Source organism: Silurus aristotelis, assembly GCF_946808225.1.
Source record: "Silurus aristotelis genome assembly, chromosome: 2".
Taxonomy (NCBI): Eukaryota; Metazoa; Chordata; class Actinopteri; order Siluriformes; family Siluridae; genus Silurus; species Silurus aristotelis.
The window spans coordinates 2758851-2973850 of NC_139575.1; the positions used below are offsets into that span (position 1 = coordinate 2758851).

At 42.5% G+C, this 215000-nt stretch overlaps 8 protein-coding genes and 2 long non-coding RNA genes across 16 annotated transcripts in view; 5 read left to right on the forward strand and 5 right to left on the reverse strand.

Moving 5' to 3' along the window:
- Window positions 1-4758: 4758 nt before the first annotated feature.
- Window positions 4759-69515, reverse strand: herc2 (HECT and RLD domain containing E3 ubiquitin protein ligase 2). Of its 5 annotated transcripts, none has more exons than XM_083562281.1 (94): window positions 69368-69515; window positions 67442-67553; window positions 66106-66199; window positions 65886-66020; window positions 64100-64322; window positions 63911-64011; window positions 61629-61770; window positions 61414-61524; window positions 61108-61279; window positions 60861-61034; window positions 60092-60109; window positions 59617-59805; window positions 59350-59501; window positions 59108-59265; window positions 58525-58638; window positions 58132-58383; window positions 57853-58046; window positions 57541-57741; window positions 57207-57435; window positions 55608-55732; window positions 55194-55372; window positions 54895-55079; window positions 50062-50226; window positions 49789-49974; window positions 49470-49640; window positions 49005-49108; window positions 48773-48923; window positions 48467-48681; window positions 47711-47843; window positions 47491-47618; window positions 43934-44129; window positions 43706-43839; window positions 43448-43621; window positions 42727-42863; window positions 42092-42243; window positions 41796-41987; window positions 41413-41600; window positions 40364-40556; window positions 39553-39735; window positions 39288-39472; window positions 39038-39185; window positions 38659-38855; window positions 38336-38566; window positions 37745-37883; window positions 36906-37049; window positions 36547-36689; window positions 36185-36452; window positions 35648-35790; window positions 35462-35560; window positions 34682-34850; window positions 33072-33197; window positions 32748-32856; window positions 32524-32663; window positions 32251-32441; window positions 31162-31267; window positions 30975-31066; window positions 30693-30868; window positions 30509-30620; window positions 30344-30425; window positions 30042-30185; window positions 29100-29190; window positions 28810-28987; window positions 28432-28513; window positions 28186-28357; window positions 27592-27736; window positions 26612-26837; window positions 26343-26514; window positions 26064-26250; window positions 25840-25983; window positions 25562-25753; window positions 25325-25478; window positions 24727-24834; window positions 24475-24606; window positions 23346-23504; window positions 23087-23205; window positions 22512-22637; window positions 22110-22265; window positions 21907-22022; window positions 19045-19243; window positions 17446-17660; window positions 16809-16986; window positions 16482-16643; window positions 16017-16108; window positions 15385-15524; window positions 15004-15191; window positions 14726-14923; window positions 13796-13879; window positions 12698-12839; window positions 12157-12351; window positions 11924-12036; window positions 8369-8559; window positions 8132-8237; window positions 7390-7602; window positions 4759-5720 (listed from the first exon to the last, which is right to left on the reverse strand). In XM_083562281.1, the coding sequence occupies exons 2-94, from the start codon at window positions 67511-67513 to the stop codon at window positions 5448-5450; spliced, it is 14514 nt and encodes a 4837-aa protein (XP_083418407.1). In that variant the 5' UTR covers window positions 67514-67553; window positions 69368-69515; the 3' UTR covers window positions 4759-5447. The 5 variants fall into 5 exon arrangements, with proteins under 5 accessions (XP_083418407.1, XP_083418406.1, XP_083418405.1 ...); XM_083562280.1 differs by having other exon boundaries at window positions 36906-37052; XM_083562279.1 differs by having other exon boundaries at window positions 40298-40556.
- Window positions 69516-72082: 2567 nt separating this feature from the next.
- On the forward strand, window positions 72083-79708 carry nipa1 (NIPA magnesium transporter 1). Its single transcript, XM_083564083.1, has 5 exons — window positions 72083-72306; window positions 72405-72448; window positions 77892-77982; window positions 78453-78613; window positions 78930-79708. Exons 1-5 carry the CDS (start codon window positions 72182-72184, stop codon window positions 79433-79435), a joined length of 927 nt encoding a protein of 308 aa, XP_083420209.1. The 5' UTR covers window positions 72083-72181; the 3' UTR covers window positions 79436-79708.
- A 9956-nt stretch (window positions 79709-89664) lies between these two features.
- On the forward strand, window positions 89665-98363 carry nipa2 (NIPA magnesium transporter 2). Of its 2 annotated transcripts, none has more exons than XM_083563592.1 (6): window positions 89665-89851; window positions 93706-93933; window positions 94495-94551; window positions 94988-95078; window positions 96635-96795; window positions 97361-98363. In XM_083563592.1, the coding sequence occupies exons 2-6, from the start codon at window positions 93795-93797 to the stop codon at window positions 98026-98028; spliced, it is 1116 nt and encodes a 371-aa protein (XP_083419718.1). In that variant the 5' UTR covers window positions 89665-89851; window positions 93706-93794; the 3' UTR covers window positions 98029-98363. The 2 variants fall into 2 exon arrangements, with proteins under 2 accessions (XP_083419718.1, XP_083419717.1); XM_083563591.1 differs by lacking the exon at window positions 89665-89851 and adding an exon at window positions 90252-90376.
- A 38-nt stretch (window positions 98364-98401) lies between these two features.
- cyfip1 (cytoplasmic FMR1 interacting protein 1) lies at window positions 98402-117994 on the reverse strand. Its single transcript, XM_083562613.1, is given in 31 exon segments — window positions 98402-98973; window positions 99141-99288; window positions 99364-99602; window positions 99845-99939; window positions 100075-100147; window positions 100792-100922; window positions 101055-101145; window positions 101249-101392; window positions 101946-102033; window positions 102212-102411; window positions 103035-103154; window positions 103446-103554; window positions 104510-104586; window positions 104683-104779; window positions 105039-105195; window positions 105352-105558; window positions 105561-105736; window positions 106329-106495; window positions 106588-106713; window positions 107467-107589; window positions 107809-107926; window positions 108048-108139; window positions 108541-108645; window positions 108736-108864; window positions 109013-109109; window positions 109659-109840; window positions 110292-110393; window positions 111135-111212; window positions 112214-112303; window positions 113769-113889; window positions 117727-117994. Coding segments are annotated over 30 exon segments (3843 nt in total). The 5' UTR covers window positions 113886-113889; window positions 117727-117994; the 3' UTR covers window positions 98402-98808.
- Window positions 117995-120114: 2120 nt separating this feature from the next.
- Window positions 120115-143108, reverse strand: tubgcp5 (tubulin gamma complex component 5). Of its 2 annotated transcripts, XM_083562814.1 has the most exons (24): window positions 142305-143108; window positions 142151-142204; window positions 140912-141020; window positions 140648-140744; window positions 140497-140576; window positions 140142-140277; window positions 139943-140060; window positions 138704-138793; window positions 136701-136794; window positions 135085-135343; window positions 134485-134687; window positions 133762-133877; window positions 133070-133338; window positions 132765-132963; window positions 131018-131206; window positions 130717-130899; window positions 130565-130649; window positions 130368-130488; window positions 127281-127432; window positions 127070-127195; window positions 121919-122007; window positions 120939-121039; window positions 120460-120541; window positions 120115-120410 (listed from the first exon to the last, which is right to left on the reverse strand). In XM_083562814.1, exons 1-23 carry the CDS (start codon window positions 142436-142438, stop codon window positions 120495-120497), a joined length of 3051 nt encoding a protein of 1016 aa, XP_083418940.1. In that variant the 5' UTR covers window positions 142439-143108; the 3' UTR covers window positions 120115-120410; window positions 120460-120494. The 2 variants fall into 2 exon arrangements, with proteins under 2 accessions (XP_083418940.1, XP_083418939.1); XM_083562813.1 differs by having other exon boundaries at window positions 120115-120541.
- Window positions 143109-144481: 1373 nt separating this feature from the next.
- chst7 (carbohydrate (N-acetylglucosamine 6-O) sulfotransferase 7) lies at window positions 144482-153674 on the forward strand. The gene is made up of 2 exons (XM_083563610.1): window positions 144482-145982; window positions 152426-153674. Exons 1-2 carry the CDS (start codon window positions 144728-144730, stop codon window positions 152431-152433), a joined length of 1263 nt encoding a protein of 420 aa, XP_083419736.1. The 5' UTR covers window positions 144482-144727; the 3' UTR covers window positions 152434-153674.
- On the reverse strand, window positions 153593-155016 carry LOC310739304. Its single transcript, XR_014537343.1, has 2 exons — window positions 154900-155016; window positions 153593-154807 (listed from the first exon to the last, which is right to left on the reverse strand). It is a non-coding gene; the product is annotated as an uncharacterized lncRNA (long non-coding RNA).
- Window positions 154424-157989, forward strand: LOC310739168. The gene is made up of 2 exons (XR_014537274.1): window positions 154424-156398; window positions 156769-157989. It is a non-coding gene; the product is annotated as an uncharacterized lncRNA (long non-coding RNA).
- Window positions 157866-209267, reverse strand: slc9a7 (solute carrier family 9 member 7). The gene is made up of 16 exons (XM_083563095.1): window positions 208671-209267; window positions 205104-205306; window positions 202854-202931; window positions 200391-200467; window positions 200104-200216; window positions 198610-198715; window positions 196959-197100; window positions 196774-196879; window positions 196588-196676; window positions 195771-195884; window positions 194570-194681; window positions 192894-193047; window positions 168933-168996; window positions 167369-167451; window positions 164260-164365; window positions 157866-158947 (listed from the first exon to the last, which is right to left on the reverse strand). The coding sequence occupies exons 1-16, from the start codon at window positions 208978-208980 to the stop codon at window positions 158699-158701; spliced, it is 2106 nt and encodes a 701-aa protein (XP_083419221.1). The 5' UTR covers window positions 208981-209267; the 3' UTR covers window positions 157866-158698.
- A 4277-nt stretch (window positions 209268-213544) lies between these two features.
- The window catches only part of rp2 (RP2 activator of ARL3 GTPase), an 8661-nt gene continuing 7205 nt past the window's right edge, over window positions 213545-215000 (forward strand). The window contains exon 1 of the mRNA XM_083563820.1: window positions 213545-213916. Coding sequence (XP_083419946.1) covers window positions 213770-213916 — 147 coding nt within the window. The 5' untranslated portion in view covers window positions 213545-213769. The remainder of the gene's footprint in view (window positions 213917-215000) is intronic.

A 215000-nucleotide genomic window follows, 5' to 3' on the forward strand; every position in this document is an offset into this window, starting at 1 on the left:
AGCGTGTGTGTGAGTGTGAGTGAGTGAGTGAGTTTGAGCGTGTGTGTGAGTGAGTGAGTGTGAGTGTGAGTGTGAGTGTGTGTGTGTGTGAGTGTGAGCGTGTGTGTGAGTGAGTGTGAGCGTGTGTGTGAGTGAGTGTGAGTGTAAACGTGTGTGTGAGTGAGTGAGTGAGTGTGAGTGTGTGAGTGTGAGCGTTTGTGAGTGAGTGTGAGTGTGTGTGAGTGAGTGTGAGTGTGAGTGTGTGTGAGTGAGTGTAAGTGTGTGTGAGTGAGTGTGAGTGAGTGAATAAATATTGCACTGTATATCTGTATATAATTGATCTTTTGATGTAAACATTTCAATTTTTTCAAATTGATGTTTATTTAATTAAAAACATGAACGTTCATTCATTCATTCATTTTCTCCCGCTTATCCGTAATTCGGGTCGCGGGGGCGGCAGTCTAAGCAGACCCCCGCCTTCGACTGCTGCCCAATCCTCACAGCACCGTCCCTTACGGTCCCTCCTGCAGGTGGTGAGCCCACGGGAAGGCGGCCCCACGTCACTCCGACGTCACGGACCTTGATATTTCCCTCGTAAGGAACCCCTGGAGCATAGAGGGTTAAGGGCCTTGCTCAAGGGACCAAGAGTGCATGAACGTGAAAACATGAACGTGATTTAAATAAATAAATATATATTTATATTTTCTAAATTTAAATCTGTTTGTTGCAGGATTCAGTTAAAATAAGTTTAGGATCAGATCTGTGCTGTCGCTGTCTCAGTTCATCATGTTTAAATATTCAACATTAAACTCAGACATGAGTCCTGCTCCAGACTTTTATGTAAGCAGGGGGATGAGGGATTTTATAGCTGAGGAATGTGGAAGGAGGGAATAATCACGCCATTCTCACTCTCGAGTCGAGCACCTGATCATTTTTTTTCTTTTTACAGTCATACTGTATTCACTCTGAGCCACAAAACAACACTGTGTGAATCCAACTTCAAAAAAATGATCAGGGAAAAAGTTTATACTTCAATACGCCAAAGAATTCTGATTTATAATCTCCTTCCAAATAATCCTTCTGGCTCCAGAGAGTCGAGAGGAGAGGAGAGGAGAGGAGAGGAAAGGAGAGGAGAAGAGGATGAAGAGAAATGAGAAAAATGGAGAGGGCAGAATATGAGAAAAGAGAAGAGACAGATGAGAGAAGAGAAGACAAGAGTAACAGGAAGGAGAGAAAAGATAGATATGAGAAGAAAAAATAAAAGAAATGTTAGATAAGAGATGGGTGTGAGAAAAGAAAAGAAGAGAGAGATATGAGAAGAGAAGACAAAACAGGATGAAAGGAGAGAAATGAGAGAAGAAAAGAGATAAATTGGAGATGAAAGAGAACAAAGAGTGATAGATGAGAGAAGAGAAATAAGAGGCAAGAAATGAGCAGGGGAGAGAAGAGAGATAAAGGATGAGATGAAAGATGAGAAATAAGAAAAGAAGCAATCGATGAAAAAGGGTGAGAAAAAAGAAAAGGAGAAAAAAAGAATGTGTTGATTAATGAGTGATGTGTAGCTCCGCCCATAATTTGAGTTTATACAGAAGTACATGAGAAGGAGGAGTTTTTATTTGACTGTAGTTACTAATCTGTTCATGTATTTGATCTCTAAATCTCTCCATCCCTCTCTCCCTCTAACAGCCATGATATTTATCCACATCAAATCTCTCACATGAAGACACTGTGTGGAGCTACACAAGCTACCGAGATAACACTGCTCCTGTCCGTTTCTGCTCTTCAGACCTGCCTGATCCATCCTGATGCCCTTCCTCTGGATGGAGTTCTTTTCACCTGGAGACCACTTACTGCAGCTGTGAATGTTCTCCACATGAACAGCCTGAAGATCCATGAAGTTCCTGTGGAGGTTAAACTCAAGATCCATGAAGATGTACAGTATTGTTCAAAACAATAGCAGTACAATGTGACTAACCAGATTAATCCAGGTTTTTAGTACATTTTTCATTGCTACGTGACAAACAAGTTACCAGTAGGTACAGTAGATTCTCAGAAAACAAACAAGACCCATCATTAATGATATGCACGCTCTTAAGGCTGTGCAATTGGGCAATTAGTTGAAAGGGGTGTGTTAAAAAAAATAGCAGTGTATGCCGTTGACTGTACAAACTCAAAACTATTTTGTACAAACATTTTTGTTATAATGATTTAGCAATCCTGTGAATCACTAAACTAATATTTAGTTGTATGACCACAGTTTTTTAAAACTGCTTCACATCTGTGTGGCATGGAGTCAACCAACTTGTGGCACCTCTCAGCTGTTATTCCACTCCATGATTCTTTAACAACATTCCACAATTCATTTACAATTCTTGGTTTTGCTTCAGAAATAGCATTTTTTATATCACCCCACAAGTTCTCGATTGGATTAAGGTCCGGGGATTGGGCTGGCCAATCCATAACAATAATTTTGTTGGTTTGGAACCAAGACTTTGCTTGTTTACTAGTGTGTTTGGGGTCATTGTCTTGTTGAAACAACCATTTCAAGGGCATGTCCTCTTCAGCATAAGGCAACATGACCTCTTCAAGTATTTTGACATATGCAAACTGATCCATGATCCCTGGTATGCGATAAATAGTCCCAACACCATAGTGGGAGAAACATGCCCATATCATGATGCTTACACCACCATGCTTTACTGTCTTTACTGTGTACTGTGGCTTGAATTCAGAGTTTGGGGGTCGTCCCACAAACTGTCTGTGGCCCTTGGACCCAAAAAGAACAATTTTACTCTCATCAGTCCACAAAATGTTCCTCCATTTCTCTTTAGGCCAGTTGATGTGTTCTTTGGCAAATTGTAACCTCTTCTGCACATGCCTTTTTTTTAACAGAGGGACTTTGCGGGGGATTCTTGAAAATAGATTTGCTTCACACAGACGTCTTCTAACTGTCACAGTACATACAGGTAACTCCAGACTGTCTTTGATCATCCTGGAGCTGATCATTGGCTGAGCCTTTGCCATTCTGGTTATTCTTCGATCCATTTTGATGGTTGTCTTCCGTTTTCTTCCACGTCGCTCTGGTTTTGCTCTCCATTTTAAGGCATTGGAGATCATTTTAGCTGAACAGCCTATAATTTTTTGCACCTCTTTATAGGTTTTCCCCTCTCCAATCAGCTTTTTAATCAAAGTACGCTGTTCTTCTGAACGACCCATTTTCCTCAGGCTTTCAAATGCATGTTCAACAAGTGCTGGCTTCATCCTTAAATAGGGGCCACCTGATTCACACCTGTTTTTTCACAAAATTGATGACCTCAGTGATTGAATGCCACACTGCTATTTTTTTTAACACACCCCTTTCAACTAATTGCCCAATTGCACAGCCTTACGAGCGTGCATATCATGAATGCTGGGTCTTGTTTGTTTTCTGAGAATCTACTGCACCTACTGGTAACTTGTTTGCCACGTAGCAATAAAACAATATACTAAAAACCTGGATTCTTCTGGTTAGTCACATTGTACTGCTATTATTTTGAACAATACTGTATTTGGAATGTAATTTATTATAAACAGTGACTCAGGACTGCATTTACCATGAACAGTTCTGCATCTGAGCTTCCATCAGTGCACATTTGAGGTCCTTAACAATGAAAGAACTGTAACTAATGGACATTCAGTATCGAGATAAAGCTGGGTTCGCTTTGGGGTCTGGTTCCTCTCAAGGTTTCTTCCTCATACCATCTCAGGGAGCCACTGGCTCACTCTTCAAGAATAAACTTAAACAATTCTGTATTTCTTTAAAGCTGCTTTGAGACGGAGTGCATTATTAAAAGCGCTACACAAAATATTTCAGCATGCAGGAAATGAAATCTGTTCTTCATTGGACCTTCACCAGAGATGATCAGGAGGAATTTCATTATCTTCCATGTCAGAAAGAAAATGTGCAGAACGTGAGAGAGGGAGAAAACGATCAAATATTTCAATGCGCTCAGAAACCATCGCATCATTGGTAGGGTGATTTATTCACAGGTTTCGAGACTGCTGGTGCTACATCTGGCGTTATTCTGACCACGTGCGTTACCACGTGAGCTAACGTCCACGACAGGAAGTTAGAGCAAAGTGCAAACGTGAAATTCTGCCCTCTTCATGGAAATTAAGATGCAGCTCAAATCACAGAGGTCCTTGACTTGAAGACACGTTCCAGAAGAACACTAGGAGCTGCATTACTGTCCAAAGGAACTCTTTTGAAAGGGATCGTGTGAAAACGTCGATAAATAAAGTATTTTTCTCAAACAGAGCGAGTCTACAAACTTTAAAACCACCTGCTATAGAAATTAATCCACAGTTCTCTGGGAACAAGATGTACCAAAAGTATGTGGACACCTGACCATTCCCCATTCAACATTTCGTCTGTATCTGCTGTTATAATAATTCAGGAACACCTGATTTTTCCAGGCATATGTGGTTCTTCTCCAAACTGTTCCCACAACGTCTGAGGCACGAGATTTTCTCTTCACTTGAAACCTGTTCCATCATGACGAAAAGTGGACAAAGCCAGCTCCATGAAGATCTGCTTTAACATGGGTTGGAAGATCTGTGAACGCTGACTGCAGCCGACGCCTCCTCACCTTCATCAGAATCAAAATCTAGTGAAACATCTTCCCAGAAGAGGGGAGGTGAACAGCGAATGAAGACTAAATGTGAAATGGGTTTTAACAAATAGATGAATCTTATGGTCGAGTGTCCACAAACTTTTGGACGTTAAAAAAAAGAAATCGATTTGAGTTTAATGTTTATTTTATTAACATTATTACATTGGAATGAGACGCCTGGCACGATAACATTATTTACACGTCTGTCAGGAAGCCGAACACACACACTGACACAAAGTAGGCGATTCTCTGAGGGATGGAGGAAACGTCATACGGAGACCAACGCCTTGAAAACAACCCCCTGAATGAGCTCCAGTTAATAGAACACCGACGCCGAGCAATCGGAGCAAAGACGACTCGGGTTATTCACGAGGAAAATAAAACAAAACAAAAATAAACACTGCGACGGAGAAGCGGCTGTAACGGAGCAGAGTGTCCATCGGGGGGCGTCTGCACAGTGCTAGGCTACACGGTCCAGAAAAATAATACAAACACATTGTCTACAATCGATCGAACAATCAAATGATGTCCAATTCGTCTCGTCTCGTCTCGAGCGCTGCTTCATTTTTTTATTTAAATAAACTAAAAAAAATTATCTTCATCAGCTTATAGTGCTTTTAAAGCTAATTGCACAAACATTTTAGTCGTGGTAGTACAGATACGTGTGTGTGTGTGTGTGTGTGTGTGTGTTAAATTTAAACAGACATCTTGCGTTTTTGTTTCCTTCTCTCCTTTTGTTTTTTTTTCTTGGCAGCATGTTTGACGACTCTCTGGTGTGTGTGTGTGTGTGTGTGTGTGTGTGTGTGTGTGTGTGTGTCAGTGTGCAGTCAGGTAGTCCTGCGTGGAGTCGGAGGCGAAGGAATCAGCGTCGTCGTTGTCCGAGTCGTCTGTGGAGTCGTCTGCGGCCGGCTCTCCGGTCAGAGCGATGCGAGCGTAGTCGTCCGTGTCGATGGACTTGCAGAAGTGAATGGCGTACTTCAGTTTCTCCTCCAGCACCAGTTTACACGAGTAACGAGGAAGCTTGAGCAGGAAGAAGCACGTGTACGACTCCGGGAGGAAGTGGTCTGGAGGGTTGTACTTATCCAACACCTGGGAGTTGAGAAACGAGGGAGGAAATAAGGGTTTACTTTATTGATTTTGAGACACGTACAAAAACAAAACAAAAACCTGAATTAATGAAAGAAAGTTCTGTCCTTTTTGTCTCTAACAGAAGAACTTGTGTAAGATGAAGAACAGGAGAGAAGATGTGATCAGTCTCCCTCACTCACACATGGAGGTGGAAGCTTAATGGTTTGGGGTTGTTTTGGAACAGAAAAGGTTCCAGAAAAGTGAAAAACAACAACATGGCAACCATTCCAGACTTCAACACCATGCAGTTCTGTCTGGAGTAGAAGTGACTGATACGTCTGAGTTCTGTACGTGTTATTTCGGGAGTAAACAGACGTCTGGAGTGATATCTATCATGGAACCACCTGCCCAGTCACTGCACCTAAATCCTACTGAACTGCTCTGAGATGAACAAGAAACATCTAGAAGTAATTCAGCTGAACGTTTGGAGAAACAAGTGTCCGGATGCTGAGAGTGTGTAAAGCTGTTCTTCACAAGGGAGGATTTTTCACTGAAAATAAAGTGGAACATCTGGACATTTATAGATTTGGCTGTTACATTACAGAGTTCGGTGCGTAGAAACAAAAGGAACATGCATGTGTCTCCCATGAAACACTGTATTTCACACTTTTCACAGGAACTGTAAATAACAGTCTTTTCTATCAGTAGGAACCAAGAACTACTTCACAAATAAGGCAGACGTGTGTTCAGGAGAGCAAGTGAAAAGGGAGTAAGGCCAGGAATATTGGAGGTGGAAGTGGTGGAGAGTGAACCTAGGCATGAAGATGAAGGTGCACACAGGTGGACTATGTTCTATGAAGGGTCAACAGTGCAAAGTAATGGAGGGTGAGAGAAGAAAAAAAAAAAGATTTTAGGAGGAAAAGAGGAAGAGCAAGAAGGAGGTTTATGGATGTGGTGAAGGAAGACATGCAGGTAGTTGGTTTGAAAGAGGCAGATGAATAGGACAGGGGGTATGGAGACGGATGATCCACTGTGGAGACTCCTAATGGGAGCAGCCGAAAGAAGAATTGTTAAAAAAAAAATCAATAAATAAAAATAAAAAATATGAGTAAGCAGCAATCACAAGGGTCCAAGCACTTCTGTTGTTTATGATGTTGTTAAACACATTTATCACAATTATTAGAATACCGACATTATATTATAATAATGATTGAATAAAACAACCTAGTGTTTAAAAAAAAAATAAAAAATCAATGCAGCAATTTACCACAATTACATAAAAAAACTGTATTTGTCAATTTAGAGTTACATTTAATTTATTGTTTTTATTTCTATTAAACAATAATCAAATGAATGAATTTAGCCATCAGGGGCGATCATTGGGGTCCAAGCACCAATTTATATGTAAGCACAAATGTTCATTGTTTCTGCCAGAGGTTGAGATATTTACAAACAATTACACAGATTAATTAAATTAATAATTTTTTAAAATATTTATTTTATGGAAAATAATATTTTCTTCCCTTCACAAAGAAAATGAAAAAAAATTAAAAATACTCAATAAATAGGGAGAAACACTGCCCCTAGAGGCCGAATCCTGCACTGACTAGCAATAATTGATTAAAAGGCATTAACGTGTTATTGAAGTTGAAATAAATAAAAAAATAAATAAATAAATAAAAATACTCGCCTGCACCACGAAGTCCCGTCCCCGGAAGTCGGCGATGGTCCTGGGGAGGCGTGTTCGTCCCCACACAAACCTGAGGAAGAGTGAGCGTTCCGTGTTGGAGAAGGACTCCATCACTTCCCAGAACCACTGGATTAGTGGCGCGGTTGGCTCCACCCCTTTATAAGTAGCTACTGATTTCAGCAGGTGAAGCGGGATGTCAGGACTGCCACATACCTGTAATACAGCACTGGTACGGTCACGCTGTGGTCTGATCTAACCGTGATCATTCTAATGGCTTTTATAATATACTTCTAGCAATCAACCATCGGTGAAGATTAATTGGAAAAACTGATTAAATCGGTCGACCTCTAGTTATTATAACAGCTAATATAGAGAATAGATGTGGAACCAAATGTTTAAAACGAAGCACATAGTAATCTTATCCTCTGGTGTCCACAAACTTTTCGACCTATAATAAAAATTCAAGTCGACCAATTAAAATACAGCTCATAAGTCACATGATTTGAGATAACCCTCTCTACAGAATTAAAAAGCAATGAGGTGGAGCTGGATAACCCCATAACACCACCACATTAAAACACACTGTGTTGAACTCCACACTGGTAGGAGGAGCCAATCCTCAGATGTTCAGATGTTCTTCAGAGAGCCGAGAGTTAAAATCCCTACTGAAAGGTGAGGTATGAGAACTGTAGTGTGTTTAATAGGGGATATCTAAAGTGTGGTTGTGTGTGTGAGCTCTCACCATGGTCTCCAGCTCATACCCGGTGAAGAGAGAGAGAAGAGGAACAGGCACCACCCGAGCCATACCTTCTCTCACAGCAGCCACCTGCTCATCAAACTCATGCAACCTAAAACACACATACACACAATAAAAACCCCTGTGCTAAAGATATCTAAACACCTGAAGTTCTAGCTGAAAGGGATAAAATACAGCATTGAGTAAGGAATCAGGGTGACAGGAGTGTGGGCTAAACCCTACCTGTAGTTGATGGCGAGACGGACGTACTCGGCTCGGTTGTCCAGGCTGATGTGAGCGTGTTTGGAGCTGAGCTGGACCTCCTGACCACAAGCATTGGGCACAGTGAAGGGCAGAGGGATCGCCTCAAACTCCTCCGCCGATGCCTCGTTATCTCTGATGTACATCAGACCAGGGATAAAGTCTTTATCCACCTGGATAACACACACAACAACTTGAATACAGCAGCTATAAAAGCATTACTGTAGACCAAACACTGACCCAAAAAACAGACAGACAGGCAGATAGAACAAAGAAGTAGATAGACAAACAGGTAGACAGAAATAGAATAAATATATAAATGTAGACATTCAAGGAGATTGACAGACAACGCATACAAGTTGGCAGACAGCAGACAGATATTTAGATAGACAGACAGTCGAGTGAATCGATATGTAAGAAGATAGACAACCAAAAAAAAGTAGACATACAAGTGGCAGACAGACAGATAAGACGGGCAGATGGACAAGGAGGCAGACAGAAATGCAGAAAAAGAGACCGGCAAACAAACAGGTAGACAGACAGACAGGTAGGCAAGCAGACAGGCAGACAGACACAGGTAGTAAGAACAGTATATAAATCTGTGTATTGTTGATTTAGGGACTCCTGCTATAAGGAGATGTTCCTCTAACATTCCTGGAAGGAGTCTCCAGTATAAGTGTGTGTAACAGTCAGTTATAAAGCGGTATCTGAGTTTTCCTACCTCTTCAGGGAGAAGCTTACACTATTGTATTACATTTTTAAGTTGTATTGTGTTCAAGCCTGGTGAGGGACCGAGAGTTTATAGCTTCCATAACGCAAGTGAGAACAGGAACTAACTCGGTTTTAAGTTAAATATAACTATAAATGGATAAAAAGCTTTGGTAATAATAATAAGGCAGTTATCGGCAGCTGATGATGGTGTAGGAGAAATAAGCCGCTCAGGTATGTGCGTTATCGCCGAGTAGTTCTCTGTATTCTCACATCGGTACTGTGGTGCATTTTATTCCTGATAAAAAATAAAAAAAAAACCTGTGTGCTCATTTTTAAATCAGGGTTCAGATTCTTTCTGCTCAGACCTGTGTGTGTGTGTGTGTGTGTGTGTGTGTGTGTGTGTGTGTGTGTGTGTGTGTGTGTCTTCTGACAGCCCGAGGCATAAAGCCATGAACAAGAGCAGCTTTGTGAGTAAAAGGCCATGTTGCGCTCAGGAAATGCTTTGTCGACACGTTTTAGCATCTCATGATTACAGCGTGAACTCAGGAGAGCTCACGCGCACACGCACGCACGCACACACACACACCGTGTTTCTCACATGAACATTCAATACACGTCACACAAAAGTAGAAAAATTTTATTCTATTTTCAGATCTCTGTTATAGCTAGTGACATGAAATTAGCTGTGTATGCGTTATAACCTAGATTATATGTGCATTATAAGATGTCGTAGCTAACAAATTCTGTTTGGAAATGTAAAGCAACTTAACTTAGACCAGACGTGAAACTAACAAATAGGACAGAAAAATGCATATGCACTTAAAGCAACAAAAAGCATCTGTAATGCTTTATAACATCTAGCCTGAATCTGTATTAACACTCCTAGGTCCTAGTAGCATTCGCAGCACTTTATAAAGCATTTGCATGTATGCTGTATGTTCATAGGAACATTATAAGCACTTAATGCATTATAATACCAGGTAATAATAGTTATAACTAGTTATAAAAAGTTACATGGATAGCACATGGGCAGGAGTTTACTGTATGTCTTCATAATGTCAGGGAATATGGTTTTATATGCATTACAAAGCATTATCATATCTGTTCATAAGAACATTATAGGGATCATTTAAATTCAGGTGTAATTTGTATAATATATCTAATTTAATATGCATTATAGCACCAGGAACAAGTCTGCATCAATGCTCCTAAGTAGCTATAAGGCAAGAGTATTACATAGCTCATGTTATAATGCATTATAATACTAGGTCTGATACTAGTAAATGTAAGTAGTTATATGCATTGCAATTTATGACAGACAATGTATTCTTTGCTTTATAATGTCAGGTTACGTAATTTACCTATTAAACTATGTGCTATAACACCAGGCACAAGTCTGTATTAACGCTCATAAGTAGTCCTAATGATATCTATAACACTTTATAAAACATGTCTATATGATATGACTTCATAGCAATGGAATACATAACCAGATTAAAATCTGATCATAAGAACACCGGAGACACTTGTGAAGCATTATAATGCTATGTTTGGCATTATAAATGATTTAAAATGCAACAATTAACCGTCTGATTTCCTAATGCCAGGTTACGTAAAATATGTATTTATTCAGCATACTCTTTACACAAGTATGAATCTATATTTATAAGAAGTATTAAGTAGTTATTAAGTTTTAACATGAGACAGTCATCTTCATCAATGCTGTTTATAGGCTCTTATAAAGAAGACCATCAAAGACTTCTTAAAGTTAGTGCATCTAGGCTGGCTATATAATGTCAGAATGCATAACATTTCATCTGGTCATAAGCACAATGTATACATTCGTGTTGTGATGCATTATAACACTGACAATAAAATTGCATTTGTGTACACTATTACGCGTAGTAGTAAAGTTTAAAGTGTATGTGTATAGTATGATTTATACTGTCAAAATAAACAGATGTACTGCATTGTGTAAGAACATGTTTCTTATAATGCAATATAATAGTGGGTCAGTCATTATAACTTGCCGTGCGTATACTAGTCCCTATTGTACATACATCGCACTATATAAAGCGTACGTATATGGTATACTGGAATACTTGTTAATATGGACAGTGGATAAACTTTATAATGCATTATAGCACTGCATGTGTCATCATATCTTGAAATGTGTGTACTAGTACAGTATTCATAGCACTTTAACGTATATGGTATGACTTCTTAATGTCAGAATACATAATGCAGTACATCTATTAAAGGACAGGTTATAATGCATTATAACACTAAGTTGGTCACTATAACCCAGTTTGTTTACCCAAATATACTGTATATACATATATATGCTTTGTATAGTGCTATGATATGACATCATAACGTCAGATACATTATAATGCATTATAGCACTGTCTGTACATGCAGAACATTTTACATAGCTTTAAGTATTATATAGGAATTCATGACATCAGAATACATAACACAGTGCAATATCTGTTTATATGAACAATGCATTATAGCACTATGTTGTTATAACTCTGAGTTCGCATGGTTAAAGTACATACAGAACACTTTATAAAAACGTATAAGTACACTGCAAGACTTTACAACGTCCGAATATATAATGCAGTACATCTGAACAGGTCATAATGCATTATAACACTAGATCAGTCATTGTAAATTGCACTCTGTACACTAGCACTTACTTTATAAAGTGGATGTACATTAATGAGAGTGTTATAAACGAATTCAAGGTTAGATCATTCGTTTGCTATATGTTTTAACACCTGACACAAGTCTGTTCATAAGCAGATCATGAAGGAGTCGTACCTCACTGAGATCTGCAATGGTGAGGTTCATGCCGGCGAGCTGCTTCCAGACGGGTTCAGCCAGGTACAGGCTGAGAGGACTTCCTGTTCGGATCGCGATACCCAGGAGTACTCCTATACACACACACACGCGCACACACGCGCACACACACACACACACACACACACACACCTTTATAAGCTACAGAAAGCTAATGTGTGTATAAACGTGTGTGTGTATAAGCGTGTGTTTACCCAAGAAGCGGAACATGCTCATGTGGAGTGGACTTTTAGCTGCAGGGTTGAGCAGGAAGCAGTCTCTGTTGGCGCCCGACTCATCTCGGCCGTTCGGAGTGACGATGAGAAGAGGAGTGAGACCGTTTTGTAGCTCCTCGCACATCTCCGCTATGGACTCACTGTAGCCTCCTCCACAGTCATCTACAGACTCACCTACACACACACACACATTATTTTACGGGAATGAAACAAACATGAACGCTGCAGTTACAACTGACACCCACTGTGTCGCTAAACTGTGCTAGGTTTTAAACTTTTTTTTTTTGGTTTTTGCTTTTGCAGCTTTATGCTAGTTACACTCTCAAATCTAGGGGAACGTCTTCCCAGAAGAGTGGAGGGTATTCCGACAGTAAATACTAAATAAAAGTAAAAAGAAGAAAATACCAGTCTTAGGCATATAGTGGAGGATACAGGCTCTTTATTGTTACCTAGAAACTATAAGGTGCCATTTCTTTTTCTCCGGAGAAAAGCAGCGGTACTTGTTTCAGCGTGTATTTACCTACGAACTTGACCTTCCAGACACGATGAGGCAGCAGCAGGCTGTCAGGGCTGAAGGAGATCATCTTGGCGCACATCTGTCCGAACACGGATTTGGTACCGTCGGGTCCGGCGAGACCTCCTTTACTGCGTGAACGCTTCACCTGAGAGACGACGGGAGAGAGAGAGAGAGAGAGAGAGAGAGAGAGAGAGAGAGAGAGAGAGAGAGAAAGAGTGAGAGACGCTAACGTCTTCTTGTTTCCATAGCAACACATCAGTCACAGAGATTAGCACAGCAGACACTGAATGTAAGATGATCTGATCTCTCTCTCTCTCCATCTACGCTGCTCGTTCTCGCTCTCATTCAACTACGCTGCTCGCTCTCTCCATCCATCTACGCTGCTCTCTTTCTCTCCATCCATCTACGCTGCTCTCTCTCTCTCCACATCCATCTACGCTGCTCTCTCTCTCTCTCCATCCATCTACGCTGCTCCCTCTCTCTCTCTCTCCATCCATCTACGCTGCTCCCTCTCTCCATCCATCTACTCTGCTCTCTCTCTCTCTCCATACATCTACTCTCTTTCTCTCTCTCCATCCATCTTCTCTCTCTCTCTCTCCCTCTCTCTCCATCCATCTACTCACTCTCTCTTTCTCTCTCTCTCCCTCCCTCCCTCCCTCATCCAGCTACACCAATCTCTCTCTCTCTCCATCCATCTATGCTGATCTCTCTATCCATCTACACTGATTTCTCTATTTCTCTACATCCATCTAGTTTCTCAACAACTATTCATTTGTGTGCGTTTCACTTTTTTGTCTGGTTGCTTTTTCCCCCCTCTTTTTCCCCTTTTCTTTTGTTGTTTTATGTTGGTCTTTCTTTCCTTGACATTCTTTTACCATATCATGTCCACTTTATATGTTCTCATTCTTGCTTGCTTTTTCTTTCTCTCTTCTGTGTCTTGCTTTCTCCTTTTCTTTTTTCCTGCCTTCCTCTGTCTCCTAATTTTGGTCTGTCTTTGTTCTTGGCATTCCTCCTCCATAAACTTTTTGGTTTTATTTCTTGCCTGAATAGACAAAGTGTGTGTGTGTGTGTGTGTGTGTGTGTGTGTGTGTGTATATATACCTGAATTCTGTTGAGCTCTACGACTGGTCCATGTTGTCGGTCTCTCACCATCGTAGCCTGCACAACCTTCCGAAACGCAGCCTCCTGCAAACAGAGCGATTAAAAAAAAAAAACACGTTTGCAAATAATTAAACATCAGGAAACAAAATAACCTGCGAAAATCACTAAATAACACCATTTATTATAACCATTATATCTGATGTTTGTCCTGAATATATCTGATATATGTCAGAACATCCAATCCATAGACGTAGCTGCAAGGAGCGATTGACAAACCCAATCACCAAAGGTGCAGCGTTGGATCACACTTGACCATAACTGATTAATCAACTGATTAATTATTTTGTTTTATTTTTTCTTTTAAAAACAATGTAGACTAGCACTGAACTTTATAAAAAAAAAAAAAAAAAAAGAAACAGTACTGAATCATGAAAATATGCTAAATAAAATAAATATATTAATTATATTAAAAAAATATTTAGGAAATTAAAAAGACATGCATTTAATCAAACAAAAAAGTAACACTACAAAAAAAAAGTTACATACAAAAATTTATTGGAAAAAAAAAAATCAATAAATAGCAAACGGCATCACACTGTATAACGCAACCCGGAAAAACTATTAACGAAAATCCACATAACTTTGTATGTTACTGTACAAGTTTATTTGGAGCTGAAGTGAAATTCAATTGTTAGTATTTAAAATGAATTAGGATTATAATCATGATTATAATAATATTTATAATAATAGCTCATTTTGATTGGTGCTTGGACCCAGATTATATTTGAACTATTTATTATGCTCTTAAAACAACATGGGGAATTTTGTGTGTTTATATCCCTTTTTTCCAGGAGAGTCTGCTTAAAAGTAATGGCTGTAATTAATTGCTTTATATTGTGTGGATGAGGGGAAGAAGATAGGGTTACTGACCTTTCCCTGTGAGATGAGGATGCCCCGGAGTGTGTCGAAACCCACAGAAGGGCCGTGTCCGGTCTGACCGAGACGCCCCTCCAGATCGAACATTGGAATGCAGGGGCAGAAGAGCTCAGAGATGTGGTGCAGGAGGAGCAATCTGTTCCTCAGGGCCATGATGGGGATCTCCTGCAGGTGGTTATACTCCATGGGGACCTGGCATCACACACACAGATTTAGATGTGTTGTATTGTATACACACAAGTCATTTTCAGAAGGACTGTAACACTAAGTACCTGAGCAGGAAGTTTGCCGGCGTTGGTGGGTTTGCTGGTGGACCATGAGAGTGTGTGTGCGGAACCACAGGCCACCCTGTTGATCTTCTTGCCCTGCAAAGCTCCTACAAGCCTGGGTCTCTGGATGGCGTTGGTGGTCCCATCTCCCAGCTGACCCTCATCGTTATCACCCCATGTATACACTTCTCCTAACAAACACAGACACACACACACACCTATCTGTATAAACACACCAAAATCAATGTGTTTTAGGTTTAGGGGCGGAGCTAAATGGCATTGTTAAAATCTGGTTGGTTATTCAGCCCGCTAATCAAATAACCAAACGTTGTTGATTAGCATCATAGAAAATCTTTTACGTTCATGCATAAATAAATATCCTACCGTCTTCGGTGCAGCAGACGCAATGAAGAGAGCCGGTTGCTATAGCGATCACCTTTTTGCCCTGCAAGCCCTGGACCTGCCGGGGTCTGCGGACATGATCGTCTGAGCCGTGACCGAGCCTGTGGTAGTCGCCTTTTCCCCTAAGAACACACACACACATAGACACAATAATCCACAGGTATAAGGTGTAATTTTAAGTCAAATACGTTTGTACTTTTATTCAAGTAAAAGTTTAAAGGGACACTTTTTCTGGAGTAAAATCACTACTAGAATCGATTAAGACCTGGTTAATTAAATGTGGTGTGGAAGAAGTTGACCGGCCTACGCAGAGCCCTGAGCAAAAAGCAGACTGGAATGGAGATTGTGAGCCAGGCCTTCTCCTCCAACACCAGCTCCTGACCTCACAAATGCTCTACTGCATATATGGGCAAACATTTCCATGGAAACAATGCAAAATGTTATGGAAAGTGTTCCCAGAAGAGTTGAAAATGTTACAGGTGCAAAGGGGGAACCAACTCCAGGTTAATGTCTATGTATTTAGAATGTGATGTCATTACAGTTCCTGCTGATAAATTAGTCAGGTGTCCCAATACTTTTGCCCATAAAGTTTGTGTGTGTGTGTGTGTGTTTACCATGTGTACACAGCTCCAGATTTGGTGAGAGCGACTGAGAACTGTGAACCGCACTCCACTTTCACTACACCCAGTCCTGTCAGAGAGTCAATCTACAGAGAGAGAGAGGGGGAGAGAGAGATGCACAGGAAATAAATAAATAAATAATAAACAGAAAGAGAGAATTGGGGGACCAATAGTAAGAGAGAAAGAAAGAAAGACAGGAGCAGAGAGAGAGGGAGAGGGAGAGACAGAAAGGGAGAAAGATGCACAGAAAGGAAGAGACAGAAGCACAGAGTATAAAAGACAAAAAGATAAAAAAAAAATAAAAAAAACAGGATGAGAGATGCACACAGAGAGAGAGCGAGAGAGGGGGGGGAGGACAGGTAGGAGGATGAGTGTACACAGTACAGAATAAAGACACACAGTGAAAGGGGGAGGGAGACATATGTAGGAGTATGAGTGATAGAATAATTCTGTCCATACCTTCATGGGCACTTTACAGCCGTCGCTGCCTCCTCGTCCCAGCTTGCCGTAATCTCCGTCTCCCCACGACCACACCATGTCATCATCCGTCAAACACAGTGTCTGAGCGTCACCGCTGCCACACGCTACGTCTATCACCCTGTGTCCCTGCAGAGCATCCACCTACACACACACACACACACACACACACACACACACACACACACACACACACACACACACACACACACACACTGATGATGCTTCCTAAACAACTCTACGTATAATCACAACTCTCTCTCTCTCTCTCTCTCACACACACACACACACACACACACACACACACACCAGTTTGGGTTTGAGCTGGTCCTCACTGTCTCCGTGTCCCAGGCGGCCGTAGCGGCCCTTGCCCCAGGTGTAGAGCTCTCCGCTGGCTGTGATACAGGCGCTGTGAGCTCCTCCTGCAGCGATATCCACAACCTCGACCCCTCTCAGAGACTCGATCACTCGCGGACGATCACACGGGCTGAGGGGCAAACAAACACACAAACAAACTATAAACATCATACAGCTTCAAAAATCAATACTATATCAGTCATCAATAATAAATAAATGCACCCTGTAACTAGACAGATAGAACTTCTGTCTCTCAATACAAACTCAATCTACCTACCTAGATAGAGAGAGAGAGATATAAAATATATAAATTATATATAATAAAAAAATACCTGTCCAATATCAATGCAATAAATATTAATAAAATAAATATTATGCATAACAAAATTGATTTAAGATTTAATACAATAAAATGTACCCATATTAATTGATTAATAAACCTGCCCAAACTACAGTAAAATGTACCCCATCTCCTTACTACAAGCTGTACATACAGTGACACCTGTTGGCTAAGTTGTGAACTGCGAGACAGAACAAGTCTATGACTTGCTAACAATCATGTGAATAAATTTTCCTTTCCCCTCCACACCTCCTATTTCCATGGCCGAGTTTTCCGTCCTCTGCCTCTCCCCAGGAGTAGACCTCTCCCTCGGAGGACAGGGCCAGACAGTGTTTTCCCCCGGAGTTCACCGCCACCTTGCGGATGAACACGTGCTGGATGGACTCCAGTAGAGTCGGCGTGGACACGGACTCTGTGCCACCGATCCCCAGACGCCCTCCGGCTCCGTAACCCGTAGCATAGAGCTGGAATGAGACGCAAGAATGATTATTTCTTCTCATATTGCACATAATTGCTGTAATTACGTTACACTTTTTAAATACACAAAAGAGACTGAAATAACAGTTTATTTATATTAAAAATACACCCTGTGTGGCCAAAGTGTTTAAACAGCAATATTTTCCAGTGGTTCTTCCTGAAATTGTTCACACACTTTTATAGGAGCTCTTAAGAGGAACTTTTCCCTTTACTTAAACTAGGAGACCCAAACCTGTGCACAAATCCAGCTCCATGAAGATGCCCTGCTATAAAGCTCCTACCCTAATGAACATCGCAGGTCTCCTCATCTCAACTACATCAGGACAAACTTCCACACAAGGTTGTCGAATTGGAATTGTCCGATTTAAAGGAGGAGAAAGGCGACGCCCAGAGCGGATCTTCCACGGTGCTGCTTCCCTGAACTGTGCCCACCAATATACGAGAATTTATTAGCAGCATTTGATGGTGGAAGATCTTTTTCTACGGTGAAGGTTTGTTTATGTCGGGCTTGGCGGCACTAGGGTCGGGCAACACCTTCTTATTCTCAGATTTATGAAGGGTGCTCACTGTTCCCTACCAGTCACCAGAAGAGTAGTTCCAGAATGAGAGCTCTCCATGGTGCTGGAGGCTTTGTGTCAACAGCCTTTTAAGCCCCTGGGAAATGTATCTCTTAAACTTTGTCCTTCAAGACAGTTCTGCTTTTGGCATGCACACACTGTTCATTCCTCATGCACCAAATTCTCTGCAGAGGAGCAGAGGTTTCTCTGCGAGTTTTCTTCGACAGGACTAGTCCTTTCAGGAAGTGCGACCAGTTCTTCATTTCTTAAGCCCTCTTGAGCCAGAGATTTAAATCCCATTTCTAAGCAACAACACTCTCTTAGGCATATGAATCTGAGGAAGTGCGGCCACCAGGGGGCCTCTGAGCACACGCCACTAAAGGCATGGCTGCTCCTCGGGCTCTGATTACAGGGGTTTTCCTGCAGGACATTTGTGCCTCTTCAGGCTGGGCCTCTCCACATACACTTGTCAGATACTACCGGCTTGATGTTTCATTTTTTATTTGTATTTGTATTGCGCTTTTAACAATGAACATGTCTCTAAAGCAGCTTTACACATAACGTGGTGATAAAAATGAATAAGATGTTCTTTATAAGTGTAAGATTGTCCCTGATGAGGGAGCTGATGGTGACTGCTCCACATCTCTCCACTTGATGTTTCAGAAAACCGAGATTACGTACAGTAACCTATTAAATAAATGTGGAATGGTAGGTCAGGTGTCCACAAACTTTTGGCTGTACGGTGTATCTAGTGTAATACTTTTTAAAACCGTTTTGCTACGTGTCCAGGACACGTCCTCTCTCTCTCTCTCACCTTGCCATCTGCCGTGACGGCGAACAGCGTTTGTTCTCCTCCGATCAGCTGAACGGGCCGCAGCGTGGCGAGGGCCTCCGTCGGCGTCGGGACTTTGACCTTTGCCCCTTCTATGCCGCCTAGTTGTCCTCGATGGTTGTGACCCCAGCCGTAGATGGTGCCGCTACCTCCCGCCGATAGAGTCCAGTCGTCCGGACGCCTGAAGTGGAGCGGTTTAGAGAATATAAAAATTGAAAATGGATGCGATAGAAGAGCGATCTCTCAATCCTCCAGAAATCACACACTCAAATATAATCTGTACAGGAGTCAGGAGAGAACATGTTCATCTCTCAGCTCATGTACAGAGCAGCTGGCAGATAGCTAGTGCTTTCTGTTAAGTTTCATAATAAACAGGTGCTTAGTGGACATGGTGTGGTAACAAAAGAGAAAAAATAAAAAGAATTTTTTTTTTTTTTAATACAAAAGTTTTTTTTAAAATACTGGGTGATTTGACTCTTTATGGTTATTTACAGTGGGTACAGAAAGTATTCAGACCCCCCTAAATCTTTCACTCTTTGTTATATTGCAGCCATTTGCTAAAATCATTTAAGTTCATTTCTTTTCCTCATGAATGTACACACAGCTCCCCATACTGACAGAAAAACACAGAATTGTTGATTTGCTGTATTGCAGATTTATTTAAAAAATAAATATCACATGGTCCTAAGTATTCAGACCCTTTGCTGTGACACTCATATTTAACTCAGGTGCTTTCCATTTCTTCTGATCATCCTTAAAATGGTTCTACACCTTCATTTGAGTCCAGAAATGTTTGATTACACTGATTGGACTTGATTAGGAAAGCCACACACCTGTCTATACAAGACTTTACAGATCACAATGCATATCAGAGCAAATGAGAATCATGAGGTCAAAGGAACTGCCTAAAGAGCTCAGAGACAGAATTGTGGCAAGGCACAGATCTGGCCAGGGTTACAAAATATTTCTGCTGCACTTAAGGTTTCTAAGAGCACAGTGGCCTCAATCCTCAAATGGAAGACGTTTGGGACGACCAGAACCCTTCCTAGAGCTGGCCGCCGGGCCAAACTGAGCTATCGGGGGAGAAGAGCCTTGGTGAGAGAGGTAAAGAAGAACCCAAAGATCACTGTGGCTGAGCTCCAGAGATGCAGTCAGGAGATGGGAGAAAGTTAACCATCACTGCAGCCCTCCACCAGTCGGGGCTTTATGGCAGAGTGGCCCTATGGAAGCCTCTCCTCAGTGCAAGACACATGAAAGCCCGCATGGAGTTCTCCAAGATGGTGAGAAATAAGATTCTCTGGTCTAATGAGACCAAGATAGAACTTTTTGGCCTTAATTCTAAGCGGTATGTGTGGAGAAAACCAGGCACTGCTCATCACCTGTCCAATACAGTCCCAACAGTGAAGCATGGTGGTGGCAGCATCATGCTGTGGGGGTGTTTTTCAGCTGCAGGGACAGGACGACTGGTTACAATTGAGGGAAAGATGAATGCGGCCACGTACAGGGATATCCTGGACGAAAACCTTCTCCAGAGTGCTCTGGACCTCAGACTGGGCCGAAGGTTTACCTTCCAACAAGACAATGACCCTAAGCACACAGCTAAAATAACGAAGGAGTGGCTTCACAACAACTCCGTGACTGTTCTTGAATGGCCCAGCCAGAGCAATGACTTAAACCCAATTGAGCATCTCTGGAGAGACCTAAAAATGGCTGCCCACCAACGTTTACCATCCAACCTGACAGAACTGGAGAGGACCTGCAAGGAGGAATGGCAGAGGATCCCCAAATCCAGGTGTGAAAAACTTGTTGCATCTTTCCCAAAAAGACTCCTGGCTGTATTAGATCAAAAGGGGGCTTCTACTAAATACTGAGCAAAGAATCTAAATACTTAGGACTATTCATGAGGAAGAAAAACTTAAATGATTTTAGCAAATGGCTGCAATATAACAGAGTGAAGCATTTAAGGGGGTCTGAATACTTTCTGTACCCACTGTATATAACAAGTCCTGTTTACTGTTAAACCAAATCAAGAACAAATCTCCATTTTATCACAATTAAAGGAAGGATGGATGGATTGATTAGGTTAACAATAGGGATGGATGGATGAATGGCTTGATGGTAGATAGATAGATAGATAGATAGATAGATAGATAGATAGATAGATAGATAGATAGATAGATAGATAGACAGACAGACAGACAGACAGACAGACAGACAGACAGACAGACAGACAGACAGACAGACAGACAGACAGACAGACAGACAGACAGACAGACAGACAGACAGACAGACGGGATGGATGGATGGATTGATGGATTGGTAATTGGAACGATGGACCAAATGGTCACATCAAACAAAGCATTTTTCATTATTATTATTTTTAATAATTATTTAGGGTTTTTTATTATTTAGTTTTGTATAATTTTTTCTTGAAATATTTCTTTTTTTTTTCTTTCTTATATTATTTTGCTTTTTTATTACTTAGTTGTTGTTGTTGTTTTTTTTTTTCATTTTATTTATTTCGTTTTTTATTTTATTTATTTAGTTGTTTTTTGGTTTTTTTTTCCCCTAGAATTTTCTCCCTTATATAAATAAATGGACAGACAAACTGATTGATGTAGAAAAACCTGAACAATTTCTGAGATTAAAATGGAATTAGAAATCATATTTAAATTAGGAATTGAAATCAGTGTCTCCTGGTTAACTTTATGATAAAAGCCTCTCTGATCTCAGGACAGAAAGAAACCCCCACTAAGAAAGTGTATCAGACTGTACAGCATGGTGCTGCTAGTTACCACTGGGGCTCTTAGCTGCTTCTCAGATGTGATTTTTGTTTAAGCGCACCTGTTCATCCACTGCACCAGCTGTTCATCGTGTTCTCTCTTGAACAGTTCGTGGCTCTCGTGAAGCACGTTCATGTTCTCGTGGTCCGCCATCAGCTCGCGGATTTTTTTTGCGACCTTCGTGAAAGAAACAGTAAAAAAAAATTAATAAACAACTCAACTGGACGAAAAATGTCACCTCAAAAAAGTGGGCGGGGCTCACACCTCATCCAGGAATAGGCGTGGCAGGGGCGTTCGCTTATCCAAAGCCACGGCCACTCGAGAGGCGGTGCAGTAGCGTCGAAACCACGCCCACTTATGGGTCTCGGCACAGCAGGGAAGAGTGTCCAACTCCAGATCACACGCGAGAGCTACCAATACCTGAAACACATTCATCAATTAATCACACACACACACACACACACACACACACACACACACACACACACACACACACACACACACACACACACACACACCGCTGCTCAATTTAATCTCTTACACACACACACACACACACACAGCACAATTTAATATCACACACACACACACACACACACACACACACACACACACACACACACACACACACCACGGCTCAATTTAATCTCTTACACACACACACACCTTGAAGAATGGGCTATGAAGGAGCTGTTTGCCTCCTCTGACAATAGGGTCCTCATACTCATACTGCCTCTGAAGAGCCTCTGGAAGCCCCTTAACCAAAGCAGCAAGAGCACTGCCTGTAAAACTCTACAACAAATACACAACAATGCACAAATACAAACACGTGAATTTATATATAGATATATACACACACACACAATTGTTTATTTTTTGGGTATAAAGTTACATATTTGTAGTCTTTGGGTACAGGGCTTTCGGTTTGGTACTGAATGAAATCCTGTTTACATGCGAAACAAAGATAAAATCTATGTATGACTGAGTGAGTGGCGCACGCTGCCGCACCAGGAAACACCATTTAATTTGTGCATGCATAAAAACGCATAATCATAAAATGCAAAGAATCCATAGTGCTAGCATTAGCTGCTAACCAGGAAGTGGCTAGCAGCTAACGCTATGGAGTCTGATTGGTCAGGAGGTGTTGATTAATTAATTCTAGAACAGCCTCCCTGACTGTGTGCGTTTATTGTGTAGAGGTTTAATTAGTGTATGTAATGACTAGTTTCTGGAGGACTGACCACAGATCGAGCCTCTCCTTCACCATCCCCGAGCAGCCGGTTAATGTTTATGGACTGGCCGTATTCAGTAGTCAGGAGTTTGCGTAACCTCTGCAGGGCCCACATACGATGTCCGGCCGCTGGAACACACACACACACACACACACACACACACACACACACACACACAAAATCAGAATAGTGAAAAAAATTATTGAAAGCAGCACTCAGAATAAGTTATTTTTCCACTTCCTGCATCGATAACGAAGTGCAGACATACCCAGAGCGCTGAGCTGCGCGCAGGCGGCCAGTGAAGCAGCAAGGCGCGGCACGATGCTACGGTTCGAGGCGAAGTTGAGACGGAAGTCCAGCAGGCAGGTCACTAAGTCCATAGAAGGGCAGGACAGGATGCAGCGATCGGACAGGAGGTCTTTAGGACCTGGGGCAGATTTAACAATAAAATAGCGACACTTTACTAAAGACAGGGTTCCTGCAGGTTTCACACAATCAAAACACTTGTTAGAGCTTCTTTAAGACCATTAAGAATTACATTTAAGACCTATTTAACCACAAACTCACAATACTTTGTTAGAAAGTGCCTTAAACAAACCCTAATAAAAATATTTTCAAGCAAAGTATTAAACTTCCCTTCCCCACAGCTGAAAAATTAAATGTTTTAAATGATAAAAAAGACCTAGACATTTTTTGTGCCCTTTGAATGGGCAGTGTTTAGTTATTTACAATGCGTATTGAAGTGAAGAATATTACTTCTGAATATAGTTTGATGTGTTTCCAAATATTAATATTGTTTATTTGTTACTTTGCCACTGTTTATTGTATTGTTATGCTATGGTGAATGTTAAGTACTGATATATTACTACTTGTTTCTAGAACCACACACAAACACAAAACTACTGGCAGACCTTAATGGAAATAAATACTCAGCGAAGCAAGAAACATCTTTGCTGCGTTTCGATCACACGTACAGGCAAGTGTCCCAATACTTTCGCTCGTATATTATCGTTAGCTCGCAAAACTATAATAATTAGATCTATTTTTATACAAATTTTCTGTAAAAAAAATTTCCACCGGAATCACAGTATGGTGCAACACGTGTCGTTTGCCCTCTTCCACATACCCAAGCGCACTAATGTATGCAATCGTCCAGAGACCAACAGGAGAGACAGCGTACGGCCCTGAAACGAGGCTGAAACGTGTCTGGCATGAATTCAAGGCCAGAATATGCGTAATTAAAAAGATCATGCTTGCCTTGACTGTCTGGTAACCATAGCAACCTGAAGCAAAGCTAGCTTTTATATAAAATCTGTGCCAGCTGGGTTATATTTTTAGAAACAAGAGATGAACCCACTGATGTGTGTGTGTGTGTGTGTGTGTGTGTGTGTGTGTACCCGCTGCAGGCATGATTGGATAGACAGTGAAGCGCCAGCCCCAGCCATTCACAGAGCCGTCACTGGTGAACTTCCACTTCAGCTCGTCTCCTGGAATCCTCAACTCGCTTGACCAGTCTGACCACTCGCGCCCTGAAACACACACACACACACACACACACACACTCCTCAACCACTAAAAGTGTTACCATTTAAATCAGTCATTTTCAGCTCTGAGACCCGAGAGCGGGGGTGTATGACCGGTTAAGTCACCTGATCGAACAGAGACGATTCTATTGGCTCCGTCCATGACAGTCAGCGGATCGTGTCTCCTCTCTGTAGAACACTGTCGGTCAAACTCAACTCGCAGACCCTCCGCACCTGAAGTGGTTTCAGAAAATGAAGAAAAAAATAAGGGTCCCAAAGAAGAAGAAGAATTTACAAAAATAACGTGCAGAAGGCACCAGATATCATCTTCTGTGTCTATAGAACTCAAGTCCATTTCCTGTTATTTAATACATTTAAAATTTCGTATATAAGTATAGATGCTTCTTCTCCAAATTTTTCACCCAGTTCTTAAAACACAATTGTGTTGGAGTGAAAGATCTCCTGCTATAGAGCTCCAAACCCTATTGAACACCTTTGAGTTGGGAGAATGTGAACGCTGACCTCGTCCAGGCCTCGTCACCTTCTCATCTCCATCACTACTTGTCTTTACTAACAACCTTGTGGTTGAATGACTTTCCACAAATCTCCATGAAAATCTAGTTGAACATCTTCCCAGAAGAGTGGAAGTTTATAATAAGAGAAAATGGGAAATGGGAAGAAGCACATTTCAATCTGATGGTCCACAAACACACAGGTGTGTTACCTGGGATTTTGACTGTTCCGCTGGTGGAGGTGTCGTCAGTGTAGGGGTGACTGCTCTCCACCACCACAGGCTGAGAGGACAGACGGCCGCTCTGAGAATCCGTGGCCACGTCCTCCAGCTCAGTCACACACAGCTCCAGTAACATGTCAGCCACCTGAGAACGTACACACACACACAATTACCTTCATATATCAGTGTGTGTAAAACCACATTGTTCAGATTATAATGCAGGTGAACCTGTGGGTAGGCGGTGCCCATTCCAGACAGCACTGCAGACAGAACTTCCTTCCCCTTCTCTCCTGAGCGCAGATTCACAGCCAGCTTCAGCAGATCAACCATCACACGCGTATCATCGGGAACAAGCAGACTGGAGAACTCGTCCAGGTACTGAGGCTCGGGGCCGGCGGCTTTATTCTGGCTCTCGGAGTCCTGGAACAAATGATGAACGGATTACAACACGTATATTTACGTTTAAAACGACACGTCCGAGCACTCAGCAGTGATGTAACGTGAACCTCTTTGGTCTTGGTCATGGTCTCGGCAATGATGCTGGCCGCACCGGGGTCGTCCGTGACGGGGATAAAGGGCCGAGAGGAAGCGGCCGCTGCCGAGGGGGTCACGGCAGATGACGGGGTAACGGCATCTTCAGAAGACGCCACCTACAGGACAAAAAAACAAAAACGTGAATTAAATAAACGATGCTAATTAAGGAAGCAGTAACAGAGGACACGTCTCGCACCTCCCCCTTCCTGCTGTCCTGCCACGGGTGCGGGCTGGTGCGCTCCTCAGGGTCGAAGTTCAAAGTAGGTCCTTCAGCTTCAGAGGGGCTGGAGACGGATGAGCAGTCAGAGGGCGGGACCGGAGAGGTGGACGGGCATTCCACTGGCATCATACAGGAGGGCATGAGAGCTGCTACCACCGCGTCCCTGCACGAACACACGCACGTGTTAAATGGATGTTAACATTTTAAAAGGTGTACATTTGGGACCAATCTGGCAACCCAGGAGCAATACAGCACCTAGCATAGATTATCTGCAGAGCAGAAAGGACATGAGACAGAGCGTGCTGCTTAGCCAGATTCCCGTCCAGAGACAGCAGAATTTTGGCCAGAGACGGCCTGCTGGACTTGGCGCTGTTCTGACCGCTTAGCTTATTACTCAGGGAGGACGGGTCACTGTCTGAAGGCACACCTAAACACACACACAAACACACACACACACACAATTCTGATTAAATTTTGTTAAACCAGCAAAAACAGCCATCAAAGCTACAGGAAACCCATCTGACCGAGGTATGAGGCCCCGAGCGAGTCTCTGGCCGTCTGGAAGAGAACCGGTTCGTGAACAGACGGCGTGGTGACGTCCACGGTGGTCCAGGCCACGCTGTGAGATGAGCCGCACGCCACCCGCGTGATCTTCTGACCCTCCAGTCCCTGCACCAGAGTGGGCTTCCGGTTCACCGTGGTCGTCCCGTTCCCCTGCTGCCCATGGTCGTTATCACCCCATGCGTACACCTGTACACAGCCAGAGAGGAACCAAACAATGCTCACAAACAGAACAAGAAGAAATGTGTACAGGGAGAAGATGGAAGAGGAGAAAGAGAACATGAAGGTGAAGAAAGCAGCAAACGAGGGCTGGATGAAGAGAATGAAGAAGGTAAAGGATGAAAGAGAAGAAGAATGAGAATATGAGGAGGATGAGAAAGATGGTAAGGAAGAAGACGGCGACCAAGTATTTAAGAGATGATGAATGAGAAGATGAAGGACAAGAAAAAAAGGAAGATGAAGGATGAGAGACAGTGATGAAAAAAAAGATGAAGAATTCGAACATTGGGAACAGGGGGTAAGAATATGAAGTTTTAGGTAGATAGGAAGATGACAAACGCACAAGGAAAAGAAAAATAAAAAGGAGAGGAAGAAGATGAAGAATGAAAGGAGAACAAAGAAGAACAAAAACCAAGAAACAAACCAAAAACAGAGTATGAGAAATAAGAAAAGGAATTATGAGCAAAAGAAGGTGGTGAAAAAGAAGTCGAAAATGTAGGAGAGAGAGAAGTAATAGATGAAGAAAAAGAAGGAGGAGAAGTAGAAGAATAAGTAGAAGGAAAAGCAGATGATGAAGAAGCAGAAGTAGAAGGAGTAGGAGAAGCAGAAAATGTAGAAAAAGTAGGAGAAGAAGTAGGAGAGGAGAAGAAGAAAGAGAAGGCTGATCCAGAGCCCACAGAGGTGATAGATGTTGTGTGAAGGTGTGTATAGGAACATAGTGTACCTGTCCTGTGTCTGTAACAGCCAGACAGTGCAGAGCTCCTACAGCCACATGAACAATCTTCTTCCCTCTCAGACCCTCCACCATCTGAGGCTTCCTCACGTGAACGTCTGTCCCGTGACCCAGCCGGAAGTAATCACCTTTACCCCTGCACACGTCACCAACAAGAGAACCACCAGAACATCAGCTGTGTGTGTGCACAAGCGTGCGCGTGTGCGCGTGTGTGCGTGTGTGTGTGTGTGTGAGCACGTGCGAGAGCACGCTGTAATGAACAAACAAAAAAAGAAACAGGATTAAAAGAAGATAAAGGTGAAGAAGTATGAGTAGAAGTTAAAGAAGAAAAAAAAAGGAAGAAACCATCAAGGGAGTGGAAGAAGTTGAGAAGGAAAAGTAGAGGGAGAAGGAAAGAAAAGAAGGAGGTGGATCAGGATCAGGAGGATAATGAGGATTGTGTAAGGGAAGGGAAGGGAAGGTTGAGATAAGGGTTGAGAAGATCAGCACACATCAGCAATAAGAGTCATGATAACATCAACAGTGTGTGTGTGAGTGTGTAGTGAAGAAGAGGAGAAAGGAGGTAGAGAAGAAGAGGAAGTGTACCAGGTCCACACCACTCCTGATTTGGTGAGAGCGAGAGAGAACTGAGCTCCACACTCTATCTGACACACGGCCTGTCCGTTCAGACGCTCGATGTTCTGAGGGATGTTGCAGCCCTCGCTGCCTCCACGACCCAGCTTCCCGAAGTCTCCGTCTCCCCAGGAGAACACCAGACCTACACACACACACATACACACTTAGACCACACATCTGAAGTACAACTTACATTCTACATGACTATACGCTTACCTTCGTCTGTCAGAGCCAGAGTTTGTGCGTCCCGACTCCCACAAGCCACCTGGATAACCCGATGTCCCAACAACACCTTCACCTGGAAACACAGAGGGTACAGAGGCCTTACGACTGGTAATTACGTGTTGATCAATCCTCTATAATTGGAGTTGGATTGGAAGATCTCCTGGTAAAAAGCTCTGAGCTCCACCCTTTTGAAGACCCCAGACCTCTTCACCTCCCCTCACCTACACCAGTACCTGACTTTACCAACACCCTAATGGCTGAACAGGAACTGGGATGTTCAAACAACATAAAATAAATACAGATACAGATCAATATTAAGTGTGTGAACACCTGATCATTTTTCAATATAGAAGGAGTTTTAGTGCTCACTAGTTTGGGTCGGAGCTGCGTGGTGTTGTCTCCGTGCCCCAGACGCCCGTACTCCCCCAGACCCCAGCTGTACAGCTCTCCGCTGGAGGTAATGGCGGCACTGTGCGAGCTCCCGCAGGCGATGTCCCGAATGCGCTTCGTCTTCAGAGCTTCAATCAGCCGAGGTTTATCGCAGTTCCTACACACACACACACACACACACACACACACACACACACACACGTCATCGTTTAACATCATTCCACCCAGACACACACCCTTTAAGACATGATATTTTGACAGGAACTTACATTCTACTGAAATGCCCGAGTTTACCATCATCTCCTTCACCCCACGAGAACACTTTTCCATCCACTGTCAAAGCCATGGCATGGCGACCACCTGTGGGAATGGGGGGTGGGAGGGGTGTATCAAGATGCATCAATATTCATTAAATATGCGAAACAGGACGCGGCTTCATGTGTTCTTTTGTCTGCGATTTATCAACTTAGCGTTTGTTAATGGGTCAGCGTTACCATGACAACCATCATTTTATCCCAAGTGTCAAAGTTTTAATTTGCAGCGTTCATAAGTTATAGCAGCTATAAACAGTCTGTATGACTTTCGACATTATAGCAGCTATAAACAGTCTGTATGACTTTCGACATTATAGCAGCTATAAACAGTGTGTATGACTTTCGACATTATAGCAGCTATAAACAGTGTGTATAAGGTTCAATATTACAGCAGCTATAAACAGTGTGTATAAGGTTCAATATTATAGCAGCTATAAACAGTCTGTATGACTTTCGACATTAAAGCAGCTATAAACAGTCTGTATAAGGTACAATATTACAGCAGCTATAAACAGTCTGTATAAGGTTCAATATTATAGCAGCTATAAACAGTCTATGACTTTCGACATTATAGCAGCTATAAACAGTGTGTATAAGGTTCAATATTACAGCAGCTATAAACAGTCTGTATAAGGTTCAATATTATAGCAGCTATAAACAGTCTGTATGACTTTCGACATTAAAGCAGCTATAAACAGTGTGTATAAGGTTCAATATTACAGCAGCTATAAACAGTGTGTATAAGGTACAATATTACAGCAGCTATAAACAGTCTACAGGAAGTACATTATAGTAGCTATAAACAGTCTGTATGATGTACAACATTATAGCAGCTTATACAATATATAAACCCTTATGAGTGAGATTATAGGATGAATAAAGCAGTACTGTTCACACCTGAATGAACAGCCACTTTCTTCACTACGTAGTTACTGAGAGCAGTGATCTGGCGAGGGATGGGAATGGTGCCGCTGCTCAGACCCAGACCCAGCCTTCCGTTAGTAGCTTCCCCACATGCGTACACCTTTCCCTCCGCAGTCACTGCAACACACACACACACACACACACACACAACTTCATTCAAAGTACTAATTAAATGATCCATACGCATCATCTGATTACATGCTAATTACTCCATAGTGTCCCCCACCATAAACTACACAACCATGTAAAACACACCTAATCAGCAGCATTCTCACCTGCAAAAAGACTCTTGGAGCCTCCAGACACCTGCACCACATTCAGAGCAGACAGAGTCTCGGAAAACGAGGGAACCTTAATCTGCGAGAAACAGGAAGCCAAAAGGTTTCAATCAAACCTACAAAAACGCTTGGGAAAGTTAATTGTTAACTGACACGACTGACCTTTGACCCTTTAAGCCCACCCAGCTGGTCCTTGTCATTAAGACCCCAAACAAACACTTTGGTTCTGATGGAGGCTGCAGACTCTATGCCTGAAGATCTTTTCCGTGCGAGACTGCGACAAGAAAACGTCATTAATAACATTACAATTTATAAGGCGTAAAGAACTGAAATAGGAAACACACACCTTCCCGTAGCCGCTTTATCGTCTTCCTCTTCCTCATTATCCGACGCTAAGAATGGCACGGTTGCCAGATCCTCGTCCTCAGCACGAATACGACCCACAATGCACAGCCCGTGGATCTTGCAGTCGATCCCTGAGCTGCGACACTGCTTAATAGCGATCTCTATGTATCTGTGAAACTAAACACACACACACACACACACACACACACACACACACACACGTATACATAAACTTAGTTTATAATACGACAAACACACACCCAGACAGTGTGAGATAACAAACCTCAGTGCAGTCGTTTAGTAAAGATACTGTAGTGTCTGTAGGGTTAATGTTGATGGTCTTCAGCTCGATCAGGTTGTTTAGTGAACTTCCACCTAAATAACATCATTATGAATACGTAAAAATAAAACTGGTTCAGAAGAAAAATCTGAAAATAGTATAAATTTATGATCTGCGTGACGCTGGATACCTGACACCACCACCAGCGAAGGCATGTAGCTGCTGTCTGCTGGATCTACCACCATCTTCAGCCTGTGCACCAGAACATCAGGGAAGAGCTCCAACCTGATCCAGTGCTGCAGTGAGCAGAAAAAAAAATTAAATGAAACAATTAACCACAATGAACAAATAAACTCTGGCTGCAGATATCGATTATTTTAGTAATAGAGTCTCCTACCGATTAGTCCATCGAAAAAATTTTTAAAGCAACATTAAATATACTAAAGAAAATAAGATGTTTCTTCAAATGGACAAGAAAATTCTTTCCTTTTTAGAAAAAAATTATTGTTATTGTCTGAAAATTGCAATCTTTAAAAAACTAAACCCCTTTAGTGCATTTAATTGTCATTTCATCAAAATACAAATATTAGTTTCTTTATGTTTTAGTTCAAAATAATTCCAAACTTTGGAAACTTTGTCTTGTTCTTTTGCCTAAATCTTCTCCTCACGTTTCCAGCTCAGTTTTCATCTGCCCACCCCACAACCCAATCGCCTTCCCATCTGCCCACCCCACAACCCAATCGCCTACCCATCTGCCCACCCCACAACCCAATCGCCTTCCCATCTGCCCATCCCACAACCCAATCGCCTTCCCATCTGCCCATCCCACAACCCAATCGCCTACCCATCTGCCCATCCCACAACCCAATCGCCTACCCATCTGCCCAACCCACAACCCAATCGCCTACCCATCTGCCCACCCCACAACCCAATCGCCTACCCATCTGCCCACCCCACAACAAAATCGCCTACCCATCTGCCCACCCCACAACCCGATCGCCTTCCCATCTGCCCACCCCACAACCCGATCGCCTTCCCATCTGCCCACCCCACAACCCGATCGCCTTCCCATCTGCCCACCCCACAAACCGATCGCCTACCCATCTGCCCACCCCACAACCCGATCGCCTTCCCATCTGCCCACCCCACAAACCGATCGCCTACCCATCTGCCCACCCCACAACCCGATCGCCTACCCATCACACAGATCACATAACACAGATTATGTTAAAAAGGCCTGTTCTTGAAGGCCACACATCCTCAGTAAATGTTGTCTGACCTTGCCCTGGGATCCAGATGACTGCCAGCACTGATCTCCAGAGTCGATGAGACGAGACGCCTGGTTAATAGATGACGACACGCTGAGGTTCCTTACAGCTCTGGACCAATCGTCTATCAGCATTCCCCGCTGGCTGCTGTGGTGTCTCTTCAGCTGCTTCCCCGAGCGCCCGCTAAACGCTGGAGACTGACCTGAAACGTCACACAGCACACAGGTCACGGTAAGTCATGGAATGAAATTTTCGGCATTATTTGCAAACCGATCGAGACTGACCCGGTTCATTAATGCGTCCGAACGAATGTCTGGGGTTGTGTTTGCGCGTTTTGAAGCAGCTTTCACAGAAATCAAAGTCGTCGCAGCTCCGGCACTTGAACCTGGGTCCATTAATGGGGAACATCTGACAGCCATCACACCTGTGGATGCAAAAGGTTTTTACAATGCATCCCAACAAGCCGGCGGCTCAGGAAATCAGGCCAATTTGGGACACGAAGAAGTACCTGACTCCGGGGTGAACGCTCGGCACCAGCTCCATCTCAGACAGCAGTCCTGTCCAGTGGGACTGCTGAGGGAAATCCACTATTACATCCTTTCCATTGGCACTAAAGGCTACACACACACACACACACACAGGTTAGACCTTTCTGCATGATAGAACAGTAAACATTTCTAACCATCCAATAAAAAATTACTAGGAATATCTCACCTTTACCCTCATTATACATGTAAAAAATGCAAAGATCTATGAATATGCATGAGGATGCAGAGGAGTAGGCTTCTAGAGCAGGTTTTAGATCAGAGCCATGTATGAACCCGAGCCTTACCCTTGACTGCACCCACACTCCTGTGAGTCACGGAGCCCCACTTGTACTTCGGTGTAGTGACTGACTGCTTCACACGCACCTTATCCCCTATCTTAATGTGAGATGGAGAGCTCTGAGGAGGAAACCCTAGAACATAAAGGAAAAAAAAAAAGAAATTTGAAAAGAAATGCATGATAGAAGGACTAAAATAAATTAATAAAATACTATATGGGTGGAAGGTCAGTTGGGTATATGGGTGGTTAGTGGGGTAAATGCGTGGATAGTTAGTTGGGTATATGAGTGGGTGGTTGGTTGGGTATATGGGTGGATGGTTGGTTGGGTATATGGGTGGATGGTTGGTTGGGTATATGGGTGGATGGTTGGTTGGTATAGGAGTGGGTGATTAGTGGGGTAAATGCGTAGATGGTTGGTTGGGTATATGGGTGGATGGTTGGTTGGGTATATGGGTGGATGGTTGGTTGGGTATATGGGTGGATGGTTGGTTGGTTGGTATATGAGTGGTTAATTGGTTGGGGATATAGGTGGTTAGTTGGTATATGGGTGGTTAGTTGGTTGGGTATATGGGTTGTTAGTGGGGTAAATGGGTGGGTAGTTTGTTGTTATATTCGTGGTTAGTTGGTTAAATGGGTGGATGGTCGGCTAAAAACAACTAAATTAGTGGTTAGTTGTGTTTATGGGTGGCTAGTTGGTTGGCTATATAGTTGTTTGATTGGTTGGGTATATAGGTTATTGGTGACTAGATAGTAGGGTATTTAGTGGTTGGTTGGGTGGGTATATGGGTGGCTAGTTGGTTTGGTATATGGTTGTTTGATTCAGTATATAGGTTGCTGGGGATATGGGTGGCTAGTTGGTTGAGTACATGGGTGGCTAGTTGGTTAGGTACATGTTTTGCTGGTTGGTTGGGTATATTAGAGGTTGGTTGGGTATATGGGAGGTTAGTTGGTTGGGTATATGGGTGGTTGGTTGGGTGGGTATATGGGTGGATGTTTGGTTGGGTATATGGGTGGGTGGTTGGTTGGTTGGTATTTCGGTGGTAAATTGGTTGGGGATTATAGGTGGTTAGTTAGTTGGTATATGTTGGAAGGTTGGTTGGGTATATGGGTTGTTAGTGGGGTAAATGGGTGGGTAGTTTGTTGTTATATTCGTGGTTAGTTGGTTGGTTAAATGGGTGGATGGTCGGCTAAAAACATCTAAATTGGTGGTTAGTTGTATATATGGGTGGCTAGTTGCGTACATGGGTGGCTGGTTGGTTGGGTATATGGGAGGTTGGTTGGTTGGGTATATGGGAGGTTAATTGGTTGGGGATTAGAGGTGGTTAGGTAGTGGGTATATGGTGGATGGTTGGTTGGGTATATGGGTTGTTAGTGGGGTAAATGGGTGGGTTAGTTATATTCGTGGTTAGTTGGTTGGTTAAATGGGTGGATGGTCGGCTAAAAACATCTAAATTGGTGGTTAGTTGTGTATATGGGTGGCTAGTTGGTTGGGTACATGGGTGGCTGGTTGGGTACATGGGTGGCTGGTTGGGTACATGGGTGGCTGGTTGGGTACATGGGTGGCTGGTTGGTTGGGTAAAATGTAGAGGTTTTGATAAGTAATGCATAAATCGGTACCCAGTAGTTCAGAATGAATGTAGCGGACCCAGTAGGTTCCTCCTTTCTGCTGCCAGTCACACTGAACGTTCAGGTCGTGTAACCCGTCTCGGTCCAGCTTTATCACTTTACCCACATCTCCCTCATATACCTCTTCATACGTCCTGCAACACTTCACCATCATTCCCACCTAAACACACAAACACACTTATATTTTGGCCTCTAAACCTACATATAAAATAATTACCACCAGATTTATAAACCTTTTACAGATATTCTTCATAACAATAATCAATGAAATACCAAAAAAATAAATTCAGCCGTTTCATGAATATAATGGATTTTTATTTTTTTTTTTTATAATAAAATAAGGTATTGTATGCGATATGTACATTCTACAGAAAAGCTGTTAACACAGTATCTGTTAGGTGGCACTGTTTTGTTATTTTATCTAATATTTCGCAATAACTCAAATTCAATTAAATCTTGTGCTCTAATCTTTTGTTGATGCTTTTTTGATTTGTACATCTACATTAATAAAAGAGTCGTTTCTAATCATTAGTAACAATTATATTAAATACAAGTACAGTTATATAATATTTTCCATTATGAGTTTATTAACTTTTTTTTTTTTTTCCCCTGATGCAATAACTAGGTTTTGTTTTTGTTTCTATAGAAACCATAACTACTTCTAGAGCATAGATATAAACCTGTAATTTTTGGAAATTCTAAATTCTACCATGGCCAATCAGAATGGAGATCTAGATTACACGATGCTGTGGTGAAACGTACACCACTCACCTGGATGTTCTCCCGGATGTACACAGCATAGTCATCATTACTCTGGAAATCCGATCTCTTCTTAAATGTTTGACTCTCTGTAACCACAACACCAGGAGGCTGGAAACAGAGAACAATGGATTAAGCAAAGACTCCGAGCATGAGCAAGATGTTTTTACACACACACACACACACACACACACACACCACAGAGAAAGCTGCTTCAGGCTCCTCCAGTTCCTCCAGCACCTCTTCGTCAGAATATTCATCAGACACCGTGTCCGCATCAGACAACTCCGTAACAGGAACTTCAGGGTGATCCAACAACCAACCCACCAACGCCTCTACACCTGAACACACACACACACAATTATTTAATGTGCTGCAGAATTTTTCCAGAAATGAAAAGGCATGGGGGAGGGCATGTCATGGTGCTCAAAATAGAAAAAAAGGTAGAGAAGGAAGGAAGACAGAAAGAAAGAGGGTGTCAGGTGTACCAAAAAAGGGAAGGAAAGTAAGAGATAGGGACACAAACAAGGAGAAAATAAATTAAATGTATTAAAGTTGAGTGAGAAATATAACGTGTGGAAGGAGTGTGAGGTGTGTGTGATGTGTGAGGTGTGTGTGATGTGTGAGGTGTGTGAGAGGAGTGTAAGGTGCGAGAGAGATGCGAGGAGTATGAAAAGTGTGAGAGGAGTGTGAGGTGTGAGGTGTGTGAGGAGTGTAAGGTCTATGAGGCGATACCTGGGACACCAGTGGTGCCTCCTGTGGATCCTGACAGCGATTTGAGAGCGAACTCGATGTTTTTCCTCTGGAAGCCCATCTCCATGAGCTGCAGGACGATGGGAGCAGGAGGAACCGGGGAGCTCTTGTGCTTCTTCTGTTTTGGAGGACGGACGTGCTGCACGGTGAGGGGCGTAGTGGCCTCGCTCGAGCTGCTGTCCTCGAACAGTGGAGACGACGGGTGAGTGGATTCCACAGCCAGGAACTGACACACGGCCAGAGCAGCCGCCTACACACACACACACACACACACACAGAGAGAGTATGTACAGTGTATATATTAAATAAAAAGCAGGAGACACTGAGGCTGAATCTGTACTGACCTCCAGCTCCTGACGGTCGAAAATAGCTTTAATGGGTGAGGGCTGAGTGGCAGAGGAGAGGAGCTGCTGGAGCAGAATGAGAGGAGGGAGAGGACCTTCAGGAGATAAATCACCCACATCTGGAGAAGACACACCCTGCTCCTCTACACACACATACACAATAATGAACATTAAAATTAGAAAGAGAGAAAGACAGACAGACAGACGAGTGAACAAAAGAAATAGCAAAAGAAAAACAATGGCAGGAAGAAAGAAAAGAAGATGGATGTTGGGAAAATAAATAAGTTTAGTTGACATAATGACAGACAGACAAATAGATATAAAGAGAGATAAATAAGATCACAAGGGGGTGCGTGTACCAGCAGGGGTGGGGATGGAGTCCAACACGGCGGGCTGAGACAGGATCTGTCGGAGTTTATCCTGGTGTAGAAGAAGAGCTCGAGCTGCCTTCAAGATGTAAAGCCTCAGCTGCTGACAGCGCAACAAGTGTACATCCACCTGATCTGCTGCAGGACCACATCATCCACATCATCAGCATCATGTATAATCATGCCTCTCCATTCCACTTACTAACACATTAGTGCACTATTATTTGTGCGTGTTCACAGCGTATATGTGTTGTAAAAGTGTAGTGTTGGCGCATGGTTAGTGCATAAGTGTGTATGTCTGCATGTGTAGTATACATGTGCTTGTGTGTATTGCATATGTGATTTGTAGAGTTCGACCAATTCATCAGCATCGATAGTTGATTGCTAGAACTAGCGGCAAAAGTCTGATACTGATAGTTTTTCCGGGTTGCGTTATACAATATAAGAGTGACCTCTAGAGGCAAATCACTGACAAATGTCTTATTTTCTATTCATTTTGAATGTAATTGTTTTTATTTGTCTGGAGCGTTGTCTTATTTACCGCAATATTTATTAATATAATGAATATATTACATTTAGCACATTTCCATGATTCAGTACTGTTTTAATTTTTTTTGTAATAAAGCTCAGTACTATTTTACATGGAGTGAAAAATTGATGAATCGGTTAAACGCCACAATCAGTTGACCTCTAATTGTTTGTATATTTGTGTGAAGGTATCATATGTGCATGTATATAGTGTATTTACACGCATGTGCACTTAGTGAGTGAGTGTGTGTGTGTGTGTGTGTGTGTGTGTGTGTGTGTGTATGTGTGTGTGGGGTCAGTACCTGCGAGTCCTCTGCTGAGGGATTTCTTCATGCGCTGTTTCTCCAGTTTGCTTCCTGCCAGGTTGACGAGTTGAGCCCACACGGCAAGCATGGGCTCGGTGAAGGGCAGGTTCTGAACACTGAACGAAACCACGGGCAACTGATGCCGACAACAAACAAAATAAGAACAAACGTTACCTGAATGTTCGCCACACAACCAGATTGCAATGTGATAAAGCCACGTCTCAGTGTTTGCTTGAATAAACTTCTTAACCTTCACCCCTTATCTTTATTATCGGGTTTTAATGTGGAGGTCAATAGATTCATAAATGGCGTATAATATAATAATATAAATAATACAACTATCATAAATAAATATTTAGGTATGTGAACTATTTGACACCAAAATTATTGATATTTTTTATATTATTAGATTACAAGATTTAATGCTTGAACAAGAACTAATCAGAAGTGACCTAAAAGCACAGGCCTTTAAACTCCTGACCAATTAGAGAAGGTTTCCACGTTCCAGCTAGATATTTATGTTAACGTTTACAGATGAATTCAGGGTAATATTATAATATTGAGTGTAACCTGATGTGAGGGCCATACCGGTTTAAGCTGGCTGAGCAGACACACTCGGCACGTCCTCATTTCATAAAACTGCACCGTGATGCGTCCTTTGGGAGTTATACGTGTGACCGTGCCTTCTCCGTACTCCTCGTGGACTACCTGACCTCCCAGACGCAGACGTCCGTCGATCCCGCCGATCACTGCCAGCACGGCCATCAGACTGCCCACCACTGGGGCGTCTGCGTTGGGTAAATACTCCTCCAGCTGCGTCTGTCCAAAAAAAAAAAAAAAACAGCAGCAGCTCAGTCAAACGTTATTCCTTATATTTAAAGAGTTTAGGATTGAAACGCAGGTCATCGTACCACTTCTGAGACTCGTCCAGCCATCATGTCTCCTATCCCCCTGAGCTGGGAGTTAATGTATTCGTTAATGAGGCCATTCCATTGGTGGAGAGAGTGCAGTGTACGCAGGACCGCCACAATCTCCTCAGCCAGTGTGCTGCTGTGAGTGGCAGTCAGAGACGCCTGGGGGCGGGACTTCCTCCTGCGCAGGGAACCTTCTGCGGGTGAAAGACGCGTAACGTCACAATTAACGCATTAAAATTTGGGGAAAGTGGGCAGGGCTTACAACAGATCTTTTTTATAGAAAATCAAAGAGCTGTTAAATCAGTCCATATTTGTATTTTGATGGACAATCTGCCCTTTTCGACGCCGTATTACTACCAAGCGTAACATATTCTACCTCTGAGGAGCGGAAGGTCTGAGGAACAGGTGCTCAGGAGGCTTCCGAGGAAACCGAACAGCTTTTCCACGAGAAACTTCATATCCTGAGAGCGCTCCGTTTTTTCCCAGGATGGCAGCACGGCCTGGAGCAGGCGCAGAGCCAGGATCTGAAAAGAACAAAAGAAAAAAATCATATTGGATTGGACTTCATTAAGGTCACCATGGTGACCATACAGTTCTTGTGAAGGAATGCTGTATGATGTATAAACCTGTCTCTGTAGCATGACGGCGGTGAACGACTGATGCCCCTCGACTATACGTATGAGCAGGTTGATCCAAGCCGAGGAGCTCAGCGTGCTGCACATCTGCGGCATCATCGCTATGCTGCGGATAAATCCCAAGGTACACCAGTTCCGGTGCTGCTCCCGGCACACCAGCCGATGAGACGGGCATCCTGATATAGACACGTGAAAAACAATGTAAATTAAATTGAAGAGCGGATTATTCTGGTCTGAAACGGAGGAGTTGGATTACCGGTCTGGCCGTCAGTTCCGCTCTCGACCAGCACGCGCAGGAGACCACACAGCGTCCTGGCGGCTTCGGCTTGCATCACCTCGGCGTGGATCCCCGATGACAACGCCAGGGTTTTCAGCAGGTTCACCGTGCTGCTCAGCATGATGGCCGTCGGGTGTGTGTTCTTCTCACTCACTTCACCGTCTGATAAACAGTTCATGGAGAGTTTATATATTTCTCAAATAATCTACATTTGTGCCTGTTTTATATACACTATATGGACAAAAGTTTGTGGACACCTGCACATAAGATTGTGTATATGTGCTTCTTTTTGAACATCCCATTCCTCTTATAATGAGCTCCACACTTCTAGGAAGATGTTCCACTAGGTTTTAGAGATTCATTTATCTACAAGGGTGTTAATAGTGTCAGGTAGTGATGTAGGTATGGAGGCCTGGGGTGCAATAATCCCTGGCTTTGTGCACAGGAGCATTGACACCCTGGAACAGCACCCATACAATTGTTTGCCTCCAACTTTGTGTGAAGATTTTGAACCAGACATGGTACTTTGGACCAAACGTTTATTCCAGAGAAGCATCTAATGTTAGCAAAGTATACGTTTTTGTTTAACATTTAGTCTTTTAAGCTAGAAACTCAAACTGGGACAGGAGATTGTAAAGGGGGCGGAGCTTCCAGGGGTCAGTTGTCGATCACTCAAGCATTCTTTTTTTTTCTTTTTTTTTGCTAACGAAGTGTAAGAACGTACTCAGGTTTGAGATGACATGCTGAGTCCTAGTAACGTACGGTCCAGGGGGGGGAATGAAGTGCTCACCGATGTCGTCCTCCGTGTCCGAGTCCTCGGTGGGAGGCTGTGTGACAGGAGGAGGCTCAGCCAGCTTCAGATCATATTTGCCCTCTTTGCCCATCCTGTAGGAGTTTGTGCTGCTGGTGTCCCACTGCACACGGATCCATCCGTCCTCCCCGAGTTCCCCGATCACACGACCCAGACCTGGGGCCGGGCCGTCCTACAGCACAGCCAAAACACACACACACACACACACACACACACACACACACACTGTAGTATCACAGGTGTAACAGTAGACAATATTCACAGTCCGGGACGTACCTCGGTTTCTAGGTGACGGTTTATTTAAAATTCAGTTCAGAAATGCAAAGCAATAAATTGTTTTTTTTTTATTACACAGTTTATTATTATTTACATTTTTTTTAAAACAATTTTAAATAAAATGCCTGCTTGGTTAAATATTTCATAATTTTTATAAAAAATCTAATCGAATAAATCAAATGAATGCAATACACTTGTATTATTTTATTGATTAAATTAAGTAATCGATTAAATTGGCACTAATTAGACTGAGATATACTTTATTGATTCTATGGGGGAAATTATTGAAAATTAAATCGATTAAATATAATTAAATAAAGGGGAATAAATTAATTAAATAGTTTACATTTGTTAGACCACATTTGGGAGGTGTGTATAAGTGTGTGTGCTAGCTAGCATAGCATAGCGATAGCAGAAAGTTGTAGCGAGTTTCACAACACACTATTTCCTGTATGGAGTGAGTCCCCCCAGTGACACTGCGCTAACTCTTTATTGTTTTATACCCCTCGCATAGTTTATGTTTTTAATTTAATAATTGTAATAAATAATAAAAACGTGACTGTGCTCAAAGTGTGAGGCAGAGACTAAACAAACTTATGGTCCGCCACTTAATACGTTCCTGAGGAAACTTGGATTTGAACTATGTTCCGCACGTAAAAAAAAGACTGCATTCGGAACCGGGTCGATATGAGCACGTGTCCCGTTAAAACCCTATGTAATGCACCGGTTTTAAATGCATGGCTTTGCTTTACCTGATCGCCCCATTTCCAGTCCTGCCCTCTCATCACTCTGGTGCCGATCTTCATCATGGCGGCGAGCTCAGGGCCGGAGGCGGGTAGAGGGGCCGGGGCGGTCTCTTTCCTCGTCTCCTCCAGCACTGTAGCCGAGCCTCCATGAACTCCTGAAGCCAGCTCCTCCTCATTACTGTCTGAACTCGGACCTGTGAAGGAACACGTGAGAAAAGGTTTAGGTTCTATCTGTATTTCCACTACAACTGAATGCTGTGTAATGATTGGGCAGAAGGTTAATTTTCCATTGTAACCACTTAGTCATGGTCTCCAAAACAAATGTACTTTAGATATTAGGAACATCTGGTTTCCCTATAAATAAAAAAAAAAAAAAGGTTTGGACTGACCGATGAGGCGGAGTACACTCTGTGTGAGAGCTAGCGCTCCCGAGTTGAGCAGCAGGCTGAGGCTGTTCGGTCCGTGCTTGAGGGTCAGCATGTGCAGCATGGCCAGGAGGAACCGTGCCTGAGGAACCGTGCCCAGACTGGGGCCAGCTGGGTTCTCGTTCGTGATGGTCAGCAGAGGAACCGGCTGAATTCCTAAACGTGAGGAAAAACGCATCACAGAGGATCGGTCCGTGCTGAAATTCCTGGCAGGAGCATTAGTATTGTGTAATATCTTTAATTATGTAAAGATGATGTACCCAGTTCTTTAAACCTGACGCTGGCCTCCAGAAGGATGTTGCGGATGTTCTGGATGGCCCACGTGTACAGCTTTCCGAAGGTGACCTCCAGGAGCATGCGGTTGAAAGGAGGAATCAGATCCACATCCTTCAGACAGTCGCTCAGAGGCTCGCTATAAAAGCAAGAAAAGAAAAGAAAAAAGGTCATTTATACATCTATAGTTATATTTAACCTAATGGCCAGCCTTGCTTTATTTTCTCTCCCGTTCTGAGAAACCGCAACTTTTTCTAATTACTCGTCATAACATATCCCCTACGCCAAAAGTATTTGGACACCTGACTTTTTCCTGCCATGTTTTTTTCTGGTTACCACAACGTTGAAGGCACACAATCGTATAGGACGTCTTTATAAGTGGTAGAATGAAAGTTTTCCTTCACTTGAACGACGAGGTCTGTTCCAGCATGACAATGCCCCTGTGCACAAATCCAGCTTCATGAAGATATGCTTTACATGAGTTGGTGACGACCCCTGGTCTGACACCCTTGTAGCTGAATCTCACGCAAATCTCCGCAAAATCTAGTGGAACATCTTCCAAGAAAGGAGGAGTTTATAATAGCAGCAATTGAGCACTGAATGTGAATTTGTAAACATTTACCCTATGTTAGGACCTTCAGGGACGACCCTTTGCCAGCCGCTGAGCATGGCGTACTGCACAGAGGGGAGCAGGAAGTTTTTGGATGCGAGCTTCAGCATTGTGTCGATACCCTCCAGCCTCACCTCCGCCCTCTCCAGCTGTAGACACACACATCCATCATGTACCATTTATACTCATTTATCTAAAAACACAACCTAGATTCTTTTTCTTTTATCCATTACTTAAACCAAAAAGGCAGAATCTAAAAATATACATGAATATGCAAATTTGGGAAACGCCCCCAATACTATATTTGCCTCTATTTACTATATATAAGGGTTCAAATCTTTTTGAATGATTTAACCATAAGAGTCATTTGGTTCACCAGTTCAGACAGCAATTAGACTACAGACGTTCTCTGGGTAAACATTTTTTAGGGTTTACCATTTAATCATTTGCATCTCATATGATTGATCAGCATCATTTTGTGAAATCACTAATTTATTAAATGAAACGTCACAGCTCATTATTTCCCTCATCCACCTGCGCATTTCTGTCATCTTTCCGAAAAAAACAAAACGCATAGACGGCCTTTATTTATTTACTTTTTGTGTTTTGTAGAGCGTCTGCCGTACAGGTTCCAGTGTATAAGTTACTATGAGGTGTGAGAATGACTCTATAATGACTGACACATCTGTGTGTGTGTGTGTGTGTGTGTGTGTGTGTGTGTGTGTGTATATACCTGCTTGAGGAGGCACTTCCGCATCTTCTCCACGTCGAGAGGCTCCTCTTTGAGAGCGAACTCCACGATGGTGCTCATGAGGCTGGACTGAGAGCATGGGCCGTGCACGCTGTGCTTCAGCCAGCGATACTTCTGAACGTTCACCACCGTGTTCAGCAGCGGCTGCCATTTATCCTTAAACGTGAAGGGGAGGGATTGTGAACATAGAAATGACCAATCACATCTCTGTATGAGGTACAACACGTTTCAAAGGATCACCTTGGCCGATTTGATGGTCTGCTTCTTGTCCACAGGTGTAGAACTGACAGGAACTGGAAGTGGCTCCTCCTCATTGGTCCCTTCTCTGTCCTGCTTACTCTCGTCTACATCCGCAGACTCGGATTTCTTAGGCACTAAGACGGAAGATTATAAGACGATTATAATGAATACGAACGCAGGAGGATTAACTGAAGTCTTCCGCACATCCGTGGTCGTGTTAGAGCTCACCTCGCTTCTTCCTGTGCTCTCTGATCAGTTTCCGCGTGATGGTCTTCCAGCGAGGCTGCGAGCTCAACAGCTTCAGCTTGCACACGATAGACAGGTCGTTACTGACGGCCGGCCTCAGCTCGTTAAAGAGGAAACGCAGCCGCTCGATCACGGGAGCGCACACCTCCTTATATGAGCGACCTTGCTCCTGATGGGTCTTTATGGGGGGGGAGTGAAGCACATACACAGATTCAGAACTGTTTATTACTGTTTATTCATTTACTACATTACACAGCTGTTTATGACTTCTTACAGCTGCTTTTCTTTAATACAGTGTACAGATGTTCAGTACAGTGTACAGATGTTTTACATTTTACTGCGGTTTAGTACAGTGTGCAGGTGTTCAGTACAGTGTACAGATGTTTTACATTTTACTGCGGTTTAGTACAGTGTGCAGGTGTTCAGTACAGTGTACAGAGGTTTTACATTTTACTGCGGTTTAGTACCGTGTACAGATGTTCAGTACAGTGTACAGATGTTTTACATTTTACTGCGGTTTAGTACCGTGTACAGGTGTTCAGTACAGTGTACAGAGGTTTTACATTTTACTGCGGTTTAGTACCGTGTACAGGTGTTCAGTACAGTGTACAGATGTTTTACATTTTACTGCGGTTTAGTACAGTGTACAGGTGTTCAGTACAGTGTACAGAGGTTTTACATTTTACTGCGGTTTAGTACCGTGTACAGGTGTTCAGTACAGTGTACAAATGTTGATAAAATTTTACTGCGGTTTAGTACCGTGTACAGGTGTTCAGTACAGTGTACAGAGGTTTTACATTTTACTGCGGTTTAGTACCGTGTACAGGTGTTCAGTACAGTGTACAAATGTTGATAAAATTTTACTGCGGTTTAGTACCGTGTACAGGTGTTCAGTACAGTGTACAGAGGTTTTACATTTTACTGCGGTTTAGTACCGTGTACAGGTGTTCAGTATAGTGTACAGAGGTTTTACATTTTACTGCGGTTTAGTACCGTGTACAGGTGTTCAGTACAGTGTACAAATGTTGATAAAATTTTACTGCGGTTTAGTACCGTGTACAGGTGTTCAGTACAGTGTACAGAGGTTTTACATTTTACTGCGGTTTAGTACCGTGTACAGGTGTTCAGTACAGTGTACAGATGTTTTACATTTTACTGTGGTTTAGTACCGTGTACAGATGTTCAGTACAGTGTACAGATGTTTATAAAATTTTACTGCAGTTTAGTACCGTGTACAGGTGTTCAGTACAGTGTACAGATGTTTATAACATTTTTACTGTGGTTTAGTACCGTGTACAGGTGTTCAGTACAGTGTACAGATGTTTATAAAATTTTACTGCAGTTTAGTACCGTGTACAGGTGTTCAGTACAGTGTACAGATGTTTTACATTTTACTGCGGTTTAGTACAGTGTACAGGTGTTCAGTACAGTGTACAGAGGTTTTACATTTTACTGCGGTTTAGTACCGTGTACAGGTGTTCAGTACAGTGTACAAATGTTGATAAAATTTTACTGCGGTTTAGTACCGTGTACAGGTGTTCAGTATAGTGTACAGAGGTTTTACATTTTACTGCGGTTTAGTACCGTGTACAGGTGTTCAGTACAGTGTACAAATGTTGATAAAATTTTACTGCGGTTTAGTACCGTGTACAGGTGTTCAGTACAGTGTACAGAGGTTTTACATTTTACTGCGGTTTAGTACCGTGTACAGGTGTTCAGTACAGTGTACAGATGTTTTACATTTTACTGTGGTTTAGTACCGTGTACAGATGTTCAGTACAGTGTACAGATGTTTATAAAATTTTACTGCAGTTTAGTACCGTGTACAGGTGTTCAGTACAGTGTACAGATGTTTATAACATTTTTACTGTGGTTTAGTACCGTGTACAGGTGTTCAGTACAGTGTACAGATGTTTATAAAATTTTACTGCAGTTTAGTACCGTGTACAGGTGTTCAGTACAGTGTACAGATGTTTTACATTTTACTGCGGTTTAGTACAGTGTACAGGTGTTCAGTACAGTGTACAGAGGTTTTACATTTTACTGCGGTTTAGTACCGTGTACAGGTGTTCAGTACAGTGTACAAATGTTGATAAAATTTTACTGCGGTTTAGTACCGTGTACAGGTGTTCAGTACAGTGTACAGAGGTTTTACATTTTACTGCGGTTTAGTACCGTGTACAGGTGTTCAGTACAGTGTACAAATGTTGATAAAATTTTACTGCGGTTTAGTACCGTGTACAGGTGTTCAGTACAGTGTACAGAGGTTTTACATTTTACTGCGGTTTAGTACCGTGTACAGGTGTTCAGTACAGTGTACAAATGTTGATAAAATTTTACTGCGGTTTAGTACCGTGTACAGGTGTTCAGTACAGTGTACAGATGTTTATAAAATTTTACTGCAGTTTAGTACCGTGTACAGGTGTTCAGTACAGTGTACAGAGGTTTTACATTTTACTGCGGTTTAGTACCGTGTACAGGTGTTCAGTATAGTGTACAGAGGTTTTACATTTTACTGCGGTTTAGTACCGTGTACAGGTGTTCAGTACAGTGTACAAATGTTGATAAAATTTTACTGCGGTTTAGTACCGTGTACAGGTGTTCAGTACAGTGTACAGAGGTTTTACATTTTACTGCGGTTTAGTACCGTGTACAGGTGTTCAGTACAGTGTACAGATGTTTTACATTTTACTGTGGTTTAGTACCGTGTACAGATGTTCAGTACAGTGTACAGATGTTTATAAAATTTTACTGCAGTTTAGTACCGTGTACAGGTGTTCAGTACAGTGTACAGATGTTTATAACATTTTTACTGTGGTTTAGTACTGTGTACAGGTGTTCAGTACAGTGGAGGGATGTTTATAAAATCTTTACCGTGGTTTAGTACAGTGTACAGGTGTTCAGTAGAGTGGAGGGATGTTTATAAAATTTTTACCGTGGTTTATTACAGTGTACAGGTGTTCAGTAGAGTGTAGGGATGTTTATAAAATTTTTACCGTGGTTTAGTACAGTGTACAGGTGTTCAGTAGAGTGTAGGGATGTTTATAAAAATTTTACTGTGGTTTAGTACAGTGTACAGGTGTTCAGTAGAGTGTACAGATGTTTATAAATTTTTACTGTGGTTTAGTACAGTGTACAGGTGTTCAGTACAATGTACAGCTGTTAATTGGTTTACTGTGGTCTAGTACAGTATATAGCGGTCTAATAGTGTACAGCTGTTAAGTACAGTTTACAGATGTTTATTAGGTTTGAACAGTGTTTATTACATTGTACAGTTGTATAGTTCTATATAGTTTACTGTGGTTTACTACAGTGTGCAGCTATGTGATAGTGTACAGCTGTTTGTTAAAATGCACAGCTGTTCAGTACATTGTACAGTTAATTGCAGTTGAGTAAGTGTTTATTACTGTTCACTGTTATCACAGTCGCTCTTTTTCTGCTTGTTGCTGATTATTACACTTCACTCCACACTTTGTGTTTCTTTGGAAGTGACGTTAAAAATATTTTCAGCGGAATAATAATAAGAGCAAGTGTCTTACTTTGATTAAAGAGCATTTGGCCTGATAGACCATTCGACAGACGTCAATCACAGATCTTGGGAGGGACCTCTGCTTCCCCTGGTCCACAGGCAAGGCACATTGATTGACGAGTGTGAGGGCCACATGACCTAAGACACGATACAGAACGTAATCAGACTTTACAAACATGGCAACCATGCAGCAATGTCTACTATGTGTGTGCGCCAGGTTGCTAGGTTACCGAGATCCTGGTGTTTGAGAAGGCAGCAGAGCAGGAGGCGGCCCACTTCCTCCACAGGGTGCTCCGGGGGAAAGGTGATGGGAGTGATGAGGTGATACTGCTTACAGCAGCGCTCAATTTGGCATAAAAAGTCCTGAAATGCACATGTGAGACATTTACTTATGTTTCATATAACCTAAGGGGCACTTTATAGCATGACCAATAGAGCACTCTAGAGAAAACTATTACATAGCAGACCTAGAGGGCACCCTTGCATCTACCATAAAAGCACCATAGTTGGCCACATTTCAAATAAGATGCAGCCTAGAAGGCAAATTATCATATTTTCTGTACTGTATTGGAACCCTTGATAGCACAATCACTTTTTTTCTCAACCCTAAGGGGTATGATCATGTCTTATCCAATATAAGCAGACACCAGAATGCGCTTCCACTTTTCATCTGCCATAAGGGCATTATAGAAGATACTAATATTCATCTACCCTATGGGGCAGCCAAGGTTATGGTGAATCGCATAGACCCTATAGGGCACATTATCAAAAATTCCTTACCTTACAGGCACCCTAGAGGACATTAAATGATTCATATATATTATGTGTATTCTAACGGGCAAATAATTTTTTGCCTTAGGGGCACCCTAGAATACATACTTGTGATAGATATGCTTTAAATGCACCCAATAACGCAGTTTATTAAAGGTGTGTTTCTAGTGTGTGTGTGTGTGTGTGTGTGTGTGTGTGTGTGTGTGTGTGTGTACCTTCACAGTGTGGTCCTGCGTAGTGTTGTCAGCAATGGCCTGCAGGAAAGGCTGTGCATGGTCACTCAGCGTCATTCTGCAAGAGTACAGCTTGGCTTTATCAGGCGTCGTGGTCCCTGGAGAACTGCAGTGGTCCTCATCCTTCTCTTCATTATAATTATAGTGGATCTGACTGGTCTGAAGACCTCCGCAGAAGATGGAGGACTGCAGCCATTCTGAAACACCAACAAAGAACCCTCATCAGTTCTGTTCATTCAGAACGATTAGTATCACAATTGTTTAAAAAAAAAAATAAATAACCCTCACTGGCACATTCTAGCTCCATGCGTGACAGAGGTGTACTCAGTGCCAGGTAAGAAGCATGCAGCCCCAGGAGTAAGCCGAGGTTCCTCTCAGTGTCTATCAGTGGCGAGGACAGGCTGCTCAGGTCCGGGGTGGTTATGGTCTCCTGATTGGGCTGGAGGAAGGAGGTAGGAGTTGAGTCAAATTTTAACATGCACACTGTCTATAAAGAAATACTTTTTTTATTATTATTTACCTCTATGTACTGCCCAACGCAGAAAGCCTGCATGGACTCTCGCGTGTCCTCAAACTGCAGCGCAGCTTCTAAAGCCACCACAGGGTCCTCACCAGCAAACTGAGCTACAGAGGAAAAATGTTTAATTCTGATCATGTGACAATGCCTTTAAGGCTACAAGCCTATAACTTTTTATTATTCTTGATATATCATCAGCCTGCAGTATGCTACTGAGGGCCACATCAATTAACCATGGTGACCTGAGATCCCAACCACCATCCCCTACTCCTACACTATCATTACTGCCCACCCTTTAACCACACCCTCCAAAGTAACTACTAATACACCCTAAACCTTAATACCCCCATGAGTACCCACCTCCCTAACTTCGCCTACCACCATCACCACATCCACTCTAATCTGCAACCATAACTACTCATATACCCCCCATAACACCCCAAATGTGCGTTTTGAAAGTTGTCGTACCGAGGATGGTGTTCCCAGTGAGAGACTGGGCCTGGAAGTCTTTAATGTCGTAGACTTTCCCGTCGATAACGGTCCAGAAGCCGCCGTCTTTGTTATGGTTCTCCAGGTCGGCTTTGCGTATAAGCGAGACCTCTTCGTTGTTCCTTGTGCCCGGTCCTGTGAAGAACGACCCTGAGTGATGCGGCGATGGAAACATAAGTTACGCATTAATAATAGGGAAGAATCCACGGAAAGTGAATGTAACAAGCTCACGGTGAAACAAATGCATCTTTCCGTGAAAAAAAAAACCCCAGACGCTATAGGATATGTTTCGAGGTACCCATGAGGCCGGGCCAGGCCAGGTCCTCGTTGTCGTCTCTGTCGTTGCCGGGAGCGAGGTGGTTAAAGCGATCCAGGGGTTCGAGCAGTGCAGCGAGTAGAGGGACGGAGCCAGTGTCCTGCATCAGACCTGAATCCAGAGTCAGCAGCAGAATGATGGACACCACCAACTCGGGGAGAAGGACACCTGCAGCAGGAATCCCACACACGTCATTCAAATCTAACAATTCTACACAGGAAAGATACCAAGGGTGTGTACAAGATGGTCCTTCACCTGTAAGATCTCCCTCGATGACGTGGGACACTTCAGCAAAGTGACGGTGACTGTTGAAGGCGATGCTGGTGGCCACAGGCAGGATGTCACCGATGTGTGTACACAACAACGCAATGTACTTCTTCAGCAGAGAGCCCACTCCAAGTATCTCAGACTGGGTCAGAGCTGTGAAGTTAAATTACATGTTATTGAGCTTCAAATAGAAAGTTCAGAGAAAACTCAGTGATGAACATGACTTCCACAGGGGTTAAACACTCTCCTAACCTGCCCACTATCATAACTACCCACACTCCTAACTGCATTTACCACTATAACAACTCACCTCATCACAATAACTACCCTCGCCCAACCACACCTACCAGTATAACTTCATCCACCCAAACACCCAAAAACCACATACCACTATAATTACCCAAACCCCCCAAATCCCACCTACCACTATAATTACCCAAACCCCCCAAATCCCACCTACCACTATAAATGACCCAAACCCCCCAAATCCCACCTACCACTATAAATGACCCAAACCCCCCAAATCCCACCTACCACTATAAATGACCCAAACCCCCCAAATCCCACCTACCACTATAAATGACCCAAACCCCCCAAATCCCACCTACCACTATAAATGACCCAAACCCCCCAAATCCCACCTACCACTATAATTACCCAAACCCCCCCAAATCCCACCTACCACTATAATTACCCAAACCCCCCCAAATCCCACCTACCACTATAATTACCCAAACCCCCCCAAATCCCACCTACCACTATAATTACCCAAACCCCCCAAATCCCACCTACCACTATAAATGACCCAAACCCCCCAAATCCCACCTACCACTATAAATGACCCAAACCCCCCAAATCCCACCTACCACTATAAATGACCCAAACCCCCCAAATCCCACCTACCACTATAAATGACCCAAACCCCCCAAATCCCACCTACCACTATAAATGACCCAAACCCCCCAAATCCCACCTACCACTATAATTACCCAAACCCCCCCAAATCCCACCTACCACTATAATTACCCAAACCCCCCCAAATCCCACCTACCACTATAATTACCCAAACCCCCCCAAATCCCACCTACCACTATAATTACCCAAACCCCCCAAATCCCACCTACCACTATAATTACCCAAACCCCCCCAAATCCCACCTACCACTATAAATGACCCAAACCCCCCCAAATCCCACCTACCACTATAAATGACCCAAACCCCCCCAAATCCCACCTACCACTATAAATGACCCAAACCCCCCCAAATCCCACCTACCACTATAAATGACCCAAACCCCCCCAAATCCCACCTACCACTATAATTACCCAAACCCCCCCAAATCCCACCTACCACTATAATTACCCAAACCCCCCCAAATGCCACCTACCACTATAATTACCCAAACCCCCCCAAATGCCACCTACCACTATAATTACCCAAACCCCCCAAATGCCACCTACCACTATAATTACCCAAACCCCCAAATGCCACCTACCACTATAATTACCCAAACCCCCCAAATCCCACCTACCACTATAATTACCCAAACCCCCCAAATCCCACCTACCACTATAATTACCCAAACCCCCCCAAATCCAACCTACCACTATAATTACCCAAACCCCCCCAAATCCCACCTACCACTATAATTACCCAAAGCCCCCCAAATCCCACCTACCACTATAATTACCCAAACCCCCCAAATCCCACCTACCACTATAATTACCCAAACCCCCCAAATCCCACCTACCACTATAATTACCCAAACCCCCCAAATCCCACCTACCACCATAATTACCCAAACCCCCCAAATCCCACCTACCACCATAATTACCCAAACCCCCCAAATCCCACCTACCACTATAATTACCCAAACCCCCCAAATCCCACCTACCACTATAATTACCCAAACCCCCCAAATCCCACCTACCACTATAATTACCCAAACCCCCCAAATCCCACCTACCACTATAATTACCCAAACCCCCCAAATCCCACCTACCACTATAATTACCCAAACCCCCCAAATCCCACCTACCACTATAATTACCCAAACCCCCCAAATCCCACCTACCACTATAATTACCCAAACCCCCCAAATCCCACCTACCACTATAATTACCCAAACCCCCCAAATCCCACCTACCACTATAATTACCCAAACCCCCCAAATCCCACCTACCACTATAATTACCCAAACCCCCCAAATCCCACCTACCACTATAATTACCCAAACCCCCCAAATCCCACCTACCACTATAATTACCCAAACCCCCCAAATCCCACCTACCACTATAATTACCCAAACCCCCCAAATCCCACCTACCACTATAATTACCCAAACCCCCCAAATCCCACCTACCACTATAATTACCCAAACCCCCCAAATCCCACCTACCACTATAATTACCCAAACCCCCCAAATCCCACCTACCACTATAATTACCCAAACCCCCCAAATCCCACCTACCACTATAATTACCCAAACCCCCCAAATCCCACCTACCACTATAATTACCCAAACCCCCCAAATCCCACCTACCACTATAATTACCCAAACCCCCCAAATCCCACCTACCACTATAATTACCCAAACCCCCCAAATCCCACCTACCACTATAATTACCCAAACCCCCCAAATCCCACCTACCACTATAATTACCCAAACCCCCCAAATCCCACCTACCACTATAATTACCCAAACCCCCCAAATCCCACCTACCACTATAATAACCCAAACCCCCCCAAATGCCACCTACCACTATAATAACCCAAACCCCCCCAAATGCCACCTACCACTATAATAACCCAAACCCCCCCAAATGCCACCTACCACTATAATTACCCAAACCCCCCAAATCCCACCTACCACTATAATTACCCAAACCCCCCAAATCCCACCTACCACTATAATTACCCAAACCCCCCAAATCCCACCTACCACTATAATTACCCAAACCCCCCAAATCCCACCTACCACTATAATTACCCAAACCCCCCAAATCCCACCTACCACTATAATTACCCAAACCCCCAAATCCCACCTACCACTATAATTACACAAACCCCCAAATCCCACCTACCACTATAATTACCCAAACCCCCAAATCCCACCTACCACTATAATTACCCAAACCCCCAAATCCCACCTACCACTATAATTACCCAAACCCCCAAATCCCACCTACCACTATAATTACCCAAACCCCCCAAATCCCACCTACCACTATAATTACCCAAACCCCCCAAATCCCACCTACCACTATAATTACCCAAACCCCCCAAATCCCACCTACCACTATAATTACCCAAACCCCCCAAATCCCACCTACCACTATAATTACCCAAACCCCCCAAATGCCACCTACCACTATAATTACCCAAACCCCCCAAATGCCACCTACCACTATAATTACCCAAACCCCCCCAAATGCCACCTACCACTATAATTACCCAAACCCCCCCAAATCCCACCTACCACTATAATCACCCAAACCCCCAAATCCCACCTACCACTATAATCACCCAAACCCCCAAATCCCACCTACCACTATAATTACCCAAACCCCCAAATCCCACCTACCACTATAATTACCCAAACCCCCCAAATCCCACCTACCACTATAATTACCCAAACCCCCCAAATCCCACCTACCACTATAATTACCCAAACCCCCCCAAATCCCACCTACCACTATAATCACCCAAACCCCCCAAATCCCACCTACCACTATAATTACCCAAACCCCCCAAATCCCACCTACCACTATAATTACCCAAACCCCCCAAATCCCACCTACCACTATAATTACCCAAACCCCCCCAAATCCCACCTACCACTATAATCACCCAAACCCCCAAATCCCACCTACCACTATAATTACCCAAACCCCCAAATCCCACCTACCACTATAATTACCCAAACCCCCAAATCCCACCTACCACTATCATTACCCAAACCCCCCAAATCCCACCTACCACTATAATTACCCAAACCCCCAAATCCCACCTACCACTATAATTACCCAAACCCCCCAAATCCCACCTACCACTATAATTACCCAAACCCCCAAATCCCACCTACCACTATCATTACCCAAACCCCCCAAATCCCACCTACCACTATAATTACCCAAACCCCCAAATCCCACCTACCACTATCATTACCCAAACCCCCCAAATCCCACCTACCACTATAATTACCCAAACCCCCAAATCCCACCTACCACTATAATCACCCAAACCCCCAAATCCCACCTACCACTATAATTACCCAAACCCCCAAATCCCACCTACCACTATAATTACCCAAACCCCCAAATCCCACCTACCACTATCATTACCCAAACCCCCCAAATCCCACCTACCACTATAATTACCCAAACCCCCAAATCCCACCTACCACTATAATTACCCAAACCCCCCAAATCCCACCTACCACTATAATTACCCAAACCCCCAAATCCCACCTACCACTATCATTACCCAAACCCCCCAAATCCCACCTACCACTATAATTACCCAAACCCCCAAATCCCACCTACCACTATCATTACCCAAACCCCCCAAATCCCACCTACCACTATAATTACCCAAACCCCCAAATCCCACCTACCACTATCATTACCCAAACCCCCACTATAACAAAAATAAATGAAAAAAGTGCACATGAAAGAAATAAAAGAAAAAAAAGAATCAAATAGTGGAAATAACTGAAAACCCATCAACCCATCAACAAAACACATTACCACGTGTGTGTGTGTGTGTGTGTGTGTGTGTGTGTGTGTGTGTGTGTGTGTGTGTGTGTTTTCGGTTACTCACTGTAATCTCCGACTCCGTTGGAGCCGCTCACGCCCACGTAGAGTTTACAGATCAGGAGTCTCTGGAAGCGGAGCAGCAGGTCGAGCGAAGCCGAGCGCTCTTTACTCACCTGCTCTGCATCCTGGCAGTGTGAGATACGTCGTGCCACATCTTTTAGACGAGCTATCGTCTGTGACGCCATGTTCCTGCAGCAAAGAGAAGAGGAAAGGAGAAGAGACGGTGAAAACCCTAGAGGACTAACAGGAAGGACTAAAGACAGGTGTGAATGGAGTAAAGTGTGTGTAGGTGTGTGTACAGACCTGAGCAGCTGCTGAACAAGCTGGACCAGAGGTAAACTCTGTTTGCTGGCCGACTCGTAGATGCCAGTGTTGATGAGGTCTTTATCAAGGGTGGTGCGACAGCGGTGCAGGGTGGAGGCGTTGGCCTCCTGCTCATCAATCTCCTTCTCTTTCTGTGCTTCCTTCTTAGCTTCGATGTCCTGAGTGTTCAGCAAAGGATAATTTTTTATTGACATTTAAATGCAAACACACACACACACACACACACACACACACACACACACACACACACACACACACACACACACACACTCAAAAACTATAAAATAGACTCAGCTACCACCATGTGACCATGTGTTTCTCACTCTCTTTCTCTCTCTCTCTCGCTCTCTCTTTCTCTCTCTCTCTCTCACACACACACACACACACACACACCTGAATCTCAGCTGTGATGGCAGCATTCAGAGCGGACTCCAGCCCACCGTCTGCCATTAAACTGCTGACCAGAAGGTCAATCATAAACCGCCGGCCTGGACTCACACTCATCTCATGGCTGGAAGCTGAAACACAGAAGCACAAACACACACACATTTATTTTACGATATTTAATCACATTAAAATGAGATGAGTAATATTGTGTGTTGGGAGGTGGAGTGTGTAGCGAGGCGGTGGAGGAGATGGTGGAGGCGGTGGAGGAGGTGGAGTGTGTAGCGAGGCGGTGGAGGAGGTGAAGTGTGTAGAGAGGTGGTGGTGGAGAAGATGGTGGAGAAAGTGGAGGAGGTGAAGTGTGTAGCGAGGCAATGGTGGAGAAGGTGGAGGAGGTGGAGTGTGTAGCAAGGCAGCAGTGGAGATGGTGGAAAAGGTGGAGGAGGTGGAATGTGTAGCAGGGCGGTAGTGGAGAAGATGGTGGAAAAAGTGGAGGAGGTAAAGTGTGTAGCGAGGCAGTAGTGGAGATAATGGAAAAGGTGGAGGAGGTGAAGTGTGTAGCAGGGCGATAGTGGAGATGGTGGAGGAGGTGGAGTGTGTAGCAGGGCGATAGTGGAGATGGTGGAGATGGTGGAGGAGGTGGAGGAGGTGGAATGTGTAGCAGGGCAGTAGTGGAGAATATGGTGGAAAAAGTGGAGGAGGTGAAGTGTGTAGCGAGGCAGTAGTGGAGATAATGGAAAAGGTGGAGGAGGTGAAGTGTGTAGCAGGGCGATAGTGGAGATGGTGGAGGAGGTGGAGTGTGTAGCAGGGCGATAGTGGAGATGGTGGAGATGGTGGAGATGGTGGAGGAGGTGGAGTGTGTAGCGAGGCGGCAGTGGAGATGGTGAATAAGGTGGAGTAGGTGGAATGTGTAGCAGGGCGGTAGTGGAGATGGTGAATAAGGTGGAGTAGGTGGAATGTGTAGCAGGGCGGTAGTGGAGATGGTGAATAAGGTGGAGTAGGTGGAATGTGTAGCAGGGCGGTAGTGGAGATGGTGAATAAGGTGGAGTAGGTGGAATGTGTAGCAGGGCGGTAGTGGAGATGGTGGAGAAGGTGGAGAAGGTATAGGAGGTGGAGTGTGTAGCAAGGCGGTAGTGGAGATGGTGGAGATGATGGAGAAGGTGGAGAAGGTATAGGAGGTGGAGTGTGTAGCAAGGCGGTAGTGGAGATGGTGGAGATGATGGAGAAGGTGTAATGTGTAGCGAGGCGGTAGTGGAGATGGTGGAAAAGGTGGAGGAGGTGGAGATGGTGGAGTGTGTAGCGAGGCAGTAGTGGAGAAGGTAAAGTGTGTAGAGCCGTGTTAGTGGAGATGGTGGAGTGTGTAGAAAGGTGGTGGTGGAGAAGGTGGAGATGGTGGAGAAGGTGGAGTGTGTAGAGAGGTGGTGGAGAAGGTGGAGGTGGTGAAGTGTGTAGAGACAAGGTAGAGGTGGTGGAAGTGGCGTGTGTAGCAAGACAGTAGTGGAGATGGTGGAGCAGGTGGAGTGTGTAGAGAGATGGTGGTGGAGAAGGTGGAGGAGGTGGAGTGTGTAGAGAGGTGGTAGAGCTGGTGGAGAAGGTGTAGAGCCTCACCCGTGTTGGGTAGCAGAGAGGACAAGGCTCTGGCTCGTTCCTCAGCAGTGGGTAAGAGCACTGACCAGCCACTCTGGAGCACGGCCTGCGCAGCCGCCTGCACCGTGTTCAGCACACCGGCATTGCTAGCCAGCGTCACCACTGTCTGCTTCAGGCTGTTGAGCAGACTGCTGCCCAGCCCCAACCCCAGCTCCTCCGGGTCCAACTGATTACTGATCGCAGAGTGGAGCTGCGTGCGCGCGCACACACACACACACACACACACACACACACACACAGTCAGTACAAACCGACAGAAATACACCTGGATATTAGTGCTACACTACAAACACACCTGCAGTCGTAGTAGGTTAAGTGTAGCCACCACCATACACTCCTTCTCCTGAGAAGGAGGCCATTCCGAGCTCCCATCCATCCCCTCGCTGGTCTGACGCAGCAGCAGGTCCAGCTGCTCAAACGTTATGAGGCAGACGTCCACCACGAAGGGCACGCGCAGCCCCACAGACCACTCCGAGCATGAGGACCATGCAAAACTCTGTCAAACCCCACACCCACCACGAGATACAAGAGTTACACCAAACACATACAAACAAGTTCTCTATGCAGAAACTTTCAGACTGATCTGATCACTCCAGAGCTCCTGTACCTGTCCGGGACCACAGGCGATGCCCACGATGTGTTTGGAATTGAGTCCAGGAAGAGCTTTAGGCTGCTTCTTGTTGGAGAAGAGCGTGTCAAAGTGCTGAAGTTTATCATTACTGCCCCAGCTGTGAACTTCTCCATCTTCAGTAAGGGCCAGGCAGTGTGTGGAGCCCACAGCGATGTCCACCACCTTTTTACCTGTGAAACACACACACACATTTATGTCATTTATCTATGGTTCAGGACCTGCCATAGAATGAGGAACTCTAAAGTAAAGCCTGACCTTGCAGGCTGTCCAGCAGTTTTGGGTAGCGGACGTGTTCGTCAGTGCCGTGACCCAGTCTCTGGTTGTCCCCTTTACCCCACGTGTACACCAGTCCATCTTTAGTGAGCGCCACCGAGAACTGACTTCCACAGCACACCTTCACGATGTCTAGATCCTGCAGCTTCTCCACCAGCTTCGGGCTCTTACAGCCATCACTGCCTCCTCGACCCAGCTTCCCGTAATCACCATCTCCCCATGACCACACCTGACCTACACACACCAAGAGAAAGATCAGGACAAGTTAACAGAGAAACAGTGGAAGGGGGTTGGAATATATTATATATATATCTATACACCATCATAACGCATTCAAAGAATACAATAAAAATTAACAAATGAAGGCGTTTGTACCATTCTCTGTGACCGCAAGCGTCTGTGCATCTCCACTTCCACAGGCCACGTCAATGACCTTCAGCCCCTTCAGAGCAGTCACCAGCATGGGTGTGGTCTGGTCCTCACTGGAACCTGCACCAAGTCAAAGAGTCGAAAAATAAATTGAGACATCAAACAGAGTCGCAGAAAATGTTTTACACCAGGAAAGAGAAAAGAGACAAAAACAAAAACACAGACAATCAGACAAAATAGTTAATAAAAACAATTTAAAAAAAAACACTACGTTAGAAAGACAGACAGACAGAATGAGAAAGAAAGACAGACACAGACTAAAGAAAAAAAGAAAGAAAGACAAGACACAGATAAAAGAAAGAAAGACAGACACAGATGAAAGAAAGAAAAAAAAGACAGACAAAAGACAGACGAAAGAAAGAAAGAAAGAAAAAAGCAAGCAAGCAAGAAAGAAAGACACAGACGAGAGAGAGAGAGAGAGAGAGAGAGAGAGAGAGAGAGAGAGAGAGAGAGAGAGAGAGATTCATTGCAGTGACATCAGAATAAACCAGTGTTGTTTGACACACAGACACTGTGACTCAGACGTTACCATGTCCCAGACGGCCGTAGTTTCCTCGCCCCCACGTGTACAGCGCTCCGTCTGCAGTGATGGCTGCGCTGTAGGTGCTTCCACACGCTACATGAACCACGTGCTTCCCGGCCGGTCTCTCGGAAAAAGCAGTGATGATCGTCGGCTCTTCTAAATACCTTCAAAAGAAAACGAGTTCCTGCATAAAACTTGAATAACCATAAAAGATTTTAACGGCGTCTAGATTTAAGAAACATTCTTACGTGGTGTCTCCGTGTCCCAGACGTCCTCCGTCTCCACACCCCCAGGAGAAAACCTCTCCGTTAGAGGACAGAGCAAGGTAGTGCTGACCCTCAGGGTGAGCGGCCAGCTTCATAATCTTCCTGGATGCCAGGCCATGAAGAAGCATAGGGGACTAGAACACACACACACACACACACACACACACACACACACACACGTGTATGTGAGAACTATCTGAGACACTTGACTGGTGTGAAACCCTGAGCAGTACTGGTGTGGACACTCACGAGAGTGGTGCTTTTATAATTCTGACTGTACACTGCTCCAGAGATGGACAGCAGGAGGAAGCCTTTCTCCGAGCACACGATCTGAGTCACGCCCAGATTAGACAGAGCTTTACACTGGATTGGTCCGTTCAAATTGGCGTAGACTTTCCATCCCAGCAACCCCCAGCCAATCACCTCCTGCAGAGTACTCTAACAGACGGAGGAGAAAAGAGAGATGGAAATAAAAGCAAGAGAGTTGGGTAGAAAAGAAAAATAGAGGAGAGTGGGTTCAGCAGAAAGAAAGAAAGAAAGAAAGAAAGAAAGAAAGAAAGAAAGAAAGAAAGAAAGAAAGAAAGAAAGAAAGAAAGAAAGAAAGAAAGACAGACATCATACTGATCACTAAAATAATTAAATAAAAAATAAAAACACCTTTAAATAAAAAAAATACAAAATGCAGTAATTTGAAAATTTATTTTAATTAAGTAAGTTCAGGTACCTGCACAGGGCCGTGGTTCTTCAGCACAGCAGACAGACAGAAGAAAGAGAGAGAGAGAGAGACAGAGAGAGAGAGAGAGAGAGAGAGAGAGAGAGAGAGAGAGAGAGAGAGAGAGAGAGAGAGAGAGAGAGAATGCACAATAAGTCAAACAGAAATAGAGAAACCAGCATGTCTTTATAAAAAATAAATAAATAATTAAATGTTTTTATGCCTTTGCAGTAATAATCCGATGTTTTATTAGAATAAATCTACTCGTGTGTGTAAATCGTTTAAAATATACACAAGAAAAACCACAATAATAGAAGAAAAATGTTCCGACTATGAAGAAATTCGAAAAGTCTGATCCAATATGGGGACAGATGTCAAATAATCCACATGTATGTATATATTCAGGCGTGTTGGTCTCAAACAGAAGCGTGTTATTCTCATGTGCTGATTGAACAGTAATAGACAAAACAATACACACTGTATGGCCATAAGTTTTCAGACACCTAAACGTAAGGGCCAGTGTCCGCTTTTTCAGACATGTCCTTCCACACAGAGTCTTCATTTGCTCTCATAATGAGCTCCACTCCTCTGGGAAGATGTTGCACTAGATTTTGTGGAGATTAATCCATCCACGAAATGCTTCCAAAGACGTCCGATATAATGCATCTAAGACTTGTGGTATCGGTTTAGCTTAGAAGCACATATGGGTGGAAAAGTCGGGTGTCCCAATACTTTTGGTCATACCGAGTGTGTACAATTAGCAGAGTGGCAGGTGCGGTACCTTGCTGGAGGTGGGCGAGCTGCACGGCGGGGGGCTACAAGGCACGGAAAGGCGGTCCAGGTGAGCCATGATGACCACAGCCGTCTGCCTCAGGTCGATAGCCAGCTCGTTGTCCTGGGGCAGATTCAGGTAGCGCAGGAAACTCTCGTTCGGGCTCAGCGGGGCAGATAAAATCTGAAAGAACAACGAGGGTTTATAACCAGACAATAAGAAACGGACATTCTACAGATTTCATTTAAGTCCAGACCTCCAGCTCCTCCTCAGAGATAGGTTCTTCCTTGCTGCCGTGGATGTTCTGAAAGCGATGTAGCAGGGGCAATAAGGGGGCGCTGGTGCCCTGGCTGGAACGCTCATTATCCATCTCTCTAGTGCCTCTGTCCCACAGCCTCAGGAGCAAGAGCACAGCGGACAACAGCTGGCTGCAATCGGATGCAGATGTTACTGCGCAGTCATGTACATAATGTACGGCCAAAAGTATTTGGACAACCAACATACTTTTGTCCAGTGTATATTCATAGATATATTTGAAGCTTGTCGTGTACTTTGTTTGTACCTGAGCGTTCCTCTCTGAACAGCCAGCTCCAGGAGAATAGCCAGGGCCAGGTGCTGATCCTGCAGTGGAATGCCGGGAGGAGCTTTACCGATTCCGCCTCCGTGCACTTCACTGCTCCCAAGAGAAACAAATAAACAAATACAGCTTTTCTGTCATAAGTTAGAGCTAAACAAATAATGATACTGATAGACAGAATGCTATTCTGATCTATTTACCTGAGGAACTTGGTAGCTCTCTCGACAACCTCCAGCCACACGGAAGACACGGTGCTCTCGTCGTACAGCGTGGCCTCGGGGAGAGCACGCAGGGCATCCAGAGACTCCTGCAGCAGCTCACTGCACAGATCTGCGTCGTCTCCTAGAGGGGGGGGAGAGAAAAAGAGGTGTCAGTAATTATCTGGCAACCCTGGATCAACATATCTCTAGTAGCATTATTAAATCTAAAACACAGGGTGATTGAAGTGTGTCGTCATTTAAGAGCGAAAAAAATGGTTGGTAATGATCTGGCAAAACTTTATTAACACATCTTTAGTAGTATTATTAAATATGTAACAAGAATTAAACTACTTTGTCACCTATTGACCCAAAAAACTAAAAAAAATTGTAATTAAAAAAATATTTTTTTAATCTTTAATGATCTGGCAACCCCAAATCAACAGTTCACAGTAACACTATCAAACATGTAACATGGGAATTAAACTGTATCATCACCTAGGCATAAAAAAAAAGGGTATGTATTATCTGGCAACCCTGGATCAACACATCATTAAAAACATTATTAAACATAAAACACAAGGGAATTAAGTTGTTAATAATCTGATGAGCACACTGATGCATGCGTGTCTCCTGTCTCCTTTCTGAAGTGGTTTAGAGGTCCTTCATTTTCACCCTTTCCTTCTGTACCTCCCATGCTCACGTCATCTTTTGTTCAAGAGTCCATCTTTTCTTCAAGAGTCCATCAGTAAAATACTCCAGCTTGAAGCACTCAGCATTCACATTCCTCCTAAAGGTGTTCAATAAGGATATTCAGGATTCCCATTCCAAAGCAGATCTTCAAGGAGCTGCCTTTGTGCACAGGGGCATTGTCATGCTGAAACAGGTTTAAATCCCTGAGTTCAAGCAAAGGGAAAATGCTACCAAAAGCTTCCAAGGACGTCCTATAGAATTGGGTCTCCACAGTTTGGAGAAGAAGCACATAGGTTTGGAAAAAACTTGATGTCCAAATACTTTTGGTCACAGAGACTGTACGTTATGTAACTAGGGCTGTAAGAATTCCTCGAGAAATTAGAATACAAAAATCCATCAAGGGAAATTATTTCTCAGTTCTTCATTTAGTCCATTTAACTACACAGGGAGCGCCACGTTTCCCCACGGACCATTATTACTGACGCACCACCCGCTAAACTCCGGACCGCTATGGAGAGGTAAACACTTCAGAAGCCAGTTAAATGTTTTTTTTTTTTTTTGCCTAACTCCGGCTTCATTCCTCGCAATTCCGACTTCATTCCTCGCAATTCCGACTTCATTCCTCGCAATTCCGACTTCATTCCTCGCAATTCCGACTTCATACGCCAACGGCCTCAACGGAGCAAAGGAGGGAAACGACGAGGGGCGAGGATTCAGACTAAAGAAAACTACAAGGTTTCCAAAGTTTGGGATCATTTTAAACTGAAACAAAAAGGAACACACGGTACAGTGTGTTTACCGTTTTTAAAAATCATTTGAAATTGATTATATTTTTATTGATTTTTAATTAACATATTTGTATTTTGATGTAATTTGGCAATTAAATGCACTAAATGGGTTTCGTTTTCACAGGTTGCAATTTGAGCAATAAACATGTTAAGAGACTCGTCTTATTTTCTCTTGTATATTTAGTGTTGCTCTTTAAAAAAGACCTTCATATCCGATTACTCGATTAATCTCTGGAATAATCAGTAGAATACTCCATCAGTAAAATAATCGATAGCTGCAGCCCGAGATGCAATAGCAGTTATGTTTCTAGATTTTTAATGAACTAATGTACTGAAAAGAGGCTGAAGAACGAGGTGAACATCTGGAGAAGAAGATGGATAGTCATTCGATGTTCTTTATATTTTCAGAGAACTGAGTGCGAGACAGTTTCAGGAATAATGCTGTGTGTGTGTGTGTGTGTGTGTGTGTGTGTGTGTTTATGGCTCGGAGCTCAGGTTACAGAGCAGCTCTCAGGTTCTGAGCTCCAGAGCAGCCGGCTGGGTCCTGCCCGCTCCCCATGGACTGAAAAATCCCATCACATCCTCAGTCAGGAAAAAAAAAAAAGGAACGCTTTTCCGGTTTCAGACAGTAACAAAATTCCCAGCATTCATCTTCTGGTGCGTCTGATTATTTTTCTTCAGGGGCGGTATATTTTAGTAAACCCAGACAGACAGTGATTTAATAAAATAAGTAGTGTCTTAGTCACGAGTGCCTAAAATAAGAGATAAAACAGGAGGTGCAGAGGAGGTTGAGACGCTCCTTACCGGATCTCCAGGCTCGTCGGAGGAACGCGAAAGCGAAAGAAAGAGCAGCCCTGGAGCCGACTTGAGCCAGACCCTCCACTCCTTTACTCACAGGACGAGTGCTGCAGGAACACACAGGCACAGATGAAGGTCATGGACATTTTTTACGTCTTTCGGGACTGATCTTACTGTTTAGCGTACGCGTCACACCTCTTGTTATCGACGGTGGGCAGCGGAGGGCTGGGCGGAGTCTTCCAGCGGACTTTGTACTTCTCCTCCATCATGCTGTGGCTGAGGGAGATGAGGTAGCGCTCCAGGATTAGCAGCCGCTGGCTCAGACGCCGTGCAGACAGGGTGTTCTTAGATGTCTGGGCCGCCAGTTTCTGCTGGTCATCCACGAGAACCATGAGGCAGTCCTTCATCTCTCCTTCATCTGATCATCAGCACACACACAACACACACACGTTATCATCCGAGCGACTGAGATTTCAGACTTATACAGAAAAGAGCGCTGAGGATGGTTTGGAATTGTTTAAAGATGTGTACCGGCGACAGATCTCTTTATGGAATGAGGAACTGTAACCTCCTGGCAGAGGCAACAATGTTACATCTAGGTTTTAATTCATTATTGACGTATTATAACTATAATAATCAAAATTGTGACCTGGAAACAGATTCAGAATGAGAATTACCTATTTTAATAACCACACTTAATAAATATTCATGAAATGCAAATCAGAAACGAGCCCAGTTCAAAACAAACTCCACCCATTTTAATCACACTTTCAAAAGAAAAACGAAACACGAGCGTGTAAAATTACGGGGACGGACCATGTTTACTCCTAAGGAGCGTTCCTGTAGATTTGGACACGCCCCTTGGGGCGGGGCATAAACATTCTAAACAGCATTTGGAATAATTTTCCTAAAAAAACGTCATTTATTTTTTAATAGTTTTATGGATGCTTGTATGATCATACACATGATTTAAGTTGTACTTTAGGTAGGTTCCAGATCGGACTGTTCTGTTTGGTTCTCTGTAGATCGGAGGAAAAACATGTTACGCAACGAGCGAACAAAAACACGACGTGTTTATTGAGCTTTCCAGCATGTGATGAATACGGGGGGTGGTGCAATGCTTTTCCATCAGCGTGGACTTATCAGCCCTGAGCAGGAGAGCAGCTCCACCCCAACACACACACACACACACACACACACAGCAGGGTAAAAATAACTGTCCCTCACACAGTTACCCGAGCTTGACAAACTTCACGTGTATGAGGCTTTAAACTCACACACACACACACACACACACACACACAGATTAGATGTGTTAAGTCTGCATGAGATGGAGTAAGTCACGTGTATCCTAAACTGAATCCTGAGCCACGTTAGAACATCATGACTTGACACTCTACAGTGTTCTGTAAAGTTTAAAACACTTCAGATGAAAATGCAACACACACACACACACACACACACACACACACACACACACACACACACACACACACAATCTATCCATCGCTCTCTCTCTCTATCCATCTTTTTCTATTTCTCTCAATCTAGTGATCCCTATCTAGGCCTCTATCCATCTCTCTCTTTCTAGTTCTCGCTCTACCTCTAATTAATAATCTCTCCGTTTAAATCTATCTTTCATAGTTATTTTTTTCTACAGCTCTCGCTCTCTTTATTTCCATCTATCCATCCATCCATATCTCTATTCTTATTATATATATTTCTATCTCTCCACCTCTTTCGTTCTAGATCAACATTTTCTTATCCATCATTCTCTCCATGTATAGCTCTCAATTTCTTACTTTATTCCAATTTCTATCTATTGATCTCTCTCTCTCTCTCTCTCTCTCTCTCTCTCTCTCTCTCTCTCTCTCTCTCTCTATCATTCTCTCTCTATAGTTTTATTGAAAACTGAAATCTGAATTTGGGATTTGAAATGGATTTTGATATAATCAGATTAATTATGGTAAACTCCGCCCACCTGGCTGCCTTCCCCAATCCCACGTCTCGATAATGGAATGATGGATGGATGATGAAAACGACTCCTCCTCCTCTTTCTTCTCTTTGTCGTTGGACTCGTCCTTCTTCTGAACGCCGGGACAATCCGCAGAGTCCTCTGAAGACGAGAAGTATTTACAAACATTATACAACATACATAAATACAAATATATAATAAATATAAATCTCCGTATCGGTGATACCCGGATAGGCGGATTCCTCACGGTTGAAGACGATCTCTTCGTCTTTAACCATCTCGTTCCACATCTCGCTCAGGCCTTCGGAAGAAAATACGCGCTGCGTAGGGGGGGATTTATAAAAATAGGGCAATCTTTAATAAAGATACACTTCAAAGTATTACATTAGCTAAATAATATAACCAGAGTTAAAATATCTTTCATTTTTTCCTTCATTAGATCCGATCCTCCAGATTCCGTCAGAGAAATGAGAAAGTATATACAGTGAGCAGAGCCTGTGAAGCTCTGAGGGACTAGATAAGATAACTCATACAGAATTAAAAATATAAACCGGTTCTTGGTCTTCCTCTTTTACTTCTTTCTGGTGTCTCCATCCTCAGTATTCTCCTACTGATATACCCCATGTCCCTCCTCCGCACATGTCCAAACCATCTCAATCTCACCTCCCTCACCTTGTCTCCAAAACGTCCTACATGCGCTGTCCCTCTAATAAACTCATTTCTAATCCTGTCCATTCTCATCACTCCCAACGAACATCTCAACATCTTCAGCTCTGCTCCTTTAAAATACATGTTCACCACTGCCATCTCCACGTCCACATTCCTCTCTTTAAATCCATACCCACCATCACCTCCTCATCACCTCTGTTCCCTTCACCTACATGACCAATAAAGTCTCCAATCACCAATCGTTCATTCCTAGGTCGACCTTCTACCACTTCATCTCACAACCCACTTGTGGAGCATAAACACTGATGACATTTATCATCACGACGTCAACTTCCAGCTTCACGATCATCACCCTATCAGAAACTCTCTTCACCTCCACTACACTCTTACTGTACTCTTCCTTCAGAATCACCCCTACACCATTTCTCTTTCCATCCACACCATGATAGAACAGTTTAAACACCTCCAATGTTCCTGGCCTTACTCCCTTTCAACTTGGTCTCCTGAACACACAACATCTCTACCTTTCTCCTCTCCATCATATCAGCTAACTCTCTCCCTTTACCAGTCACAGTACCAACATTTACAGTACCAACCTGAACCTCCACTCTCCTCCACTTCTCCTTTCCCTGCCGTCTCTGTAGACGTCTTCCTCCTCTCCTTCTCCTCCTTCAGCCAACAGTAGCACAATTTACCCTGTTGTTAATGATACCTGTGGTGGTCGTTGGTAACCCGGGCCTCGACCGATCAGCAATTAAATTCTGATTCCTGATTCGCGTATTTGATTTGGCGCATGATTTACTCTGGATGTCCTTCATAACACAAACCTCCACATTTATCTGACTCACGATTACTCATAATAATAAAAAGCAGGTGTGAGAATACACCTTTACCTGCAAATCGATCTTCAGCCATTTGTCATGAAATCGCAGCTGAGCGTCGAGGTAAAAAGAAGGAGACGGCATCCTTTCTTCTTTTCTCTCCAGACTGCAAAAGCAGCCTCCCCTACAAACCCACAAATACATAAATAAATAAATACATGCTTTATATTACATTTATACACAAATTATAATCAAATTATGTGACAGTAATAAATAAAAATATATTCACAAAGATTTACAGATTAGATGGGACGGCTGCTCATAATTTAATAACTATTTAAAAATAATTGTATTATGCATAAATAAAATTTACTACAGAATAAATGAAATTTTCATGGCAAACACGATTATTTAATAAGTCATAATAATTATGTACAAAAAAAATAATTTATTATTTAAATCACAAAATAAAAACCGTATAAATAAATAAATAAATAAATCCATCCATCCATCCATCCATCCATCCATCTTCTCCCGCTTATCCGAAATAAATAAATAAATAAATAAATAAATAAAATGGGATTCATTAAATTTTCCATTAAAAAAATAAATAAAAAAAATTAATTTATTTATTCCATCCATAGAGTATAAACCCGTCCCCTGTCCCTCCCGTTCCCGTCTCTGACAGGTGACAGTTTCTCTGTATACAGATTTTCACTGGATTTTGATGATCCAGAATCTGGAAATGTGGAAGCAGATGGTTTCTGTACATGCAGTCAAACATCATCAACCACAAGCATTTTTTTTTGTTGGTAAAAATGTGAGATGTCGGAACATCTAAGAGGATCCTCCACAACTGTTAAACTAAATAAAATAATAAAAATGTTTGTCTATATGTGTATATGTTCCATGAATTTACTGACTATTTATAATAAATAAACATTAAAATAAATAAATAAATAATTGTCAAAAACCATTGAATAAATAAAATAAAGAATAGGTAAAATAAATAAGTATGCAAATAAATAAAGATTGATCAACGACTGACGAGGAACAAAGTCAATAAAAAATACACAATAAATAATTAAACGTCGAGAATGAATCATTCGTAAAGAAACGAGAAAAATACCTAAACAAAAATAGCAAATAAATAATATAAAAGTAAATAAACCAATGAGGAACGGAGTAAAAAAAAAAAAAAAGACTAAATAAATAAAAAAAAAAAGTAAATAAAAAAAAATTATAAAAAAATTATTTAAAAAAAAAATAAAAATCCATTAAATTGTTCCTGATCTTAGACATTCTTCAGTCTGAGAATCAGCAGACGGAGGTTTTAATTCCATCTCATTTTACTGAGAAAACAGAGTTTTTTATTTTTATTTTTTATTGGATTGCATTAATTAGAAACTTCCAACTCGAAATTGATTTTTTTAACTCGAATAATTCTGTATTCGAGTCACATGCATGAGGATTAGAGTGAGTTATTTAGGGTAAGTTGTTACATTCTGAGAGACAGGGTGAAGGATCTGAAGTCAAGGCTTCATCCTGACAGTCTGGGTGATGGTGGTGATGATGGTGATGATGGAGATGGAGATGGAGATATTATCAAATAAAATACCATAGTATTCAGGACAGCTATACAAATAAACTTGACTTGACTTGACTTGACTATAACTCCAGGCTGGAATGTGGTGCTAACTGCTGGTTATAAAAGCAGAAACCTGCAGTGAAGAGAATGAAATGAGGAGTTTCTGGAGGAGCTTCTTGATAAAGAGGAGGAAGAGGAGGAGGAAGAGGAGGAGGAGGTGCTCGTGAGCTCTGTGTTTGTTACTGTGCAGTATTAGCATGCTAGCTACCCGGCTAAGCGCCGCTGTACCAGAGGACATCTCTAACCCGCTCTGACAGCGAGCCTTCATCGCGTCAACACCTTCATTTCAACCCAACCGAAAGATTTTATTCATATTTATAGATATGTGAATCATAAACAGCGCTCTGTACCTCGGCGGGTTTCTTCTAGCAGTCCTGCTTCCTCTCCGCTCCCCTTCACCCGCTCAGCTGCTGCTCCTGCTGCTGCAGTTTAACCTCCGCCATCTTGTGTGATGACTGACAGCGCCGGCAGCCAATCAGATTGTGTGTGCGGTTCGGGCTGACAGAGGGCGGGGCTTAGATGGAATCCTATGTGTGACTGTGTGTATTCAGAGTGTGTGTGTATATGCAGTGGTGAAGTGAACAACACTGATGATCTCTTCATCATTTGCACATGTTAGTGTGTGGATTTATTTATTAGGCAACAAGGGAACATTTTGTCCTCAAAGTTGATGTTAGAAGCAGGAAAAATTGGTAAGCGTTAGGATTTGACAAATTGTGACGACTAGACGTCTGGGTCAGAGCATCTCCAAACAGATCTTGTGGGATGGTACTGATCTGCAGTGGTCAGAATCTATCAAAAGTGCTCCAAGGAAGAAACAGTGGTGATCCGGCGACAGGGTCACGAGTGGCCCGTGAGGAGTGAAGGAGGGTCCTTGTGGACCTGACCAACAATTCCATTACTTTTTATTTGTATAGCGCTTTTTTTTTTTGTTGAATTGACAGAGAGAGAGACATGAATTAAGGATTCTAACTACCAACTAAAACAACCCCAGATCATAACAGAGCCCCCACAGATCTGTACAGCAGGCATATGCATTAGGCCCATCATTATAGAACAGGTCGACTCTTTCAGACCCTTATTCCTGCTTCTTATAAAAAGTGTTAGCTCAGCGATTAAGGCTTTAAGTCACTGAAGGTTGAGGGATCAAGCCACTAGTATATATTTTACCTATTTGAATTAAACTCCAGATCAGCTGTAGAGCTGCAGAGAAAACCTGTGGCATCAATTTGACAGGATTTCATCTCAAAGCTTTTCAGGAGCACGGTTTCTTCATAATCTATATATTTTAAATGACCTCAAAAATTTCAAGATTCAAGAGTTCATTGTCAAATGTACAGGAAACAGTGTGATACACTATACAATCAAATCCTACTCTGTGTATCCTCACAGTAAGCACGCACGCACGCACGCACGCACACACACACACACACACACACACACACACACACACACACACACACACACACACCTTGTCTAAAAAATATTGAAACAAATATTGCCATTTATTTGATAAATGTGTATAATGTTCAATCATGTCATTGGAAGACGTTTGGGCGAAGCAAAAAAATAATACAAATACTGATCATGCCCACATGATTACATTCTCCACCTACTTTTACAGTACATACAAAGACTTCTTCTTCTTCTTTCAGCTTCTCCCATTAGGGGGCGCCACAGCAAATCATCCGTCTCCATCCCCCCCTGTCCTCTACATCTGCCTCTTTTACACCAACTACCTGCATGTCTTCCCTCACCACATCCATAAACCTCCTCCTTGTTCTTCTTCTTTTCCTCCTTCCTGATGTCTCCATCCTCAGCATCTCCTACTGATATACCCCATGTTCCTCCTCTGCACATGTCCAAACCATCTCAATCTCACCTCCCTCACCTTGTCTCCAAAACGTCCTACATGCGCTGTCCCTCTAATAAACTCATTTCTAATCCTGTCCATCGTCATCACTCCTAATGAACATCTAAACATCTTCAGCTCTGCTACCTCCAGCTCCACCTCCTGTCTTTTACTCAATGCCACTGTCTTTAAACCATACAACATCTCAGGTCTCACCACAGTCCTGTAAACTTTCCCTTTCACTCTCACAGATACTCTTCTGTCACAAATCACTCCTGCTATCACTCTTCTCCACCCACTCCACCCTGCCTGCACTCTTTTCCTCACTTCTCTAACACACTCTCCATTACTTTTTGCACTTTTGACCCCAGGTACCTGAACTCCTCCACCTTCTCCACCTCTTCTCCCTGCAACCGCATCCCTTCACTGCCCTCCCTCTCATTCACACACATGTACTCTGTCTTACTCCTACTGACTTTCATTCCACTTCTCTCCAGCGTGTACCTCCACCTCTCCAGGATCTTCTCCACCCGCTTTCCTACTCTCACTACAAATCACAATATCATCCGCAGACATCATAGTCCATGGAGACTCCTGTCTGACCTCGTACTTCAACCTGTCCATCACCACTGCAAACAGGAAAGGGCTCAGGGCCGATCCTTGATGCAGTCCAACCTCCACTTTGAACCAGTCTGTCGTTCCTACTGCACACTTCACTGCTGTCACACTGTCCTCATACATGTCCTGCACCACCCTCACATACTTCTCTGACACACCAGACTTACTCATACAATACCACAACTCCTCTCTCCACCCTGTCGTACGCTTTCTCTACATCCACAAACACACAATGCAACTCCTTCTGACCTTCTCTATACTTCTCCATCAACATTCTCAAAGCAAATAATGCATCTGTGGTGCTCTTCCTCGGCATGAAACCATACTGTTACTCACAGATGGTCACCTCTTCTCTCAGCCTGGCTTCCACTACTCTTTCCCATAACTTCATGGTGTGACTGATCAACTTTATACACCTGTAGTTACTGCAGGTCTGCACATCTCCCTTATTATTAAAGATCAGTACCAGCAAACTCCTTCTCCATTCCAACAACTTGTAACGACAAACACGCACCTGTTTATTTATATCTTAACCCCGCCTCCTGCGTTTTGGGCTCTACACCAATCAGAATTTACTTCCGGGATGTCTTTATCGGTTGAATCCGGAAGTGTTTATTGAAAAATCGTCTACTTTTAAATCGATTACTTTCACACGTTAATAAAACTGAATTAAAAAGATTTAAACGCCAGTTTGATGGAGGGAAACTCAACTTCATCGCTGGTCTGTGGTGTAGGAATCGCTGTCGTGTCCAGTTTCATTAATGGCTCCACGTTTGTGCTGCAGAAAAAGGGAATTTTACGGTCTCGGAAAGCCGGCAAGTGCTTTAATCCAGTACATTTTAGACTTTAACTGATCCAAAAACCCCTGTCAGATATCAGGATACACATTCTCTATCATCTTTCATTGTTACAGGTAGGACTTACCTGTCTGACTGTGTGTGGTGGACTGGAACACTGGCGAGTAAGATTATACTTTAATTTATAATTATATATATATGTGTCTTACATCATTTAAAATCCACTAATATCATGCAAATGTCCTTTTTGTATCTTCTACAAATGATCTCAGATGTTGAGATATTATATGAGTTGCTCAGTAGCTCCTGGTTCCATAATCTCACCTGACTGTATAAGACTGTAGAAAGATCATCAGTCATAATCACACACTCCAGTGCTCATGTTAGTTCTCACTCTCCAGTGTTCTGTAGTGTTTAAAGACTATAATCACACTCTTGATGTCACCCGAATGAGGATGAGGTTCTGCTTTTGAGTCTGGTTCCTCTCTTCCTCAGAACATCTAAAGGGAGTTTTTCCTTCACCACAGTCTCCATGGCTGCTCATCAGGGATAAGACACACAACATTGTCCATTGTGAAAAGTGCCATAGAAATAAACTTGACTTGACCTTGAAGCTGTAAAGAACAATAGACCAAGCTGTGTTTGTGCATAAAATCAATGTTCTGGATTATTTACACAGTCTGGAGTGATCGTGTTTGCATAATAGTTGAATATGAGAAAAAATATCATCATCCTCTTATTTGTAGTGCTGTAGAATTCTCAAATCTGATTGGCCAGAAGGTGTTGATTTGTCATATTGACATGGAAATGCCTTTGTTGTGTAAGAAGTCATTTACATTAACGGCATTTGGCAGAAGCCCTTATCCAGAGCGACTTACAACTGAGGGTTAAGGGCTTCCTGGTGGCAGGATCTGAACTTGTGACCTTTCAATCCAAAGTCCAACGTCTTTATCACTGAGCTCCCACTTCCTCAGTGTGAGAGGTGAAGCTTCACGTTTTCCAGCAGCTTTATTCAGTCTCTGTAACATGACATTTGAAGAAAAAAGAGCCTGGTGAAGGAATTACTGTTCAACTGCTACGTTTCAGAGCATTAAAATGTAACAGTAAACGGATAAAGGTGGTATGATGGTTTATCAGGTAGCTTTGCTGCATCTGATCTTCAGGGTTTGAGTTATTTTTTCATGTACGATGATGACACTCTTATCCAGAGCAACTTACATACGATTATCTCATTTATACCACTGAGCAGTTGAAGGTTTTGCCCTGGCTCAAAAGCCCAACAGTGGCAACTTAGTAGTGGTGGTGGGATTTGAACTTCTTCTTCTTCTTCTTCTTCTTCTTTCGGCTGCTCCCATTAGGGGTCGCCACAGCGGATCATCCGTCTCCATACCACCCTGTCCTCTACATCTGCCTCTTTCACACCAACTACCTGCATGTCTTCCCTTACCACATCCATAAACCTCCTCCTTGGCCTTCCTCTTTTCCTCCTACCTGGTGTCTCCATCTTCAGCATTTTTCTACCAATATAATTCATGTCCCTTCTCTGCACATGTCCAAACCATCTCAATCTCGCCTCCCTCACCTTGTCACCAAAACATCCTACATGTGCTGTCCCTCTAATAAACTCATTTCTAATCTTGTCCATCGTCGTCACTCCCAACGAAAACCTTAACATTTTCAGCTCTGCTACCTCCAGCTCCACCTCCTGTCTTTTACTCAATGCCACTGTCTCTAATCCATACAACATCGCAGGTCTCACCACAGTCCTATAAACTTTCCCTTTCATTCTTGCAGATACCCTACTATCACAAATCACTCCTGTCACTCTTCTCCACCCACTCCACCCTGCCTGCACTCTTTTCTTTACTTCTCTAACACACTCTCCATTACTTTGCACTGTTGACCCCAGGTACCTGAACTCCTCCACCTTCTCCACCTCTTCTCCCTGCAACCGCATCACTCCACTGCCCTCCCGCTCATTCACACACATGTACTCTGTCTTACTCCTACTGACTTTCATTCCCCTTCTCTCAAGCGCATATCTCCACCTCTCCAGGCTCTTCTCAACCTGCTCTCTACTCTCACCACAAATCACAATATCATCTGCAAACATCATAGTCCAGGGAGACTCCTGTCTGACCTCGTCCGTCAACCTGTCCATCACCACTGCAAACAGGAAAGGGCTCAGGGCCGATCCTTGATGCAGTCCAACCTTCACCCTGAACCAGTCTGTCGTACCTACTGCACACTTCACTGCCGTCACACTGTCCTCATACATGTCCTGCACCACCCTCACATACTTCTCTGGCACACCTGACTTCCTCATACAATACCACAACTCCTCTCTCGGCACCCTGTCGTACGCTTTCTCTAAATCCACAAATACACAATGCAGCTCCTTCTGTCCTTCTCTATACTTCTCCATCAACATCCTCAAAGCAAATAAGGCATCTGTGGTGCTCTTCCTCGGCATGAAACCATACTGTTGCTCACAGATGGTCACCTCTTCTCTCAGCCTGGCTTCCACTACTCTTTCCCATAACTTCATGGTGTGACTGATCAACTTAATTCCCCTGTAGTTACTGCAGGTCTGCACATCTCCCTTATGCTTAAAGATCGGTACCAGCACACTCCTTCTCCATTCCTCAGGCATCCTCTCCCCTTCCAGAATTCTGTTAAACAATCTGGTTAAAAACTCCACTGCCATCTCTCCTAAACATCTCCACGCTTCTACCGGTATGTCATCTGGTCCAACCGACTTTCCATTCTTCATCCTCTTAATCGCTGCTCTCACTTCCTCCTTACTAATCCTATCTACATCCTGCTTCACCAACTCCACATCCTCCAATCTTCTCTCTCTCTGATTTTCCTCATTCATCAGCTGCTCAAAATACTCCCTCCATCTTCTCAACACACTCTCCTCACTAGTCAACACATTTCCCTCTCCATCCTTTATTGCTCTAACTTGCAGTACATCCTTCCCAGCTCGGTCCCTCTGCCTGGCCAATCGGTATAAATCCTTTTCTCCTTCCTTAGTGTCCAACCTCTTATACAGCTCCTCATATGCCTTTTCCTTGGCTTTCGCCACATCCCTCTTCACCTGCTGCCGCATCTCCTTGTACTCCTGCCTACTTTTCTCATCACTCTGTCGATCCCACTTCTGTTTTGCCAACCTCTTTCCCTTAATGCTCTCCTGCACTTCCTCATTCCACCACCACGTCTCCTTGTCTTGCTTTCTATTTCCAGATGTCACACCAAGTACTTTTCTAGCTGCCTTCCTCATCACTCCTGCAGTAGTTACCCAATCATCCGGCACCTCTTCACCACCACCAAGCCCCTGTCTGACCTCTTCCCTGAACCTCACACTACACTCTTCCTCCTTCAGTTTCCACCATCTTATTCTTCTTTCAAACCTTACTTTCCTCCTCTTTTTCTTCGCCTCCAAAACCATCCTACAGACCACCATCCGATGCTGTCTAGCTACACTGTCCCCCGCCAACACCTTACAGTCTCCAATCTCCTTCAGGTTGCATCTCCTACACAGAACATAATCCACCTGTGTGCACCTTCCTCCACTCTTATACGTCACCCTATGATCCTCCTTCTTCTTAACATACGTGTTCACCACTGCCATTTCCATCCTTTTTGCAAAATCTACCACCATCTGCCCTTCCACATTCCTCTCCTTAAAACCATACCTACCCATCACCTCCTCATCACCTCTGTTCCCTTCACCTACATGCCCATTAAAGTCTGCCCCAATCGCCAATCGTTCTTTCCTAGGTACACCATCTACCACTTCATCTAATTCACTCCAGAATCTTTCCTTCTCCTCCATCTCACAGCCAACTTGTGGAGCATAGGCACTGATGACATTTATCATCATCCCTTCAACTTCCACCTTCACGATCATCACCCTGTCAGAAACTCTCTTCACCTCCACTACACTCTTACTGTACGCTTCCTTCAGAATCACCCCTACACCATTTCTCTTTCCATCCACACCATGATAGAACAGTTTAAATCCACCTCCAATGTTCCTGGCCTTACTCCCTTTCCACTTGGTCTCCTGAACACACAACATATCTACCTTTCTCCTCTCCATCATATCAGCTATCTCTCTCCCTTTACCCGTCATAGTACCAACATTTAAAGTACCAACCCGAACCTCTACTCTCCTACACTGCTCCTTTTCCTGCCGTCTCTGTAGACGTCTTCCTCCTCTCCTTCTCCTCCTTCGGCCAACAGTAGCCCAATTTCCACCGGTACCCTGTCGGCTAACGATACCTGTGGCGGTCGTTGTTAACCCGGGCCTCGACCGATCCGGTATGAAATTCTCATTTGTGATCCGCATATTTGATTTGGCACATGTTTTACGCTGGATGCCCTTCCTAACGCAACCCTCCCCATTTACCCGGGCTTGGGACCGGCACTAAGAGTGCACTGGCTTGTGCCCCCCTAATGGCTGGGTTGGTGGGATTTGAACTTATGACCTTTTAATCATAAGTTCAAACCTTCTGATTTCTCCAGACCCCTAAAGCCATGATGTAGGTAGATATGTGATTCTATTATTACCCTAAAGCCCTAAATCTGTTACCCTGTAAATCCTCTCACTTCTATGGCCGTCATGTTTCTATTCTGTTATCACAACCCGGGTTATGTTAGTCTTGTTATGGCAACCCTAATTACACTATTGTTATTGTGTCCCCCCTTATCTACGGAAGCCCTGGCCCACGCTGAAGACATGTCATTGTCGAATGCAAAAACAAAATAACTAATTAGAAAACAAAATAACGAATGCAAAAACAAAATAACGAATGCGATAACCAATAATCGGTAAGTGTTTCATTCACACACTATACCTCCCTTTTCCGCTGAATCGTCGTTGTGTTTTTGAATTTCATTTTATTTTCAGATTTGTTCATGTGTTTGGCACTTCTCAGCCACCGTACAATTCCCTTGAATCCCTGTGTTCACCATGTTACCTTTAGGTCGACCCTGTTACCATATGTCCACTGTGTTATATCAACTTATTTACCCTTATGTCAACATTCTATGTTTAATAAATCATTACCAGTTGGTGTCTATAAAGGTGTGTGTGTGTGTGTGTGTGTGTGTGTGTGTGTGTGTGTGTGTGTGTGCGCGCGCATGGTGCTCTACAATGAATTGGGATACACTTTGATTGAAGTTGATGAACTTTGATTATCCTGGAATACACCCTGAAACAAAAACCAAAAAAATGTATATCAAAATGATCTCATGTTATGGGGAGAAAAAAAACACAATCACATGATGCAATAAAAGTATTTGATCTTCTGTGCATTTTTAGTATTAGTTTGATTATAAATGTATTTAATTGATGTGTTTTCTTTAATCCAGAGCAGTTTGTACATACAGTAATAAACACGATCAACACTGTTTATTGTTTATAAGATCTTTAAATCTGGGGAGAAAAGGATTACGTCCACACTGACCAATTAATATTTACTTATTTTTACTTTTCAGTGCCTTTGATACCTGAGAAACATGAAAACATTTCACATGAAATCTTCCTGAAATAAAGACAACAAATATATATTTATAGTCCCTTGATTTTCTTCTCTTCAGTGATCGTGGGTCAGATTGGGAATTTGTTAGCACACAACGCCGCTCCGGCCGTGTTAGTGACTCCACTCGGAGCGCTTGGGGTTCTGTTCGGGTGAGTTTACAATTATTCCCATTTAAACCTGTGCTGAAATACCCCACACTTCACTCAACAACAGAGATGTGAGCAGTGTACGAGATTTCCTGATGATCAGAAGAAAAAAAAAAGAAGAAAGAATTTAATTCATAATTTTCTTATATTGACTCTGTTTTTTATATAAAAATATAAAACAATTATAATCATTTTTATGTTTTTTTTTTCCTTTTTTCTTCTTAATTTTGTGGGGTTTTTTTGTTTTTTGTTTTTTTTACAAAAATGATATATGACATCCAAATGAATGGATTATAAATTTTTGGGAAAAAAAATCCAAAATGTATTTCTTTTTATTTCTTTATTTTCTGTTAAATAAAATAAAGATTGTCCTAAGCTGTGGTATAAATGAGGTAATGCCGTCTATATGTTGATGGTGTGTGATGATGATGATGATAATGATGATGACGATGATGGACTTTGTGGTTCCTCAGAACTATCCTGGCATCATGGCTCCTCCAGGAGCGGTTGGAGCTTCTGGGTAAACTGGGTTGTGTTTTGTGTTGCTGTGGATCTGTGATTCTCATAATTCACTCCCCGAAGTCCCACAGCGTGGCGTCAAGGGTGGAGTTCCAGGAGAGACTTCTGGACCCAGGTATCCCAATCTCACACACACACACACACACACACACACACACACACAGCCTGGGTACTGAGGTCTACTACTGGACACTGTGGAACACTATTCAATCTCATCTCATTAGCATGGTGTTCTATTGTCGACTATTTTTCCCTCATGTCCACCCTGTTACATTTATATCCACCCTGTTACCCCCATTACCCTTATATTCACCCGGTTACTATTATATCCACCCTCATATCCACCCCGTTACCACTTATGTCACCCCTTACACTTTTGTGTTAATACTGTTGATCAGATCAATGACATTTTATCTGTCGTTATATTTCAGTGTTTCTGAGCTACATCACCCTGGTGCTCCTGCTGTTGCTGCTGCTGATTTTCTGGCTCTCTTCAGCGTACGGAAAGTCCAACATCATGGTGTACGTGGGAATCTGTTCCCTGTTGGGAAGCTTCACGGTGCCGAGCTGTAAAGGCCTGGGTCTGGCTGCGAAGGAGGCGTTCGGCAGAGACCCGTCTCCCGATAACGGGGCTCTGTTCCTTTTCCTGTGCTTGCTGGGAATTCTCCTCATCAGCATCCTCACCCAGTTCACCTTCATCAACAGAGCCTTGGAGAGCTTCAGCTCCAACGTTTTCGAGGCGGTGTATTACGTCACGTTCACGTCCTCGGTCATCCTCGCTACTGCCATCTTGTTTAGAGAGTGGGAATCGCTCGGAACTCTGGACTGTTTGGGGATTTTATGTGGATTCGCTACAATAGCAGTGGGAGTGACGTTGTTACGCATATCTCAGGATGCCGTGCTCACGTGGACTTCGCCCAAAAACAAAGAGGCCTAGTTTATCATTTTTAATGACGCATTTCTCCTCAGCTCTTCAACATTTCACCTGCTCATTTCAGCTATTTTTCACTCAACAGTGTTATGGCACAGCACCCCCTGCTGGTCATGGTGTATTAAATACATACATACATGCACGCGCGCACACACACACACACACACACACACACACACACACACACACACACACACACACACACACACACTTCCCTCTATAAAAAAAAGTTTTTGGATTCTAACCTGTGATTAATAAAACAATAAGTTTAGCTCATTATCCTTATGTCACTATTATTACCCTTATGTCACTCTCATTACCCTTTTGTCACTCTCATTACCCTTATGTCACTCTCATTACCCTTATGTCACTCTTATAACCCTTATGTGACTCTCCTTGCCCTTGTGTCGCTTCCGTTACCATGGTGTCACTCCAGTTACCCCTATGTCAGTCCTGTTACTCTTATGTTGCTTCAGTTACCTTATGTCACTTTAGTTACCTTTATGCTTCTCCTGTAACTATGATTTCACTCTTATTACCCTTATGTCACTCCCATAACCCTTATGTCAATTCTATAACACATAAGGGTAACATCCGTTACCCTTATGTCGCTTCCGTCACCCTTATGTCTCTCCTGTTACTCTTATAACAATCCCGTGACCCTTATGTCAATTCCGTTATTTTTGTGCTCTTTCCGTTACCCTCGTCATTCCAGTCACGCTTATGTCTCTCTCGTTACCCCTACGTCAATCTTGTTACCTATCTCTTTCTTTAATTACCCGTATGTCACTCTTGTTATGCTTATACCACTCTAATTACCCATGTCACTCCCATAACTATTATTTTAATCCTGTTACACTTATGTTGTGCTGTTCAACACAACTGATCCTCAACCCGACATTAATATTAATATAAAATATACAGATGTGTATGATTAATAATGCCTGGTTGGACTTTGGATCTTGAGGTTGTGAGTTCAAATCCCAGCCACATCAAGCTGCAATTTCTGGGCCCCTGAGCAAGGCCCTTAACCCCATCACTGCTCAGTTGTATAAATGAGATAAATGTAAGTCGTTCTGAATAAGGGTGTCTGCCAAATACTATAATTATAAATGCAAGATTTAAAAAAATAATATTAAAGTATTAAAACTGAACAGAAGCTCCTGTGAAACCACACTCACCAAACATACACCCCCCCCCCACCCCCCACCCCCCGAGTGTATTGTACACTGTCTGTCATTAAACTCTGAATCTTCAGTCTTCTGATGGACAATAGTGCTGTGTAGTGAGGAATGTGGAGCTGTGAGCGATAAGCCCAGAGTCCTATATGTTCTGAAAGATCAGTATTCAGTCTGAAGATAACCATCAACAAGAGTTCATCCAGATGTCATCATTCATGTGAGTGGGTTTCTTCAGACTGTTACACATTTAGAGCTCAGGAGAATAAACTGGGTGTATTTTTATACTCTGAGGATTATTTCTATTTTAATTCTAATGTGTGGGACACTAAAAAAAGATATTATTTTAGTTGTTAATAAACAAAATGACAAGAAATCTAGTTTATACCATGAATGAAAAAATCTACATTCCTAATTGTGCCACAAAATACTTTTTTTTTATTAAGTATAAAATCGCTGCTTATCAATCCCTTAAAAATGCCGTCGTTTTAACAAATGGACTATATTTCATTCATTTATTTATTTATTTATATCGATCTACTGTCTGACAAAGACTTAAATGAATTTATGATTTTTTAAGACTGATTGTGTGCATTAATAATTGTATATTTAACACTGAACTTAATGCAGTAAATAAATGAATAAAGGCATAAACAGGACCAGACGTCTCGTTTTTTATGTCGCGTTATTTATTATTTCTGTTTTTTGAGACGCATGTATGTTCCTTCTGTTTAGGTAAAAGGCAAAAACACACAAGAATTGTAGAGTGAATGAGTGGAAGAAAGTTGTGCGGAGTCCAAATTTGACATTTTAGTCTCTACCAGGAGAACTTGTGTAACCAACATCATGTCGAAAGGAAGTGGGACATCTAAACGTTTATAGATTTATTTGATCAAAGTAAATCTTCATATTACATGACATGCATGTGTCTCTCAAAAATCACATAAAACACTGTGTTTTCACACTTTTTACTATAGAATCAATATAAATGTTGGATTTGTGGTTGGAACACAGCCATTAGTGTTGCACAAGTCAGTCCACTCTTAGTGCCAGGCCCAAGTGATAAACTGTCCTATCATGGTGTGGATGGAGAGAGAAATGGTGTAGGGGTGATTCTGAAGAAAGAGTACAGTAAGAGTGTAGTGGAAGGTGGTGATGAGAGTTTCTGATGAACGTGAAGGTGGAAGTTGAAGGTGTGATGATAAATGTCATCAGTGCTTATGCTCCACAAGTAGGCTGTGAGATGGAGGAGGAAAAATTCTGGAGTGAGTTAGATGAAGTGGTAGATAGTGAACCAAGGAATGAAAGATTGGTGATTTTAATGGGCATGTAGGTGAAGGGAACAGAGGTGATGAGGAGGTGATGGTAGGTATGGTTTTAAGGTGAGGAATGTGGAAGGGCAGATGGTGGTAGATTTTGCTAAAAGCATGGAAATGGCAGTGGTGAACACGTATTTTAAGAAGAAGGAGGAGCATAGGGTGACGTATAAGAGTGGAGGAAGGTGCACACAGGTGGACTATGTTCTATGTAGGAGACGCAACCTGAAGGAGATTGGAGACTGTAAGGTGTTGGCGGGGGACAGTGTAGCTAGACAGCATTGGATGGTGGTCTGTATGATGGTTTTGGAGGTGAAAACTTAGAGAAAGGGTATGACAGGGTGGAGAGAGGAGTTGTGGTATTGTATGAGGAAGTCTGGTGTGTCAGAGAAATATGTTAAGGTGGTGCAGGACATGTATGAGGACAGTGTGACAGCAGTGAAGTGTGCAGTAGGAATGACAGACTGGTTCATGGTGGAGGTTGGACTGCATCAAGGATCGGCTCTGAGCCCTTTCCTGTTTGCAGTGGTGATGGACAGGTTGAAGGACGAGGTCAGACAGGAGTCTCCCTGGACTATGATGTTTGTGGATGATATTGTGATTTGTGGTAAGAGTAGGGAGCAGGTTGAGAAGAGCCTGGAGAGGTGGAGGTACACGCTGGAGAGAAGGGGAATGAAAGTCAGTAGGAGTAAGACAGAGTACATGTGTGTGAATGAGAGGGAGGGCAGTGGAGGGGTGCGGTTAAAGGGAGAAGAGGTGGAGAAGGTGGAGGAGTTCAGGTACCTGGGGTCAACAGTGCAAAGTAATGGAGAGTGTGTTAGAGAAGTGAAGAAAAGAGTGCAGGCAGGGTGGAGTGGGTGGAGAAGAGTGATAGCAGGTGTGCTCTGTGATAGAAGAGTATCTGTGAGAGTGAAAGGGAAAGTTTATAGGACTGTGGTGAGACCTGAGATGTTGTATGGATTAGAGACAGTGGCATTGAGTAAAAGACAGGAGGTGGAGCTGGAGGTAGCAGAGCTGAAGATGTTGAGATGTTCGTTGGGAGTGACGACGATGGACAGGATTAGAAATGAGTTTATTAGAAGGACAGCGCATGTAGGACAAGGTGAGGGAGGTGAGATTGAGGTGGTTTGGACATGTGCAGAGGAGGGACATGGGGTATATCAGTAGGAGAATGCTGAGGATGGAGACACCAGGAAGGGTGTGGGTGTGGTGAGGGAAGACATGCAGCTAGCTGGTTTGAAAGAGACAGATGTAGAGGACAGGGGGGATGGAGACGGATGTGGCGACCCCTAATGGGAGCAACTGAAAGAAGAAGAAGAATGGGTTTTTTATGGTTGATTAACTGTCTAATTAACATTTATATTGTTATAAAAGCAGTTTAGACACATCAATTACAGGGTTTACATTGTAATAATTAAGGTTCATAACCATCTATTTTACAGCTCAGAACTGTCTTATTTAAAGGTTTATGTTGTAAAAACTACAATTAAAACTTATCATTATTTCACAAAGCAGACAGGAAACTATTTAAACTAAGAAAAAAAATCTATCTATCTATCACAAAGATTTCTACACATTCTACAACACACAACAGTACTAACTCCATTTAATAAAATAACCTAGTTCAAAGGTTTAGATACCACAAATGCAGTCTGATGTTACCTGAAAGATGAACATTCTCTTTGTTGTTCATTAGTTTCGTTTGATTTGAGACATCAAACAAAACCCACCAGGTCCTAAACATGCTGTGAATTTGCAGCATCCACATCTCTGACCATGACCCTCATCTTTTAACGCTAGTGACAATTATAAGACTCAAATCTTAAAATGATACAGTCAAGTCAAGTCAAGTCAAGTTTATTTCTATTGCGCTTTTTACAACAGACATTGTCTCAAAGCAGCTTTACACAAATCAACAGTTAAGGTAAATGGTGTGTATTTATCCCTGATGAGCAGCCGTGGCGACTGTGGCAAGAAAAAACTCCCTTAGATGTTATAAGGAAGAAACCTTGAGAGGAACCAGACTCAAAAGCAGAACCTCATCCTCATTTGGGTGACATCAAGAGTTTGATCATAAATCTTTCAACAATACAGAACACTGGAGAGTGAGAACTAACATGAGTACTGGAGTATAAGATTATAAGTAATGATCTTTCTACAGTCTTATACAGTCTATATGGTCAGTAGCTCCTAATTTTATAAGCTCAGCATTTGTGATCATCACAGATCCAGCATCAGCTTCTCCATGCCAGAGCCTTTAAACACTCCAGGAGGTCCAATGTCAAAGTCCACACATGTAGCGGGATCCAAATGGCACTGGTACGTCTCTAGATGGTTCGGGATGTTTGCGAGTTTGGCATCTACTTCTTCAAAGGTCCGTAATCATCACGAGGTGGGAGGTGACTGGAGCTGGCCAAACCTCAGGGTGTCTCGGGATGGGGAGAGAAAGAGAAGCAGTGGAGAGGAATTAGCGTAGCTGCTGTTCATGATATTAACAGCACAAGTTGATAATGTGCATGTGATCAGATGTTCTGGAGCACAAAGTTATGATATGTGATGTGTGTTATGTGTAGGCTTTGCTAAAAAGATATGTTTTTAATCTGCACTTAAACTGGGAGAGTGTATCTGAACCCCGAACACTGTCAGGAAGACTATTATAGAGTTTAGGAGCTAAATGTGAAAATGCTCTACCACCTTTAGTGGACTTTGCTATTCTAGGAACTACTAGAAGTCCAGAGTTTTGAGATCTCAGGGAGCGTGATGGATTGTAGCGTGTTAGAAGACTGAGAGATACATAGGAGCCAAACCATTTAGTGCTTTATAAGTGAGAAGTAATAGTTTGTAGTCTATTCGAAACTTAACCGGAAGCCAATGTAGGGTCAACAGTTAGTGTTAGAAAGGGGCCAAATATGCAGAACACGACAAAAAGCAAATCATGTGCAAGAGCTGGGTTCATTTTATAAGTTTTAAGTTTCAGATTAAACAAGACACTTGTAAACACTGAACATTATCATGATTTATGTGATATACAGTATAAAGCATCTAGGGCAGAGGTCCCCAACCTTTTTCACGCCACGGACCGATTGAATGTCAGACAATATTTTCATGGACCGGCCTTCAAGGTGTGGCGGAAAAATACAACGGAATAAAATGATACAACCATAAAAACTGGTATTTTCTAAATATAATAATAAACGTGAATCACTGTGTTGTTGTTTTTTATTTTGCTCACTTGGGGGTTTAAATTTAGTGGTAATATATTAAGTGTTAGCAGCCGAAGCCCCTTTAAGAAGGTAGTGGATGGAGGTAAGACATGGGACTGAGGCATCATTAGATCATTAAAGCTTGAGGGTGCTACTGTATATAAAGACAACTTCTACTTACCACACACACTAATGCAAGGCATCACAGGCAGGTTTTCCAACTCTACATCCTTTGTGAGGATTGTCTCTTCTACATAATCCTCTGAGCATCCATTTGTCTGTTATTAAGTCCCAGTCTAGGGTTGGGGCGCACAGCGTGATTAAAGGAACGGAGTGGTGGATAGTAGATGGATGGTAGTGTATTTGGTATAAGTGTGATGGGGAATGGAAACACAAACACCGGGGGATCGTAAAACGGAAGGTATATTGTAAAATGGACAATACAGCACTGGGATAGACTTTAGGGTGGACCAAAAAAACACTGTCCTCTCAAAACGTGTATTTTTGTGATAGCCTGTAAGACTTGTACTTGGTTGCACAAACATTCCTCATGAAGTTCAACATCCTATTTCCTTTAAGTCTCTTTACGTGGTATCCCTGTGAGGTCTTTAAAATGCACTTCTATTCCACTTTCCTGTAACAAAAATTTTTTTCATGTCTGTTCCTTTGTGTTGACTGTAGTATGTAGACTTCATGAGAACCTTCACTTCCTCTTCATTCCAGTAAGTTGTTTGTTACAGTCTCTTCATCTTCTCTTTTTTCAACTGTTGAATCTCAGCAGTTTCACCGAGGGGCATAGATCTAACTTCCCAATTAATGCAGTCGTATGTATCCTGGACCGCAGCTCTTTTTTCAGGTTTGACCTCCTCAGTGTCACTTTTCTCTATATCATAAATGCGCTTTTTTTGTGCAGGTCCTTTTTGTATTTTTGACTCTGGCTTGAAATTCCCCCCGATCACACTCTCTTCAATCACATCTTGCAACTGCTTTGGATATTTGGCAACCATCCTTTTGGCGACCTCCGTTAAATTTGTTTTCATCATTGCCGCAACAACAATCCCCACCATTTCCCTATGCAACCGAGGACTTGGTCTTTTCTGGCTCTCAAGTGCCTGCATTAATTCCTCAGCAAACTTATTCCATGAGATCTCAAAGCTGTCCACCAAGTTCACACTAGAAGGGGAGGTGTTGGGAATTGAGTATGAACTCTGGGACAGAAAAGATATCCGGCAGTACCTGCAGAAATATTCAGAAACGCTAAAATTTTCCATGAATCCACTGATACTATGAGACCCAGTGGCGGGCCGTGCATTTGGTACCTGGGCCTTCAGTGAGGACGTACCCGACTAAATCCACCTCTTAATACCACCACTATCACGTCACCATTATAGAAACCATCAATACAATACAAAAACACAATATAACAACACGTGGCATTACAGAGAGACATTTCACATATTGAGGGTGAAGACCATTTTACTAAAACAACAAACCCAGTTAAGACTCCAAACCTCTACACTACAACCACAACTGTGCACCTACAACATCTGGAGCAGTTCACAATCAATATTTGTCTAATAACATGACAAAAACATAAAAATGTAAATAAAACACAACCCAATCACCAGAGATACAGACTTTTGCAGCGCTGCTCAGAGAATATCAGCACTGATCTCGCATCTGATGAAGACATTGGAGAGGCTGGTGCTCACTCAACTCCGACCTCTGGTGAGTCCATCAATGGATCCACTTCAGTTTGCCTACCATGGCATTGGAATAGAAGACGCAGTCTTCCCCCCAGTCCCCAGATCGACCACAACATGTGAGGACTCGTGACTGTGAGTCTGACATGGTTGTCTGCAACACTGGGGCTCCTCAGGGAATGGTTCTGGCCCCGTTTCTCTTCACCGTCTACACTACAGACTTCACGTTCAGCTCCGCAACCTGTCACCTGCAGAAGTTCTCTGATGACTCTGCCATCGTCTGTCTGATCACGGATGATGATGATCATTGGACGAGACACCTGTCAGTCAAGATATACAGGTGAGTGACAGGTGTCTCGTCCAATGATCTGTAAGTTTCCATATGCAAACTATACCTACCTTTTCCGGTTTGTCTGACTTGTCGTTGTGTTTTTTGGATTTGTTAATGTGTTTTTGAATTTGTTAATTTGTTTTCGGATTTGTTAATTTGTTTTTGGATTTGTTAATGTGTTTTTGGATTTGTTTTGTTTTTGGATTTGTTAATGTGTTTTTGAATTTGTTAATTTGTTTTTGGATTTGTTAATGTGTTTTGCACTTCTCGGCCACCGTACAACGGAGCTGCCTCCAGATAAATGCGAGGAAAACCAAAGAACTGGTGGTGGATTTCCGTAGGCACAAACAAACTTCATCATTACCACCAGTGAACATTCAGGGAAAGGACACTGTGAGAGTGAACTCTTACAAATACCTGGGGGTTCATCTGAACAGCAAACTGGACTGGACAGACAACACTAAGGTCATTTATAAGAGAGAGCAGACTCTTTCTGCTGAGGAGACTAAGGTGTTCTGGAGTGCAGGAAGAGCTACTTAAGACCTTTTTTTGACTCTGTGGTGGCCTCAGCTATCTTCTATGGTGTGGTCTGCTGGTGCAGCAGCATCTCTACTGCAGACAGGAAGAGACTGGACAAGCTGATCAAAAAAACTCCAGCTCAGACCGGGGATTCCCCTGGATACTGTACAGGAGGTAGGAGAAGGAGGATGGTAGCTAAACTATCATCATTACTGCATTATTATTACTGTATTATGTTTCTACTTTTTTTTTATATATATATATTTGCACATTTATTTTTCTTTGCTGCTGTAACACAAAAATCTCCCCACTGTGGGACAAATAAAGGTATATCTTATCCTGTATTGTATTGTCTTATCTGATCTTATCTGGTTGTGAATAGTCTCCTCACTCTTGGTTTGTAGTGAGTCTGAAGCAGAATAAGGTTATGGATTGCTTTCCCCAGTGCAGGCAGCAGGGTGGCGCTGTATGCATCCTTTACATTGGCATACAGAAGATCAATATTCCTATTACCTATTTACAGTCCACATACTGGGAGAAAGCAGGTAGTGTTGTGTCCAAAGTAACCTGATTAAAGTCCACAGAGATTAACACAAGCGCCTCAGAGTGTTGTGTTTGTAACCGTGCAACAGTGGAATGGATGATGTCACAGGCGTGGGGGAGGAGGGGGGGGGGTGCAAACAATGAGAACAATGGTATGTCCAAACTCTCTGGGTTAGTGATAGAGACGCAAACTTACAGCCAGAAGTTTGGTTTCGCTGCAGCAGTTGGAGATTGTAATGCTCACATGGCCAGGATTAAAAGTGGTGTATAAATGATTAGAGATACACAGTCTGGGTTTCTTCCAAACAGGCAACTACATAATAACATTCAGCTTGTGTTACATTCGTCTGCATTTGAATTTACATTGTGGTATAATACAATTTCTCGATTTCTTTAAAGCTTTTGATCAACTTGAACACTTTATTTTTTACAGTAATACTTAATGTATCAATGTCATTTCAATGTTTTACAAAGAACCTCACTGACCTCGAGCACAACAAGGAGATTTGATATCGAAAGAGGAATACGTCAAGGAGACCCAGTCAGTCCATTTCTTTTCTTACTAGCTGTTAATTACTATCACTGTATATTAAGAATAATGATACAACCCTATTTTTTAAGGACTCTAATCAAATACCTCATGCCTTAAGAGCTGTGTCTTTTTTCTAGATGCTTCAGGGTTATATTTACATTTTACATGTTGACTATTCATGATAATAATCAACTTTTATTTATAATATTCCAGTCAAAAATTAGATCAAATACTTGGGAATATCTATTACAAGAAATTTTAGGGGCAGAAAAGATCATATTCAAGCTTCTTTTTCTTTCGGCTGCTCCCATTAGGGGGCGCCACAGTGGATCATCCGTCTCCATACCCCCCTGTGTCCTCTACATCTGCCTCTTTTACACCAACTACCTGCATTTCTTCCCTCCATAAACCTCCTCCTTGGCCTTCCTCCTTTCCTCCTTCCTGGTGTCTCTATCTTCAGTATTCTCCTACTGATATACCCCATGTCCCTCCTCTGCACATGTCCAAACCATCTCAATCTCACCTTCCTCACCTTGTCTCCAAAACGTCCTACATGCACTGTCCCTCTAATAAACTCATTTCTAATCCTGTCCATCGTCGACGCTCCTAATGAACATCTCAACATCTTCAGCTCCACCTATTATTTTTGAACTTTTATTTTATTATTTATTAATCTTTAATTGTTTTTATTATTGTTCTTGAGTTGCTGTTAAGATTTATTGTTAAATGTGTGGAATCCTGATGATGATGATGATGATGATGATGATTACTCCCGTGTCGAAGACAGGACCTTTCCAATATGGCGGCCATCATGCTAATGACGCATGCGCAACTAGAGGCAAGAATCACACGGTGTTCACATGCGCGCCGTCAGGCCAATTAGAGCCGCTCGTCGTTGTGCGCACGCGCACTCCGGTTGCCCCTTCCTTTAGACGGCAAAGGGTCTTTTTTCTCTCTCTCTCTCTCTCTCTCTCTCTTCCAAACGAGTTCCTCCGCTGCGACAACACTGAGCGCAGGCGGAAAAAAATAAATAAAATAAGATGGAACTATTTCTGGCGTCCAGACGGCGTTCCTGCTGAGCAGCGAACGGCGAAAAGGTATTTATCCATCGAGTTGTCGGCTTTAAGGATCACCGTCAAGCGGTTCCGGAATCCGTTTAGTCGACTTAGCTGGCTGGCTAGCTAGTGTGCTGAAGCGCGCGCGCACTTGCGTACTGAGTAGTGCGGAAGCGGCCTTGAGATGGCGCGCGCGCGCTACGCTGCGTCCTCGCTCGCGCACTACGTAGCAAGTGCGGAAGTCCTGGCAGAGGTTAACCAGCGGGAGGCGCTTCCTGATTTCTCCTCGTGTGGTTTTTTTTGTTTGCCCTGAGCTCTGATATATACAAACACACACACACACACACACACACACACTCTCTCTCTCTCTCTCTCTCTCTCTCTCTCTCTCTCTCTCTCTCTCTCTCTCTCTCTCTCTCTCTCTCTCTCTCTCTCTCTCTCTCTCTCTCTCTCTCTCTCTCTCTCTCTCTCTCTCTGTGTGTGTTTAGTTTTTGTGTTATTGATGTGACATGAATGAAAGTGTACTGAGGGATAAATGTGTCGATTGCCATCTTTGCTCTCAAAACGGTGAGCTTTTATTACTGATTGTTTTATTTTTATATTTTATTTAGCACAAAACATGGGCATTTCCTAATTCTTAAGGGAAAAAATATTATCATATATAAAATATTTCAAACTAATTAATCTTCATGGAAATAGTTCAAATTGTATGTATTACGTTGTTGTTGTTGTTGTTGTTATTAATATAATTCATGTTTATTTGTATTGCGCAATGAACATTGTCTCAAAGCAGCTTTACACAGATAATGTGGTGATTAAAAGTAAATATGTTGTAAGTAAGTTTGTCCCTGATTAGCAACTGTGGCAAGAGGGAACCCATCCTCATCCGGGTTGCACCGAATGTCCATTTGAAGCAGAGATACGATGTTAAGGGGTACAGTGATGATTATCAGAAGTGAACTGTATTCCTGAGTCAGTGTAGCAGACTGTTGACATTAACTACAGTCCAGTCCATCCTCAAAGCTCCTGTTCTTACGCCGGAATTACATGGAACCACCCAAGGTGTTGATGAGAAATCGTCCCAGGCTGGAAGATCCACGGGGGGGAGAGGGGCAGGAACAGTGGTCACTGGAGCCTCAGGAGCATGTTTAACTCGACAGAGAGAGAGAGAGAGAGAGAGAGAGAAGAGGGGTGACAGGAAGAGAAGGATATGGATTATTAAGTGTCCTTATTGGTGTATGAGAGTTAAAGTCACTGTGCAGTTTGGACTCCGGCAAGACTCGCTATGGCAGCATAACTAAAAGGGAGAACCAGAAGGCAACACAGACATGAGGGATCTCTGGGAGAAGAGACGACCCACCACACCACCGTCAACAAACCTGAGTGAACACGTGAATGTGAGGGGACGACAGCATACAAATATCCCAGTTCACCAAACACTCTATATCCATGTTCCCTCCAGATCTGAGCCTTTACCTAAGAAAAAAATCTACTGATTAAAGACTTGACTGAATAAATATGTTTTCAACCTCGACTCGAACACTGAGACTGTGTCTGAGTCCCGAACACTGATTGGAAGGCTGTTCCATAACTGCGGGGCTTTATAAGAGAAAGATCTGCCCCCTGCTGTAATCTTCATTATTGGAGGAACCAACAGATAGCCTGCACCTTTTGATCTAAGTAGGCGTGGAGGATCATACTGGTACAGAAGTTCACTCAGATACTGCGGTGTGAGGCCGTTAAGTGCTTTATACGTCAGTAGTAGTATTTTATAATCAATGTGAGATGTAATTCAAGTCAAGTCAAGAAGCTTTTTTCATTTCAACCATATATAGCTGATGCAGAACACAGTGAAATGAAACAACGTTCCTCCTGAACCCAGGTGCTACATAAAACAACAGTCACAGAACAGAAGAACACAGGGCCAGGATCTAAGATCCTCGCCACATAAAGTGCATGTGTGTCAATTCTGTGTGTCAAGGATTTGGACAGAATATTGTGCAAAAAGAGCAAGTCCCGGAAGATCAGCAACAAACGGCATGTAAACATTTTGCAATAATGAAAGGTGTGAATGGTGCTGAAACCTGGGTGTGCGAAGTGTGTGTGTGTTGAGTCCGGTTGTACAGATCAGTCACACAGTTGTGTGTGTGTGTGTGTGTGTGTGTGTGTGTGTGTGTGTGTGTGTGTGTGTGTGTGTGAGAGAGTTCAGTTCAGATGTTTGTTGAGGAGCCTGATGGCTTGTGGGAAAAAACTGTTGCACAGTCTTGATGTGACGGCCCGAATGCTTCGGAACCGTTTTCCTGATGGTAGGAGGGTGAAGTGTGTGTGTGTGTGTGTGTGTGTGAGAGACGGGTGTGTGTGGTCATCCACAGTGCTGTGTGCTTTGCGGATGCAGCGTGTGGTGTAAATGTCCATGATGGAGGGGAGAGAGACTCCGATGATCTTCTCAGCTGTTCTCACTATCCTCTGTAGGGTCTTGCGTTCCGAGACGGTGCAATTCCCAAACCAGGCAGTGATGCAGCTGCTTAAGATGCTCTCGATGGTCCCTCTGTAGAACATGGTCAGGATGGGGGGAGGGAGGTGGGCTTTCCTCAGCCTTCTCAGGAAGTAGAGACGCTGCTGGGCTTTCTTGGTGATGGAGCTGGTGTTAAGTGACCAGGTGAGCAGTTGGGGATGCAGTGTAGATTGGGAGCAGTGTAGATGATTAAAACAGGGGTGATGTGGTCATATTTCCTAGATCTAGTGAGGACTCTTGCTGCTGCATTCTGAACTAACTGAAGCTTATTTCTGCACTTACTCCAACACCCAGACAGTAAAGCGTTACAGTAGTCTAATCTAGAAGTAACAAAAGCATCAACTAGTTTTTCTGCATCCTGTAACATCATATTTCTAATTTGAGCAATATTTCTAAGGAGAAAGAAGGAGATCCTGGTGATATTATTCACGTGAGACTCAAAGGAAAGACTCGGGTCAATAATCACACCAAGGTCTTTGACAGCCGTACACGCTGAAACAGAAACACCATCCAGAGATGCTACAGAATCAGAAAGTTTACTTCTAGCTGCATGTGGTCCTAGTTAAAGTACTTTCATCTTATCTGAGTTGAGCAGAAGGACGTTATCAAGCATCCACTGTCTAATGTCCTTTACACACTCCTCAACATTGTTAAGCTGATCTCTCTCATCTGGCTTTACTGAAATATACAGCTGTGTGTCATCAGCATAGCAATGGAAGCGAATCCCATGTTTATGAATAATTTCACCCAGAGGCAGCAGATATAAAGAGAAAAGCAGAGGGCCTAAGACAGATCCTTGAGGAACACCAAACTTTACTTCAGAGAGTGTGGAGAACTCACCATTTACATCAACAAACTGATAGCGATCAGTCAAATAAGACCTGAGCCAAGAGAGAGCTGTTCCCTTTATTCCAACAACGTTCTCAAGTCTAGCAAGTAGTCTAGCAAGGAGACAAAACCCTGATCAGAGGCCAATAACAGGTCATTTCCCACCTTAACTAGCGTCGTCTCTGTGCTATGATGAGGCCGAAATCCTGACTGATACATTTCAAAAATGTTATTCATAAGTAGGTGTGAGCAGAGCTGCTGTGCTACAACCTTTTCTAGAATTTTGGAGATAAAGGGGAGATTTGATATTGGTCTAATGTTGGACAGCTGACAGGGTGAAGGTCAGGTTTCTTAATAAGGGGGTTGATAACTGCAGTTTGAAGGATTTAGATACAAAACCAGTGCTAATGGAAGAGTTTATTATTTTTAAAACAGGTTCAATCACCTCTGGAGTTATCTTTTTAAAGAAACTTGTAGGCAAGGGATCGAGAATGCAGGTTTATGAATTAACTGTGTGTGTGTGTGTGTGTGTGTGTGTGTGTGGGTTGATCAGGTGTGGTATCCAGACTCAGGTGTTCCGGAGGTGGAGGAGGACGGTTTCTGTTCTCTCTGCTCAATGTGACAGAAGATCAGGTTTTCTCCATGGCTCCAGAGCGAGGCAGATATGATTTCTACATCGGCCTGGCTTTGGCTATCAGTTCCAGTGTGTTTATCGGAGGAAGTTTCATCCTGAAGAAGAAAGGACTGCTCAGACTCGCCCGGAAAGGCTCCATGCGAGCAGGTAGTTTCTTCTCGGAAAGTTTTTTTATGGTGGAATGTTTGGATTGTGTTCTTAAAGGTCAGATCTGATTTCTGGATTTATAATCTAGAAGTATAAAAAGAGAGACTGTGTGTGTGTGTGTGTGTGTGTGTGTGTGTGTGTTATAAGTTTATCTTACTAATAAATCACATTTTGAACTTGCTGTGAGCTCTCGATTGTGCAATGTTTAACATTTCATACACGCATACTGTCAGGGAGGATAAACTGGTTCTGTGTGTGAGTGTGTAAGAAATCTGTGGGAAGTGTGTGTGTGTGTGTGTGTGTGTGTGTGTGTGTGTGTGTGTGTGTGTGTGTGTGTGTGTGTGTGTGTGTGTGTAAAAGAGATCTGTGGGAAGTGTGTGTGTGTGTGGGGGGGCACAGACACTCCCTATTTCACAGGTTGATGGTGAAGGTGTGGCTCATTTGAGTATGTTGTAATCCACTTTACCTAATTCCTCACCTCTAACACTCATTCCTCACACCTCATTTCCCCCCCCCCCCCTCTCTCTCTCTCTCTCTCTCTCTCTCTCTTTCTCTCTCCAGGACAAGGTGGTCATGCCTATCTGAAAGAATGGCTGTGGTGGGCGGGGCTTCTGTCCAGTAAGTATTACTGATTTCAATGTTTTTCCTCCTGTTTATTCACTTCGGTGTGTTTATACCAAATCAGGACATGTTTAGATATATATGAATATGCATGGGTATGCAAATTAGTAGCACCACTGCATAAGTCATGGGAAGAGTCGGAATGTTAGGATAAAAAAGGTCACAGCGTACAGGCATGTATGGTTCTTCCCCAAACCTGTTCCAGCGTGACAATGCCCCTGTGCACAAAGCCAGCTCCATGAAGATCTGCTTTACATGAGGATGTTTAAAAAAAAAAAGAACATACCAATCTTATGGTCAGGTGTCCACAAACTTTGTGTGCTTGGATGATAAATAAATATTGTGAGAAAATAGTTAGAATGTTTTGAGATGTTTTTGGAGGAAAGATCTGTAATGCTGTGTGAACTGAACGTGTGTGATGGTGTGTGTGCAGTGGGTGCGGGTGAAGCTGCGAACTTTGCAGCGTACGCGTTCGCCCCGGCGACGCTCGTCACTCCGCTCGGTGCTCTCAGTGTGCTCGTGAGGTACGTCTCTCTCTCTCTTACGCACACACACACACACACACACACACACGTAAACTGTGTAGAACTTCAGACACTTAACATTGTACCTTTCTCTCTGATTTATTTAACAACCTCCAAATCTGTCAGAATGTTTCCAAACTGCGGCCCGTTATCCATTTTTAATTCTCCAGTATCAAAGTCTAAAAATAACGGTCTGAGGCTCTTACTTAATATTTGCGCTTAAATCTATTGTACTTCTGGGTTGTGTCATGGAGGACATCCAGCGTAAAACATGCGCCAAATCAAATACGCGAATCAGGAATCAGAATTTAATTGCGGATCGGTCGAGGCCCAGGTTACCAACGACCACCACAGGTATCATTAACAACAGGGTTCTGGTGTAAATTGTGCTGCTGTTGGCTGAAGGAGGAGAAGGAGAGGAGGAAGACGTCTACAGAGACGGCAGGGAAAGGAGAAGTGGAGGAGAAGTGGAGGTTCGGGTTGGTACTTTAAATGTTGGTACTATGACTGGTAAAGGAAGAGAGGGAGCTGATATGATGGAGAGGAGAAAGGTAGAGATGTTGTGTAGCTGAAGATGTTGAGGTTTTCGTTGGGAGTGACGACGATGGACAGGATTAGAAATGAGTTTATTAGAGGGACAGCGCATTTAGGATGTTTTGGAGACAAGGTGAGAGGAGAGATTGAGATGGTTTGGACATGTGCGGAGGAGAGACATGGGGTATATCAGTAGGAGAATACTGAGGATGGAGCCATCAGGAAGGAGGAAAAGAGGAAGAACAAGGAGGAGGTTTATGGGTGTGGTGAGGGAAAGACATGCAGGTAGTTGGGGTGAAAGAGGCAGATGTAGAGGACGGGGTATATGGAGACGGATGTAGAGGACAGGGGGGGGGGTATGGAGACAGATGATCCACTGTGGCGCCCCCTAATGGGAGAAGCCGAAAGAAGAAGAAATGTATTGTATTTCTGAGTTTCTCAACTAGGTGGTGCTACTGTCTTGAACAAGGCCAAGAAAGCCTTCAAAGAAAAAATGTGCTCGGGGTCACCAGAAATGGTGGAATCATAGAGACGTGTCAATAATGTTCATATTTATCACGTGAATAAAGAAACCTTTATATTTAGAATCTTCAGAGAGAAGTGGAAAGATGGAGAGAGAGAGAGAGAGAGAGAGAGAGAGATGAGGTGGGAGAGAAAGAAAAAGAAAAATGGGAAGGAAGAGAGTGAAATGGGGATAAAGAATAAAGGGAGCGATAAAAGAGAAGAAAATGGAAGGAATAAAAGTGAGGCAGGAGAGAGAATGGAGTGAGAGAAATGGGGGAGAAAGAAGAGAGAGAGAGAGTTAGGTGACAGGAAGTTCATACTAAAACTCTTCATTGTCTTTTATCCATAAAAAGGTGATTATTGGTTTCTGGTTACTTTGTGGTTTCCTCCTGAAGGTTCCTCCTATAGTTCCTTTTCAGAAATATAAACACCAGGACGCCTCCCTTCAGACACACTGGAGTTTTCCTGTAATCTGTACACAGTAATGAAAGGTGTTCTTGTTGTTGTCATGGTTACAGCGCTGTACTTTCCTCCTACTTCTTGAACGAGAGGTTAAACCTGCACGGGAAGCTGGGCTGTCTTCTCAGCGTGCTCGGCTCCACCACCATGGTGATCCACGCACCGCAGGAGGAGGAGATCGACAACCTCAAAGACATGGCCGAGAAGCTGATGGACCCAGGTACGAGACCAGATTGGAGTAATGGTGTTGAAGCGATCTCGTGTAACTTTTTAGCTTTATGGAAGGAGTCTCCTGGTTTAGTAAAGCTGCGTGTGTGCGTGTGTGTGTCAGGGTTGCAAAGGGGTGGAACATTTCTGGAAACTTTCCATTTGGGAATTTTGGAAACATTTAAAATATTACATTATATTAAGTTCTCTGTTATGGGCTCAGCTGCGATTTCGTAAATTCCCAGTTTATTCTCGTTAATTCCCATGGAAACGTTCCAGTTTAAAATTCCTGAAACCTTAGTTGCTATAGCAACAAGCAGCTGACAATTTTGAATGTTATTAAGGGTTTTGTCTCCAGTTTTAAAGTGCTGAAGACGGGTTTGGTTGAAGGGGAAGACCGTTTATAGTTGCTGTAATGTAAAGAGAACAGGAACTATTACAGGAACTTTATAGACATTAAGTGTATGAACAGATAAAAAAGAGCAGGTGGTGTTGGAGGAATAAAATACTGCGGGATGTGATGCATTGGTGCTTTTGTTAAAGGTCGACAACTTTGTCTCTTTCTTTTGTGCACTCAGGCTTCGTGGTCTTCGCCACCTTCGTTATCATCGTCGCCCTGATCTTCATCTGCGTGGTCGGCCCACGTCACGGCCAAACCAACATCCTGGTGTACATCACCATCTGCTCGGTGATCGGCTCCCTGTCCGTGTCCTGCGTGAAGGGTCTGGGCATCACCATCAAGGAGGTGATCGGCGGTCAGCCGGTGCTGAGTCAGCCGCTGGCGTGGCTGCTCCTAGTGAGCCTGGTGGTGTGCGTCAGCACGCAGATCAACTACTTGAACAAAGCGCTGGACATCTTCAACACGTCGCTGGTCACGCCCATTTACTACGTCTTCTTCACCACGTCTGTGCTCACCTGCTCCGCCATCTTGTTCAAAGAGTGGGAGCACATGGGCTACGACGACATTATCGGGACGCTCAGCGGCTTCTGCACCATCATCGTCGGGATCTTCCTGCTGCACGCCTTCAAGGACGTGAACGTCAGCTTGGCCATGCTGGCCGTCAGCATCAGGAAGGACGAGCGCAACGGAGCCGTGGCCAACGGCGTCGGCGGGGCGCACGCTCACGTCCTCTACGAGCGTCTCCGGGACGCCGACCAGGACACCGCCGTCGACTTGGAGGACAGAGACATGGGCTCCATCACCTTCGACAACGTCTCCAGGAGGAACGGAGGCATGGCGTCTTAGGTCCTGAACTCGGTATTCTATAATCTGCTGTGTGAAGGTTTAGTGTTTGTTTTTGTTTTGTTTTTTTTCGTTTTAAAATCTGAAGACAATCAAACGGACCCCATGATTGTTGTTTTTTTTTTTTTTTCTCGTGACCACGTCGTGAGACTTCATCATTTTCCTCGTGTAGCGGTGAAGATACTTTTTAAAAAACCTTCACTCTGATCAGATGTACAGATCTGCACTGATTTCTCTCTTTTTTTTTGGGCTCTTGTTGAAAAGATTGAAGCGATTTACTGCTAAATTGTTTTATTTATTGAATTAAAAATGAGATTACAAATCAAATACAAAAAAAAGGCACATGTTTAGGCACTTGTTTTTTTTTTTCTTTCACCCAAAAGAACTTATTCCTGCGATGGTTCCTCCTCCGTCGTCATTCGGGAAAAATCAGAAAACACTTAAATAATCTCTTGGTGAAACAGTTATTCCCCCGACACACACACACACACACCCCCAACCCCCCCCCCCCCCCTTTGTAATAAGTATATAAAATGTAAATGATTAGAGGAAAAGAAGAAAATATGCTCGTTATATTTTTTCTGGAATAAGGCACATGTACTATACGTGTAACACTGTGTTTAAAATCTTCTCACCTCCCCCCACCCCCACCCCTACGATGTACTGTCTCTGTTATACAGAACACTACAGGCTTTAATGATGGTGCAAAAAAACATCTGCTCTGCCTGAACCCCACCATGATCAATGCGCTGGTGCGGTCTGAGCCAGAACCCGCAGTAAATCTCAGTTGCTGGCCAGGGACTGGTGGATCGGCGGCTGGAAGCAGCGCACGTGTTCCACCGGCATGTTCTCGCCGTCGCCCGATTTCATGTACTTGTTCAGGATGGAGAAAATCTCGTCGTTCACGATCTGGTACTTGCGGATACGGTCCACCATTTTCTTCAAGGGCTGGACGGGAGGAGAAACGAGGAGAGTTCGGTTAGAACGTTGTTGATATGGTTTTAGAAGGGAGAGAGAAAAAAATCTATAGATGGAAAAGTGTGTGGAATCTAGAGAGAGTTAGGTGATCGTTACGGTCAGACGGAAGAACGTGTCATCATGACCATCGCACTCACCACACTCTTTATGATCTCGTCCTTGCCGTCGTGTTTCTGCACCTTCAGCAGGTGGTAGCTAAAGTCCAGGATGTCGAAGCGCCTCTGCTGCCCCAGCAGGGTGATGATCATGCAGCCGGCCCAGTTCAGCCCGTCGCCAAAACACTGCCTGGAGAACATCACCACCACCATCAGCATCATCATCAGTGTGTGTCTGAATGTGTGTTAGAGGTGCATCACTCACTCCACGGTGAACTCGTGCGCTCCGACCGGGATGCAGTAGACGAACTGCATGGCGCTCCACAGCCTGTGAAACTCCACACACTCATCCACGTGCATCACACCGTTGCTAGGTAACGGGCCGCGCCAAATCGGGTCGTCCAGGAAACCGCGGATGCGCGACAGGATGACCTCGAACATGGACAGTCCGCAGCACAGACGCTCTTTGGTCAGCAGGTCGCCCTCGCGCGCGATCGCAATTTGCTAACGAGGAGCGAAAACGAAAGAGTCACACGGGTACAGGAAAATCATCAGCCGCACATTCACACAGAAATACACAGGGATGGAGGGATAGACAGATATATACAGAGAACCAGGTAGATGTATATGGATGGACAGACACAAATAGAGCCTGAAACCCTCAGTAACACAAACTCACCTCGTTACTATGACAACTGATACAGGGTTGTGTGTGTGTGTGTGAGAGAGAGAGAGATCTGCCCCACCTGTGGAGTTCCCAGGCGCTCGATTAAAGGCACCATGTGCAGCGCAGTGTATTTTGCCTCCAAACGCTTCATCTTGGCGTCCAACCGCTCGCCCTCTGCACGCAGGAAGGGGCGGAGCTTACACAACTTTCACATGTATGACTCATTTACAACCAGCCACACACACCCACACACACACAGTGTCATACATACATACATACATACAGTAACACATCTGATGGATGTAGTACCTTTCACGTGAACCCTGGGGAGGATGTTCTGGAAAGGTGCAGCGTGCAGCAGGTCACACACTTCCTCCTGAGACTGCACAAAAACACACAGAAATAAAACACCACCACAGTCATCCACAGAGACATGTGTCTCATTCATACAACTGAGTATCTATGGGGTTAAGGGCCTTGCTTAGGGGCCCGGCCCAGGAATGACATCTTGGTGTGGTTGGGATTCGAACTCACAACCTTCGGATTCAAAGTCCAATGCCTCAATCAATCAGCCATCATCTCCCCCTCATCATCCTCAAAATTAACAAAACCACTATCATTTTTATCACCACCACTACCTCCATCTTTATCACCACCACTATCACGATCATTATCTCCAACATCATCACTATCATCACCAACCATCACCACCATCATATGCAGTAAATCACGTGACAAGTGTGAGAGCTGATAAACCTGATAACACATCTCTCTTTACCATATACAGCTTGTGACTTATGCAACCTCTCTCTCACACACACACACACACACACACACACACACACACAGTAACTGAAGCGTAGTGTGTTGAGTGTGAGGGCAAAAAAAAAATAATAATGTAAAAGTAAACTAAGGGACTTTGAGATGATGGACAGAAGGTGGAGATGTGGTCAGATATCACATGACTACAACACTTGTTCTAGACACGGTTATTATAGTGTGTGTGTGTGTGTGTGTTGGACGTACCAGGCTCTGTTCACTGAGCAGACAGAAGAGCACGGCGTTGCCCACCTCCCTCAGGTTCTGGAAGCATACGGTCTTCAGCTCAGCGTACTCCACAATGTCCTTCAGCTGGTGGTGGAAGAACTCCAAGATCCCTGTAGCACAGGACAAGCTCATGAACATACACCCACACAAACACACACACACACACACACACACACACACACACACACACACACACACACACACACACACACACACACACACACACACACACACACACACACCTGGAGAGCCGTACTCGTGGCGTGGCAGGCGGCAGATCTTCGGCATCACCTCCATCAGAGTCCTCACATACTGCAGAATGGTGCCCTGGAGCTGTCAAGGAAACAGGAAGTTAACCTGAAACCCACCTGAACCGGATCTTTCTCTCTCACACAATCACGCATGTCTTAGTCAGAGTACCAGACCTGAACCTTACCAGGCTCTTGACCACCTTCAGCAGCTCCTCCATCACCACGGCAATGCCCTGGTACCCCAACAGTCTGCACATGGCCTTGATATGAGGAGGACCAACAAAGTTCCTGTAGAAACCGTATATGCTACTGTAGGCCAAGTTCAACGCCTGGGTGAGGAGAGAGAGAGAGAGAGAGAGGGTGGGGGGGGGTGACGGGGGGAGAGTTAGATTTGAGAGAGGGAGAGAAAGAGAGAGTCTCTCAGAGAGATTTGTCACATGACTTTTGCTTTTTATTCTTTAGATGTTCTGAATCATTTCCTGTTTTGTTTTTAATAATTTGGCAAAGACATTTATTATTTTGTCATTTTAATAAAGCAATCGGAATAAAATTTAGACAGAGTGTGTGAGTGTCTCAGAGAGACTGAGGGAAAGAGACGGAGTGAGTGTCTCAGAGAGACTGAGGGAAAGAGACGGAGTGAGTGTCTCAGAGAGACTGAGGGAAAGAGACGGAGTGAGTGTCTCAGAGAGACTGAGGGAAAGAGACGGAGTGAGTGTCTCAGAGAGACTGAGGGAATGAGACGGAGTGAGTGTCTCAGAGAGACTGAGGGAAAGAGACGGAGTGAGTGTCTCAGAGAGACTGAGGGAAAGAGACGGAGTGAGTGTCTCAGAGAGACTGAGGGAAAGAGACGGAGACAGACAGAGAGACTGAAGATGTTCAGACCTTTGAGCCGTAGAGGTATTGAGGCTGAGCGTTGGGCGGTTTGTCTCTCTGGAACTCCTGTGAGAACGGCATCACTGTACGAACAAACCTGAACACACACACACACAGTTGTAAACCTTCACATAACTGCCATAAACAGATGTACATGTACATAAAACTCGTGTGTTTTCCCACGTTCCCGAACAGAAAGGAAAGACAGATATGTGAGTTGTCCTCCTGGTGCTCGTCCTCCTCAGTGGACTGTAGGTCTGGTCTGGAGGAGGTACCTGTTGGTGGAGCTGTTGTAACAGTAGTTGGGCAGGAAGTCGTAGTTGAGCTCCCAGAAGACGTGCAGCGTGATCCTGCCGTACGGAGCAGATACGTTGTGATTGGCCTCACGGAACATGGCGTCCATACTGTCCAGGGTCAGGAACTTACTCAGGAGCTTGTGGGTCATTCGGTTAATGTCCATCAAGCCCTCCAACTCCTGATGGAGAGAGAGAGAGAGAGAGAGAGAGAGAGAGAGAGAGAGAGAGAATATGAGATATAGAGAGATAAAAATAGAAAAAAATTGAAGAGAAAGAAGAAGGAAAAAAGGGAAAGATAGAAAGAAACAAGAAAAAAAGAAGAGCTCGAAAGAGAGAAAGGAAAGATAAAGAAAATTGGAGAGGTAAGAGAAAGTGTAAAGGAAGCGAGGGAAAAAAAAGAAAAAAGAAAAGGAAGAAAGAAAGGCAAAAAAGAAGGAGAGGGGTGGAGGGAGAGAGAGCAAATTAAGAAAGAGGGAAAAAGAGAAAGAAACAGAGGGGGGTGGAGGGGAAGAGAATGAATAAAGGAAGAGAGGAAAAAATAAGGAAAAAAGAAAGAAAGGAAAAAAGATAGAAAGGTGGGAGAGAAAATTGTGGAAGAGAGGAAACAAAAGAAAGAAAGAAAGAAAGAAAGAAAGAAAGAAAGAAAGAAAGAAAGAAAGAAAGAAAGAAAGAAAGAAAGAAAGAAAGAAAGAAAGAAAGAAAGAAAGAAAGAAGAGAGATAGAGAATGGAGGGAGAGAGATGAAGACCAGCCGATGATGATGGCTGAGGTTCTCCAGCTGAAGGTGTAAGTGCAGAACGTACCACCATGGAGGTGAGGTCCTCGCTCTCGAAGCGGTTGATGGCCAGCTCGAGGGACTTGTAGAGCGCAGCGGAGACTCTCTGAGTGATGAGGCGGTTCAGATCGATGGAACGACCCAAGAGCTGCAAGAAACCACAATGTAGTTAAATATACAGACGTGGGTGATGATCCAGGTGGAGGTGTGAGCTGTTCCAGGACGTCAATGCACGATGTGGAGGTGAAGATCGGCCTGAGGTGAAGCGGAGAACATGAACACGGTGTACGGTTTCACCTCTAGTCATGGATCATCACCTTATGCCATGGTCACTTCCCAGCACTGATGAGTCACTGATGTTCACTCACAGACACAGACACACACACACACACACACACACACACACACACACACACAAATATGAGTTCTGAATCCACACCTGGACGTGTCTCTGTTTCAGGAGCGTCTCATAGCGGTTGGACGGAGGCCAGGAAATATTGGCCCCCTGGTTTTTACATTCAGCTCGAAGTCTTTTATCCAGGAGTAAGCTGCAGACAAAAAGAAAGACTCAGCGTGTCTTTAAAAAACAGACCAAACATGTAAGACCAGTTCATGGAATCACATTCTTTCCCTTGCAAACACCAGGAATACCCCAGCAAACACCTTAGCAACAACCTGGGATAGCCTAGGAAACATCAGGAATACCCCAGCAAACACCTTAGCAACCACCTGGGAAAGCCTAGGAAACACCAGGAATACCCCAGCAAACACATGGGTAGAGCTGCCACAAGTGATGGGTAAAATCTTTAAGAATTAATAGTGAAATTCGTAGTCTCTGAATGTTGTTATTGATTAGTGGGGCTGCTGAAGTTACGGTTTAGTGCGCGGGTAAGAATCACGGCTGCCTGTGAAAATACCGGAGTACAGGGTCAACCTGCAGCAGGAAAAAGTGTGTCCCCCAAGTCGTCCAAATCATGAGAGCATTTTATATTAAACGCAACAAAGAAAACCTGGAATTGTCCGTTTATAAAAAATAATGGTTAGTTACAGACCCACTCTTAGAATACTCTATAAAACACCGGATATACCCCAGCAAACACCTCGGTAACACTAGGAAACACCAGAGCAACCTCAAAGGATACTTAAGCAACCTCGTGGGATTCCCCAACAATCACCAAGCAATGCCTTAGCAAACTTCTGGAAAATCCTAGCAAACACCCTAGCAACACCCTAGCAACCAACTGAGATATCATAACAACCTCCTGGGATTCCCTAGCAACACCCTGGCAACCTCCTAGAACACCCCTGCAAAAGCCTGGGATACCCAACCAATCTAATGGCACACCAACAGCCCAGTATTCAGCCTTGGCTTTTCTTCTTACACACACACACACACACACACACACACACACACACACACACACACACACACACACACACACACACACACACACACACACACACAATACAGGAAATGATTCCTGCTCCTCTTTTTCCTCCCACCTTCCTGCCAAGACTTTGTAGTAGGCAAAAATTTGATCCGCGAGCTTGTAGACAAACTGATCAAAGCAGAGATTCACCTACAGGAAAAAAAAATAAAAAATCTTGAGGCTTCAGCAGTAACTGGTGTTTATAAATAGAAAAGACAATCGAGACGATGATGATGATGAGGTTACCTCAGCCTCGATCTCATCGTAGAGGAACTGCTTCTTGAACTTGGTGAGAGCGTAGTGTGCGCTGTCGTTGTAGAGGTCCAGAGAATACAGAACGTACCTGAGGAGGGACGGAGAAGGTCTCAGTAACGCTTTGCTGAACGGAGAGTGGATTTTATAATAACAGTAAATAGGAACTAAATGTGGAATTGGACGTTCAAAAAAAGAAGCACATTGCAATCTTATACTCGGGTGTCCACAAACTTTTGGTCCTACAGGGTACGGTGTATGGCAGAAAATTGTTTGGAAATCGTGATATGATATTTTCTTCGTATCGCTAGTGCCGTTAATCGATTTAATCTTGCTCTGATGTTACTGACTCCATCATGGAGGCTTCTTTCATGTCCAGGATGTGATCGGTGAGGATCCAGGGCATGGACATCTCGATGGGGAACTGGATACGGCGGCCCATGGTGAGCTCCAGGAAGAACTCGCGGAACCAGAGCTGGGAAAGATCACAGCACTGCTGCAGGGTGTCTATAACGAAACACACAAAAACTTCATTTCCTTCTTCACTGACCTTCAATCAAATCTCTTGGGACTAAGGAGAGTTCCACCATGTCTCCTTAACTTCAGTACTTAAGCGTGTCTGGTAGCAAAAGTTCCAGTTTGTTCCTGGAGCAAGGATCTTACCGCTGAAGTTAAGCAGGTGAGTGTAGAAGAAGGATTCCCGGTGGAACTTCTCGATGTCCAGGATGGTCGGTCCTTCCAGGCCGCTGCGCAGCGTCTTCTTCGAGCCGCTCTTATCCGCGACCAGAGACTCCAGCATGGTCCTCACCATGTACAGCTGAATGAAGAGAGGGGGATCCGATTTAATCATAGCTACTAGTTTGGACGTTAATAACGTTCAGATGATTCCGAAGAAGGCACCTGAGTGCTGGAAGGACCCACGGCGCGACGGGGCACTTTGATATCGAATCCTCCCTTGGGATCCTTTTCCCCTCGCAGAGCGGGGTCGTTATGAGGCTCTCGTCCCGACTCCCAGTCGCAGATGGTCTTACGGATGGCCTGGAGGACGCTGTAACAACAAAGGTCACCTTTTACATCCAAAGAGAACATCTAGAAGACCATGGAAAAAGAAATTCACGTGGGCTCTCCAGATTTGCGATCTTACCGCAACCAGAGATATTTTCAGATCTTGCGCTCCTACAGACCTTCTGACTCAAAAGCGATCATCATAAATGATCTTCTGACCTCTAACTCATGTCTCTGTCACACACACACTTTTGTAGTGCAAAAATAAAAATGATGAAATGAAACAAGACGTTCTTTTCCAGTTGTGTCTGCAGGAAGTTACAGCTCTACCTCTGCCATGTTAATCAGGATTCTATGTGACTCTCAGGACACGCCTCACTTTCACTAGTGTTGTGATACGTCAATTTCACGTAGCAAATATCAAAAATCGGTCACAAATTATAGGTCATTTTCTAAATAATAAAAGTACAGCGCATCTACTGATAATTATATAGAAATAAAGTGACGCAGATATTTAAAAAATTATGCATCGTGATACAAATGGCAACTTTTATCCGTTACGTGCTTTTTTTAATCGATGCATCACATCGTTAAAACACACACACACACACACACACACACACACACACACACACCTCTGGATGACGTTCTTCTTCTTCTTGATAGCCTGCCGCAGCGGGTCACGCAGCGTGACCTGGGCGAAGTCCTGCAGGGCGGCGTAGATGGTGTGGCGGATGGCATGGTTAAAAACGCTCTCCATACGACCCATCAGCACCTGCAGCCCCTTTATCATGGCGATGACCTGGACCCGATCAGAACCAACAGCCTCGGTCAATTAGAACCAGAGCTCTATCTGAATTTCACTCAAACACACACACTTTCTCAGACACTGACCTCCACCAGAGCGAACTTCTCTTCACTGGTGTAGTTGTATCTGGTGGCCCGTTCGTACTCCTCCGCGTTGTCGGGACAGTCCTTGTTGGAATATTTGTCTGTCGGATGCACCAGCTTCCACGAATACTGACAAAAAAGGAGCATCGCTGTCAGAAAATGTCGAAACCTTTTTGAAAGAATCTCCTCAGCCCAGGTTACTGTTACAAAGCACTGGAACGGAGACTCCTTCCATAAATAGTATACAATATTAGGCATGTAATAGTACACAAAGGTCACGGTTCGTTATGCACCACGGTTTTTAAGTCACGGTTCGGGACAATTTCCGGGTGGGGGTGCAAAACATTTTTTATTAATGCAATTTATTATTAATATTTGCAAACTATGACAGTTTACATTTTAAAAACAGTTTAAAATAAAATGCCTGTTTGATCAAATCATTTATAAAATATGTTGTGAGTGGAGGTCGGATAGTTGATTTTTCCATACCGATAGTTTTTCCGGGTCGCACTAAACGGTACGAGAGCAGCCTCTAAAGGCGATGCAATGCGCTGTTTATTTGAAGTGTCTTTATTCATTTTGGATGTATGTAAATGGTTTTATTTATTTAAAGTGTTACTTTTGTTACAGTTTAAAGGCATGTCTTTTATTTCCCCTTAAAATGTATAAATATTATTCATATATTCATATTTAGCACATTTTCGTGAACAGCTTTTCCCCCCCAACTATATTTTTATAATAAAGTTCAGTACTATTTTACATAGTGTTAATTTTTTTTTTTTATCCAGTATCCACTGTAAAAAAAATATTGACATCTGTATCGGTCCAACTCTTGTTGTGATTATGTAGCATTTGAACACACACACACACACACTCACTCACCACTTCCATGACTTGAGCACTCCACTGAGAGAGCAGCTGAAGGCCCTGCAAGGCCAGGTCACTCAACTTCCTGTACTCAGTGTCCGTCTTCTGGGCCTCTTGGCGTCCTGATCCTGTCACCACCTACACACAAACACACAAATATTATATATATATATATAAATAATATGAACCAAATGGAAATGTAATCGTGTTTAAATATGACTCATTTAAATTATTAATTAATTGAGTAATTAATTACATAATTTGATGTATTAATTGTTTAGCTGATTAAGTAAACAATTAATTAATTAACCAAGTGATTGATCAATTAACTAATTATTGACAATCAAGGACACACACCTCATTGTTGCTGTAGCGAGCCAGTTCAGAGATGAAACGCATGTGATCCTCACGAATCTGAATCATCTGCTCGCAGATATTATACTGAGGACTGCTGCCTGTGGATGTACAAGACCACCTGGAACACACACACACACACACACACACACACACACACACGTGTGTCAGGTTTCAGCGCTACGTGTAATGAGGTCACATCACGTGAATCCTGTCTGGTTGTTTGGATGATGGTTTCTTACCTGGATTTGTTTTCTTCAAAGTGAGCGCTGGTTTTGATGTAACGTGAAAGCTCGATCTGCATGTCTCCAAACAGAGGAACCACCTGCAGCTGCTGCATGGCACAACGGTGGCAAAAAAAGATTACAGAAGTCTAATCTAAAATACTAACAATCTTCTGCTGATGTGACGCACTGTTGTTAAGCTCCGATTGTTATTATAGCTCCAAAAGTATTGGGACACCTGACTTTTTCACCCCAAAAACTTAGAGGCACACGACGTCTCAGGAAGCGTCCTACTGAACCTACCAAATGCCTTCGGGATGAACGAACTCTAAATGCTCCCCAGGCCTTCTCACCTACATCAGTACCTGACTTTACCAACACCCTGGTGGCTGAATGAATCTCCACAAATCTAGTTGAACATCTTCCCAGAAGAGTGGAGCTTATTATAGCAGGAAATGGGAACTGGATGTAGAACTTGGTCCATCACTCCGAGTGTCACACTGATACGCACCTTGAAAAACTTGTCGATTTTGGCGAGGTTGATCCTCTTCTTGGTGTCCAGTTTGTAGATGTTGCTGCTGTTTCCATCCATCAGGTACAACCCAAAGCCCATGACCTGGAGGACGGAGAGAAAAATCATAATTAAAAATATTAAAAAGTCAAATAAAAAAAAAAATTGTGTGTGTGTGTGTGTGTTATGCCTTACTTTGAGCAACATGTGCTTCTCCCCAGGGGTGAGGTACATCTTGTTCTCGTAGTAGTCCACGCAGAGGTTGACTATGTCAGCCAGGAGCTCTTCATAACCATTAATCACCTCTAACTGCTGCTGGAGAGACTGAGACACACACACACACACACACACACACACACACACACACACACACACACACACACACACACACACACACACACACACATTTAAACATGCTATCTAGAAGACCATAGATCATACTAGAAGACTGTGAATCAGTGATCTGTGATACCTGTGTGATCTTGTTGTGGTTGGCCAGGAACATGGACAAGTTCTGAGACTCCTGAATAGATGATGGCTCAGACATTTTCCTCAGGAACTGTGCCGCTCTGTCGGGTAGAGGAACACGTTAGTTCATCGCTACAAATAATAATAGTTTGAAATTTTATTCTGTAACGCTCCTGAATTCTCGATTCTGATTGGCCGAAAATTATTCATTAGCGCACTGGAACTAATACGTTAGCGTTGCTATAGCAACAGCTCCAGGGATTTGGAGTCTTTACAGAAGAAGTCACCAGTGCCAGATAACATTTCAATACCGAAAGCAGTGCCATCTAGTGGTTGCAAGCGGTACTTACAAGCATGTAAGAACATGCTACAGTAAGTTTGAAGCAGATGTTCATGAAGAGGTGGCTTTGAGCACTTTGTGTCATGTTGGAACAGGTTTGGGTCTCCTGAAGTGAAGGGAAAAATTCCATGCAACCAAATGTATCCAGAGATGTGTGTGCTTACACAGTTTTTCGGAGAAGGCGCACATGTCGTAAAAGTCGGGTGTCCCAATACTTTTGACCACAGTTTTGGCGTTCAAAATCATTATTAGCATTTGGAAATTATTACTAAGACAAATACGATCATCTGGTTGTTCGAGGAACGCATACCGTTTGTAGGCCGAGTGGTCGTTTTTGACGCTGCATTTCATGTTCTTCAGCTCGTCCAGCACGGCAAACATGTTGATGAACTTTCCCAGGGTGAGCAGGTAAGCCTCGGATACGAAGTCTTTCCTGCGCTCGGCGTGACACAGGCGCCGCACCTCGCCGCAGAAACGATCGATCGCCGTGCGCTGAGAAGAACAACCACCAAAAGAGTGAGTTTTCAATGATCTCCTGAAGCTCTTCCACATCGACACACAGGGGTTTAACTTTACACCTAACGTGAGCGGAATGAATGAAGGATAAGAGGAATTTATTTATTCATGAATAAATTAATTTATTGGATAATTAAACAAATGTATGCATTTAAGTAAATTGATTTCATTTGAGCCAATTTGATCAATATAATAAAATGTATTGCTTTGATTTTTTTTTCTATTTTATTTTGATATATTTTATTTTTTTATTTAAACCAGGCAGGGATTTAATTTAAAATAAAAACAATATTTACTTCTCCGTAACTGTACTGAAACTGAACCGAGCCGTGAATTATGTGTACCGTTACTCCATTTTATTATTTTTTTCAAACATACCAACACCATCACCATGACAACAACCCGATGGTTAGTCGAAGGCCGTTACCTGGAAGTACATGAAGTTCATCAGCTTGGTGACCTCGGGCTCCAGAACCTCCACGGTTTTCTCGTAGATCTCCACCCTGTTGGGCTGCTCGTTACACTTCACCTAAAAGAACAGGTTGAAAAAAGAAAATGCAATATATATATATATACATACACACACACACACACACACACACACACACACACACACACACACATTTAATTGCCAAATTACATCAAAATGCAAATACAAATATCAAATAAAATGTAAAAATCAAGTTCAAATTACTAATAAAAGTGTAAACACACTTCTAAGATGTTTTCTTTATGTTTGAGTTTGAATCTTTGGTGTACTTTGATCCGAATCTTCTCCTCACCGCTCACTGTTTTCTCTCTCTTCATTCTTCAGTGTTCCTGTGTTACCTGTCCGGGGGTCTCGTTTATAAACGCCACAGCTTTTGTGTGAAGTGTTGAGCGCACTAAGAGAAAGGTTGAGCCCACCCTCTCAAACCCACTACATTATCATTCATACATGCTACATTTAAACACACCTACAGATAACACACACAACCTTCACGTGGAAAGTTTATAAATGAGACCCCAGAACAGCTCAGAGTTGGTGCGTCAGTAATAACGGTCCATGGGGAAACACAGTGCTCCGTGTGTAGTTAAAGGGAGAAAGAAAATAATTTGCCTCGATGCTTTTTTGTATTCAAATTACTCAAATTACTTGAGGAATCGTTTCAGCCCTGATATACATATATATAAATAAAGCAACTACAAGCAAAGTGGGAGCCGAGTGTGTGTGTGTGTGGTGTGTGTGTGTGTGTGTGCGTGTGTGTGTGTGCGTGTGTGTGTGTATTACCTGTGGGATGGCTCGGGAGCAGCTTCTCCAAGTGTAGAGCATCACAGCGTACTCCTGGCCCTCCTCCAACATCTCGTTCTGTACAGGAGTGAGACAGAGGTGAGTTAGAGTGAGACAGAGGAGACACAAAGGTGAGTTAGAGTGAGACAGCAAAGACACAGAGGTGAGTCAAAGTGAGACGGGAGACAGAGGTGAGTCAGATTGAGACAGGGGAGACTCAGAGGTAAGAGTGAGAGACAGGGGAGATTTAGATGCGAGAGAGTGAGACAGAGACTCAGATGCGAGAGATTGAGACAGAGAATGAGACACAGAAGACTCAGAGGCAAGTTAGATTAAGACAGAGAATGAGACAGGGGAGACTCAGAGGCGAGTCAGAGTGAGACAGGGGAGACTCAGATTTGAGAGAGTGAAACAGAGAGACTCAGATGCGCGAGAGCGAGATAGAGAGACTCAGAGGTGAGTCAGATTGAGACAGGGGAGACTCAGAGCTAAGTCAGTGAGAGACAGGGGAGATTTAGATGCGAGAGAGTGAGACAGAGACTCAGATGCGAGAGAGTGAGACAGTGGAGATTTGGAGGCGAGTCAGAGGGAGACAGGGCAGACTCAGATGCGAGAGATTGAGACAGAGAATGAGACACAGAAGACTCAGAGGCAAGTTAGATTAAGACAGCGAATGAGACAGGGGAGACTCAGAGGCGAGTCAGAGTGAGACAGGGGAGACTCAGATTTGAGAGAGTGAAACAGAGAGACTCAGATGCGCGAGAGCGAGATAGAGAGACTCAGAGGTGAGTCAGATTGAGACAGGGGAGACTCAGAGCTAAGTCAGTGAGAGACAGGGGAGAATTAGATGCGAGAGAGTGAGACAGAGACTCAGATGCGAGAGAGTGAGACAGTGGAGATTTGGAGGCGAGTCAGAGGGAGACAGTGGAGACTCAGATGCGAGAGAGTGAAACAGAGAGACTCAGATGCGCGAGAGCGAGATAGAGAGACTCAGATGTGAGAGAGTGAGACAGGGGAGACTCAGAGGCGAGTCAGAGTGAGACAGGGGAGACTCAGATGTGAGTCAGAGTGAGGTTTACCATGCTGGAGTGGACAGTGGCTTGCTCGATGTAGCGTGCGATTCCCGTCACGAAGGCGTTTCGATCTTCAAAGTTGGTGTTGAAGTTCGGCTGACGATGAAAAAACATCAACATGATAAATCACAAAGTGTTTCACTTTTCAACCCAAAGATTTATTCTTTATTATATTATAATATTATTATATATTAAAATTCATCCAAAACTAATAAATAATTATGAAAAAGTACATTTTACCATTTCTTTCTAATAGAACTTAAAAATATGTACTTATTTAATTATTTTTATTATATTAATTTTTTTTTACATTTAATTAATCTTAAAGTCACCGTGTGTAATTACCAGGGTACAGTGTAGTGCGTGTAGTTTAATTACCAGGGTACAGTGTAGTGCGTGTAGTTTAATTACCAGGGTACAGTGTAGTGCGTGTAGTTTAATTACCAGGGTACAGTGTAGTGCGTGTAGTTTAATTACCAGGGTACAGTGTAGTGCGTGTAGTTTAATTACCAGGGTACAGTGTAGTGCGTGTAGTTTAACTACCAGGGTACAGTGTAGTGCGTGTAGTTTAATTACCAGGGTACAGTGTAGTGCGTGTAGTTTAATTACCAGGGTACAGTGTAGTGCGTGTAGTTTAATTACCAGGGTACAGTGTAGTGCGTGTAGTTTAATTACCAGGGTACAGTGTAGTGCGTGTAGTTTAATTACCAGGGTACAGTGTAGTGCGTGTAGTTTAATTACCAGGGTACAGTGTAGTGCGTGTAGTTTAATTACCAGGGTACAGTGTAGTGCGTGTAGTTTAGTTACCAGGGTACAGTGTAGTGCGTGTAGTTTAGTTACTAGGGTACAGTGTAGTGCGTGTAGTTTAGTTACTAGGGTACAGTGTAGTGCGTGTAGTTTAGTTACTAGGGTACAGTGTAGTGCGTGTAGTTTAGTTACTAGGGTACAGTGTAGTGCGTGTAGTTTAATTACTAGGGTACAGTGTAGTGCGTGTAGTTTAATTACTAGGGTACAGTGTAGTGCGTGTAGTTTAATTACTAGGGTACAGTGTAGTGCGTGTAGTTTAATTACTAGGGTACAGTGTAGTGCGTGTAGTTTAATTACTAGGGTACAGTGTAGTGCGTGTAGTTTAATTACTAGGGTACAGTGTAGTGCGTGTAGTTTAATTACTAGGGTACAGTGTAGTGCGTGTAGTTTAATTACTAGGGTACAGTGTAGTGCGTGTAGTTTAATTACTAGGGTACAGTGTAGTGCGTGTAGTTTAATTACTAGGGTACAGTGTAGTGCGTGTAGTTTAATTACTAGGGTACAGTGTAGTGCGTGTAGTTTAATTATTAGGGTACAGTGTAGTGCGTGTAGTTTAATTACTAGGGTACAGTGTAGTGCGTGTAGTTTAATTACTAGGGTACAGTGTAGTGCGTGTAGTTTAATTACTAGGGTACAGTGTAGTGCGTGTAGTTTAATTACTAGGGTACAGTGTAGTGCGTGTAGTTTAATTACTAGGGTACAGTGTAGTGCGTGTAGTTTAATTACTAGGGTACAGTGTAGTGTGTGTAGTGACCTGGTATATGAGTGATGAGGGCAGGGGCTCGATGCATGGCTGCTGGTCTGGAAGTGGAAGCTCCTCCAGCAGGTCCACGTTGGACAGAGCGTCCTCCAGAGACACGGTGGTCGTCATGATTCTACACAAGACATGAAAGATAAACAATTCTAACATCGAGACTTACATTGTGTAGCTAAAAGTGTTATGACACCCGACTTCTCCAGCCATATCTGCTTCTTCTCCAAACTGTTTGGAGACACAAAATAGTGTAAGACGTCTTTAAAAGCATTTCCCTTCACTTGAACGAGCTGTTGCTATAGAAACGCCCGACACGGCTGTAGAGTCGGTCGCCGCATTCCTACACGGCGTGGGTGCAGGCGGAGAAGTGTTTTGTTTTGCGCTACTGTTCTAAAGCCTGTAATCAGCAGGTGTGGAGATTCTCGACATTCTGTAACCCTCGGGCAAACATGCGACTCGAATCAACCCCTGAAACGGCCTCACTTCCTTATTCAACTGCTAAAAATAGCTTTAAGAACAAGCGATGATCTTCGACATAAAAGGCATTGAGGAAAAATGAACGACTGTGCAAACGACATTAAACTGAAAACAATCAGCTGAAAACTAAACACGGTGTCTGTGTTTATACGTGTGGAGTTTTTTTTCACGCTTTTTGAAACGTGTTAAAAAAAAAAACACAAGAACTGTAGAGTGGATAAGTGGAAGAAAGTTCTGAGAAGTCCAAACGTGGCACTTTTGACTCTACAAGAAGAACTGGTGAACATGGAGGTGGACTAATGGTTTGGGGTTGTTTTAGAGCAGGGAAGGATGGAGACTTATTCTGGAAAATGAAAATCCTGAACCAACATGGCTCCTATTTCATACTTCATCACAATGCAGTTCCTGGACATCTGGACTCATAAACGAACGTCTGAACTCTATAAGTGATATCTCTCATGGAACAACCTGCCCAGTCACTGCACCTAAATCCTACTGAACTGCTCTGGGATGAACCTCCAACTAGTGAAGAACATCTTTGAAGAGTTTTACAAGAGTCACAGCAACGAACTTAAAAAAAAAAAAAAAAAGAAAAGAAAAAAAAAAGAAAAAAAAGGGAAGTTTAGTAACCAGAAGTAACGTCTCAACAGACAGCAGGTCTGGTTACGAAGGCCATGTTGCAGCAGATCCACCACCAGTGTTTTACTGCAGAACTTCACACAATCAGCTATTAAAGGTGCAATAGATCCGTTTTTTTCTCTACTTCTACAAATATATACATAACAACGAGCAGGATATGAAGAAACAACAACTATTCCCCAATAACATCAGCTCAAGTGTACAGCACATGTAGACGTGTGTGGATCTATCCATCATCCATCCTTCATCCATCCATCATCCTTACATCCATCCATCCTTCATCTACTTGACACACAATTGACCAAATCTATCTATCTAGCTATCCATCCATCCATCCATCCTTCCACTTACCTTACAATGGACCAATCTATCCATCTACCTACCCACTCATCTATCTATCCATCCATCCACTCATCCATTTTCACTATTTAAACAGAAATATATTATGAGGAGGAGAACGGTTATGACGCTTCTCATACAAATTTCAACAGAATAAACATCTTCAAACATCACCATGGAGACAGACACACACACACACACACACACACACACACACACACACAACTTGAATCTGAATCTAAGTGATTGCAATCAGAATTTCCGCTGAGGGTCACACTTATGCAGTGTGCTTTATATCAGGCTGTTTACACTGTTCACACACACACACACGCACACACACACGCACGCACGCACGCACGCACGCACGCACGCGCGCGACAATTTCCTTCTGCATGTCAACACTTTCACACATTTCTCACATCTCATTTGGATGCAACACATTCACGACCAGAAACTTCAAAGCTGGGAAAACTGTAAACAGCTTTTCAAATTTCAGTGTGAGTCGATTTAACACACACACACAGATTCTCTCACACACGCACACACACACACGCACACACGCACACGCACACACGCACACGCACACACGCACACACGCACACGCACACACGCACACAGATTCTCTCACACACGCACACACACACACACGCACACACGCACACGCACACACGCACACAGATTTTCTCACACACGCACACACACACACACACGCACACACGCACACACGCACACAGATTCTCTCACACACACACGCATTTCTAATGAGTGGGCGGGGCTAAACACAGTCCAGAAAAAAAACACTACTGTTAAACAAACTTATTATAACAGCAGTAAAATGAGCCGTTCAACAAGCAGCACGTGGAAATCTCACGCTCACGTGTCCACAAACTTCTGACCGTACAGTGCATTAGTGTAGGGTTCAAAAACGTGTGGTGAACGTGTGGGGAAATCACGTCTGATGCAGAAACAAACCCCACAGATGAAGCAAATCTGCTTTACCTCCAAAGCTCAGTCTTTAGACTCGGTTTAACAGTAAAGCTCAGTCTTTAGACTCGGTTTAACAGTAAAGCTCAGTCTTTAGACTCGGTTTAACAGTAAAGCTCAGTCTTTAGACTCGGTTTAACAGTAAAGCTCAGTCTTTAGACTCGGTTTAACAGTAAAGCTCGGTCTTTAGACTCGGTTTAACAGTAAAGCTCGGTCTTTAGACTCAGTTTAACAGTAAAGCTCGGTCTTTAGACTCGGTTTAACCCTAAAGCTCGGTCTTTAGACTCGGTTTAACCGTAAAGCTCAGTCTTTAGACTCGGTTTAACCCTAAAGCTCAGTCTTTAGACTCGGTTTAACAGTAAAGCTCAGTCTTTAGACTCGGTTTAACCCTAAAGCTCAGTCTTTAGACTCAGTTTAACAGTAAAGCTCAGTCTTTAGACTCAGTTTAACCCCAAAGCTCAGTCTTTAGACTCAGTTTAACCCCAAAGCTCAGTCTTTAGACTCAGTTTAACAGTAAAGCTCAGTCTTTAGACTCAGTTTAACCCCAAAGCTCAGTCTTTAGACTCAGTTTAACCCCAAAGCTCAGTCTTTAGACTCAGTTTAACCCCAAAGCTCAGTCTTTAGACTCAGTTTAACAGTAAAGCTCAGTCTTTAGACTCAGTTTAACCCCAAAGCTCAGTCTTTAGACTCAGTTTAACAGTAAAGCTCAGTCTTTAGACTCAGTTTAACAGTAAAGCTCAGTCTTTAGACTCAGTTTAACCCCAAAGCTCAGTCTTTAGACTCAGTTTAACCCCAAAGCTCAGTCTTTAGACTCAGTTTAACCCTAAAGCTCAGTCTTTAGACTCAGTTTAACCCCAAAGCTCAGTCTTTAGATTGTTTTAAACTGTTTTAATTGGGTTCAGCTCTACTAAGCTCTCTAGAGCTCCTACACACATTTATACCAAACTTTTCTCCACAGTGGTGAGAAATCCTGACTTCTCATTGGTCTAGAAGTTTCTGTGGAGTTGATAGAAGGAGTCTCCAGTGTCAGGGGTTGAGCCGTGACTCTACAGGACACAGGAGGGAGACGGAGAGGCCCAGTGATGGACAGCGCGTTTATAGCTGCTATAATGTAAATGAAAACAGGAGGAAATCTTCTCATGGACGTTAAATGCAAACAAAAAACACGTTCTGTTTTGTCCATAAATGAGCCAAAATACTACTTCAGTAATGAAGGAAAATTTATTTGACTTTTTGTTTGAACACAAAGAGAAAAACGGGAATTTTTGGCTGGTATTTGACTAAACCGAGGCAGGACTGGGAGGAGACTGAGGCCTCAGAGGCTCCTGGGCTTCACCCAAACCGAACAAACCCGCATTTAACTCGCTTATTTTAATACTTTGACGCAAAAACACCCGTTTTAAGGACTTTTTTAGAATTCAGCATTTGTAAGAGGGTAAAACACCACCGAAAAGCACAAAACCAACACCTGAACAGAGGTTAGCAAAACTTTTTTCGTGCTGCTAAATCGAATACCCACCCCGAAATCTTTCCTCAGGGATCAACCGATGCAGTCCCGGAGAATTAAACCTCCATGAGCCGAACCCGAAGCGAGGACAAAACTCCCTCCTGGAGTCCGGATTATTACCCGAGACCTCGGTGTTTGTATTTGCGATCAAAAACTTCGCTGTGAACCGCGACGGAATCCTGCCTTTTCCGCCTCGACACCGACACACAAGGCGGCGGTCGGGAGGAGTTCCCGTTTCTCTCTCTACAGGAAAACTCAACAGGAAACTCCGCCGCCATGCCGCGCATCGTCCACAAGAGGGCGCTGTTTAAAAAAAAAATATATATATATTTTATATATATATATAAAATTTAATTTATTTAGCGCGTCAGTTTCAAAGTGCAACCGCCAGGTAGCGACATTTCCCCCTTTTTACACACCACTAAGTAATCAGAATTAGTGCTGGGGAAGATGAGATCATTTTGAAGACTAGTGAATCTTTTTTGTCTTGTTGTTCCTTTGATCAGAAATTGAACAAACGGTACATTTTCAATAAGCAGATCATTCAAAACGTCTACATACACCAACTTTGTCTTCTTCTTCTTTCGGCTTTTCCCTCTAGGGGCACCACAGCGGATCATCTGTCTCCATCCCCCCCTGTCCTCTACATCTGCCTCTTTCACACCAACTACCTGCATGTCATCCCTCACCACATCCATAAACCTCCTCCTTGGTCTTCCTCTTTTCCTCCTTCCTGGTGTCTCCATCCTCAGCATTCTCCTACTGATATACCCCATGTCCCTCCTCTGCACATGTCCAAACCATCTCAATCTCACCTCCCTCACCTTGTCTCCAAAACGTCTACATGTGCTGTCCCTCTAATAAACTCATTTCTAATCCTGTCCATTCTCATCACTCCCAACGAACATCTCAGTATCTTCAGCTCTGCTACCTCCAGCTCCACCTCCTGTCTTTTACTCAATGCCACTGTCTCTAATCCATACAACATCTCAGGTCTCACCACAGTCCTATAAACATGCAAGTAGTTGGTGTGAAAGAGGCAGATGTAGAGGACAGGGGGGTATGGAGACGGATGATCCGCTGTGGCGCCCCCTAATGGGAGAAGCAGAAAGAAGAAGAGGAGAAAGCAAAGGATTCACCAGGATCTGAACTCATGACCTTCCGATCCAGAGTCCAAATCCTTTACCACTGATCCGGGGTCAAAATAATCCACTGTAAAGTTTTCAGAATCATCACATGCATCTTTATTTATTAATTTTTTACTGTAAATTCGGGGCTGTTACTTTAACCATTCAGATTGCGGCTTGCTGACTCCGATGCCCTCTAGAAAGCGTTTAAACACATCAGCATGTTCAGTCAGAGATAAGGCTGGTCAGAGCTCGCAAACCACATCTGTAGCAAACTGCACACGCTTGAAGAAATGTGTGAACTTAATAGCTGCTTTTTCATTATGCAATGGCTGAAGGAGAAGAAATAGAATTGGTCGTGAAGTGAAGCCTCCATGGATCAGACTTGTACATTCATCAAGTCTGATAGATGCTCAATTGAGATATTCAGTGAATCTGGAAACTTAAACTCATTCAACAGTGCAGAGGATTCTATGGCAATCATCATGTTCCTCAAACTGTCCCTGAACAGCACTGGGGGTTCCACGACGTTGGTCATGTTCCCTAAAACTGTTCCTGAACTGCACCAGGGGTTCTACAATTATCATGTTCCTCAAACTGTTCCTGAACAGCACTGTTTTTTTTTTTTTTTTTACAATTGTCATGTTTCTCAAACTGTTCCTGAACTGCACCGGGGGTTCTACGATGGTCATGTTCCTCAAACTGTTCCTGAACTGCACCGGGGGTTCTACAATTATCATCATTTTCCTCAGACTGTTCCTAAACAGCACTGGGGGAGGGGGGGGAGGGGGGGTTGGTTCTACAATTATCATGTTTCTAAAACTGTTCCTGAACAGCACCGGGGGTTCTACGATGTTGGTCATGTTCCTCAGACTGTTCCTGAACTGCACTGGGGGTTCTACGATGTTGGTCATGTTCCTCAGACTGTTCCTGAACAGTGCAGAGGGTTCTACAACAATGTTCATGTTCCTCAGACTGTTCCTGAACTGCACTGGGGGTTCTACGATGTCGGTCATGTTCCTCAAACTGTTCCTGAACTGCACAACGGCTTCTACAATGATTGTAGTCATCTTCTTTGAACCTTTCCTAAATGGTGTAGGGGATCTACTATGACATTTAGGTAGATGGTACATAATTCAGATTAACCAGGAACCAGTGCTTCCCAGCATCACCACTTACTCCACCAGCTTCCCTTTTTCCTGTAGCACAAACTCATTTGTATGCATTTTTCACATTTGTTTTACCTTAAAAAATATACACACCACAAATACTCAGAAAAATCTAGGGTTCACATGGATTTATTGCACAGAAACATCAATAATGCAAGAAATAAACAATATTTTAATGTACACACACACACACACACACACACACACACACATATATATATATATATACACACATTATTCAGCACCTGGACACCTCCATACGTAACAGTGTGATTTCATACACGTTGGACGGCGTGAAAGAAACGTTCATTTGAAAGCTTTTAGTTGAACAGAAAAGACTTGTGCAGGACAGAGACACACTTCACCGCTGAAGAAGCTCTGTTGTGCGATCGTTCACTTCCTCCTCTGCAGTATCGCCCCGGATGTTTGCACACACTGATGAAGCAGACGCACAGCACTACAGCGCCGCCCTGTTGGTGAGTAGTTAACACTGTTCAAAGCCTGCCATCAGAGACAGAGCGAGAGACTCCACTGGGGGGGGGGGGAACACAACAGCAGTGGAATAAAGTTTAATATAAAACGAGTTCAGACCCAGAAAAACATCACAAAGAATTAGAATGTACTAAATTTGGTTACTATAGACTTGAATTAGAACTTGGACCTGGATACTATAGACCAGATTTGACTTTTCATAAACCTGGTGGCTACAGATCTAAACGAGAAATTCATACACCAGACTACTACGACCTGAAATCTTTTCTATCCCAGGAATTCTAGATGGAATTCTGTAAACCTGCTTATTATACAATTTAATCCGATCTTTTTGAAACACAGCAATCACTTGCAAGTGCAAAAAAAAAAAAAAACTGCAATAAAACATCTGTGACTCATTAATGAGGAAGCGGATTGAACCCAGAAGCGAACTCACGATGAGGAAATGATCCTCTGCACACGGCTTTGTTCAGAATGGTCACTAGGAACATGTGGCAGTTCTTAAAATCGGACTCCATTTTGTTGATCGACTCGATCCTGAAACGCAGAAAAAAGTATTTAAAAGTATTAAAAAAGATGAATAAAAATACATGCACTGTTATACAATAATGACTTGTTAAAGAGGGCTTTGGGCTTCTTATCACCTTTAAACTCATTAAAACTACCACGACGTATGAATATGCACGAGTATGCTAATTAGGAACATTGTTCTCGGGTTCCGCAAATAGCTCGTAGTACCAGAAGTCGTACTGCTCTTTGGATGGAGTTCACTTCAGTTGCAAACCATTTCCTCTATGAGGTTACAGCTGAGGGTTCAAACTCCAAGAACCATGAAGAGGGATTTAGTCTGTAATTAATATCTACAGTCTCGTATAATGACTCAAGGCTATAATTAACATCAAATATCTCATTCAAATATCCACCATTGAACAGCTGACAACATCAACACTGAAGATGATACAATAAATGGACATTCGGTGTCACTCAGATGTGAATGGGTTCCCTTTTGAGCCCAGTTCCTCTTTAGGTTTCTTTCTCATACCATCTCAGGGTTTTAAAATAAACATAAAGGGACGGCTTTATGAAGATAAGATTTATATTCGTGATCTATTTATTTCTGTAAGAATTTTGGAACAGTGTCTATTGTTACTTTGTCTATATAAATAAAATGAACTGAACTGAAATGTACACAGAATTTCGTGACACTTTCACGGTAAATGCATTTCAGCGTAACCATGGTGACCATTTTCGGTGTTCGATTTTGTTCATCATTCAAAATCAACATCAAATTTGCATATCAGCCACATGCTAATAGCCTTTATTAGGATTTAATCAACTTACATTAACACAGTAGTATATTAATGTTTTAATCTTTTTTTAGTATTTAGTACTTTAATTAAAAAGATTCAGACTTACTTCCACGCCCCGAAGCCGGCCTGCCACCGGTCAGAGAAGATGAGAACCAGATTGAGGACCTTCATGATGGCTTCTTTCACGAAACTCACCTGAAACCAAAAGATAACATTCGTTCTGCTGTTCATTTTTTATGACATGTTCGACTACGTATACATAAATATATAATATATATGAATAATAATGAAGTGTTAGAAACTCAAACACAGTTTGTGTTCTGTGTGTAGTTCAGCGTTTTGTCGTGTAGCTCAGTGTTCTGTCGTGTAGCTCAGTTGTGTAGCTCAGTGTTCTGTCAGGTAGCTCAGTGTTCTGTCAGGTAGCTCAGTGTTCTGTCAGGTAGCTCAGTGTTCTGTCAGTGTTCTGTCAGGTAGCTCAGTGTTCTGTCAGGTAGCTCAGTGTTCTGTCAGGTAGCTCAGTGTTCTGTCGTGTAGCTCAGTGTTCTGTCGTGTAGCTCAGTGTTCTGTCGTGTAGCTCAGTGTTCTGTCGTGTAGCTCAGTGTTCTGGTACGTAGCTCAGTGTTCTGGTACGTAGCTCTGTGTTCTGGTACCTAGCTCTGTGTTCTGGTACCTAGCTCTGTGTTCTGGTACCTAGCTCTGTGTTCTGGTACCTAGCTCTGTGTTCTGTCGTGTAGCTCTGTGTTCTGTCGTGTAGCTCAGTGTTCTGTCGTGTAGCTCAGTGTTCTGTCAGGTAGCTCAGTGTTCTGTCAGTGTTCTGTCGTGTAGCTCAGTGTTCTGTCGTGTAGCTCAGTGTTCTGTCGTGTAGCTCAGTGTTCTGTCGTGTAGCTCAGTGTTCTGTCGTGTAGCTCAGTGTTCTGGTACGTAGCTCAGTGTTCTGGTACGTAGCTCTGTGTTCTGGTACCTAGCTCTGTGTTCTGGTACCTAGCTCTGTGTTCTGGTACCTAGCTCTGTGTTCTGGTACCTAGCTCTGTGTTCTGTCGTGTAGCTCAGTGTTCTGTCGTGTAGCTCAGTGTTCTGTCAGGTAGCTCAGTGTTCTGTCAGTGTTCTGTCGTGTAGCTCAGTGTTCTGTCGTGTAGCTCAGTGTTCTGTCGTGTAGCTCAGTGTTCTGTCAGGTAGCTCAGTGTTCTGTCAGGTAGCTCAGTGTTCTGTCAGGTAGCTCAGTGTTCTGTCAGGTAGCTCAGTGTTCTGTCAGGTAGCTCAGTGTTCTGTCAGGTAGCTCAGTGTTCTGTCAGGTAGCTCAGTGTTCTGTCGTGTAGCTCAGTGTTCTGTCGTGTAGCTCAGTGTTCTGTCAGGTAGCTCAGTGTTCTGTCGTGTAGCTCAGTGTTCTGTCGTGTAGCTCAGTGTTCTGTCAGGTAGCTCAGTGTTCGGTCAGGTAGCTCAGTGTTCTGTCGTGTAGCTCAGTGTTCTGTCGTGTAGCTCAGTGTTCTGTCGTGTAGCTCAGTGTTCTGTCGTGTAGCTCAGTGTTCTGTCGTGTAGCTCAGTGTTCTGTCGTGTAGCTCAGTGTTCTGTCGTGTAGCTCAGTGTTCTGTCAGGTAGCTCAGTGTTCTGTCAGGTAGCTCAGTGTTCTGTCAGTGTTCTGTCGTGTAGCTCAGTGTTCTGTCGTGTAGCTCAGTGTTCTGTCGTGTAGCTCAGTGTTCTGTCGTGTAGCTCAGTGTTCTGTCGTGTAGCTCAGTGTTCTGTCGTGTAGCTCAGTGTTCTGTCGTGTAGCTCAGTGTTCTGTCAGGTAGCTCAGTGTTCTGTCAGGTAGCTCAGTGTTCTGTCAGTGTTCTGTCAGGTAGCTCAGTGTTCTGTCAGGTAGCTCAGTGTTCTGTCAGGTAGCTCAGTGTTCTGTCGTGTAGCTCAGTGTTCTGTCGTGTAGCTCAGTGTTCTGTCGTGTAGCTCAGTGTTCTGTCAGGTAGCTCAGTGTTCTGTCAGTGTTCTGTCGTGTAGCTCAGTGTTCTGTCGTGTAGCTCAGTGTTCTGTCGTGTAGCTCAGTGTTCTGTCGTGTAGCTCAGTGTTCTGTCGTGTAGCTCAGTGTTCTGTCAGGTAGCTCAGTGTTCTGTCAGTGTTCTGTCAGGTAGCTCAGTGTTCTGTCAGGTAGCTCAGTGTTCTGTCAGGTAGCTCAGTGTTCTGTCGTGTAGCTCAGTGTTCTGTCGTGTAGCTCAGTGTTCTGTCGTGTAGCTCAGTGTTCTGGTACGTAGCTCAGTGTTCTGGTACGTAGCTCTGTGTTCTGGTACCTAGCTCTGTGTTCTGGTACCTAGCTCTGTGTTCTGGTACCTAGCTCTGTGTTCTGGTACCTAGCTCTGTGTTCTGTCGTGTAGCTCTGTGTTCTGTCGTGTAGCTCAGTGTTCTGTCGTGTAGCTCAGTGTTCTGTCAGGTAGCTCAGTGTTCTGTCAGTGTTCTGTCGTGTAGCTCAGTGTTCTGTCGTGTAGCTCAGTGTTCTGTCGTGTAGCTCAGTGTTCTGTCGTGTAGCTCAGTGTTCTGTCGTGTAGCTCAGTGTTCTGTCGTGTAGCTCAGTGTTCTGGTACGTAGCTCAGTGTTCTGGTACGTAGCTCTGTGTTCTGGTACCTAGCTCTGTGTTCTGGTACCTAGCTCTGTGTTCTGGTACCTAGCTCTGTGTTCTGGTACCTAGCTCTGTGTTCTGTCGTGTAGCTCAGTGTTCTGTCGTGTAGCTCAGTGTTCTGTCAGGTAGCTCAGTGTTCTGTCAGTGTTCTGTCGTGTAGCTCAGTGTTCTGTCGTGTAGCTCAGTGTTCTGTCGTGTAGCTCAGTGTTCTGTCAGGTAGCTCAGTGTTCTGTCAGGTAGCTCAGTGTTCTGTCAGGTAGCTCAGTGTTCTGTCAGGTAGCTCAGTGTTCTGTCAGGTAGCTCAGTGTTCTGTCAGGTAGCTCAGTGTTCTGTCGTGTAGCTCAGTGTTCTGTCGTGTAGCTCAGTGTTCTGTCAGGTAGCTCAGTGTTCTGTCGTGTAGCTCAGTGTTCTGTCGTGTAGCTCAGTGTTCTGTCAGGTAGCTCAGTGTTCTGTCAGGTAGCTCAGTGTTCTGTCAGTGTTCTGTCAGGTAGCTCAGTGTTCTGTCAGGTAGCTCAGTGTTCTGTCAGGTAGCTCAGTGTTCTGTCAGTGTTCTGTCAGGTAGCTCAGTGTTCTGTCAGGTAGCTCAGTGTTCTGTCGTGTAGCTCAGTGTTCTGTCGTGTAGCTCAGTGTTCTGTCGTGTAGCTCAGTGTTCTGTCAGTGTTCTGTCAGGTAGCGCAGTGTTCTGTCGTGTAGCTCAGTGTTCTGTCGTGTAGCTCAGTGTTCTGTCAGGTAGCTCAGTGTTCTGTCAGGTAGCTCAGTGTTCTGTCAGTGTTCTGTCAGGTAGCTCAGTGTTCTGTCAGGTAGCTCAGTGTTCTGTCGTGTAGCTCAGTGTTCTGTCAGGTAGCTCAGTGTTCTGTCAGGTAGCTCAGTGTTCTGTCGTGTAGCTCAGTGTTCTGTCGTGTAGCTCAGTGTTCTGTCGTGTAGCTCAGTGTTCTGGTATGTAGCTCAGTGTTCTGGTACGTAGCTCAGTGTTCTGGTACGTAGCTCTGTGTTCTGGTACCTAGCTCTGTGTTCTGGTACCTAGCTCTGTGTTCTGGTACCTAGCTCTGTGTTCTGTCGTGTAGCGCAGTGTTCGGTCGTGTAGCGCAGTGTTCTGTCAGGTAGCTCAGTGTTCTGTCAGGTAGCTCAGTGTTCTGTCAGGTAGCTCAGTGTTCTGTCAGTGTTCTGTCAGGTAGCTCAGTGTTCTGTCAGGTAGCTCAGTGTTCTGTCAGGTAGCTCAGTGTTCTGTCGTGTAGCTCAGTGTTCTGTCGTGTAGCTCAGTGTTCTGTCGTGTAGCTCAGTGTTCTGTCGTGTAGCTCAGTGTTCTGTCGTGTAGCTCAGTGTTCTGTCGTGTAGCTCAGTGTTCTGGTACCTAGCTCTGTGTTCTGGTACCTAGCTCTGTGTTCTGGTACCTAGCTCTGTGTTCTGGTACCTAGCTCTGTGTTCTGGTACCTAGCGCAGTGTTCTGGTACCTAGCGCAGTGTTCTGTCGTGTAGCGCAGTGTTCTGTCGTGTAGCGCAGTGTTCGGTCGTGTAGCGCAGTGTTCGGTCGTGTAGCGCAGTGTTCGGTCGTGTAGCGCAGTGTTCGGTCGTGTAGCGCAGTGTTCGGTCGTGTAGCGCAGTGTTCGGTCGTGTAGCGCAGTTTTCGGTCGTGTAGCGCAGTTTTCGGTCGTGTAGCGCAGTCGTGTAGCTCAGTCGTGTAGCTCAGTGTTCTGTCAGGTAGCTCAGTGTTCTGTCAGGTAGCTCAGTGTTCTGTCAGGTAGCTCAGTGTTCTGTCAGGTAGCTCAGTGTTCTGTCAGGTAGCTCAGTGTTCTGTCAGGTAGCTCAGTGTTCTGTCGTGTAGCTCAGTGTTCTGTCGTGTAGCTCAGTGTTCTGTCGTGTAGCTCAGTGTTCTGTCAGGTAGCTCAGTGTTCTGTCAGGTAGCTCAGTGTTCTGTCGCGTAGCTCAGTGTTCTGTCGCGTAGCTCAGTGTTCTGTCGCGTAGCTCAGTGTTCTGTCGCGTAGCTCAGTGTTCTGGTACCTAGCTCAGTGTTCTGGTACCTAGCTCAGTGTTCTGGTACCTAGCTCAGTGTTCTGGTACCTAGCTCTGTGTTCTGGTACCTAGCTCTGTGTTCTGGTACCTAGCTCTGTGTTCTGGTACCTAGCTCTGTGTTCGGTCGTGTAGCGCAGTGTTCGGTCGTGTAGCGCAGTGTTCGGTCGTGTAGCGCAGTGTTCGGTCGTGTAGCGCAGTGTTCGGTCGTGTAGCGCAGTGTTCGGTCGTGTAGCGCAGTGTTCGGTCGTGTAGCGCAGTGTTCGGTCGTGTAGCGCAGTGTTCGGTCGTGTAGCGCAGTGTTCGGTCGTGTAGCGCAGTGTTCGGTCGTGTAGCGCAGTGTTCGGTCGTGTAGCTCAGTGTTCTGTCGTGTAGCTCTGTATTTTGTTATGTAGCACCAGGCTATAACTACACAACACAGGCCACTCTGTATAAATGATATATATAAGTGTAAGTATATATAATATAAAACATACGAGTGTTGAACAGTTATTGGAAAATAATGAACTGCACTTCCCTGGGTGTTTTATTTCTATACACTACTGCACAGTATTTTACCAATTACGATCTCCTAATTCGCCATAGCAACCAGACCAAAAAAACAAATGCAACAGACGACTTATCAGAGAAGCGTTAGCGTGAGCTGCACCTTCTCTCTGAGAAGACAGCGGTCATGGATAGTGGACAGATATCTGTAATGGATCTTTATGAGCTGATCCAAATCTTTTGCCTCCTGCACTTGGTGCTGAAACTCCAAGCCTGTGCTGTGTAAGATCTAGAAAACGGACGGATATGAGCCTGTTAAATATCTGACAAGAAATACAAAAGATATAGAATCTGCTTGAAGAAAAAAACCCCACCCTGGTCATGATGTAGTTGTGAAGACTGTTAACAAAATGCATTAGTTTGACCCTCAGGAGAAACATCCTGTGGATCTGCTGGTGTATCGGTTCCTGGGGTGTGAACTCTTCAGAAGGACTAGCTTCATGCCGCTTCGCAGCTACTGTCAAATCTGTCAAATGGCAAATACAGTGTTTGTATTTTTTTTTTAAACCTTTCACAACTACCAGAGACCTGAATTATAACTTTAATACACCTGAATTACTATAGACCTGAATTAAAACCTCAATACACCTGAATTACTTCTTTTTCTTTCGGCTGCTCCCATTAGGGGTCGCCACAGTGGATCATCCGTCTCCATCCCCCCCTGTCCTCTACATCTGCCTCTTTTACACCAACTACCTGCATGTCTTCCCTCACCACATCCATAAACCTCCTCCTTGGTCTTCCCCTTTTCCTCCTACCTGGTGTCTCCATCCTCAGCATTCTCCTACCAATATAATTCATGTCCCTCCTCTGCACATGTCCAAACCATCTCAATCTCGCCTCCCTCACCTTGTCACCAAAACGTCCTACATGCGCTGTCCCTCTAATAAACTCATTTCTAATCCTGTCCATCGTCGTCACTCCCAACGAAAACCTCAACATCTTCAGCTCTGCTACCTCCAGCTCCACCTCCTGTCTTTTACTCAATGCCACTGTCTCTAATCCATACAACATCTCAGGTCTCACCACAGTCCTATAAACTTTCCCTTTCATTCTTGCAGATACCCTACTATCACAAATCACTCCTGTCACTCTTCTCCACCCACTCCACCCTGCCTGCACTCTTTTCTTTACTTCTCTAACACACTCTCCATTACTTTGCACTTTTGACCCCAGGTACCTGAATTCCTCCACCTTCTCCACCTCTTTTCCCTGCAACCGCATCACTCCACTGCCCTCCCTCTCATTCACACACATGTACTCTGTCTTACTCCTACTGACTTTCATTCCCCTTCTCTCCAGCGCATATCTCCACCTCTCCAGGCTCTTCTCAACCTGCTTTCCTACACTCACAACAAATCACAATATCATCCGCAAACATCATAGTCCATGGAGACTCCTGTCTGACCTCGTCCGTCAACCTGTCCATCACCACTGCAAACAGGAAAGGGCTCAGGGCCGATCCTTGATGCAGTCCAACCTTCACCCTGAACCAGTCTGTCGTACCTACTGCACACTTCACTGCCGTCACACTGTCCTCATACATGTCCTGCACCACCCTCACATACTTCTCTGACACACCAGACTTCCTCATACAATACCACAACTCCTCTCTCGGCACCCTGTCGTAAGCCTTCTCTAAATCCACAAATACGCAATGCAATTCCTTCTGTCCTTCTCTATACTTCTCCATCAACATTCTCAAAGCAAATAAGGCATCTGTGGTGCTCTTCCTCGGCATGAAACCATACTGTTGCTCACAGATGGTCATCTCTTCTCTCAGCCTGGCTTCCTCTACTCTTTCCCATAACTTCATGGTGTGACTGATCAACTTAATTCCCCTGTAGTTACTGCAGGTCTGCACATCTCCCTTATGCTTAAAGATCGGTACCAGCACACTCCTTCTCCATTCCTCAGGCATCTTCTCACCTTCAAAAATCCTGTTAAACAATCTGGTTAAAAACTCCACTGCCATCTCTCCTAAACATCTCCATGCTTCTACCGGTATATCATCTGGTCCAACCGACTTTCCACTCTTCATCCTCTTAATCGCTGCTCTCACTTCCTCCTTACTAATCCTATCTACATCCTGCTTCACCAACTCCACATCATCCAACCTTCTCTCTCTCTGATTTTCCTCATTCATCAGCTGCTCAAAATACTCCCTCCATCTTCTCAACACACTCTCCTCACTAGTCAACACATTTCCCTCTCCATCCTTTATTGCTCTAACTTGCAGTACATCCTTCCCAGCTCGGTCCCTCTGCTTGGCCAATCGGTATAAATCCTTTTCTCCTTCCTTAGTGTCCAACCTCTCCTACAGCTTCTCATATGCCTTTTCCTTGGCTTTCGCCACATCCCTCTTTACCTGCTGCCGCATCGCCTTGTACTCCTGCCTACTTTTCTCATCACTCTGTCAATCCCACTTCTGTTTTGCCAACCTCTTTCTCCTAATGCTCTCCTGCACTTCCTCATTTCACCACCACGTCTCCTTGTCTTGCTTTCTATTTCCAGATGTCACACCAAGTACTTTTCTAGCTGCCTCCCTCAACACTCCTGCAGTAGTTGCCCAATCATTCAACACCTCCTTAACACCACTGAGCCTCTGTCTGACCTCTTCCCTGAACCTCACACTACACTCTTCCTCCTTCAGTTTCCACCATCTTATTCTTCTTTCAGTCCTCACTCTTCTACTCTTCTTCTTCTCCTCCAAAACCATCCTACAGACCACTATCCGATGCTGTCTAGCTGCACTGTCCCCCGCCAACACCTTACAGTCTCCAATCTCCTTCAGGTTGCATCTCCTACACAGAACATAATCCACCTGTGTGCACCTTCCTCCACTCTTATACGTCACCCTATGATCCTCCTTCTTCTTAAAATACGTGTTCACCACTGCCATTTACATCCTTTTAGCAAAATCTACCACCATCTGCCCTTCCACATTCCTCTCCTTAAAACCATACCTACCCATCACCTCCTCATCACCTCTGTTCCCTTCACCCATTAAAGTCTGCCCCAATCACCAATCGTTCTTTCCTAGGTACACCATCTACCACTTCATCTAATTCACTCCAGAATCTTTCCTTCTCCTCCATCACACAACCCACTTGTGGAGCATAGGCACTGATGACATTTATCATCATCCCTTCACCTTCCAGCTTCACGATCATCACCCTATCAGAAACTCTCTTCACCTCCACTACACTCTTACTGTACGCTTCCTTCAGAATCACCCCTACACCATTTCTCTTTCCATCCACACCATGATAGAACAGTTTAATACACCTGAATTACTATAGACCTGAATTAGAACTTTATACACCTGGTTATAGATCTAAGACCCATAAACTCTCACAGGTCAGAAACATACAGATCACTGTAACACTGTAATTACTCACCGCTGAACCGCAGCGTATCCAGACTGTACTTGGCCCATTTAATTTGCAGAAGCAGCAGGAAAACCTGATTGTAGATTTTCTGACATTCTGAACTAATAACAATATCGACAGGCCATGGAACCTGCCAAACAAAACAACAACATTAAATATAGAAATAAATAAATATAAAAAAATTATTAACACTCAACAGTCCTTACCTTATAACTTAGTGTGAGACCATCGAGGTTATTGATTGGCTGTTTTTTCTTTGTAGGATCAATTGCCTCCAGAAAGATTGATAATCTACAGAGAACATGGAAGTGAGACACAGATATAACCCAAACTGTAGTTTAATGTTGTATTGCATTACCTGCTGCTGTCCTCCGGGTGGCGCTGTCCCACAGCCTCCTGTAGCTGTACGTTGAGGAACGCCAGCTGCTGCCAGCTTTCCTTCTCCAAAACCTTGTCGAAGATGGCAGTGTAGAAGTCATACATGGTGTCACCAGCTTCCAACAGGAAGTAGTTTCTCATGGCCTGGAGGTATCCCAGGAGCCTGAGAGAGGAGAAGAAGAACGTGTGTATGGCGTTGCGCTAATCCAATCACTCCGTCACAGTTCATCATAGCTCCTCCTCCGAGATCTTTTGGGTTTCCGATTCTCAGGAAATCTCACCTGTAGTCCTTTTTGAGGGTCTTCATGAGATTCCCGCAGCACTCGATGTACCTTCTCTCGATGTGTGGATACAGGCAGGAGCGCAGGGTCAGCTCGAACGTCTGACACGTCACCGACTCGGACGACCGGTCCACGATCACGTCGGCGCCCGAGAACTTCTCATGGAAGTCTTTTTGCTCAAAATATAACCTAGGAGGAGAAACCAAACGTAGTTTTTACCACTTTTGCTGAATTCTTGAAAAATCTGAATATATATATTTTTTTTATGTCATGGGTCGCACACGTAGCTGCTAGAAGTTATAGCATTAGATGTTGCTATAACTGGATAAATATTGAAATGTGATGCTGGCACACAGATTGTATTGTTTCTTACATTAAAGGGAAAGTTTTTATACCAAATGTCAAAAAATGTAAAAACAAGAAATAAAAAAAAAAAAAACACAGTAATGAATAAATAAAATGTTTAAAAAATGCAACTGTCATGTAAATTCAAGGTCAGTGTCATATGGTTAAGTGAATAAGTTATATTATAATAATAATAATAATAAGTTATTTCAATACCATTCATCCACATGTTTTAGTTGAGAAATGTATTAATGAATTCGGGTTGGATTTTAGTTTCTTTTGTACAGAGATTTGAGGTAAATGAATGTTTTCTGAATGGTTGGTATCTACTGGGTCACCACAAGGATGTGTTCTTTCTCCTTTATTATTTATTTGGTACACAAATGATAGTAGTTTTAGAAATATGTACCGTATTTTCCGGACTATAAGCCGCTACTTTTTTCCCCACGTTTTGAACCCCGCGGTTTAAACAGCGAAGCGGCTAATTTATGGATTTTTCCTGGGTTTTTCCCGGTTTCACAAACTTCAAGCCAAAAAACTGAACCCCATAACATTAGACCAATGAAATTTCCGAACGGGTTCAGGTGAACCAATGAAACTGTTTATATTAAATCAGATGCGCTCCCACTGAATCGGGCCGCACCACATCATAAATATGGATGATGTTCCTCTGACGTTTGACCTGCCGCTCACTCGGACTGTCTACAGGAAATGTGAATCATTCGTCACGCTGAAAACAACCGGGCATGAAAACACACTTCACCTGTGTTCTGAGCTGCACGGCATCGGGAGAAAAGCTTCACCGATGGTGATTTTTAAACGCATGACGATGCCAAAAGAAAAACTGGCCAAAATGGTTTGTGGAAGGTGATTTATTGTGGATAAAACACTGATGTGAATGTTTTACTGATCCTATGTTGAGTTCGCTGTGATCATTTGCATTGTTGTGTTGGTTTAATTCTTTAAATGTGAAAAACTAAAATGTTCTAAAGCATATTGTTAACCAGGGAAGTCAAATTACAGGAGGGAGCAGATGTTTTTGTCTTATATCTTATGTGATATTCTTGTGTGCTGCAATCAAATTGCCTAATTCTTAAAAATGATTATAATTACATTTAGTACATCAGCTTTATTAAAGAAAATTATTTCAGTACATTTATTTATCAATATAAAAATATATCAATGTTTATATTTTTACATCACATCACATATATAATATTGATAAATTTGATGCAGTCTAATAATTTCTTGAATACTCTCCTCCCAAAAAGAAAAATAAATTATAATTTGTTTATTTAATATTTTATACAAATGGTGTTCCATTCTTGCAGCCAATAAATGTTATTGATGGTAGTGAAATGCTGACCACAGTCTGATCTCCTCTGGGAGGTTGGACGCTCACCTGGCGAAGTTGATGGCCAATAGCGGGTCGTGGATGTCGTCCAGTTCCAGGTGACGCGCCACGATGGACTGCATCTTAATAAGGCTCCGCTTGGTGGCTTGTTGCTCGGTTACCGTATCTGTAGGTGAGTCTTCTCCACGTCGGAGACGTGTCTGCACGGACTCCAGGAAGAGCGTGTACAGACTCTTCCTCTCTGCATCTGAGAAAGAAAGAGAATAAAAGGCAAATCAAACGTCACGTTACGTAACTGTTTTATTCGACCAGACAGATCCAGGTCTATAGGTGATAAATCATGACCCGGGTACCTCTGGAGGAACCGTCAGCCTGCTCGGCTACTTTACAGTCCAAGTTCTTGAGGAGCTGCATGGATTTCCCGGCCATGATGATCTGCTTGAGGACGGGTCTGAGGAAGGAGACCATGGTGTGCTGTCTGCTGCTGGAGCTCTGGTCTCCTCCGGAGCTGCCGCTGGCCGTGTCGCTCAGTCTCTCCTCGCAGTCCACGGCCTCGGACACACTGTACAGGGTGTAGGTGGCGTACCAGAAGTCCCTGTGGTTCACCGCAACGTCCTTGTTTCTGTAGGCAAAGTGTGGTAAAGCAGGGGTGGCAGAAAAACCTCTTTCTTTTTTATTTTAGATTTAATCAATAATAATATTTTGCTGAGGACTACCGTGGACAGCTAGTCTTTATTTTTTTTTAAACTTGACATTGACAAATTTCATATTTGAATAAATCTGAATATTTAATGAGGCTGCAAATTTATTCTGCAAAACAGTCAAGGATTAAGAAAAAGAGAGGACTTTATATTTACGTGTTTCTTTTTCTTTGCTGCTGTAACAGGAATTTCCCACTATTTCCCACTTCTTAAAGGAATGAACACTTATGGAAGGAGTCTCCAGTTTCAGTTCGTACATTACACCTATCTAGTCCCCACTGATTACAGAAATATTGTTAAATATATTCTTATAAACGTGTCCACATAAATATGCATTTTATTACCTCTGGATTATAAATTCTTTAGCCGGGTCAAACAAGTGTCCGTGTACGATCCACTCGTCCACTATCTCCAGGTACGGCCGGACCGTTTCAACCCACAGAGAGAAAAGCAGCGCCACCTAGTTTTACACACACACACAAAATAAAAACAGATCGTCATCAGATACACTACATTACCAAAAGTATTGGGACACCTGCCATTTCCAGCTATATGTGGTTCTTCTCCAAACTGTGAGCACAAGGTTGTGTCTAACTTCTTGTATATATAAATGATACTTTATAGTCACACTATTAGATTTGTATTATTTTATTTCTTGATATTCTATTTTTATCTCTATGTTGGACATTTTTACACTACATGTACTCTGCATGAATGTGTATGGACAAATTTAATTCGATTTGATTTCCATGTGTTGGAGTGGAAGATCTCCAGCGTAAGAACTAAACCCTACTGAATGATAAAGATGAACGCTGACTGCACCTCAGGCCTCCTCACTTTACCCACATCAGTACCTGACTTTACTAACTGGCTAAATGAATCTTCACAAAATCTAGTGGAACATCTTCCTCATTATAAGAGCAAATGGAGACTAGGTGTGGAATAGGATGTTCAAATAGAAAGCACATAGCGATATTTTGCTCAGGTGTCCACAAACTTTTGGGTGTTTTATCTGCGACTACTCACTAGTACAGAAAGCCCATTAAATCATTCACGAGTGAACTTACTGCCTGTACTGAAGCTTCCCCGACACTGTCGTACTCGATGATGGCTTTGTACAGGGTGTTGAGGAGATGCGAGGCCCGTACCACGTTGGGAGTGCCGGATGGGACCTCGGCCACGCCCGTGCAGAAGACCCTGTGCAGCACAGTGATCTGTGCCAGGTGAGGACTAAGGCGCTCTAATACAGCAGACAGCGTCACAGTCTCATCTACACGCCAAAAAAAAGACAAGTTTTAGGATATTTAATAGTTATGGAACATTGGCAAAAGTATTGGGACACCTGACTTCCACCCAATATGTGATTCTTTCACAAACTGTTACTACAAAATGGTTTGGAGTGGAAGATCTACCGCTATAAAGCTCCAACCTTATTGTGTGACGAATGTGATCACTGACTCCACGTTTCTCACCTCAGCTACATCACTTGCTGACTTTAACACTCTTGTGGCTGAATAAATCTCCAGCGACTGGAGCAAATGGGGACTAAATGTGGAATGGGATGATCAAATATACAAATGTATGGCTAAAAGAGAGACAAGAGAGCTGTTGTTTTCCTGAACCCTCAGCCATTCCACACTGACATACCATCTCAAGTCTAGACTCACCCTTGCTGATGATCTCTCTCTCGATAGCAGAAAGCTCCTCCTTAAAGCTGCTGAAGTACTTATACAGTGCCCACACGAACGCCTGGTAGGTCCTAAACGGAGGCTCTGAGCTCTTCTTGGAGGAGGAAGTGGAGGAAGAGCTGAGACCGGGAGGACACGGCTCCGTGCTGTGACCGGTTACTTCATCGATAAACCTCTGGAGACGGAACACGGCCTCGCCGTACGCCGCCACATGCTCCAGGATTGAATGCAAACAGTTCTGCAATTTTATATCAAAGAGTGACACAGGGGACAGAGGTGGGGTGCCAATACATATTACCGTAATTTCCGGACTATTAAGCGCACCCATATATAAGCCACTGAATTTGACAAAGATTTTGAACATAAATAAGCTGCACCTGTCTATAAGCCGCATGTCTACACTGAAACTAATGAACTTTACACAGGCTTTAATGAAAGACAGTGTCTGTTACACGGCTTGTATCTAAACAGTAGCCTACCAAGAAAGTCACTGTTCACTGTCTTCCTCCTTCCTTTCACAACTATTTCTCTCGGGAGTTTATCTTTCAGCATCGTCGTGCGTTTAAAAATCACCATCGGTGAAGCTTTTCTCCCGATGCCGTGCAGCTCAGAACACAGGTGAAGTGTGTTTTCATGCCCGGTTGTTTTCAGCGTGACGAATGATTCACATTTCCTGTAGACAGTCCGAGTGAGCGGCAGGTCAAACGTCAGAGAAACATCATCCATATTTATGATGTGGTGCGGCCAGATTCAGTGGGAGCGCATCTGATTTAATATAAACAGTTTCATTGGTTCACCTGAACCCGTTCAGCAATTTCATTGGTCTAATGTTATGGGGTTCAGTTTTTTGGCTTGAAGTTTGTGAAACCGGGAAAAACCCCGGAAAAATCCATAAATTAGCCGCTTCATTGTTTAAACCACGGGGTTCAAAGCGTGGGGAAAAAAGTAGCGGCTTATAGTCCGGAAAATACGGTACACATCGCTACGTGTTATTATACCTAATAATCTGCCAACCTTACTGACACAAAAGAAGTGATTACTGAATTTATAACAATTACGTATTTATTTATTATATATTTATTTTCTATAAAATTATTTTTTTAAACAGATCCAGGCCTAACCCATATCTAATTTATTACATTTTTATTTGTGTATATATTGAGATGTATTATTTTTTTTAATGATGCACTGTTATTCTATTCATTTTTCTGTTCTTTTTTTTGTAATGTTTATTTCTTTTCCCTTTATTGTTTGACATTATTAAAAAAATTATAATAAACAAATAAACAAATAAATAAATGAGCAGCTTATATGTTTTCAACACGGACAATAAATGTAAAAAAAATTTTCAACTCGCTTTTAACACAAAGTTAACGTTTATTTAATTTTTTTGACTTATGTGGACTGTCCGTCATTTTCTCACACTTGTTTAGTTGCGTTTTTTTTCTATGCACTGATTCCACATTATGGGGAGTCGAGTTATATTTAAATTTTATATGTAATGATGAACGATGTCACTACAACTTTTTGTACACTGATAGACTTTATATTCTAGCAGTAAAAAAAACAGTACGGGGGAAACGGTCATGACTCACGCTGGTTAAGTGTGTGACTACTACGTCGTTCCTCGCACTGACTTTCCCATCATGGTGCTGAAATATGAAAAGCTTCTTCACCCCCGATAAAAGCCTGACAGCAAAACAAAAACAAAACCCCCAAAGTCATCAGTCAATTTAATGGTGTGTTCAATACAAGTGCAGAATATTAACTCTTGACACAAATGGACAGATTCAGTACATTTAGAAGGAATAAGTGAGAGACAAGATTATACTGTTAGAGTGAATCTCAATAAATTACAATATCATTAAAAAGTTTATTTATTTTAGTAATTCAACAGAAAAAGTGAAACTCATTATTTAGATTCATCATACACACTGATATAATTATAAATTTATATATCTCTCAGAAAATTTTAAAACTTCATAAGACCAATCAAAAAAACATTTTGAGTGAATTGTTGGTCTTCTGGAGAATATTTTGGCTCCTTTTGCTTTAATTACTGCCTCAATTGGGCATGGCATGGAGAAGATCAGACTGTGGCATGGAGGTGATCAGACTGTGGCATGGAGATCAGTCGGTGGCCTGGAGGTGATCAGTCGGTGGCATGGAGGTGATCAGACTGTGGCATGGAGGTGATCAGACTGTGGCATGGAGGTGATCAGACTGTGGCATGGAGGTGATCAGACTGTGGCATGGAGGTGATCAGACTGTGGCATGGAGGTGATCAGACTGTGGCATGGAGGCGATCAGTCGGTGGCCTGGAGGTGATCCTGGAGGTGATCAGTCGGTGGCCTGGAGGTGATCAGTCGGTGGAACTGCTTAGGTGGTACAGAAGCCCAGGTTTCTTTGACAGTGGCCTTCAGCTTTTCTGAATTTTTTGGTCTCTTGTTTCTCATCTTGCTCCCCAAACCACCACTGACTGTGTGAACTTTACACTGGACCTCAAGCAGCTTGGATTCTGTGCTTCTCCTCTCTTCTTCTTCCTCCAGACTCTGGAACCTTGATTTCTAAATGAAATGCAATATTTTCTTTCCTTTCATCTGAAAAGACGATTTTGTCCCACTGAGCAACAGTCCAGACCTTTTTTCCTTTGTCCAGGTAAGACACCTCTGACGTTGTCTCTGGGTCAGGAGCTGCTCGACACGAGGAACGTGTCAGTTGTAGTTAATGGATACGTCTGTGTGTGGAGACTCTTGAAGCACTGACTCCAGCTGCAGTCCACTCTTTGTGAAACCTCTGCAGGTGTTTGGATTTAATGAGCTGATTAGAGTGAGACATCACAAGTCTCCAATTTTGAACTTTTTCACAATATTCTCATTTTCTGAGACACTGAATTTTGGGTTTTCATCAGCTGTGAGACAAAATCATCAAAATGAAAAGCACAACACTTGAAATATATCAGTGTGTGTGATGAATCTATATAATAAACCAATCTCACTTTCTTTATTAAATTACTGAAATAAATCCACTTTTTAATGATATTCCAAATTATTACGATGCAGCTGTAATAGAAAGACAGACAGTAAAAGAGACATAAGCAGACAGACAACAAAATAATAAATAATAATTAAAGAAATCAATCAAAAATACCCAAGTAAACAAACCAGGCAAAAGTATTGGGACACCCGACATATGCAACTGTACAATTTTAGAGGCACACAGTTGTATAGTTTGCCTTTTGAAGCATTTAGTAGCATTAAATCTTCCCTTCAGTTGATCGATGAGACCCAAAACCTGTTTGATCTTGACAATGCACCTGTGCACAAAGCTATCTCCATGAGTTGGAATGGAAGATCTCCTGCTATAGAGCTTTAAACCCTATTAAACAATGAATGTGTACACTGACTTCCCCCCCAGTCCTCCTCACCATCCCACCTACATCAGTACCTGACTTTACTAACACCCCTGTGGCTGAATGAATTTCCACTAAATATACTGGATTTTCAGAAAGTACATAGAAACCTTATGGTCAGGTGACCACAAACTTTTGTCCATATAGTGTAGCTAAAATCAAGCGATGATCCACCCCCAACCTTACCACAGAGTCTCTCTGATCACTTGGGTTTCTGTGACGAAAGCCTTCTCCTCGGGTAGATAGAGCGGGTCTGTGTTGTACAGATGCTGATCCCTGCACAGAAACATTAGAGAACCTCAGTGCAGAAAGTATCATGCTGTTCAAACCAACTGATTATCACTCGAGTATTCTACAGAAATCAGGCCCTTGGTTTCATTACACCATAGTGCAGCTACAGGGTGATATACACCTTTCGTTTCTATAGCAACAGCACATTCACAGGGACTTCCTAGAAACGCATGTAGATCCAGGAGGGTTTAGACCTCAGAATAATAATAATAAAAAGTGGAAGCCAAGCTGTGTTTGGTATTCACAAGGACGATCATGTGATTGAGTTTCAGGTTGCTTTATTGAGTTTACAGCTGCTATAGTGTAAGTGAGAACAGAAACATGCTTTGGCAGAATTTCCAAAAATCATAACCCTAAATCAGAGGTCCCCATCCACCGGGCCAGGGTGAAGTTGATCCTGTTTCGCAAGAACTTTCAGAGGAAAATGTTTACAGCTATGACAATGTATTATTTGCTGTGCTCTTTAAAAGTCACTATCCTAATTGACTTATGGTACAGTCCGAGGTTTCCCTATGGTACGGTCCAAGATACCGTCTGAGAATCCCTTAAAGTGCCGTCTGCGATTTCCCTAAGACACATTTGGGGAATCCCTTAAAGTGCCGTCTGCGATTTCCCTAAGACACATTTGGGGAATCCCTTAAGGTACCGTCTGCGATTTCCCTAAGATACCGTCGGGGAATCCCTAAAGGTACCGTCTGAGATTTCCCTAAGATACTGTCGGGGAATCCCTTAAGGTACCATCTAAGATTTCCCCAAGTTACAGTCTGAGTTTTCCCTAAGGAACCGTCTGAGATTTCCCTAAGATACTGTCGGGGAATCCCTTAAGGTACCATCTAAGATTTCCCCAAGTTACAGTCTGAGTTTTCCCTAAGGTACCGTCTGAGATACCCTACGTACTACAATTAATGGTGCTTTAAAAGCATAATTACTATTGTGGTTATTATATTTGTAATGTTAGAAAAACAATCAATTAATTAATCAATTAATACATTATTGGATTGAATAATTAATCAACTAATCCATATCAAATATAATTAATTAAAAACACTTAATTCTGGACTGCAACACCGATTTACAGGTTAATTAATAGCTTGTACTGATAGAAGACCTCGGTACAGGAAGCTTTCTTCTCACCATACATTGAGCAGGTTGGAGTGCAGATGGAGGCTGTGTGGAAAGCGAGACGAATGAGGAACCCAGTACGGCGTCACCACGTGGTGCTCCAGCCAAGCCCGGGCATCCGGTTCCCCCACTGTAACAAACACGTTCAGTGACCTTGATGGCGTCTACGGCAGGTTGCTGCTTTATGAGCTGAGCATGTTAGTCCTCTTACCTGTCCAGGTGACCCGCACCATTTTATCGTTCTGCTCCTGATCTTCTTGAGGCGTTCGGTCCACCTGTATCCCAGAATCCTCTCGGCTGATGGGCTGCTGACTCTCCTCCTCCTCACTCTCGTCTTCAGACCACTCCTACACACCACACACATAACATCACGTGTATAACACGCGGTTCTGAATCTCAGCCTGAACATTCTCCTGAAGTTACAGCTTCAGCACCCGACGCTGGAGACTGCTTACGTACTTTATTATTAAAATTTACAAAAAAACTGCACACGTTCTTCAATCAGTTTAGAAACCATAAACTATCAGAACATTCAGGATCACATGAAGAGTGAAGAGCTTCCTCACCGGAGAGTCTGGAAACGGCCCTGTGTCCATATCTTCTCCTTCCATGAGATACTTGGCCCAGTCGAACTTGTTCTCTTTCTCTGCAGAGACATGAGGTTATTAATGCTCACTGGCACCGAAGAGCCGAGACGACACGAGACGAGACGCTCACCTGCTTCCTTCAGCCTGGGTCGCTCGCTGTAGCTGGTGTTGGACGGAGAATCAGATAAATTGAGCAGCAGGGACAAAATACTGTGATGGACATCAGTCTGAAGGAGATGGAAAAGAAAATGAAAAGTGTTGTTAACATCTCACCATGAAGTTCTCAGTGCGGGAAGGAGAAAAAGAGTGAAGGAACTCTTCTCAATGTGATGGAAACGTGACGGAACTCACCATAAAATTCTCAGTGTAGGCAAAGAAGAAATTAGGAACTCACCATGAAGCCCTCAGTGTGAGGGAGAGGAGACTGCAGGAACTCGCTGGTTAATCTCATCCAACTCTCGGCTTTACACACGTCAGAGTGCACCATCAGCTTCTCAAAAATCCTGAAATTAACACACACACCATCATCTCTACTCACTCAGCCTGATTAGGTTTCATATCTACTGGTCATGTGATGATAAATTCGGATTCTGATTGGTCAGAAGCTGATTAATTCTCTGTGACAGCAGTTATAACAGCAGTGTAGCTCATATTGACTTCTTTTTCCCTCCCTGTGATGTTTTCTCTCATTTTTATTTTTTGTGTTGTTCTTTAAAAACTTTAGAAACACAGTGTGCTTATGGTATTTGAAAGGGAAGAAAATGTTGCATTTCATTTAGAAATGGAGGTTCCAGAGTCTGGAAGAAGAAGGAGGAGAAGAGGAGAGGAACAGAATCCAAGCTGCTTGAGGTCCAGTGTAAAGTTCACACAGTCAGTGGTGGTTTGGGGAGTCATGTGATCTGCTGGTGTTGGTCCACTGTGTTTTATCAGGTCCACGTTCAGCACAGTCGTCTACCAGGAAGTTTTAGAGCACTTCATGCTTCCCTCTGCTGACCAGCTTTATGGAGGAGATGATTTCATTTTCCAGCAGGATTTAACACCTGCCCACATTGTCAGAAGCACCAAAAGTTGGTTAAATGACCATGATATTGGTGTGATTGACTGACCAGCAAACTCTCCAGACCTGAACTCCATAGAGAATCAATCGAGAAGATGATGCGAGATACCAGAACCAACAACGCAGAAGTGCTGAAGCTTGTCAGCAGTGCTACAGACTGATCACCTCCATGCCACACTGTATTGAGTTCTGTACATCTTCATACTATTCAGTAGTCCAACATGTCTGTGTTAAATATTTTTATTCTTCTGAAGTAATTTTCTGAGATACTGGATTTTGGGTTTTTATCAGCTGTGAGCCAAAATCATCAAAATTAAAAGAAATAAACACTCAGTCTGTAATTAATCTATATAGAGCTTCACTTTTAAATTAATTACTAAAATAAATGAACTTTTCGATGATGTTCTAATTTGAGATGCACCTGTACATGTGTCTCAAAATCATAAAAGGTGAAGGAACGTTGCTTCATTTCACGGTGTGTTCTACCGCATCCCAAAACAATTGTGTGCCTCCAACTTCCCAATCCTTTTCTTCATGTAGTGTATTCACGTAGGTCCATAATCTCTCAATTCTCACCCTTTAATCGAGCGCTGAACTTTGTGACTGCTCACATCCAGGAACTGGTGGAACCTGAAACATATGAGGAGGAGAACATCCGAAATGGAGAAGATGCACGAACATTTACACTCAAATCTTACAGACATTCAGAGAGAATTCATCGTCTCCTCACTTGAAATTGGACCAGGCGAACTTGAGGGCCATCTGGAAGTTCTGATCTTCCTCATCCTCGAGTCCGCTCAGGTGCATGACGAGGTTTTTCACCTCCTGCTCCAGATTCTTCTCAAATTTGGGCCAGTGTGCCATCCTGAAGTTTCTCACCGTGTGCGTGTGTAAGGTAAACAAAAATAAACAATCACGCTTAACCTGTCACGTGGATTTCATTTAAACCCGCACACCTGCTAGCATACAGAGTATTTCCTGCTAGTCAGGGCGAATGTTCATTTAAATAAATGTATAAAAATTAGCCCGTCCTATATTCATTACGGCGCCATGTTTAAGGAGTCTGAAATTTCTATTATTGTATTACTATGTTCGTTTTCTATCATTATTAATAAAAACTCCTCCACATTGTTTTCTAAACGGTCTCCTAATTCCTGTCTTGGCGCTTCAGTTGTTATGCTGCTTCTTCTTTGGCTCATTGTCGCACCCTGGTGAACTGGAAATAGCTCATTGTCGCCCCCTTGAGGAATGGAAGGTTTGAAGAAGAACATTATTCTATTTGTGGTGGGAAATTGATCATATAGACAGCTCATGATCGCCCCCTGTAGTTTGGGAAGGTTTAGTTTTTTGTGACATTGTTTAGCTTTTCTCAGCCTTGTTCTTACCTGCCAGGTGTGGAGGTGGAGGAGAAGGTGTTATTGTTTCCTCCAGAGAAAGGCTTTGCCATGAGTTCAAGACCAAATGATCATGAGCATAAACCATCAAATCCTTTTCAAACCCAAGTCTTAACTTTAACTAATCTAATTCATTTGTGCATTACATCAACAATCAGACCATTTCCCAGAGCAGGAAAGACTTCTTCTCAAAAGTTGGTTATTGAAAAGAAAATATGACAAACATGATCTAATCAAGCTTGTCTCAGCCAGGACCAATGCTCAAGACCAACACAGGTCCAAATAATGACACACATATACGTCAGCTTGGAAAACCTATTGAGTTTTTCTATTTTTACACACAGGTTACAATTATATTAACTTTTATCTACATGAAATATCGAATACACTAATAGCAATCTCTGGGCATAAATGATATCACGTGAATTATATATTGTATTTAATTATATTTCTGTGTGCAAGACTGTTGTAATAAATAGAGCACATTTAGATAGATTGGGACTTTTTTAAATTTAAATATTGTTGTTAATAAAAAGTGCTTTGACTTGTATGCATCCCATAATTACACGTTATTGGAAATCAATATTAAAATGAATAATTATTAATTACATTATTATTATAATAGATAATAGATTTAATTTATGAATGATAAATTATTAATACTAATTTCGCATGTAAATATACATCACAAATATTCACAGCAATGAGGTCAAATCATGTCAATTTATTTCCTCGAATATTTTGGGATGATGATGATGATAATGATGGTGAAGAAGGATGATGATGACCTACTTGTATATCACGTCACGTGATTTAGGTCACGTTAATTCTGTCATGCTGTCAGGTATTGACTTTTTCTCAGTCAATTTATCAAATAAATAAGGGAAAAAGTATAAGAAAATGTCTGACTTCTACCGCATTTTTTAAGTAACAGTAGTTGTTGTTAGTGTAATACACCACTAAAGGTCACACCTGTTCCACACACACACACACACACACGCGCACACACACACACACACACACACACACACACACACACACACACACACACACACACACACACACACGGGGAAATACCAATACACATTACATACAAAATAATAATAATAATAATAATAATAATAATAATAATCATAATAATAATCATAATAATAATAATAATGAATAATAATAAATTAAATAGATGTTTCCAGCTTCCCAGCAGCACTTTAGTGAGAAAAAAAAGAGAAAGATTTATTTAAAATAAATGTTTATTTACATTTTTAAAAAAGGGTTTATGTACATATATGAATTATTATTTATATATTATTATTATTATTATTATTATTATTATTATTATTATTATTATTATTATTATTAATAATAATATTATTATTATTATATTCACACAATAAATATTAAATTATAACTGAAATTAATATATTAAATATATTTTAAATAAATATAGAATCAGTTATATAATAATTCAAGAACAATTATATATTTATGATATATTTTCCGACTAAAGGGGCGTGGTTTATCTCGAAGCGGGGTTTACCATCGTGACGTCATACTATTTGTGGGCGTGGTTTGTAGACATTTCCACGCCTTGAGTCGCTCCTGCTGGGGCAGAAAAGGTTCGTGGAGACTTGCTGAAACCAGAGAAGAGAAGAGAAGAGAAGAGAAGAAGAGAATAGAAAAGAGGAGAGAAAAGGAGAGGGAAGGAGAAAGAGGGAGAGGAGGAGAGAGAGGACATACAGATCTGTGGTTCGCAGAGGAAATGAAGCGGCGGCTGCAGAAGAAGTATATCCTCTTAATCCTCGGCTATTCCGTGATCTTGCTCCTCATCCCCTACGTGTTGGACCACAGCAGTAGGTCCGCTCAGGTGCGCCATAGAGCCCAGGAGCCGCGGCAGCGGCAGCAGCGGTGTCCGGACCTGGAGAGCAGCATGGCGCTGTGGAACTCCAGCGACCCCGCGGAGGAGAGCGAAGGAACCCGGAACCGCACCAAGACGCACATCTATCTCCACGCGACCTGGAGGACGGGCTCGTCGTTCCTCGGAGAGCTTTTCAACCAGCACCCGGATGTGTTCTACCTGTACGAGCCGATGTGGAACATGTGGCAGGCGCTGTACCCGGGGGACGCGGGGAGTCTCCAGGGCGCAGTGCGGGACATGATGAACTCCCTGTTCCGCTGCGACTTCTCCGTGCTCAGGCTGTACGCCGGGACCACCAACATCAGTACTTCGTTCATCTTCGGCTGGAAGACGAACAAGGTGATCTGCTCGCAGCCTCTGTGCGCGGCGTACAAGAAGCACCAGGTGGGACTCGTTCAAGGAGACGTGTGCGCCAAGTGCGCGCCCAGAGACATTCGAGAGCTGGAGAAGGAGTGCAAGAAGTATCCTGTGGTGGTCATCAAGGACGTCAGAGTGCTAGACCTGGGCGTGCTGGTGCCCCTGGTGCGAGATCCTACGATCAATTTGCAGATCGTCCAGCTCTTCAGGGATCCCCGGGCTGTCCATAACTCCAGGCTGAAGTCCAAGCTGGCTCTAGTGCACGAGAGCATCCAGGTTCTCCGGAGCAAGAAGCAGAGCGACAAGTTCAAGCGGCTGCTTTCGCCAGGGAACAGGGTGAACCGCGCCGAGAGCTACGTCTCGGGGGCCTTGGAGCTCATCTGCGACAACTGGCTCAGCGACATGCTCCTGGTGAACGCAGCACCTCCGTGGCTCAAGCGCAACTACCTGCAGATCAGGTACGAGGACCTGGTGCTTCATCCCATCAGCGAACTGCACAGACTGTACCGCTTCTCCAACCTGAGCTTGTCTCCAGAGCTGGAGAAGTTCGTGTTGAACATGACCCAAGGACAGGGATACTCCTCCGACCGGCCCTTTCTGATCTCAGCCAGAGACGCCAAGGAAGCCATCTTCGCCTGGAGAGAGAGGCTGAGCGTAGAGCAGGTGGGCCAGGTGGAGGCTTACTGCAGCCAGGTGATGCGAAACCTGGGGTACGAGAAGAGGAACCTGGAGCAGAACTACAGTAAGAGAGCTTCATTATAATCCTAATAATGATCTCAATGATTCAGTGGTGTGATGATCTGTAGATGTCCTGTACACGCATGTAGACTTTTCACCCCTTTATACGTTCTTCTTATCCATTTATAGCTACCTGGGACGTTTAGATAGATAGATAGAGAGAGAGAGAGAGAGAGAGAGAGAGAGAGAGAGAGAGAGAGTATGAAAACTAGACACACAAAAAAAAGAAAGAGAGACACACACACACACACACACACACACACACACACACACACACACACACACAAACAGAGATAGAGAAAAAGAGAATCAGAGAAAAACAGAAAAAATGGCTGTTTGATGGACGACTGAATGTTTATAGCTGTAATTGGTGTCACAGATGTATAGCTGTAACTGTAAACGGATAAAAACTCCCTTGTTTTGTAGTCAATGTAAGAGTAAGATAAGTGAAACACACTTGACCCCGTACTCTGACACGCTTCACACGTGTGACGTGAAGCCCTTTATTCCTTACACGCTTACATCAGAGAGATTACACCAGTTGGTCAACATGGAGAACCTGCATAGAGAGAGAAAGAGAGAAAGAGAGAGAGAGAGAGAGAGAGAGAGCAAAAAAAGAGAGAGTGAGTGAGAGAGAGAGAAAGTGAGAGAGAGGGAGAATGAGAGAGAGAGAGAGAGAGAGAGAGAGAAAGAAAGAGAGAGAGTGAGTGAGAGAGAAAGAGAGCAAAAAAAAGAAAGAGAGAGAGAGAGGGAAAGAGAGAGAGAGAGAGAGAGAGAGAGAGAGAGAGAGAGAGAGAGAGAGAGAGAGAGAGAGAGAGAGTGAGAGAAGTCCCCGGGGTGACAGCGAGAGGCAAACCCATCTCAAGGTGTGGGAAAAAAGTAAGAGGAACTGAGGCATGTAATAAATGAGCACATATCCTGTGTCTGTAAGACGTCTAAAAACATCGGCGTCACAAAGCACCATTGTATTTTATAATGTCAGAAACTTTCTGGAGTCTGGTGGAAAAAAAACGTTGGGGGGGGGTATTTTAACGTTGACGTGCGAGAACAGCAGTCAGGTTTCTTTCCACTTGTGGCTGCGCTTATCACCATAATCACATGCGATCAGAACATAATGCAACTTTTTTCCTACACAACACAAGACACTTATATACAACTGGATCCTTTTGTTTTTCCGCTTCGTTTCATGCAGTTTTATCCAAAAACTGTATCTAGAAAGAACTCACACCACAGTTCCATAGAAAAACGAATAACTAAAATAATCTAAAAAAAGCACCGAAGTCTTGTTTATATCGACGTAATCCAGCAAGTATGTAATAAGGGCGAGGAAATGGGCCCAGCTGTGTCGTTAACATCTGCACGTAGTTGCATTGAGAAAGTGTCGAGCCATTCCCCCGGCTGTGAAACGTGACACATACGTGAGACGCCTGTCGCTGCTCGAAAAGCGACCAAAGAAAAAAAAAAAACAGTTTTCTAGGTGGGAACAGGTGAGAGTCAGTAGTAAAGCTAAAGCGCTTTCATTACCGCTGTCACTATGGTAACAGGATTTTCATAGGCTAAGTGTATTAAAAACGCATTTATATTGTGATAATTATTACGTATAATTACTGAACTATTAAACAAATCATTGAAGATGGTTCCTTCCAAATTTTAAACTTAGACACAAAAAAGGAAAAAAGAAAGTGCAATGAAATAGTTTCTCAAACATAAAACAAACCTGAAACCACAATAATAACAGTGAGAGACAGTTAAAGTGTGAGACAGTAACAGTGTGGGAAGTAAGTGAGAGACAGTAATATTGAGGGACAGTAAAAATGTAAAAACAGTAACAGAGAGGGACAGTAACAGTGGGGGACAGTAACAGTGTGAGGCAGTAACAGTGAGGAACAGTAACAGTGTGAGGCAGTAACGGTGTGGGACAGTAACAGTGAGGGACAGTAACAGTGTGAGGCAGTAACAGAGAGGGACAGTAACAGTGTGAGGCAGTAACAGTGTGAGGCAGTAACAGTAAGGGACAGTAACAGGGTGGGACAGTAACAGTGTAAAACAGTGACAGTGTGGAACATTAACAGTGTGAGACAGTAACAGTGTGAGACAGTAACAGTGTGGGACAGTAACCGTGTGAGACAGTAACAGAGTGGGACAGTAACAGTGTGGGACAGTAACAGTGTGGAGCAGTAACAGTGTGAGACAGTAACAGAGTGGGACAGTAACAGAGTGGGACAGTAACAGTGTAATACAGTGACAGTGAGGGACAGTAAAAGTGTGGGACAGTAACAGTGTGAGACAGTGACAGTGAGGGAAAGTAAAAGTGTGGGACAGTGACAGTGTGAGACAGTGACAGTGAGGGACAGTGACAGTGTGAGACAGTAACAGAGTGGGACAGTAACAGTGTAAGACAGTGACAGTGTGAGACAGTAACAGTGTGGGACAGTAACAGTGTAAGACAGTGACAGTGAGGGACAGTGACAGTGAGGGACAGTAACAGTGTGGGACAGTAACAGAGTGAGACAGTGAAAGTGTGAGACAGTAACAGTGTGGGACAGTAACAGTGTGGGACAGTAACAGAGTGAGACAGTGAAAGTGTGAGACAGTAACAGTGTGGGACAGTAACAGTGTAAGACAGTGACAGTGAGGGACAGTAAAAGTGTGGGACAGTAACAGTGTGAGACAGTAACAGTGTGGGACAGTAACAGCGTGAGACAGTAACAGTGTGAGGCAGTAACAGAGTGGGACAGTAACCATGTGAGACAGTAACAGAGTGGAGCAGTACCAGTGTGGGACAGTAACAGTGTAATACAGTGACAGTGAGGGACAGTAAAAGTGTGGGACAGTAACAGTGTGAGACAGTGACAGTGAGGGAGAGTAAAAGTGTGGGACAGTGACAGTGTGAGACAGTGACAGTGAGGGACAGTAACAGTGTGAGACAGTAACAGAGTGGGACAGTAACAGTGTAAGACAGTGACAGTGTGAGACAGTAACAGTGTGGGACAGTAACAGTGTAAGACAGTGACAGTGTGAGACAGTAACAGTGTGGGACAGTAACAGTGTAAGACAGTGACAGTGAGGGACAGTGACAGTGAGGGACAGTAACAGTGTGGGACAGTAACAGAGTGAGACAGTGAAAGTGTGAGACAGTAACAGTGTGGGACAGTAACAGTGTGGGACAGTAACAGAGTGAGACAGTGAAAGTGTGAGACAGTAACAGTGTGGGACAGTAACAGTGTAAGACAGTGACAGTGAGGGACAGTAAAAGTGTGGGACAGTAACAGTGTGAGACAGTAACAGTGTGGGACAGTAACAGCGTGAGACAGTAACAGTGTGAGGCAGTAACAGAGTGGGACAGTAACCATGTGAGACAGTAACAGAGTGGAGCAGTACCAGTGTGGGACAGTAACAGTGTAATACAGTGACAGTGAGGGACAGTAAAAGTGTGGGACAGTAACAGTGTGAGACAGTGACAGTGAGGGAGAGTAAAAGTGTGGGACAGTGACAGTGTGAGACAGTGACAGTGAGGGACAGTAACAGTGTGAGACAGTAACAGAGTGGGACAGTAACAGTGTAAGACAGTGACAGTGTGAGACAGTAACAGTGTGGGACAGTAACAGTGTAAGACAGTGACAGTGAGGGACAGTAAAAGTGTGGGACAGTAACAGTGTTGGACAGTAACAGAGTGAGACAGTGACAGAGTGAGACAGTGACAGTGTGGGACAGTAACAGTGTAAGACAGTGACAGAGAGGGACAGTAAAAGTGTGGGACAGTAACAGTGTGAGACAGTAACAGTGTGGGACAGTAACAGTGTGGGACAGTAACAGAGTGAGACAGTAACAGAGTGGGACAGTAACAGTGGGGAGCAGTAACAGTGGGGAGCAGTAACAGTGTGGAGCAGTAACAGTGTGAGGCAGTAACAGTGTGGGACAGTAACAGTGTAAGACAGTGACAGTGAGGGACAGTAAAAGTGTGGGACAGTAACAGTGTGGGACAGTAACAAAGTGAGACAGTGACAGAGTGAGACAGTAACAGTGTGGGACAGTGACAGAGAGGGACAGTAAAAGTGTGGGACAGTAACAGTGTGAGACAGTAACAGTGTGGGACAGTAACAGTGTGGGACAGTAACAGAGTGAGACAGTAACAGAGTGGGACAGTAACAGTGGGGAGCAGTAACAGTGGGGAGCAGTAACAGTGTGGAGCAGTAACAGTGTGAGGCAGTAACAGTGTGGGACAGTAACAGTGTAAGACAGTGACAGTGAGGGACAGTAAAAGTGTGAGACAGTGTAAGACAGTGACAGTGAAACCTCTGTCCAAACAGTGTAGGTTCAACAATTATAAAGTTCTTATTAGTGATGAGTCGTTCATTTTAAATGAGTCTTTAATGTGACTCAGAAGAACGAGTCGTCTCAAAGAGTGAGCAGAGCATGAGCAAAATCTCTGTAGGTTATGTACAGGAAACAGAATTGAGAAGTTTTACCTTTCGACATTTCTAGTCATGTGACTCCCATAAACGCTACCCAATGCAATAGAGCAGGTTTTTTAGTCCGAATCCTGACTCTTTATGGGAGTCACATGACAAAAGAACTCATGACACGGACGAGAAGATACTAGAAGTGAAGCTACACATTTTGTTTATCATCATTTGGTCATATTATGATTACTGGAAGTAAAGTCAGAGTTGGTGTATGTAGACATGTTGAGCTTATTGAAAATATAACCTTTTGTTTTATTTTCTGATCAAAGGAATGAAATGTCTCCAAAAACATATTCGTGTATTTTAATAAAAGAGATTCAAAGAACCGAGTCACTAAAACGATCCGATCTTCCCATCACTGGTTCTTATGTAGATGTCGTAAACTGTATCGATTCTATATGAAACTGGACACCTGTCCTTTATCACCATGACCTGAGCTCCACTGAGATGTACCTGAAGTTTCTTACCACTGGGACACAAACCAAACGTTTCCTGTCTGATTACACGCAAACTGCCCACCCCCCGAGTGTGGGAAGGCTCCTGGCCTCGGTGTGCTCTGTATTTATAGAAGAAGCAGAACAAAAGTTTTCGCTCGAACGTCAGCGCACGCAAACGTAATCCGATACAATATATTTTTCCTCAACCACATAAAAAGGCACCGTGTTGTGTGACGTTGCTTTATTAGTGAAAGATGTTTCTCCTGCGGTCGGCTTGAAAGCAGCCTGGCAGGATTTCGCTCTGGGATACAGAATTTATACTCGTGGAAACAATACAGGAGCAATTTGACGCTTTTTTTTTTAAGAAAGAAAGAATGAAATGCGACTTGTCACGTTTCTGCAAAAATAAAAGAAGCTTCAAACATCAAACATCAAACATTCAGATGAGATGTTCTTTGAGGTTCTGAATAGTGGACTGTGATTCGCTGGAAGTTCTGGTGTGAATTGAGAGCGTTGGAACGCTCAGTATCTCATGAGGTTGTGCATGTGGTTTAACCTACATAACCCTCACGCTTCTACTTCACAAACGTTTTAACCCAAACCTGGATTAACAATGCACATTGTCTCATAGCAGCTTCAGAGAGTTTAAGAGGTTGTATAAAAAAAGGTATAAGTGCCTATAAGTTTGTTCCTTATAAATGTAAATTTATCTCTAATGAGTGACTCAGTGGCGACTGTGGCAAGAAAAAACTCCCTGAGATGTCATGAGGAAGGAACCTTGAGAGGAACCCGTCCTCATCACAGAATGTCCATTCATTACAGTTCCTTCATTGTTGTACAGAGATCAACGCAACCTGCGGTATTGTAGCTGTTGATATAAATTCCAGTAAATCCGTCCTCAAAGTTCTTGACTTGCTCAGTAACTACCTGAATCTGAACAGAGAAAAGCTCTGGTTTACAGGAGTTGGAGTAGATCTCCTGCTATAAAGCTCCAGCCCTACTGAAGACCTTTGGGATGAATATGAACGCTGACTCAGCGAGGCCTCCTCTTAAACTCCTAAACTTATTGCTGTACGTTTGTTTTTATAAGTGAACATTATTCCTTTTTGTTCTATCGTTCTTTACATATTATTATATATATATATATGTATATGTGAGAAGGTGAGGAGGCGTTCAATAGGGTTGTGATTTTCCACTCCAACCCATGGAAAGCAGATCTTCATGGAGCCGGATTCTTCTTCTTGTTGGAAAATGTAATGCTACCAAATGTATCCAAGGACATCCGTTACGACTGCGTGCCTCTAAAGTTCGAGAAAGAACCACATGCGGCTGGAAGAGTCCGGTGTCCAAATACTTTTAGGAGCTTTCCACGTCACTGAGCTCATCCTCACACGTGAGAAGAGTGGATTCTGTACGTTTACAAGTCATTATACTGGCATTGTTTGTCGGCTCGGATTGTACATGGCGGCGAAGCAGAATTGTCTCAGGGAGTCGTTATATGAGCCAATAGGCAATAAATAAATGTGTGTGTGTGTGTATTGCAGGAGCCTAAAGTGAGGAATGAGGTCTGTTACAGAGGACAACAGGGTGAAGTGAAGCTTCAGCGTGAGGACAGAAGAATCCAGAAAAGACGTCCGTCACCGATCCGAGCAGGATTAATACGAGGACCAGTCTGAGTCTGAGATCAGACGCAGAGTCCGAGTCGGACCCCGAGGCTTCACGGGACACTGATTATAACCTGGAGGAGATTAAACACCAACTCTGACAGAGAGGCCGAGACGCCTGGAAGAGACGAGCGAGCTGGCTGTGTGTGTGCATATGGAATGTTGCCTATGATTTCAGATACAGGACAGTGTGTGTGTGTGTGTGTGTGTGTGTGTGTGTGTTTCCCATCCGATTTGAAACCTGAAATGTTGTTTCACTGTCACACTTTATCTTTTACATACACAAGGAACCAAAAGTTTGCCGAACACCACAGTTTTTTTCTGAAACTTCCTGATTAGAGGTGTTTATAAACACTTAATAACAGTCAGTAGGGTCTAATCTGGTGCACTGTGGCGCATTGTGATAAGGACCAGTAGAGTCTCTGAGCAGAAGTTATTTTCATTAAGTTGGTCAAATGTTCAAAAATTGTAGTTAACACTATAGAAGCTGTGTTCATAAGGCTACATAAGGTTTCTTATGTCAAGTGAAACTTCCTGGTCTTACTGTGACACACACTTACATAGACCTTTATGTGGCTTATTAGCATGTCATGACGATTCTGCTGGTCAATAATTTATATATATGAATAAATGTAGCATATAATATACTACATACAAACTTTGTCATAACCGTGTTATAGGCATTCATAAAAACATGAAATGACAAGTATGACAGAAGAATGCATGTAGTAGCTCGGTCATAACCTGGGGCAAGAAATCTTGTTTAAGAAAATATCAAATTCATTACGGAGGAATTATGTCATGGACATAGTGCAGGTGTTCATAAAGAGGGTTATAAGCAGACATATGGAACTTACATATGAAACGTATCTAAGGGTTAAAGAAAATAAGCATCGTGCCGTCATGGCCTGGACATCGGAGTCCGTAAAAATCGTATGAGCAAAAATATATGATTCAAAGCGTCCGAGCGCTAGAGAGAACATTCGTAGCTCTGTCGTAACGTTCATGTGTGTTTATAAACTCTAAAGGAATAGAATTAAGAAAACATTTCATTCAGTAGGTTTTCATAAAATATTCCTAAACAACTAAAATATAAATGATCCCTGTTATGTTATGGCAGCATCGTAAATGTCATCATGTATGATGAACCTTGCATTATGGAGGATTTGTGAGTTGTTATAAAGCCTTATGAACGCTGCTCTGCAGATAAATGTTATGGGGTGGTTATTAAATCGACAGTATTATACCATAAAAAATAATAATAATAATAACAAGAACTGTCTCTGTGAATGAAGAACAAATGCATATTTATGATTTCTTCTGTAAATAAAGTTTTTTTGTAGTAAACGTCGTCTCTGTCTTTATTCGGTAAACGAAGCAAATCCCTCGTATTTTTAATATTTTTTATATTTATCTACTGTAAACCATCTGCGTCCAATACATTGATATACATGATTTGAAATGTTGTACAGTTGTATTTAATGCATACACGTTTTTTTCTTGTAGTCAGACAGGCTCGAGTGCATTCTTACACGTTATAAGGGGTTATAAGCGCAGACGCGATGTATATAAGATACGTCAAACACATTCGACATGGTGTCCCTCGTTACGGAGTATATCTGGAGGGAGGGACGGACACATGCAGGAGAGAGCGAGGGAGCGAAAGGACAAATCTAGACGTATGTACAAAAAAAAAAAAAACAACACAAAACAGGAACTCGTTCTGAGTCTCTAAGTCACATCTGGATCCACGTCCATCGCCCAGAGGTCAAACGAGACGTGTTTCACGTGATGAGGACGTTATCACAGTTTCCTCTCAGCTCTGAGATTGTCCAAGATAATATGCGAAGGTCATGAGGTCACGACTCAGGAGGCTCATTTATTATTATTATTATTTTTTTTTTAAAGAAAACACGGGGAAAAAACCCAAAGCTCGCTCTGAACTGGGTTGAAATCCTTGCGATGACATGAGATGATGAGATCTTTGCTCAAAACAGTAGTCGGTTTATGGAACCCAGTCTATAAACATCCATTTTCTCCACAATTTCATCACCACCTTGCAGATCTCCTCCATCCTTTCCAGAAGGTGATGAGAAGCATGAAGCAGGATCCAGGTTGGGGAAAGCACTCTGAGGAACGCACGTGATTGGCTAACGGCGCTCTCAGGGAACTTTAACTCTTAGAGGGGGAATTCTTTAGGGGTAGATCCCTAGTTTACTGGGCGTGAGGTGAAAATGAGACCATGTATGAGACGCTGGTCCACTACAAACATGTGTGTATACACACACACACACACACACACACACACACACACACACACACACACACACACACACACACACACACACACACACACACACACACACACACACACACACACACACACACACACTGTAAACCTAATGGAAAATCTGGAATGATGGAAGGAAACCAGAGGATGTGGATGAAACACATTTTTGATAAATGTACAATGACAATAATGAAAACAAACAAACAAAAAAACAACACAATGTGTGTGATAATTCAATATTGAGTTTTAGTGTAAAAAGGTTTTAAACATTTGCACAATTGTGGAGTAATAAATATATATTTATTAAAATCGAAACTATTTTTTAGTTTTCTGTCGTTTTTGTATTTTGCACTCGATCTCGTCATTTCGTTTGATAAAATTTGTTTTTTTGCTGAATTACGATGCTAACAAGAATTAGCGCTCAAAATTATTCGGACACCAATTGATTCACTTCGACTCGGAAACCGAAACCTGTTCCCGCATGACAAAAATCCAGCTCTGTGAAGATCTGCTTTACACTGGTTGGAATGGAAGATCTCCAACCCTATTGAACACATTTTTTTAAAGAATTTTTCACACTGACTGCACCCCAGGAATCTTCTCACCTCACCTACATCATGACCCGACTTTAACACCCTTGTGTCTGAATAAATCCTTACAAATCTTCCACAAAAATCTGGTGGAACATCTTCCAAGATGGGAACTAAATGTGGAATGGAAAGCGAAAAAAAAAAAAAGCACAAGAACTTTTTTATTTTATAGTTTAATATGTGGAAGTAATAAATTAACTGAATAGATTTTATAAATTTTTTTAATTAGCTCGCTGGTTGTTTTTTAAAATCTTATTATAATTAGCTAGCTAAAGTTTTATAACGTAGTTTGTTCATTTGGCTCATCAAATTCTCTCTCAGGGTGAGGTTTCTTTGTACATTTGCTCCATTTTTTAGTTGCGATCCCCAATTATAATATCTTTAAATGTAACAGCTTCCCTCGGGGGTGGTGGGGGTGGTGGGAGCGGGGTAACTGTTAGGACGCTGATGAAGTGGAATGATTGTGACACCAGTAGCAAACAAACATCTTTGTGAATTTATGTCGGCACACAGTGTGCTCTTGTTTTACGAGCCCCGTGGACAATACGGATATAAACGACCGCAGTATTCAGAGACTCGGGTATTCCGATACGAATCGGAATTCTGACGCAGATGTTAGCCGATATGCAGCTGTGCAGATCTCCTGCGGCTAAGCCTTCTCGAGTCACATGTTTAAAAAAATACATAAAAAAAAAAAAAAAAAAACGCTCAGGAGACACCAACTTAGATGAGACCATGAAAGGGGGCGGAGTCACAGCTGTGTACGCATTTCACGTTCGCATCTGGGTGAAATCGGATCGCGTGTAAACGTGACGTGGGGTTGACGCAGGAGTGACGCGTAAACACTGAAGAGCGAAAGTGGAGAGAATGAGAAAAACGAATACTGCAGCAGATGTGCTGGATGGATAGATGGATGGATGGATGGATGGATGGATGAATTCGCCCATACAGGAATAGAAAATACTGACTCACTGTACTCTTTACTAAAGTACATAATGAAATAAAACACTTTCGGCTTCTTATGTCGTCATTTTCACCCAGCACTCAACGTATAGGGCCAAAACGTATTGGGACATCTGCCCTTTCGCTACCACAGACTTGGAGGCACAAACCAGTTCCAGCGTGACACAAAGGTACTGAGGTTATACGAACAGTAAATTGGGAGTAAATGTGGGATGGAAAATTTAATTTAATTTATAAATTAAATAAAGCCCATACGAATCTTAGTCAGGTGTCCACATACTTTTGGCCATATAGCGTATTTTAGTGGACTTTCCATTGAAGCTAAACAAGTCCATTAAATCCGCTAGGTATCATTAAAATCTTTCATTTATCATAATTAGCTAGTTGGGTTTTACTAACGCGCTCTTTGCTAATTTTTTTATTTATTTACTTAAATTTTTTTTCCACAGTTCACCATCAGGGCTACAAAAAGTATGTCAACTGTACGTTTGATAGATTAGCGAGTGACACTTGCAGCTAGTTATTCTTTGTAAATTAGCATGTTAACCTGAACAGCTTTTAGTTTTTATAGCTAGCAGGTTGTGCGATATAAATTAGTTTATTAATATAGCCAAATATTGAGCTATTGCTAGTTTTTTTAACTTTAAGATTTTTTTTTCTGAAATATTGACCTAAAGTTGACCTTCAATTTTAAAATAAACATGAACACATCTTTAAATTGGAATCATCCGTAGATCAGCTAGCTAATTTCTGTAATCGAGCTTGTTATGTTAACAATTCATATAATAACTAGTTTCATTTTCCGTTATGAATTTTCCTTTAGCTAGCTGGGGGAGTTTTGTAAATTAGCTAAAAAAGGTTCGTTAAAAAAATCAGCTCACTAAATTAACTCGGTAGTTAAACGTGTTTTCATGTCAATAATGTCATTAAGTGTAAATGAAGTTTCTAAAATGTATAATTTTGCTCCAAACTAAAGGAGTTAACTTTAAGTTTGGTAAATAAGCTAGTTATGTTTTGCAATTTAGCTGTTTAGTTCACTAGCTAGCTTAAATTTGAACGAGCATTTAAAGTTTTGTAAATTAGATGTTAAATTTACTTCTCAAGTTATCACATTGTCCGATTTTGTAAATTAGTTTATAGAAATTAACTATCAAGTTACCATCTGTAATGAAATCCACACATTAGCTAGCATGACTTAGCTATTAAGTTCAAATCTGTACTGATCTTTCGTAAATTAGCTAGCAGGTTATGATTTGTCCTGAATTTCCATACATCAGCTAGCAGGTTATGATCTGTAATGATTTTTCATTCATTAGTTCATTAGCAGGTTACGATTTGTAATCGATTTCCATAAACTAACTAGCAAGTTTTGATTAGTAATAATTTCATATATTTGCTAGTAAGTCACAATTTCTACACTAGTTTGTGAATTGCAGGTTATTTAATGTGAATGATTTGAAATCATTTTTCGAAAACGTTTTTATTTCGCATGATTTATTGCAACTCGTTGTCACAGAGGCGTATCTGACCCGAGTTAGCGGTAGTTAGCGGTAGTTAGCGGGAGCAGTAGTTAGTGGTAGAGGAGACCATGATGGTGAACTAAATATTCAGTTTCATTCACTTGATGGTTTAGTTCTTAACGCTGTTGCAAATGTCAGCATTCATTCCATTCATGCCATGATGGACCTCGCAACGCTCTTACCAAAATACACTTTTCTCAAAACTTTCGGCACCCCTGATCTTCACCATGAGATCAGAGGGTGGAGGAACATCAGGGTGTGGAGCTGCAAAACCCATCAACGTGATATAGAACATCTAAAGGGCAGGTGTGGAATGAAAGCAGAAGGACTTATAATTATTCTAAAGATATTCGTGTGTGTGTGTGTGTGTGTGTGTGTGTGTGGGGGGGGGGGGGGGGATCTAAAGAGCTACACTAGGCTTGTGAGGCAGAAGGACGTCATGTCTATACTTAGGTTTCCTAATTAAGAGCTGCTCGTGTGGGCGATGGCTGACAAAAAAAAAAATAATCCCCCTACAGCCAATCAAAAGCAATGAATCCTCCAGTGTTTCTGAAGTTCCTCAAAGTTACTTGCATCGTTTCGTAAAAAAAACAAAGAAAAAACATGTCGGATCACAGTATCGCCAAAGTTCTGTGTCTTCTGCAGTTCGGTAAACACACGAGATCTTCTCCCTCTGACTCTCCCTCTTTCTCCTGAGCCTGAGGACTCTGAAGCAGCGCAGGAGGACAGGATGGAATGATGTGTCCCCAGGCATGGAGATGGAGCGAGTAAGAGACTCGGGGGAAGCATCTCAGGCATGATCCTCTATGGGGAAAACCAGCCTCGTTCCCCGGCTCAGGAGCTCCTGCTCACGCGAGTCCAGCTCTCTCTCCAGCGCCTCCTCGGACGTGCTGCCGTTGCGCTTGCCGCTCTTCGTTCCCGACGTTGAGGACGTGGACGAGGCGCCGTTAACCGTGATCGCCGTGTCTCCGTACGTCAGCGACAGGTCTCCGTCTGTCAGGATGAGGTCCGAGTCGGTCTCCCGGAGCTGCTCGTGGTTCTGTAGAGCACAGAGACAAGAGGGAGATGATACGGGGGAAGGGAGGGACGGAGTGCTCAGGTGCCCACACACAGAGTTTCTCAAACGCACACATTATCCAGAAAAACACACACATCTTACATTATTTTACATTTCTATAAAACAGTTGAACGCCTGTGGAAGGACATGTGGAGGGACGCTTGCAAAAAAGGCCGCAGGTTCAGAGCGTCTCTATCCAGAAAACGTCTCTACTCAGAAAACGTCTCTAACCAGGATCACTACAGCCACAATTCACTGTTCTGTTCAATACAGAAACAAATGATTCAAAGAAAGAAAGAAAGAAAACAAAAGAACAGAAAGGAACAATAGGATGATGAATGAATGGACCACACACACACACACACACACCAACCTCAGGGAAAATCAATGAGGCAGATTGATGAGGTGTTGACTGCTGGTTCACTTTCTCACACACACACACACACACACACACACACACACACACACACACACACACACACACACACACACACACACACAGAGGGAGAGAGAGGGAGAAAACGAGAGGGAGAAAACGAGAGAGAGAGAGCGAGAGAGAGAGAGAGAGAGAAAGACACGCATGCAGTCTTTGTACAGGATGTGATTCAGTCCATAAGGAAAAACGCTTTAGGGTGCTTTCACAACTATTAGTAGCATGGCCGGGTCCGAATCAATACCACAGTCTGAATTATTTGGTTCCGTTTCATTCGCAGTTTCAGTTTGGTTTCATTTTTAAACAACAGCCAAAGCAAATAAATAAATAAAGAGCTGAAAAAAATGATTGTAAAACTGTTTAATAAAATACAGTAATGAACAGACGGCTGAAGGAACCTGTCTGTAATTGCACTAACGAGGTTCGTTGGTTTGACACGTTTCTGCAGAGCTTCAGATCTGTGCTTTGGCTCAGTTTAGCTACTGAAGAAACAGAAAGGTTTAGAGGTCATAAAATATTGTGCATCTACTGTATAATTATACAGAAATAAAAACATTTTCCTGATGCAAATATTTTAAAAACGATGCATCAAATTCCAACTTGTATCCAAAGCACACTTTTTAAATCGATGCGTCACATCGTTGACTTTTATGTCGATGCACCGCTGCCAATGAGCATAAACTTGCATACTTTAAACATGTGGCTGATGGAGCACAAATCTTCTCAGAAGAATGGAGGTTATTATTACAGTAAATGGGGACTTAATGTGGGATGGGATCTCCGAATAGAAGGACATCACAATTTTATGCTCAGGTATCCACAAACGTCAGATGTTCTGCAGGTGATTAAAGTTCTACAGACATTTGGTAAAGGTTTATTCAGCATCCAGCAAAGATCTACACCCAAAATGACCTCGGGCCTGAGGAGCACAATTTTGCAGACAGTGAGAAATGAAACCAAACCGAACAGCCGTTATGTAATTATAGGAAGTGGAAGATCTGTGGTTAAGACTTTGGTCTTCTGACTGTAAGATCAGAGTTCAATACCTGCACTACCCGCTCCTGCACCACCCACTCCTGCACCACCAACTCCCTCACCGCACGCACGCTCCCGCACCACCCACTCCTGCACCACCAACTCCCTCACCGCACGCTCCTGCACTACCCACTCCTGCACCACCAACTCCCTCACCGCACGCTCCTGCACTACCCACTCCTGCACCACCAACTCCCTCAACGCACGCTCCTGCACTACCCACTCCACGACCACTCGCTCCTGCACCACCCACTCCTGTACCACCCGCTCCCGCACTACCCACTCCACGACCACTCACTTCTGCACTACCCGCTCCCGCACCACCCGCACCACCCACTCCTGCACCACCCGCTCCCTCACCGCACACTCCTGCACCACCCGCTCCCTCACCGCACACTCCTGCACCACCCGCTCCCTCACCGCACACTCCTGCACCACCCGCTCCCTCACCGCACACTCCCGCACCACCCGCTCCCGCACCACCCGCTCCACGACCACTCACTCCCGCACCACCCACTCCACGACCACCCACTCCACGACCACCCACTCCACGACCACCCACTCCACGACCACTCACTCCTGCACCACCCACTCCACGACCACTCACTCCTGCACCACCTACTCCACGACCACCCACTCCTGCACCACCCACTCCACGACCACCCACTCCTGCACCACCCACTCCACGACCACCCACTCCACGACCACCCACTCCACGACCACCCACTCCACGACCACCCACTCCTGCACCACCCACTCCCGCACCACCAACTCCCTCCGCACCACCAACTCCCTCCGCACCACCAACTCCCTCCGCACCACCAACTCCCTCCGCACCACCCGCTCCTGCACCACCCACTCCATTTAAATGCCATAAATGATACAAATGCCATAATTCTTGATAAAAGGACAAGCCTCCGAACTCCTGTTCATCTCCAGCAGCTCGTTCAAGTTTTTCTATTGCCTGCATGAAAAACAAGGCAGGAATTGTGTGTTCAGAGAAACGGTGTTCTGTCTGTTCCAGCTGTGATAAATAACACATTCGAGCTCAGACCCGATTGCTCGGATCCGTGTGGTGCTGGAGAAAGAAACGCTGTCTCAAAGTCAACGCTGTCAGAGTGACATTACATTTAGAGCTGTGACAATCATTGACTTTGCTTTTGTCCACTCTGAATAAAAGGAAGGGCACGAGCCGGAGACGAGACATTCAGCCCATTGTATATGAGGAGCACAATGGTGGACTGTGAGACATTTGTATAATCAGTCAAGCGTCCATGCAGCTACAGTATCAGCATTGAGAGGAACAGTGGAATTTGCCAGAATGCCTCAGACTGCGCGCTGAATGGCTGCGTTCTTTCACGGCTCGGACATTAGAAGTGAGCGGCTCAGGGGGTGCCGGGACTGAAAGCCTCTTTTGTGTGTCGTGGAAAAAGCTGGAGAGCATCTTCTCCAGAATCCGAGTCGGGATTTGTGGCGTTTTGTCCCTCCGGCTTTTCTAACATCTTTTTCATAACGGCCCAAAAAACATCACGTATCCGAATAAAGCCTGGTTTTTAAAGAACTCGCCAGGAAACGCTTCCTTCTTCCTTTCACTTCTCTCAGGAGGTTTGATGAACTCTCAATAAACTTCAGTCTGAGTGTCAGTGAGAGAAGTATCTTGGCATCTACTCAACGTCTTCTATACCTACTCTGGAACCGAGTACTAAAAAATAAACGGTGCTGCAGAGTCAGAGAAGAGCTAAAAACAGTTTATTCCTCTTACAGGAATTTCCCAATGACCACAGCGTATACTGAGTAAAGAACTTTTTTTTATCCATTTAAGGTTACAGTTAATTCAATGTTCTTGGAACAAGTTATTCCGGTTCTCATCTCCATTATAACAGCTATAAACGTCCTTTCCCTCTCCAGCCGCTCTTCTAACTTCTTCTTGAGGTTTCTGAACACCTTTGATCAACATCTTATGGAGACTTCTTCCATTCAGGCAAAAAGTAAAACCCAATCATATACTGAATATCCTGCATCCCAACGAGTTTATGGACAATACAAAGCATGTCGATTAAGTAGATATACGATCAGTAAAAAATAAAAATGTCCCTTTAAACGTTCTCTTGAGTAAAAGTACAAACGGTTTTTCCTTCATATGTACTTAAGTATCCAAATAACATGATTTATTATAACTCTAATATTCTTATGATCATTTTTATCACAAGACTCTTTAATCACCTCAGTTTATGTGTAAAGACTCGAATGTGACTCTCAGCACACTGATCTGTTAATAGAATAGAATAAAATAGAATAAAAAGAGACGACTGATTTCACTAAATGTAGTAGAGTAAAACAGTAAAAACAGTCAAATATTTGACTTAAATACAGTAATGAATTTGTTATTGTCCACCACTGTATAGATCACTGCTATATGTCCAAGGAGGACACAACACACTGGCCTGTAACAGGAAGTGACACTATAGTGCAATTATAGTTAGTTATAGGAAAATGTGACACAATGGAGATGACATTGCACAAACTAGAGGAGATAGGAGGTAGTGTGGTACCACAACATCCTGTATAGATTGAGGTTATGTGAGAGAGTTTCGAGGGGGTCTGGCAGGCCTTGTTTTGATCAGTCGGTATGACCTGCTGGAGAGAAGGAGACCCTAATGGTTCCTCCAGCCCTTTCCTGACATGGGACGTGTACAGATCCTGGAGGGAGAGTAGGTTGGTCCAGATGGGACCAGGATTCCAGTATGTGCTGTAATGAGAAACCTTTGGGTTTTTGATATAAACTTTCAGCAAGACAAAACACACTCAGGTTGTTCATTTACAATACAACCATCCAGTTCACGTTATATATTAAACCTGTTAGTGTAATAATAGTGTTAGTTTACTTGCTGCTTAACTTTGACCTTCATTGATGCCTGTCTTCCCTACAGAGTGTTAGAACGTGTTAGAACGTGACTTTCCGTGCCTGTTCCATTTGAGAGGATTTTTACTGTAACTTCACTACATTTCAAAGTCAAATCTCTCACTTTTCACTCGACTACATTTAGTGAAATCAGTCGTTCCTTTTTATTAACGAGGATAAAAACGTAACCGGTGAAACACGCAGCGAGTCACCAATCAGGATCGAGCGCACGCTCTGTTTTACACGTGTTCTGATCGTCGCTTGGTGCATCTACTGATCACCAACATGCAGTTCAGCATCAGTTCAACATCAAGCAGAACATTTAGAGAGGAATAAATGATGAAGAAACTCCAGACTCGAACTCACCACAACACACGTGACCTCATTTACACGTTTTATTTTCTGAAGTAGTTGAAAAGAAGGTTCTAAATGTATTTATTATAATTTTTACATCATTGTTATTTTTAAAAGCTCCTATTACATTTTTTTTTTTCTATCGTTTTAGGTTTATTGAGGTTAATAAATCTGACCAACGACTGATGATCCATGAGGTAACAGTGGAGCGTTGGAATCTGGAACCATGAAGATGGATTTGAATTGGAATGAATGAACGAATCTGCTACAGTGGTTCCAGTTGCCATGAACAGATTCTGCATTCAAAACAGTCAAAACCTCAACAATGACAGAACTGTAATTAGAGAAACCTTGAGGTTTATAAATGAATTAAAGCGTGTTTAAGATAACAGTTAGAGGGTCACGTATTATAAGGACCAAGGTCTGAAGATAAATAAAACTTAAAATAATAAACAAGATTTCTCTAACGCTGGCATCCACCTCGGTCTGGAACCGAATCCAGCGCTTAGAGCTGATTATTTGCTGTAACTTCATCTGTGTGTGTGTGGTTGTGTGTGTGTGTGTGTGTACCTCGTAAGCCTGAGGGCTGGTGAGGCAGCGTGCCAGGGGTCCACAGCAGGCCGGTAAGGTGGTGGTCAAAGGAGGTCCACTGTGGGTCAGGATGGGTTTCAGGTAGCTGTGATTAGGGTTAAGGATGTAAAAACAAGGCTCCTGGCACCATTTTTAATTGACTTTAATCACAATCAAGTCTCAAACTTTGCCTGAAATGAAGACTATGAAAAGTGAAAGTGAAGTGAAGAGTAAACACACGTTACAGAACATGTTTCATGTCTATTTTAACACCCCAAATGTCTATTGTTTCCTCTTACAGTACATCCAGAGCTCATACACGCAGGTCAAATAATGTACGTAATTGCGCTCGAGTTATGTTACAGAGTAAACGATAACTATTACATTAGAGCTTCGTACAAATCTGTGTGAGATACGAGGTGTTAGCAAAACGTTTTGAGACTGGGTTTGTAACACGGCGACAGATGTCGGCATGAGGGCTCACACACAGTCACAGGGAGCACCGATCTTCATAAGTCAGTGGTGCTATTCTGACCACGTGCGTTACAACCTCTGCTATTTCGTCATGGACACTGACCAGAACTGTGATGTGGCAAAAAACTGGATGCTCCACGATGACAACACACTTTGTCACTGAGCTCCTCCTCACACGAGTGGCAGAAGCTGCATGACATGCTTTGAAAAGCGTTCCAGAGGAGCGCTGGGGGCGCTGTATTGCTGTGCAGGGGGACTGTGAAGCAGACTACAAGACAAGGCAAAGGCATGTTTGGAACATGATCGCTCTTGATGACGCTCTTGACATTTCTGACCAAAAGAAAAAAGAACATGAAATCATAGATGCCTATGCAAATTATATTATTATTTTTCACAGTTTATAACTAGGTGTATTTGTCTCCTACATCTCATTCATATTGCACGTCATTTTGTGAGCTAAGGGTTGTTTTTCCTGAGACCTTTATTTTATAGGACGCAACATTATAAAATGTGATTGATAGGGGGAGGAGGCGGGGGGGGGGGGTGTTTATGCATCGAACAGACGCTGACGTCAATGTGGTCTGGGTCACATCGAGATTCTGCACCACCGTAAAAAACATCGATCGGTGACAGTTCAGAACTGTGGGGTTCATTCATGTACTTAAAAAAACGGTTTAATTAAGGTTTACTAATAACCTGTAGTTAATACGGGACTAGTTTATACTCTCGGGATGAAACACTGAAAATTAAGTATTTTTGGATTTGAATAAAACTTAATTTCATAAAAAAAAAAAATAAAAAAAAACGAATAATAAATAAGCAAGTAATACAAACGTCACACGAATGGGAAATAAATACATTAACGTTTTAGGTACACAAACTCTCACACAAGCCCAAACCTCAACCCACAGAGGGTCACACCTTAAAAACACACACACACACACACACACACACACACACACACACACACACACACACACACACACACACACACACACGTGTTACAATGTCGGAGTCCCACATTACTACGTGCAAAAGCCCACACGTGGCTCATCTGTAACAAACATCTGTAGATAAGCTGGGGAGCTTATGGTCTCAGATGTGCAGGATGTACAGGAGGAAAGTGAAAACATACATTTAATTAACGCTACAATTAAATTGAACACCTGCTACTTGTTTCCAATTCCCACAGCAGAACGCAAATCAGATTCTTAAAGAGACAGCAAGTGCACTTTGAGTGTGTTTGTGTTTCAGCTCATCATTCTTAGAAGGGTTATAAGGCCATTTCCAAACACTCGAAAAAGTACAAATTGGGGAGCATTCAAAACAGTTGCTAATCTTCCCAAGGAATGGGATCTCCAGCAAACCCCATGCAAGCTTTAGCATTTACTTATCAGAGATGTTAAAAAAAAAAAAATAAAAATAAAAATAAAAAAAAAATTAACCGACACCATGTAATCTACAGGCCTCACATTAAATGTGTAAGCTTAAGATACCACAATCGAAAAAACCCCCAGAACAAGTATGACTTTCAAGGACGGGTATCTGACGAAAAGTACATTCCATAAATTAAAACAAAACACAACTTCTGGAACAAGATTCTTGGACCTCATGCACAGTGATGGGGAACATCTTACAAAGCATGTAAGCACAAATACCTCATAGGACCTGTGATGTGGTAGTGTGAGGATCTAAGCTTGGTTTTGTTTTGTCACAGGACCTGAGAAATATTTGTCAGTGAATAAATGTAGAACAAGGATTTCTGTCCAGCACCTTAAACTGGGTACAACAGGACAAAGTCCAGACCTAAGCACCATTGAGATGTTGTAACCAGAACTGAGAACAAACAACAACAACAACAACAACTTTCAGCTTCTCCCATTAGGGGTCTCCACAGTGGATCATCCATCTCCATACCATCCTGTCCTCTACATCTGCCTCTTTCACACCAACTACCTGCATGTCTTCCCTACGTCACTAAAACGTGTAAACGAGGTCACGTGTGTGGTGGTGAGGTCGAGTCTGGAGTTTCTTCATCATTTATTCCTCTCTAAATGTTCTGCTTGATGTTAAACTGACGCTAAACTGTATGTTGGTGATCAGTAGATACACAAAGCGCCCGATCAGAACACGTGTTAAACAGAGTGTGCGCTCTGATTGGTGACTCGCTGCGTGTTTCACCAGTTACGTTTTTATCTTCATTAATAAAAAGGAACGACTGATTTCACTAAATGTATTCGAGTAAAAAGGATATTTGATACTCCAGTAAGGTGCAGAAACACGAAAAAAGTCAACAACAGTGACAAATTACAATTACTTCATTACTGTGCACCAGTGAATATTGGAATTTTCAATGAAGAAAAAAAATACTGACCGATGATAAAGGGCAAGGCCTAATTTACAGGGCTTCATTCTCTTAATCTATTCCTTCCTTTTCATTCTCTGTCCTTCCCCACACATCACCCAACAGCGATCCTCACCCTGACCCCTTCCCATACATCCTGTGTTAACTTGCTGCACTCATGCTTCTCAAGCCTCGGAACTGAGTCGAAAGAAACCAAGATTGAAAGCAAAAGAAAAAGTGACGTGAACTGTGTATAAAGATCTACTCCACTCCACAATGCTGAAAGGATACTTGTGGTCAAAAGTGTACCACAGTCTGAAGAGCCAGGCGCTCTCCTGCTTGGTCTTGCTCTGGCCCTCCTGCAGACTTCCTTCCTACAGAAAGCAGAATGCATTCACAGCTATTCAATTAGTGTGGGATACGGAGTCAAACATTTCAACAACATCACAGACAAGAGAAACGCAAATGAGATACGACAAAAAAAAAGAACAAAAAAACAAATCCAAACAATCGATTAGAATGTTTCCATGTTGCTTCAGTTCCCTACTCGCTGGTGAAGTTCCCTTTTTGATTTCAGATATCAGATATGAAAAATGGAACAAACCTGGGTTTCATTTTATTCTGCAATGAAGTAAGTAGTAGAGATTGTTGGTGCTTGTACTAAGTGTACCTTCAGCTGAGGAGAAATGTTTACACACACTTGGGCTACAGATATTAAAACAATATTTCTCAACCCATTTAATGTTACATTTCTTGTGGGAAATCGTAGGTCAGAATAGGTTTACATACTACAAGTTCCAGATTCCAGAAAATGATGCAAATTACGAGGTGATATCAAAAGGTTTCGAGACTGGTTTTGTAACACGCCGGCAGATGGCAGCACAAGGCTGCACACGCAGTCACAGGGAGCACCGACCTAAATAAGTAAGTGTGCTATAAGACATCATCTTGTGTAGATGAGGAGCAGTGCAACTGGTGCTATTCTGACCATGTGCGCACCCTGTCACAGAGCTCCAACACGGACTCATCCGCTCTACTCGCCAGATTTGGCTCCTGTGGACTTCGCCTTCTTCCCGAAGATGAAGATCCAGTTTTTCCCTTTTTACACCGTTGTGGAGATCCGGCGCGAATCACAGAAGGTCCTTGACAAGAACACTTCAGAAGTGGAAGGAACGCTATGAGCAGTTTACTGCTGTGCAGGTGATTGTGTGTAAACGTAGATAAATAAAGTACTTTCTTGTAAACATTTTGATCCCACCTCGTACATTTAGAAGATTCTGATTAGCCACATACGAGTTATTTAGTAGTGCATTCAGGAACTTGGGTTGGAACCAAAATCCCCCTTCTGCAATGTGAAATTTGATAATGTAATTATTACTGATCTAGTGCTTAGTTTCCATGTTAAAGTTCATGTCCAGTCTCTTTGTATGTTTTAAAGAAAATGAAATATATCATGATTAACTCAAGCATGTCAGGAAGCTACAACTATATAAATACACATAATAGTGTCTACATTTAACGCTAGGCAAAATATTAGAAGAGACATCTGCAAACCTGTTCAAGTCTTAAATAGCAATGTCAAAGTTTTACATAAAGAGTGTGTGTGTGTGTGAGTTTCTAATGGTGCAGAATGTTGAAAGATGTGGTCAGGGTTTCCTGTTCTTGTTCACAGGGTAGATCTATGCCTAAAACGGTGCGCTCGTATTAGTCGTACTTGAAATGTAAAAGCTAGCGCAGCTCCCCTGCAAACACTTGCGGTTCATTTTGGCCTGAGCTCGTCTAAACTGAGTCGGTGAAAGACTGAAGGAAAAAAAACCCGTTTTTGACCTTGAAGATATTTTAAGACTTCCCTTACCCCTTGAAGGACCTGAAAGCTATCTCCACATTGCTGAAGATCTTGATCGGGATCCACCCCAACTCTGGAAAAGATACAAAAATACTGTGGATACTTCTTATAAAAACAAACAAACAAACAAACAAACAAGAACACATTTTATATACTGCTAGTTTTTAATGGTATCATTTGTTTTTAATGTTTTTTTAAGAATTACATATAGAGTAATACCTAAAGCTCAAATGTTTAACCAGCAAGGATAAAAATGTAGGTCAAATGACAACAAAAACAACATAAATTTGTTAAGAATGTCAACATTTGCCTCAGAAATGTTGTTAAATTACCAAAAATAAGCTACTAAAATCAGCCTGCAATCAACGTTAGCATGAATTGCTACAAACACTGTGGTAATGTGGTATCTAAGCTTTTAACATTCTCATGCATCGGTGGATTCATTAAGTTGTAAAAGTTTTTTTGTTTTTGAAAAGTTCTGCAGATATTCCAAATGAACGTTTATGACTTCCGAACGACTAGCTGTAGCAAGCTAGCTACGAATCCTATGGTAAATTTTAACCAACACACACAAATACACATTTAAAAATGTAATCATATACTTGATTTTCAAGCACTTAATTTTTTCGGAACGTTTTTGTTAGGTAATAAAGGCACCTAGCGATGCTTTTGCTAGCATGTATGATGTAATGAAGTCTGTACAAGGACTATATAAACACCCTGGGTTAAAGTAAATGAGTCTAAACAGCTCGGAACGTCAACATTTCACTCAGATCTGTTGATAAATTAAAAAAAAAATAAAATAAAAAAAATTACCACTAAAGTTAGTGATTAGACGTTTGCATCAGTTTCTATACAGAGCTGAATGGAAAAATACATGACTGTGACTACTTAATATTTATCCTAGATTACTCGTGTTTTTGGTGTGAAATGCTAATGATAGGTACCTAAAAGCACTAGTTAGGCTGCCTATCTAGTGAGCTTTTATATCGGAATCGCTCATGTGAGGCTTCGCAGTCTGACCAAGCCAAGAATGCTTCTTTTTCTCCCCTTCACATTCCTGACTTCCTGCCAATATCTTGAGCCATGTGCTCTCTATCTGCCCTGACACACACACACACACACACACACACACACACACATTAGAAAGCTTTTTTTTTTTATAGTAATGCCAATTAGACATGCGGATACGTTTGAACCGAGGCATGTGATTCACAAACATATCCAAATTAGAAATAAAATTGTGTGTGTGTGTGTGTGTGTGTGTGTGTGTGTGTGTGTGTGTAGATAACGCAAAAGGAGCAAGAGAACATGGTTATTGCGTTATTTACTCTCTCTCTCTCTCTCACACACACACACACACACACACACACACACACACACACACACACACACACACACACACACACACACACACACACACACACACACACACACACACACACAATTTTATTTCTAATTTGGATGCGTTTGTGAATATTCCAGGTGATCAAACCCCTCGATGCATTCCACCAGGGGCACGTGACTCTCTCGTGGGTCTTTCCGACGTTCTGTAACCCCACAGGAATGCCACAACGGCTTATCAGACAGGTCACGTAACGTTTTACACAGTGAGCTGAGGAAAAGCAAAAGTGAATCCACATGAACACGTCCTGTTCCCTGGTGAAAGACGACCTCACTGAACTGTACATCCTATTGGAATTTACATTGTATAGGAATTGGATAAACTTTAACACATGTACAACTGAAGCTTCGAAGACAATTTTATTAACTTTTTATTTATTTGTTTTTCCTTATTTCCTTCTCTCTTTACTGTTTAATATTGTTTAATGTTTAATATTTGCTGTAGTTTGAATGTATTCTGTCACTTGTTCACTCCATACGTCACTCATTTACTTATTCACTCAGTCACTCCATACGTCACTCATTTACTTATTCACTCAGTCACTCCATACGTCACTCATTTACTTATTTACTCAGTCACTCCATACGTCACTCATTTACTTATTTACTCAGTCACTCCATACGTCACTCATTTACTTATTCACTCAGTCACTCCATACGTCACTCATTTACTTATTTACTCAGTCACTCCATACGTCACTCATTTACTTATTCACTCAGTCACTCCATACGTCACTCAGTCACTCCATACGTCACTCAGTCACTCCATACGTCACTCATTTACTAATTCACTCAGTTCCTCCATTCGTCACTCAGTCACTCCATACGTCACTCAGTCACTCCATACGTCACTCATTTACTTATTCACTCAGTCACTCCATACGTCACTCAGTCACTCCATACGTCACTCATTTACTAATTCACTCAGTTCCTCCATTCGTCACTCAGTCACTCCATACGTCACTCATTTACTTATTCACTCAGTCACTCCATACGTCACTCATTTACTTATTCACTCAGTCACTCCATACGTCACTCATTTACTTATTCACTCAGTCACTCCATACGTCACTCAGTCACTTATTCACTCAATCACTCCATACGTCACTCATTTACTAATTCACTCAGTCACTCCATACATCACTCAGTCACTCATTATGTCACTTATTCACTCGAAACATCACTCAGTCACTCAGTCAGTCGATACATCACTCATTACATCACTCAGTCACTCCATACATCACTCAGTCACTCATTATGTCACTTATTGACTCGATAAATCACTCAGTCACTCATTACTTCGCTCAGTCTCTCATTCACTCAGTCACTCCATACATCCCTGTCACTCAGTACATCAGATCTAATCTGATTCTCCAGCTGGCTCTGGGTCTGTGTGAAGGTACCTGATAAGAACCCCTGAGAAGACAGTGGATGACTTGGAATGATCTTTGTCCTCTGGGCAGAAGCACACAAAGAAACAGTGAGGTATTAGTTATTGTAGCCAAACCATTACTGTGAGCACGACGCAGTGTCTCTGCTCAGGATGACGAGCTCCGTGTGGTGACTCAGCCGCATGGTGGGACGAGCTTTTAACGAGCTGCTGTTATTTTTACCACGTCTGGGGGAGTAACAGTGGAGGCTCGAGAAAGGAAACAATTCCACTAGATTTTGGAGTGTGCATGTGGAGATTCATTCAGCCTCAATAGGGTTTGGAGCTCTTTCGCAGGAGATCTTCCACTCCAACACATGTAAAGCATATTTTCATGCAGCTGGCTTTGTGCACAGGGGCATTGTCTTGTTCTATCATACATGGTAATGATCTCTGGCTTTGTGCACAGGGGCATTGTAATGCTCTATTATACAGTTTTGGGTCTCCTAGTTTAAATTAAGGGCACATTTCATTCTACCACATCCAAGGACATCCTACAGAATTGGGTGCCTCCAACCTTGAGGTAACAGTTTGGAAAAGAATCTTATAAGAGTGGAAAAGTCAGGTGTCCCAATACTTTTGCTAAGGAGGTGTGATGAGTTACTGTTATCATTCTGAAGATGATTATTGTAGTATAAGTGCACATCCTGAAGGGTTTTCTTCCTCACTATATCCCGAAGCACTTTGTGTCCAATTTCGAATTCCTTGTAAAGAATAAATAAAAGTGCAACAGAAATGTTTTCGTTCCAGTGAACATAAAAGAATATAGAATATAAAATACAGGATATTTAATTTTCTGGTGCTGACTTCATATAAGTTTATTTCTGCCCCATAGATGTTTAATAGTAAGGTTAACAAGTAAATATTCCAAATAATTTTGGCTCATTTCAGCAAACGGTCACAGAAGGATAATTTCTCAAGATGAACACGAGTGTAAAACAAACAAACAAAACAAAAAACCCTAATACGAGTTTCATGTCTAAAGATAGCATCTAATGATTCAGCACACTCAACTAGCAAATACCCGTTTCTCCGTCTTTGCGCAGGCGTCACGTCTTCCTGTGTTAGAGGGAGTGAAGACATGCTGCAGAAAACGCTTTACAGTGTTAGATGGAGTGAAGACATGCTGCAGAAAACGCTTTAACTATATTATTTTACTCAATAAGCAAAAAAAAACTTTACAAGGTTCACAAGGACCTGTACAGTGGATAAACAATAAAACTGTACATGAAGCTGCACATTGACTCCTCTCAAATATATCCAAGTGTTATTTCTATAGTATTGTCCCTTAAGATCTAGTTGCTGAAATGTGAGGGGTGCACTCACTTTTTGTGAGATACTGTACCTAGAACTTTAAACTGTAAAGTTCTAGCTATAAACTGTATATAAACTGTATAGCTAGAACTTTATGCACTTAAAATGCACATAAATATCTGAAGTTTTTTTTTACTTTCTTCATTTTTACGGTTACATCAGTTACAGCTTATATCTAGTGTTTCATACACATTATACCTACAATTATACACATTAAATCTGCAGACATACAGTGGTATGAAAAAGTTATTAGGTTTAGGGGGGGAAACACTTTCACACAGGGGCCATGTAGTTTTGGATTTTGTTTTCCCCTTAATAATAAAAACCTTCATTTAAAAACGGCATGTGTTCACTTGTGTTATCTTTTACTAATATTTCGATTAGTTTAATGATCTGAAACATTAAAGTGTAAAAACATGCAAAAAAAGGAGAAATCAGGAACAACACTTTTACACCACTGTATATGGTTATACCTAAAATACATTTACCGGTAGTAAAAATTTGTTTATACCTCGATCCATACATGAATCTGTGTAGATTATATCTAGATATTTATGCAGTTTATAGCTAGATTGATATGATTTACACATGCAACATCGTGCACTTTATACCTTCAACCTGAAACAGTTTTAATGACTTTATATCCAAAAAATTGTCAAATTTATACCTTTAACTGTATAGTTTATACTTATGCATTTATACTGTTTTTCTAATTAAAACTTAACACAAATTATACCTAAAACCTTTATGCACTTACATGCTTAGAAGTATTTAAATTTTATTAATAAAAACTCTGTACAATTTATACCTACTTTATAGTCTACTTTTGAAAACCTCACAGACTTTATACCTAAAAATTTACCCTAGTTTAAACATTGAGCTATATTGTCCTAAACCTGGTGAGGGAACTAATGCTTATCGCTGCAATATCAGGTTACACTTGCTTTGTAGATGTTCCACAACCTTCAATGGAACTATAAGTGCATAAAAAGTATGACGTGAAAGACAGAAGGGGAGAGTAATCAGGAGAAAGTTCAAAACCAGCAGGCGACTGGTGGGCAAAGACAAAAGAAAAGGAAGTGTGGGGCAATGAAATAAGAGACTAGAAAGGGAAAACGGGAGAGCGAGAGAAGAGATAGAGTAAGAGTAGTTTGAATGAACAGGGAAATGTGTGGAAATGCCTGGCGTTTGTACAGGATGCAGGCTTGCATGTTGGGAGCGTAGGGACTTATGAGGTCCCCAGGGGTCAGACGAGCTGAGGGGGGAAAACAAAAGTGGTCAGAGGCTAAAGAAAGGGTGAGACGGAGGGGGATGGAAATATGCAGTGGAAAAAAAAAAAAGGAGAAAGTGAGGAGAAGGTGAAGCCACACCCTGGTGCTCAGACTGAAGGAATGCTAGAGGGAAAACAAAGGAGGCTCTGAAATTTAAACAGTAAAATGACTAGAATGTCTATAACCACACTGTTAACTGAAGGATTTAAGGAATGTGTGTGTGTGTGTGTCTGTGTGTGCACGCACGTGCAGGATGTGTTTACGAAGGACAGTGCTGTTTATACTGGACTTGACTGAGTGTGTGTGAATAATCTTCCTGACACCAGCTTGTGAAATTCGGGGAATAATGAGAACACACACACACACACACACACACACACACACACACACACACACACACACACACACACACACACACACACACACACACACACCAAAAAAAAAAATAAAGTAAAAAAACTTTTAGTCCTGAAAAGCTGGAACCAGGAACTCTTTGTTTTGTACTGTGTCATGTGCAGCACATTGTGAGCTTTGTGGGTTTTTTTTTTTATATTATGTTACATTATTTATTATGTTTTAATATTATTTTACAATCATATTACGCTAATTGTATTATGTTAGGGCAATTAGAACTATGTAGTTGTTAAACATACATCATTTTCTGTATAAAAAAGATTTATGCCTCAAATATATATTTTGCAGTTAAAATTATTAAGTTGTTCAGTTGTCTTTTAGTTTTAATAGATTTGCAGTTTCATACATTTTACCTTCAGCTGGTTACATATTCTCATAAACTTCAGCTTTAAGTTTAATAAAACTAATGCAATAATTATAATATTGAAAATAAATATTTTAACTTGATGTTGTACACGTTTTTATATTTTTTTAACAAAAATGTATTTGTGATTCAACAATAATTAGCGGACCCCCTGCAGTACCGCCGCAGACCCCCTAGAAGTCACGGATCCCCGGTTAAGGACCAATGCTTTAGAGTATATGGTTACACTATATTATATTGTGTTAATGTTATACTATGTTACATAATATGTTAAGATATGCTGATAAGTTACAGTATGTTCCAGTGTTTTATCATTTTACATTGTCTTGCTCCAGTACATTACATTATTTTACTGTCTTGTTACAGTATGTTACATTGTGTTACAGTACATTATTTAATGCTACATTGTTAGAGGATGTTACACTATAATGTTAAGATGATGTAACATAACACTGTATCATCTTAACATTGTAGTGTAACATCGTCTAACATAATGTAACATTACATAATGTACTGTAACACAATGTAACATACTGTAATAAGACATAGTGTAACAGTGTACCGTAACAGTACATTATGTTATGTTACAGTATGCTACATTGCGTTACTTTGTTTATTACATTACATAATAAGATATTTTACCTTATATTACTTTGTTATATTACGTTACATTATATTGACATATTGCTTTATATTATGTTAAGATATGTTACAGTACATTACATTAAGATTTTACAGTAAATTTTCATGTTATTACATTAGATTAGATTAAACTTTGTCGTTGTGCTAGGTACATGTAGAGAGCCAATGAAATGCAGTTCGCATCTAACCAGAAGCGCATAAGTGGCCTATTTACAATAAACAGCAGTGAGATAAATAGGGTATGAGGTCCATACACACAGTGGTAAAGGCAAATAATATATGGTATATATAGTCTTCTTCTTCTTCTTCTTCTTCTTCTTCTTCTTCTTTCGGCTGCTCCCATTAGGGGTCGCCACAGCGGATCATCCGTCTCCATACCACCCTGTCCTCTATATCTGCCTCTTTTACACCAACTACCTGCATGTCTTCCCTCACCACATCCATGAACCTCCTCCTTGGCCTTCCTCTTTTCCTCCTACCTGGTGGCTCCATCTTCAGCATTTTTCTACCAATATAATTCATGTCCCTTCTCTGCACATGTCCAAACCATCTCAATCTCGCCTCCCTCACCTTGTCACCAAAACATCCTACATGTGCTGTCCCTCTAATAAACTCATTTCTAATCTTGTCCATCCTCGTCACTCCCAACGAAAACCTCAACATCTTCAGCTCTGCTACCTCCAGCTCCACCTCCTGTCTTTTACTCAATGCCACTGTCTCTAATCCATACAACATCGCAGGTCTCACCACAGTCCTATAAACTTTCCCTTTCATTCTTGCAGATACTCTTCTATCACAAATCACTCCTGTCACTCTTCTCCACCCACTCCACCCTGCCTGCACTCTTTTCTTTACTTCCCTAACACACTCTCCATTACTTTGCACTGTTGACCCCAGGTACCTGAACTCCTCCACCTTCTCCACCTCTTCTCCCTGCAACCGCATCACTCCACTGCCCTCCCTCTTATTTACACACATGTACTCTGTTTTACTCCTACTGACTTTCATTCCCCTTCTCTCCAGCGCATATCTCCACCTCTCCAGGCTCTTCTCAACTTGCTCTCTACTCTCACCACAAATCACAATATCATCTGCAAACATCATAGTCCAGGGAGACTCCTGTCTGACCTCGTCCGTCAACCTGTCCATCACCACTGCAAACAGGAAAGGGCTCAGGGCCGATCCTTGATGCAGTCCAACCTTCACCCTGAACCAGTCTGTCGTACCTACTGCACACTTTACTGCCGTCACACTGTCCTCATACATGTCCTGCACCACCCTCACATACTTCTCTGACACACCAGACTTCCTCATACAATACCACAACTCCTCTCTCGGCACCCTGTCGTACGCTTTCTCTAAATCCACAAATACACAATGCAGCTCCTTCTGTCCTTCTCTATACTTCTCCATCAACATCCTTAAAGCAAATAAGGCATCTGTGGTGCTCTTCCTCGGCATGAAACCATACTGTTGCTCACAGATGGTCACCTCTTCTCTCAGCCTGGCTTCCACTACTCTTTCCCATAACTTCATGGTGTGACTGATCAACTTAATTCCCCTGTAGTTACTGCAGGTCTGCACATCTCCCTTATGCTTAAAGATCGGTACCAGCACACTCCTTCTCCATTCCTCAGGCATCCTCTCCCCTTCCAGAATCCTGTTAAACAATCTGGTTAAAAACTCCACTGCCATCTCTCCTAAACATCTCCACGCTTCTACCGGTATGTCATCTGGTCCAACCGACTTTCCATTCTTCATCCTCTTAATCGCTGCTCTCACTTCCTCCTTACTAATCCTATCTACATCCTGCTTCACTAACTCCACATCCTCCAACCTTCTCTCTCTCTGATTTTCCTCATTCATCAGCTGCTCAAAATACTCCCTCCATCTTCTCAACACACTCTCCTCACTAGTCAACACATTTCCCTCTCCATCCTTTATTGCTCTAACTTGCAGTACATCCTTCCCAGCTCGGTCCCTCTGCTTGGCCAATCGGTATAAATCCTTTTCTCCTTCCTTAGTGTCCAACCTCTTATACAGTTCCTCATATGCCTTTTCCTTGGCTTTCGCCACATCCCTTTTAACCTGCTGCCGCATCTCCTTGTACTCCTGCCTACTTTTCTCATCACTCTGTCGATCCCACTTCTGTTTTGCCAACCTCTTCCCCCTAATGCTCTCCTGCACTTCCTCATTCCACCACCACGTCTCCTTGTCTTGCTTTCTATTTCCAGATGTCACACCAAGTACTTTTCTAGCTGCCTCCCTCATCACTCCTGCAGTAGTTGCCCAATCATCCGGCACCTCTTCACCACCACCGAGCCCCTGTCTGACCTCTTCCCTGAACCTCACACTACACTCTTCCTCCTTCAGTTTCCACCATCTTATTCTTCTTTCAAACCTTACTTTCCTCCTCTTCTTCTTCGCCTCCAAAACCATCCTACAGACCACCATCCGATGCTGTCTAGCTACACTGTCCCCCGCCAACACCTTACAGTCTCCAATCTCCTTCAGGTTGCATCTCCTACACAGAAAATAATCCACCTGTGTGCACCTTCCTCCACTCTTATACGTCACCCTATGATCCTCCTTCTTCTTAAAATACGTGTTCACCACTGCCATTTCCATCCTTTTAGCAAAATCTACCACCATCTGCCCTTCCACATTCCTCTCCTTAAAACCATACCTACCCATCACCTCCTCATCACCTCTGTTCCCTTCACCTACATGCCCATTAAAGTCTGCCCCAATCACCAATCGTTCTTTCCTAGGTACACCATCTACCACTTCATCTAATTCACTCCAGAATCTTTCTTTCTCCTCCATCTCACAGCCAACTTGTGGAGCATAGGCACTGATGACATTTATCATCATCCCTTCAACTTCCACCTTCACGATCATCACCCTATCAGAAACTCTCTTCACCTCCACTACACTCTTACTGTACGCTTCCTTCAGAATCACCCCTACACCATTTCTCTTCCCATCCACACCATGATAAAACAGTTTAAACCCACCTCCAATGTTCCTGGCCTTACTCCCTTTCCACTTGGTCTCCTGAACACACAACACATCTACCTTTCTCCTCTCCATCATATCAGCTATCTCTCTCCCTTTACCCGTCATAGTACCAACATTTAAAGTACCAACCCGAACCTCTACTCTCCTACACTGCTCCTTTTCCTGCCGTCTCTGTAGACGCCTTCCTCCTCTCCTTCTCCTCCTTCGGCCAACAGTAGCCCAATTTCCACCGGTACCCTGTCGGCTAACGATACCTGTGGCGGTCGTTGTTAACCCGGGCCTCGACCGATCCGGTATGAAATTCTCATTTGTGATCCGCATATTTGATTTGGCACATGTTTTACGCTGGATGCCCTTCCTAACGCAACCCTCCCCATTTACCCGGGCTTGGGACCGGCACTAAGAGTACACTGGCTTGTGCCCCCCTAATGGCTGGGTTTATGGTATATATAGTGATATACAATATACTGAGCAAAGATTATGCATAGACAGACATGTCAGAATGTGACATTATGTTAGATTACATGTTATTTTAAATTGTTATAGTACATGTCATGTTACATCATGTTAAGAACTATTACTTTGTTATAAAGATATGTTACAGCATGTAACATTATATTAAGACATGTTCTAGTACATTGTTACAGTATATAGTTATTTTACGCTACATACGCTTATATTATTTTATTATATTATGTTACAGTATGTTATTTTGCCAATTTATATAATGTTAGTGTTTCGTTACGATGTGTTATTTTACGTTACACAACGTAACGTAAATTAAACGCACACGTTACATTGTCACAATGTGCGAATTATTTTCCATTACGCCATATTATGTTATTTACACACCTGATGTGTGCTCTAGTGCATTGTGACATTACATTGCTGTAGAAAAATTACACAACATTCTACAGCATTATGTCATATTACTTATTTAAGCTTCATTTTGACAAACTACTTTTGTCCGAAGTGAAATGAAATTTTCAGAACAAACCTCTGCATAAAGTTTCTTTACAAAGTGTTTCTCTACATTGAGCACCATCACTAATACCGAGTCCTGCCTTGTGCCTCACGCTGCAAGATTTAATCTTCAACAAAGTGGAATCTCCACCCAAAAATCCCTCTCACAAACACACACAAGTAAACATTCACAACTAAGTCCAATTTTAAATGCGGTCGCAAAGTAAACGCTGCGTTAGGAAAACAGGAGCGTTCTGAAAACAAGTCTGGTTTTGCTAACTGCTGTGGAAAAAGAAACAAAACGCGAGCTATAGCTGTGGTGTTGTGTATCATCTTTCACAGATCCTCCATTCTTCTGGGGATTTTTTTTTAGGTTCCGTGGTGGGAAAACCATCACTACAGGGTGCCAAGACTTAAATTGTAATACGATACTGGGAACAAGTATTCAGTAGCGTCAAAGCGAACATCGGTATTCGTATTAGAAATGTAAATTAGGTTTTTCTGTTCACAATGCCATACATGCTTAATGGTAGGTTGTGCTGGATCAAGTGCTTTTTTGGAATGAATATATTTAGAATGAACATATAAAACAAGTGCTCATTAATACATGCACTTATTCATACAGCAATATGGTCAAAGGATTGTGGATTAAAAGTGGATTAAAAAGGAAGCATTAAAATGATTTGCTTTATTTTCTCTATTTACTCAAAATAATCTCAACTCTTCTCGGAGGATGTTTAATTAGATGGAGATTTGTGGAGATTCCTTTAGTCCCAGGGTGTTAGTAAAGTCAAGTGTTGAAGTAGGTGAGGTGAGGAGGCCTGGGATTGGAGCTCTATATCAGGAAATCTTCCACTCCAACCCATGGAAAGCAGATTTTCATGGAGCTGGCTTTGTGCACAGAGGTATAATCATGCTGATACAGGGTCTCCTAGTTCAAACAGGGGAAAATTTAATGCTACCAATGCCGTCCTGTACAATAGAGTGTTAACAGTTAGAAGGAGAATCACATATGGTTGGAAAAGTCAGGTGTCCTCAAAGGTTTGGCCACGTAATGCATCAATGTAAATTTTTTTTTTTTACTTGTTACATCATAATTTGGGGGGGTTCTGCAGTTCGGATTGTTCAGGGTTTCCTCGTGTAAATATTGACAGAACTTTTGGACCTGAACTTTGTCTTTGGCTTCCAATATTGCTCTTACAGTGACCAGAAAGCTAGTCAGCATCTAGCAGACAAGAAAAAAAATATATTGGGTTCTGAATCTGCCAGAAAATATATTGAAAGCACAAGAAATAAAGCTGTATTTTAGCTCCTATCTGGATGCTTCCCCTATTATTGTACTCGCTCAATCAGCACTGTTTTTTAAAGCCCCGCCCATATAATTATTAATGATATTAGGATTTATTTTTAAACGTCTGGTACATTTGCTAAAAGGAGAACCAGATTGCGCACTGGGGCTTAAACCAAAATCTAACATAGTGACCACCAGATTCAGAGGAACTTGTTTCTGATGCACTTTCAGCAACTTTCACTTCCTGCTTGTCTTCAAAATAGAGAAAAAAAAAATGTTGACTGACATTTTTTCTTGAAGTGGAAAAGTACTTCCAAGTACACTACAGCGCATATCCAAGTTTAGAAAACTAGGGTATTGAGCATAGGGTCAAGGGCCTTGCTCGAGGGCCCAAAGTAGCAGATTGGCAGGGGTGCGGTTTGAATGCCTGAACTTCCAATCAGTAACCCAGAGCTTTAATCATTCATTGATCTAGAGTACTGTACATATCTGCTGTTTTTGTTGTTTTTTTTAAACATCCCATTCCACATTTACTGTTATAATAAGCTCCACTTTCCTAGGAAGATGTTCCACTAGATTTTATGGATTTTTGTGTGAGATTCATTCAGCCACAAGGGCGTTAGAAAAGTCAGGTACTGATGTAGGTGAGGTGTGGTTTGAGTTCAGAGCTCTATAGCAGGAGATCTTCCACTTCTTAATTTATGAAGCTGTCTTTGTGCACATTGGGTCCTGCTGGAGAAGGTTTGGGTCTTCTAGTTCGAATTAATTTTCACGCCACCACATCCCCAAAGACGTCCTACACAATTGCGTGCCAACTTAGTGGGAACAGTTTGGCGAAGAACCACATACATCTGGAAACATCAGCAGCCCCAATACTCAGCCTTGCACAGTTTATTTCCCTGACCAGCTGCTTAACCCAATTAACACGATTCGATTAGTAGGTATGCATATGAAAAGAAGCCTGAAACGCAGAAAATCTCAGGTTACAGCTCCAACTTTGACTATTATAAAGCGCTAACAATGGAGACTCCATCCATAAATGTTACACACATCTGATAGAAAACTGGATTAAAAGATGGCGTACGCTTTTTACTCTGTTTATAATAAAGCATGAGCTGTAGACATCTCTCTAAATAAGCACACTCTGTAAATTCCCCTTTTTCCGACCTTGAGAAACTCCCTACTTTCTCAGATTTCTCGAAGACGACATGTAAAGTTACTGAAAACAAAACTGGCAAATTTTTTTTTTATATTAGATCCCTCCAGCCTCCCGGAAAAACGCACTCAGACTCTACATTCGTTCGGAGTTTGTCCGTGTACACTACAGAGCCGTCCGAGAAACGTTTGAGAAGCGTTTATGCAAAAAACACAAATCAGCACTTATGCAAATAGTTACATACGAACTCGGAAACAGAGAGTTAGCAGGCAAATGAGTGCTACCACAGGGCGGGAATTACATTACATTTACATACCTTTAGACAATAACTTTTTATATTTATATTTAGCTTTGTTATGGTTGTTGACAGACGCATGCGTTCCTTTTGTTTCTATGCAAAAAAAACACTCCTGAGGGTTTCGTTTCTCCAAACGTTCAGCTGAAATACTTTTGTAAAAACTCGCCCAAGATGTTCTTCACTAGTTGGAGGTTCATCTCAGAGCAGTTCAGTGACTGGGCAGGTGATTCCATGATGGATATCACTCCAGACATCTGTTTACTCTTTAAATAACACGTTCAGAACTAGTCACTTCCAATGAGCAGCAGTCCAGACGGAACTGCATGGTGTGATGAAGTATGGAATGGGAGCCATGTTGGTTCACTTTCACTATCTGGTATCTCAGTCTGATCATATCATCTCTCCTGTTCTCCTTTTTATACAACTTCTTCTGGTAGAGGCACAAATTTCCCGTTTGGTCTCAGAACTTTCTTCCACTCATTCACTCTACAATTCTTGTTTGTTTTTGCCTTCTAAATTTGTTGCAATGAAACATTTGTCTCAAACACCACAGAAAACTAGGTGTTTCTACACTTTTAACAGCCTCTGTATGAATATATTTACACACACACACACACACACACACACACACCATATCTTTGGTATGTCGATCAAACGTTCTTCTGCGAATGCTTTTTTTTTTCTCTAGTATGCAGCAAAAACTGCATTTCTCTGACAGAATCAGCCCTGTGAATCTCTGTGTGTGTGTTTAGCTCCATATTCATTTCATCTTCTCCTGCTTATCTGTAATTCGGGTCGCGGGGGCAGCAGTCTAAGCAGATTCCCCAGAATCTGCCCTTACGGCCCCTCCTGCAGGTGGTGAGCCCACAGGAAGGCGGCCCCACGTCGCTCCGACGTCACGGTCCTTGATTTATTTTTCTTGTAAGGGTCCCCTGGAGCATAGAGGGTTAAGGGCCTTGCTCAAGGGCCCAAGAGTGGCAGCTTGGCGATACCGGGGCTCGAACCCCCGACCTTCCGATCGGTAACCCAGCGCCTTAACCGCTGGAGCCACCACTCCCCCCAGCTCCATATTTGCACAGGAAATTGAACCTCCTAAGGCTCCTCTACAGAGAGGCAAGTCTGAGCAGGTTTAAGCTTAAATCAAAGAAAGAGAAAAAGAGATTCACAGGGTGGGAACCTCAGAGGGGAGGAGTAGGGAAGGAGGAAGTCTTTCATACTATAAAAACAGATCATAAAAAAATAAAAAAACCTCAGTCATAACATCCAATAGAAACACGAAAAGAACTTTAAGAAGCATTAAATCTCTCCCTAGTGGAGGTACAGAGCTCCTCCTGAGACCAATATCTCCCCAGAGGAACCCAAAGTCCAAGCCACAAACATGCAGACGGAAACAAATAAGTCCCACTCTGGGACTCGAATGGCAAATATTATCATAACCCTGTACTGGGAGTTCAACAGAAGGACGGGGTGAGAACATCTCGGAAGATATCAACATTAAAGAGAAGAACCATGGAGTCAGGTAGTGCAACGTTTTATAATTAGATACGTTTAATATCAGATTATAAAAAAACTGCAATAGATCAAATAAAGAAGGATTTATTTATATGCTAACTGTGTAACAGATCGTCTCGTTTTTTTTGGCAACCGAGCATAAGCACTATTTGGAGAATCTCTCTCTCTCTCGCTCTCTCTAAACAGCATGGCATGTAACATAAGCAGACACCAGAATAGTTTCCATCTTGGCTACAGTGACTCACAGGAGGACAAAAAAGGAAGGACGTTAGAGATTTGGGAGTCCGAGAGCCGGCTTTGACGCGGGTGAAAGGATTATGTGCTCCTGGGACACGGCCGAGAGCTGGTGAAAACACGAGTCTCTTCTCTCCTACATGACACCATCTCACAAACACAATGTGGCCAAAAATATCAGGACTTTTCCAGCCGTATGAGATTCTTATCCAAACTGTTAGCATCAAGCAAGAGGTAGACGATTGTATAGGAACAGAGGTGCACACGTGTACCGAACGCAACCCTTTTTACGTGCGGAACATAGTTACAATACGAGTTCCCTCAGGAACGTATTAAGTGGTGGACCGTGAGTTTGTTTAGTCTCCGCCTTGCACGGTCAGGTACTGGAAATACGATTTGTAGTGCGCTGTTCTGCGCACTCGAGAAATCCCTGCCGATTTCTGGTCATCACTAACGCTATGAAGGATGGAAGGAAGGAAGGAAGACATTTGTTAAAAGTTTACTGAAATAAGTACAACAGTTAAGTATCTTTAGAAAATTTTATATTAAATGCGCACACACACACACACACACACACACTTATAGACACATCTGTATTACCCAAATGGGGTCTAACAATTATAAACTATTTAAATTAATTTTTTTTTTTTTACATTTCATTTAATTGTATTTCAACAATAAAATTTTAATTGGCAATTGAATTAATATAATCAAAAAGCTAATTGTATTAATTTTATTTTATTTTCACATTTTATTTTTATCAAATAATATTTTATATTTTATGTAAACAAGTATTTTATTTAAAATTGATTTGCTGATGCTCACAAAAGTTAATAATAATAATAATAATAATAATAATAATAAATCTCCACAAGATCTAGCGGAACATCTTCCCAGAATAATGACGCTTATTATAACAGTAAATGGAACTAAATGTGGAATGTGATGTTAAAAAAAATGCAACAATGCATCTGATACTCAGCAGGCCTCAGGGTAAGATAAATCTCAGAAGCCCTTTATCTTTGGTTCAGTCTTAACTTCCTGGCTTCAAACAGAAAGCAAAGCTCACCGCTCAGGAAGTTCTCGAACAACCCGAAGTGAGGTCGTGTAAACACTGCGCTGCTGCTTGGTCACCCGTCTGAGAACACAACAAGGACAACCGCAGAAGCTACTGCATTGTGTCCAACAACACTAATCACTTCTGAGGAGCCTGTGATCTGTCTTCAGCAAACAACCAGTAAAGTCAGGTACTGATGGAGGTGAGGTGAGGAGGTCTGGAGTGCAGTCAGCGTTCACATTCATAGTTCAATAGGGTTTAAAACTTTATAGCAGAAGATCTTCCACTCTAACCCATTTAAAGCAGATCTTCATGGAGATGGATTTGTGCATTTTCTGTCATATTAAAACAGATTCACTCTACCGAATGCATCCAAAGACGTCCTGTACAATTGTTTATGGTGAAGAACCACATATGGATGGAAAAGTCGGGTGTCCCAATACTTATGGTCACATAGCTAAATATGAGCTTGATCAGAGAAATCCAGTCACCTGACCCGCAGGTGTGGTGTCGACCTGAGTACACTGCATGTATGAAGTGGTATCAAAAGGTTTCAAGACTAGTTTTATAACACGCCAATAGATGGCAGCACGAGGCTGCAGACACAGTCACAGGGAGCACCACAAAATACGAAATATATCATATTGTGGTGATTCTGTGAATCTGGTAGTGTTGATCTCTTCTGCTCAGACATTAAAAGACCAGAGTAAAAAGGAAAAACAAAAAAATACCGTGTGCTGCTGTTTAGTTATTAATAATCGCAATCATCTGCAAGTTTCTGCTGTATAAAGGGAATAAAACAATACTGTTTTAAGAACTTAACCGCACAACTTACAGTTTATTCCTTTTGTAATTATTTGCTGTTTCAACTACGTTGTCAAATCATCATTTACGGGAGTTAAAATGTAAAAAAAAAAAAAAAAATTTAAATGCCCCGCCCACTTCCCCCAAACAACCACCCATAAGCCTCCTGCTTTTCTAAACACATACGATCACTCAGGACTTTCCCGATTCATCCCTCAGATGCAGGATAAACCCGGCTTAACCGAGCCCAACGTCCTGCAAACCAAAAGCCGGTTTTGTTCGATGAAGCCCCGCCCCCATCCTGTATCGTAAGCCGGTTTACGCATCCGTCATCATCACCAGCACACAACGTAATGCCCTTTAACCCGACTGCACTAATTAATAGGCCTAAAGGAGCTGCTGAGAAAGCACAAGCGCAGATAATCAGCTCTACTTCCCATCGCACCGAAACCTGCAATCCAGGTTTTTCCTTATGAGACCCTTGTGCTGTACGGATTGTTCCATTCAGGACTTCCGGATGGTACAGTCTAAAAGCTTTTACGCTTCACCGAAACCTCGCAGATGGAATAAGTTTTCCTTTCGCATAGATTTTCCAAATTCTTTTTTTATTTTCTTCTTTTCAGAGCAGGGGCTGGGTGTGGCCAGTTAAGGGGCCTGGGTGTGGCCTGGGTGTGGCCTGGGTGTGGCCTGGGTGTGGCCTGGGTGTGGCCTGGGTGTGGCCTGGGTGTGGCCTGGGTGTGGCCTGGGTGTGGCCTGGGTGTGGCCTGGGTGTGGCCTGGGTGTGGCCTGGGTGTGGCCTGGGTGGGTCTTTAACCCCTTGTTATTTAAAATATGTGGTATAATATACACAAAGTGTTGATAAATTTTTTAAATGACCATATGTATGACCAATGTTTTGACCATAATAATAATAAATAATTAAACAGGTACTTTAAACAACAATTATCACTGATAACTAACATTAGTACATATTTATTTATTATTAACAATTGTAATAAAATAATATTCCTTGATGATTTTCTTCTCTTTTTCCATCATCCACAGCGTTGCACTCAATTGGAACTGTAAGGGCATTGGGTGTCTAGATGAGGATGAGGTTCCCTTTTGATTTTGTCTCCTCTCAAGGTCAAGTTTTTCCTTGCCACAGTCGTCCTTGGCTCACTCATTAAGGATAAATGATAGACTTACAGATTCTAAATTGGCATTTGTATCACGATGCATCGTTCTTAACGCGTTCCCATCAGTAAAAAACTATTTATTTATGTATATTTATTAGTAGATGCGCAAAACTTTTATTTCAAACGTGACCAATAATCTGCGAGCGATATTTTACACGTAGGTGGATTTCTCCTCGTGTCTCGAGGGCGTTCTCTCAGCACTACAGAGAGACGGAGGCGTGTCCTGAGAGTCACATAGAATACAGATTAACATGGCAGAGGTAGAGCTGTAACTTCCTGCAGACACAACAGGTAAAGAACGTCTGGTTTTATTTAAGGCTTTCAAAAATGTATGCAATAAAGCAAATTAATTTTAACAGCACTTCTGTTTGAGCATTTTTTATTACAAATATAAATAAATACAAACGAGGCGAAATTAAATCCTTAAACGCAACGCATGTTTAGTCACGGCAAAGGCTGTAAATACTTATGTACATGTGATGAGTTTAAGAAGACACTTAAGTGAATTGATGATTTTCTGTTTGTCTGAACCAAAGGAATAAAAGTGAACTTTCTGCACTATATTGAACAGATCATCATGTTTTTTTCCACTGCCTTGCTGCACATCCCTAACATACATATATAACTTAAATATAAAGTTATATTCATGATTGCTGCAGGATGAATCTGTGCACCACACATGGTGCTTCTTGAGTTAGTGATGGTGTAGTAATTCTCACAATGCACTGCAGCAGTTCAGTGTACGTGAGTTCACTGCACGTCCAGCACTATTAAAATGTCAGTGTTAACAAAGAAGTGCTCCCCAGTCACCCTGTTTCAGCTCCTACATCACCATGGAGAACACACAGGGGTCACACAGGGGTCGCACGGCACATCTCCTGCTCCCCCTGCTGGCTGATGTGGAAAACAGGGGCGAGACAGTGATGTCTCGGTGTGAGAAAAACAGAATTACGATTCATCTGAGCAGTTTCTCTACTCGTCTCACACTGAGATTAACAACTCCAAATGGCCGAAGTTCATGTGAACACACTAATGTGAGAAGCATGAAGTTCCTATACGTGAAAAAACACAGATCAATGGTGAGGTACGGTTTTATCTCGATGCGTGTTGGCATTTGGAATTCCTTTCATGTCCTGCACAAACCAGAATAACTTATTTTTACACTGTAATGATGTGCACGAGTTTACAATTGGTTAGTAAGTTAGGCCACACCCCCTTTCCCCTCCCCTCAGTTCTGCAGGCGATACTGTTAGCGAGCAGGATATGATGGCGGCACCTTCAACATCATCTCATGATGCTGCTGTAAATTCAAACATGGAGATCTAACACCGGGATCTATTCATCTATCTACAGAATCTACAGTGAGGAAAATAAGTATTTGAACACGCTGCTATTTTGCAAGTTCTTCCACTTAGAAATCATGGAGGGGTCTGAAATTGTCATCGTAGCTGCATGTCCACTGTGAGAGACATAATCTAAAAAAAAAAATCCAGAAATCACAATATATGATTTTTAAACTATTTATTTGTATGATACAGCTGCAAATAAGTATTTGAACACCTGTCTATCAGCTAGAATTCTGACCCTCAAAGACCTGTTAGTCTGCCTTTAAAATGTCCACCTCCACTACATTTATTATCCTAAATTAGATGCACCTGTTTGAGGTCGTTAGCTGCATAAAGACACCTGTCCACCCCATACAATCAGTAAGAATCCAACTACTAACATGGCCAAGACTAAAGAGCTGTCCAAAGACACTAGAGACAAAATTGTACACCTCCACAAGGCTGGAAAGGGCTACGGGGAAATTGCCAAGCAGCTTGGTGAAAAAAGGTCCACTGTTGGAGCAATCATTAGAAAATGGAAGAAGCTAAACATGACTGTCAATCTCCCTCGGACTGGGGCTCCATGCAAGATCTCACCTCGTGGGGTCTCAATGATCCTAAGAAAGGTGAGAAATCAGCCCAGAACTACACGGGAGGAGCTGGTCAATGACCTGAAAAGAGCTGGGACCACCGTTTCCAAGGTTACTGTTGGTAATACACTAAGACGTCATGGTTTGAAATCATGCATGGCACGGAAGGTTCCCCTGCTTAAACCAGCACATGTCCAGGCACGTCTTAAGTTTGCCAATGACCATTTGGATGATCCAGAGGAGTCATGGGAGAAAGTCATGTGGTCAGATGAGACCAAAATAGAACTTTTGGGTCATAATTCCACTAAACGTGTTTGGAGGAAGAAGAATGATGAGTACCATCCCAAGAACACCATCACTACTGTGAAGCATGGGGGTGGTAGCATCATGCTTTGGGGGTGTTTTTCTGCACATGGGACAGGGCGACTGCACTGTATTAAGGAGAGGATGACCGGGGCCATGTATTGCGAGATTTTGGGAAACAACCTCCTTCCCTCAGTTAGAGCATTGAAGATGGGTCGAGGCTGGGTCTTCCAACATGACAATGACCCGAAGCACACAGCCAGGATAACCAAGGAGTGGCTCTGTAAGAAGCATATCAAGGTTCTGGCGTGGCCTAGCCAGTCTCCAGACCTAAACCCAATAGAGAATCTTTGGAGGGAGCTCAAACTCCTGGTGAAAAACTACAGGAAACGTTTGACCTCTGTAATTGCAAACAAAGGCTCCTGTACCAAATATTAACATTGACTTTCTCAGGTGTTCAAATACTTATTTGCAGCTGCATCATACAAATAAATAGTTTAAAAATAATACATTGTGATTTCTGGATTTTTTTTTTTAGATTATGTCTCTCACAGTGGACATGCACCTACGATGACAATTTCAGACCCCTGCATGATTTCTAAGTGGGAGAACTTGCAAAATAGCAGCGTGTTCAAATACTTATTTTACTCACTGTAACTACCTACAGTATCTATCTATCTATCCATCCATCCAAATATCTACCAATTATCCAACCAAATATATCCATCTATCCATCTATTGATTTATCTTTCTACCCATCCACCTGTCTATCATCTATCTCTCCATCTACCTACCAATACACCTGTTGATCAATCCATCTACCCATCTATCTACCCATCTATCTACCCATCCCCCTGTCTGTCTGTCTGTCTGTCTGTCTGTCTGTCTGTCTGTCTGTCTGTCTCTGTTTACCTACTTACCCATCCCCATCTATCTGTCCATCTACCCATCCCCTGTCTATCTATTTGTCTACCTACTTACCCATCCCCATCCATCTATCTACCCATCCACCTGTCTATCCACCCAGTGTAACCTAAATTATATAGTTATTAGGCAGTTTAATGAAACGCATTAGTCTTTACTGTCCTCATAACGAGATGAGTGATAGAGCTTCATACACACCTTTATCTTTTGCACGTTTCCCTCCTGCTTTCCTCTTTTATTCTGAATTGGGCTCCTGAGGGTTTGAACCTTTTTTGTCGTCCATAATTTTAATTTGGGTTCAGCTCTCCTTACTGACGTGACATTACTCCAGGTCTCATCAGTTCTCCCTGGGGAAAACCTGAATGCTGGATTGACGTCACCCAGCCATCGTCTCTCCTTTCTGAGTGTATGAGTGAGGGAACTTCTCTGGGTGGTGGGTTCATACTCCGAATCCCGACCAGGTTCATTCACCACGACATGATATAATTAAAAGACGTGACCGTGCAAATAAGCGGTTGAAAAAATGAAATGAAAAACATGCCTCCCCTGACAAGATGACGCTCCATATCCTAAATCTATCACTGCCAAGTGCCAATCAGAACAAGTCTAAAACAGAGCGCGATCGATCTGATTCATGGATTGCTGCGTGTTTGAACAGGTACATTTTTATACTATTAAACGACTGTTTCTGCAAAATGTAGTTAAGTAAAGAAATAAAAGATTCGACTTTAAAATGTAGTGAAGTTACAGTGAAAATTTGAAATAATTCAGTAAAGTACAAAACTGTAGACAGTAGACTGGTATACTGGTAGACTGGTGTGTGTGTGTGTGTGTGTATAGAGAGCAGTAGACTGGTAAACTGGTGTGTGTGTGTGTGTATGTGTGTGTGTGTGTGTGTGTGTGTGTGTGTGTGTATATAGAGAACAGTAGACTGGTAAACTGGTAGACTGGTGTGTGTGTGTATAGAGAGCAGTAGACTGGTAAACTGGTGTGGGTGTGTGTGTGTGTGTGTGTATATAGAGAGCAGTAGACTGGTAAACTGGTAGACTGGTGTGTGTGTGTATAGAGAGCAGTAGACTGGTAAACTGGTGTGGGTGTGTGTGTGTGTGTGTGTGTGTATATAGAGAGCAGTAGACTGGTAAACTGGTGTGGGTGTGTGTGTGTGTGTGTGTGTGTGTGTGTATATAGAGAACAGTAGACTGGTAAACTGGTAGACTGGTGTGTGTGTGTATAGAGAGCAGTAGACTGGTAAACTGGTGTGGGTGTGTGTGTGTGTGTATATAGAGAACAGTAGACTGGTAAACTGGTAGACTGGTGTGTGTGTGTGTATAGAGAGCAGTAGACTGGTAAACTGGTGTGGGTGTGTGTGTGTGTGTGTGTGTGTATATAGAGAACAGTAGACTCTTAAATTGGTAGAATGATAAACTGGTGTGTGTATATGTGTGTATAGAGAGCAGTAGACTGGTAAACTGGTGTGGGTGTGTGTGTGTGTGTATATAGAGAACAGTAGACTGGTAAACTGGTAGACTGGTGTGTGTGTGTGTATAGAGAGCAGTAGACTGGTAAACTGGTGTGGGTGTGTGTGTGTGTGTGTGTGTGTATATAGAGAACAGTAGACTCTTAAATTGGTAGAATGATAAACTGGTGTGTGTATATGTGTGTATAGAGAGCAGTAGACTGGTAAACTGGTGTGTGTGTGTGTGTGTGTGTGTGTGTGTGTGTGTGTGTGTGTGTGTGTGTGTACAGAGAACAGTAGACTGGTAAACCGGTAGAATGATAAACTGGTGTGTGTGTGTGTGTGTGTGTGTGTGTGTACAGAGAACAGTAGACTGGTAAACTGGTGTGTGTGTGTGTGTGTGTGTGTGTGTATAGAGAGCAGTAGACTGGTAAACTTCTGTGTGTGTGTATAGAGAGCAGTAGACTGGTAAACTGGTGTGTGTGTGTGTGTGTGTGTGTGTGTGTGTGTGTACAGAGAACAGTAGACTGGTAAACCGGTAGAATGATAAACTGGTGTGTGTGTGTGTGTACAGAGAACAGTAGACTGGTAAACTGGTGTGTGTGTGTGTGTGTGTGTGTGTGTATAGAGAGCAGTAGACTGGTAAACTGGTGTGTGTGTGTGTATAGAGAGCAGTAGACTGGTAAACTGGTGTGTGTGTGTGTGTGTGTGTGTGTGTGTGTGTGTGTGTGTGTGTACAGAGAACAGTAGACTGGTAAACCGGTAGAATGATAAACTGGTGTGTGTGTGTGTGTGTGTGTGTGTATAGAGAGCAGTAGACTGGTAAACTGGTGTGTGTGTGTGTGTGTATAGAGAGCAGTAGACTGGTAAACTGGTGTGTGTGTGTGTGTGTGTGTGTGTGTGTGTGTGTGTGTGTGTGTGTGTGTGTGTATAGAGAGCAGTAGACTGGTAAACTGGTAGAATGATAAACTGGTGTGGTGTGAGATGAACAGGAAGTCTGAGCTCCTGTGAGAGTCTGACCTGATGTGGAGCCAGGACAGCATGGGCGTGGTCCCTCCCCCAAACACCCACACGGTGAAGAAGACGATGAGGAGCGTGGTGGTGAACATCGTCTGCCTCGCGTACGTCGCCGTGTCACGGATAGCCAGCGCAAATGCCATTGCTCCTCGCAGTCCTGCAACACACACACACACACACACACACACACACACACACACACACACGAGTTTATACACAAACTACACAAATCCTTACATTCAGAAGAGAGAAAGCTTTAAACTACATAATTTACCTCAGTTTTTTCCCCAGAATGCACCATTCAGTACCGTTAATCCATTAAGCGTCTCCCATTACAAAATATTAGCTTAGCTTTAATGCTACATTTGCAAATCTACCACTTCCACAGATGCCTTACTTCAGTAACCTGCTCACTCACAATCTAATGCTAACATCACTACTATAGACGCTAGAATGCTAATATTTGCCTAAATGCTATATAACATTAATTTTTTTTAATCAATACCAGCGTTTGTTAGCAATCTAGCTAACACGAGGCAACTGAATCTAGCTAGCATTTGCCAAAAAAATACTTCACTATGCTATAATACCAGCTAATTTCAAGTCAGCTCAAGTCAGCCAGTAACTACAATGCTAAGCTAAGTTTAACATGGTGTATTTTGCTAGCAAGCCGATTAAGCAAACACATTAGCAATATAGCTCACCATCAAAACCCAGTTATATTCATCATTAAAGCTCATAGCTTAATCTGCTAATGTTAGCAAGCAATAATTGATCTACCAAGCTAGCTATGATTTGAGTTCCAATATGTGAAACAAATACAGTTGCTAGGAAGCTAACATTAGAATAACTGTCAAGTAAATGATCATTAGGGTAGCAGTCTAATAAGCTAGCTTTTAAACTGTTTGAGATTGACACTAAATTGACCATTGTGTGATATCAGCTAGTAGCTAATTTATCCAGCACGCTAGTTATTAAAAACAATTATAGTATAGTTTCAATATTATAGCTAGTTTTTTATTTTATAGCCAAGTTTGCTAACTAGCTAGCTACTGGTAAAAGTACAAAATATGTGTAACAATGCTAGAAAGCTAACATTAGGGTAACTGTTGCGGTCTGTAAACCTGCAGGTGAGCTTGATCGCATTCTAGCTAACACTACGCAAAGAAAAACGTAGCCAGCTTAACATTAGGTTCCGTTTATTGCTAAAACTAGATGCTAAGAAGCTAATCTTACCGATCTTAGATGTTTTAGATCATGCTGTTGAAAAGCAGTAGCCATGTTAGCAAGCTAACATCAAATAAACTACTGTGTGATGTAACAGTAGAGAATACTACATTTAAACACTAGCTAATGTTTTGAAATAATAGATAATAATATGCTAACTTTATATATCACATTATAGATTCAATGCCCTAGCATGCTAACAATCGGCTGTTTGCAAGTCTGGACGAGAGCACGTCTCGGTTCTTTGCTAGCTCTTTTATAAGGGAGGATTAGCGAGCTACAATATGACTCACTTTTCTCAGTTTAGGTCATGATGAGCTCCATTATGGTGATGAACTATGAAAGAATTTTTAACAAGCTAGCGCCTGCCAAAATATCGCTAACACACACACACACACACACACACACACACACACGAGTTTGGCCGTCGTTCAAGATGGAAAAGACGATACCTGCGAACATCATCATGTGCTGGAAGTTGGCACCGATTTTGTGTCTGCGTCCGAGGTTCAGCAGGAAGGAAAGGGGGTAGATGTTCGAGGCTCGCCCGATAAAAATGGCGATCTGGGGATCAGGATGGAGTTAAAGAAACTAAAAGTGAACACAAACATCAAGGACACGAGTAGTTGATTTGTTTTGGTTTAAAGTGGCACCATGTAATGTTTACCTTCTTTTGCAGATTGTAAAAGGTCTTAAAGTCGCAGTATGTGATTTTTAGTGCCCTCTGCTGCCTGCAAGGTTTCTTAAAGCAGCATTATGCGATGTTTAGTGCCTTCTGTTGCTTAAAAAAACTTTTTTAAAGCAGCAGTATGTAATGTTTAGCGCCCTCTACTGCCTAAAAAAAGCTTCTTAAAGCAGCAGTATGTAATGTTTAGTGCCCACTGCTGCCTGAAAGGTTTATAAAAGCAGCAGTATGCAATGTTTAGCGCCCTCTGCTGCCTAAAAAAAAGCTTCTTAAAGCAGCAGTATGTAATGTTTAGCGCCCTCTGCTGCCTGAAAGGTTTATTAAAGCTGCAGTATGCAATGTATAGCGCCCTCTGCTGCTTAAAAAGAAAAGCTTCTTAAAGCAGCAGTATGTAATGTTTAGTGCCTTCTGCTGCCTAAAAAAAGTTTCTTGAAGTAGCAGTATGTAATGTTTAGCGCCCTCTGCTGCCTAAAAAAAGTTTCTTGAAGCAGCAGTATGTAATGTTCAACGCCCTCTGCTGCCTAAAAAGTTTCTTGAAGCAGCAGTATGTAATGTTTAGCGCCCTCTGCTGCCTAAAAAAAGTTTCTTGAAGTAGCAGTATGTAATGTTTAGCGCCCTCTGCTGCCTAAAAAAAGTTTCTTGAAGCAGCAGTATGTAATGTTCAACGCCCTCTGCTGCCTAAAAAAAGTTTCTTGAAGCAGCAGTATGTAATGTTTAGCGCCCTCTGCTGCCTGATAGATTTATTAAAGCAGCAGTATGCAAACTTTAGTGCCCACTGCTACCTTAAACAGTCATTCTATTCAAAAAGCAGTATGTATTCTTCAGCAGCATAGTATGTGCTCATTAGCGCCCTCTGCTGCATGAGAAGTCTTCTGCTTAAATAAACCGTTCTTAAAGCACCCTCTGCTGCCTACCAATATATTATTATTATTATTATGATTAATAATGATCTCATTGTTAGAGGATACGAAAGCTCCCACGATGAAGATGGGGCTGAAGACGTGGTTCTGGAAGGTGAACAGAGCCAGGCCCATGTAGGAGAAGATAAAGTTCTCAGCCAGAAAGTGCAAAACCTCAAAGAGCTGAAATGAAGATGCAATATTTATATTAGTAAATAACGTGATGCTGATTATGTTGATGCTGATGATGAAGTTCAGGGTGTGGTTTAGTTTGCACACCACTTAGAGGTTCATGACTCAATGGTACTCTAAGTTTTAAACAAAACAGGTTTTATTTCTTCTCAACCCAAAAAAATAAACCATGATTACTGGACTGGAGCTCAGCAAATGTGTTTCAAATCAGCACTCAGACCTTAGAGAAGACAGCTGTTCCAGATGTGAAGCAGCTTTATGCACAGATGATTTCACTTTCTGTTTTTTTTTTTTTTTTATTTCCTCTCTCCTTCCTTTCCAGCTGTCTGTAGATGATTAGTTGACTGTGGTTTTTCACTGTGGACTGAGCGCGTTCGAAAAGTTCATCGAGTGACTCATATCTCAAGCACGGACTACCAAAGACCAAACTAGCTCGACACTGCCCCCTGGCTGCTGCCACTGTAAGTGTGTGTTATTGATACATTAATAAAGTTCTATATTTCTATATATATATATATATATATATATATATATATATATATATATATATATATATATATATATATATATATATATATATATATATAAATATAGAAATATAGATACTTATATATATATATATATATATATATATATATAAAAAAGTATCTATATAATAAAGATGTAAAAGAAGAGAGAAGAAGGGTGAAGGTACCTGCTTGGTGCGTTTGGTGGACTCCTCGGACAGATTGTTGTAGGTGTAATGAGCCTGTGTGATCCCACAGAATAACACTGCGACCACACCTGAAGGACAAACCAGACACGTGATCAAACAAGGGTCATGTGATTAAATATTTCCGTATTCGGTGAGCCACGGGCATCTAATTCATCACACACACACCTGTGAAGCCACACGCCTCGGCCAACAGGAAGGTGCTCCAGGACATGAGGAAGAACAGCGCCGTCTCCAGCAGAGGGAAACAGTGCAGCTTGGTGAACTTGGTCACGTGAACACACAGGGTTAAAGATACAACCGCTTTTCCTACGACGTCAACATACGGTCAAAAGTTTGTGGACAAAGGATATGAGGGCGGTGAGGACACCGGTAACCGCGCCCATGGCGAAAGATCCGCTGAAGATACCGAGGAAAATGCCAACAGATTTAAAAAAAGCCGAGGCGTCAAAGGTGTGGGTGTTGGCGCCGCTTGGCTGGTAGGCCACAATAGACCTTTCAAATTAAAATAAATTAAATAAACAACAACAACAAGGAACATTCTAAAGAATAAACTTTGTAACGTGTCACACAATATGTGTTTAAGTTTATAATACTATGTTATAAAATGCCTTTTAAGGATTGTGTGAATTCTATTAATGAAGCTGTTGGAGTTCATCCTGGTGCTGTTTTTCATCATATTTCTCAATCCTTTTTTTCCCCACTTAATCTCTAAATCCATCTTGTGCCCTGACGCGTTCATCAAAATCATGGTATTCACCATATAAGTTCCACCACATGTGAAATTCCCCCATGTAAGGTCATTAGAAAATGTCTACAGTAGCGGTCTCACTCTGGAAGTTACCATGGTTACAGGTGTTTACAGCGTATTTGTTTACAACGCTGAGAGAACACCACAAACTACAAGTGTTCCTCCAACCAATGATGAAGTTCACATCCACCATTCACAATCCACCATTCACACTGAGCATGGTCTCAGGCTCTCAAACACGAAATGTCTTCACTTTGATCCGTGTGTGTGTGTGTGTGTGTGTGTGTGTGTGTGTGTGTGTGTGTGTGTGTGTGTGTAAATGAAAGTTAAATATGTTTGCTCTACATTCTGTTCTTTTATTAAACGCTTTAGCAGCACCGTGATGTAGAACATTCACCCGGTAAATCAATTTCTAATGAATAGAAATGATCTATTATCTCTCTGACCTAAAGGTGGCGCCAGAGGACCAAACTTATTTTTAGGTCTCATAATCATGAATCATTTCAAATAAGAACAGACACACACAAATAAGAGAAACAGAGAGAGAGAGAAAGAGAGAGAGAGCAAGAGAGAGAGAGAGCGAGAGAGAGCGAGAGAGAGCGAGAGAGAGCGAGAGAGAGCGAGAGAGAGCGAGAGAGAGCGAGAGAAAGCAAGAGGGAGATAGATACAAAATAAGAGAGGAAAAATACAAAAATGCATATTTTACATTATCTCCATATAAAGAGAGAGTATAGTAGAGAGAAAGACAGGTAAAGAGGCCAGCTTTGAGACAGAGAAAGAAAGAGGGAGCGAGAGGGAGAGAGAGGGAGCGAAAGAGAGCAAGAGAGAGCGAGGTATAAAGAGTATGACCGGTATGGTAATAATTTTCAGGGGCAGTTTAATATTGAATAGAATGATTTCAGTATTTGACACTTGATAGTGCAGCATCGTCTCTTATCTCTCAGTCCTGAACACTGAAACCCAATCTAATGCCTACAAATTGAACTGTGAAATACCTTTTAAAATCTAAACCAGAACTCCCGGGGATTTAATTCACCATACTGCATTTTTATACCGGAATTCAAACGGGGATCAAATAAAGTTCCCAAATGACATAATAAAATGCTTCCAGAAGTGTAATATTTATTCAGCTTCAAATGACCAGGAGCAGCTCGGTTTAGAAAAACTCAAACAGTTCACTACACTGTGAACTGTGTGTGTGTGTGTGTGTGTGTGTGTGTGTGTGTGTGTGTGTGTGTGTGTGTGTGTCTTACGATGACAGAACGATGGCCACGGCGTCGTTCATGACGCTCTCTCCAAACAGCAGGGCATAAAGATCCACATCAGCATGGAGCTCATTGAAGATAGCCAGCACAGTGACTACACACACACACACACACACACACCCCATAAATAATACATATAAGAAAGTTTTAGTTACATGATTCATTGTAAGCATGCACAAAATTAAATGGGCTGTTCATCAAGATATACAAAATGAGACCGGCAGAAACACAAACAAACAAATAAGAGACGGACAAAAAAAGAGAGACAAGTAAAGAGAGAGGGAAAGCAAGAGACAAAAAAAATGGGGTGGGGATCAACAGATAGAGATATAAACGGAGAGACACAAATAAAGAGAGAGAGTTGGTGAGGGACTGGGAGACCAAAACAAACAAAAAAAAAGGTAGAGGAAGAGATACAGAGAGAGAGAGAGAGAGAGAGAGAGAGAGAGAGAGAGGGGTGGAGTATAAAAATGTACAGAGAGACAAGTAGAGAAAGAAAGAGACAGAAAAGAGAGAATGACAGATAAAGAGACATGTAAAAAGAGAGATACAAGGAAATGGAGAGACAGGTAGAAAGATGGGTAGAGGGAGAGACAAGTATAAAGAGAGACGGGTAGAGGGAGAGAGGTACAGAAAGACAAGTAGAGATGAGGGTGGAGGGAGAGACAGATAGAGAGAGACAGATTGTGGAACAGATACTGAGACACAGGTAGAGAAGTGAGCAAAAAGAAAGACAGTTAGATCAAGAGACAGGTAGAGAAAAAGACACAGAAAAAACAGGTATAGAGAGACAAAGACACGTATAAAGAAACACTGGTACAGCGAGACAGGTACAAAGAGAAACGGGTATAAGGAGATCCGGGTACCAAGAAACAGGTATACAGAGAGACTAGTACCGGGAGAGACAGGTACAGAGAGAGACAGGTAACGAAAGAGATGGGTACAGAGAGAGACAGATACTAAGAGGGAGACGGGTTCAGAGCGAGAGGGAGAGAGCGAGAGGGAGAGAAGAGTAACAGAGACAGGTACAGAAAGAGATGGGTATAAAGAGAGACATGTAGAAAGAGAGACAGGTATAAAGAGAGACATATAGAGAGAGAGACAGCTATAAAGAGAGACATATAGAGAGAGAGAGACAGCTATAAAGAGAGACATATAGAGAGAGAGACAGCTATAAAGAGAGACGGGTACAGAAAGAGATGGGTATAAAGAGAGACAGGTACAGAAAGAGATGGGTATAAAGAGAGACAGGTATAAAGAGAGACAGGTACAGAAAGAGATGGGTATAAAGAGAGACAGGTACAGAAAGAGACAGGTATAAAGAGAGACATGTAGAGAGAGAGACAGGAACAGAAAGAGACGGGTATAAAGAGAGACATGTAGAGAGTGAGAAAGAGAGACAGGTATAAAAGAAACAGGTATAAAGAGAGAGAGAGAGACAGGCAAAGAGAAAGACGGGTACAGAGAGAGACGGGTAGTTACCGGGGTCAGTAGCTGAGATGATTGCTCCAAAGAAGAGACAGTCAGTGTAGTAGAATTTGTCAGTAAGCTGTCCAACAACCTGCATCAACTTTACCACACCATACATCAGATTCCTAACACACACACACACACACACACACACACACACACACACACACACACACACACACACACACACACACACACACACACACACACACACACACACACACACACAGAGCTGATCAGGAGAAATATCTCAGGAGTAAAATTTAGCAGACATCTGCTTTTTGTAAAGAATGTTTTACCCAATCACAAAGCAGGAGATTGCGGTTCCCAGAAAAGCGTAAGTAATGATGGAGCCCAGGTTTCTGAAGAAGTGTCTCTGGGAAAAAAACAATAACATACATACCAATGAGAGACGGAGAGAGAGAGATAGAGGAGAGAGGTATAGAGAAAGACAGGTAGAGAGTGGGATAAGTACGAAGAGAAACAAATGGAGCGGCAGGTACAGAGAGAGAGAGAGCGAGGGAGAGAGAGAAAGAGATAGAGAGAAAGAAAGAGAGGGAGAGATAGAGAAATAGAAAGAAAGAGAAAGAAAGAGATATAGAAAAAAAAAGAAAGAGAGAAAGAGAGAGAGAGAGAGAGAGAAGAGAGAGAGAGAGAGAGAGAGAGAGAGAGAGAGAGAGAGAGAGAGAGAGAGAGAGAGAAAAAGAGAGAGAGAGAAAGAGAGAGGGGGATTTAAAACATGGTTAAATCAGTTAACAAATATCTTATAAAGTAATAAAATTAAGTAAATAATCTAATAAATATAAATCAATGCTTGATGGCAATCACGCTTCAAAATCTGAAAAACCACAGAAATAAATCGTATTTTAACTTTTACCTATATATATTTTTGTGTAACTGAAAAAACAAAAACCAAACAAAAGGTAAAACAAAAACAAATAAATAAAACATTTAATAAACAAACAGCAGCAATAAATTTTTAAAACTTTAAAATTGTCCATAATAAATTATTACATTATCAATTAGTTCACAACACAAATAGATGAAAATGTAATCTTCATGCTGTAACACGTTAGGTAAAATAAAATGAATTCAAATAAATAAACAAACAAACAAACAACTAACAACTAAAAATAAATTAAATATATTAATAATATTTCAAAATCCAAAATCATTAAACTCAATACTTTTATTTATTTTAAATGCTTCTATTTTTATTTGAAATATATTCAAATACATTTTAAAAAATTTGTCTATAAATACGTAAAGATACCAAAACATCAATAAAAAGTAAATAAACAATTTATTAATCAACCATGTATCAAAATCCAGAAATTTGTTGAAAAAAAAAAAAAAAAAAGCAAAAAAGTGAAATAATATTTAATGTGAATATTCAGAAATATTTTTTAGCAGCACAACATGGGGACAGATTACTGATACAGGAGATTTTCATTCTGCTGTTTCCTACTGTTTATTCGTTTATTTCTTCAAGTTTTTTAATGTTATGTTAAACATATAATCAATTCATTTATTAAAATATATATTAAAAAATAAATAAATATATATATATATATATATATATATATATATATATATATATATATATATATATATATATATATATATATATATATATATAAATAAATGTCCTCCTTTACTTCTGTACACTTTATTTACAATTTGACATCACATATTTTGAAGAATATTAAATTATTTAAACAACAAAAGCAACAACAAAAGCTTTGGATCCAGTACTAGTGCCAGCACAGGAGAAACCACGGGGAATCTCACAAAGGAAATCCCCTGAAAACCCAGACACCATGCATGGGTTCACTACTTCCTTTCCCGGAGAACACCAAACACATCTCAATTCTGCCTTTTTTCACTTCAGGAACTCAGTAAAAAAACAATGACTGCTGGAATGATAGGTCAGGACACGACTCTTCTCTCTCTCGCTCTCTCTCTCTCTCCCTCTCCTGCCCTCTGTCCTTCCACCCCCCGGTGCAAAACATTCGCCCTCTTCCTCTCTCTCTGCTTATTCAGCGCTCTGATATCAAGCCTCTGCTGATTACTTCAGCAACTGGTGGAACAAACAAACCAAGCTGAACTTCAATCAACAGCAATTCAATTAACGATAACAGAAAGCCTCGAGAAGCGATCTGCGCCTTAAAAGGACTTCTCATAAACAGCGCCCCCAGTGGTCAGAACTTGTTATGATACACCATACAATATTTAGACTGCAAATGAACGCAATTATCGAGTCAGATACCGACAGCTGGCAGGTAGCTGTGTGAATGCTGAAATCTGATTGGATGAAAGGAGCCATGTTTCATTCAGTGTTGATCAAGGATCAGGTTTCTCATGAGAGCTTCGATTTAGAACACTATATTTCAACTTAAATATCCAAATTTTCGTTAAGAAAAAAAAATATATATATATTTGAATATATCACCGCACTCCAATTGTGAACATCTGGCCATATTCCTATTTAAACTTGTGTATGTTCTGACACACACGTGGCATTTGAAACTGAAGAAAAGGAAGTGAAAGGACTGTGGCTCCTGCAATAAAATGTCAAAATACAAGCCACCAATCAGCACTGCTAACCCAGATACACGATGAGTCTGGGGAAAAAAACCTATCGAGTGTCATAGGCAAAACAGAAAATGTGAAAGCGTTACCCGCCATATCCTTCATGCTGTCACGCTCCGACGATTCCTTAAAGGAAACCTGAGTATGATTCCACTTCCCCACCCACTCACCTTCTTCAAACTGTATCCTGCGTGAAATATGATCGGAGGTAGCAGAATGTTGAAGAACACCTCAGGGTCAAAGGTCACCTGTAATAAAAAAAACAACAACAAGGTATAATAATATAGATTGTTCGAATCGGAAATGCTCCTTCTCCATTCCTCAGGCATCCTATTCTGGAAGGTGAGATGATGCCTGAGGAATGGAGAAGGAGTGTGCTGGTACTGATCTTTAAGCATAAAGGAGATGTGCAGACCTGCAGTAACTACAGGGGAATTAAGTTGATCAGTCACACCATGAAGTTATGGGAAAGAGTAGTGGAAGCCAGGCTGAGAGAAGAGGTGACCATCTGTGAGCAACAGTATGGTTTCATGCCAAGGAAGAGCACCACAGACGCATTATTTGCTTTAAGAATGTTGATGGAGAAGTATAGAGAAGGTCAGAAGGAGTTGCATTATGTATTTGTGGATTTAGAGAAAGCGTACGACAGGGTGGAGAGAGGAGTTGTGGTATTGTATGAGGAAGTCTGGTGTGTCAGAGAAGTATGTGAGGGTGGTGCAGTACATGTATGAGGACAGTGTGACAGCAGTAAAGTGTGCAGTAGGAATGACAGACTGGTTCAAGGTGAAGGTAGGACTGCATCAAGGATCGGCTCTGAGCCCTTTCCTGTTTGCAGTGGCGATGGACAAGTTGACCAACAAGGTCAGACAGGAGTCTCCGTGGACTATGATGTTTTGCAAATGATAGGGGACATGGGGTATATCAGTAGGAGAAAGCTGAGGATGGAGCCACCTTCTATAGTGTTTCCTGCAGAATTTTCAGAGAATTTCAAGTCTTGTTTGTAGACACCCCGTGTCATGCTGTTACAACATGATACAGCTGAAAGTTTGTAGACACTTGACCATAAGATTGGTATGTGCTTCTTTTGGAATATTGCATTCCACATTTAGTCTTTATAAGAAACTCCACTCTTCTGGGAAAAGGTCCCATTAGATTTTTGTGGAGATTTGTGAATATTTATTCAGCCCCAAATGCATTAGTAAAGTCAGGTACTGATGTAGGCGAGGTGAGAAGGCCTGGTGAGGAGGCAACGTTCCCATTTATCCCAAAGGTCTTTAACAGGGTTGGAGCTCTATAGCAGGAGATCTTCCACTCCAATCCATGGAAAGCAGATCTTCATAGAGCTGGCTTTGTGCCCAGGGGAATATCCATGCTGGAACAGGTTTGGCTCTACAAGTCTAAGTGAAGGTGACATGCTATACAATTTTGTGCCTCCAACTCTGTGGGAGCAGTTTGGAGAAGGACCACATCTATGTGGAGAAGTCAGTCAGGAGATCCAACACTTTTGCCCAAGGCAAAAAGATGCGCTTTAAGAAATGTTTGAACATTTAGAAAAAACATGATTAATTCTAATTATTTTGACAAACAAGTTTTAGTCAAATTTGTGTTTTCAGGTTGTGATGTCACAATCGTAATATGCAAGTTATTCTTATTACTATTCTTATTACTATCCGTCCGTCCATCCGTCCGTCCGTCCACCTGTCTGTCTGTCCGTCCACCTGTCTGTCTATCTACTATTTACTTGTCTACCTACATACACATCTTGATGCTTGCTTCTTTCTTTCTTTCTTTCTTTCTTTCTTTCTTTCTTTTACCTCCTTGCCTTCTTTGTTTCTTTTTGTTGTCTTCCTTTCTGTTCTTTTGTCTTTATTTATTTAGTATTTTCTCCTTTTCGTCGTTCTTTTTGGTCTTTCTTTTTATGACGCCCCTTTTTTTTATTTATTTTTTTTCTCTTTTTTTGTCTTACTTCCTTATTGCTGTCTCACTTCCTGTCTTTCTTTCTGTCTTTTTATGATGCCCTTTTTCTTTCTGATGCCCCTTTTCTTTCTCTTTCTTTTCTTGTGGTGCCTTTTTCTTTTTATCTTTCTTTTCTTTTGATGCTTCTTTCTTTCTTTTCTTCTGATGCCCTTTTCTTTCTCTCATTCTTTTCTTCTGATGCCCTTTTCTTTCTCTCATTCTTTTCTTATTTTGATGCCCTTTTCTTTTGATGCCCTTTTCTTACGTTTTCCTTCTTTCTTTCTGGCTGTTTTACCTGTCTGCGAGTGCATGTACGCGCGTGCGAGTGTGTGTACGCGAGTGCGAGTTTACTCAAGTGCGAGTACGCGAGTGCGTGTACGCGAGTGACCAATCCTGTATATACATAATAAATCCAAGAATCTTGAAGGTGTGTAGAAATAAAGAGATGAGGTTTTTCTCGTTACCTTGCGGAGCATGTCGTTCTGCTCGACGTTGTGGATCTCGCGGGAGTTGATCTCACCCTTCAGCGTGTACTCGAAGAACTTGCCGCTGATGTTGAGCAGCAGCGTGCTGACTGGCCCCTCCTTCAGGGAGCAGCTGGGTGGAGTCTGGTGGTGGTAGCTGGTGGAGGGAATTCCGTATCGCAGGATCACGCCCACCAGCAAACCTGACCACACCCACAAACATCTCATTAACTAATGCTGATTGTTCAGGAAGTGACTAATTCATGAACACGCCATCATTTCTATAGTAACCGTTTATTCAGCGTCCCCATGTTCCGCCAACAATTATATCATTCTTTTCTTCAGTTTTTCTTTTTTCTATCCTTCGTTTCTACCTTTTTCATCTTTTATTCTACCTTTCATAATTTTTTCCCCCTTTCTTTAGCTGCCATTTTCTTTTTTCTTTTATCTGCTTTTGATCTTTCATTCTTTCTTTTTATCAGTCATTGTTTTCTTTCTTCCTTTATCTGTCCATCTTCTTTCTTTCTTGTCATTTTCTGTCTTTTTTCATTGCTATTTTCATTCTTACTTTCTATCCTTTTCGATATTTTTGTTGTTTCTCTCTATCTATCTATCCCTCTTCCCTTTTTTCTTTTTACATTTTTCCTTCCTTTTTTTCTTTTTTCTCTTTCTGTCCAGTGCATGTGTACTGAATTATTTCACACCTCCTGACCAATCAGATTCGAGAATTACACTGTAATCATTCATTCCTATTTGTGCTGCTAAACAGAAGCGAGTAATTAATAAACTTGTTAATGTTTTCCAGAAATAAATAACCATCTACCACACACACACACACACACACACACACACACACACACACACACACACACACACACACACACACCATGAAGCTAATGGTGGGAGTGCTGAGGTCACAGGTGTAAGCCAGTCCCTATTAATAAATGGGTCAGACCCTGCAACACACTCCGAGCCAACAGCAGTGACCTTGAAATCGCTCTCTCTCTCTCGCTCACACACACACACACACACACACACACACACACACACACACACACACACACACACACACACACACACACACACACACACACACACACACGCTAAAATCCAGCCAATACAGCTTAATTCTCTAGCACAGCCTACTGCAGGAGAAAATCATGATGCATGAAGGCCACAGGCGCGCACACACACACACACACACACACACACACACTGTTGCTGTGTGACACAAAAAAGAAGCAGTTTTTGGATGAATCAGTATATTTTCCTGAGTATATTTGCATAAATTATTTAATAAAATCACTGTCCAACTTACTATGCAGCTATCGTTCTTATTTTAAACACTGAGACTAGAAGATCCAACATCCGTACCCACAGCAATGTCCAAATACATTACAGGAAATAACATCCAGAACAAGGAAACAGAGTAAATCAGTCTCATTAAACACCACAACGTCCAATTAAACACCAAACAGTCTGACTAAGAACAACAGAATTTAAACACAATGTCCCATTCAATTCCACAGTCTGATTTAATAACAATGTCCCATTAAACACAGAAGAGACAGATTAAACACCAGTGGCCCATTAAACAACAGTGTGACTAAACATCTCAGAGTCCAGCTGAACACAAAAGAGGTCCATTAAACACCACATGGTCAGAAAAAACACCAGTCGTGTTAAATTAGTTAATCGCATTAAACTCCACAGAGTTGGGCTAAACACCAGAGACACATTAAACAACGTCTCATAGAAGACCACAGGATCTGACTAAATCCAACAGTGTTTCATTATAGACCAGAGGTCAGACTAAACACCACAACGTCTCATTAAAGACCACAGGCTCCGAGTAAACACCAGAATCTCATTATAGACCACAGGCTCCGAGTAGACACCAGAGTCTCATTAAAGACCACAGGCTCCGAGTAGACACCAGAGTCTCATTAAAGACCACAGGCTCCGAGTAAACACCAGAGTCTCATTAAAGACCACAGGCTCCGAGTAAACACCAGAGTCTCATTAAAGACCAGAGGCTCCGAGGAAACACCAGAGTCTCATTAAAGACCAGAGGCTCAGAGGAAACACCAGAGTCTCATTAAAGACCAGAGGCTCCAAGTAAACACCAGAGTCTCATTGAAGACCACAGGCTCAGAGTAAACACCAGAGACTCATTAAAGACCACAGGCTCCGAGTAAACACCAGAGACTAATTAAAGACCACAGGCTCCGAGTAAACACCAGAGACTAATTAAAGACCACAGGCTCTGAGTAAACACCAGAGACTAATTAAAGACCACAGGCTCCGAGTAAACACCAGAGACTAATTAAAGACCACAGGCTCCGAGTAAACACCAGAGTCTCATTAAAGACCACAGGCTCCGAGTAAACACCAGAGACTAATTAAGACCACAGGCTCTGACTAAACACCAAAGTCTCATTAAAGACCACAGGCTCAGAGTAAACACCAGCATTTAATTAAAGACCACAGGCTCTAAGTAAACACCAGAGTCTCATTAAGACCACAGGCTCTGAGTAAACACCAGAGTCTCATTAAAGACCACATGTTTTGACTAAATCCCAGTCTCTCAATAAAGACCACAAGTCAGCATAAACACCACAAAGTCCAGTCTATGACCAAACACCACAGTCTCATTCAAGACTTAAGTCAGACTAAACACAGCAAAGTACTATTTCACAAAAAGTCAGGCTAAACACTTGTTACATTAAACACCACAGTGTCCCATGAAACACAACAATGTCATATTAAACAACAGAAAGATCACCTTACACCCCAAAAATCCAATTAAAGCCCACATACTGAGTAAACAACACAATGATATATTACACACCACTCGCAGGTGGGCGTGGTTTTATTTAACACTTCTATTTTGCATTATTTTGCTTGGAGCTCTAACTATCCTGCACACTAAAAGAGGACACAGAAATGTCCCGAAGAGTCAGGTGTGGAGATGGTAAACTTCCAGCACTGAAACTCCATCCCTCTCAGCCCTGCTGCAGGAACCTGAACTCTCATTAACCGGGAATTCCCGGGGCACGTGAACGCACCATCAATGTTCAACACGGGTCTATAAGGTCTCTTCATCCGAAAATATCACATTATTAAACACCACATTATTAAAAGCAGGAATGTCTCGCCGATTGACCTTTACACAAAATGTCTATTTTGTTTGTTACAAAACAACAGAAATGTTGATGTAAATATAGGAATTCGGCCGTGTTGAAATGTCGCAATGAGCAGCGTTCAGAACTAATTGAACGTCACATGCTGCGTTCAATGTGCTGGAACGTTCTGTAAACTGGTCTTAATCCGGGGAATACAGCGACTTAAGAATTACATGAGGTAAATGTTGAGACTAAGAATAAACATGGTGGATACATTTTTTTATTATTTTTATGTCTAGTGTCGAGCGGTGTAGTCTGAGCTGATTAGCAGGAGCTAGCAGGCTAGTCATACATATGAGACTGCTAAAACAGTATGATTTAAAGGCGCATCTCTGTGTGTGTGTGTGTGTGTGTGTGTGTGTGAGACTGCTGAATTCCTTACCGTAAATCATTGCCAGGCCGGTTTCGTGCAGGAAACGCACTCGCCTGTGTTTGAAGAGCCATATAGTCAGAATGGTAAGCGTTAGCAGCAGGATAAATGTGAGTAAATTAACGCTGTCCTGGCGGTGGCTCTCCTCCGCCTCCTTTTCCGTGGCCAGCGGCTCCTCCATCTCCATCGCGCCGTCCTCCGCGCTCACCCCCGCCGCGCGGCCCAGCAGCAGCAGCAGCAGAAGCACACCCGCCGCAAACGACGCTGTACTGCTCCTCCTCCACAGCTTCCTCTGTGGTGCCGTGCTGTTGGCTTCCTCCATCGTGGTGCGTGTGTGATGCTAGAAGCTCCCCGTGGCTCCACTGGTACTGACTGCTGCAGGGGTATCGCCGAGAAAACGAGACAGGGAACCGACTCCGGATAGAGGAGTTGACTCCTCGTTTGTACTCGTTTAAGAGAGAGTGAATCGGTTCAGAAAAACAGTCGAGTCGATACCGTTTATTGAAAGTGGATAAAAAAAAATTTCAGATAGTTTTTCGGGAAAATACATAGATTGGATTCGAACCCCTGGAGCGATCTGATCGCATTTTTTTAGTTTGTAAACTTTAAATCAGTATTTTCTTTAGGTAAATTTGGCTGGGCATATGATATCGAGTAAAAAGATTTCAGATCTGAAGAGAGTCGAATCTCCAATTACAGGCGATGTGAATTGTGAACCGGCTCAGGAAGAGCAGAGTCGATTCCGACCAATATAACAAATTGCTGAAATATTGAATATTGGACGTAGTTTTGGATTAATGTTTTGGATAAGTATTTTAGATTGTTTTTCAGCTAACTATTTTCACTAGAATCGACTATAAAGCTTTTATGAAGCTAAAGAAAATATTCGATTTCATGCACTGTGAGTTGTAAATCGATTCAAAAACTGTGGAGTCGATTCCACACATTGAAAGTAAAAAAGGGAATTTCAGATCGTCTTTGGGGAAGAAATGCAGCGAGGAGTCGAAGCTCTGGAGCGATCTGGTCGTATGTAGAGTTTGTAAACTTTAAAGCTTTTGACTGTCTTTCTGAAAGATTTAGTTAATCATATGGGCATAACTTAAACAGCTTCAGAGTTGAAGAAAATCGAATCTTCAATTACAGGTGATGGGCGGTGTGAACCGACTCAGACATTGTGGAGTCGATTCCATTCAATAAAACTGTGTGTTGGATATAGTCTGATATTAAGGTTTTAGAGAGACATGTTAGATTGTTTTAATGACAAATTAACTCCAATGTCCAAAATCTTCAAAATCTAATTGCAGTTAGAGTTTGTAAACTGTCTTTTAGCAAATTTGGGTTTACACTGATTGGCTAGGCAGAGGGACCGAGCTGGGAAGGATGTTCTACAAGTTAGAGCAATAAAGGATGCAGATGGAAATGTGTTGACTAGTGAGGAGAGTGTGTTGAGAAGATGGAGGAAGTATTTTAAGCCGCTTGAAGAATGAAGAAAATGAGAGTGAGAGAAGGTTGGATGGTGAAGCAGGATGTAGATAGGATTAGTAAGGAGGAAGTGGTAAGGTTGTTCAACAAGGTTTTGGAAGGTGAGAAGATGCCTGAGGAATGGAGAAGAAGTGTGCTGGTACCGATCTTTAAGCATAAAGGAGATGTGCAGACCTGCAGTAACTACAGGGGAATTAAGTTGATCAGTCACACCATGAAGTTATGGGAAAGAGTAGTGGAAGCCAGGCTGAGAGAAGAGGTGACCATCTGTGAGCAACAGTATGGTTTCATGCCGAGGAAGAGCACCACAGACGCATTATTTGCTTTGAGAATGTTGATGGAGAAGTATAGAGAAGGACAGAAGGAGTTGCATTTTGTGTTTGTGGATTTAGAGAAAGTGTACGACAGGGTGGAGAGAGGAGTTGTGGTATTGTATGAGGAAGTCTGGTGTGTCAGAGAAGTATGTGAGGGTGGTGCAGGACATGTATGAGGACAGTGTGACAGCAGTGAAGTGTGTCTTCACCTCTCCAGGCTCTTCTCAACCTGCTCCCTACTCTCACCACAAATTACAATATCATCCGCAAACATCATAATCCAGGGAGACTCCTGTCTGACCTCGTCCGTCAACCTGTCCATCACCAGCAAACAGAAAAGGGCTCAGGGCCTATCCTTGATGTAGTCCAACCCTCACCCTGAACCAGTCTGTTGTTCCTACTGCACACTTCACAATAGTATTTACTTAATAAAAATGTGAAAAAAGGTGGACAAATTACATCATCTAAACGTAATTTGTCTTTCTATTTGTATTTTACGCACTGCTCATTTAACAAGCTCTCCATTTGTGTATTTGCTTTCATTTCTGGAAAAGAAAAAGCTGCTCTGTTGATTCGACTTTTCATTCTGCAAACAGCTGCAAAATGAGTCTCAAGTCCGAGCCTGAGTGTTTGAAGCAGCAGCATGGCGCCCCCGAGTGGATACTGCGCTTATTACATCACATCTAGGTGGAATTCATCAGATTTTTCTTTTGTTTTTAATTACTGTATATATATATTTTTTAAACCCATCATCTAGCAAATACACGTAATTATTCTGTCACATTCCACATTTCTGATGGTGAGGTGAGGAGGCCTGGGGTGCAGTCAGAATTTGCATTTATTTATGTTCAATAGGGTTGAGGGCCTTATTCACTTACAATTCTCTCATCTACACAACTGAGCGTTTGAGTGGCAGCTTGTTGGTGCTGGGATCTCATTATCTTTTGTTACACTTCTCTTTATCTTCATGAAGCAGGCTTTGTGCACAGAGGCATTGTCATGCTGGAACAGGATTGGGTATCTAGTTAAAGTGAAGGGGAAATTTCATGCTACTGCATTCAAAGACATCCGATACAATTGTTTGATAACCCTTTGTGGAAGAGCTACATATGGCTAGAAAAAAGAAACAGGTTTCCCAATACCTTTCAATGATAGATAGATGTAGACATAGATATGACCAAGACCAAGGGCTACCTCTGCTGCACAGGAAAAGTTTCAGAAACTGCTGATTCATATAAATTCTTCTCAGAGACTGTGTGAGTCCAACAATGTTCTGAAACACAGAATGCTCATTATGCAAATAAATATTTAACTAACTCCAACCTTTTTTTTTTTTTTTTACTTTCCCATATTACCATGAAGGCGGGGCTAAACCGAGTGTTGAATATAAATATCTTTTTTGGTGTATCTTTATATGTTATCTATAAGAATATAAAACTATTATTGCAGCTCCAGAAACATGCTCATATTTTATATACTGCAGCTTTAAAAATTTATTTCACGATTACAGAACCTGATCATAGAACCTGGAATACCAAACTTGCTGTAAATCTGCTTTAATAGTGAAATAGATCTTTTTACTATTTTTTTTTTTAAGTGTGAACTCACTTTGAGGTATAAGCGTGAAAAACAGGACATCCACGCTTCCTCTACGTGCTCGCTAGCTTCCGTTGAGCAAAATAAAACAAATAGTCATCAGTTTTGAAGCTTCAATTTTCTTTTTTTTTTTGCGGTTTCCTTTTTTCCCTTTTTTTGTTAACAAAAAACAAAAAAAAAAAAAGATGTGTTCAGCATTGTTCTTCTATAAGTGACTAAGTTATAGGATCTTCTGACTGAAGACTGAAGTCGAGTGAACCACAACAGTCTCACTTCTTTCTTCTTCTTCTTGTTTAAAAATAATAAATAAATTAAATTGCACATCCGACAAAATTGTTATTCAGCTTTTTGATTACTGTTGTTTTTTTTTATACGAGGTGGCATCAAAAAGTTTTAAAAACACTTTTGTCACTCGCCAACAGATGGCAGCACAAGGCTGCACATATAGTCACAGGGAGCACCGACTTTCATAAGTCAGAGTGGCAAAAGACATCGTTCTGTGTAAAACCATGAGCCGTGCAACTCTGCGATTTCATCACGGCGATGCTGCAACATCACTAGAAGACGAGTAGATATGGACGACCTTCAATGAGCTCAACCACTGAAAATGTGGAAACCGTTCGGCAACTCGCACATGATGATCGTTGGAGAACAGCCCACAACATCGCTGCAGTCGGCGTTGTGTCAGACGGAAAAGTCCAGACGATCCTCACGATCCTGCGCCGTGTTGCTGCCAAGTTCGTCCCGAGGCTGCTGCCCCAGGAGCTGGAGGAACTTCTGAAAGTCTTCAAAGAGCCCATAATCTCCATGACCACAGCTCGACCAAGTGCAAGCTCTTGGGGTTTTTTCCACGTTCGTGATATTGTGCATTGAGAATTTGTGGCCAGACCATCAATACTGAGTTTTAGTTTTGGCAGGTTTAAGGTGACTGAGGGAGGACATTCGAGGACATGTTCTTCTCACTGTGCCGTTTTCAGCCCATCAACTTGTTTCTTGTCATTGTGTGGCTTTTTCAATCTCCCACTGGTGCATAATTTCCTGTCTCTCTCACACCACAGATGTAAATTAGTTCATGAAGCTTACAATGACAGAATGTCACAAGGCTACAACAAATATGTGGTTAATGCGGATGAGACAGAGTGAGTCAGCGACGAGAACTGAGACATTCCTGATCATCTTCATCTTTTCTCCGGGTGTGTTTTATATGGTTGATGTTCATCCTGGATACATTCATAAGAAAACAACATTGTGACATGATCATTAGTGTTAAAATATAAATATGATGTGAGGTACAGGGTCTAGTGTGACCCTGACCAGGATAAAGGAATTAATTTAGAATTAAATAATAAAATGCAGGATAGAAAAAGATCAATAAAGTCCTGATTTCATTAACCGGAATCTCGTGTCAATGTTTAAACGATTGAATCACCCAATGCAAATTTCTTTCTCATTTTTTATGTTAATATGCAAATCAACCGAAACAGGTCGAACCCTTAGCCTGCGATTGTGATTGGCCGAGCGCTGTGCGCGAGCGCTAGATGGCCGGCGATTGGGCGGGCTCGTGGGAGACGGACAGGAAACAGGAAGTGGATGTGTTTGTATAGGCGTGAGTGATTTGTTAAGAGCAGAATCACGCGCTCGGTGCGCCGTTTCTGGGGTTTATTATTATTTGTATTTTTTTGTTTTAGTTTTAATTAATTCGGGTGTTTTAAATAAGATATGGGGTGTTTTTTCTCCAAAAAGTCAAGGAGAAAATCCCCGGATAAAAACCCGGAGGTGTCAACGAGCAAGACCGCGGCTGAACCCAACAACGCCAGCGGTAACCAAGAGGAACCCAAACAGTACAGCTGGGACAAACGGGAGAAGGTGAGAGAGAGAGAGAGTGAGTGAGTGAGAGAGAGAAAGAGAGAGATGGAGAGGGAGAGAGAGAGAGGGAAAGAGCAAGAGAGATAGCGGGGGAGAGATGGGGGGGGGGGAGAGATGGGGGGGGGGAGAGAGAGATTGGGTGGGAGAGAGAGGGAGAGAGAGAGAGATAGAGAGAGAGAAAGATAGAGAAAGAGAGATAGCGGGGGAGAGATGGAGAGATTGGAGAGATAGGAGAGAGAGAGATGGAGAGAAAGAGAGATAGCGGGAGAAAGAGATGAAGAGAGAGAGAGATGGGAAGAGGGAGAGAGAGAGAGATGGGAAGAGGGAGAGAGAGAGCGATGGAGAGAGAGAGAGAGAGCGATGGAGAGAGAGAGAGAGATCGATGGAGAGAGAGAGAGAGAGCGATGGAGAGAGAGAGAGAGATCGATGGAGAGAGAGAGAGAGAGCGATGGAGAGAGAGAGAGAGAGCGATGGAGAGAAAGAGAGGGATAAGGCACCTCCTGTTTAATCTGTCTAAAAATAGAAGGCACTAATTGTCAACATGAGGCCTCTTGTGTTCAAAACACACGCCTCCTAATGAGCCTTAATAACAGCAGGCGAGGAGAAGCGAAGCGAAGCTCCACGTTATTAAAGGCTCATAGGCAGTTTTTCAGAATGACCTGATTTGTGGGAGGTTCTAGAAAATACCTGGTCAAACCATTTCTAATTGTATGAGACAACCTATTCTAAAAACTGGTGTTTTTTTATAAGGTTTGGGTCAGTCATGGTCCAGACCCTGTGGATCACTGTTTGGGAATGGAGGTGGTTAGGAAGTAATAAAATCCCACCTGAATAACTATTAGATATTAATATCATCCATAAAATAAGATAAACAGCCTCAAACCCTTGGCACTTTTCAGTCCCACTTATTACCATTCTGGAGAAGAACCATCATCTCCGCTCTCATGGAGGTAATAGGATGATAATAAGGATGATGTCAGTATCTCAAGTTGTTGCTCGGATGTCGCCTCACTTTCTGCTTGGTGATCTCATGCCGAGTTCCTGCGTTCTTCACCAATCGTCCTCGTAAAAAAAACAAAGCAAA

Excerpts from the sequence above, each read along its gene's own strand:
- herc2 (XM_083562278.1), bottom strand. The coding sequence starts at position 67,513 with ATGCCGTCTCCTTCTTTTTACCTCGACGCTCAGCTGCGATTTCATGAC. Across the intron at positions 32,664-32,747 it reads AGCGTTCACCCCGGAGTCAG|GTGTGATGGCTGTCAGATGT; the intron begins GTACTTCTTCGT and ends TTGCATCCACAG. Across the intron at positions 30,426-30,508 it reads GTGGGCTTAAAGGGTCAAAG|ATTAAGGTTCCCTCGTTTTC; the intron begins GTCAGTCGTGTC and ends TGTTTCTCGCAG.
- nipa1 (XM_083564083.1), top strand. The coding sequence starts at position 72,182 with ATGGAGGGAAACTCAACTTCATCGCTGGTCTGTGGTGTAGGAATCGCT. Across the intron at positions 72,449-77,891 it reads GTGGACTGGAACACTGGCGA|TGATCGTGGGTCAGATTGGG; the intron begins GTAAGATTATAC and ends TCTTCTCTTCAG. Across the intron at positions 78,614-78,929 it reads GGAGAGACTTCTGGACCCAG|TGTTTCTGAGCTACATCACC; the intron begins GTATCCCAATCT and ends GTTATATTTCAG.
- nipa2 (XM_083563591.1), top strand. The coding sequence starts at position 90,319 with ATGAATGAAAGTGTACTGAGGGATAAATGTGTCGATTGCCATCTTTGC. Across the intron at positions 90,377-93,705 it reads CCATCTTTGCTCTCAAAACG|GTGTGGTATCCAGACTCAGG; the intron begins GTGAGCTTTTAT and ends TGGGTTGATCAG. Across the intron at positions 96,796-97,360 it reads CGAGAAGCTGATGGACCCAG|GCTTCGTGGTCTTCGCCACC; the intron begins GTACGAGACCAG and ends TTGTGCACTCAG.
- tubgcp5 (XM_083562814.1), bottom strand. The coding sequence starts at position 142,438 with ATGGCACACTGGCCCAAATTTGAGAAGAATCTGGAGCAGGAGGTGAAA. Across the intron at positions 142,205-142,304 it reads TTCGCCTGGTCCAATTTCAA|GTTCCACCAGTTCCTGGATG; the intron begins GTGAGGAGACGA and ends CATATGTTTCAG. Across the intron at positions 140,577-140,647 it reads ACCCAGGCTGAAGGAAGCAG|AGAAAGAGAACAAGTTCGAC; the intron begins GTGAGCGTCTCG and ends ATGTCTCTGCAG.
- chst7 (XM_083563610.1), top strand. The coding sequence starts at position 144,728 with ATGAAGCGGCGGCTGCAGAAGAAGTATATCCTCTTAATCCTCGGCTAT.
- slc9a7 (XM_083563095.1), bottom strand. The coding sequence starts at position 208,980 with ATGGAGGAAGCCAACAGCACGGCACCACAGAGGAAGCTGTGGAGGAGG. Across the intron at positions 168,997-192,893 it reads CTGTCCTGGCTCCACATCAG|AGTTGGGGTGGATCCCGATC; the intron begins GTCAGACTCTCA and ends TATCTTTTCCAG. Across the intron at positions 164,366-167,368 it reads TGGTACACTTTTGACCACAA|CTACCTGAAACCCATCCTGA; the intron begins GTATCCTTTCAG and ends CCCTAATCACAG.